This window comes from Cupressus sempervirens, chromosome 9 (genome assembly GCF_028749045.1).
Source record: "Cupressus sempervirens isolate cs-2001-9-10 chromosome 9, ASM2874904v1, whole genome shotgun sequence".
Lineage (NCBI taxonomy): Eukaryota > Viridiplantae > Streptophyta > Pinopsida > Cupressales > Cupressaceae > Cupressus > Cupressus sempervirens.
This window is the reverse complement of record NC_143126.1, coordinates 201,772,776-202,061,133: the sequence shown is the minus strand read 5'-3', so window position 1 is coordinate 202,061,133 and position 288,358 is coordinate 201,772,776. Positions and strand designations below refer to the sequence as shown.

At 35.6% G+C, this 288,358-nt stretch overlaps 1 protein-coding gene and 1 pseudogene across 4 annotated transcripts; one reads left to right on the top strand and one right to left on the bottom strand.

The window, feature by feature from the left end:
• Window positions 1-63,065: 63,065 nt before the first annotated feature.
• Window positions 63,066-65,347, top strand: LOC149538188 (fe(II)/2-oxoglutarate-dependent dioxygenase 4-like; annotated as a pseudogene).
• A 30,412-nt stretch (window positions 65,348-95,759) lies between these two features.
• On the bottom strand, window positions 95,760-286,444 carry LOC149538187 (SET domain-containing protein). Of its 4 annotated transcripts, none has more exons than XR_016356006.1 (12): window positions 286,361-286,444; window positions 254,370-254,456; window positions 207,333-207,464; window positions 206,897-207,185; window positions 167,242-167,360; window positions 155,366-155,498; window positions 155,196-155,272; window positions 154,839-155,036; window positions 154,560-154,749; window positions 96,509-96,717; window positions 96,317-96,403; window positions 95,760-96,200 (listed from the first exon to the last, which is right to left on the bottom strand). XR_016356006.1 is itself a non-coding variant. In XM_089799579.1 (12 exons), exons 1-12 carry the CDS (start codon window positions 286,388-286,390, stop codon window positions 96,083-96,085), a joined length of 1,677 nt encoding a protein of 558 aa, XP_089655705.1. In that variant the 5' UTR covers window positions 286,391-286,444; the 3' UTR covers window positions 95,760-96,082. The 4 variants fall into 4 exon arrangements, 3 of the variants coding, with proteins under 3 accessions (XP_089655705.1, XP_089655706.1, XP_089655707.1); XM_089799579.1 differs by having other exon boundaries at window positions 96,317-96,411; XM_089799580.1 differs by lacking the exon at window positions 286,361-286,444 and adding an exon at window positions 283,826-283,887 and having other exon boundaries at window positions 96,317-96,411.
• Between the last annotated feature and the right edge of the window lie 1,914 nt (window positions 286,445-288,358).

Here is a 288,358-nt window from a genome sequence, read left to right as displayed (position 1 = left end):
CATGGTATGAGGGCCAAAGATATGACAAAGGAGAGTTTTAGAGCCCTTTAGAGACAATTACAAAAATTTCAAGAGGAGCTATGTAGAGGAACAAATATCATGAAAAGATATGAAAGCAAGGAGGGATTTGAAAAAGGGCATATTGAACAAGAAGTGGCAAATGAAAATCTAAGGACAGGCTTTTGAGGGTCATTTCCAAGATTGGAAAGATACCCAAGTTTGAAGTCCTTGCATTTCTAGGTGATCTTAACCTAGAGGAACTGATCGAATGGATCAATGATTCAGAAGAATATTTTGGGTATAAGGATATCAAATATCTTTAGAGCATCAAATTTGCAAAGGCCAAACTTAAGGGTCATGCAAAAATTTGGTGGTAAGAGATTTAGTTGTAGAGAAATAGAAGAGAAAATGAGAAAATCACAAGATGAGATCAAATGGTGGAGAAATTGAAGAGACAATTAATTCCCATTGATTATGATCTTGATCCACTAAAGAAAATGTAAGGGTTGAAGAAAGTGAGAAGATCTGTTCAAAAGTATACATAAGAGCTCTATCGAGTCCTCATCAAAACAAGCTATGCAAAAGCTGACAAGGAAAAAGTTTCCCATTACCTTAATGAGTTAATATCAAGTATTCAAGAGAATTTATGTCTAGTTAGAATGTCCAATATTGAAGAGAGATACCAAATTGTCTTAAGGGTGGAAGAAAATTTGAACAAAAAAATTGAAAGCAAGCAAGGTGGAAGAGGTTGTGGTGCAAGATCCAATGGATGATCTTATGGAGGTTGAAATGATCAAAAGAAGAATGATGAGTCAAGTAGTAGTTAAAATCAAAGGGGAAATAATTTCAATTGTTCATATGATCAAATTAATAGGGATAAAAGAGGAAGATGAAGAAAGCAAGGGCCAGGAAGAATACCCGAGGATAATGCATGCATTGTGAATGCAGGTGAAGATTTCAAGTCATCACATTCTAAGGATGTTGAAAGGGGAGAAGTCTTGGTTACCAGAAGAACCTTTCTAAGTGATGAGAATTAACCTAAGCAAATGAAGAATTTGTTTTGCACCAAGTGTAAGTGTAATAGTAAGGTATTCAATTCCATCATTGATAGTGGTAGCATGGATAATCTTTTTTAAAAGGAAATAGTTGAGAAATTGAAGTTAAAAAGGAAGAAGTACCCAAATACCTATTTCTTAATTGCAAAAGGATCATAAGGCCTTGGTTAATGAACAATGTCTAGTAAAGTTCAAGATTGAGAACTATCATGACAAGGCATTGTGTGATATAGCGCCTATGATTTTTTGTTATTTATTCTTTGGGAGGCCCTTATAGTTTGATCATCATGCAGTACATGATGAGTATGCAAATACCTTTTCTTTCACAAAGGGCAAAGGTGCAACATAAGGCAGAGACATTGAAGGAAACAAGGGAGAAGGTACATAGTGGTGCTAGAATACATTTAGTTGATGTAAGGAAGTTCTTGTAAGAAATGAGATATTAATATATGTGTTTTTCTTTAATTCCAAAAGATGGTAAAGAGCAGGTAGAAGATGTTGCAACAAAAGTAGTAAATTTGTTAGAATAGTTTCAGGATAATGTGTCTGATCATGTACATGATAGATTACCACCAATAAGAAAGATAAATCACCAAATGAACTTGATTCAAGGGGTCAATTTGTTGAAATTTGGCATTAACAAGAGAAGTTTGAGTGATAAAGAGCTTAATTATGATTGGTGAGAGGTTGTCATTGATGTCAATTATCAGTGAGACAATGCATGTGATTGGTAGCACTCAGTCATGACTAATATGTTAAGACCAAGTGATCATTAATAGGAATTTATTAGTAGAAATAGTAGGAGTTTCTACGATTCCTATATAGATTAATTTTTTTATTAAAAAAGATAATGATGAGAAGTGAACATGATCTACATGTTAGAATATGATTGGGTAATATTTCCATAGGTTATATGTGATGGAAAGATGATTATATGACTGGTAATAACCAATGCAGTCAAAGAAAAAGAAGTGATGATGTGTTTTCTTGAATGGAGTAATACAAACTTGGCAGTTAGTAGATGGAAGTAAGACAAGTGAGAAGATTTGAGATGAAGCTTGTGCAAGTCAACCATATTTTGACTATTCTAGGGAATTACACAAGAAGACTCAATGATGATAAAGACATTTATAAAAAAAACATGTAAATAATATAGAGATATGTAAAGTGAACAACGTATAAGCACAAGAAGTTTATAATTTGAATGAAGGTTGAAGATTAAGCAGTAAAAGAGGGAGTACAAATTAGTTACAATTGAAAAGAAGAGGAATGAGAAAGAGAAAGAGAGAGGTTAATATAGGCTATGGATGTGATTACAATACTCGTGATCATGTGGAGAAGCAATGATCAAGGAGAGAGAAGCTACAATGTGAGAAGAACAAAAATGATATCATAGGCAATGCGATAGACATATCACTCAACTTCTTGTTATCTAATAGTTGTAGTGAGGATAGTCCCTTAATTTGGTGGAATTTAACCAAATTTTTTGCGATAAATTATTTAATAGTGTTGACTCTTAAAAGGAGTTCTAAATCCTCTAACTAAAGTAGATCCTAAAAAATCTTCTTGTACTCCCAATAATGTACAAAACAATCTTGATAGGGTGAACCCCTAGGAAGGGTATTTGTAAGCTCCTACTAGGGAAACCTTTTAAATACAATGAAAGATTTGTGGGAATCATTCCCATAATGTTTTTCACCCTCTAACAAGGGTTTCCAAAATACCAAAATTACTATGTTATATGTTGTGCTTCTTTCATTGACTAGTGAATGAAGTTTGTGTCATTTCAACGAGTATTTGATAATTGTATGAATATAAAGTTTGAGATAGTTAGATTGGTAGTTTTAATTAGTGTCTTACATGTCATATTGATTCAACAGCCCCCTACCCCCTCAACACCATTTCATACCAATAATTGGTATTGTAGTGTGCTTATGTCCTCAAGAAGTTAAGCTTAACCGTTCGAGGAAACAATTCTTGAAGATTGATAGGTATAGTTATGAGAGAAAGCTTGAGGAACAAGCCAATATGATTCATAAACTATAGGAGAAGCTAAGAGAATTTCTTGCAGTGAGAAGAGAGTTAATTGAAAGGCTAAATAAAAGTTATTAACATGTATATCAATTATTTGAAGGAGCCATGTTTGAAGAATCTAAGAAAGCCATTGAAGAACTCATGGTGAAAAACTAAAAGATGAATGAAAAAGACAAAAATCTAAAAAAAGAACTTGAATGACAAGCTATTAATGTGTCAAGATCTTGAGGAAAAAAGGGTTACATGAGATGCAAGAAAACATGTTGAGGATGCAAATAAAATGGCCAAAAATACATTGAAGGAAAATGAGGAAGAAGTCAACCAATTCAAGAAAGAATTAATGTTGGTACAAAGGAAAAATTAGGATACTACTGATGAAGAAAAAAAGTTCTAAATTAAAATAAAAAATTTAGGGAAGAGATTAACAAACTAATAAAGGAATTGAACATTGAGAGTGAAATCAATGCAAGATCAAAGATGTATAATGAAAGTTAAAGAATCTTTAAGAATAACTATAGTCAAAGGAAAGACAAGGACACAATAGGTTTAGGTTACACTCAAGGAACATTTGAAGATGGAGAATCCTTTAAGCCAAAGACGACTCAAAAATATTCAAATGTACAATTGAGCATGACTTGTAAGAAACCAAACAAACCTACTTGTTTCAATTGTGGAAATTTGGTCATACTCCTAATGTCTATAGGAGGAGATAAGTGATTACTAAGCTTCACATTTTTAATGATCATTGTTATAACTATGGAAATTTTGGCCATATGTAATATGGATGTAGATCTAGTATAAGAAGTAAATCTCATGACAGTAGAATTGATGGTCATTATTATGCATGCAACAAGTATGGTCATAAAGATGAAGATTGTAGGTCAAGAGTACATGTATCTTGGTCCCTGATTAGACCAGCTGCTACATTATTTAGAGAATGAAAAATTGATATCACTTGTTAATTAAGTGTGTGGTCATTATGGACATTAAAAAATTAATTTTTGAATGAGAAAACTAAGAGGTAATGCTAGATCTTAAAGGTCAATTGTTATGCCATGTTTTGTTTGCAAAAATATCAGACATCTAGAAGGAGACTGCAGGTTCACCAACCGATTTCCCAAGTGGTTAGAGAATAACAAAGGTTAGAGAGTTGTTGATGTGGAAATAGTAAGAGATGAAATGAACAAGAGGTGGAAAAAGAAAGAAGATAGAAAGGAAGGAGTCAAGATAGAGAATTAAGATCCATCAACCTAAGGTGTGATGGATTCTTCATCAAACTAAGTCAATACTTGGCTTATGGGGAGTATTTAAAGAAATATCATTAACTGACCCCATAGAGGTATGGAAAGTCATTCAAAATCTACATAGAAATATGCAATGTAATATAAAAATTAAACAATAATAAGATAAGTTGTAAGGTTTATAAGAAATTACAAAGTTGTAACATTGAATGTTTGACACTTTAACCGGTGGATAGAAAAGATTGTAATGGCCAATAGAAGTAACAAATGAAAAAGTATGGTTTACATTAGAAGAGGTGCAAGGACTACTTTTGAGAATAAATAAGGGAAAAATGAGTTAATTTCTCATGTTGCTATGTAAAAACACACTTGTAAAGCTATCAATTACAAACATCATGATTGTTATTGTGTGTAGTACAAATTTGAAAATTGTAAGAGGGATTCATTTGTGAAGACCACATCTCGTGAAGTTAGAAATATCTTTGTGAACATTGATAAGGTAATAAATTTTGCACTTAGAGTGAGTTAAGGAGCACAAAGTGGATAGTCAATTCCTAATTCATGTAACTGAGGAGCCCTAACTAGTTTTAAAGCTATGTCCATTGAAGATAGGTGAAATTGACATGATAGGAGCCCTATTTTTGACACCCCATTTAGTGTTATTAATTGAAGATGTTTAGTCATACATCCATTGTAAGATTGAAGAGCTACAAGTGAAATAAATAAATGAAACATTTTAAGAGTTGCAAGTGAACAATAAGTTGAAGAATGAGCACAATCATTTGGAAGCAAAATATTTCACCTACATGGTTGTAATTTCAAGGAATACCTAACAAAAATGGGTTTGATATTTACTAAGCATACTTCTTGAAGAACTAGTGGTTGAACATGACATATGTGATAACTAAAGAGATCATGCATGCAATAAATGGGCTATGCATAACCAATGAATTACCCTCTACAAGAACAAAAGATGGGAGTTTAGTCACATGAATAACCAAGGAAAAATATGACTCAACAACCATAACAATGAGTAGCATTGAAGACAAAGAGATAAGGTATAAAACAATGGTGATAGGTTATATAGTTTACCAATCAAGCATACTGAAAAATGTGCTTGGTGGAGCAATTCACACAACATTCAGAATGGTAAAAGAAGATGTTGTCTAAGTGAGATGTTAAGGAGCCAACTATTTGCAAATAGGGATAAAATTAAAAGAGACAAGAGGAAAAATAACTAAGGTTTGGAGCCAACCTAGTATGTATCTTTTTCTACTTACAAAATTTATTTCCAAAGGAAGGTATGGTTTAGTTGTCAAAGGATAAAACTATGGTAGTACAAACTAATGGGCTCATTAAGGATTTAGGAGATAATTCATATTTTTTGGGATACTTCAAATATTTTCAATCCATAATGCATAAAAGATAAATAATACTTGCTAGTGTGGTTGAAAAATACAAGGAAGACATATGTTTTCTAGTTGCCACTAATACATGCATTATACAATCAATTCAACCTAGAAAATTATGGTTGCCTTCAATTTTTTATGAAGAAAATGATAACACAATAAGAACTCATGCTAATGAAATAATATCTAGACCTACATATGTCACAACTCAAAGATTCATAACTTATGAAGAAACATTATTTAAGATCAAAATGGAGCTCAAGAAATCAGTGATTCAAAGAAAGTCTCAAAGAATGATGAGTATGTTAACACAAAGGTTTGGTAGTATAGAACTAATCACACCAACATGTACAATTGATGAGACTAAAAAAATAACTCCAATTTAGTTGACAAGTAAAGAAGGAGAACATGAAACACCAGGAAGCATAGACACATGGACCCCCAAGGAAAAGGAAAGCCAAAGAGGTGAAAGAGTAAGTAGTTGGAAAAGAGGAGAAATAAAATGCCAAACATGAAGAGACTGGTGTAAATTTTATTAAAGAAGTTGAACCAGAAAAAGCCAAGGAAGGTGGTAAGGCAACATATCCCAAAATAGATTTCACTATGAATAAGATAATGAAGAATTAAAGATCGAATGATGTAGAAGGCAATTATAAACTTTGCGATAATAAAGACAAGAGGAAGATAGAGGAAGAAGTTGTTAGGTATACTCATAAATTATATAAGATGTCAAGTGAACTTTATGGCACAATAACCAAAGGGCTTTTCATGCTAGTTGATGGGAGTAACAATAAAGCTAAATGGGGAAATCATGGAAAGAGAATCCATGGAATTAACTTAAGAATTGAGTCATGAAGAAATTGAGATAATGAATGATCTAGTAGGAATGAATTCAATATCAAAATTAGAGTTACAAGAATTATGATCAGAGATACTTAAGAGTGTACACAATGAAACTATTTAACTATGAAAGAAAATGATGGCTACACAAAACAAACTGAAAGAGAAAGAGAAGGATGCAACCAATGAAAGTAAGATGGACAAACCAACTTTAGTTCAAACTTATGTTCTATTAGAAATTATTAGACAAGTCAAAGATGTGACACCAAGGCAAGAAAGTGTCAAGCATGGAGAAGAACAAACTGATAATGACATAATCATTATAAGAGAAATATCCTAGGAAGAAATTGATCATACATCCAAAGTTCTACCTATTCAATCCATGACATAACTAAAAGAAGGTGAAACTGAGTTTCAACATACTAGTGAGAGAAAAAAGGAGCATACCTATTGAAAAGGCCATCATAGATGAAGAAGAGGAAAATGAATAAGAACTTAAGAATGTTGACATCACAAAGCTAAAACACAAGGAGTTACTTGAATACTCTAAGAAGATGGAAAGAAAGGAAACGAGTGATAGATTAAATGCCAAGAATAAGAAAGCTAGAGTAATGGGAGAAACTAGAGATATTCTTGGAGAATTAGTACTTGATGTTGAATATGATCTAGATGCAAGCCTGATTGATTAGATGGACACCCTACTGAAAGCTATTGTAGAGAAAGTTCTAGAGTTAGAGAAAACAACACTCAAGATGGTAGATGATAATTATGAGAGAAAGAAGATAAAAAAAATTAATGAGAACAATATGCAGGGACATGAAAGCTTTGTCTAAACATGTCAATAAAGAAAAGGCAATATCAAAAGAAGTTGGACAATTGATGCTCAAAGTATCAAAACTGTTAGAATTTACAAATGATTTAGAGAAGTGCAAGAGTGCATTACAAAAGGAAATAAACTCATTGATTGAACAATTTGATTCAAGTTTCAAGCTCATCATTAAAATTCAACTCAAAGGTAAAGTTGATCACTCAAAATATAAAGTTGATGCAAGCTGAAAAAAGAAATAGGATGATGAAATTAGTGGAGTGAAAATCCTATTTAGCCCCTACAATAGAGAAAATGTAGTGAAGTGTAAGGAATGCAAAATGACTACCTAGTCTACCTGACATAAGTACCTTGGACTTAATTGAAGAGCTAACATTAGATTTACAAGGAAAATTGGTTACACTGTCATACTTGAAGAATTCATTGGAGGAATTAATGAAGGTAGTCAAGAAAGATTTAAAAGAACTATTTAAAAAATTATGAATTACCTTTGTAATTGTTGACAAAAAGGGGGAGATAGTAATGTTGAAAATGATTGGAGAGGCAAAATAAAAAACAATAAGAGTACCCAAACAGGGGGAGAATAGAAAATCTTAACTGAGAAGAATTAGATTACTTATAAAGAAAGATATAAAGGGAAGGTGGGAATAATAACAAGATGACATATTCACAATCAATATATATGGTTTTTCCATCAATGCCAAATGGGCACATTGTTGGCATTTGAGATTAACAAGAGGAGATTGTCCAACTAATAGGTGTAGCTAATTATGATAAGTGAGAAGTTTTCTTTGATGACAACTATCACTAAGACAAGGCATATGAATAGTGAAACTTAGTTATGACTAATATGTTAAGGAAACCTGATAGTTAAGAGGAATCTATTGGTAACTATCATAAGAGTTTCTACATTGCCTATACAAATCAAGTATGTAATATTAATTCATAACGATGAGAGGTGAGCAATAATCAATATGTAAGAATATTATTGGGTAATATATTCATAGGTTATATGTGACAGAAGGATGATTAGGATTAGCATGATTGATGTGGTCTAAGACAAAGAAATTATGATGTATTTTCTTAAATGGAGTAATACTAACTTAGTAGTTAGTAGATGAAAGAAAGAAAAGTTAGAAGATTAAAGATGAAGCTTGTGTAGGTCAAAAATGTTTTGACCATTCTAGGAAATTGCATAGGAATACCTAATGATAATCAAGGCGATGATTGAAATTGTGTTAGGAATATAGAGATATGTGAAGTGAATAAGGTATAATCATGAGAAGTTTGTGATTTGAATGAAGGGTAAAAATTAAGAAACAAAACAATGAGTACATATTAGTTACAATTGAAAAGAAGAGGAGTAAGTACAATAAAGAGAGAGAAGTGAATACATACTATGGATATTATTACAATAAGTGTGATCATGTGGAGAAGTAGAAATTGAGGAGAGAGAAGCTATAGTGTGAGTAGAGTACGAAGAATATGACATGAAGACAATGCTGCAAACAAATCACTCAACTTGTTGTTACATAATAGGTGCAATGGGGGAATCCCCTAATTGGTTGGACCTTAATCAGTCTTTGTGTTGTAAATCCTTTAGCAAGGTGGACTCTAAGAAGGAGTTTTGAATCCTCTAACGGAGGTAGATCCTAGCAGATCTTTTACTCCTAACAATGTACTCAGAAGGAGTTATAATTTCTCTAATAGAGGTAGATGCTAACAAATCTTCTTGGACTCTAAAAGAGTTCTGAATCCTCTAACAAACATATATCCTAATAGATCTTCTTGTACTTTCAAAAAGGGTTTTTCTAAGTTCTTAATAGGGAAACCTTTTAACCACAATGAAGGGCTTGTGGGTATCATCCCCATCATGGTTTTAACCCTCTAACAAGGGTTTCCACATTACCAAAATAACTATTTTATGTGTTGTGCTTCTTTGATTGATTAGTAGATTAAGTTTGTTTAGTTTCAACAATTGTTTGATAAGTGTATCAAAGATAAAGTTTGAGATAGTCAGGCAAATAATTAGAATTAGTGGCTTACTTGTTGTACTAATTCACTCCCCATTACCATTTCATACCAACACTATTTTCCAAATAAGGAAGCTCATAGAATGACTCCAAATAAAAGTGAAGAGTTGAAGAGACACGTACAAGAGTTGTTATAGAAATGGTTGATTCAAGAGAGTTTGATTCTATGTGTTGTACCAATAGTGTTAGCACCAAAGAAAAATAGAGAATGGAAGATGTAAATAGATTCTCAATCTATCAATAAGATCACTATCAAGTACATTTTTTTCTTTCTAATGATGGATGATATATGGACTATTTGAGTGGACCGATATATTTTAGAAAGATAAATTTAAAGAGTGGATATCACTAGATTTAGATTCTAGAGGGAAAAAAATGGAAGAAAACCTTTAAGACAAAGGAAGGCTTGTATGAGTGATTATTTATGCCTTTTGGGCTAACCAATGCACCGAACACATTTATGTGGATCATGAATGGGGTATTGAAAGAGTTTCTATGTAAGTTTTTCATTGATTATTTGGATGATATTTTGATCTTTAGTAAGATGTTAGAAGAGCATATAATGAATATTCATAAGGTGGTTGAGAGGTTAAGGAAGAGGAACAATTGATTAATTTAAAGAAGTACAATTTTGTGGAGTTAGTGTATATGAGATTTATAGCTTCAGAAAAATGTCTAAAAATAGACCAAGAGGAAGTGAAATCTATCCTTGAATTACATACCTAAGGATTACTATAGAGGTAAGCTCTTTCCATAGTTTGGATAGTTTCTATAGGAAGTTAATCACAAGTTCTTATAGTGTCTGGAAAACCTTGAATGAAATAATGAGAGGGGATAGGAAACGATTTAAGTGGACTACAAGAGTAAACAAGAGTTTTGAATAATTGAAATAGAAAGTTACTAAGATTTTAATAGTTGTTTATGTAGACTATGATGCTAGTGGTAATGTCAGTGGAGCTATTTTGAGTCAAGAAGGTAGACCCATTGCTTATCCAGTGAGTAGTTAAATGATGCCAAAATAAGTATTATGTTTATGATCATAAATTGTATGTTATAGTTAAGACATTAAAGAAATGGAGATATTATCTTTTGCCTAAGGAGTTTGTTTTACTTACTAATCATCAAGCAATGTAATATTTGAATCGACAAGGAAAGTTGAATAAGAGACATTTGAAATGGGTCAAGTTTTTGTTGAGTTACACTTTTATTTTTAAACACATGAGTGGGAAGTCGAACAGGGTTACAAATTCTCTTAGTAGGAGACAAATTTTGAAAACATAGGTGCAAATTAGGGTTGGTGGGTTCAAGGAATTCAAGAATTTGTATTTAGAGGATATTGATTTTGGTAAAACTTGAAAAGATTATACAAAACTTGTTACTCTAGATAGAACTAGGTGGATAGATTTCATCATCCAAGATGGTATGTTATCTAGAGGCAGTCAGTTGTGCATTCTTAGGAGTTCTATTAGGGAGAATCTCATCAAGGATATGCATAGTGGGGGGGATGGTTGAACATTTTGGTCAAAAAAAAACCATTTCTCTAGTTAGTGAGATTAATTTTTCCCACAATAGTAGCAAGATGTTAAAAAGTTTTTATAGAGTTGCAAAATATGTTAGATAACAAAAGGTGCCAAGAAAAATTCAAGGTTATATGAGTCATTACCTATACTAGACAATCCATGGGAGGATATTAGTATGGACTTTGTTCTTGGACTATCGAGGACTCATAGAGGGCATAATTCAATTCTTGTGGTGGTAGATAATTTTTCAAAGATGTTGTATTTCATTCCTCACAAGAAGAGTAATGATGTTGCTCACAAGGTAGAATATTTTTTAGAGAAGTAGTGAGATTAAATGGTCTACCAAAGAGCATAGTTTCAAGTCGACACACCAAGTTTGTTGGATACTTTTGGAGAACATTGTGGAAGAGTGTGAGGGTGGATTTCAAGTTCATCTCAACACATCATCCACAAACTAATGGACATGTAGAAGTGGTAAATATGAGTTTGGTGAATTTTTTGTGATGCTTGGTTCAAGATAAAAAAAGGGATATGATTTGATTTTACATTGACAAAATTTTCATAGAATAATTATGTCAATATGACTACTAGTAAATCACCATTCTAGATAGTCACAACAACATTTGGGGTCAAATTGCAATGACAATTTGCAATGGAAGTGTAATTTTTTTGTGATTTTGATATTATTTTTTTGCAAGTGTCCTCGATGTTGTCTTTATACTGACATTGTTGCTGTAATTGTCATATCTATGGGATTATAAATAAAAACTAAGAAAAAATATATCATTTCATTCCCCATTTTATCAATTGTGGAGATTAGCTATGTGTGAAAGAGTTTGGAGAGCTCTGGCTGAGTGTGGAGATCAACTATGAAAGGGTTTGGAGAGCTTCAACTAAGTGTGGATCTATGTTTGATTTGTCATGTTGTGCCCTTTCTCTACATCATTTTCATGTCATGCCCCATTCCTTCTACATTGTATGATTCATGCTTTTGATTGCATCATAGATTTGTACATTCTATGTTGGCATAGCCTAATAAGCACTGGAAAGGATTCACAATGACAAATTTTATGCAATGACATAAAACAAGTCTATTTATTTTAGCAACTACTTTAACTGCTCACTCCTAAGTTATTCAAATCATCATTGCTAATTTTGATGCCTTAGGTTACATTTAAGGACATAAAAATGATTCAGAAAGAAGAGACAAACATGAAATATCCCTCTAATTTACATAGAAGTAGTAACCCTTTTCCTTCCTCTGTTGATCACCATTACATTTAGTTGATCAGTCGAACATTGGTATTGGAAGTGGAATCTTGAAAATAGAAGTGCAACTTTTGTAAATTAATGTTTTTTTACACCAAAAGAAGCTCCTTCAAAAAAGAGGGACAATATGTGCTTCTTAAGTTCATCAATATTTCATTTTTGTGGTGATTTTAGGGACACAATCCAGTGTTGGATCTCTTTGTTGAGGCATAGTTCCTCCTCTAAACAACTATAAGTCAATAATGTAAAAACTATAGGGTAATCAGACCTTCTACACCTAATTGGAAAGGATGCATCTCATTATTCTTTGACTTGAGATGTGTAAAACTGACTTATTTTTCTTGAGCAATACATTTGTTTATCAGGTAGCATCATAGCAAGCCTTATTCTCTTAGGTCTCAAAACTAGGTTGTAGGTTTCAAAACCTAAATTTGTTTTGCATATTATATTTTCCTTGAAAAATTGTGTGCTATAGTAGAAGTGTGATTTTTTTTTGTACAAAAGCTAAATGTCTACTAAAAGATTGAAAATGAAGGAAAAATACACTATAGTGATTTTGAAATGGTTAATGACAATTTTGTAACCATTATTTCAATTTGAAAAGCTCAGATCAATTTTTCTATTGAGATTGGTGATTTTGCTTGAGCTTATGAAAATGTCTAGTGATGTTCTTTTTTTCTTGGGTTCATCATTGTCTTCATTCATTTAAACTTGTAATGATTTTATAAGGCCTTGCAAATTTATATAGATTCATTGTAAGTGCAAATAAACTATCAAGTAGATTTAACCAATGGTAATGGGGACTATTATGGTGAGAATACTTGTAGTTATAATAGTTTAAGACTATAACATAAGAAAAGGTAGGGAGATTATGAATGAGTTGTAATTGGTCTTAGGGACATTAATATTGTCTTGAGAGCTCTTGTGATAACTTAAGGGTAAGAAACCAAACATGTTTCTCATTGGAATAACAAGTCATTATGCACTCACATATTTGCAATTTTTTTATTTGAGGTGGAATTTTCACAGCCATCTTAATGTCTATTCTAGTATTTCATCTCTCTTTTGCTCATTATTTATGATATTTTAACTTTCTTTAAAATTATTTCAACTATCCCTATTAGTTTACATAAATAATAATAATATTTTGTGTTTATTAAATACTTATTTTCTACTCAACCTATGTTTTTTGAATTACAAATGACATGAAACTTATTAGTTATAAATATTATGACCATTGAAAAATCCTCTTTAACCTTCAAACCTCAAAATTTCTATGGTGCATTGCTATTAAGTCCCTATAATTCCTTGCCTCAACATTAGTCAATGCTTCTGAATCATGACCATATTTAGTAGGTATTAGTTTTCCAGAGTCCATATAGTATGTGCCCAGTGTTTTTGGATCAACTATTTTATCTATAAACATTGATTTAAAAATATACATCATTTATCTCAAACTACCTGGCATGTGACCCTTTTTCTTCTTCATTGTCATTCTAAAATGGTAACAAACACTATCAAAAAGTTCTCCTATCCATGAATCTAACTATGTGAAGACCACCAATCACCACTTAACCATTTACCTTCAATCCTTGCTTACCCAAGACTCCAGTTACTAACTTCACAAAAACAAAAAAATAATAATTAAGAGCTCATTAAAAAATATAACATGTACAAATAACTGCCCACTTGTACCACCATTTTAAAAATTTGAATGATTTTTGGGAAATTTATACAAATTTTGATAATTTGTAAATAATTATTAGCACATTTGTGAATAAGTATTGACATTTTTTGAGATGGGAAATCACCACCTTTTTTTAATCCTTACACACATGACATGTTGATCTCAGATTGGTTTTGACAAGTGTGTGTCAACACACTTAAGCCATTTACTTAATTCATGCTGAGCTAGTCATATATGCCAAGCTCAACATATAAATATTAGATATGTCGAGTTGCAATGAGTGCTGAGTCACTCAAGTGCCAAGCAGATAGATCATGCCAAGTGGTTCAGGAGCCGAGTAAACAGTGGATGCTAAGTAATGCAGGTGTTGAGTCATAGAATAAAGAGTAGTGGATGCTAAGCATGAGAGACTTCAGATGTTGAATAAGAAAATTTTGACATATTTGTTTGTAATGGCACAAACAGCTATGCAAACCATTTTTGAGCTGACTTAAGATTATATTTTGATATTTTGGATATAAGGGTGAATCTCTATTTGGATTCCCTATGCAGTTACATGTATCCAATCATAAAATGGAAAGGATTAAGATGAAAAATGGATGAATCTCAACCATAGATTCATACCTAACCCTAAGCCACCTAAGTATTCTTAAGGAGGATGAAGCCCTAAACTCTTTTACAAATAGAGAGAATGTGTAAGGAATTGAAGGAGAAAACAAGATAGTATGCATGTAGAGCATTCAAGGTGACTTAGAAGTTGTGAAGAATGAGTGAATTAAATAATTAGTAAGAGAAGAATAGAGGATAGAGAAAAGGATACAACATTGAGACATCTAATTATGAAGGATCAAAATACATTGTTTAGAGGTGATCTGTTATTAGGCAAGCAAGTGCCAATCCTAGGAACTATGCTAAGACATTTTAACAGGTGATTTTAGTTAAATCTCTTAAGCAGAGTAGTCCCGACAGGCTGTATGAAATCCTTTAATAGGGTGCTTAATAAGTTGTAAGTTGAAGTCCTCTAATAAGGCACACTTCTAATAGGGTGTTTAAATCCTCTAACAAGGTTAGATCTAACAATCTTTGTAAGCCTTTGTCAAGGCAGACCTTTCATAGGGTAGATCATGTTTCATGGTCAAAATATTGTAACCTTCATTGGATACACTTTATTACTACAGTAGTGAAGATTTGTGGGTGTCATCCCCACCCCAATTTTACCTTCTCTCTTGGAGGGTTTTTGGGTAATCATATTTGGTGTCATGTGTGTGAATGCTTACATGGATATATGATTTAGATGCATATGCTTTACATGTTATTTCAACTTACTTATTAATGCATGTGATGAATGAATGGTAAAAGTTTTATGGGTCCAATTTTAAATTACTGATTCACCCCCCTCTCAGAAGTTTAACTTTCCTATTGTAATTCCAACAATTGGTATCAAAGCTTTGTTCTCTAAAAGAGAAGCTTTGCAGCTTTGAGGAAAGATCTTGAAATGAAAATCTACAAATTAGGAAAGACTATTGAGAACCAAGAGATTGAAATACATCTTACACTACATCAAGTGAATTAAGTAAGAGAGGAACTAAGGAAATCCTTAAAGAGAAGGAAACACACTATACAAAGAGATAGAGACTACTAAGCTATTTGCAAATGGAGACTCCAATGAATTTGATGTAGTAGTTGCAGATCTAATGGAAAAAAATAGAGTCCAAGCTAAGGAAATTAGAAATCTCAAGTTAGAGCAAGAATAATTTGTATGTAAGGTAACAAAACAAAAGAAGAAAGCTATGGAAGACAAAGCCATGATTGAAGAAGACAAAATAATTCTGGCCAACAGATGGGAAGAGAAGTCAACAGAGCTAACCAAGATTTCCAACATGCAATTAGATAGTCTAAGTCAAATGATGAATGCCAACTATGAATTGAATGTCAAGGACATTGAGATAACTACATTGAAGTTGTAGAATGAACAATTGTAGAGTGATCTAAAGAGAGAAAAGGAACTTGCTGAAAGTTTCAATAAGCCAAATGAAGTCATCAAATACTTTAAGTAATTATTGAGATCCTGTAGATCCAATAATGATACATCAGGACTAGGATACATGAGCACTAAAGAAGGAGAATCATCCAAAAGTGAAGAAGAAAGGAATACCAAAGGTAAGAGCTCCAAACCTACTTGTCATAATTGTGGTAAGAAAGGACATACTACTAATGTGTGTAGGAACAAGATTAAAAATTAGGATGTTAAGCCTAAAGACATGACTCATTGTCATAAGTGCAACAAGCAAGGTCATCAGGCGCATGAATGAAGAATTAGGACCATGCATAAACAAAGATTTGAAGGATATTGCTACAATTGTTAGAAGTATGGACATAGAGCTTTTGAATGCAGATCCAAATCCATATGGTCATCAAATAAGCAAATAAAGGTAAGGAATAATGAAAACACTTACAATTGAGATTATAATACAAGATATAGTTGTAATTATTGTCAAGAATATGGACATGTTCCTAAGAATTGTATTACAAAACACTTCAGTGGCAATTACAAAAGATGGTTAAGTCAAACTACATGTTTTAGCTGTTTGAAGACTGGTCACATTAGTAAATATTGTCTAACTAGGTCAAAGGCATCAAGTTGTGAATTTGATAAAGGTAAAGGCAAGGCAGATGTTGAACACATCATAGATGAGATGAACAAGACATGGAAAAAGAAAGATGTTTGCAACACATCAAATGGAGAAGGGATCACTTCACCTGATGGGTTAGGTGATCCCACCTCATCAAACTAGGCAAATAAGAGGTATGTGGGACTAATATTTAAAGGTTATATCATGCATCATTTCCAAAAGGAGATAGTACTAAAAGGAATACATTTGTATGAATAAAGATGCAAGTTGTTATTCAAAATTCAAGACAAATATTTAAGTTTTTCATGTTGCTGAGTATGAAAATTTTCCTATATGTGTTGAGTGGAATGTTAGTTGATGTCGAGCTATCAAACTAGTTAGTTGATGCTGAGCTCGTAGTAGCTTCTGAGTGGTGGAAATATCAATGGATGTCGAGTGAACCCAAAATTGTTATTTCCAAGCTTATAGTTGTGTAATCACTTAGCATTAAATGCAAGGTTTTCAAAAGGTATATGATCATTTTGAGCTCATTCTTCATCATTTCAAAATTGAGAAAAAAAGAGAAGAGTGAGAGGTGATCTAGAAATTCTTTAGAAGCAATTGCAAAAGATTTGTGCAATGATTCATCACCATTTCATCTAATCTCACAAGGCATTTATTAAGTGCCGAGCTACACAAAAAACCTCAGCTTGACAAAATGGCATCAAGTTCAAAAAATGTTGAAGGGAAGGAAGTTTTAAATGTTCAACTAGTTAGTAATAAAGTTAAGTAGCCCATATTTAAAGCCATTCCTGACATCGCTTATAAATAAGACCCTTCTTGCACATTGTCTATGATCCCACCAAATGTGATAATGATACAAGATGTGAGGAAATGTTACAATTGCAAGATAGGAAGCATTAGTGACATAGAACTAAGAGATGCATACAACAAACTTTGTGAAAATGTTGTTTTGAAAGAAGAATTCAAGATTGTTGAGAAAAAGGATTTAACACGAGCCCTAGATTTTCCAAATGTATTTAAAACGGAGTGGATATGTATTATTTTGAGCTGAATTCAAGATGGTTCCTTGTGCTTGGAAGGAGGACCAATAAAAATAACTAAGAGGATAATTTATAGGGTTATTGGCTACCCAACCCTAGATCAACCCAAGACACTTTGGAGTGATTCTAAGGAAATAATAGAGAAGAATATTGGAGTAGTCTAGAACAAAAGAGGTATTACTATAGATACAATTAGTGATCCACTGCCAGACTTTGTTGTAAGGGTAATCTCACATAAATTCTATCAATCCAATAGGTTGAATAGTGTACTCTATAGAGCTGTAAATGTTGGCTATAAAATTGTCAAGAAATATCATACATATGATCTAGCAAAACTTCAATTACAATAACTAATGGAGAACCTTGGAGCAATAAGGAAAAACAAGAGTGCACAATGCAAGTTTAGTTCAATATTGGTTTGTATATTCTTTTACGTATAGAACATATTTCCCTCATTTGGAATAGTAGGATGGAAGACTAATAAATCAATTGTAGTACAAATAGGTGAATACATTGAGTAGCTAGGAGAAAAATTTGAATCCTTAATGAGTAGTTACTTTGAAGACTTCAAGAAGTCAATGAAGCAGAGACTTAGAATACCAGTTTCCTTAGTTGAGAAACATTACAATGATGCATGTTTTCTTGTTGATGTTGATTACACATTTGTACAAGCTGCCACACCAAGGGTAAGATGGTTGAGACCCTTAGGGTATTAGATCAATGTGGATGAAGCCTCTGCAACCATAACAACCCAAACTATAGAATAAGTAGCTATGAATGCAAAAGTCTTTGGAAATTGTGAGATGGTGAAATCAAAGATTGCCATGGAATTGAAAACTGCTTCTACAATCAAGAAGAAGGACAAGCTGGTAAAGAAATTGAAAGAAAAATTTGGAGAGGGTGCCGAGGAGGAAGAAGAGGAAGAAGAAGAAGAGGATGAAGAGGAAGAACAAACACAAGCTCAAGAACCTCTAGCTTTAACACAAGGGATGGGAGAAGACAAAGAGGAGGAGGAGACTAAAGGTTCCGAGGGAGAAAAAGTCAAGAAAGTACCTACTCCCATTGAGCAAAAGAAAAGAAAGGAAAAGGTACAACCCATGGCAAGGGTAAAGAAAATTGTAAAACCAAGTCATCCAAAGCCTACTACACCTACTACAAGGGCCACCACATGTGTAACTACCCAAAAGGCCAAAGAAAAGACCAAGTAGATGGAGCAAGGAGGCTAAGAGCAGAAAAGACAGAGAAGGAAATATGTGGCTCAACCAGATTCTAATGAGGAGAAGACAAAATTAGATGATAACAACCAATTCGAGGTGATAAGTCACAATCCTCTCTCAGATCTTGAGAACTTATGTGAAAATGTCAAGAGAAATGCTAATTTATCTAGTTTTAGTCATATTGATTTTAATAAATTGGGTAAAGAAGAGAGGCATTATATGCCATGACGTCAAAGTTAAAAACCACACCACTAGAATTTGCCAACTTAGTACCTAAAAGTCTATATGACATTGTTGAGAAAAAATGGCATTATTGTCCAAATTTGGAAAGACAAATCAGGGAGACAACATTAGCCCAAGTAATACCAAAGTTGACTAAGGGATAGATTGCTAAGGTAGTAAAGAAATATGTAGTTAGGCTCACACCTAAATATAGAGCCTTTAACGTTCTCCAAAATAATATTGAAGATGTTGTAAAGAAGTCAACACAAATATGGAAACTCATTTATGGGTTGACCACTATCAAGTAAGGAGAAGCTAACCAATGACAAGGACAACATAGTTGGAGGAGAGATAGAAAAACAAAAAATGATAAGGCCACAACTGAGAAACAACAAGAAGATCAGAGTGTGTAGGACACACAAGTGTTGAGTGTTAGTCCTACCCATGACGTAACCAAGAAAACTAAAACTATCACTATCAAGTATGTTTTTGATCCATCAGCTTAGAACATCAATCTTCTTACTGCAGAAGATTTAAAGAAGATATTAGATCAATCTACATTACAAGCCAAACTATGTAGCAATCTTGTTTTGGTTAGTGTAGAAGAACTACAAAAGGCAATAACTAATGTCACAAGGGAAAAGATGAATCCACAAGAACCACCTTCTGTCATTTCTTCAATTACTCATATACAATTTTTGATCCAAATGATAGTAGATACATCTACCAAGGTTGATACTATTGAGAAGAAAGTAGAAGAGAAAGACATCACTATAGGACAACAACAAAAAAGAGGACAAATAGATTCATCTATACCTATAGCACAAGAACAAGGTGCAAGCCAAGTCATAGTGATAGACTAGGGCAAGCTTGAAGAGACATAACCAAAAGTGAAGGAAGAAGTGGCCATCTAAGCACTGATAGCTTTACTAACATCTAGCACTCCTTCCACACAAACTCTTTAGAAGCCAAGCACAGATGCCACTCCATTGTAGATATTAGTGCCAAGCCCAAGCTATTCAAAGGTAGAAAAGGTAATACATTATGGAGATATAAGCCTTGATGAAGAAATTATTATTCCAAAGTGTGATTATGATACTATGACACTAGAGAAAATAGGCATACTACAACAAGCCTTAAAAAGGAAAAATCATCAATAAATGCTTAGGAGAGAACATAGGTAGAAGCAAGCACTTCAAGATATTAAGGACATCTTTCTAGATGCATTTAATCTGCCAACTCTTGAAGAGACCAAGTTACTGATAGAACAACTAACATACATAGCAAAAAAGGTTAGCAATTAAGACCTTGATATAGATGCAAAACTTTTAGAATGGTCAGGAAAGAAGTTCCAAAATAGATTAAATGAGAAAATATCTAGTGATATAACACTTACTCAAGTTGCATTGGCAACCAAGGTTGAGGATTTGAACAAGGTAATTGAGAATATATTCTCATTGTACACAAAACTATGCAATTCCACACACTTCACCCAAGAGACCAAAAGTCACATTCTGAGTTTGGAAAGAAAAATATCTGCATGAGGTGCAAGATTACCATCAAATCTAGCTTAAAGTGAGAAGCATTTTATAACATTGCTTCCGACACATAGTCAGTTAGCTATCTTAACAACAGATGAGGCTAACATAAGAGCCAAAATAACAAGCATACAAGCTACCCACACCCACACATGGAGATATTGCATAAGGAGCTAGGCTATGTTGAAACTCTATTGCAGAAAGACCCCAATCTTTCTACTTTAGATGGTCTAGTACACCTTGCTGCCAAGCTTGCAATCCAAATAAAGTCATTGGATGTTGCATCTGATAACTGGGATGCAGCTCTAAAGATTATAATGGATGTTCATAAATCCTTTTTGGAAAAACACACCATATATGTATAACCCATTTGATATAACTATTAAAAAGGGGGAGAAATATAATATGGGGGAGTATGAACAAGGAGCTTAGCAACTAGGAGAATAAAACAAAGGAGAATAAAAAAAAAGGGGGAGATATACATTTTTGAGGGAGATAGAAGCAAAATGGGAGAGATATTAGCTAAGGGAGAGCATATCAGATAAAAGAGTATCAGTAATGCAGTGCATTGAAGTCAAAATGTATTAGATGAGACACATTTTACTTAGAGAGGAGCATAGATTTTGGATACAAAAAAACACATTAACTCAAGGGGAGTTATCAAATTTTGAGGTATCTAAATTATTGCAAAATTTTGAAATTTTGAAGTTTTGTATATAAGCCGAGTCATGGATATGTTGTTCTCAAGAGATTAAAGAATAATATTGTATATTCAAGTGTTTTTGACACTCATGTCAAAAGGGGGAGATTGTTGATCTCAAATTAGTTTTGACAAGTGAGTGTCAACACATTTATGACATTTACTTAGTTCATGCCAAGCTAGTAATACATGCCAAGCACAACATATAAATATTAGACTATGCCAAGTTGCAGTTAGTGTTGAGTCACTCATGTGCTGAGTAGATAGACCACGCCAAGTGATTTAGGAGCCAAGTAAAAAGTGGATACCGAGTAATGCAGGTGTCGAGTCATAGTATAAAGAATAGTGGATGCCAAGCATTAGAGACTTTAGATGCTGAGTAAGATAGTTTTGACATATTTATTTGTAATGGCACAAACAACTATGTAAACCATTTTTGAGCCGACTTAAGATTATATTTCAATACTTTGGAGATAAGGACAAATCTCTATTTGGATTCCCTATGCAATTACATGCAACCAATCAAAAAATGGGAAGGATTAAGTGACAAAATGGATGAATCTCAGTCGTAGATTCATACCTAACCCTAAGCCACCTATGTCTTCTTAAGGAGGATGAATCCCTAAACTCTTTTATAGATAGAGAGTGTGTGTAAGGAATTGAAGGAGCAAACAAGATAGTTTGCATGCAGAGCATTTAAGGTAACTTAGAAGTTGTGAAGAAAGAGTGAATTATAGAGTTAGTTAGAGAAGAACAGAGGATAGAGAAAATGATACAACATTGAGACATCTAATCGTAAAGGATCAAAAGACATTGGTTAGAGGTGATATGTTATCAAGCAAGCAAGTGCCAATCACATGATCTATGCTGAGACATTTTAACATGTGATTTTAGTTAAATCTCTTAAGAAGAGTAGTCCTAATAGGATGTATGAAATCCTTTAACAGGGTTCTTAATTAGTTGTAAGTTGAAGTCCTCTAACAAGGCACACTTCTAACAAGGTGTTGAAATCCTCTAATAAGGTGAGACCTAATAGTGTTTGTAAGCTTTTAACAGGGTAGACCTTTCATAGGATAGATCAAGTTTCATGGTCAAAACATTCTAACCTTCATTGGATACACTTCATTACTTCAGTAGTGAAGATTTGTGGGTGTCTTCCCCACCCCAGTTTTACCTTCTCTTTTAGAGGGTTTTTGGGTAATCATATCCGGTGTTATGTGGGTGAATGCTTACATGGATATATGATTTAGATGCATATGCTTTAAATGTTATTTCAACTTACTTATTAATGCATGTGATGAATGAATGGTGAAAGTTTTATGGGTCCAAGTTTAAACTACTGATTCACCCCCCCTTCAAAATTTTACTTTTCCTATTGTAATTCCAAAATTAACATATCTCTTTATATATGCCTTTATTATGAAGAAACTAAAATAACAACAATGAACACATAGTTGAATTATATATAGAAATAATATCAAAATCTAATGTACTATTAAAAATTATGTGTGCGTAAAACTAGCTATAAAAAAATATTGAAATGCTTCTGCTATCTTATGCCAACTTCTATGTAAAGAAGTTAGATTTTTGGTTAGTAGACAAGGAGAAAAGATATCTAAAAGTGGTCTTTTGATCAGATTTTGAATGGACAGATTGAATTGAAGAGAAAATGAAAAGAAAAGTTGGGTTTTTGGGTCAAGTCTTGAATGGAAAGATGAGAAAATGAAAACAAAGATTGGACTTTTGATCACCTTGAATGGGTGGAAAACATTGAAAATTTTAGAAATCTGCCCTAGTTTCTTAGACTTTCTAATGTTTCTACCAAGCTCATTTGATAAGAAATATCACAGCTAACTGAAACTTGTGAGTTTCACATCAAATTTTGGCATTGACCCTACTACCTTAAAGTGATTTCTATGTCAGATGCATTATATTTAAATGTAGCTTGAAATGGGTCTATGATCACTGGCATTTTGCTATGAAAACTTAATATATGTTAGTCACATAAGAAGAATTCAAGGAATTTGATCTCAAAGGCATGGCTAATACTAAAGCTACCCCCAAGAAATATGAGTCATGGGCCCTCGATATACTCAAACTCCTTGACACACTCATCTATAGTGGTGCTTTTCTTGCACATGCACACAAATAGTTTTTACTAGGAACAAAATTCATTGTTGTTTATTCATATACCTCTTGGAATTAACATAACACCCATTCACAACTCTATGCATGTGATTTTGCGAAGGAAAAATAGGTGAAGTCTTCTTATTAGCCATTATTCTTTCCAATTCTTCTTCAGACCTTATTAATTTTTGATGTTGTGAATGATCCTCAATTCCTATCATTCTAGAATTTTGGAAATCTTCAAGGGTTTCTACCAAAAACCCTTGAGTCTCACTATTGAATATTATGGTGATATCTAGAAGGAATCGTATATTGTTTATATTGCTATTTGTTTGATCTTCCTTTCTAGATCCCTTATTTTGATCACAAATTCTACCTTATTGAAATTCTAGTTTTTCATACTAGCTTTCTGCTTCTATTATAATTTTTTATTATTGAAGTAATTTTACCTTTGGATCAATTTTAATTAATATATCTACCTCTCTCAGTATGTTTTTTATATATTTGGATTTAAAATTAGAAAAAACTCTTGAGAGTTACCCATGATCTATATAGTTTCAAAGTGAAGGTATTGTGTTAGAAGCTATCCCATCTTTACCCATTTTGGGAATTTTACTAGTTCATAAATTTTTGTATTAAAATTAGGTTTCCACTCTATTCAATGGAAGCTATATTATTTTTAAATTGGTGGTTTCCCATATAAAATTGCCTTCTTGATGTTTTCATTTTTTCAGCCAATTAGCAAAAAAATGCTAGCTAGGGTTAATTTTGTTAATGTTTTGAACTAGAATGCAAGAATGTGGTAAACTAAAACTCAATAACAAATGACATAGTACAGTATCCTAGGAAAACCCTCCACCTGATGGTAAAAACTAATAGGGAGATTGGATGAACCAATCATTGACTCATGCTCCTAGTCTTCTTGAAGACTTCTAGGGTATTTTTCTCTCCTATCCTAGTACCTATAGGAATATTTGTTCACTAGGATCCCCTAATCTCCTTAAGCCAACCCACCTACCAATAAGTTTTGTATGCTCATTCCACTTCTTGTTACATTCTTACTCACTTGCCATAGCCCTTATATCATCTTCAAAGGCCTAAACCCTCCATATGCTTCAGCTAACCTTGTAGATGCATGGAGGTTTCCTAAGGGACTCCAATGCAATCAAATAAGGATATTAGATATCCCTCCTAGTCTATTTTCTTATCCGATCTCACCAAATTCCCCTATTAGGTCTCCTACTCTAAGAAAATAGGGGTTTTCTCCTATTCCTTCCAAAGGAACCCTATAATCTTTTCTAGGTTTCTTGGTTCATTAGTCATCCCCTTAAATATTTCTTGGGTCTTGAGATCATATCCTTCCACACATTGCCCTAACCCAAATTAGGTGAAAATTATGCTTTTTAGGCTTCACAGGTTGCTCAAACAATCAAGATAGTTTTAGGCTTGCTCCATGATTGGTATGATCCTCTCCACTTCATGGAATCTTGGTAAGAATTCCTTCTTCCATGTACAAAAGGAATTTAGACTCTAGCTTTTCTCATCTACATGTAATATTGATCACTTTATGGTTTTCCCTAGCCAAACTCACCACATGCTTGCCTAAGGAAAGACCTTAAAAATACTTCCTCTACATTTAAGGGCCCTTTCTTCTATATAAATTATGTAAATTGATTCTACTCACTATTCCCAAGAGTTCATATAGAATGAATGGCGGTAAAGTGAGTTAGAACTCCATCTTCAACCATTTCCTAGACAAAACTAGTGGCAGTGTAAAAGAAAAACAATTTCACAAAAGGAAAAAAAGTGATCAAAATATCTATCTACCAAAATATTGAATCAAGAAAACCTATAATCCAAAGGATACATGAGTTATAGCATGGATCTTGAACTTCTAACTACCTATTGTCATCAATGACAAAGGAATTGCTTCCAAATGATGATTGCAAAAACACTCAATCCATATAATGAGAATCCAACCTTGTTCATGGGTCTTATCATGCCTTATATAAGGTGGTTGGGTGGTTATTTTCCCCTTAGGTCTCTTTTCCATCAAATTTCAACTTTCTTGTGAATGTTGCTCAAGCAACTTTTCAAAGTTGCAAAGTTGCACAAGGCAACTTTTACATCTTTTTAGCAACTTTTCCCAACTTTAGCCAAATGACCTCCATTTCTTCCCAAACTCAACCAAGAAACTCAAATAAGGTAAAAAAAAATCCCAATCCATTCCAGACTCTACTTACCTCATGATGACATCATCATCATGCTTAGAGGGCTTTACAACTTGCTAGCCCCTAATTGCTCCTAGCCAAAAGGCTTAAGACCCTATGAACAATAGCCCACTTGTACTACTACTATGGTCAACATGAAATTATATCCAATAGATCCAAAAATTCCCTAAGGCTCACACCCACACAACAAAAACCATGAAATAGTAGATTATTTAGGCAATTCGTAGGTGCTCCTACACCAAAAATGCAACCCCCAAAAGATAGATCCTTTATTGAATTCTCAAAACAAATATAATGTTCTCTTTCTTATGATTGAAGAATTTAAACAATCAATAACTAATATTTTTGCACAACATGTTAAATGTAAAATATTCTAAGTATCATACAATGCTTCACATAATAGTTATGTCTTACAACAATCAATCAGTCATACACTAATCAAATATTCAAAAACCATGCTCCTCTAGAGAAAATATTGAACCCTTAAGAAGAATATGCTTTTGACATTTTAAATTACAAAAAGAACTTCCAACACAAAAATATATGATGATTCTATGAATGATCTAACATTGAAAATCTCCACACACTATTCATACATCAACAAAATCGAATAGGACATTCCTCAAGAATACACGAAGGAATCAAATATTTTATTTTATCAAATGATCAAATGTGTGAGGGGATATGAATGTGAGAAAGATAGTCCAAATAAGTAATTGATATCAAATAGGAATTGTGTTGATGTGGTGCATGGAGATATAAATGGAGCATATTTATAGGGGTGAGATGGGATCATTGGGTGAGAAATGTGAAGAAGAAAGAGTGATAAAATAGATAATGCTTTATGTTTAATCACACTCCATGATCAGGAAAAAAGAGCGCTTAAGAAGAAGAAAAATGAAAAATGATAGTTTTTGTAGTTATCATTTGTTTATTGTAGACAATGTAAACTAGAGTGTTTATGCAAAATATTTTTCATCTTTATATCAAGTTTGCCAACTTACTTATTGGGATTCACAAAAAACAATGTATATTTACAAAAAAAAAAGTATTCAAATGATATTGTATGGTCAAACTGTATTTATATGAAAGGTACCCTACAGCCTGTAGGCACATTTTAATGTAGCTTAGTGAAGAAATACATGGTGATTTTAATGCATTTCAATGAAGAACTACTTTGTTCAATAATTCTACCATCTTCAAAACCATATGTGCAAATATAAACATTAAGTACAACATGTCCAATATTTTTGTAGACATACACATTAATGATACCAATTTGTTTGTTTCAAAACCATATGTGCAGAATAAACAATAAGAATAACATGTCCAATTTTTTCATAGATATACACATGAAGTACAGCAAAGTTTTTCTTTCAAAACCATATGTGTAGATATAAACATTAAGAAAAAAACATCCAATTTTTTTTTCAAGGTTCTCTCTAATGTCAATGTGTATGTTGTAATGTGTATCAATGATAGATCTAGCAAGTACAACCAATTTAATAAGGGTTTAAGAATAAGTTATTCTTGTGAAGAAGGATCATGTTAGATAATACAAGGGAATTTGATCAAAATAGGGAGACAATTTCTAGATTATTGTCTAACTTTCAAAGAGAAGGTGATGAGAAATGTTATTGTACTTGCAAGAGTTGTAACAACAAAAAGACAAGAATAATCAAAATCAAAACAACTAAGAAATATTGTAGGGATATGGTCACATTGAAGGGGGATGTTATTATCATCCATTGTAAGTTGTTTGTTATATTGTTTTCTCAATTAATATACATATGAACCACAAAATAAGGGTTTGATTATCACATTAAAGGGGGGTTCAATTATCATCATTTTTATATAGGTCGATCTCCCCAAGGTAGTACATGATATGGACCACCACATCTCGAGGGAACATGGAGGTGTGAATATGGAGGAACATAGAGGTGTGATTAATGAAGGAGAAGATCATGATCCCATGGAAGATGATGATCATGCACTAGAAAACATATTTGAAGATGATAGTACAAATGCATTGATCCATGACACATTTGGTACTAGTGCTATTGCTACTGATGATGATGATATTGAGGTCATCCATGATATACCTCTACTTGAGAAGTAAAACACAACCCTTTATGAAGGACCCCAATCAAATCTTCGCTCTGTTGTATTGTTGTTGGTGAATTTGAAGGTTTGCATGGTTTATCCAACACGACAATGTCACGTATGCTAAGGTTTGTCATATATGTCATTGTAATCTATAAAAAGTGAAACATGTACCATTAATATTGTTTATACTAATGAATTATATTTTTTATTTTATATTGATAGGTGAGTTTTTATTACCACCATAAAATGTTCTCCCTCACTCATATCGAGAATTATGTGACACTATAAAACATATTGGAATGGATCAGTATCAAGCAATAGATACTTGTCTTAAAGACCATCTTATTCATCATAAAGAACACAAAAATGGAAAAAAAATTCCTTAATGCCATACAAGCATTTATCAAGATGATCAAGTGAAAAAAAGGTGTCTCACAAGGTTCTTCATTAAATCCCCATTATTCCACGTCTTAAACAATTATTTAAGTGCAATAGCTTGGCACAATTTATGGGTCACCCAATAGAAGTTGAGATGACATTATTTGAATTCCTGTGGATGGTTTAGCATTTATTGAAATAGAGGAAAAGTGGTTACACTTTAAATAACCTCAAAATCTTAGGCTTTCTTTGGCAACTAATGATGTCAATCCATTTGGAGAGATGAGATCTATTTACTCGGTGTGGCTTATTTTTGTTATCAACAATAACCTTCCTCCATGGATGTCAATAAAGAGGGAGCACATTATGCTAGCAATAATTGTTCTAGGAATTTTATTATTTTATTTTTATCTACATGTAATTATAAGTCTTGGAGTGAAATGACCACAATAATTATCTAATGTTGTTCATTCAACTAGGTAAGTACCAAGTGAAATATATGAATGTATATATTGCATCTCTTATCAATGAATTACTGGTGTTAGGGAATGGTTTCACTATGTATAATATCTCTAGACCAATTGGGAAAAACAATTTCAAATCCATCCAATACTTGTGTGAACAATTCATGATGCCCCAAGGTTGAAACATTTTTGCAGTATGTTATGCTAAAATCTAGTTGTACATGATAATACTAATTCTAAAAATTAACATATTTAATCCAATTCTATTGTTATCTTGTAGGTCTTCAAACAAAGGAAAAATTTGCATGTCAATGTGTTGTCCAAAGATGAAATCTCATTGTAATTCTTACCCCTAGTTGACTTTTTTGTTGTATTGTCAAGTTCTTTTAGGCTAGTTTTCTGATTGTGTTTTATGATTATCAGTACTTGGTTACCGGATTTGATTACATGCATTTTATACTCAGTTATTTTTATGTGATTAATTACTTTGTTATTTTAGTTTTTCATGATTATTTCGATAATGATAGATGTATGTTCATTCAGTTATTTCAGCTATCTCATGATGATTATCAGATGGATTATTTATATGCAATTCTATGGTTACTCACCCCATAGTTGCATGTTTATGGTATACATGTTTGTTTTACTTTATGTATGATGTTTCTGATGTGGTTGAGGAAGGGAGTCGTAGTCACCTGCTAGTCAGGATCTACACGATGTACCACTTCTTGCCATTTCCTTTTTAGTTTAGAATATATGAATTTGTACAACTGTGGATTTTATGCAGATTGCAAGTACCAGGTATCTACTTCCCTGAATTTCCTGCATGAGTATACCCTATGGTAGTATTTAAATGGTATAAGTGGGGAGATAAATCTTGAATCCAAATCCTAACCTAAGCCAATTGTCCTAGAAAATAGGACAAGTATCTGAGTTAGTTTCATCTTTCTGAATTCGTCAACTAACATGAATTCATGACTTACACCTTAGAGTTTAACTTTGTTCTTTGACTTTCAGTTGAGTTGTTAGTCATTAAATTTTAATTTTCTGGGTAATGAGTTTGGTTTTCATTATCAATCAGGTATATTTGGATTATTATTATTATTTAAAATTTATCAGCAATTTAATTAAATAATCATTTGTCAACTTTGGTAAGTCTAAGACTTAAAACAAAAATGAAACCTTGGTAACTATGTTATTTATAATTTAAAATAATTTATTTTATTAATATATGATTATAATCATTAATATTTTAATGATTTTTGAATTGATTTTCAATAATATTTGATTAAAGTTTTTAATTAATTTATTATTAAAATGTATGCATACAAGTTTATTGCAAATTATAAATTGGGAAAAATGGTTATCTTTAGTAAACTTGAGTTTTGCTTAGTGATACAATTTTATATGAAAATGATTTATAACTAGGGAAATTTTATGATTCGAAAACTTTAGTAGTTATCATACCTCGAAAAGATGAAAAAAGTAATGTGTAAGTTTACTGAGCTCTTATGTTTTGATAATGAATTGAAAAATGAAACAATGTTTAAACAACTTTATATGAATTGATGAGTCATATGGAATTCTAGTGAACTCGAAAACCATAGTGAATCTAGTAACTAAAGAAATGGAAATTGAAACTTTGATTGAGATAAAAATATTATTAATTGTAATACTTTGAAACAGAAAATGAAAACTAAAACCCTAGTTTTGAACATTGAATCTTTGTCTTTGAAAACAAAAAAGAGAACTTGAAAACCTATAAGTGGAAATTAAACCTTTGTATTTTCATAACCTAATGTATTGAGAAATTTGCATTATTTGTACTGTATGCGATGTGTGGTTGATTGATGTTGGTTTTCGAGGTTGTCTTAGCTTTAACCAGTCAGGATGTTTACCAGAGGCTTGGGGGTTTGTTTTGTGATGTTATGATGATGTTTGTATACAATCTTTTATACCCAACCTTGGTGATGTGTCGCATGTTTCTATGATGAGTTTGATCTAATGCTGATTATTTCTTTCTAGTGTTCTTGTGTGAAACTGAGGTGGATGATGTGTCTTTCCTGATATAACCTTTGAGTCTTTGATCAGTTATCTTTGGATTGCTTCCCAATTGCTTGTCTAGGACCAAGGTGATTATATGATTTGTTTTGGTGATGTTATGTAATGAAATGGATTTGGTTTATGTGTATTGGATTTTGGATTAGTCCTATTAGGATGATCATATTGGTGAAATCTATGATTATGATCAGTAATATCTTAGTGCTTTCCAGTTGCTTGTTTAAGAATTGATGTGTGGTTTATAGTCATTTGAGATCTTTTACTTTTGTTGAGCTTAGGGTAGGTTTTTTATATGTCATGTTGGGAAGTGGCTTGCAATAGAAGTTGAGGCCCTAAAGAGGTTGGCGGGCAACTTGTTATAGGTTATTTTAATAAGTGATAACATTTCATTAAATTGGTTTAAAATGAATTAATAATATATTGGTACCACAAAAAGTCACTAGGGAGTCCAGAGTATTAAAAGACTATCGTGGTAACCTTAGAGATGACTTGTTAGTATGCCTTGTCTGTACAAAAGGATACTGATGCCACATAAAGGCACTAGGGGGTTCAGAGTATTAAAATACTATTGTGATAACCTTAGATTTGGCTCATGCAATGACACTTGCCCACTTGCATTATAGATTTCCTACGTGTCTATGTTTTCCTCTGGGATTAGTTGATTCTTGTGTCTTGGTACCCTTTGAGATAGTTTTCTTTTAGGTGATTCCTTGAACCTAGATGTTGGTTTTGACTCTTGAGTATGTTATCTTATTTGGGACTTGAGACTATCTCCTCAATATGGTGGGAGTGGACCTTTTTGGGTTTCACAAGGTCGGGTGGTAGTGTTTTTTCTTGTACCATTGAGATCTAACAATTCAATGCCATGGCTAGAGTTTCCTATTCTGTACTCTCTTTCATTCTATTTTTTATGTACTATGATAGGGGTTGATGCACCAAGTTGTGGTGCCAAAAATATGACACATAAATCAAAATTCTAAAATTCTAAAAGTACACACGTGCTATAGCATGCACAGGCTTTTTAAAATTACAAGTTTTTATATATGGGCTGCAAACCCATGGTCCATTTCATTTCTTATTGTTGTTTCCTTCTTTCTCCTCAACAACGCACACATGATTTGTAAAACTTGAAGAATTTTCTCATTTGCCTCCTCATCACTGGAGATCAAGATTGAGATCAGGTAGTATGTTTTCTACTCTTGTTTTTGCATTGTTTTATATGTTTTTGCATTGTTTTGTAAGTTTTTACATTATTTTGTAGGTTTTTTTAGTTTTCCTTTAAATTTGTTTATTTATTTAGAATGCAATTGGTTTCTTATCAGGAAATGTGAATAATCAACCACCAGATCCCCAGCTTGATCAACAAAATCAAAATGAAATCCCTCTACAAGATCCAAATCAAAACCCTTCACAAGATGAAAATCAAAACCCTCCACAAGAAGAGTAAGAAATTCTACAACCTCCACTGATTGAAAAACCTCCTCTTGGCACCCAAGACAACATAATGAATGAAATAGAAAGGGAAAAATGAATTAGAAGTAATCATTGGTAGGTTGAAAGCTTGTGGAAAAACCAATCCTATGAGAGCACAATTGACATCCTCCCTTGAGTCCATTATGAGCCATGTAGCTTATGTTAGTGGTCAGTTGGATATTTGGCGTGTTAAGAGAGAAGAATAAAGAAGATATTATGCAAACTAATTATCCTATAATATGTAATAAAAAAGGACATAGCAAAAGGTAACATTTGTGCATTGTTTAAAAAGCCTCGAGAACAAGTCATTGTTAAACATATAACTAAATGGTTCCCCATCCATTGGTGTATACATGATGATATTAGAAATAACTTTTGGGATAGCTAGTGGATGGTCTTTGATGTATCTCCTTGCAATAATCACGAGGTTCCAATGTATTTATTAAAGAAATTTTATTGTGAATTTGTTCTTGGGAAGATCCCCAATTATTTTGATATATTATAATCTTAGGGTAGAGGTGGGGGGTCATCAGTTGAGAGGTTGGGGGCACATCGTGACCCTAAGGTAGTTACATCGCATGTTATCAAGCCATAGGGTGAGCATGTGATTATTCCTTTAGTTGTGAAGGAATATATAGAGACCAGTACTCTAGGGACTATCAATGTTTTAACATGAACCCTCATTCATTATGTTAGTCCATTAGTTAAGGAGGAGCCTTCTTTGCATCACAGTCACATGTGCACATCATATGGATCCTTATGCACATTTGGTAGCCATGTTGGAGATAGTATGGATGATGGGCTAGTCATTGATGAGTTCCTGAGTGACACATATGGCATTGAAACATAGGTAAATTAAAATTATAATAAACTAATTTGATCACATTTGGTATGTACAGTGAATGACTAATTAATTAGCATGTCTTGACATTGTTCAAAATTTAGGGTAAGAGTGTTGATGACCCTAGTATAGATTCCCCAACCCCATTTTACATTCTTTCGATGAGTTGAGAGGTATGTATCAATTTAATCATTTAAATTAATACATATATGTGTTAAGTAATCATATGAAGGATAGACAAAAAAAATTATGCATTAGTTCTCTACTAGACCATCGACATTCACAAGGGACTCTGAGCCTAGGCATGATACGAGCTTCATAGAGGTCCATTTATTTCATATTAATTTAATTCATTTGATTATATTTGTTTCATGTTTAATGTTATATGTAAATTGTATTATATGACATGTAGTTGTTGACGTCTGAGACTCCTCCTCATCTTCACCAATCCATCAATCATGGAGTTGCTATCGCGATGGCTAGTTTAGAGCCATTGACCGAGGTATGAAAGAGTTTTCTTAGTTTTAATTGTTATTTATAGTAGTTAGTATTGAAATTTCAATTGTTATTTACAAGTTATTAAATTGATTCAATTATTGTAGGGCCTTGTTACACTCAATTGTTTGTGAGCCTTTGAGGTGGATGTACAGAGTGATTATTTGATGGCAATAAGAAAATAATTAATTTTGTGTGTACATATATTTGATTTCAATTTATAATAATAATTGATTCATATCTACTTTGTTTGTATCAGCTCTAGTTAGAGAGGAGCCTAAACAAGAGGATGAGCGAGTGTGTGAGGAAAACCCTATCATCCCTATCATCTCCCTCCACACAATGATTGAAGACCTCTAAGGATTTTTTTACTTTCCCTCATGGGAAAGAGAAGATATAGGGATAGCCATACATGTATAGGCATTAGTGGACATATATCTTGGATTTTATGTTAGTGGACATATTTGACATTCATTTGATGTATATATGATATTTTATATTTGATGTATGACATATATTTGATGCCTGACATTATTAGACTTAAGACATTGTTGGTTATGATAATATATGATATGTTTGTTCATGTATGACATTATTGGTTATCATAATATATTATATTTTTGTTCATGTATGACATTATTGGTTATCATAATATATTATATGTTTGTTCATGTAATGACATTATTGGTTATCATAATATATATCTTGTTTATTTTTATTTAAATTTTAAGTACATTTCATGTTTTTGATTTTAATGTAATTTGCATCCAAAATGATGCAGAGTGCTCACATCAAAAGCTAGTGGATTTCCAAGAAGAACACTTTTAAGGCAAACTACCTATTCCAAATGTCTCTACCTAACCCTTCACAAACTCAATCAACTACCTGTCACAATACCCAACACCTCCACTACCTTACATCCGTCAGGATCTTTCACAACACCATACACCAATAATATTCCAAAAGGCTTAACACATTTCCATTTAAATGGTTTCAACATTCATAAGGTGTTATACACCTTAGTGGACTTCAAAAGATCAATTCTCACAAACAAACCTAAAGAGGCTCTTTCTTGTAGCCCTACCTTTGCGGTTTAAAGGTAGGAAATCAAAATATATCCAAAAAAATACCAAAACCAATGAGAGATTAAGATACCCAACACTAAGCTTGACTAAATTCCAAAAATATAGACTCTCAACTGTTTAATAAAGTATATAACTTGTAGGCCATAATCTAGACAAATAGGCCTAAAACATACCTTCTAACTCCCAACTCATTAAACTTTAAAATAAAATAACAAATGAACTTTTTTATAGTTTTACTTTACCAAGATCTTACAAACTTTTGACTTTTGAAGTCCTAATTGTTGAGGAGATACACAAACCTTCAAACCCTTGTTATAATGAGGGTTTCCTTGTTGAATAAGATAACTATCTTACAAAATTAAGTCTCTCATCTATTCCATCCTTCCAAGAGATTCTTCAACTATCTCACAAAGTTCTTTGTATTCACAGATTGAGCAGTAAACTACATGCTTCTTTGGGTTAAATGATCACAATACTTGCATGTTATCTTTATATAAAGTGGAGGAAGATTTAAAGGTCCCCTTCGTTGATTTAGATAATCATCTGATAAGTTGAGACCATATCTTTTTTTTCTTATTATGGATATGGCTAAGAATCAGTAAATACCTTTTGGTTGCATGAAAAATATATAGAATCAATAATTGAAAACGTGATAGTGGATTGGTTAGAGTTTGCGTATGTGTTGGAAGGCTTTGAAGACAACATTTTCAAATATTTTCCTTCTACTCAGTGACTACAAGCCCAAAAGTTAGTAGTTGGAAAGGTTTTGATAAGGTAATCGAGTATTGGAGTTTGTTTGTTTGAGATCTTTGAGATTTTTTAGAGTTTATAGTTTAGTATTGATAGGTGATTGGAAGATTTCCATATCTTGCACAATCTCTGAGATATGCCCCATCAAAGATCGCATCCCTATGACATTTAGTGACTCTTGGGGTCAATTTAGTTTGGCATGCCAAAGAATGTTTGAGCACTCAATGAGATGAGATGATCTTGGAAATAGGGTTTACCTCACCACTTGAAGCTAACAGAATAGACAATTTGATTCCACAATGAATAGTGAGAGAGATTCAACAGTTAGCAACTTTGTACTAGCCAACACTACAAGTATAAGCATCACTTGAGATAGGGCCACAAAATCAAAATAGAATCCAATCTCCAAAAATTGAGATAGGTTATTTTAGATCTTGGTAACATAGTTCTGTAGCACCTAGAATCACATCCATACCTCACATGAGCTCTGAGATATGCCCTGTCAAAGATTGCAACCCTATGACATTTAGTGAATCTTAGGGTTAATTTAGTTTGATGTACCTAAGAAAATTTAAGTGCTTAATAGGATGGGATGATCTTGGAACTAGGGTTTCCCCAGCCACCTAGAGCTAACAGAATAGGCAATTCGATCCCATGATGAATGGTGAGAGAGATTCAGCAATTGGTAACTTTGTATTGGCCAACACTACAAGTTTTAGCATCACACAAGATGGGGACACAAATTAAAATAGACTCTAATCTCCAAAGAGTGAGAAATGTTATTATAGGTCTTGGAAACATGGTCTTGTAGCATCTAGAATCACATCCATACCTTTCATGAGCTCTAAGATATGCCTCATCAAAGATCACATCCCTATGACATTTAGTGACTCTTAGGATCAATTCGGTTCAGCATTCCTAAGAATGTTTGAGCACTCAATGGATAGGATGAGCTTGGGATTAGGGTTTACCCAACCACTTAGAGCTAACAGAATCAATAGTGTGATCTTGTGATGGATGGTGAGAGAGATTCAGTAGTTGGAAACTTTGTACTAGCCAACACTACAAGTTTCAACATCACTCAAGATGGGGCCACAAAATCAAAACAAAATCTAATCTCCAAAAATAGAAAGAGAGAGGTTATTATAGATCTCAGAAACATAGTCCTATAGCACCTATAATTGCATCCATATCTCACATGATCTTTGAGATATACCCTATCAAAGATCGCATCCCTATGACATTTAGTGACCCTTAGGGTCAATTTGGTTTGACATGCCTGAGAATGTTTGAGTGCTCAATAGGATGGGATGAGCTTAGGACTATGGTTTACCTTGCCACCCAGAGCTAACAAAATAGATAGTTCAATCCCATGACAAATGGTGAGAGAGATTCGATAGTTGACAACTTTGTACTAGCCAACACTACAAGTTTTAGCATCACCCAAAATTGGGTCTCAAAATCAAAATGGAATTTGATCTCCAAAAAGAAAGAGAGATTATTGTAGGTCTTGGTAACACAGTATTGTAGCACCTAGAATCACATCCATACCTTGCACAAGCTCTAAGATATGCTCTATCAAAGATCATTTTCCTATAGCATTTAGTGACTCTTAGGATAAATTTGATTCAGTGTATCTGAGAATGTTCGAGCACTCAATGGGACTAGATGAGCTTGGGACTAGGGTTTACCTAGCCACTCGAAGCTAATGAAACAAACAATTTGATCCCACAATGAATGATGAGAGAGATTTAGTATTTGGCAACTTTGTACTAGCCAACACTACAAGTTTTAGCATCACCCAAGATGGGGCCACAAAATCAAAATGAAATCTAATCTCCAAAAAGTGAGAGAGGTTACTATAGGTCTTTGAAAAATGGTCTTGTAGTACCTAGAATCACGTCTATACCTCATACGAGCTTTGAGATATGCCCCATAAAAACTCACAGCCCTATGGCATTTAGTGACTCTTAGGGTCAATTTGGTTCAGTGTACCTGAGAACATTTGAGCACTCAACAGGATTGGATGATCTTGGGACTAGGGTTTACCTAGTAGCTACCTAGAGCTAACATAAGAGATAGTTTGATCCCGCGACGAATGGTGAGAGAGATTCAGTAGTTGGCAACTTTTTACTAACCAATACTACAACTTTCAACATCACCTAAGATGGGGCCGCAAAATCAAAACAAAATTTGATCTCCAAAAAGAGGGAGTTTGTTGTAGGTCTTAACAACATAGTCTTGTAGTACCCAACATCACATCCATACCTCACACAAGCTCTGAGATATGGGACATCAAAGATCACATCCCTATAGCATTTAGTGACTCTTGGGGTTAATTCAGTTCAACATGCCCAAGAATGTTCAAGTGCTCAACAGGATAGGACAAGCTTGAGAATAGAGTTTACTCAGCCACCTAGAGCTAACAAAATAGATAGTTCAATCCCACAATGAACGATGAGAGAGATTCAATAGTTGGCAACTTTTTACTAGCCAACACTACAAGTTTCAACATCACCAGAGATGGGGCCCCAAAATCAAAATAAATCAGATCTCCAAAAAGTGAGAGAGATTATCGTAAGTCTTGGCAATAGGGTCTTGTAGCACCTAGAATCACATCCATATCTCACACAAGCTCTGAGATATGCCCTTTCAAAGATCGCTGCCCTATGGCCTTTAGTGACTCTTAGGGTTAATTCAGTTTGATGTGCCTAAGAATGTTCGAACACTCAATGAGATAGGATGAGCTTGGGAGTAGGGTTTACCTGGCCACTTGAAGCTAACATAATAGACAATTTGATTCCACGATGAATGGTGAGAGAGATTTAGCAATTCATAACTTTGTACTGGCCAACACTACAAGTTTTAGCATCACCCGAGATGGGGCCAAAAAATCAAAATGGAATATGATCTCCAAAAAGTGAGAGAGATTGTTGTAGGTCTTAGCAACATAGTATTGTAGCACCCAGAATCGCATCCATACCTTGCATTGGCTTTGAGATATGCCACATCAAAGATCACTTCCCTATGGCATTTAGTGACTCTTAGGGTCAATTTAGTTTGACATGCCCAAGAATTTTTGAGCACTCAATGGGATGGGATGAGCTTGGGACTAGGGTTTACCTAGTTTTCCTTGTCATCCAAAGCTAATGGAATAGATAGTTTGATCCTATGACAAATAATGTGAGAGATTCAACAGTTGGCAACTTTGTACTGGTCAACAGTACAAGTTTCAGCATCACCCAAGATGGGGCTACAAAATCAAAAAAGTAATTTGATCTCCAAAAAGGGAGAGAGGTTATTGTAGGTCTCAGCAACATGGTCCTATAGCACCTATAATCACATCCATACCTTACACGAGCTCCGAGATATGCCCTATCAAAGATCACTGCCCTATGACATTTAGTGACTCTCAAGGTCAATTTGATTTGGCATGCTCGAGAATGTTTGAGTGTTAAATAGGATGGGAGGAGCTTGGGACTATGGTTTACCTAATCACCTGGAGCTAACAGAATAGATAGTTCGATCCATGGTGAACGGTGAGAAAGATATGAGCAAGATCTATATGCCTAGGCCACTTTGTGCAAGATATGAGCAAAACTTGCTAATTAGGAAAAATTGGGCCTTTTTGTGTATTTGGTCAAGATAGCCTAGGATTAGGTGTTTTTAGTTGTTTTTTAATAGTTTGGAACCTTTTCCAAGCCTTAGAAGTGAAATCTAATGAACTTTGCAAAAGTTACACTTTTTGTGCAAAATTGCAAAAGTTATAAAAGTTGCTTAAAATGCAAATCTAACTGGAAACATTCTAACCTTCCAATATATTTTTCCCATTCTCATATACTTGAGCATGGATAGTTACAACTTCCCAAACCTCCATTTGCAACTTTTTGAGAAACTTTGCAAATTTTGAGCAATTTTTGTTCTTTACATATTTAGGTGAAACGGGTCCATCTAGGACTATTCTAGGACCCTAGTTAAGATTCCTAGGACCTATTAGGTAACCAAATACCTTAGTTTTCCATGAATATTCAAAGGTGATGAATTTTTAGTAACTGTAGAATGAATGGTGAAGTGAAGTGAAAGCAAAAAATACGTGAATAAGCAACTGGTTACTAGCCACAAATATTTCAAAGACATTGAAAATAATATATTATTCTTTCAAGACAAATGAGGTACTGATTCTAAAAATAAGACTGAAATGATTCCCATCAGTGGCATGGCCAAGAACTACTTTTTCAATATAGTGACTAACTGTTGACCTCACTCCCCATGCCTTCTCATTCTTGCGAAGGAAAGCTTAATATACAGAGGAATTGCAATTACATCTATTAAATGTCAGAGGAAGATATTGAAAACCTTCTTAATAGAAAGATTAGTCTGAGAGAAAAGGACATTTTAGAAGAAAATGGTTATCTTGGTGCCATCTAGGGTATGCCAATTACTTAGGATGAAGAGACAAAAGTTACAACTATTGGGAAAGAGTGCACATGTACACAGACACAAAATTTTCAGATAAAGAAGTAACAAGTGCTATAGAATTATCCATAGAGCAATGTGAAATGAAGCCTCAAATTGGCTCATTAATAGGAAAAGAATATGGTCATGAACTTCATTCCAACACATAGATGTTTCAATTAGAAATGCCTATTCATCAATGGTCTTGCATTTACAGAACTTGGGAAGCTAGGATACTCAAGCTAGGCATGATCTCTCAAAGTTCTCATCAAAATTTATTAATGATCTTAATTGAACAACAAGAAGCTCATTGCCACCTTTGGTGAGGTAGGCTCACTCCTTTTACAATGAAGGCCAACTGTCTATAATCCAAGGTTTTAATTCAGCTAACAAATGGAGAGCTTCTCAAGGTACTGATTTCTTTCACATAGTTCCTAATAAATCTCAAGGTTCTCATTTAGGTGACCAACTGCCAGGAGGTCCACGATCAAAGAGTATCCTAATCAAAGAGAAGTGGAAATCCTAATGAATTGTCATCTATCATTTAGTTGATCAATTGATGTCTATAATTGCTTCTAGAGACTTGAGTTTAAATGGAGATTGTCAGTTCCCAAACATATCCCAGTCAAGTAGATGACGAAGATGTTGCTTGAATAAAGGGGATACTAGTTTATTAAGGTATCTTTATGATCCCACTTGCATTTAGTTACTATTTTTTGAGTGGCTGGCCAGCTACTTTGGTGTGGGATTTTTGTAATATATAATGTCCTCATACAAGTACATGTCATTATTTGTAAACATTATCTATTGTAAAGGATTAGAGAGCAATATATGTAATGTCCCTTTTGCAAATATAACTATTAAAATTGCAAAGCTTCCATGCTGTTGTAATGGAGATTATGTGCAATATCATTTTGCTAATTCTAATTTGGTCAATAATACTATATACATATGTAAGAATAATCTAGTTCTCAATTGTCTGACTATTATACATGACTTATTGCCTTTGGTTTGGAAAAATCTTTGTTGTATACAATGCTCAATATTGGTATTCCTTTATTTTTTTATTGGTTAATGTTCATATATATATATATATATATATATATATATATATATATATATATATATATATATATATATATCATTATTGGATGCACTTGCTTCAGGTTCTCAAAATGACTATTTATCACCTACTGGAGGGGTTTTGTCTCTTCGGTGTCTCATCAAGAGTAGCGTCTCTTCCATGCATCCCCCCCCCCTCTCTCTCTCCTTCCCTCCCTCCTTGTGTCCCTCTATCCCTCCCTCTCCCATCCCCTACTCTCCCTCTCTCCCTCCCTCCCTCTGTCCCTCTCTCTCTCTCTCTCTCTCTCTCTCTCTCTCTCTCTCTCTCTCTCTCTCTCTCTCTCTCTCCCTCCCTATTCAATCTAATGAACCAACTAGATATTCTCTACATTTTAATGTGTCAATTATTGCCTTGTGGTTAGACTCGTGAACCTTCCAAAGAGTCTTATTATGTGGTTTTCCATAATATTTTATCAAGTGGAAATTTGGTATGACAACAAGGTTTGAATAATAAAGAATCTTCCTCTTTGTTTGCCAATCCTCAAAAATCACAAGTTAGGGTTCTTCATAGAATATCATCTAAGCCATGTGTTAGGTACAACCACTGCACTAATATGATACTCTAAACCTTCACCATCCATAATCGAGTGATCCAAAAAAAATTTGGCCTAGACACAATGACACAAATAATAATTTGTCCCTTCTTCATTATCTTAAGGTGCAATAACATCAAAAACATGGCCTCCAGTGATAAATATACAAAATGCAATCATTAATTCAAAAATTACTTAGGTAAACATTATAAAGTTACATATTAAAATTACAAAGATGTATATATTACTAGGTTGCACTAGATTAGACAAACGGTCAAAGTTAATGGATGAATCCATCTCTACCATTTCCAATACTTGTGGGGGATGATAGGTGTCAATTGGGTCCAAAACCGGTATATCCCATTTTTCCACCCATTCAGTCAACTTACACTCATCCCAATTTTCCTTTGCACATGATGGACAATAGCCTAACATTTTTCACGTGTGGATACTCTATGAACCTGCATCAGAGCTTTTAAAAGAGTACAACTCACTTGATCTTGTTAGTGTGCAACAATCCTCATATGGTGTGCAATGTTAGTATTATCTATCAACCAAAAGAATCTACGAATCGTAGGTTCACCTTCCTTACATGGACCCATTGTAGTGTTACACCACTAGACGATGAAGTTTGCATCTGTTAATATTGCTCCATTTTTTAACTTTAATTTTTTACGAGCTCAGGCTCTTTTGATGCATGTGCCTACACCATTGTGATCTCCCTTTCCATGACCAATCTTTGTGAAATTCCACATATATTGAATTCTAGACAACCTCTGTATCCAGCTCACCTAATAGAACATTTGTGCATTCTTGAATTGAGATGCGCAATTGTCTGACCAAATAATGTGTTGATGATATGGTATGCCCCTATTAGCCAAATCTCCATAAAATAGTTGAAAACAACCATGTACAAACTCTGTAGAATGTGATCAATCATTGCTGATGTAAAAATGGTACTCCCTCAAAATCTTCCTGTCATGCTCTATATTTGTAGGTGAATGCATGAATCTTATGTGAATAGATATGGAAACCCATTGAGAAGTATAATATTTTGTTTGCACCTCATTTTTTGGCTATAGTGTGTAGTTCTCTGCAAAGTCTACAACCCAAAAAATGGTATTCAGTGCAAATGTATCCTTGCACAACATGAATTGCAAATCTAGCCATCAAGCACTATGTGTATGCCTTGCATATTCATAAATGATCTTTTCATGAAGAAAATCTTCATGAACTCATACACTGGAATATTTTTAATGAATAAATCAAATCTTTTACTTTATTTCCCATCTTTTAGAGCATATGTCACTGTCTTATATTTTTCATAATCTACTATTTTATTTCCAATTACATGTGTACTATCCATATGTTCACAAATTGATAGAAGTTGCAAAAAACCACAAAATAAGCATGTACCATCCAAGCATGATGTCTTGTAAAATTTTTGGTCATCCCTTATTTCACATAAAATGTTTGATATGAATTCCGTTGAAGATCTAGGTGGCTCATTCATGTCATAATTCTGCAAAACAAACTCAGAATGCAAAAACACACATATATGCCTAAAACCATCAAAATGGTTAGAAAATTTGATATGTATCCTACAACAAGTTGTGTGTGTGTGATTTATCTTCACATAAAAAGGTTTAACCATATCAAAAAAACTTTGACTTATTCAAATTTGAGGATACATACCAATAAATTTTGCAAAAAATTGTGTCTAAGTTGAGTCCAAAAAATGTTTCGCATGTGGGTCACAATTTTGGCTACCAATCCTCCTTACAAAATCTCTTTGATTAGGAGAAACACATGTGTTATTTGTCCAAAAATATTCAATCAATGATTTCAAAGCTTCACTAATTTCTTTATCCTTTTGCGGTAGTCTACTGCTAAATGTCCATAACTCATTTTTTGTTGGATCTTCCTATCTCTCACGTGTTAGCATGGCTCTCCTTAGAGTACCTCTACTATTTTTCAATATTTTTCTTATCTCTCTCATGATTCAAGCTTACTTCATTTGGGTACTTACTATTGTCGATGTAAGTACTCATCTTGTGATATTACTATCTTTGGTGCATGATTTAGAACCCACTTTGTCATATGCACTCATTAGATTCTTTACAATAATTTTTTTATCTGAATTGTCCATCATTCTTAGCCCAAGAATCTTCATGATAGGCCTAAATTTCAAATTCTTCATCATTTCAACAAATAATTGGCATTGACCTATAATATTTAATTCTTCAAAGAATAATCTCCACATACGATTAATTTTTCTTTGACAAGTATACTTGCTAATCTTTTTAGGCACTGATTTTAAAATGTTATTATCAATATCAATCAAATATTTTGGTCTTCTAAAATGAATTATAGAAGGTGTTATAATCTCTTCCATTCCCTCAACATTTTGAAGATCAACATAAGGTTGAGTATTTTGCATACCTTGAACCAAAGATGATGTGCCTTGGCAATAAGATACAAAAGATGGAATTTCACCTACTTGATATCTTGATTTTGTGCCTTCAACATGATATGATGGAGTGTGTATATCATCAGATGTACAAATTAGCATCTCTTCAATATGAGATGATGATATGAATCCAACATTGGAAGATGGTGTAGCTTCACAATTCAATTTTCTTCTTGAGTGTAATAGTCTCATTCATGCTTTTTGTCTTTCCAATTATTTCTCTTTGTTTCATTGTATCAGTGGTTCTTGTTCCTCTTAGAAAGGGAATTCTTCATTATTGCTTTTCAATTTTCTTTGTTCACATAGTAGTTTCATTTTATCTCTTTTAATTTCCAACTCTCTCTCCCTCTCTTCCCTTGTTTGAGTTTTTGGTCTCTTCCTTGGCATGATGATAACTTCTATATGTCAAATTATTCAAACATCTTAGTTACTTACAATTTATAAATTACAAATAATTCACATACATATACGAATTACAATTATTTAAATGAATACACAATATATTAAACAACTTGTCAAATTTCTAACCATTTCCAAATAACAGTTCATTCAAATATACAAATTTCAATGAATTCACTATATATTAAAAAACTTGTCAAATTACAATTAAATTTGTCTCTATATAGTAACAAAAAATATTTAAAATGGACTGCACTAACCTTTTCTATAGAAAGAATATTCAAAAAGCCTTCAAATAGTGTATCTAATGATTGAATTTGATGTTCTCTAACTTTAAATAGAATGAAAGAATGTTCAAAAAGCCTTCAAATAGTATATCCAATGATTGAATATGGTGTTTTCTAACTTCCAACAACATGGAACTCATATTTTCTATCAGAACAACATAACACACAACAAACAAAAAATAGAATATGGATCAGTAGGGACCCAAACTTTTGTTATAACCTTTTTGGTGTTTTTATATAGAGCATATGCACTATAATGCGCATGCCCTCTAAAGCATGTGCACAATATAGTGCGTATGCACTATGTGAAAAATATATCTCTCTCTATCCTACCCTCTCCAATCCCCTAATCTCTCACTCTCTCCCATCCCATAATCTCTCTCTCTCTCTCTCTCACACACACACACACACTCACTCACTCAGACTCTCTCTCTCATCCCCTTCTCTCTCTCTCTCTCTCTCTCTCTCTCTCTCTCTCTCTCTCCCTCCCACCCCTACTCTATCTCCCATCCCCCACTCTCTCTCTCTCTCACACACACACACACACACTCCCATCCCCCCTCTCTCTCCCCCACACCCCTAATATCTCTCTCTCTCTCTTCCATCCCCTACTCTCTCTCTTTCTCCCACCCCCTACTTTCTCTCTCTCTCACTCTCTCTCCCATCACCTACTCTCTCTCTCTCTCTCTCTCTCTCTCTCTCCCCCCTACCTCCCCCCTACTCTCTCTCTCTCACTCTCTCACACACACACTACATCCCCTTCTCTCTCTCTCTCTCTCTCTCTCTCTCTCTCTCTCTCTCTCTCTCTCTCTCTATCACACCCTCTCCCATCCAATCCCCTAATCTCCCTATCTCTCACTCTCTCCCTCTCCCATCCCCCAGTCTTCATCTCTCTAACTCTCTCCCTCTCTTGTCTCCTACTCTCTATCTCTCTCTCTCTCTCACTGTCCCTCTCTCCCTATCCCACCTTCTCTGATCCCCTACTCTCTCTATTTCTCCCTCCCTCTCTCCCTATCCCACCTCCTACTCTCTCCCCATCCTCTACTCTCTCTCATTCTCTACCCTCTCTCCCTCTCTCCTTCCCTCTCTATTGAAATTTAGGCTTTAAGAGTGAATGTGCACTAAAGTGCATACGCGATATGCAAGCCTTGTTAGGATTAAACCATGGACAAAAATAACAATTACATGTAAATATATCCAATAACAGAAAATAATAGATCACATAGAAAAGAACACAAGACACCAAGATTTAATATGGTTTGCCCAATCCCTAGGCTATGTCCACCAAACAACAAGTCTGATATTATTATGATCCAGTGATAACATGATTACAATCTTTAATCCCTTATAGCTCAATACCGCTACAAGAATCAATTTCGTATCACAACTATGAAACAATCCCTAACCCTAAGCTCTTTTATACAAGTATTTTTACCACTTTAGGTTTACAATTAATAATTACCTATTGGCCCAAAATCCTAATAAAGAATTTATAAAGTATGTACAGTACTTTCTTGATCAGTCACCACAATCCAACAATCTCCCCCTTGGGGACTGATCAGGCTCCACACTAAACAACAATCTCCCACTTTGAGACTGATCATGTAGCTATGCCGCTACTCCATGAGGCTCCCACTAGATCAAACCACCTTGGACTCTACTATTCTTTTATTCATGTGTAGTTGAGAAGACCACCGAAGCTGAAGAGGAGTTTAGCTTCTCCCTTATTACTACCTTTGTCAACATATCTGCTAGATTGTCATTTGTATGGATCTTCTCTAGCTTTAACTATCCATTCTCCAAAACTGACCAAATGAAATGGTACTACAATTGTATGTGTTTGGTCTTTGAATGTAGAGATGAATTCTTTGCAAGATGAATGACACTTTGACTATCTATAAATAAATAATTATTCTTCCAAGGGTGTCCCAATTCTTCCAAGAAGAACTAAATCCATATCATCTCCTTGGCTACCACTATAGTAGCTACATACTCTACCTCAGTAGTGGATAAAACATTAACCTTTGGTAACCTAGAAACCTAGCTCATGGCTACCCCACCAACAATAAAGACATAACCTATAGTACTCTACCTGGTATCAATATCCCCTACCAAATCTGAGTTGACACAGCCCTGTAAATCAGTAGTAGAGCCCCCAAAGTATAAACACTTATTAGATGTTCCTCTCAAATATCTAAGAATCCATTTGACGGTATTCCAATGCTCAATTCTTGGATGACTCATATACCTGCTAACAACTCCCACTACATGTGCAATATCTAGCGTAGTACATACCATAGCATACATTAAGCTTCCTACAGCTAAAGTATAGGGTACCTTGGACATCTTATCCTCCTCTTCTTGTGTCTTAGGACATGTCTTCTTAGTCAACTTCAAATGACCAGATAAAGGTGTGCTGACAACTTTAGCATTCTCCATAAAGAAATGGTTCAACACCTTCTCCACATAATCAACTTGAGATAGCGTCAATATTTTGTTCTTCCTATCTCTGCAAATCTTCATACCAAGGATTTTTTTTGCTGCTCTCAAATCCTTCATAGAAAATGCATGTGCTAATTGGCATTTCAACCCCTTAATGTGATCCATGTTAGACCGAGCTACAAGCATATCATCAATATATAAACATAAAATAATGTAGTTGACATCATCCAACCTCTTAAAGTAGACTATCCAATGATCTAAATGACACCTACTATAACCATGCTCATGCATAAAATTGTCAAATTTCAGATACCATTGATGAGGTGCTTGCTTCAAGCCATATAAACTTTTCTTCAATTTGCACACTAAGTTCTCCTTACCTTTGACCTCAAAACCCTGTAGCTAAGCCATATATATTTCTTCATCCAAATCACCATGAAGGAAGGTTGTTTTAACATCAAGTTGCTCTAAATGCAAATCTTTAGTAGCCACAAGAGTTAAAATAGTATGGATAGAAGTCATCTTAACAATAGGAGAAAATATCTCATGAAAATCAATGTCCTTTTTCTATGCAAATCCTTTTACAACTAACCTGGCTTTAAATCTTTTCTTACCTCCTTCCTTTTCTTTCAACCTATAAACCCACTTATTTTGTAGAGCTCTTTTACTTGCAAGATTTTTGCATAAATCCCAAGTCTTATTTTCTAGCAAAGAGTCCATTTTCTCTTTCATTGCAAACTCCCACTAAATCTTAGTATCCACCTGCACTGCTTCATCATAACATTTTGGGTCACCAACATCTTTTAATAAAATAGAATACAAAGAGGGAGAAAATCTTTCTAGAAGTCTAATTTTTCTTGTTGACTATCTAACATTCACTCTTGTGTGTGGTATTTTTTGTTGCGGTTGTTGCACATCATGAGGAATGGTTGGAACATCAACTTTTGGAGTATCATCCAACACTACATAATCATCTTCTTCTAATGTTGCTGTAACAGATCTTTGTACAATAATTTCTCATTGAATATGACATCCTTGCTTCTTAAAATTTTATGATTTTAAAAATTCCAAATCCTATAACCAAATTCATTAATGCCATATCCAAAAAATACACATTTTTTTGACTTAGCTTCCAGCTTGGTTCTATTTTCAGAATCTATATGAGCAAAAGCTTCACAACCGAAGGTCTTGAGAAAAGAATAACTCACCTTCTTACCAATCCATGCTTCCTCTAGAATACCACAACCCAAAGGAGTAGAGAGACCTTTATTAATAAAATATACAACAGTATTGATAGCCTCCACCGACATGTATAAGGACAACCTAGCATACAACCTCATGCTTCTTGCATGCTCCATTCTAGTCCTGTTCATGCATTCAGCCACTTCATTTTCTTGTGGAGTCCTTGGAATAGTTTTCTATTTATGAATACCATTAGTGGAGCAATAATCTTCAAATTCATGACTGCAATACTCACCACCATTATCAGATCTAAGACATTTTAAATTCTTACCAGTCTCATTTTTAACCAAGCATTTCCATTTCTTAAAAGTTTGAAATACATTAGATTTTTGTCTAAGAAAATAAATCCATACCTTTCTAGTTGCATCATCAATAAATGTAACATAATAATGAGAACCTCCAAGGGAAGATACCTGAGCCGATCCCCATACATCTATATGCACAAGCTCTAATTTCTCCTTTTTGTTTTCCTTCCCAATCTTTACAAAACTCACTCTCCTTTGTTTTCCATACACACAACTTTCATAGAAATTCATATTAACACATTTCAAACCTAGTAAAACTTCCTTTAAATGAAGTACTTTCATACCTTTCTCACTGATGTGCCCAAGTCTGTTGTGCAACAACGCTATATCAGAATTTACAATAGCTATTTGTTCTCCCTGCTCAACTGCAACAACTATTCCTGAACATTCATTTTTCTCTAAAATAATTAAAGTAGAAGGAACAATATGACCTGTACAAAGATATAAGGTGCCTACTTTCACACATTTTGCTACTACAATGAAACCTTTTGAAACCTTCAAATTTTTATCATTAAAAGTAACTACACAACCCTCATCACTGAGTTACCCTGCTGAAATTGAATTCCCACTCAACCTTGGAACATGTCTTACGTCATGTAGTACCCAATGATTCCCATTCTTCAACTTAACCTTAATTTTTCCCTTTCCAACAATCTGACAGGGTTCATTATCCCCCAAATAAACAAGCCCAAAATCCCCTTGGACATAATCAATGAAATAACCCCTATGAGGTGTAGTAAGAAATGAAGCACCAAAATCTAAAACCCATGAATCATCAACACTTTCTAAAGATAGAAGCAAAGCATCCTCTTTGGATTTGTTACTTACCATATTTACCTCCTTGTCTCCATCTGATTTATCTCCTTTATTTTTCTTTCAATTCTAGCAATCCTTCTTTTTATGCCCTGGTTTCCCATAGTACTAGTAGTCATTTGATCCTCTTGATTGAGACCTCATCCCCTTTGACTTTCCTCTTGATTTTCCACAATTTTGAGAATTACTTTCTCTCTTAGTCATTCTACCCCTGCTTTGTGCATTCAAAAAAATTTCTAATATAGATCCACTTGAGGTCTTCCTACGAGTTTCCTCACTCAAAACAACATCGATCACATCATCATATTTTAGGGTACTAGATCTAGGAACAAAATTACTCAAAACCATTACCAAGTCATTCTAGCTTTCAGGCAAAGAATACAAAATCAAGAGATCCCTAATTTCCTCCTCAAAATTGATACCCACAAAAGATAACTGACTAGTAATAGTATTAAACTCATTTAAATGATCTATAATAGATCCACGTTCTACCATTCTCATATTAAATAAAAACTTCATGAGAAATACCTTGTTTGAAGCGGAGGGCTTTTCATATAGTTTCACTAGGGTTTACATCAATTCTTCTATCATCTTTGCTTTTGTAATATTAAATGCCACTAATGGTGCCAAGCATAATCGAATGCTTCCAAGTGCCTTTATGGCTGAAAGATCCCATTCATCATTTGACATAAATCCCTGATTCTTGGCTTTGCCTTCCAACGGCTTCCATAAATCCTTTTGATAAAGATAGTCTTCCATTTGCATCTTCCATGATTGAAAGTTCTACCCATTAAACCTATCAACCCTCAACTTACCCTTGTCTGCCATCGCGCCAACTCAACCATGAGAGTCTCACTTAACCGTGAGACTTTCCTACAAAGAATAACTGAAAAAACAACTAGGCTCTGATACCACTTGTTAGGATTAAACCACAAATAGAAATAACAATTACATGTAAATATATCCAATAACAAAAAATAATAGATCACACAAACAAGATCACAAGACACCAAGATTTAATGTGGTTCACCCAATCCTTGGGCTACGTCCACCAAACAACAAGTCTGATATTATGATCCAGTGATTATAACTTTATTACAATATGTAATCACTTATAGCTCAATACCACCACAGGAACCAATTTCACATCACAACTATGAAACAATCCCTAACCCTAAGCTCTTTTATACAACTATTTTTACTACTTTAGGGTTATAATTAATAATTACATGTCAACCCAAAATCCCATTAAAATAGGACCCAAATTTTTTTTCAAAGAATTTATGAAGTATGTACTATATTTTTATGATCAGCCACCACAATCTAACAAGCCTAAATTTAAAAAATATTTTAAATAGTGCTTACGAGCTATTTAAAGCTTTGGATTCTACCAAGCCTAAGGCTTGGTTTTGCCTTGGGGATCCAACCCAAAGGTTTGGAGTCTATAAACTAGTTTGAGACATGTTTGGCTACAAACACACAAAAAATAATTAATTTTTCTTGTGTGCTCCCCTTCAAGTTTTCTCGTGGTTGAGTATCGATAAAATTAGGTTACATAACATTGTAGATCTCTTTTTTAGCTATATAACCATATAGTATATTTTTAATTTGAACTATTTCAAGCCTTTCAACTACAATTTCTTTTGAATGTATGTCCATTTTTTGTCAAAAACCAATGTGTACTAATTGGACTATAAATTTTAGCTCGTTCATTGAATTTTGCAACAACTTAGTTTTTTAGAAACTAGATTCCATTCTATACACTTTGAATAAAAAGAAATATTGATTTTAGATTAGTTTTCAATCATATCTAAGGGAAGCACACAAATATTTCATATTTTTGGGATGTGTCCAATTGAAAACTTCATAAAAAAATACACATTGTAAAATTACCTAAAAATTTTGAGATAAACTACACAGTGTTAGGTAACTTTTGACTAGAGCAATTCAATATTTTTTTTTTAAAAGTTAAAATTTTAGGGGGGGTACACTTTGCACTGTGTTATGTTTTTTCTGAAAAAATAATATCACTTTCTATGGCCCCCTTTTTTGAGGACCTAAAGCCAAACCATTTTGAAAAAAAAAATAGTAGTTTAGAAACTAGATTCAAAGGAATACTACTTTTTTCTTTTGTCATGTCTTAAAATTTTGAGCATAATTATCTTCAAATTCTTGTCGAAGTTCAGAAATTGTTGATTTTAGAAAAAATGTGGCCACTTATAACCCCCTTTTGGCACCACAACTTGGTGCACTTACCCATAGATGGTTGTACTGTATTGTATTGTATTTTATTTCATAGATCTTACGAGATGATGTAATCTATTTCATGATGTATATTTTTTTAGCCTCTTATACCCTATGATTTGTATAGTGGGTGATTGTACATTCTATTTATTGCTTAGTGGCATCCTGTAATTGTATATTGTTTAAATGGATTCATACTTGTAGTTGTTCCATGATGTGGAATTTTTATGTGTTAGATTTAATATTAATTAAATTTAAATGTGATTCAATTTCATGGGACCCTTAAGAGATGTAATTTTTTTAATGATGGTTGTTATGTAAGTGAGTTAATGTTTCTGCTACATTTTATATCTTGTCGTTATTGTTTTCATTGTATTATCTATTGTTGTTGAGTTATTATCTTTTTAAACCAAAAAAAATGTTTGACAAACTTAATGAAACTTTAAGTTAATTTCTTTTGGGTCACTTGGCGAGGTGTTGCACTCATCATTCTAAAAGTTTAAGAAATCAATTGTTTGATGAGTATAGACACTTCCTCCAGAAAAATCATAAGTATCGCAGTGCTAAAAAACATCTTTTCAATGGGAAAGAAGAGACTACATCAAAGCCAAAAAGAATGACACCTCACCTATGGTAGTTGAAATATAATAGAATTTAAGGTAGTATTGCTCCACCTATTGGTTTATGTTTGGAAATTATATATTTTGACTATATATTTTTGGCTAATAATGTGATTGATGATCGAGAAGTTCGTCAAGGCATCACTAACCACCTTCCAAAGGGACTAAAATGTTATCTCAAAGAATTTAGTAGGTTGCCCTACTATGAGCAGCTATAAATTGTGCATTTGTTTGATACTATGCATATTGGAAAGAATGTAATAGAGACACTGTGGAAAATATTGGATGGAAGGCGTGACAAAGAAAAACTTGCCAAAATTTGTAGTGACATTCATGATTTCAATCATGCAATGAAGAATATCATTGAATCAAATAGCAATGGAGACCAGATTAATGCAAGTGCCCTTCCTTGGTTATTAATGGAGCATCAAAGTAATGCCATAAAAGAAGTCATATAAAAAAAAATATTTCCGACAAGATTTGCTATGAATATTAGAAATCTCATATCAAAGAAAAGTGAATTTGGGCCAGGGCCAAAAACACATAATTGACATACCTTCATCAAGGTAAGTCATGCTCTTTTGTATTTACAATATATTTATGAAACTACATTCAATTTTCATTGTATTACATTAGAAAAGAATTAAATGATCAGTTGACAATTGTTGTAGTATGTGCTACCCCTATCACTCCCAGACAACTTTGATAATAATATCAAACAAGTGATATATGATCTTGGAAAATTGTCATGTCCACATTTTAAAATATAATTTAAATAAATGATGATAAGAAAATCATATTCACGTATAAAAATAAGAAATAAAAATTACATATATAATATATTATCAATAAAATAATATTTAGTATAATACTTAAAATAATTAAATATGAATAAATTTAATATAAAAAAATAAATTAAATAGAAAACAATATTGTAGAAAGTATGTTATCTTTGTAAATAAGATTTTATAATAAATGATAAAAAATAAAAAATAGATAAGTAAGAAATAATATAATATTAATTAACTAAATCTAATAAAAAAGTAAGAGATGTAATAAAAAAAATGTGACTCTTTAAAATTAATGTATAAAAGGAAGAAGAGAATAATAGAGGAGTTAAAGAAGGATTATTAGAAGAGGAATGATAAGAAAACAAGTTACTTTTTCAAATATTTTCAATGATGAAAGGATGTGACTCATAGAAAGGGTTGTGATTATGAATGGTTGTGACTCTTCAAAAATATTTTAACTATGAAGAGTTGTGACTTTTCAAAAGGATTTTGATTATGAAAGGTTGTGACTTTTTGTTTTTGCTGTGATTATGAAGTGTTGTGACTTTTCAAAGGATTTAGATTGTGAAGTGTTATGACTTGTCCAAAGGATTGTGATTATGAAGGGTTGTGACTTTTGAAAAGGATTGTAATTATGAAGGTTTGCAACTCTTTGAAAAGGACATGGATGATAAATAAAATATGGGAGGATTAAAAAAAATTTATACCTAAGAGAGTTGAACTACAAAACCATTAGAGCAGAGAAACTAAAGTAACTAAACTAATATAAAGTAATATAAATTCTATGAAGAATTATAAAATGAAAAACTGAAGGGAACCAAAGGTGTGTTCATTTGATATGTTTATTTCATAAATAAATACGAATCATTTGGTAAATAAAATTATCAAGATCAAGGACTAAGATGAGAAATTTATAGTTCTCATAGAGATGACGTAAGAACTTGGTAGAGGTCATTCATTAGAATGTCGAGTTTTTTTAAAGAAAAATCAAAGATTAGAGGGCATTCTTGATTAAATGTAAGGATTTTGAATTGAAACTCAGAGAGAGATTTTTAAAGAATCTCTTAGAGACAATATATTGTAGTGGTCATTTAACATATGCATATGTCAGAGATAAGATACTTGGTTAGAGGTGGGATCTCTACCAAGTAGTGTTACTAGAGATCCCAAAGAAGCCTAAGTAAGGCATTATTTATATGATAATTACCTAATCAAGATATAATTCTGACCAGAGGGTTAGGTGGTTTGAGAAGGATCTCTTTCGAAGGATTAGGAAGGGTAGTATGGGTAGTATTTATATTAATATTCACTTAATCCAATACTTTTTAATGTGTTTCACATATAATTTTTTATACTTACTAACGAGTTGTAGGTTACAACATTCAAATTTAGTCCAGAAGAGAGGATATTACAAAAATACATGAGGCAATAAGTGATATTTGTTCAATATATCAAACAATCATATCAAACAAGTAATATATTGTAAAGTCACATATTTATATAATTGTGTATCTTGAATCCCATGTAGGTGGTTGTCATCTAAAGAAATCCATAAAGAAGATATAAAATATTGGAAGAAAAGAATTCATCAACCAATGAGTGAAATGAAAGTGTTTACCTTCAACTTTTTTCAATGCATAAGAATGCTACCTCATACACCAAGTTGAGGAGATTGAATTGTGTGGACCTCTACAACCTAGGTCAATGTGGATGGTTGAGAGACACTTAATTTTTTTGAAGGGTTTGGTTTGACAAAGAGCAGGTCTTGAGGGTTCTATGGTTTAGAGATATATGGTATACCAAATGATGGTGTACGTTACTCAATATCTTCCTAATCTTGCAGCAAAGACTCATATAGATTGCATTTGGGATCTTGACTCCAAAAACAATTTCAAAGGGGAGTACTTGGTGGGGAATGATAGATTCAAGAAAGTGAAAGATAATAAATTATGAGATGGTATTGTAGTTAATTAATTCTCAATCTTTAGAATAAATCTGTTCTAAGTCATTTATTTACTTTTGTCTAGTTGCTAAAGAGTGGGATGCAATACATTTGTTTGATCTAAACAATCAAAAATTGGATGATGGTATGGATTGAACATTGTCAACATTATGGTCATAGATTAAAATGAGAATTTATGTCTTCATTGGTTATACAAGCTTATTGTAATGGAGATCCCAATGTTACACAAAAGGAAATAAATTTAGCATATGGTTGAAGAGATCTCCAGGTACTTATAAGCTTGTTAATCAACCATACATTTTTAAACTCGTGATGCAATAATTTATACATGTTTGACATTATTGTAGATGAAACATCACAAGGCTATGTTATGCATTGGTTATAAATTTTGCATCAAAAATATGGATGACACAAATAGAACTTGTGATTTTGGCATAAGTGTAGTCTTCCAGGTGACTAATATTTCATCTAGAAATGACTTACATCCTCGAGAGTCTCAAGATCGATACTATGGAATTTTGGTTGATTTACTTGACTATGACTTTAATTCCTTCAAATTAGTTCACTTTGTCATCAAATGGTACAATGTACAACTCAATCAAAATGATCTTGATAGAATTGGTATTGAGCATGAGAATGGATTTCCCATGATTAGTACAAGGTTTCTTGAGCCAGTTGGGGATGAGCCCTATGTTCTTTGAAGTCAATGTGAGTAGGTTTTTTGCTCAGAGGTTCCACATAAATTGCATTTTTTGTTGGACATGATCCAAGAGGAAGGCCGATAAAGTATAATGTGATGAAAGAAGAAGATACCGAGGAAGAGGAATAAGTTGATCATGATCAAGATTTAGTTGATCATGTTCCTCATGCAAATGATGCTACTACTAATCACGATGATGATGCTTCTACTGATCACAATGATGATGATGATGATGATGATGAGGATGATGATGATGATGATGATGATGACAGAAGAGGTGGTGATGATGTTGATGATAATGATGGTCTTGATGATGAGATGGATTAAGAATAATATCAATGACAATGGGGTTTAATTAGCTAACATTGAAGGGGAGTTTGATTATCAATGACATTAATGAAATGTATAGTTATGTGATCAATGCCTATGATATTCAATATTGAGTTCTTGATAGATCAATAATAAATTTGATTAACTTGTCATGTACCTAATTTTAATGTTTATAATTCATATATGATGCTAATATTTGATGTAATTTTGAGTATATGTATCATGATTTTCTTAGATAACATAAGATAATTGATTTACATATGCAGAAACCTAAAGCCCTTTCACGAGCATCCCACACAGTCTCATGGATCATTAGGTATAAGTCAGTACACCCCATAGAGATTAATATCTTTTACAATTTGTAAAATATCTCTCATTTCCACCTATCTCTCTTATTTCATGGAGTGCAAGTACCAGGTAATATGTATTTGTCAAATTTTTCTTCCTCGAGCAAGGAAAATGTAGGAATCGAAGAAGAAAGTGAGACATTAAGTATGTCTAAATCAAGGAGATCGAGTCGAGGTCAAAATATCATAAAGAAATTCAAGAAAATTTTCCTTGCTCAAGAGGGGTCATGTTCTTATGATGATGAGAGTAAAGATGACTTCAATGTGCCCTTTAGGTACAATTATCTACAAAAACAATAGGTCCCCAATAAAATTCCTCTAATAACCACTAATTTTTGTGTTGTAGGAAAGATATATCGCATAACACCATCCTTGTTACATGGTTTGGGCCTATTTTCCATGGATGACATAAATGTGTCTTACAACAAGGTTGTTGAATTAATGGAGTATGTCAAACCTTGCTATAATTATAGTAATTGGATGTAGATTGTTAGATTAAAAAAAAAAGTATTTGTAGCTATGCACTCGCGGAAAATTATATACAACAAAAAGTTAAAGTTGTAAAGTAAAACAATAGCTATATACATTGATGGAAGGCCAAAAGAATCAGGGAATATTGTTGATTTTATAAATAGTACATAACCTGCATCAACTAAGAAGTGACCCAATTGTATATTTGTGGCATGTGAGGAAAATCATGTATTTGAATGTGTGATAAAATCAATACATGGAGGTGAAGAGTTTCTTATTGATTAAAATTTGAATTGTGTAGATACAAACAAAGCCACTATCATGGATCAAATTTGTAAGCCTAAAATGGATGGTGGTCTTGGAATCAAGTATGTGAGAAGTATGAATAAAGCTCTTCTTGCTAAGTAGGGTTGGAGAGTTTATCAAGATGATAAGGAATGGAGTACTATCTAAAAACCTAAATACCTCTTTAATGCTCCTTATTTATCTAATTTTCTATCTTATCCTAATTTTTTATCTCCTTTTTCTATTTGGGGAGCTGTGCAGGGAGCTAAAGACATTTTAATTATGGGTTGTTCTTGGAAAGTAGGTAATGGGCAAAAGATCAAGTTCTGGGATGAAGCTTGGATTCTAGATCATCCTCTAATTAAGGATTTTGAGGATAGAACTCTTATTGACAGATGTAAACAAACATTTGGTACTCTTGTGGAAAATTAATGAGTTAATAACAAATGGGTTAACCTTGTTGAAAGTAATCAGGATTTTCATAATACTCAGTTAATCTTGAATGCATTGAGCCTTTATCCTCATATTGAAGATAAAATGATTTGGGGTGCTAATGCAAGTGGTTGTTTTAAAGTCTCCTTTATTTTCAAAACTAAGGAAAAAGGTTCTCAACCTTTGTAGAAAAAAGCTTGGATAAAATGTCTCGCTCCTAGAATTAATATTTTTTTTGGATCTTGCTTCAAAACATAATTCTTACTTTGGATAATTTGCAAAAAAGGGGTATTAATGTGGTTAATAGATGTAGCTTATGTAAAGAGGACTATGAATAAAGAAATCATCTTTTCTTAAGTTGTAGTTATAGTCAAAAATTTTAGAATTACATCCTTAACTATTAGAATTTAGATTTGGTTCATTACAATAAAATTGATCAATGCTTCTAGAGCTGGACTTGTCCATCTAAGGAGAGCAATATTGGTCTTTTGTAGAAAATTACCTTGCCCCATCTCTGGTGGGAAATCTGGAAAGAAAGAAATAATATAATTTTTAGAGACAAAGAAATGCTTGAGTGGGTTCTTGGTCATAACATAATCAGAGCTATCAAGGAAAACTTCAACTCTCACAAAAAAATTTAGTGATGAATTCCAAATAAATAATCATATGCAAACTAAAGGCTTTAAAATTAAGATTGATGATGAAAGATAGAATGTCAAATGTAAGTCCCCACCTATGGGATGGATTAAAGAAAACTTTGATGGTGCTAGTAAAGGTAATCTTGGCAAAGATGGTTGTCGAGGGGTGTTGAGGGACCATACTTGAAGAATTGTTGATGCTATTGCTATTCCTAGTGGGATCTCTACCGGCCATAAAGTTGAGGCAACAACAACACTATATACTATGAGGTTGGCTGCGGACATTGGTTATCAGAATCTTTGGATGGAAGGAGATTCACTCAACATTATTAATATGCTCAATAACAAGAACTAGGTCATGTGGTCTATTGAAGCCAGTTTAACAAAAATCAAAAACCTTATGAATAAATTTGATAATGTTATATTTTCCCATATTTTTTGAGAGGGAAATTCGGTTACTGACTGGATTGCAAACCAAGTTGTTTATCAGGAAAGCAAGTTGAGGTGGGATGCTGACCTAAGAAAGAGTGTGGAGCTAACAACAATTGTTAATAATGACAAGACACACGCAAGAGAAGGAAAGATTTCCTAAGAATGGAAAATTTATGAAGAAGAGTGGTGGGTTTATGGAGGACAGACTGAGACTCCCAAGGAAGTACCTGTGCGCTATTATGATTTGTGTTTGGCACATAAGTATATTTCTTAGCTCCTTAGTAATCTTCAATACTTTACTTCATTTTCTGGGTTGTGCTACTCTGGTTTTCTATAGTGATTTTCAAGTTTTGGAGATGGGCGGGGAACTTAGAAAGCTAGAGCTGAGCAATTGTAGGGCTTGGAAGGCTAAGGCTTCTGTATGAAAATTTTTGCAAAAAGGTAATGTGACAACCTATTTGGAGCGTCTCCATGGTTATAAACCTCACATTACAGAAGTGTTCTTCAAAAACTAGTTTGAAGATAGGGTAACTTTGCATGGGGTCATGGTGAATTTGACTAAAGATTTTATTGCTGAGGTTACAAGGCTTCCAAAAGAAGGGATTAAATTTAGTGAGGAGACTAGCATCTCCAATGCAGCCTTCAATAAATTTTCAAAAATAGAAGCCGAAGAGAAGAATCTAGAGAAAAAATGGGGATTTCTACAAATGGAAACAAATTAAAGTAATATGGAGGGATGTGTTGTCTTGTATCTATGAGTATTTTATTCTTGATGGCAGGGCTAAAAGGGTCCATAAATTTCACTTTGTTTTCCTAAATCATTTTAGGCACAAAGATAAGATTTCCTTCCTATTTTTTCTGAAATACTCTCTACTTCTTAGCCTTTATGCACATACAAAAAAAGAGTCTTGTCCTATGCTACATGAAGGTTTAATTTTAATCATTGAAAACTATTGTAAAAGTAAGGCTATAAAGCCATCTCTGGTTCATGTGAAAAGGAAAGGGTCTGGAAGTGAGACCCACCCTAAGAGAATTAAGGTTGAAGAAGGGGCAAGTGTTAACAAGAAGGTTTCAAAACAAGAAAGGACTAAGAAACATGTTGAGGAAATTATGGAGTCTGATAATTTGGACAATAATGAGAAGATGGCTACAAAAAATGATGAGAAAATAGAAATGGGGGATTTTAGCTTTAACTTGGATGGGTACTTAGGAGTAAAGGGGTGTCTACTAATAAATATAATGTAGAGGGAATTCATGATAGAAATACGAGGTCAGAAACCCATGGGGAGGAGGATGATAAACAAAGTGATCACCCCTCACATAATGCCAGTGAGGAGAAATGGAGGAGAAAATGAGAAAGGAGAATGAAGACAAGACCTTGTTGGTAAGGATAATAGCTAGAGTAAAGGTGTGAATGAGGAAAGGATGAAGAATATGGACATAAATACTGATACCTAGATCAATATTGTTACTTTATTTGAGCCTAGGAATGTGGATGGTAGGAGGGATGTCTCTCATGATGCTAAGCTCTCCTTTCTTCACATTGCAAAGCTTAAGGTGGAGACTTTTCTTCAGGGTGATTTGTGGTTGTATAATGAATTAATGGCTCTTAAAAAGAAAATGGGGATAATGCAGATAGATTTGGATGTTGCATGTGCAATATTACCCAATTGGAAGTGCATATTGGTAACATTCCTAATAAGCTTAAAGATTATGAATAAGAGCTTCTTCACTTAATAAAGGAAAGTGGTCTAAAAATAGAACAAGTAGCTTCTAGTCTATGTGTTGCAGCAGCCAGTCTGGGAAAGAAAAGTAATGAAGAGATTATGTCACTTGGTAATAATAGAGTGGGGAGTCCTGGTGGGCCTAGTAAGAGAACAAAGAAAAGCACAAGGAAAAAGGTTGTTGAGGCTCTTGGGGCTCCTGTTCCTTCACCTATTGACATCATCCAGAGTATTGTGGAAGTAGGTAAAGAGGTTGTGAACATTATCAAGGAGCTACTATAGGTGTTTGTCATGGATTGGGCATGTTGCTTTCTAGTTTGGGTGGTTTTGCTGGTTTTTCCCTTTTTCTTTCCTGTTTGTTTAAAACTCTAGGTTCCAGGTCCTTGTAAAACCTGGTCATTTTGTATGGTTTAAACTCTTGGTTTTAGGTCCCTATAAAACCTGGTTTGGATATTTTTTAAACTTTAGGTTTCAAGTCCTTGCAAAACCTGGTAGTGCTTTAAATATTTATCTTTAGTTTTTTGTAAAGGGTTTCAGGTCCCTTCAAAACTTGCTTTTACCATAATCTAAAACAAAGCCACTATCATAGGCAAGGTGGTATGTATTATGCACATTTAGAATCAACTCCAATCAATGAATCCAACACACCATTTATTTTTTAATTTATTTTGCTAACTTAGAATAATAACATGTGTTTAACATGTCTCAATTTTTTTTTCGAAATATAGGGCTATAGTATGGATCAACAACCACATGAGACTTCTTCTTCCTAATAGGTAAAGCTCATTGTTGTTGTACAAATTAGATACACGAGATATGTTAATGTATATTTTTTATTATGTTTTATTCTTCATTACTAATTTGGATTGATTTTAAATATAGAAATAATATTATTATTCTCACAAATGAGTGCTAATGAGGAAAAGGGAAAGGAACGAGTATTCCATGAGGAGCAGTAGGATGAGAAAGATCCATCGATTCATTGTTGATTTTGCATCAATCATTGATCCTGTGGCTACACTGCAAAAGGTCCTTCATGCACTATCAAGAGCATTAACTCAATTGGCATCAATACTACCTCAAACTCCTTAAATATAGATGAAAGAGGATGAGTTGATGCACCTAGTTCAAACTTATATAGTAAGTATTAATGTACTTTTTAATTATAAGAAAAGTTCAATAATGGTTTTTATAGTATACTCTTTTATTTATGTCATTAAATAAAATGCATATGTGTTATTTATACATAGGATGTTGAATAGTTTCAAGGGCCATGCCCCAAATGTAGATACTTCAAGTGGTTTAAGTACATTGCATGTTCCATCCTACACTTGTGTTTTGCTCGAACAATTTTCTTTTTATAGCTCTAACAATCTTATTTTTTAATGCTCTAACAATCTTATTTTTCAACACCTAGCATTGATCCTATGTTTAGTATGCCGCTTGCTACGAGGAATAGAACCGTAGAGGTAATGTTGATTGTAATTTCAGAAACACATAGCATGGTCACAAATACGATGGCAATGCCTATTAGTAAGTAGATTCCTCTTTTTCTCTCTCATTTTTCACGTGTTTATTTCATTTGAACTATTATTTCTTAGGGGCCATTTTGTAGTATTGGATTCATTTTATGTAGGAGGTGATGAGGACATTCTTGGATGTACCCATGTTAGATGTATGGGAACAATCGAGAATTGTGATCAATTGCTTGTGAGCAATGAAGATGGACTTCTAGGTAAAGTTGTCATTTCATAGACTAGGGAAAGTCTAACAAACAAAACCAAAACTTAAACCACAATAGGATGAGATCCCTAAACCTTTCCTTTTTAGATTATCTCTAAGACAATAAATTATTCTAATTTATGAGCCAAGAAAAATAATTTTCCTTGGGTACCCCAACTCTCTTAACATATGGAAAAGACTCCTAATTCATATTTAATTCATCTTTAAAACATTAGAATCTTCAAAGTAAGGAACATAAGTTAAAGATGAAATTCTTCTTTCTCACAATGTTATTTTGTTTTGTTGGCTTGATCACAATGCTATTTTCTTTTGTTGATGCTTACATTGGCACAAATGTTCTTCTTGCTTACAATCTTATTTTCTTCTATTAATCGTTACTTTGACCCTAAAATTGAACAATATTCATGACTAGTGTAATCTTAGAAAAAATGTAAAAGCATTTGATAAGAACCCAAAATTATGAGTTGAGCAAATATATGTTTATGATTTTTGTAGGAAATCAATGTGTTTTAGGTTGGCTATATATAATATCTCAATGTTGTTGCTTGATTCATTTTTATGAAGTGCTTCATACAATTTTTTGGTCATCCAAAGTCACTTAAAAATATGGTATATATTAGAAGATAGAGAAAAATTCCCATTTTCATAATAGTATAGCAGATAGTAAATGAAATGGTTGCTTCCAATGATTTGTAACTTACTGATTTTTGTAATCCTCATGTACTTTCTAATTGTTGAGTTTGGTTCATCCACTAAGTCAATGACATCCTTCTCTTTTCAACTAGCCAAGACAAAAATATAATGTTTACTCACAAACTAGTTTTTATTCATTTTTGGTTGGTTTATTTGAATTTTGTAGGATCTTATGATATAACTACTGGAGTTCATGTTTTTTGATGACATAGTTTGATGTGAGGTTTTTCTATTTTCTTTGCATAAATAGATTTTCCTTAAATGTGAATTAATCGCTCCTGATTCAGTAGATTACTATTTGATAATATGGCTATTTTGGTGGTTGAATCAAACATGAATCTTGTTAATGATCATGATTCCATGAAGGGTGTCAAGGATTTGTTGGACACAAGTTTTATAAATTTAATGCCTCATAAATATGTCTTTCCTCAGAGAAAGCACCCATCAACTGCTCAAGTGTTACAAGGAGAGACTATACCAATTATTGATATCTTAGGGCTTGATGGATCCCAACATGAGCGACTCCAAACCATCAAATCTTTTGCACATGCTTGCTCAAAGTGGGGAATATTTAGGGTAATTTTTTTTTCTATTTTCCTCATTTGCAATTACTAATAAAGTCTTGGCTTCATGGAATTACAAAATAAAAAATTACAAAAGGAAAAATTGTATTTTTTTTTCAATTAAGATCACATTAAATGATGAAGCCAATAGGATTGCAAGATTACCTTTGAGGAGTTTGAAATAACTGACTTCTTTCAAATTCAAAATTTCTACAAATCAATCATCATAAGGAATTTGATAACCTAATTGAGGGGTTTGAATAATACTTATAAAAAATTGAATGTCAAATTTATTCATCTCATTTTTCTTGATTGAGGGTTCCAATTTTACTTAATCATAAATTGAATGTCAAATTCCTTCATCTCATTTCTCTTAATTGAGGGTTTCAGTTTTAGTTAATCTTAGGTTTAGAATTGAGCCATTTTGAATAGGGGACAGTTAATTAATCATGGGATTGAGGAATCTTTGCTAACCAACATGTTATATGTAGCCCATAAATTCTTCTCTCTCTCTCTTCTCTGGGGAGAAGATGAAGTATGGGAAAGGGGATGTTCTTGATCTAGTTAGATATGGAACCAACTTTGATGCCCAAGTTGACCAAGTTTTCAACTGGAGATATTTTTTGAAGCATTTTTTCCATCCTATACTACATACTCCGGACAATCCCCCAAATTACAAGTATTGTTTCTCTCTTCTATAAGTTGAAATAATCTCATATTAATGAAAAGCTAAGGGCGTATTTTGATATTTTAGAAGTATCTCTAAATTACTACATCTAATAGTAAAATATTTTGGCTTTCTTCAATTTTTTCTTTTTTTAGCATTTTTTTCATTTTGATAAGGAATTATCAATTGTGATTCAAAATGTTGATGTTAAAATCCGATGTGTAAGTCAATCTAGAAACTAATATATTTTGATATTACAAATGGTAGAGATAAGTTGGCTACATTTTCCATAGTAAGTCAAATTGTGATATTTCCATCAGGATTCAACTATGTAGTTTTTGGAGTCAAACTTATTGGCCCATGTTTCACAAATAGTGGTTCACACAATGCATCTCTCGTGACAATGAATGGAACAATAAAACTTGTTGGGTCCAAGTGATGTTCACAAAAGTGAAGCACCCACTACTCATGAAATATGAATTGATGAATTTAACTCCAAAAACTACACAGTTGAATCATGATAGCAATATCACGAAATAGTAGAGATCTTTTACTATTGAATGAATTTTTCTACAACTGAAATCTAAAACTCTCAACCTGTCTTGAATGATTACAATCTTTACACTCCTATTGATTATTGAAAAGGAGCATGCACCCCTACCTAAATACAAAATGTCCCCACAGTTACAATTCAGTTTCATCAATTTGCTCCAAACCACATGATAGTAGCTCATCAAATTAAAAGATTGGCCATTTTTGTACTTCTAGTATCACAAGATCTCCTAGGTTATAGAAGCCTAAGTGATAATTTACTTAGAAATAGACTCATGTAATCTAATTTTCTTTTGGTTAAGAAATAATATATCTTTAATTCCCAATGTCCATATATTTGATTGGCTCATTTTTGTTATTTTAATGGAAGTAGAGATGTCATTGGACAATACTTCAAGGAAGCCTGTAAAATGGCTTTGAAATTGATGGTAGCAATATCTGAAAGTTTGGGGCTGGAGAATACTTACATAGAAACTATCTTCAAAGAGGGTTTTTAGGCTGGCATATTAAACTCTTATCCAGGGTGCCCACAACCAAATCTTACAATGGGCATTGCACCCCATTCTCATCATGGGGGTCTCACCATATAGTTACAAATTGAGATGGGAGGCACACAAGTGCATCATAAGGATCATTGGGTGGTAGTGGAACCTATTCCAAACACCTTTGTTGTCAATCTTGTTGATCTACTACTAGTGGACAAAAGATATATTTATTTTTTAAATAATTCAACTAGCCATCACAATTACGACGAACCCACCTCAAAAGCGACGATTAGTTCTAATGGCTATGCATCCCTTGCATAGCACAACTATCACAAAAGAATCCTAAACATGATGACATGCTTTGATGGATAATTGTTGCTTCTACAACGCAGCTATCACATATACATCACAATTGCAATGACAGAGTAAAAGTTTCAACCATCTTGATTATGAAAGTGTACTATCACAATTGTGACATCATGAACATGAACTCTTGTCCCTCCCTTCATCCAAGTTGCAATAGTATCTACCATCACAATTACGAAAGATTCCCTCACTGTCACAATTTGTGACAATAGAAGTCTGATAGAAGTTGATGAGTGAGTCTGTAGCTAGGGTGACAGTTGGACATTGTAATTGAGACAGTTTTCTATCACAGAATGACACCAAATGTTGTGGTGAGTATATGGGTGAAGTCCATAAATACTTCTAAATTGAGGAAGATGGACGAAGGGGATAATAATAGTGTTGAAGCTAAATACTTGGAAAAGCACTTGAAGGACTTACATGAACAAGTGAGAAAGAACATTACTAAGATAAATACAAAGTACAAGGCTAAAGAAGATGAGAAAAGGTGGCATGAAGACTTTTAGATTGGAGATGAAGTTATGTTTCATTTGAGAAAGGAGAGATGTCCAAAGAGAACTTATAATAAGTTGAAGATGAAGAAGTGTGGACCATGGAGGATACTAAAAAAGAATGATTCAAGAAATTTCTATGAAATAGAATTTTCCAATGACCTGAATATTTCACCAATATTTAAAAAAATAATTCTAATAGAGTATCATGATAGAGATGTTGAAGATGGGGTCACTATTATATAGTGGAATATTCAAACAACTACTTCAGCTACAAAAGTCATTGGAGACATTTTGGATAGTTATGTTGGTAGTAGCACTGGAAATAAAGCATCTGAGGAATATCTAATCAAATGAAAAGGAAGATCCACTAAAGATTCATAATGATTATCAAGAGAGGAGGTTAATTCTCTTGGTTTTTCTTTGAACACCTAAGATGTGACATGGTCACTTTTCAAATTCTTGGGTGTTTGATGTAGGAGCATCCTAGTTTTAAGGGCATTCTTGCATCACCCAATTTTTTTTATCAAGTTTTTCTTATTATAAGGGCTATATCAATACATAGTTTCTATTTCTGGAAGCTTTCTACTTTTAGTAAGTTGGTCATTAGAGCCCAAAGGACTCTAATTTCTTTCTTGGAGATTCACTTTGGATATATCAGTGTGCCAATAATTTTTCATAGCTAGATCAAGTCTATTTTTGAAGATATTGATTTTTTTTCATATTGGTAGTAGGGTACAAAAAAATTGAATTTAATTTTGAAGGCTTGAGAGACTCTGAAAAGGGGGCAAACCTCGACTACATGGAGCTTGTGCAAGTAATACATTATAGAGAATTTTGTGGCATTTCCAAAGTAGGGTCATAATAGCCAATTAAAGAAACTAGCCCAATGAGTTATGGTCTTCAGAAGTTGCACTACCTAAAGTGGATAAAAATAGAATTCCTTCAAAAAAAAATTGAGTCCCAAAGTTGTTTTGGCCTACTCTAATGTAATAAAATACAAATAATAATATTTTTAGGTTTATCAACCTCAAAATGTAGGATTAAATACTCTATAACCTTCTTGGGTAGTTAAAATATGTATATAAATAAGGCTTGTAGGTTGTCTAAGATAGTTTTGAGGAAGTATATAGTGGGTCTAACTTGTAGAATATTGTAAGGAAAATACCCATGTGGCTTTGCATGTCACATTTTTGAGTATTCAAATTCTATTTTATTGGAAATGACAAGAAGTCAATTTCTCATTCTTGTAATTTGTTGTTATTTCTCTATTTTATTGTGTGTTTGTGTTAATAACGAGAGTACCTTTCATCACTATAATTTGATACCACTTGTACCATCCATACTAGGAACCCAAATTTGAACAAATTCTATAAGTTGTAAATTCAACTTCCTATTCACATGTGGGTTTTTTTTCTAATACTTGTCAATTCACAATTGATTTTCAATAGCAACAGTAAAGATCATGCGCTCATATCAATTTCACTATGTACTTTGTTTAGGAATGGTTCAAAGTTTCAAATATTTATCTTGCTCTCTAGAGGTCTAATTATGTTGCACACAAGTAATAACTTTGGTCTAATTATAATGATGACAATCATATATTCCTTTTGATGGTTAAAAGCCACAAATGTGTGTACAAAAATTAGATATCAACTTAAATAAATTGTTGTAATTTATGATTTGGTAGGTATTTTGTTGTTAAAAGTTACAAGATAAACACTCATGTGGTATTGATATAGTATGATAAGAGATTGTATTGATGTCAAATTCAATTACATATTTAAAACTTGATGATGAAGAGAGTGGATGAGTATCACATGTCATTGCTATGTGTTATTGGTTAACTATATGTTTTATATTGATTTGAAACCAATACATAGATCTTAGATTATGGTTTGTAAGCAATCAATCTAGGTGATTATTTGTTGCTTACTTGTTTGAACATATCTTGAAATACTATTTGATTTCTTGTATGAAAAATATCTTCTAAAATAGCAATATGACTTATATCAACTTTGTATAATATCATTACATTTATACATTGTTCTTATAGACCATTTTTGCTTTAACAATCTCTTAAAATCATGCTCAATTGAGCACCAAAACTTGGTCTCCATTTTGTTTTCAAACAATATCCTCTGTGTTGAACTCATGAGGTATCGTTAAATTATGTGTTTATAGAAATACATTTGTGTGTTAGCATTATCATTTATATTATTGATTAATATTATAGTATCATTAGTCCATGCTTTATACATAAGGCAAGGAATTAATGTCCCCATTAGCCTCATCAATACCAATTCATGTAAAAATATGAATGTTATATTCCAAATTTTTTTAAGATAGATTTTTAAAATCAATTATGGTATATAAATTCCAAATTTCTAAATAGTCTATGACTAATTTCCTAGGGTCATTTTTTATTTTTGTAAGTAATAAAATGATTTAAAGTAAAAAGGTGATGCTAAGAGGGAGTTACTTAGCACTTGTACTACAATCCTTTTTCTTGAACCTTCTTGACTTATAATCAATGCAACTTTATCGTTGTTTTCTATCTTTTTTTATCAAGTTGGAAATCTTCTCTATGACATGGAAACAACATAAGGCTTTGGTATTTCATAGAACCACAAGTTTTTAGGAGTTAAATTTGTCACATTTTTAATGCTATTTAGGGCTTGAAATCAAGGGACAATGTATGGCTTATTAATGTTTGGTAGCTTTAGTTGGATAAATTATACTATATATATATATATATATATATATGAATATGAGTATTTAGAGATGGCTATCATTTGGAAAATATATACCAATAATGACAATACAACTACATTTGTAGTGATCTCTAGAAAATAACATGGTATTAGGGCCATGTTACAAATTTAATGAATTGATGAACATAATATAATTTGATATACTGTCAAAGAAAACATGAATTAATAACGAAACTTCTGTGAAGTTGTGAGGAGAATAACATCTAAAATCCAACAAGAACCTTAGTGGAGAGTAAACTCAATTTTAGCACCTTAGTAGAGGCGATTCGAAAAGAAGTTCCGCCATAATTCATACAAGTGAACAATCCTATATAAGATATGTAGAGTTACTCACCATACACACGACATAAATTACAAGTTATCTAGAGTAGATTATGATAGAAAAAAGAGAGGTATAAAAATTGTGAGGAGTATACAGAACTAGGTATGATGAAGCAAGATAATAGAAAGAGATACTAAAAATTGGATAAATTATTTGCCAATCTAGTCTTCATTTATCACATAGCAAGGGATGGCCATAATGTCAAACATGAATATAGTCAAATCAGTAGTCACACACCACATATTACACAATGTGTACAAGTAACCCCCATTGTCAAGTGTGAAAGATGTATTAGCCTTCACATCAATATCCTTTATCTATCTCATTCATTTGGCTCCAAATAGTTGATCGATAATGTATATATTTCTCAATCGATATAATCTTCAATGACATATATCTTAGAAGGTATTCATAAGGGATCAATATTTAGAACATACGACAAATGAGGATGATTAGATTGAATAAGGGGTATTCGAGGAAAACGATATAGATTTAGATTACATCTCAATGCCCTATATTATATTCAACAATTTTACTACCGTCAGTTGTCTCCTTGCAACCAACAATATTAGGGAAAACATTAAAACTTAATTCTTTTGAAAATAAAGAATTGCTTAACAGGAAGATTTGATTGTAGGCATTAGGGATAACATACCATGTGGTGTGACATATTATATTATGAATTCTTTTAGCTAGATTGTTTTTTTATGGTGAGAAGTTGCAACTACATATATACAATAAGAAAATACTTGCCGACAAATTACTATACCTAAGAAAATGATGATGAAAAGTTGTTTGATTAAACAACCAATTATTATGATCGTTTGATCTAAGGAAATAAAGGAATTTGGTCAAGTTAAAGACCATGATATATATTACATCGTGTAAGTTGAAGATTATAATAATAACTACATAGTATAGAATAAATTTATGTGAATTAAGTATAGATTCAAATTTATAATATTCTTACAATTAATAATATTATTGAGAATAATTATTAAAGGTGATTTTTATTACTAGAAAAGTTATTTGCCTTGATCTTCTCTCGAGAATGTTATTGTAGGAAAAAGGGAGATTGATTTCCAACTCAGAGGAAGATTGAGATTCAGAGGGAGCTTGACATTTCATTAGATGCAACTTTGAAAGAGAAGGAGCAGATAGAGGATATGGCTCTGTCAAACTTCAATGATCTCGTATGTATTGACAAAGGGAGTAGATCATGCTGAGAAGGATTTTCCAATGATCAATAAATTGTAAACATTAAAGAGGACTATGATTTATGAATATTGTTCATAACAATATGGGCCTATCCTTTGTGTACATCATGAGGAAGTGATGACTTCCAAATGATTATCACTTGTTTTTGTAGAAGTTATTGTAAGGTGAAAATCTTACAATAACTTTATTCAAATTTCAAATGAGTTGATATTCAAGAAACTAAAAAGTCAAATGAGTTGACATTCACTTAACTATGATGTGAAATGAGTTGACATTCTAGAAACCATTTTCTATGTTGAGGTAATATGTTATTCATATTGGGGTGATCCCACACTAGTGGGTGCCACTTTTTGACACTAAAATACATATGTTTTAAACAAACTTCACATTTGAGTGACTATATCTCTAAAACTATGAATAATTTAAAGATGACGTAAACTAGTGATTTCTAGCACTTTATTCCTACTTTGTAACTATATTTTTTAATTTAAAAATAAATTATTTTAGTCAAATTTTTCTTCTCCCCCGAAAAGTGGTACATATGAAAAATCAATATTTTTAAAGAGAGTTATTTTGACAAACATAAATTTTTTTTTAGAAATGATAATGAGGTAGTTCTTTCAATGTTGCATTTGGTTTGATTCAATTTGTTTGAATATTGTACAATTTATGAAATTTTGAAGTGACATCAATCGTAATTCAGACATACGTTCATTTTGATGAGGATAACTTGAACTCAATTTATCATAAATCAAATTTTCTTTTTTCAATAGAAAGCTATCTCAATAACCTATTTTCTAGATATTTTTCAAAAATAATTTGACCTAATTTACAATTTTTTTTGAAGTGTCCAAGTTAGTTGATGTTCAATTGTTAATCAACCTATAATGAGTTAAACTCATATTTGAAAGTCTTAATGAATATAATATGTATTAAACATATAGTCATTGTAAAGCTTTCTCTGAGCATCACAAATTGACATTTTTGATTTGCAACAGATCATTTGATCTCAATTTTTAGGGTCAAACCAACATTTCTAAATTTTTATCTAAGAAAACAATAAGGAAATTTGTAAAATCATGTGTTCACTTGAACATATTAAGTATGTTTGCATGAACATGTGTTTGTGTGAACACACGAGCCAGAATAATCTAGTGACCAGAAATTTATTTTAATATATTTTCATGAACATATAAAAAAAATTAGTTGTGAGTGAACATGCTTAAAAAACATGTGATGACATCACCTAAGCATTAAGGACAAATGTTTGAAAGTGAAGCCAAATTTTATAAACTAAATGCAAATTTTTGAAGGTAATGGGAAATTTTAAAAAAAAATTATTTTTTTGGTTTTTTTATGAGAAACAAGAAAGGAAGACAAAACAAACATGCAAAGGAAGAGATCTCATAAAGTAGAACAAAGAAATCTTCAGAAAACTTTGGCGCACGCGCGCGCGCGCGCACACACACACACACATATTCATGGTCTTGAATTTAATTATGTATCAATCTTATTTTTTAATCTAATTTGATTAATTTATAAACGTTTTGCATGCAATCAACAAGGTGAAGGTGAAGAAAATGTTGAAGGAGGCTCAAAAAAAGTAAAAGTGCATATAGGAGAAGGGTCAAGATCACTCCCTACAGAATTTCAAACAATGAATATTGATGAAGGTTCAAGATCACTCCCTACAAGAGTTCAAGTAACAGAAGTCAGAGAAGGGTCATAATATTTCCTTACAGAATCTCAAACAATGAATGTTGGAGAAGGCTCAAGATCACTCCCTATAGAAATTCAAGTAATAGAAGTTGGAGAAGGGTTAGGATTAGGTGCAGGAACTGATATGGACGAACTCATAAATATTGTTGAATCTGTAAAGAATGGAATTTCTGACAAAAATTTAGATCATTTGCTTAAAATGGATGTGGATAAATTGAGCACACTTGTACCTACTGTTCAACCCTTAAGTTTGTCTAAGAAAAGCTCAATGAATAAGATGATAAGAGAAATAATGACTAAATTTGATAACATTAAAAAACTTAAACAAGCTTAGTTGCTTTCACTTTTGCTTATGCAAAAGAAGTTGCAAGAGGCATTGAAATTGTTAGAAGTAGACATTGTCATCAAAGAAGAGAAGATTTTCTAACATGCAAACTGATGTGATTGAAAATGTTAAACAAGGTTTGAGAAACATAGGAAAGCGGTCTCGAACTAAAGATAAGTCCATGGCAAGAAAAGTGATGTTGATGTCTGTTGTAAATAAGAATATGACTCAAAATAGACAAATATTTTCAATTTCATTTGAAATGAATTTTAGTAGGAAAACAATGAGAGAATATGTTAAGAGAAGATTAATTCTGGATGACAATATCATGGAAGGCAATTGGGCAATCATGTGTAGAGCACCTCATTCTGATAGGATTGATGAGGGATTCAAAAATTTAGTCATATCATTTTGGATTGATAACACTCATCCTTCATCAAACAGTAGAGATGTTAGGCATAGGATTGCATCTAGTCAATATGAACATCATACAAAACATTGGTTGGACACAACACAACATGAGTTATGTGTCATTTTGTAGTGAACATCCTAATGTAAAAATTGGGCAAACATTGTTTGAAAGATTGAAGCCATACTTTGTGAGGTCAAACAAAGTGTTTGAAACATGTTGTCGTCATCATATTGAGTTTGATCTCCACTATTAGGTATTTTGAAAGTTTGTAGAAGACACATATGGTTTTCACGTTGCTCCTCCTAGTAGGTTAAGTGAGTTTATATGTTCCATTTTAATGAAAAAATAGATGATCCAATTGGTCAAATAAATTGCATCAAAGAAATATGTGAAGCATGTGGTGAATTGGCTCTATTTATTTTGAAAATTAAAAATATCAATGTAACAAAAAAGGTGAATTGCAAAAGTTACAAATATGTGAAGAATGAAACATAGTTGGGGAAAGAGACTAGAAGGTTGGAAAATGTTGAAGAGGAGTTACCTATTGTAACACTTATGGACAGATTTAATAATTTGATTCAACCTTATATTCGTCACACATTTTTTGCAAAGTGGCAAGCACAACAATTTCAAACTTTGAGAGATGATTTCCTACTTGGAATAATTGTATCAGTCGTTGATTTTGCAGAGAACTATTCCTTTGTTCATTAGAAAGCAATTCAATCAAATTATTTATTTTCTAAGCAGGTCACTATTATGATACATGTTTGTTATAGACATGCATAGTTAAATTAGAATTATTCTTTTGTTCATTAGAAAGTAATTCAATCAAATTATTTATTTTCTAAGTAGGTCACTATTATGATACATGTTTATTATAGACATGCATAGTTAAATTTGGATGGTGTTCAAAGTACACTTAGAAGCACGAGCCATTAAAAATGAATATCACTTTTATATAAGTGATGATAAAGGACATAACATTCACTATGTAGAACATTGCTTCAATATTTTTTTCTTATTTGAGTTAGGGTTAGATTAGGGTTTGAATTTGAGTTTGGGTTAGATTAGGGTTTGAGTTTGGCTTAGGGTTAGATTAAGGTTAGGATTAGATTAGGGTTTGGCTTAGGGTTAGAGTTAAGAATTACAATTAGAGTTCTAGGGTTAACAATAGGGGTATAGTTAAAGTTTGGGTTAGCAAATTAGGCTTATTGTTATGTAATTACAACTTTATAATTAGGGTTACATAACTACTTGGGTTATATATAGGGTGAACTAGGGTTAGGGTTAGGGTGGAATTAGAGACAAGATTACGATTAGGGTTATGATTAGAGATAGAGTTAGGACTAGGGTTGGGGTTAGGGTTGAAATTAAAGGGTTATCTAGTTAGGGTTTAAGTTAGAGTTAGAATTAGAGTCAAGGTTAGAATTATAGTTAGGGTTAGGGTTAGATTAGGGTTTGAGTTTGAGTTTGAGTTTGATTAGGGTTTGATTTTGGGTTAGGGTTTGAGTTTGAGTTTGAGTTAGTTAGAGTTAGGGTTTGGCTTAAGGTTAGGGTTAAGAATTAGAATAAGAGTTCTAGGGTTAACAATAGGGGTATAGTTAAAGTTTGGGTTAGCAAATTAGGGTTATTGTTATGTAATTACAACTTTATAATTAGGGTTATGAAACTACCTGGGTTATATATAGGGTGAACTAGGTTTAGGGTTAGGGGTGGAATTAGAGATAAGATTATGATTATGGTTATGATTAGAGATAGAGTTAAGACCAGGGTTAGGGTTAGGGTTAGAATTAAAGGGTTATCTAGTTAGGGTTTGAGTTAGAGTTAGAATTAGAGTTAGGGTTAGGATTAGAACTGGAGTTAGGGTTGGGGCTTGATTAGCGTTTGAGTTTGAGTTAGGCTTAGATTAGGGTTTGAGTTTGAGTTAGGCTTAGATTATGGTTTGAGTTAGGGTTAGGGTTAGATTAGGGTTAGGGTTGGAGTTAGATTAGGGTTAGAGTTAGGGTTTGAATTTGAGTTAGAGCTAGAGTTAGAGTTAGGGTTTTGCTTAGGGTTAGGGTTAAAGATTAGAACAAGGGTTATTTATAGGGTTAGGGTTAGGGTTAGACTTTTTAACTTATTATTTTGTGTTTTCTAATATTAAATTTTATTTTTTCAAAATTTGTTTCCTAATTTTAAATTAATAAATTTTTAATATTCTAGAATATTGTTGTTTTAATATTTTCTTATGTTTTTCTAATATTTTCTAATATTCTAGACTAATGTTTTTTTAATATTTTCTAATGTTTTTCTATTTTTTCCTAATATTTTTCTAATAACACTAATATTTTCTAAATTTGTTTCATAATGTTATACTAATATTAGTGATTAATGTTTTTTTAATTTTTTGTAATGTTTTTCTAATATTTTCTAATATTCTATAATAATGTTTTTTTTTAAAATTAATATTTTTTAATTTTCTAGACTACTGCTTTTTTAATATTTTCTAATGTTTATTCTAATATTTTTCTAATAAGACTAATATTTTTCTAAATTTGTTTCATAATGTTATACTGATATTTTTTCTAATATTCTAGATTAAATTTTTTTAATATTTTATAATGTTTTTCTAATATTCTAGACTATTGTTTTTTTAATATTTTGTAATTTTTTCTAATACTTTCTAATATTCTATAATAATTCTTTTAAAACATTTTCAAATGTTTTCTAATTTTCTAGACTAATGTTTTTTTAATATTTTCTAATATTTTGTAATTTTTTTAAAAATATTTTGTAATGTTTTTTCTAATATTTTTCTAATAAGACTAATATTTTTCTAAATTTGTTTCGTAATGTTATAGTAATATTTTTCTAATATTCTAGATTAACCTTTTTTAATACTTTCTAATTTTTTTTAATATTCTATACTATTTTTTTAAAAATATTTTGTAATATTTTTGTAATATTTTCTAATATTTATCTAATTTAACACTATTTTTTTGCTAAATTTGTTTCCTAATGTTAAATTAATATTTTTCTAATATTTTCTAATGTATTTTCTAATAACACTAATATATAATTAACAAATACAAAAAAATTAATATAATTAACTAACATTAATAAGCAATAAAAATATTAAATTAACATAAAAATATTCTTTGAGAACATAAAAAGTATTAAAAACATTCAAATGATCACATATAAACATACCCAAAATAGCGCAATGACCAAATTCTAGAGGAAAATGACACAAAATGACGCAACTCGCTCAACACTCCAATATGTTTACTCCAACGTCCAAAACAAATCTACCACGCCATAAAAATGAACAATAAAAATGGAAAATGAGGGTTCATAAAATTATGTTTGCACGAACATGTATTGTGGTTATGTTGGCGCAAACATAACCTATTTTTCACAAATATGTTCATGCGAACATATGGAAAACAAAAATTGCATTTTTTCCAATGTTTGCCAAATTTCTTTTTTGTGGCACCAACTATTGTGGGATCACCCATTGTGTACTAACCTTGTTTATCCTCCCTAGCTAAGAGAGAGTGTTAATGTTTAGTAGCTTCAGTTGGATAAACCATATACATATTAATATATTAAATATACGATATATTTATTTGTCAATATATTAATTAAATAGTAATTAATAGACATGTCTCGTCTCATGAAGGGACATGTGTATCCATACTTCATCTTATATTAGAGAGATGGTTGCCATTTGGAAAATATACTAAAAATGACAATACAACTACATTTGTAGTGATTTTTGGGAAAATAACATAGCTTACAAAATTTTGTTATTTTTTAATTTTCGTTTTTATAAGTTTTGTTTTAGGTGCAAGGAATCTTCTTGTTGAAAGATGGATTTGGAATATTAGAGCTTGTGTGTATCAGACAAAAGCCCTTACCATGTCCATCAAAGGACCCTCAACTCTCACATAAGCTACTCCCTTGCTTACAACAATCAACAACCTCTGTGCCTGTTCTAGAAACAATAATCTAGATATATTGTTCTAGAGCACAGAGCTCGTCCAAAGAAAATTTAGGTGGGCCCAAATTGCCTGAAAGAAGCAAATCTCTTCCAAAAGACTATCTGCCTCCAATTTATCATGCAACATTAAGGGAATGAGAAACCTATCCCTACTACTTCTATTTTGAAAATGATAGCTTCAATGGAGTTTCTTGCTATTATGGTAAAAACAAATACAAAAATCACGTTACTCTAGGAAGCTCCATTGGAGGAGTGGGCGACCAAGTCTTTGCACTATTTTCTGTGGCATTCCTTTCCTATTCTAAAAAGTTATATACTAATAAAGGGCATTTTTAGTTCTATTTGAAAATCTTATTGTGAATCTTTGGATGCCTTTTACTATTCTAATGTATATTCTAAGCTATGATCTCATGACTAAGTTTTTCTATATGGAGCTTTCACCACTGTAAACTTGATGTAATTTTTTCTGCCTTGAAATATATGAAAAAGAGAAAGACATAAATAACGATGTACAATCTGCAATGCAAATTGGAATGGTCAGATTTTTTAAAAGAAAAAGTACTATACAAGCTAATTATTAGAAATCATTAACATAAGTTTCAAACATGGAGAACTTGTAATGCCCTGCCAAGGGATCCAAAAGAAATAACCTAAAGTTTTACTAAGTTTGCTAACCTTTTTTTTTTTTTGAACAAGAAGAATAACATGCACATCAAACACATAGTAGTGGAAGCAATAACATACATTCAACTAAAAACATACATAACAGCTTACATTTTTTAAGAATCCCATGACATTGAATCACATTAAAATTTAATTAATACCAAGTCCATCAAATACCACATCCATATGAAAGAATAATTATAAAGTCCAACGTCCATTTAAATAATATACATTTGTTCTGAATGCCTCTTGGAAAATGAAATTCAGAATGCCCAATCATCTACTATACATGTCACAGGGTATGAAAGGCTTAAAAGAATATACATATGCATAAATAGAAATACATCATCCTCCTCGGATCCATGATACGAAGTACAATAAAAATAAATGAAACCATCCACCATACATGATATACCCATCCATCATAAAAGATATAACATCCATCATAAAATATAACCATCCATCATAATGATACATAGAAAGAATGAAAGTAAATGCAGACAAGGAAGCTCCAACCATAGTGACTACAAACAGATCTCAATGGTAAGAGTACAAAGCACTCCCACCCAACCGCATGGAACCTAAATGGCCCACTCCCAGCACGCTAAGGAGATAGTCTCAAGTCCCAAATAGGATATCAAATCACATAGCACAAGTACTCTTTAAGTCCAAAAAATTCTAAAAGAAATCTAACTCAAAGGTTCTAAGATAGATCGACACCTAATTCCCAGAGGCACACAAAGACACATAGGAAACCTACTATGTAAGTGGGCAAGTGTCATCACACGAATCACGCTAGAGTTACCCTAGGAATCTCTCAAGACCTCGACCCCCTAGTGATCCCTATGCGGCCACTAGTATCCTCTCATACTGACAAGGCATACTATGGAATACAAGGTCGCAACCAAGTGTTCTCTCTACTCCCATCCTAGTCTATACTAGCACTCGAGGCATGGGCGAGAACATACAAAGACTCTTATTAGGTTAATTTTAATCCCCATTTAGTGTAATGTTTTCACTTATTAAACAGCTTACAATGGGTTACCCTGGGAACCACTTAGGGCCCTAACCCCCATTGTAAGCCACTTCTCGACACTACATGTAGATAGCCTACCCTAGGCTCACAAAATCATAAATAAAAAAATCACAATAAAACCACCTTAGCCCTATATAAGCGACTCGAAAGCATCAAAAGATAATCATACTAACACATCAATTCTCTACGAGCAACTAGAAGGCATCCCAAAAATATTGATCGAAGATTCATAATGATTAAGTCCAACATGTCACAACATGACATCACCAAGAACAAAGCAAACAAACACCTCAATCCTATCAAAGCGACTGGAAAGCAATCCAAATACAAGTGATCGAGACTCAAAAATGGTTAAGTCAAGTATGTCATACATTTCACCTCAGTTTCACAAGAGAACACTGGAAAGCAAAAATAATCAATGCATCAAAACATCTCATAGAGCATACCAAACACATTACCATGGTTGGGTATAAAAGATCGAGAACAAATCATCATAACATCACATGCACAAAACCCCCAAGCCTCTGGTAACATCCTACGACTGGTCAAACTAGGTCAAACCCTGAAAACCCCTAAACACAAACAACACATAGAAACAGAGTGGTCTAATAGTTTAGTTGAATTTGAAAACACATAGTTGAGCTAAACAATAAGATTTAAATTTTCGTTTTGGTGTATGTTTCAAGTGAAAGAGGTTTTTTAGTTTACCCTACAAGTTAATCCATTTGTATATTCAAATAAAATATATAATTACCCCATTCGATTTTAAGTCAATTATAGAAATAATAATTTAGCGGTAATTATCTATTTAATTTATTAAATAATAATTATTGATTTTTAAATAAATTAATTCACAATTTTATTAAAATCAGTACTATTATCTATAATAATTAAATAAATTTAAGATTTCATTTAATAACTTCCATAATTGTAATTAAACTTAATTTTATTACATTATTTAATTATTATTTGAATCAACTATGTTTATTAAATTAATAAATAGTAATAAACTTAATAAATAATATTTTTAATTAAATATTATTTGAAATTTAATAATAAATTTAATTTAATACTATTATTGATTAATTAAAATAATTTTTAAATTAATATTAAAAAATAAAAAATAAAAAAGACATACTTTTAAAAAGCCCACCGACTTTATTCATAGTCGTGCGACTATAGCACTGGCTACTATCGCGTACAGCAGCAGGGTCTACGTACGGAGACAACAGTTAAGCCGCCAAGAGGTAAGTGGCGAGGGGTGGGGTAAAACTCGCCTCCTCCCAAAATATTTATTTATTTTTTAATTTTTTTTTAAAAATTATTATTTCAATAACATTTTTAATAAATTAAATTATTTTATAGGATTTTATGAATTTATAAAATTTATAAAACAATCTCTCTCTTTTAAAATATATTTTTTTAATAATTATTTTTAACATTTATCTGATAGAGGAAATTTGACCAACTAGTCAAATTTCTATTTAAATTTTCCTTTTTAGAACTCAAAACTCTTCTCGATTTACAATTTAATTTGCGAAATTATTAGACAAGGATTCTAAGATGTTTCAATCTCTACGTATTCAGAAGATTTAACATGCATAATACAAATTCACTATATTGAAACACTCGTCACAGATAATCATTTCACAGACACGAGGAACATAGAAAAAAAGAGGGCATATTAAATTGAGCAAATAATCACAAGTGTCTACCTAGAGACGCTGATGCTAATCGCTACGCCCTAGAAATTGTAGAGAAAACTCCTCTTAAAACCTTTTCATTTTCGAAAATTCCTAGTCCTTCCCAAAATTTTGGTCCCTTGAAAATGAACCGTCAATTGGTGATAAGGAGTTCTCTCCCCAAATCAGGGCACTAATTGTGCGGTCACCTGGGAGAACTCTTTGCTCACAAACTTAACTCATTATTAACTTTTCTTAATATTTTCTTTACCTTTCCCATGCAGGTTTATTAAATTATAAAAATAAATTTAAAAAAAAAAATATATATATATATATATATATATATAAGATCAGGAAGAGGCCAAAGCCAAGCTTAATTATTATTATTATAGAAAACTCCTCTTAAAACCTTCTCATTTTCAAAAATTCCTTCCTCCAAAATTCGTAGTCCTTCCCAAAACTTTGGTCCCTTGAAAATGAACCGTCAATTGGTGATAAGGAGTTCTCTCCCCAAATCAGGGCACTAATTGTGCGATCACCTGGGAGAACTCTTTGCTCACAAACTTAACTCATTAATAACTTTTCTTAATATTTTCTTTACCTTTCCCATGCAGGTTTATTAAATTATAAAAATAACTTTTAAAAATATATATATATATATATATATTACATCAGGAAGAGGCCAAAGCCAAGCTTAATTATTATTATTATTTATTAAATATTTTGATTATCAGTTAATTTTGAGTAGATTTGAACCCAAGACCTCCCAAATAAGAGGCTCATAATTTACCATTGTGTTGTAGGCTCTTGCCTAACTTTATTTAATTTTTACTTGACTTCTTTTTTATTTAATTTATTAAATTTAATCTCATGCACACACTTTATGCAATTAAAATATCTTTATTAAATTCACCTATTTTATCTTTTTAATTAATTTCTTATATTTTCATATCATGCATACATCATGCGATCCGAAAACTTTTAATAAATTAATCTCTTTTCATGTTTTAATTAATTTTTGAACGTTTAATTTGATAAACTATTTATTAACTTTAATAATATTATTATTTAGCATTTATTTAAAAATAAACTCTAAATATATTATTATTAAATTAAATAAATATTATCATGTTCTAAAATTATTTTTATAAATTTTATCTTCAAATTTAATTTTTCATTTAATTAATTTATCAATTAATTAAATATAATTAAATATTAAAATATCATAATAATTTTTCATTAAATTAAATCATTAATTTAATCTTTTAATCTAACTTAATTAATAGAAAATTTACCAAAGACTCATAAAATAAAATATGAAAACCCATCATAACAAAACACATACAAAATCAAACTAAAGGGTTATAATCACGAATTAATGTCATCCGATGCATTTAGAGGGTACACAACTCAGATACTTGTCCTAATTTTGTAAGACAAATGGCTTAAAGGTTTAGGATTTGGACTTAAGAATTTATCTCCCCTCTCTTATCATTGAGATAATGTGATAGGGTATGCTCACCCTGGCAATTCAAAAAAGTCGATACCTAGTACCTGCAACCTGCATAAAATTCACGCATGTACAAACACAATATTCTAAGCTAAACAAGCAATGACAAGAAGTGGTGCATCATGTAAATCCCAACTAGTAGGGGACTACGACTCCCTTCCATAACCACATCAGAAACATCATACATAAAGCAAACATACACGCACACCATACACATGCAGTATAGGATATGTATCTCAAAATAATGCTACTACTCATCAAGCATAAAATTGGCCTAGAAGAGTTTGACAAAAATAACAAAATGCAAACTAGGGGCAAGCACTACATCCACCGCCCCAGACTTAGGCTTACTCTTGGAAGCCTATAAGAATGGTAAAACTAAAGAGCTCACTGTGTGGGTCCCATTGGACCCTTTCCCCCTGTAGGAGGATATGACTCCACTGAGAACAATACAACAATAATATCTAAGATAACAAGGTACCATGATAATCATATAGCATACTACTTTCAGTCACTTAGAGCAATATGATTTTGGTTTAATAGTAAACCGAAAACCATGTTGATTTAACATTCATTCTTTTAACAAGTACTGAAATAGATCCCCTAAACACTCTAAATAAGGACAACATAATGCTCACAAAGACAAACAAGGGCATACTACCTTAAAGCGTATATAAAATATACATGTTTGGAAAACAAAATAAGTTTCAATTTTCAGTTTTGCCTATATTTAGGTTTACGTATAATTTCAGTTTTTGAAGTATAAGTGTTGAAGTATGAAAAATATACAACTAAAAGCTTAAGTTTTAGCTCAACTAGTTCAAGTTTCAGTTTGATATAGATATACATAACAGTTTAAAGTTTTTTTTTTTTTTTGTTCAACAAGTTAACACTAGTGGCATTCCAATATACCCAGAGCTTCCAATGTAGAAACTCGGGCTCTGATAGAACTACTCTTAGCAGATATTAATCAAGTTTTTTATTTTATTTTTGTTCTCCACATATCGTCACCCACAAACACTACATTTGTTTTTACAAAATTGTAATATTAATGATTGTTAAACTTGATGAAAGATCAACCCCACAACTTCCAAGAATCACTACATGCAAACACCCATTACAGAAAGGAGCAAAACTATGGAAGCTATAATTTAGAGATCCACAGAAGATGAGACATTCTTGCTGTACCAAAAAGAATTGCAAATTGTATTGAATGAATGAGTATTTACAAAGAGATCAATCTTATACAGGAGATCAAAACCCGAAAAGACAAAACCTAGGTTGCATGATAATAATTAATAAAAGAATTAATTATTAGATTTCTAAAGTTTATCTTAAGTAAAATAGAGTTAATTATAAAATATCTAATTACTCTAACACCCCCCTAAGATAAACTTAGGGAGTAGCTAAAAATCTAGAAACTACTAGTGAAAGTAGATTTAGATCTCGACAACAAGGCCTAATGAGGCACCAAGGCACAACCGAATCTCTATAAAGAGGAGAAATAAAGAAAACCATATGGGAAAAGCCCTACTCCAAAAATAGATGGAAAGAATATTGAAAGAACTAGTGAAGGATGGAAGAATCCTCCACACTAGGGAACGTTCCAAAAGATAGGAACAAAAGATGATCATGTAGAACACCATTGAAGCATGTAGAAGCTGCAACGATTTGTCAAAAGTAACTAGTGATCTGAAGAACCTCCACTAAAATAGAACCTAAGTAGGTAAAGAAGACTATAATCTACATGAGTGCTCTTAGAAGACACTACTCGAATCAAGAGGCACACAAAGGGCAAAAAATTGAACTCGAAGATACATATAACATGAAACACCAAAGCTAAAGAGCTGATCAATCGAACATGGAAGGCTATAACCAAAGTAGAAATGAATAGAAGAGTGTTTATATGGTAAATGATTCATCTCACTGAAATGCATAGGTACCCAGCCAGTGCATCTGCCTAATACATAGGACCAAGTACTGAATACATAGATCACTGCATCGAACCAAGGAAGCATAAGAACAAAGAGAAAACCCCCACCCCCACCCTAATACAGACAAAGGGGAGGTGGCAAGCAATTAGAAAAGTGGGTCAAAAGAATTACATGTCAAGAAACCACAATCAAGATGCACAAAAAAATACATATGTGTACTGAGGTGATCAATCTCATACACATCATGAGGCTAATGTCATGGAAGGAAAACTTACTGGATAAAAGAAGATGAAAAACAAAAGAAAAACATCAACCCCCATGATACTTTAATCAGAGCAGTGCATGTACAATAAGGCACAAGATATGGTGAATTTAAGAATACAGTAATCTGCACAAGTGTCATCGGATGAAACTGCTTGAATCAAAAGACAAAACAAGGTGAAACAATTGAAACAAAAATTAAAAATAAAATATGACATTTTATCTCAGTGTATTTGCAAGAATGCATACAAATGATGTCTAAATAGACCAGAAGAGACATAAGGCTTATATACTATATAGTACAACGCATGCTAAATCATCTGAAACAATGAAATCAATACTCTAATCTAAAACAACCAAGATATCCACTAGAATGCAAAAAAGAAAAAAAAAATGAATAAAATGTGTTTAGATTAGAATCTGAAAAAACCAACTAGCATCAATGGAAATGGCTTTGAAAGACCTTTCTAATGATGTAAGTAATTCTCAAATTAGAGATCGAAAGCTCAAGATATGTCTCCTCAAATGCAAAAATGTACCTGTCACTTTGACAACAAAACAACTATATAAAAAATGTCAAAATAAAAAACATGTACCATCATGACGAACTTCGAATTAGCTACATATTGAAGTTCATGAAAGATCAACCCCACAACTCCCAAGAATCACTACATGCAAACACATGTTACAAAAAAGAGAGGAGCAAAGCTATAAAGGCTTGAATTCATAAATCCATAGAAGATGAGACATTCTTGATGTGCAAAAAAGAATTGCAAATCATACTGAATCAATGAATAATTACGAAGAGAACAATCCTTATAAAAGAGATCAAAACCCTAAAAAATAAAACTTAGGTTGCACAATAATAATTAAGAAAAGAATTAATTATTAGATGTCTAAAGTTTAGCTTACGTAAAATAGAGTTAATTAGAAAATATCTGATTACTCTAACAACGATGATGGTAATATTCAAGCTAGATTGTGTTAAGTGGAAATGAACCATTATCAAGCATATTGCGGAAAACATTAACATTGTGAAGCTTTTAGAACTAATTGATATTTAGATAAGCAAATGTGTATTGTTTGGAAACATACAGATTTCATAAGTATATTAAAAATTTGATATTTAAAAAATAAATCTATCAACTACCAATTCATTTTTAAATTTTATCTTTATTTTTAAAGTTTGATATCTCAATGGCAATTTTACCATGGTGACTATAGTAATTGTCATCACTCTTAGTACTTTTGCACAAATTTTCTATCGAGGAAAATGATATGGGAACAAATAATTTTTCACTACCTATGCATTACTGCAACACAGGGATATCAATATTGTAATAGATGTTCCATAATTGTTGAATAGAAATTTAAAACATATTTTGTAGTACATATTGGGAATTCATTGCAAATCTTCATTTATGAAATATGAGAGGGGTTGCTCACCTCCACAGTCATAGTGCAATGTGTAGGTGTGATTTATGTAACTTTTGTAAAATTCTGATTTTTGTCATTGATTTTTTATTTTTGTGTTGAAAAATAAAATTAAAAGCTAAAAATTGTATATATTAGTTGATCTTTGTCTAACAGTTTTATTGTTTATTGATTAAATTCAACTATTTCGAAATAAATCTCGCATCTTTATGTTATATAGAAAATAATTTTTAAAAATTAGGTATTTAATAAAAAACATCAAATGTCACTTCAAAATAATAAATAATGCATTTTCAACACTATCCATAAACATAATATCATCATAGTTGTTTGATTTATTTATTTATTTATTACGAACCAAATTTTGGATTTCTGAACCATCATTTATAGGATTGATAGAGATGTAATAATAAAACTTAGGAAAAACATAAATTTTATGTAAAGTGCAACTGCAAGGCAAATTGTAGCCATGACATTTTAGCCTTCTACAATGACATATCTGATATTCATGTCTATTATTTTTTCACTCTCAAAAATCAATATCTAATTCATGTTCATTGTTTTTTCACTCTCAAAAATCAATATCTAATGAATAAGAATTTGGTCTAAATTTTTCTTTTAAAAAAGTTCAAAATCTATAGTCTACTTATTAATTGATATACTATGATCTAAAATATATATAACTAACAATGAAATCAAATATTTTTAAAAAAAAATTAACCCTAAAACTCATTTGAAAACTAACATTAAAAAATTGTTCGTTAGCTTATTTATTTTCCACTTTCTTCTTTTCTTTTAAAAATTGTAAGTAGTCCCTTCTATATTTCATGACTTTGTGTTTTTAACAGGTACTGTTAATGTTGAAATTCTTTTAATAGGATAAACAATTGTTCATTAGTTTATTTCTTTTCCATTTTCTATCTTCTTTTCTTTTAAAAATTGTACGTAGTTTGTTCTATATTTCTTGATTTTGTGTTTTTAAAAGCTACTATTAATGTTGAATTTTTTTAATAGTATAAATATAATTCTACAGAAATGATAATCTTTGAAATAGGAAGTTATAAAATATTTATCAATTTTGATGTCTATACTATTGGCACATATATATCATCTCATAGACAGGTTAGAATGGTCATGTCCTTTCATTACAAAAGGTTTGCACTTTTATTAGATCTGTTAGTTTTTACTAACTAAATGGATCCATTAAGGATGTGGTTAGTTAGTGAATACTATCTAACTAATTCTTAGCAATTTAACTTCAAACTAATTTGTATCCTAACCATTTGTAAATAAATGAATATTTGATATCTTGTTCATCTTAGATAACAAGGTGGGTTGATCTAACCACAACTACCTTATCTTCAACAACTGCTTTCAATTACTTAGCATTTTTTCATTTATTGGAGAACTTTTCATCATCACTAAGGCTCGCTAAATATCATTATATCATTAGTAATATAGATTAATATTACCAATTAATACTATAATATTAAAGATCTGGTCATCATATTTAAATTTTTTATTATTTGATATATATATATATATATATATATATATATATATATTTTTATATTTTTTTTGATATACTTTTAATTAATTACGAATTTATTATAATTATTTATTTATTAATTTATTCCTCTTATTTATTATTAAATCCTATTCTTGAAATCGGGATATCACAATAGTCTAGGAACCATAATGCTTTGGCTATCCAATAAATCACACATTTTCATGGGATGCTAGTGTGTCCTGCAATAGAATTTGCAAAAACTAAAATCAAACTTCACATTTTGAAAATTCACTAGAATACTAATGTGTTAATAGAATCAAAACATGAATAAAAGTGTTCACTAGAATATTAATGTGTTAATACAATCAAAACATCGATAAAAGTGTCTTTTCTTAAGCTTAAGGAAGGTTTTGTGTGGCGTAAAATCGTAATAATATACAATTTACAACGCCACAAGAGACGAAAGTGTGTTGATTCTTGGTCAATGTATCAAAATAATAGTTATTGAGTAGAAGGTTTGTTAAGAGAACACGAAGGTAACGTTGGGGGCAAAGAGCTCCTCCCAAAGAGAATTGATTTTAAAAGTGTTTTTTTTCCTTGTTGCTCAAGTGTCTTCCTTTAGACGTGTACTTTCTATTGCCACTACTTTTCATTTTGAAGTAGAACAAATGAATGACAAAATGAGCTTCTTACATGGAGATCTCAAGGAGAAAATTTATTGGTGACAACTAGCTGTACTTTTTATTGCCATTACTTCTCATTTTCAAGTAGAACAAACGAATGCCAAAATGGGTGTCTTACATGGAGATGTTAAGGAGAAAATGTATTGGTGACAACTAGATGGGTTTGAAAAAATACGGTTTACATGTTGAAATGGTCATCATATGGTTTACAAAAAAACCTGAAAATTGGAATAAAATTTTTGATACTTTTTTGTATATCAAACTATGGATCATTTTAAAACTGAAAAGGGCTTCTTTGTTTACATTGAATATTGATGATCAAATTTGAATCATTGTGTATTATGTTGATCACATTCTTATTGCTAAAATTTACATGATGATAACAAACCTTATTACTCATATTCCACATTATGTGTTTAGGGACAACATCTAATGTTGTAACAAAAATAAAAAGGAAACTAGTTCACACAAGTGTTTGAGTGTACTCATGTTAAGAATATTGATGATTTATTGTGCCAATAGATATACATAATTGTATACCAATAAACACCTATTTACATGTAGACCTTAAGATTTTGTTGGATATGTGTCCTTGATCACATAATGATTTTAAGGACATGTCTCATATTGATTGTGTTAGTATTGTTGATAATGTTTCTAGATATTATAGTTATTTTGAACCAAATATTGCTCACCAGTAGGACTTAGTAGGTTTATGGGAAGAAAGCACTCAACTTGCATCAAAAGGATCGTTAGATTCTATAAGAGGTTTTTTGCTATTATAGTTATTTTAAACCAAATATTGTTCAACCAATAGGACTATAGTAGGTTTATGGGAAGAAAGCATTCAACTTGCATCATAAGGATCTTTAGATTTTATAAAAAAACATTTTGCTATTTGCTTATGTTATCATGGAACTAATGATATATGCAATATGTTAAACACATAAAGCTTTGCAAACACAAATTGGAGAGATAACAAGAATGGTCAAAGGTCCACTACCAACAATGTATTTCCATTGTTTGATCATACTATTGATTGGATGAGTAAAATATAGCTCATGATTACTTTATTTAATATAAAGGAAAAGTATAATGAGGTATATATGCATATGCATATGCATGTACATATACACACATGCATATGCACAAATGTTGTATATATGTATATACACATCTACATACACGTACATACATATATATTGCATATCATTTATATCAACATGAGACCAATACAATCTCTTTATGAAAACACACTAGAAATCACCTATGGAAGACTTTGAGTCACTACTTAGACATTCACTTTATTTACAAATCACATCTACATTATAAGACAAACTATGCAAGTTCAAGAGTCATAATTCAGTCTTAGATGTCCTTATTGGGATTTGAACTTGGATCTCTATAGGTACAACCCTATATATGAGATCAATTGTTCGACATGTTGGGTTGTACCTAATATATATATATTGTAATGTTCCAAGCAATTCCAACTAATGACGGGTTCAAGAACCAGAATGACTGTACGAATGAGACCAAGAATGCACAGACAAGAGGGTCGTATAGGTTGGAATGGAGAGTAAATACAGAGGTCGTATAGTTAGTATTGTTGGCCGTACATTGGGCTCTAGATGGCTGTACGATGTGCCAAGGTGGGTGTGGAAGGTACAGCCATATGGTTGACAGGAAGGGATGTACGACGTTAGAGAGGGTGTCCCGCTGAATGGTCGTACATCAAGCAAATGAGAGTCCATACTATGAATGTGGGAGCCGTACAATAGGTGAAAGACAAACAAATCAATATGAATGAAGCCACATAGTGTGTATGGAGGCCATCGGCTAATTGGTAGGCCATACGGCTGAATTGGGAGGCTGTACAGTAGACTTGTGGGGATGTTTGATGGAGCTTGAGGCCTTTCGGAGAGTGAAGATCAACCTACACTTGATATTATGACAATACAATCAATTATGCTATAAAAATGAGAGAATAAGTGGTTTACTATAATCTCAAATATTTTGCAATATGATGGTGCTCCGATTTGCCAAATCCAAGCGAAGTATTACAGGCAATGGAATAGGGTGAGGGTTGATTCCCACCAAAATCGAGATCAACCAAATAGAGATCTTTCACTTCCAAAATGACGAACAATAGAGAATCCCAAGAGGAATTTGACGTCGGCTATCTTTGTACACCCTCGAAAAGTTTCTCGATGAGTATTTAAGCACGGCTCGTAGGTAGTCTTATGGTATGCGATTTGGATTATTTTCTCTGTACTGTGAATTCCTGTTGGGATTCTCTGTTATTCTCCATTTCAGAAGTGAAAGATCTTCCCTATTTGGCTGATCTCGGTTTCGGTGGGAATCAACCCTCACCCTATTTCGTCGCCTATAATACTTCACTCGAATCTAGCAAATCGGAGCACCATCATATTGCAAAATACCTAAGATTATAGTAAACCACTTATTATCTCATTTTTATAGCATAATTGAGTGTATTGTCATAATATGAAGTGCAGGTTGATCTTCGCTCTCCAAAAGGCCTTAAGCTCCATCAAACATCCCCACAAGTCTACTGTATGGCCTCCCAATTCAGTCGTACGGCCTCCATACACACTATGCGGCTTCATTCATATTGATTTGTCTATCTTCCACCTACCGTATGGCTCCCACATTCATAGTACGAACTCTCATCTACTTGACGTACGACCATTCAGCGGGACACCCTCTCTACTGTCGTACATCCCTTCTTGTCAACCATACGGCCATAGCTTCCACACCCCCCTTCGCACACCGTATGGCCATCTAGAGCCCACTGTACGACAAACAATACTAACCGTACGGCCTCTGTATTTACTCTCCATTCCAGCCTGTACAGCCCTCTCATTTGCGCATTTCTGGTCTCATCCATACAGTCATTCTGGTTTTGCAACTCGTCAATTGGAATTGCCTAGAACATTATAGTGGTATTAGAGCTTTTGATCTTACCTGCATGTGGAAGTGAATGCAAGTTTATACTCGGAGGAGAAAACAAAATAACCCTATTGATAGAATGGAAAATCATCAGGATCCTACAATAGAACTCATGAATCTTTTAAGAGAGCTGAATAGAAATCAAATACAAATCAACGAAACCCAAAGGCTTATGTAGGAAACTCTAAAAAAATTGGCTAAGGGAAAGACAACAGGAGAACAAAATGGGCATAGCGATGATTCTATTTTCGGAAGAACAAACTTTCAACCCTCTCGCTCTCAACCCTCGATACCCATCTTCCTTCCAAGGGCAGAAGCACCACACAAAGGAAGAGAGGTCACTTTTTGAGGAAATGCAAGAAAAACTTCGGGAAGATTGCCAGAACGCAAATATGGAAGGTGATATATCTTACAGAGACTATTTTGATCTAAGAATGAGATATTATGATAGAGGAAATCGTGGTTATTTTAATGATGATCTCAAGAGAAAGATCGGAAAGGTGAACTTATCACCATTTGATGGATCTGACGTCATTAGTGCACAGTCTTGGGTCCTAAAGGCAGATACCTATTTCCAACTCAATCCAATGCCCAAAGAGGAGGCAATCAAGTTCGCAACACTTCATCTGGAAGGAGTGGTGCATGAGTGGTGGCATCATGGACTCGTCACTCTTGGTCACGACCAAGTCACCTCTTATGTTGAGTTTACTGAGAGACTCATTGATCATTTTGATGGGAAGGATCCTGAGCTAAACTTCAAAGATCTAGCTTAGCTAAAGCAAATGGGCATGGTAGACAACTATGTCACCGAGTTCCAAAGGATGTCAGTATTAGTCACAGACATCTCTGAAAGACGTCAAATTGTGTTATTCATGGATGGGTTGAGAGAGCCTTTGAGAGGCTGGATCAAAGGGTTCAACCCAGGTACACTCCACGAAGTTATTAAGAAGGTGCGTGACATGGCCGCATCTTCCTCCAAAATTCACGCAATTACACCAATACCATCCCCACAAGAAGACAAAGACAAGGAGCCAATTCAAAAAAAACCTCAATTTGATGAAGATTCTCAGCAAGAACTCTGGAGGAAAAGGCTTTGTTTCACGTGCAAAGAACCATGGGGTCTTGGTCATCGCTGCCTCGGGAAGGGAAAGATTCACTATATTGAGGTGACTTGATGACGATGAAGAAAAAATACCTACAATGACTAACAAAGAAATTACCTAGCAGGAGAGAATAAATGCCCTGATACAAAAAGGGGGTTCCATTGCTACCCTCACTACATTGACTGGAGGTGGTATCTTTAGAGTTTGCAGCACACTTCATGGAAAAAGAGTCTCAATCATGATTGATAGTATGCGATTTAAATTATTTTCTTTGTACTGCGAATTCCTGTCGGGATTCTCTATTGTTTGTCATTTCGTAAGTGAAAGATCCTCCCTATTTGGCTGATCTTGGTTTCGATGGGAATCAACCCTCACCCTATTTCGTCCTCTATAATACTTCGCTCGAATCTAGCAAATCGGAGCACCATCATATTGCAAAATATCTGAGATTATAGCAAGCTGCTTATTCTCTCATTTTTATAGCATAATCGAGTGTATTGTCATAATATCAAGTGTAGGTTAATCTTCACTCACTGAAAGGCCTCAAGCTCCATCAAACATCCCCACAAGTCTACTGTATGGCTTCAGCCGTACGGCCTCCCAATTAGCCGTACGACCTCCATACATACTATGCGGCTTCATTCATATTGATTTGTCTGTCTTTCACCTACTGTATGGCTCCCACACTCATAGTACGGACACCCTCTCTATCGCCGTACATGCCTTCTTGTCAACCGTACAACCATACCTTCCACACCCCCTTTGGCACACCATACGGCCATCTAGAGGCTAGTGTACGGCCAACAATACTAACTGTAAAACCTTTGTATTTACTCTCCATTCTAGCCCATACGGCCCTCTCGTCTATGCGTTCCTAGTCTCATCCATATAGTCATTTTGATTCTTTAACTCGTCATCAATTGGAATTGCCTGGAACATTACAGTGGTATTAGAGTTTTTGATCTTGCCTGCCTATGGAAGTGAATGCAAGTTTATACTCAGAGAAGACGAAATAACCCTATTGATAGAATGGTAGATCATCAGGATCCTATGACAGAACTCATGAATCTTTTAAGAGAGCTAAACAGAAATCAAATGCAAATCAACGAAACCCAAAGGCTTATGCAAGAAACTCTACAAAAATTGGCCGAAGGAAAGACAACAGGAGAACAAAATGGGCATAGCGATGATTCTATTTCTGGAAGGACAAACTTTCAACCCTCTCGCTCTTGACCCTTGATACCCATCTTCCTTCCAAGGGTGGAAGCGCCACACAAAGGAAGAGAGGTCACTTTTGAGGAAATGCAAGAAAACCTTCGGGAAGATTGGCGAAACGCAAATATGGAAGGTGATATATCTTACAGAGACTATTGATCTAAGAATGAGATATTCTGGTGGAGGAAATCACGATTATTTTAATGATGATCTCAGGAGAAAGATTGGAAAGGTGAACTTATTGCCATTTGATGGATCTGGGGTCATTATCACATAGTCATGGGTCCTAAAGGCAGATACCTATTTCCAACTCAATCCAATGCCCGAAGAGGAAGCAATCAAGTTCACAGCACTTCATCTGAAAGGAGTGGCGCATGAGTGGTCGCATCATGGACTGGTCACTCTTGGTCATGCCCGAGTGACCTCTTGTGTTGAGTTTACAAAGAGACTCATTGATCATTTCGATGGGAAGGATCCTAAGCTAAACTTCAAAGATCTAACTCAGCTAAAGCAAACGGGCACGATAGACAACTGTCCCTGAGTTCCAAAGGCTGTCAATACTAGTCACAGACATCTCTGAAAGACGTTGAATTGTGTTATTCATGGATGGGTTGAGAGAGCCTTTGAGAGGTTGGATCAAAGGGTTCAACCCAGGTACACTCCATGAAGCTATTAAGAAGGTGCGTGACATGGCCGCATCTTCCTCCAAAACTCATGCAGTTACACCAACACCATCCCCACAAGAAGACAAAGACAAGGAGCCAATTCAGAAAAAACCTTAGTTTGATGAAGATTCTCGACAAGAACTCCGAAGGAAAAAGCTTTGTTTCACGTGCAAAGAACCATGGGGTCTAGTCATCGCTGCCTCGAGAAGGGAAAGATTCACTACATTGAGGTGATGCTTGATGACAATGAAGAACAAATACGTGCAGCGATTGACGAAGAAATTACCCAACAAGAGAGAATAAATGCCCTAATACAAAAAGGGGGTTCCATTGCTACCCCCACTACATTGACTGGACGTGGTATCTTCAGAGTTTGCAGTACACTTCATGGAAAACAAGTCCCAATCATGATTGATAGTGGCACCACGCTTAATTTCATCAATTCATCTTTGGTCACTAGTAAAGGCCTGTGTGCAATTGAGCATGGAAGACTTGAGGATAAGGTTGCAGGAGAAACTTTGTTACCTTGCACTCATATGATCCCACGGCTACAAATTTCCATGGGAAACTATACCCTGGTAGATGATTTCTTTGTCATAGATTTGGTTGATACTGATATCATTTTGGGCATTCAGTGGCTGGAAACTCTTGACCAATACATCCAAAGTTTCAAAAAGATGAACTTTTCATTCGAGACGGATGGCAAGAAGGTGCTACTAAGAAGAATGTTGAATAAAGGATCGAGGGAAGTCACAATCAAGAAGATGGCAGCAATTTTTTAACAGGATTTGGTCCCAGACACTGCAAATAAAGACAAGATAGTCAACACCTCACCATATTTCTTGGATAATTGGCAGGCCCATCTATTGGTCGAGTATTCCAAGAACACTCTTGCATGTGAGTTGATGGATGGTTATGTACGCGATGAAAGATACAAGGTTATTGATGACATCATTTACTTTGACGGGAAGATCTACTTAGTGCCTAACTCGGAACTAAAGGGGCTGATTACAGAAGGTTTCCTAGAACCGGGTTTGCATTTGCTTGAGGACAAGCAAATTTTGGGACAAGAGGACTGTAATGTCCCCGTCATAAAAATAAATGTATTTAATTAAACCTTGTTAATGGGTCAATTGATTTAATGTATCTCGGACCCATTTTTATTTTGTGTCCGTAGTCTGTGTTGCCGCCGACTATCTTTGTACACCCTTGGAAAGTTTCCCAACGGGTATTTAAGCATGGCTTGTAGGTAGTCTTATGGTATGCGATTTGGATTATTTTCTCTGTACTACGAATTGCTGTTGGGATTCTCTATTGTTCGCCATTTCGAAAGTGAAAGATTTTCCCTATTTGGCTAATCTCGATTTCAGTGGGAATCAACCCTCACCCTATTCCGTCACCTATAATACTTCGCTCAGATCTGGCAAATTGGAGCACCATCATATTGCAAAATATTTGAGATTATAGTAAACCACTTATTCTCTCATTTTTATAGCATAATTGAGTGTATTGTCATAATATCAAGTGCAGGTTGATCTTCACTCTTCGAAAGGCCTCAAGCTCCATCAAACATCCCCACAAGTCTACCGTACGGCCTCCCAATTCAGCCGTACGGCCTCCATACATGCCATACGGCCTCCCAATTAGCCATACAGCCTCCATACACACTATGTGGCTTCATTCATATTGATTTGTCTGTCTTTCACCTATCGTACGGCTCCCACATTCATAGTACGAACTCTCATCTCCTTGACATACAGCCATTCAGCGGGACACCCTCTCTACCGCCGTACATCCCTTCCTGTCAACCATATGGCCATACCTTCCACACCCCCCTTGGCACACCGTACGGCCATCTAGAGCCCAGTGTACGCCCAACAATACTAACCGTACGACCTATGTATTTACTCTCCATTCCAGCCCCCTCTCATCTGTGCATTCTTGGTCTCATTCGTACAGTCATTCTGGTTCTGTAACTCGTCATCAGTTGGAATTACCTGAAACATTACACACACACACATATATACAAATACATATATACGTATACATATATAAATTGGTCTATATGCATACATATATGTGCATATGTATGATAGTTCTCCTTTCTCCAAAATGTGTTCTTTTAAGTCAAGTAACATGTCATGGAGTGATGTTCATCAATGCTAGCTCCTATACCTATCTCACAAATACTTTTCAATTAATAAAACAAAAAAACCCAAATAGAATATCATTTTCTATAAAATATCTTGTAGTTGTAGATACTCTCACCAACATGTTATAATCGTGGTTCTCACATTGTAAGCCTAGGCCAATGCCTTAACCTATCTCACAATCACTGGAAACTAACAAAGACAAAAAGCAATGTTGCAAATGCATTGAATGTTTCTATAATTGCACTAGGGTTGTCTTAGGAATTCCCACTGATGCAAAGAGACAAGCCATCTCACAAGAAAGAGCATTTGAGGCACTAAATCCTTGACATTGCATGTTATTGGTCCAAAGTTTTGATAGCCAAGTTTTGTATTCTAAATAGCTGGCACATCAAGAATAAAACTCGGAGTTTGTTACTGTGAATAGGAAAGTAACAATCATTCACAAACAAAGAAAACCTCCTCTTATCACAAGCTTCAATGGCCCAATAATACTCAAATCTAGAACAATATGATAAGCTTCAAAAATGAGAAATATTTTTGTATCCAAGTCCAAGTAATTCTAAAATTTCAAACAGCTGTTAAGAATCTTACATGGACATGATAACAACAAGAATACCCATGCTTAAATTCAAGATGAATCAAGAGCTTGTAGACCACTTAAACATGACTCGCAGATAGATTCAAGAATTCTGTGTTGGTGATCTTTGAATTGCATGGCCAGGTTTACATCCCAGTTGTGATCTTCACTGTATGGAGTCCATGATTCAAAAAAAATAGAAAAAGCATTACATGCAAATGTATGATAGACAAGGAACTAGTAACAAATATGAAAGGATATGTAAATTTGGAGCACATCCCTAACCTCATCAATTCATCAGGTCGGTTGATTGATTCCAACATAGGTTGCAAAACTGATAGGATACCTTCCAGTACAGCTGCTTCATTCTCTCTGCTTATCTGCCAATCTTAAATATCTTACTTATTGGACAAAATCATTTCTAATATCTTAAATATCTTACTTATCAGAAAATAAGAAAGGCAAATGAAAACTCACAACAGCATATCTCAGATTTTGTGGCTGCAGTCTTAAATCATCCCCATCCAAGAAAGCAGTACGGAGGGCAGCTAGCAATCGGGAAGGCAAACCATACTTACTTTGTTTGCTCTTGGACAGCCATGTTCCACGAACCATGTGACAGATCTGATCACACCCATAGCCAAGTGACTGATTGTCTTGATCCAGCTGCTGGGGTAGGTCAAGGTCTGAAACTCAAGGAGCTCTTTGTCAAAAATTTGTGAAAAGTTCTCATTAAACCTTGTATCAAAAGGCTTCTAATGCAAATAGGATTAGTAGGTTGTTTCAGATAGATCTCTCCTTTCTCTGAAATTATTTTACCAGAACATAAAGAGAATCACTAAATCAGACACGGAATCAACAAGTAACTCATTTTCTATTCTTATATAGCATGCAAAAAAAATGTTAATAAAATTATAAAATAACGTTAGATTCAAGGATGGAACAAGAAAACATGTTTGCAAAACACGGAAAATATGAGTGAGAAGGAAGAGAAACAAAGTTGAACATTGGAATATGCATAGAAATGTCAGTAAATATACATGGATCAGTGATCCAGCTGCAAAAATATCTATATGCAATTGGGAAGGCATGTTGATCAAGAGGGAGAGGAGGCCTTTAGTGAACCACTACAACCACCACCCACTTCCTTGTTTGCTCTTGGACAGCCATGTTCCATGAACCATGTGACAGATTGTCTTGATCCAGCTGCTGGGGTAGGTCAAGGTCTGAAACTCAAGGAGCTCTTTGTCAAAAAATTGTGAAAAGTTCTCATTAAACCTTGTATCAAAAGGCTTCTAATGCAAATAGGATTAGTAGGTTGTTTCAGATAGATCTCTCCTTTCTCTGAAATTATTTTACCAGAACATAAAGAGAATCACCAAATCAGACACGGAATCAACAAGTAACTCATTTTCTATTCTTATATAGCATGCAAAAAAAATGTTAATAAAATTATAAAATAACATTAGATTCAAGGAAGGATGGAACAAGAGAACATGTTTGCAAAACACGGAAAATATGAGTGAGAAGGAAGAGAAACAAAGTTGAAAATTGGAATATGCATAGAAATGTCAGTAAATATACATGGATCAGTGATCCAGCTGCAAAAATATCTATATGCAATTGGGAAGGCATGTTGATCAAGAGGGAGAGGAGGCCTTTAGTGAACCACTAAAACCACCACCCACTTCCTTGTTTGCTCTTGGACAGCCATGTTCCACGAACCATGTGACAGATCTGATCACACCCATAGCCAAGTGACTGATTGTCTTGATCCAGCTGCTGGGGTAAGTCAAGGTCTGAAACTCAAGGAGCTCTTTGTCAAAAAATTGTGAAAAGTTCTCATTAAACCTTGTATCAAAAGGCTTCTAATGCAAATAGGATTAGTAGGTTGTGTCAGATAGATCTCTCCTTTCTGTGAGGGTAAGTCAAGGTCTGAAACTCAAGGAGCTCTTTGTCAAAAAATTGTGAAAAGTTATCATTAAACCTTGTATCAAAAGGCTTCTAATGCAAATAGGATTAGTAGGTTGTTTCAGATAGATCTCTCCTTTCTGTGAAATTATTTTACCAGAACATAAAGAGAATCACTAAATCAGACACGGAATCAACAAGTAACTCATTTTCTATTCTTATATAGCATGCAAAAAAAATGTTAATAAAATTATAAAATAACATTAGATTCAAGGAAGGATGGAACAAGAAAACATGTTTGCAAAACACGGAAAATATGAGTGAGAAGGAAGAGAAACAAAGTTGAACATTGGAATATGCATGGAAATGTCAGTAAATATACATGGATCAGTGATCCAGCTGCAAAAATATCTATATGCAATTGGGAAGGCATGTTGATCAAGAGGGAGAGGAGACCTTCAGTGAACCACTACAACTACCACCCACTTCCTTCACTTGCCATTGACAGACTGGCCAAACACACAAGCCCTGTAAACATCAGATGACCCTGGTCCAATCCACCTCTACTACCAATGACTGGAAAAGTTAAATGGGCAGAAAAATCATGAAGATTGGAACTCAACAGCTCTTCCTGCTAATCAACTGCCAGACTGAAGAACTTATTGATAATATAAAAACTTGATATGCGAAAGGAAAAGAATACAACCTGCTTTGGAAACAAGATTTTACCATCTAATCATTATGTCATGTATATTATTTCATATATGAACAACGTAGATGGATCAAAAAAACTATTTTCATTGAATAATGCAGCAAAGGACAATTGTAAAACTGACTGGATAATTGGAATTAAAAAAAATATTTGGAAAAAAAGATCATTAAGTTAACATCCTACCATATCAATTTTTTTGTGAGGAAGACTTGCTATCCTATTGATAGCTTGGTAATTGTCTTGGTTTGGTTCACTTTTGTAGTGTTGAGTTGAAAGGATTACTGTGAACAACTCGATGACATGTGGACATTAGACAAATTGATGTCAAAGTTTGTAATTTTGTAATATGAATAATTGGGCATGTTTGGGAATTGCCCTCATTCACAAATATGGATAGCATTACCCATTATTTGGGCAAAATTTAAGAATGAAATGATCTGAAACCTGAAGTTACCGGTTCAAGTTCAGTTCCAAGTTCAGGTATGAAGTACCGATTTGCTGGTATGGTAAATTTTTGAAAAGGGGTTTGGGTCCATTAGTATAAAGACGTGTAAAAATTATATATATATATATATATGAAGCCTAGAAGCATGAATTAGCATTAGAATGTCACATAGTATCATAAAAACATTTAAATAACAAATACGCCATAAACTTGTAATTATAGCATCATGAATTGTGATCATCTCATCATCTACTTCAGGTTCAACATCAAAGACTGAAAACATTAAAATTAAATCATGACATCAAGTTCAAGTATCATTGTTTCAAGTTCAACTAATAGATTAAAAAGTTATTAATATTCTTCTTCTTCGTCTTTATCTTCTTCTTCTCTAGCATTAGTTGACTCGGGATTAGAGCTAAGGCCACCATGATCAGGAGCAACGAAAATAGTTTTGGCATCAAAAGCTTCAAATTCACTAAGTGCAAGCCAAGAAGTGGAAGCATCCAAGTCCGCAAGCTTTGCATTAACATCCCACCTCTTTGTCTCCCCTTTTTGTATTTTTTACTCTTGTGTGAGACAAAACGCAAGTTATAATGCACAAGTACCAAGTTCTCTAATCTTTTTAATGCAGCCTACTGCACATTATTGAGTGGATGAAAGAATATGTGCTCCAATTTCTTTCTGATGTAGATGAACTAGCAAACTATGAGGACAAGAAAAGGCAAACAATTAAAATTATTAATCTTATAAAATAAAAATTACTTGCCAGTCATGAAGCTAAATTTTTTAAAATACAACTTACTTGTGATATAATTTTGATTGCAAGGGGCTGCAAATGTTTGGAATCTTTGGCAATGGAGATACCGCCAACTATGAGCATCCTTCTTAAACCAAGGACAAAGAGCATCATTACTTAGGTCTTTTGCATTCAAAAACTCTATAAGCTCATCCGTAACCAAATCTCACGTATCATCATTAAGATAGTCTTTCAAATCCTACCTTGTATTCATCAGACACTTCTAAATCTCTATAGGGTGGTGGCCTTCCTGGTAGATCAGTATATTGGGTGCTATACTATTTGGGCTTCAATGCATAGGCAAACAAATGTAAAGTGGTCATTTTGTTCCATAGTTCTACAATAATTGCTTGCAATTGTTTGAAGGTCTCATGGGATTTTGTTGTTTTTCATTTACAATTTGCTTGATATTCAAGCATTGAGTCTATGCCATCATAGATCTCTCCAAGGCAAGGCCTATCCACGTCAGTGTACCTAAGCATGCTTATAATCAGAAAGTGAACTTAATGAGATATTCCACACATTCCCACCATAAGTCATCCTATATCCTTTACTTTATTTTGGCTTCCCTCTCACTATTGGTTTGCCTCCATATAGCCCAATTGTTTTTAATTAATTGGGGTAGGGGAAGGGCCCTGAACCCAAAGAACAACAAGAGAAACACATACTAGCTCTTCCTTGGGCCATTACAACCAAGCAACAGAGAAGAACACTAACCATTATAGCCAAATGCCCTACCTTTTCAGTAACATTAATCAAAAACTACCATAGTTCCAGAGTATCATCATCATAACAACCACAACAACTATATTACTACTACTTTTAAACTTCAAAGTATATCAGCAAGAATCAATCCTAGTGCCATAGTTCAAACTTAAACTAACACAACTATTTCCCATAAAAAATAGACTAGGGAAAACAACACCAAAAATAAACCAGTAATTGACAATATTTTTTAATAGACTTAAAATCAAACATGAAAGAATAAATAATAGAGCCTAAACAACTACGCATTCTTGATATTTTCCTAGTCATTGACTAGGTTGTTTAGTTCTTTAGACTAGTCGATAGAATCCTCGGAGTCTTGTGCATCATCTGGCTTGTCCTCCTGGAACATCCTAGCTTTCTTTAACTTGCTCTTCCCAGTGATAGCGCCCAAAACCAGCCTTCTCATCATCTCTTTTTGAATTCTACAGAGAGTAAAAACCACAACGCCAAATTCACAGTTGGTTATGGATTCAACAAACTTGCAATTCAGAGCATTGATCTTGTTCTAAAGGTCACTAATCTGCCCCAAATAATTCTTCTCCATATCATCTAGCAAGCTCTGCACTTTAACATTTGGTTCCTTGAGCACCTCAATGTCCTCTTCTGCAAGCTGATTTTCTCAAGGATTTCCTCTTCTACCCCCAAATCAACCACAATTTGGGCTTCCTGCATGTCCTATACATCTTCGTCAGACTCTTCCGCTTCCTCAGCTTCATAATCTTCATCCTCTGTGGGGTAAAAGCATAGATCTATGTCACCATTTAGGATACCAAAACTTGTTTTGGTCAAATCTCATTTCTCTATTAAAACTTTAAAATAAAATAAAAAACTAAAAATACCCTTTTATAGATCTTAGATTCAATATCATTATTATATTATTTTTTTAGTGTTTTGATTAGTCATAATATGTCATAATTTCAAAATATTATAAGTCGATATTTCAACATTTCAAAAGATGCTCTCTCAAAAAATGAAAAAAATAGTGAATCATAACAAAAAAATAAAAAAATAATATTTATCTCTTGAATATGTAATTTTTTTTCGAAGATATAGATTTGATAGGGAAGTTTTGATAGGAGGAAAAAATTGTTGGATTCTGATAAGGTCGAGCTTAAGTACTTATAACAAAGAAAATATACATCAAAAATAATTATTTCTTTTTTTGTTCCCTAGCTATACATGTCATCTATAAGATATTTTCAAATCAGATCAAAAAAAGATTATTTGCATATACTTATTTGACGGGAACTATACCCTATATTTTTTACAATTATAAAAGGGACTTCAAATTAAAAGAAAATAAATATATTCTTACTCAAAAAATTTACAAAAATTATAAGCATTAAATTCATCCAATTCTACACATTTCATTACTTTACGCCATCTTCAAATTCTAAACAGAAATACCATTTTTTTGGTCATTAATGTTGAACTGTTGCATTTTGATATCCCGTTTCTTTATAAAAGGTGACACAGGTTTGTGCTTTTACCCTGTGTCCTTTTCTTCAGCTTTTCCAAGAGAATACTCATTTTCATTCTCATAAACAATTTCCTCATCCTAGGTTTCCTGAGTGTCATCCTTGCTGACATTTTTATAATTTTTTCCTTTTTAATTTTAAAATCTAGCCGACCTTTCTCTTAGGCTAGACTCATTTCTGAAGTCAATTCCATAGGGTTAGCATCACCCTCCTCAAATTACCATATTGAAAAAGTGCCTCTTTCACTTGCACAAGTTGTCTCAAGATGATTAAATTTGATGCAAAACAAGTCTCAAACAACTTGTAGCATAAATTAGAGAAAAAAAATACAACTATTAGATGCATATTTTAAAAGAGAATACACATTAAACAATCAAAAAATGAAAATAAAAAATTGTAAGATACTAATTTTTTTAAATTAAATTACTAACTTGAGTCATGTGGTGGTTTGTGATGAATATCTAGATGCCCTCAGTCTCTGCATACACCTCCTTGATCCACTCAATTTTGTTCCCAATCTTTTGTAGCATAACATTGAGTGAATAGACCACACAAGGTGTCAAAAAGATATGCTGATATTGCTCTTCAACCAACAAACCAGCAGCCATACAGTTATTTGTGTTCTCCATTATGACTTAAACAATATTTCTAGCACCCACTTGTTTAATGGAAGAGATGAGAATATTCGCAATAAATGGCCCATCTTTTACTTGCCCCTCATAATCCACCGCTTTCAAAAACATTGCCACTTTAGGGGACACCGCCAAGACACTGAACTGATGATTTCTAGCATCTTCCCACCCATCTAAAAAAATTAATACCCTGTCTTAATCCATGAATCCTTTATGGGCTTCATTGAACATCGAGCAACTAGGCCTCTTGATCCAACAAGGTGGTTTGTACTCTCAAAACCGAGGCCCTTATACCCTCTTAGAGCTTCATTAACACTTTTCAACATCTTCCTCCGATATGAAGAGCAAACAACAGTAAAATACAGTTTCGAGTGGTCCTTTTCTTTTGTGTGAAGGATGCTTCACTTTCAGATCAAGGGCAGCTAAGGTAGTATAAAAGGAGAGGTTTTCTATCACAACATATGTGGGGTGTTGCATTCCCTTTGCTTGTTTATTTACTTTTGTTGCCAGTGCCATCGGTTGTATTTTGCTACATTCTTCTCTCTTTTGCCGCCTCATGCGCTTGGATATATTTTAATATTGTTATATATGGTACATGTACTTTTTTCTCCAAGGCATTTCTTGACTCTTCTTCCAGGGTATCCACACATATGGCCTACCACACAAAAATCTGAACTATTTTGTTCTACATCACAACCCTAACATTTCCAATGGAATGCACCACCTCCTAGAAGCCATCTTACAATATCAACATACTTCCAGAAAGGAGAACCGGACTAGAGTTTTTGTAATGTTCCATAGATTCTGAGGATAGATCAGACTTCAAATGTAAAGACTAGATAGGCACAAGGATAACCTTCAACAATAACACCAATATTCAAGTTTAATATGCTGATGAAATTACTTTGGATCCTGGTACAAGTACAAACTGGAGTACTGAAAGTTGCAAATAAACTTGTGAGCCTATGCAGACTTGGAGATCAAACTGTATGTTTTCTGTGTGTCCCCATACTGTCATCACAGCCCACTAATATATCCATTTCAGAGGGTATGTCCATTAAGGGACATAACCCTCAGCATTTAACAAATAATTATTTTACCCTAAGTCGATGTCTAACAAACAGTTGTTAGTCTGATCTTAACTAAAGTTAGTTAAGGCACAAAACTAAAGACTATTATACCCAGATCGCCGGCACCCTTAGAACTAGTATAAATAATTATAAAATGTCATTTGCAATGGAATATATAGTGATGAGAGTAAGGTACAATCTGTACCCAAAGACCTATGGATTACCAGGTTAATTTCTTAACACTCCCTCTTAACCTGATAATCCTACAGAGATATATTATATCTAGCAACATCAATACAGATGTTAAGCAAGAATTAATACTCTATATCTGTCTATCTCTTCTCAATACACAGTATTATAAAACATATAATACAAAGTCATATTACTAAACTTGTGATATGACAAATCACTGCTACTAGTGATAAAATACATGTGACTCATAGAAGTTGGTACTTCTAAATCACAACTAGATCCTGAATCTAAGATCTACCAAAATACAGGATAAACCTAAAGAATTTCTAGAATTTTTTCTTTATCCAATTTGTGACCCATGAACAAATCAATGTAACAAGACGATCTAAAATTCACCTGGATCTTACAGTAAAATCTACTATTAGGACATTATCTAAGAGATCGTCACCTCTTAAATAATGATTACATATGGTGGAGCCCATAACAGTCAATAGCCTGACAAAATAAAATTTATCATTTTATTAATAATCAATTAGTACAAAAATGAATTACAAGTCAACCATACCAAGTCTCTTTCTGAAATGTTCTATCTTTACTCTAGATAGAGGTTTGGTGAGTATATCTGCTATCTGATCTGCAGTACAAATGTATTCCAATTTCACAAAATTCCTGTCGACCATATCTCTTACATAATGGTAAGGAATTTGAATATGCTTGGATCTATCATGAAAAATTGGATTCACTAAGAGCTCGATGGAACTCTAATTATCACAATGAATGATCATAAGATTCATGGCTTGCCCAAATAATCCCACAAGCAACTTCCTCAACCATACTGCTTCTTGAGAGGCCATTGCTACAGCAATGTATTCGGCTTCTGTGGAGCTCTGAGCTACTGAAGTCTACTTTCTGCATATCCATGAAATCATAGCTGATCCTAAACTGAAACAGCATCCTAAAGTACTTTTTCTATCTTTAACACTTTCACCCCAATTTGAATCAGTGAATCCATGCAAATCTAAAGCAACTTTCCCATATTTGAGTCCATAATTAAGAGTACCTTGTAGGTATCTCATAATATGTTTAACAGCAACTAGGTGAATCTCCTTAGGTTCACACATAAACTGACTTAAGGCATGGACAGCATAGCAAATATCAGGTCTTGTATTTACTAGGTACATCAGAGACCCAATTATCTGCCTGTAGAGAGTAGAATCTATTGGAGGTGATTCTGCAACTGCTTCTTTAAGTTTATGCAAATTGGTCTCCATTGGAGAAGACATGGACTTGCCGTTCCACATTCCGAATTTCTTCAAGATATTTGAAGTGTACTTCCTTTGATTCAGTATGATACTATCAACATTCTGTTGCACTTCCAATCCGAGGAAGTAATGGAGAAGACCCAAGTCATTCATCTCGAATTCTCTAATAAGATCTTTCTTGCACTAATCTATAAAATGATCATCACCTGTGATTAATAAATCATCAACATACAATATCAATATTATCATACCATCTTTATCCATTTTATAATACAAGTTTGGATCAGCTTCACTCTTAGAGAATCCTAAGCTAGTGAGATATTTATCAATCCTTTCATACCAGGCTCTGGGAGCCTGTTTAAGCCCATAAAGAGCTTTCTCGAGTCGGCAAACAAAAGCATTTGGATCATGTGTATCAAATCCTTCTGGCTGCTCTATATAGACTTCTTCAGAAATCTTCCCATTGAGAAATGTTGTCTTTGCATTCATCTGATGTACCTTCCATCCCTTAGAGGCGGCAATTGCTAAGACAACTCTAACGGTAGTATATCTGGCGACAGGAGCAAAGGTTTCTTCATAATCAATTCCTTCTTTCTGAGAAAAGCCTCTGGCTACAAATCTGGCTTTATATTTCTCAATACTTCCATCAGCGGCATGTTTTATTTTGAATAACCATTTTGAAGAAACAATGGACTTTCCTTTTGGCCTTGGAACTATTTCCCAAACATCATTTTTCATAATTAATTGATATTCTTCTATCATAGCTTCTTTCCAAGCGGGATGTTTAATAGCATCAAAAGGATTGGTTGGCTCTGTTTTGGATAAATCAATCATATTTGCTGTATAACCAAAGAATTTTTTAGGTCTTTTACTTTCTCTGACTAATCCTGAAGGTGCAGCAAAATCTTGAGCTGCTTCAACTATTTTTATGGCCCAAAGTGACCTTTTCTTTGAACTTTCTTCAAGGTTTACTTCATCTTTGACCTCTTCTAAGTTCTCCTTCTGGGATTCAGACTCACTTATGCTTTCAGAATTTCATAAAGGAGAGGGTTCATGAGAATTTATTGCCTTTTTAAATGCAAGATCTTCCTCAAAGACTACATCCCTGCTCAGTTCAATAGTTTTCTATCCAAGTATGAAGATTCAATATGCTTTAGAAGTTTCACTATACCCTACAAAGATACCCTTCCTCCCAGATGGTTCCAATTTGGTTCTCTTTTCTTTTGGCACATGAATGTATACTCCTGACATCCAAAGATTCTGAGATGACTTGTATTAGGCTTTATTTTAGTAAATACTTCTTCAGGGGTCTTATCTTTAAGAAAGGAGTGAGGGCTTCTGTTTTGGATGTATACAGCAATACAAGATGCTTCTGCCCAAAGATAGTATTCTAGATTTTGGTCAAAAATCATAGCCCTAGCTGCTTCTATAATTGTCCTGTTTTTCCTTTCAGCTACCCCATTTTGTTCAAGGTTATAAGGAACAATATACTCCCTCTTGATCCCTGATTCTTTACAAAAAAATTTAAACACATTTGAGGTATATTCTCCTCCATTATCTATTCTAAGGGTTTTAATTTTATGTCCTGAAAATTTTTCAGTTAATGCTTTTAACTCCTTAAATCTTTGTAAAATTTCTTCTAATTCTTTACATTTTAAAAAATAAATCCATGTTTTTCTAGAGAAGTCATCTATGAACAAGACAATTATACCAGAATCCTCCAAGGGAGGGAACAGACATGGGTCCACATAAATCTGAATGAATTAATTCTAGTAAATTATTTGTTTTTCTAGTACTATCATGAAAAGGTCTTCTAGTACTTTTACCTAGGGCACACCCTTTGCAAATACTAGGGTGATCTTGTTTTAATTTTGGTAATCCGGTAACCATTTTTTCCATAGTAGATAGGGTTTTAAAGTTTAGGTGCCCTAATCTTCTGTGCCATATTTCGTTTGAATCTTCTACTTTGTGAACAAAAGCTTGAATGGGTTCTATATTTAGTTCATACAAATATCCCTTTCTTTGACCAATTACTTTGGCTTTCTTGATGGAAGAATTCTTAGCCCAAGTTAGTACTTTTCCATCCATGAATGCAACATTATGTCCATCATTTTCTAACGCTGTAATTGATATTAGGTTCCTTTTTATCCCTGGTACATATAGTACATCTTTCAGAAGAAGAGTATTTCCTATTTTTAGCTTCAAAGTACAGCTACCAATCCCGTTAACTAAATGTGCTGAGTTATCACCAATAGTAACTTCACTGTTGACTTTCTCGGACAAGAAATCTAGAGTTTCTTTGTATCCCATTATATGCCTGGAGGATCCACTATCTATTACCCATGCCTTATTTGAGATTTCATTTGATAAGGAGGAATACAAAACACGATTCTCTGGATCATAAGTTTCTTCTTCTCTAACAATATTTGTGCAATTCGCTTGTTGTTTGGAGTTTTCTGGACAATTTGATCTGAAGTGTCCAAATTTTTCACATTTGAAACATTTTATTTTTGATAGGTCTTTCTTGGACTTTCCGTTCTTCTGATTTCCTTTATTTCTTGAAATGCTTTTTCTTGTCTTTATAAGAGTTGGCATTGAGAACGTGAAGTTCTTCATCTTCCATTTTAGGTTTTCCTCCTTTCTTTAGTTTTCTTGATTCTTCCTAAAGACAATCATTCTTAAGTCTGTTAAAATCTGGAAGCTGATCTCTAGCACTTATACCTTGTGCAAATGTTTCCCATGATTCTGGCAGTCCGTCTAAGGCCATGAGCGTTAATTCGGTGTCATTTATGATAGTTCCTATGCTTGCCAATTCATCTCAAATACCAGCAACTCTTATAAAATAGGAGTTTATTGATTCTCCTTTCTTTATTTGGATGTGATTTAGTTGTCTCTTTAGTGCAAGGACCCTCGTTGCATTATTTACTTCAAATGCATTTCATAATGCGTTCATCATATCGTAGGCAGTTAGGTGTTTTCTAAGCATAGGTATGATGTCATTCTTAACTCCATCCAAGATGATTTGAATGGCTTTCCTATTTCTATTGGACCATATGGATTTGTGAGGTTCAACAGGTGGCTGTTTGGATGCTCCATCAACAAACTGTCTAACATTATTCTCTTCGAGAATCATCAAGATTCTGAATTTCCATGCTTCAAAATGTTTCGTTCCATCAAATCTATCCTCAGGCCTGATTGTATATGCTATTGGAGATGAAGAATAACTACTGGATATGAACAAGTCTGATATGTGACAATCTGCAGAGCCTTAGAACTGATAATAGGGCTCTGATACCATGTAATGTTCCGCAGATTCTGAGGATAGATGAGACTTCAAATGTAAAGACTAGATAGGCACAAGGATAACCCTCAACAATAACACCAATATTCAGGTTTAACATGCTGATGAAATTACTTTGGATCTTGGTACAAGTACGAACTGGAGTACTAAAAGTTGCAAATAAACTCGTGAGCCTATGCAGACTTGGAGATCAAACTGTATGTTTTCTGTGTGTCCCCATACTGTCTTCACAGCCCACTGATATATCCATTTCAGAGGGTATGTCCATTAAGGGACATAACCCTCAGCATTTAACAAATAATTATTTTACCCTAAGTCGGCGTCTAACTAACAGTTGTTAGTTTGATCTTAACTAAAGTTAGTTAAGGCACAAAACTAAAGACTATTATACCCAGATCGCCGGCACCCTTAGAACTAGCATAAATAATTATAAAATGCCATTTGCAATGGAATATATAGTGATGAGAGTAAGGTACGATCTATACCCAAAGACCTGTGGATTACCAAGTTAATTTCTTAACAGTTTTATTCTTTGTTCAAGATTACCCACTGAGGAAGAGGTAGATGCCATTGTAGTTCCTTTCCTATGGCAAGAAATTGTATAAAAAAATTAAATATTTAAACTTGTAATTATAGTAACGATGACAATATCTATAATGACTAAGGAACAATACTGTTAGTGTAGTTTTTTTTTTTTCCTATTTTGCTAGGTTTTTCCTACACTTTTAATAATCTCACTTAGGTTAATAAAACATGTCTTATTAGGTGAATGGTTGTGAGGTGTCACTTTCCTACATGTGAGCATCCATTAGCTATCTTGGGAAGATACTTTGCTATCTTTAGTCCGATAGATGGTTGCTCCTCATTGGTTGGTGTTGCGACCTCCTCCCTCTTCCTAGCCTATATAAGCATGCTACCTGACTTGTATTTGCATCTCTTGTTTTTTGCATCCTCTTAATGCTATTTTGCTTCTAGCATTTGCATTACTCTCTTGGAGACTAACTCTGTGTTGCTATTTTGATTTTGTATCATTTGCATTCATAGTTTAGATATTTATTCTTTGCACTAGTTTTCTGGGTTATTAATCTTTTCAGATTCTAACATGGTATCAGAGCTTTTTTATGTGCAAGAGTAGATTTTAGTTTCCTTATTTGAGAGATTCGGGGGGGGGCTAATAAATTTTATTGTAGTTTTTTAAAAAACGAAGTATGCTCTTCTCTTGCATCTTTGGATGATTTTGAGAATCAGAAAAGTTTTGACAAAATTGATTTTTCTCTGGAGTTTCAATCTCAAATCTGACAACCAACTTGCATATTTGGAGTTTTTAATCAGTATTGAAGATTCTAGCATGCCATTGATGGACTTAAGAAGCTGATCCAACATTTGCATGTCATATTTTGGTTGCTGGGGTCGTTTCTTGATTTTTGGAGCTGTTTTTTATTGTTAAAGGCGTCTGATTTACACTATAGCAACATCTTTTATACATCAGCAAGAAAAACGCTTTCTGGGTTTTGTTCGCAAGCCCGAAAAACCATCTGGGTATCTTTTAGATTTTGCATACAATCTATATATTTTGCAGGATCGAGTGTGGAGAGCTACAGCCATACCCCTCTCCGTTGGCAGTCACAAATTTTAACGCAGTTTTCAAATGTCTCGTTCTTGCTCATACGGACTCTGATTTTGACGATTCTTGTTATGACCTTGGCTATTTTTTTGTGCTCTATCCACTAGTGGAGTTGTTTTTTGATTTTCATGCATAAATTTTTCAGAAATTGCAGATTCTTGGCCGTAACTGTGCACAGTTCTCGTTTTAAAAACTTCGGAGGATCATAACTTTCTCATACGACCTCGTATCGAGGCAATTCTTTTTTTGAAAGTGCATGATTTTTCGAGTAGATCACAGTGGTGCTATTTGTTTCCTTGATTATTGTGCCTAAATTTCACTTTCAACATATGCTCTTCATGAGGGTTTATAATGCATTGAAATCAAGACCACTAAGTATTTTTTTCTAGTGGTAGTTGTAAACGCACTAAAATAAAGTGCCAAATCATATTTCTTTTGGGGGGGGTTCTTTGATTCAGTAAAAAAGGGGGGCATTGTCGTGGCTAGGTTCTCTTCTTTTTAGCATTTATTCTCTACATTTCTTCATCATGGATCAAACAAATATGCCCATCCTAACTCCATACAATTACTTTGAGTGGAAATCACGCATGACAATTCACTTAAGGAAAGCGGGATTAAATAGGATAACTATGGGACTTGAAACTGAACCTGATAAAGATGAAGATAAGCCTAAGTGGTTTAACAAACGTGATGAGGCATATGGAACATTGCGTTTGTCTGTTTCTCCTAACTTGCTATTTCACATTGAGTCTTTGGATACACCAAATGAAGTATGGACAAAGCTAGAAACACTATTTGGCACACAAGATCCAATGAGGGGTCATATGTTGGAAAATGAATTAATTAGTTTAAATTCAGGCAATTTCAACACAATCCAAGATTTCTTCACCAAATTGAAATCACTAAGGCTGCAGTTAAAATAATGTGGAATTGAAAAGAATGATGAACAACTAATTCTTAGTATTCTCTCTAAGCTAAGTTCAGAATATTCTATGTTTGTCTCTACCTTCTATGCTACTAAGGGTGCACTTGGTACTCAATTCACCATGCCATCTCTAGATGATTTTGCTGTCAATCTCACTCGAGAACAGGACATGCTAATCCAGATGGACACTCTTTAAGTCCTCTAAGTCACATGCCTTCGCAACCAACCAAGGCACAAAAGAACGAAAAGGAAAAAGTAGTAACAACAATAGTAAGGATGAGAAACAAAATAATAGTGAGGAAAAGAAGGATCAGATACCAATTGCTTCAAAAGCCACTATTGATACCTCATCCTCTAAGGGCAATAAGCCTAAGAAAGAAAAGGTTAAATGTGCCTATTGTAAAAGACCCGGTCATGATGAACATAAATGTTTGAAGAAACAAATTGATCACTTGACATACATTCTTGAAAAGAATAATATTAGTGTTCCTGAGTCTATCAAACAAAGTTGTAATGAAGAGTCTAATAAGGCAAAAGAAAACAACAAGGGGAAAGGAAAGGGCAAGGCTCTTGTTGCAGTTGCTTCCTCACCATCCACTTGGGTTCTTGATTCGGGTGATGACACTCCTATTGAGGTAGGTGGGAGAGGGTATGTTGATGTGGGGGATTGCACATTCCATGATGTTCTTTGTGTACCCTCATTATCAACTAATCTCCTATCAATATACCAGATCACTCACACAGGTTTAGGCAAGCGGGTTGAGTTCACTCCTGATTCAGTGGAGATACGTGAGTTGCATAGTGATTCTGTAGTTGCAGTTGGGAGAGCAAATCATCAATCACGACTCTATCTGTTTTCTCACTTTGTTCCTGATCCTCCTTCATCTGTTTTTCTCACTCACTCTAATGATGTGAGTAAATTATGGCATGAGCGGTTTGGCCATCTTAACTTCCGCTATTTGCATCAGCTCAACCAACAAAGCATGGTCACAGGGTTGCCTTCGGTTCAATTTTTAGGAGGTGTTTGCCAAGGTTGCATTCTTGGTAAGCATCCTAAGGAAAAGTTTGACAAAAGTAAGGCATGGAGAGCTTCACAGATACTAGAGTTAGTTCACAATGATTTGGCTGGTCCATTTCAACATCCTTCTTTCAGCAGGGACCGATATGTCTTCACATTCATTGATGACCTTTCTCGATATACATGGGTGTAGTTTCTCAAATAGAAGTCACAGGTATTTGAACATTTTCAAGACTTCAAAAATTTTGTAGAAAAGTAATTTGGGAAAGCCATCAAGGTTTTACGCACAGACAATGGTGGTGAGTATGTCAACCATCGGTTTGAAAGATTTTGTACTTCAGAGGGGATTAATTTACAACATTCAGTTCCATACAATCTTCAGCAAAATGGTGTTGCGCAACGGAAGAATAGATTCTTGAAGGAAATGGCAAACTGTATGATTCACTCTAGATCTCTTGCACCACAGTATTGGGCAGAAGCCATTAACTATGCTTGTTATATCCAGAACTGTGTTCCTCACCGACCCTTGAAGGTAATTACTACTTTTGAAGCTTGGAGCGGTCAGAAACCATCAGTTAAGCACTTTCGAGTTTTTGGCTCCCCTGCATGGGCCCACATTCCTATAGAGAAATGTAAGGCCTTGGATCTGCAAAGTAGACCTTGCATATTTGTAGGTTATCCTAATGGTGTGAAGGGTTATCGGTTGCTCCACCCTACTACACATGAGTTATTCATTGAGAGGAGTGTTCAGTTTGAGGAGGGATCTTCAAGCTCACTTTCTATCACTTCTCCAACTCCTTCTACCTTGACATTAGAGTCACTTGGAATACATGACAGATCTTTTGATGAGTTAGATTCACCTGAACAGTCTTCTACCTCTACTTCTGATGCAGAAAGTGATTCAAAGAACTCACCTCCTTCCTCTCCTAGTCATCATTCAGAGGTTAATGATTCCCCTCCAGATTCTCCATCTTCCTGTCCACTTTGGGCTAGACAGACCTTGCAGTCTGCAGGTGATTGGGTTGGGGATCTATCAGACACCAGGCGAACTTGTTCACAATTCCAGGTTGCTCCACATGTCTTCATTGCTACTGCCTCAGATCCACAGTCCTTTCATGAGGCTTCTGGTATTCCTGAGTGGGATACAGCTATGTAGGAAGAGTATAGTTCCTCACTATACTTGATGAGGAACCACACTTGGGATCTTGTCCCTCTTCCTAAAGGAAGAAAACTTGTTCGATGTAAGTGCATCTATCGGACAAAATTTGCAGCAGATGGGTCAGTTGACAAACACAAGGCTCGCTTGGTCGCCAAAGTATTCTCCCAAGTTCTTAGGATTGACTACTCTGAGACTTTTGCACCAGTTGCCCGAATGAATTCCATTCGAATTGTTCTTGCCATTGCTGCAGCTAATCATTGGGAAGTACATCAGATGGATGTGAAGAGTGCTTTTCTTCATGGTGACCTTCATGAGGAGATCTACATGGAGCAGCCACACGGCTTCCTTCAAGATTCTTCACTTGTGCGCCGTCTTCGGAAGTCTCTCTATGGCCTCAAACAGGCTCCTCGGGCCCGGTATGCCAAGATGGACTCCTTCCTTCTATCAATTGGGTTCACTCGGTGCCATTCTGATCCTAATGTCTACATTTTGCAACAGGGTGATTCACTTCTATTTTTGGTTTTGTATGTTGATGACTTGTTGATCACAAGAAGTTCTTCACCCACCATTAAGGTTGTCAAAGTGGCCCTTCAGGACAGTTTTTTGATGACTGACTTGGGCTTGTTGCATTACTTTCTCGGAATTGAGATCCTTTAGTCTCCTTCTGGGATCACCATCACACAATCCAAGTATGCTCTAGATTTACTCTCGAGGTTTCATATGGCTGACTCTAAGCCTGCTCCAACTCCCTTCCTTTCTGGAGTCAAACTTGAGGCTCAATGTTCTTCTCCACTTGTTGATGGCACTTTGTACCGCCAACTTGTTGGGAGTCTCATTTATCTGACTCATACGAGACTTGACATCTCCTATGCTATAGGCATGGTCTCTCGATTCATGCAGAAGCCCCATGAGTTGCACTGGAAAGCAGCCAAGTGGATCCTTCACTACATTCAGGGTTCTCATAGTTGTGGGATTCACTACGCAGCAAGTATTGAGCTTGATTTGGTGGGCTACACAGATTCAGATTGGGCAGGTGATTCTAAGGATCGCAAGTCTACTTCAGGGTATGGCTTCTCACTTGGGTCAAGTCCTGTTTGTTGGTCGAGCAAATAGCAGTCTACTATTGCTCTATCTTCTACTGAGGCTGAGTATCGGGGGGCTGTAAATGCCGCCACTGAGGCCATTTGGCTTCAACATCTTCTCACTGAGTTTGGTATCCAGATTAGACGGCCATCAGTCATATTTTGTGACAACCAGAGTGCCATTCAGATCTCACGGAATCTGATTCATCATCAGCGGACCAAACACATAGAGGTCCACATGCACTACATCCAGGAGCTCATCCATGGTCATGTCATTGACCTTCGCTATTGTCCGACTTCCGAGCAAGTTGCTGATATCTTCACCAAACCCTTCACTGAGAGCAAGTTCCTTCATTTGCGAGCTTTGCTGGGGGTGCGAGATGCTTCATCTTTTGGGGGGGACTCTTCCTCTCACTCGGAGTCCTGACTTTTTTTTTGGGGGTCTCTTTTCTCTCTCTTTTGGGAAATCTTATGTACATGGGTACCTCATCAGGCTTGACTTGTCGGGACCCATTTCTACATCCACCTAAGCTTCGCTTATGGGGGGGTGTTAGTGTAGTTTTTTATTTTTCCTATTTTGCTAGGTTTTTCCTACACTTTTAATAATCTCGCTTAGGTTAATAAAGCATGTCTTATTAGGTGAATGGTTGTGAGGTGTCACCTTCCTACGTGTGAGCATCTATTAGCTATCTTTAGTCCGATAGATGGTTGCTCCTCATTGGTTGGTGTTGCCACCTCCTCCCTCTTCTTAGCCTATATAAGCATGCTACCTGGCTTGTATTTGCATCTCTTGTTTTTTGCATCTTCTTAATGCTATTTTGCTTCTAGCATTTGCATTACTCTCTTGGAGACTAACTCTATGTTGCTATTTTGATTTTGTATCATTTGCATTCATAGTTTAGATATTTATTCTTCGCACTAGTTTTCTGGGTTATTAATCTTTTCAGATTCTAACAAATACAACACCTTCATACAAATGAAAGGGTGGAGACAAGTGATGTCAGCAATTAATTTATAATTATCCATTGCCAAGTCATTATAGAAATGATGACTATATCCATACAAAGTAACTAAGCTAGGGGCTTAAGTCTGCTATGAGCGATTTGGTCAACTTGATCATAGATTCCATCAGTCAATATGATCAATCTTGATTTCTATGGTGAACAATACTATGGAGGCTATTGAGAATTAATAAGATGATGAGGGTGTGTAAGGTACAAAGACATAAGTATTGTAGCACCAGTACAATCAGCGGCATATGTGATGGAAGAAAAAATATCAATGGGGGAGACCGAGATTTATGTATTAATGTCAAAAGCAACAACGAAGATATCAACACCTGGTGACAACTCTATACATGTAAAGATAATATCCATCAACCAAAGAAAATTAAAAAGGAGACATCAATAGATGACAGATATGAACAAACTAGTGCAGATTTCCAGATTGGGGGAACATTCCAAAGGAATCAATATACATATTGGCGGGTGTTAGCAATGAGTCAGCCACTGTAGATGACAATATGGACATCACAGCAGAGTAACGATAAGAGTCGACAAGGAACCAATCGACCATGTTGAAATGGAGCTATAGTAATTATGGAGATTATCATGGATTTAAGAATTTGTCAGAGTCATGGATAATGTTAATGAATTGATGATCTCAAATAAACACCAGTTATGAAGAAGACCACTTGGAGTTTAAGAGAGACAACCCTTCATTGAGGAGGATATTGAGATTGATTGAAGACAATCAATAGTGGCATTGATTATTGCATTAAGAAAATTATATAAAGTATATGCCCTCGTCAATTGCTCTGCTTAGAGCATTGTATTGCCTTTGGCAATCATCAGTGCAAGTATCTATCAGCCTTATCAGAGACGGCATCATATCTGAAGCATATTTACATAAAGACATATCAAAGACGCTTCCCTTTGCTCAGAGAATATTGATATTGATACATTGGAGACAGCCTCTACAATAAACAGCGTTGTTATTGTACTAGACATCCTATATATTTGCATGTGATCTATTGTATATCAGAGACAGCATTGTTATTGAACCAGATGGCCTGCATATTCACATGTGATCCATTGTATGTCAGAGACAGCATTACCAGGTTATTGAGAAAATATTTGTTTGCAATATCAGACACGGCCACCCTATTCTGATATACTGTCAAGCAATTATCATCATTATACAGCAGCATATGCACTTGGAATTGATCTTCATACAATTATCAGTCATTATCAATTGTAAATAGCATATGTATTTAGAATTAAGCATCATATTATAGAATCTTGTTTATCAGCAACGTGCTATATATTCATGGAGATGTGAAATTACAAGTAGTATCTAAATTCTACAAAACAGGGCATTACATATAAATACTTCAGTATATGGTATACGATGTTGTAAATCCAGAGCAGCATAATGCTGAATTTACAAGATTAAGTATCCTACCCATGATAGAGATAGTGGCAAAGAGATAGTAGCAAAGGGTTATTCTTATTGTGAGAAAACCTGTAGGAGTCGGAAAGAAAATATTTATTATGGAATATGTCAGATTTTTCACATTAATAAAGTGAAGTTCATACAATTGACACATTGTACTATTTATCAAGGGACTTAATAGGTTTTTCAACTCACAAGAGTTGTCTAAGTTGCAGGCATATGTTCCACAGTTACACTCGCAGGTAGCTACTTCATCTTCTTTGCGAGAGGAAATAACCTTTCATTAGAAACAGCTACACTCATAAAGGAATCGACCACTATGAAAGATGGAAAAAAAGCCCAGCAAACATCCATCACACCCTTCCACTTTACAGGAAGATGACAGCCAATTTAAAGATCATTCTAGGTATAGGAGAGGAAAATCGAACAGATGGTCTTCTTAAGTTACATACATTTATACAAACTGAAAATGAGCCAGAGCATGTGAGCAATAAAATAATTAAGGTATCTTGATAAATGACTTAGATGATGCATTTGACAAGAACAACTAATTATGGCAAAGACTGGTTTCTATTCTTTTCCACGATTAATTTCTGAGCAGCCTTGAATTCCAAATTCTTAGCACATACCAATGAATACAAGGTAGTATAAACATATAAAATTTCAGAACATCTACATCAACATGGATTCATCTCAAATCATCAAGTGTAAGACCATTCTCTACAAAATTTGTACCTAATGTTTCCAATCATTGATACATTTTATTCATGTTTGTGTTGATGTGTGTTTTGTGACGCTCACCAACACACAACAAAATACCAAGTATTCTATCGTCTCTTAAAAAATAAAAACCTCAAATGCTAAACAATATGACAATTTGTGAACAAATAAGCCAATCCCAAGTCTACAATGTGAACTAGCAACTCTTTATTGGCTATTACTCAATGAATTGATGCAATATTGCAGGTAAGACAAAGGGATTTACGCAATTCCTATGAGCTAGGAGATTAAGAAACCCAAAAAAGTGTTACCAAGCTAACTAAGGACAACTAAGAAAAACACTAAGCTAGAAAGTCAAAAAAAGGGGAACCCCATTTGCAATGAGGTGTATGTGTTTACAACAACACTAGTACCAATTCAAAAAAATGTTCCAGAACATTTCAAAGATAAAAAACTTACACACCCAAAATCTTTGAATATTCTTTTCCAACCTATTGAGCAACTAGGAACCATACTCAAAAGGAAAGAAAAATCACAAACATGTGTAAATGTATTTATTCCATTCAAAAAAAATTGTCTCCGATTACCCAAGCATGTGTAAATGTTGTACTTCTTTCTCGGTATATGATTCTAAGTTAATCTACCAAGTTTTAATGAACTTTTTGCCAACATTTTGGCAATTTTGAGATTTTCAAATATTTTGAGCTGGCAGAGATATTGTCAAGTCCGAGTTTTTCAACTTCCGGTGAAACAACCAATTGTGCAATTCAGAAATGGCTTTATACAGAAGCCATGATTGAGCAAATTGGAGATGTAGTTGGTATTTGAATTCATAGACGTTTTAAGAATTGATAGCAGGCATTGAATACAGATCAGCAATTCTGTTTCACATGCCATTAAAGCCTGCGTATAAGACTTGCAAGGCAGCCACAGGTCACAAATAAAACATGTGAGGCAGATAGGGTTATCACAAGTGTTTGCAAGGGGCAGCGTTAAGGGAGTGTAGAGGGCCGTTTTGACCTGAAAGTGCTTCCAATTCATGCTTCATGCATTGATGTTAGGTTGCATTCGGATTTCTGAGAGCTGTGATTCATTTCTAGGCCCATTATACCTGTGATATAATTCCAGGTCCTTTAGTTTGCAATAAGACCCTTCGTCAAGGCATAGATGTTCGATGTATTTAGTCCTTTACTTGATTTCAAATTGGAAAAGATAATTGCATTTAGTCTTATTCATCAAATTGCATTTCATAATTTGTAATATTTTACATATATTGTCAAAAATCCTCAAAAAACATAAAACTTTTCAAAAACAATACATACCAATGACAGTGAATCAGAGGTTCAATCATTGGAGTTTTGACAATGACTTGGGTACTGTTGTGAGGTTTTCACACCATCACCCCATTGCAAATGGGACTCCCTACTTTGCTTCTTAGTAGAGTAGTTGACCTAGTTCACTTAGGTTTGTAGTCTAAGTTTCCAGTTTAGAGTCTAATTTGGGCAGTTTGATCTATTCGGGGAGTCAAGCCTCAAGACTGAAGAGAGCAAGAGTAATCAAGCCTTAAAGTTGAAAATGAGGATTACCATCAAAGGGGGACAAGATTGTTAAGGAACCAATGTGAGAGTGAGATTCAAGTTGGATTTGGGGTTAAAGGAAAGAACAAATGAACAAGATATGTTGAGGTTCGAAATTGTTAACAACACTTGAAAAATGAAGGGAAAAAATAAGTATAAAAAAGGAAAACGAGTTGGGAGTTCCAACACGCGAAACAAGGGTCAGAAATCTCAAGATCTTAGGATTTCCGCCCTTGCAAAATCCAAACTTTTCAAAATTTCCACACAAGATTGAAAACAACCTCGGGCAAATTTGAAATGCCAAATCGATAAAGGATGGATTTGTTGATGTAAGGATGAATTTGGTTGAAATCTCGAAGAAAAATGATGAAACTTGAGGGTGAAAGGATGAAAACAACCAAAACCTCAAAGGTAAATACTTGAAGATTAATGCGGATTGAAAATTGGAAATGGTTTTCAAGGGTTTTTCTACATAATCTTCATTCCAATTTCCATTTTACTTTATCGAAAGTCTTCAATGTTTAGAATTTGGATTAACAAATGAAATGTACAAAATTGAGGATCGAAAATCTCGAGATCTTAGGATTTCTATCATTGGAAAATCCCAAGAATCCAAAAAATTGGCCCAGCTCTAAATGGTATTTCGATGAATGCTATCAACTTTCATGTTGACTAGAATTGGGGTATGTCAAGACGACAGGACACTAGGACGAGTTTCTGAATGAGGGAAAAATGGGCCTCACTTTCAGGATTGCGGGGGGGTGGCTAGGGGACGGCAGCAAGGGGAGGATGGGGCAAGCAGGGGTATCATATATTATACATATTGAACTTGAAATGCTTGTTATAAAATGATGCTTCAGTAGAACATACCTATTAAAATACTTGAACATAGAAAAATTGCAACATGAACTAGAACCTTTCAACATTCAACATAGTAATATATTACATACCCAATAATAACATTCAAAAATCAAAATTCAAATAGAAATTCAAGTACCCATTCTAGAGTCAGCATGGTCACGGAATGGCAGAGGTGGAGGTACTTGGGTACACAAATACCCGGTGTGGGGATGCCTCAGGGACGGGTACTTCAAAGTTTGGGAGTCATAACTCCTCTAAAGAAGTAGTGAAGTGGAAAATAGAAATCTCTCACAACAACTCAAGTATGGGGTGTAAGTCCACGTGTAACACTACAAAATTGTGGCAACCCTATAAAACTTTCTTATGGATTCGTTGTTGCACCCTCTTTGTTTTAACATACTATTTAACTGTCATGAAAGCAATTACATGAATTGTGCATTATGTAACTTTATTTGTGTGTTCTTTTTCAAAGCTTCCATAAACTTAAATCCCAAATATTTGTAAAAGTTTTTCTTCTTTGACTGCAAACACTTGAATTTTGGTTACTTTTATGTCTTTTGTTTGTTCTTCTTATTGTAAATAGTTTTGAGTCATTTTTTTGCCTTTTGATAATAGCCCTTGCAATCCCACTCATTATGAGCTAACTTAGGCCTCAAACAGAGTTGTCTAGCTCAAGTTATAAAAGAAAAGATGAGGGTCATTAGAGTAGCAGCAAATCTTGATTAAAAATCCTCCAAAGGTGGACTTTTTATTGGCAACATCAAGAAATAAAATCATTTTTAATATTTAAAGTAGATTTTGACATCCACTTAAAAATTTTAGCCCATTCTGAGTTGATTTGACCATAGTTTTAATATTTAAAGAAAATTAACCTTTTTAAGTCTATTTTCATGTTACCTTATTGAAAACTATAGTTATTTATTAACTTAATTACACAAGACATTCAAAATGGCATAGAGGGGTTTTTATCATTCATAGGATATATCAACATGCAAAACACCTATTAAAAACCCATTGCCAATGAAATATAAGTCCTAAATACATATAGGTGGACATTTTATAGGCAATAACACATTTTTATATCATTTAAGTGCTTATAAATGGGGAATTTGAACCCAAAAGCACATGTTATTACACTTTAGAAGTCTATTAATGCGTTTATTGACTTGAGTAATGTTTAAAATGCATAAAGGTCAGGAGTTTGAACCGAAGAGCATATGTATATGTATTTTATATTACATGTGTTTTGCATCTCCAAAACCCATCTATACTTCTTCAATAGAGGTATTTGGACATGTTAAAGCATATGGTGGAGTTTTTTAGCATCTCAGTGGAGTTCTTTGTAATGTCCCCTCTTTAGTTCGACATGGCATTGATCATGGATTTGCCTATTCCAGACTCTCGTAGGCAAATGGTGTGGAAAGAGAGTCAATTCTGCGGATCAAATAGTCATATCTTGCTCTTGAAGAAGTGTTAAGAGGTTATATTTTATCATTATGTGATATTGGGGCCCACATGTTATAATTTTAATTTGAGTTGCACTTTTTATTTTATAAAATTACTTTATTATAAAAAGTGCATTATAATGAGAAATTATAAAGGATGTTTCTAGAAGTTCTAGCAACTTCTTAGAAAAGTGAATAAATAGAGGGCTGGGCCTCTCATTTGGATATGCTTGGATTGGAGAACTCTTCTACTTCTTCATTGTGAAGACATTTGTGGACTTTGGATCTGCAAATTATTCGATCTTTGGGAACGAATCACTCCCTTGGATTGGCAACTTTGAGGGTGTGAAATATCACCTGAATTGTTGCATAATTGGAGTTGGTATTCAGCCATCTCATTGGAGCTTATTGAGAATTCGTTGTTAGGGTTTGTTTTTGGTTGGAATAAGGATTTCAGATTTGCCCTATCATTGGAGAAGCATTTGACAAGAGTTTGAAGACAGAATAAGTGCATTTTCAGAATTGGCAAAGCAGGGTTCGGAACCACATAATTGCTCATATCTCCTCAACCCCTTGGAGTTATTTTTTATGGTTTTACAGGGTTACTACCTAACCCTAGGCGCCCATTTTCCTTGCATTTGGGGGTCCCAAAACCCTAATATTATTTTATTTCAGCAGCCGTACAGGTACGGCCTGGTACGGCCCTGCTAGTTTGGGCAGCAGCAGCAAATTAAGGACAGTTTGGGGGTGCGGTTGGAGGTCTGCATCAACGATCTGCAGCAAAACGTGGTGTTCTTCCATAGTTCTTCAAACCAGGTTCTTGAATTCTGAAATATATGTCAATTTTTGGGTAAATTTGCTGTCATACAGTCATTGTAATAATTAGTCCAGAATTGGTAATAAAATAATTCCAGAATTTATTGCATTGTAATTGAAATATAGTTCAATGGCTTTATATATATTGTAATTCTGTGATTATATTCTGAAAGTATCAAATCTGAAATTACCATATTCTGAATATTGTTAGTGTTACACGCCAAGTGTTTGACAAAATTCCTAAGTTCAGTTTGAGGGTTTCTGTGGCCTTTATAGAGAGGGTCATTTCATTCTTAGCCTTTATGTTCTCCGAAGGCTAAGTGGAGAAATAAGGAGAAATTGATTAAATTAATTTCTTATAAAGTCATTAAATAAATTTAAATTAAAGGTGACTTTATATTTTATTTATTTAATTTTCTAGAAGCACAACTAATTATTGTATTCGAAAGGGGGAAGCTTCTAGAGAGTGCACTTTCTAGAAGTACAACTAATTATTGCCTTGGAAAAGGGGAAGCTTTTAGAAAGTGCAATTAATTAATATTTTTATTTTCTTCTAGAAGGGTGAAGGAAAAGAATAAATAGGAAGGGCAGCCTCATTGTTAAGCATCGAATGTGTTGCCATCTACTATTTCGGATAGCTTGTGGAGCCAAGAGTTTCTACAGTTGTGTTATTGATTGTTGGGAACGAACACTCCCATTGATTTGCATAACTGAGGGAGTGAAATATTTTTCTAAGGGTTGCAACTGTTGGAGAAGACAAATTAGTCTTTTCATTGTGTCAAATTTGTGGCCTAGGGTCAGCTTTGTGGAGTAAGGAATAAGTTGGAATTTGCTACAAGAAAATCCATGTTTTTGGAGCAATTCTAGTCTTTTATCTACTACATTTTGCATTGTTTGAAAGTAGATATTTAGGGCATTGGTGGATTTGTGAAATCTATTGTAATCTGATATATACCAGAGCTTCTATCAGAATTTTCTGCCCTAATGTCTTATTGATGTAGATGCATATTTTCCTAATTGTAATTAGTGTTATTCAAAAACAATTGCATCTTCATTATTAGTTGTTTGGTATGTTTTTTGGAAGCATATTTATTAAAACTTGATATTTAGAAAGCAATTAGAATTTACATATGCAATATATCTCTTGCTTGCAAAGTGTTTGACAAAATGTCAAACAATTGAATTTGAGAAGGATTTGGTGTCTCACGAAGTTATAACCTGTTGAGGTTATTACATTGATATCAGAGCTAAATCCTGCCATCCTAAGGGTTTAGCAATCACATGTAGCCACATGGGGTTGACTCTCATAGATTTTCCACTCCAGGTAAGCTTTATTTGACAGGGAACAAGATTTTAACAAGCAGCCAGACACCATGGGTGACACGCAAGAGCATAGCCCACCAAGAGACAATAGGAATGAGAATCAGGAAACAAGGGAATTTTTCAGAGCAATGATTACAGGTCAAGAGCAGATGGCTTAAGCTTTGCAGGCACTCACCACCATAGTTAAGCGCATGAACCCACAAGACAGACGGAATCAAGAACAAGGGGATAACAGGAGTGCAATGGGATCACCTAGAGCTCATAGAACTCTTTCCAGAACAGCAGACAGGCCCTCACGTCCTACCTTTGTTAGAGAGGAACCAGTATAGGAGCTAGCAGAGGAAGCTGAGGATGGAAAGTTTGCAAATATCCTTATAGCTGCTAATGATGAATGGGAATTACTAACACCGCAGGTATGGGAGAGAATGACTTTTGAGAGGTTTGTGAACCAAAGAAGAGAACACTACCGTGTAGTCAGACAAAATAGGAGACCTCGTGGCGAGGATAATGAATTAGAGCAGGCTACAGGGAAGATTTCCTTGACTATATTTGATGGGAGTAGCAGAATGACAGCACAAGCTTGGATTCACAAGCGTGATACCTTCTTAGCACTGAGACCTATGACAGAAGTAGAGGCAATGAAATGTGTCGCGCTACATTTAGAGAGAGTTGCACATGATTAATGGTACCATGGGATGGTTACCCTTCAACATAACCAAGTGACTTCATATCAAGACTTATGGACAAGTTGGCAGAGAGGTTTGATAAGAAGGATCCAGAAGTCTACTTCAAGGAGTTGGCACAGTTGAGATAGACGGGCGGATTGGAATATTTCATTAGTGATTTTCAGAGGCTATCCATTATGGTGCCAGATATATCAGATAGGAGATTGGTTGTTTTGTTCATGAAGGAATTATCCAAACTACAAAAGGGTTGGGTAAAAGCCTTTGATCCAATCAATTTGCAAGAAGCGATTAAGAAGGCTAGAAGTATGGAACAAACAGCCCCAGTAAATAAATTTCAGTCAAAGAGAGCATCATCTGGCAAAGACAAACCATTCTTCAAAAAACCTGATAGGAATGAAACAAAGGCTGAAAATAAAGATAAATCATTTGCTCCTTTGGATAGGAAGACATTGAATGATTTAAGGAAGAAAAATCTTTGTTTTTATTGCAAACGACCCTATGACATGAACCATGACTGTCCCTTGAGGCCAAAGGGGAAAGTAAACAAGGTTATGTGAGCATATTATAAGGATTCTAATTCTGAAAATGAGGAATTAATTGAAGGAAAGGAAGGTACAGATAATATAGGTGATGAGAAGACTGAGGGTAGACTTAAGGAGGCTCGTCTCACTAGTGTACAACAAGAGGGATCATTTAGGATGAGAGGGGTATTGACTGGTCAGCGAGTTATTACTTTGCTTGATACAGGTGCTACTCACAATTTTATTGGTTCCAAAGTGATTGAGAGGCGTGGGATACAAACAGAGCAATTTGAGGGTCTAAGAGTGAGGGTAGCTAATGGCTACATCCTCAAATGTGATAGGAAGATTATAGGTCTGCCCCTAAAGATCAACAATTTTGATTTCAAAGCAGATTTTTATGTTGTTAACATGGGTGATACAGATTTGGTCTTGGGTATGACTTGGTTATATGACATAGGGGAGTTCACTCTCAATTTGAGAGATATGTTGATGAAGTTTCAGTTAGAGGGGAAGACCCATACACTTAAAGCTATTTGAGACAGTGGGTTTAGGATGATGTCTTGCAGACGCATGGAGAGCTTGTTGAGACATGACTAGGTTGAGTGGGCAGCTCGTTGCACTTTAATGCCATCATAGGTGCAACAAAAATCAGAATACCACCCAGACATATAGGAACTGAGAATCAAGCACTACAAGGTTGTCAGTGAAATACCACCAAGTAGACCTCTAGATAGAGGTATTGAGCATATTATTGAGTTAGAGGAGGGTGCTAAACCCATCATGATCACACCCTATAGACATCCAAGAAGATTGAAGGATGAGATCGAAAAAATCATCAAGGAACTACTTGCTATGGGGCACATTAGACCAAGTAAGTCACCTTTTGCTTCTTCTGTAGTTTTGGTGAAGGATGGAACTCTTAGGATGTGCATAGATTACAAGGTCTTGAACAAGAAGACTATCAAAAATAGGTACCTCATCCCATGGATTGATGAGTTATTAGATGAGCTACATGGAGCATGTCTTTTTTGCAAAACTGATTTGAGATCAAGCTATCATCAAATCCGAGTCAGAGAGCAAGATATAGAGAAGATGACATTTAGATGTCATTGTGGCCATTTTGAGTTTGTAGTTATGCAATTTGGGCTAACTAATGCTCTAGCTACTTTTCAGTCCACAATGAACAAGGTTTTTCAGCATTAGTTGAGAAAATTTGTGTTAGTCTTCTTTGATGACATCCTGGTGTATAGTAGGACATGGGATGAGCATGTGCCACACCTAGACACTGTGTTGAGCATTCTGAGCAAGGAGTCCTTGTATGCAAAGGAGTCTGAATGTGATTTGGGATTATCAAAGTTATTATATCAAGGTCACATTATCAGTGCTTAGGGAATATGCATAGATCTTGAAAAGATTCGTGCTATTATTGAGTGGCCTACTCCAGTGAACCTAACATAGTTGAGAGGATTTTTGGGGTTGTGTGGGTTCTACAGGAGGTTTGTTAGTGGATATTCCAAGCATGTAGCACCCTTGACAGACTTGATGAGAAAGGGGGCTTTCATATAGACTCTTGAGGCACAGGAGTGTTTTGATAAATTCAAGGAGTTGATGACTTCTTGTCCAGTACTAGCATTACAAGATTTTAGCAAACCTTTTGAATTGCACTGTGATGAATCTGGCGATGGTGTTGGAGCAGTGCTTATGCAAGACAAGCACCCAATTGCTTATGAGAGTAGGAAGCTCAGGAGGCCTAAGAGGAGCTTCAACATTTATGACAAGGAAATGTTGGCCATAATGCATGTTTTGGCCAAATTCAAATTGTATTTAGTGGGTAGAAAGTTCAGCATAAAAACCAACCACAATAGCCTGAAACATTTCCTAGGGTAGGGAGATTTTAATGGCAGGCAATAGAAATGGGTAAGTAAATTACAGGCATATGATTTTGATATTACCTAATTCAAGGGAACACAGAATGTAGTAGCAGATGCCTTGTCACGAAGACCCCACTTGAGCTTGATGATCGATATATCGGAGGATTGGAGACATTTGATCCTTATAGAGCATGCAAAGGATACATGGGCATCAGTAATCATAGATGGATCGGTCCAAAATAGTAATTTCACCCTTGTGAATGAGATCATCATTTACAATGGGTGCATTTATTTGGTGCCAAGGTCAAAGGTGAAAAGGATAGTGTTGAGAGTTTATCATGACTCACCTATGGCAAGACATCCAAGTTTTTACAGAACCTACTGGCAGATTCATGAGTGTTTTTCTTGGAAAGGGCTCAAAAATGAGGTGTTGCAATATGTTAGAGAGTGTCCTACTTGCTAGTAGAATAAATAGGAACACTCTTACCTAGCCAGCTTACTTAAGCCACTTTCGATTCTTGACAGAAAGTGGGAGTGTTTATCCATGGACTTTATCACAGGACTGCCGAGAGCCCAGGGAAGAGACTGTATATATGTTGTTGTTGATCGGCTTACAAAGTTTTCCCACTTCTTCTTAATCAACACTACATACACTACTACATAGGTGTTAGATTTATTCTTAAGAGAGGTATTTAGATTGCATGGTTTACCTTGGAGCATTGTCAGCGACAAGGATAGTAGGTTTATGAGTCACTTCTGGCAGGAGTTGTTTAGATTGTGCGGGATAGAACTCACTCCAAGTACTAGCTACCACCCCTAGAAAGATGGTTAGGTAGAGATGGTGAACAAATGGGTGGAGTACCTTAGGAATTACATAGCAGGGCAAGAGAAGGCTTGGGTTAAGTGGATATATCTATGTGAATATTGTTATAATTTCACTTATCACATGTCTATCCAGATGTCACCATTCATGGCATTATATGGATATGAGGCACCCAATTTCATGGATTTGTTGCTATCAAATAGTAGAGTGCCCAGTGTTAGAGACTTATTATAGGAGAGCCAGGACATTGTGAAGGCTCGTAACGATAATATCACCAAGGCACAGAATCAACAGAAGCAGTATGTTGATCAGAAGAGGATTGAGCGGACCTTTGAGGTAGGTGATATGGTATATTTGATTGTGCAACCTTACTACCGGTCCACTCTCAAGAAGAGTGGTGCCAAAAAACTTAAGCCACATTATTAGGGGCCTTTTAGGGTGATCAGGAGAGTTGGAGAGGTGGCTTACGAGTTGGATTTACCGGTAGAGAGTAGAGTCCATAATATTTTTCATGTGTCACGTCTCAAAAAGGCATTAGGACACCAGATTGTTCCTTCTACAAGATGAGGGGAAATTGGTTTTAGTACCAGAGGCTATCATTGAGTTCAAGGAGAGGAATTTGAGGAGATGTACTATCAGAGAGTACTTGGTGAAGTGGAAGGACCTACCAATAGAGGATGCCACTTGGGAGAATGAAGAAATTTTGCAGCATCCATAGTTGAGATTGCTTGGCGACAAGCAATTTCAAGAGGAGCGAATTGTAATGTCTCCATCTTTTTAGCATCTCAGTGGAGTTCTTAGCCTTTACATTTTCCGAAGACTAAGTGGAGAAATAAGCAGAAATTGATTAAATTAATTTCTTATAAAGTCATTAAATAAATAAAAGTTAAAAGGTTGACTTTATATTTAATTAATTTAATATTCTAGAAGCACAACTAATTATTGTATTGGAAAGAGGAAAGCTTCTAGAGTGTGCATTTTCTAGAAGTACAACTAATTATTGCCTTGGAAAGGGGGAAGCTTCTAGAAAGTGTAATTAATTAATATTTTTATTTCCTTCTAGAAGGGTGAAGGAAAAGAATAAATAGGGAGGGCAGCCTCATTGTTGAGCATCAAATGTGTTGCCATCCAATCTTTTGGATAGCTTGTGGAGCCAAGGGTTTCTGTAGTTGTTATATTGATCGTTGGGAATGAACCAGTGTAACGTGACTCGCAGCGAGTCACGTGAGTCAGGCAAGTCAGCGAGCCGCGCTGACCTCGCCGAGTCACAATGACTAGTGACTCGCGAGCGGCAGTCACGAGGAGTGACTCGCGTGACCCGGCCTTCCTTGACTCGGCCGCAACAGGCATGAAACCGGGCCTTGAAAATATAATTTTTTACATTTTTTTTTTATATTTTTTTTTTACATATCTCACTCATATAACCCTAAAAGGGCTCCCATAACAGTCTATAGTGAAAAGAAGAAAGAGAGAGAGAGGTAGAAGAGAAATAGAGGTTTCTTGTTTTGCAACCAGCTGAAAAGAGGAGGAGAAAAGCTTGCATTTGTGACATTGGAGCTTGCATTTAGATCATCAAGGAGTTTATAGGAGCTCTTCTCAACACTTCCCAAAGCATTTGAAAGAGGTAAGACTTGATTGTTTAAATTTTGATGATTTTTTTGTCTATGCTTATGGTTTTTTTGCATGAATTTTTTTTGTTTGTTTATGAGTTTTTTTTTTTACTTTAGATCTATATAAAATGCAATGCTGAAATGGTAATATTTGGTCTAAAATGTCTTATTGCAGCAACCTTTACATTGTTCCTTAATTAAGTCATAATGGCTTCTGGAGGTAAAAAACCAAAGCTCTCTAAAGGCAACAAAAAAGATGAGTGTTGGGAGTTCACCATAGAATTTCCAGGTAGAAAGAGAACTCAAACAAAATGCCTATTTTGCAAAACCATTAATAGTGGGGGGATAAATAGATTAAAATACCATATTGTTGGCTTACGTGGTCATGATATTGAGCCTTGTGGAGCTGCATCTGTTGAGGCTCAACGTTTTTGTTATGTAGCCTTGAAAAAATATGAACAAGAAAAAGAATTTAAAAAAAACAATTAGAAGAGTTAGCTTTGATTGGTTCTAATTCCCTTCCACGCTCATCTGCAAATGTTTCTGAGTCAGTAGGTTGTATTGGAGAAGGTTCTTCCCGTCCCCCCTATCGTCCTAGTGCTTCTATTGCTCGTGCTTCTTCTACATCTATTCCTTGCACTTCTAGTGATGCTACTGCTGCTGCCCCTTCTAGTAGTGCTGCTCTTCTTCGTCCTAGAGTCAGAAAATCTAGTAAGTTGGACAATTCTTTTGTATCGCGTACCACTCCTGGTGCACAACCCTCACTTGAGAGCATGGGCTGGAATAGGGAGATACATGAAGCTAGAGTAAGAGCAATTTGCAAGTTTTGGTTTTTCTGCGACATTCCATTTATAGCAGCCAGGTACTTCAAGTTTTCAACTTCATTTATATTTGATTGTTTTACGTTCTAAGTTTTAAAATTTATATTCAATTTTATACTTTTAACTTGATGTTGAAAATTTGAAATATGCTAATTAAAATATTTTTATAAATGTAATAGGACTCCTTATTGGCAAGGGATGATTGATGCAGTTTCCATCTGTGGTGCGGGGTTCAAAGCCCCCACTGAAGATGAGTTGAGTGGCCCCCTCTTGCTAGATATGGTTGAGGAGATGAAACTTGAGTTGGAGGACCACAAAAAGATTTGGAGCCAAAAGGGGTGTACCATCATGACAGATGGATGGATAGATAGGAGGTCCAGAACCCTCCTAAATTTTCTTGTTTCTAGCGGAGGTAATTCATCATGCTCTACTTCTTGAAGTCTAAAATTTAATGTATACTATTATTGAATAATGAAAAATTTTGTTTTATTGAGTATTGATTCTTGATTCTTGAATGATAATTATTTTGTTTAATTTTCACTTTCAGGATCCACCATGTTTTTGAGGTCCATAGATGCTTCCTCATGTGTGAAAAATGCAAAATTCTTATGTGAGACTATTGAGGAGGTCATAAGGAAGGTGGGGGAAGACAATGTTGTCCAAGTGGTGACAGATAATGCAGCTAATTATGTTGCTGCAGGTAAAATTTGAATTTCTAATTTTCTAAGTTCTACTTGTAAAAATTTGTTTTAGTTTTTCATTAAATTTTGAAAATTAAAAGTTTTTTAATACATCAAAAATTTTCATTGTTTACTAACTAATTTAAAATTGCTGCAAGAAAACTATTGATGGAGAGACACCCAAAAAAAATTTGGACTCCATGTGCGGTCCATTGCATCGACCTCATGTTAGAGGATATTGGCAAGCTTGTATGGGTGAAATCATGTGTTACCAAAGCCAAAAATCTTTGTAAGTTCATCTATAATCATGCCTTGGTCCTTAGCACTATGAGGAAATACACGAAGGGAAAGGAGTTGGCTCGTCCTGGTATCACAAGATTTGCCTCTAACTTTATCACACTAAAATCCTTGCTGAGTTCAAGGTTAGAGTTGAGGTGCATGTTTGTTGGTCTAGAATGGAGTTCCTCCTCCTTTGCGAGCAGCCCTGCAGGGATAGATGCAACAAAATGCATTTATGATGATGATGAATTTTGGGAGCCATGTTAGAAGATTGTGGAGGTAATTTAAAATTTAAATTTTAAATTTTAAAAGCTTAAGTCTTAAAATTTTATAAATTAATTTGTCTCATACATATTTTTGTTTTATTTTCATTGTGCAACTTTGCAAAGTTTCATCGTGCAACTTTGCAAAGTTTCATCATTCACTAAATTGTTTTTTTGTTTAATTGTTTTGTAGATCACCGAGCCCCTTGTAGCCCTCCTACGAGTTGTTGAGGCAAGAAGCCCTCTATGGGCTACATTTATGAGGGCATGGATAGGGTCAAGGAGACTATTAAGGCCAAATATGTAGGAGTTGAGGAAAACAATGGCCCTATTTGGGACATAATTGATAGGAGATGGCAAAATCAGCTTCATAAGCCCATCCACGCAGCAGCCTATTACCTCAATCCGGCGTACCGTTTCCTTGATGATTTCAAGGCAGATGAGGAGGTTCTTAGTGGCCTACACACAGTGGTATCGAAGATGTCCCCTAATCTCACAGATATATTACTTGAGATGGATGCCTATAATAATGCATCAGGGCCCATTTTTTCAAGTCAAATTTGCAAAGGTCCTACAAAATTGCAGCCAGGTAAAGATTGTAGCTTAAGCCTTATACAATCTAGTTTATAAATTTCTAGCTTTAAACTTAAAGTTCAAATTTTGAAATGAGACTAATATTTTTTTGTTTTCCTTTTTTCAAAATTCAAATAGATGGTGGCAAATGTTTGGGCCTTCAACCAAAAACTTTCAGCAAATCGCCATCCGCATTTTGAGCCAGCCAAGTAGCGCTTCTAGATGTGAGCGCAACTCGAGCATGTTCGAGCACATCCACTCGAAGAGTTGTAACAGGTTGTCTGTGCAGAAAATGAATAGTCTAGTCTTTGTGCACTACAACCTGCGCATTAAGATCAGGGAGATTTTGGATAGTGACACCTCTCCGATTACTCTAGAGGAGGTTGATCCAGAGTCTGATTGGATCACTGAGGCTACTGATCCTGTCTTTGATGATGAGGACCTACAGTGGCTTGACTAGGCAGATAGAGAGGGCCAGGCTGAGGCTGTGGCTATGGCAGCAGAGGACCAGAGAGCTCCAGTTGTTCCTAGTGGCAGCTCACAGACATTGGCAAAGCCAGAGGCAGAGAGTACAGTTGATCCTAGAGGCACCTCACGAGCTGATGCTATGGCTACTGAGACATCCAGGACCTACCTTAGACGCCTTACTAAGAGGCATTTTGTAGATTATACTGAGCCTGAGCCTGAGGTTGAGGCTGAGGTTGGGGATGAGGATGAGGATGACGATGACGATGAGGATGAGGATGATGATGAGGACTCCGACTAGGAGCCATAGCTATAGACTTATAGTCTTGTTTTAACTTTTTGTTTAACAATTTAACAGTAACTTAATATATGATCAGCATTTGGAACATTTGAATTTGATGATGACTATTGAATCTTGATGTGTTGGATTTCATAATGCATAAATGATAATACATATACATTTTGATGGTTTGCATGGATTTATCTTAGTTTGACTTTAATTACTAGTAATATAGTATTTACTTTTAGCAATTTACCTTTGTAAGTTTGTAAGTTTGTAGTTTGTAGTATTGTACATATGTAATCGATGTTTGACTTTTAAGTTTTAAGTTTTTAACTTTAAGTATGTGGCATGTGCATTATGATCAAATTATCTTCTATTTAATGATGTTATTGTGTCTTTACGCTTTATTCAATAATGGGTGCACGGAATGTTCTTTAAATCCTAAAAAATCCCAAAATTTTGAGGTTTTTTCACTTTGCCGAGTCACCGCTAAGTCACTGCCGAGCCAAGTCACGAGTCAAGTTACCCTTGCCGAGTCCGAGTCCGAGCCGAGTCCGAGTCTCGTTACACTGGAATGAACACTCCCATTGATTTGCATAACTGAGGTGGTAAATTATCTTCCTAAGGGTTGCAAATGTTGGAGAAGACAAATCAGTCTTTCCATTGTGCCAAATTTGTGGCCTAGGGCCAGCTTTGTGGAGTGAGAAATAAGTTGGAATTTGCTACAGGAAAATCATTGTTTTTGGAGCAATTCTAGGCTTTTATCTACTACATTTTGCATTGTTTGAGAGTAGATATTTAGGGCATTGGTAGGGTTTCTAAAATCTATTGTAATCTGACTTATATCAGAGTTTTTATCAGAATTTGCTGCCCTAATGTCTTATTGATGTAGCTGCATATTTTCCTATTTGTAATCAATGTCATTCAAAAGCAATTGCATCTTCATTGTTAATTGTTTGGTGTGTTTTTTGGAAGCATATTATTAAAGTTTGGCATTTAGAAAGCAATCAAAATTTACATATGCAATATATCTCTTCCTTGCAAAGTGTTTGACAAAATGTCAAACAATAGAATTTGAGAAGGATTTGGTGTCTCACAAAGTTATAACCTATTGGGGTTATTACAATAGAGGCATTTGGACATGTTAAAGCATATGGTGGAGTTTTTGATGTGAAAAAGCCCATGCTTTTCTTTTCTAAAACATGTCATTACTTTCATTAACACTAGAAACTGATAATGGTGGGGAATTTAAACGTAAAAGCACGTGCTTTTGCATTCTAAAAACACGTCTTTACTTTCATTTGCACTAAAAACTCATAAAGTGGGGACTTGGAGAGAAAAAGCACATGTTTTGCCACTAGAAAAGTGTCTTTACATATTTTTCATGAGTTTTTGATCAAACAAGCTTGAGTGGTGATTTTTGAGAGGAAAACATGTGTTTTTGACAGGTAAATACCCACTTATTTTGGGTATTTTTAGCAAAAACGGGATTTTGGAGCAAAGAATCCCAAGATTCATCACCAAAACTCAATAATTTCCACATTCAATAGGGTCGCTTTTGTATTAATCTCTTAAGGATAAATTTTGGCTCATTAAAAATGTAGATTTGAAAGGATTTGGTCACAAAACAGCCCATTTAGGGCACATTTTTGCCCAAAAAGGACCCATTTTCAGCCATCTTTCTCCATCAAATCCAAAAGTTTTTCTTCCAAGGTAAGTTCTTGGGTACTGCTTATCATTTGCAGCTTGTTTATCATTCTTTTCAATTTGAATTTGATGCCCTAGACACCATTTTTAATATGCATTACATATTGCATATTACTTGGTCAAAATGGTTTCTATTATGATGCATTTTTTATCTCCAACTTCCTACACTTGGCAAGCTATGAATTTTGACTCAACAATGCATTCGTTTTGTAAAGATTGAGTCAAGATTCAAAGTCTATTTAACTCTCATTCATGCAATTATTGTAAATCTGAAAAATCTCATTCAATCCATTTTCAGACTTTGCATAAGAGATTAAAAGACTTCTTCATTATAGGGCTTTATTGCATATATGTTCTCTTTTTTTTTTGCAAATCTCTTCATATTATTTTTAAATTTGCATTTGTTTTGTAAATAAAGTGTTCCTTATATCTTCCATCTAAATTCTCCATGTTGCATGTCTAAGTACTTCACCTTACTTGTATGTGTAGTCGAGATTAAAAACCTCATTCTTAAAAGAAACTATCATTAAAAATGAGCTCATTTATCACATGCTTTTCTTTCCAAAAACACCACTTCCATGCTTATGCGCACTCCATTCATACTTTACATACCACTATCACGTGACTTAAAAACTTGTGATAGTGGTTGCTTGCATGTGATTGCACATTCAGTGTAAGTTACCGATTCTGATTTTGATGCAGATGTGGATGAGGGAATCAGATGTACAGATGTACAAGTTTTTTTGGATTTTGGATATATATATATATGCAAAGAAATGCAAGAAATATGCAAAACTAAACCATTCCATAGCATGATACTTCCCCATTAATAGTTCAACTTCAAACTTCACAAACACAAAGACTTCACAAACACAAAGTGTCAAATATACAAATTGAAATAACTAATTAGTAAATTTAAAATTACTCAAGTTCAAGATTCCAATGCAATTTGAATTACAAAATCAAAACTTAGTTCATGATTCAATATTGATCAATCAAGAGTCAAGACTCAAGATTCACAAATCAAATTTAGTCATTTAGAATCACAAGGATTCTCAAATAAATCTACATTCTCATCATCATCAATTAAACACATGCTAAAATTGTCACTTAAGTGACTTTTGGCATCTAAAAGGAGTTTTGGTTGTGGGTGCTTTCTAGATGCCCTGGATGCTTCCCAAATACTCCCAAGAAGCGCATCCTAGGATTGTGGGTTCTTGGTGGATGCATTGTAGCATGTCCACCAAGAACCTGAAGTCCCAAGATGCGCTTCTAGAGAGAATCCATACAACATCCTAACACACCCAAGCATGCGGATGCATCACATCCAACATCCAATCATTTCAGCAGAGGATAAAAGGACTTTTGGCTGCGAGTGCTTTCTAGATGCGCCTGGATGCTTCCTGAATGCTCCGAAAAAGCACATCCTAGGACTGTGGGTTAATTGGTAGATGCGTTGTAGCACGTCCACCTAGAACCCACAGTCCCATGATGCACTTCTTGGGAGAATCCGTGCAGCATCCCAACATCCCTGAGCATACAAATGCATGAGATCCAACATCCAGTCATTTCACCAGAGAATTGGTATCTAAGCATTTACTTATAATAAAAATACAAAAGCTCATTATAAATAGATGCCTTTCCATTCATTTCCACGCATTTTTCACATATCATCATTTCTGTCCGCATATGCCTTCATACACAAAAAACCCATTTTGGGGTGCTTCACCATAAAAATGCATATTTGTTAGCTCGAACATTTGCGTCCATTCACTGTTCCAAAAGTTTCCAGCAATACTCCATGTGCAATGCTTTCAAAAAACCCCATTTTAAAAAGTTTTCCCCCGTCTAAAGAGTTGTTCATCCTTCGTTTTCTAAAAGTCCTTCAATCATGCATGCAAAGAAGAAAGAGGGACACGAGGCAAGCAAGATCACATATGGAACCTAGAAGGAGGTGAAAGAATGATTACAAGCATATAACGCTTTCAAGACAAAAATGGTTAACGAAAAAATCAAGGGTGCATATTCATATTCTAGTTCGAGATGCTTGCACAAAACTTGAGCACATCATTCATAAAGCATTCCTTTGGCAGCATGAAGACCAAAATGAATGATGTAATAGAAAGTTGTGTCTTGTCAGGCACCTTAAATATTTTCATCATGAATTTATAATTTGTAATTGACATATTACATGTGGTGGAAAACCAAGATGTGATTGCATGTGACAGTATCATGTGTGAAGTTGCTTCATGTCATCAAGTTGCAAGTGTATTACGCATGCAACTTTGAATTAGTCAAAGTTAGTTAGGAGTTTGTTAGAGAATAAGTCAAGGTGGTTGAGGGTTTCAATAAGTCAAGGTGGTTGAGGGTTTCCCCTTTCTTCTCCACCTTTCTCTCTCTTCTTTTCCTATATAAAGGAGGGAATCCATTGTAAATAATCATCTTTTGGCAAGACAAGAAATGCACTCTAAGACTTTATACTTGTATGTAAATCAAATTGCTTTCAATAAAAGAGGCAGATTGTTTAGCGACTTTGTGCCAATTAAAACTATTATGTGATGACATTTTCTTGAGTTAATTGTGAGTTTTAATGCTTTGATTCAAGAGGTGTTTAATTTCAATTGTGCACACTTTGAGTTGCTTGTTGCATTTAGAGTCAATTTGAACTTTTGAAGACTTTGTGCTGGCAGAGGAACAAATTGTGATAGATAGTAGTGGCTGCAATTACTTAGAGCTAAAGACTTTGGGCTTCAATTGTAAGTGTTTTTATTAAATTGAGAGTATCCAACAAGAGACATTGTGCCTTAATGGCTACTCTACTTGAATTTGCATGAGACAAGCACAAAAGACTTTGGGTTCCTGTTTTTGTTTCACAAAATATAAAATAGTAAATTGCTCCCCTTGGTATGTTCTTATGTTAATTCCAGAGTCACTGGTATTATTGTAGCAATAAAACACTTTTTTATTATTTGTTTTCTGGATTTGATTGTGTGAACTTTTTGAACCAAAAATGTGTGTTAAAATGTTGACACATTGCTATGACTCATCATATTCAAGATTGCTCAACAATGAGATCTCAAATGGCAATCCATAGCTCTCTATTCATAGAGTGCAAGGGTTTGTAATGGAGGCTCTTAGTTTGACCTAGTTTGTGCCCATGCAAGTACACCATAAAACGAAAGATTCAAAGATCAAAATATGCATGCAAATGAAGATGCAAGCTAATCTAAATGATAACAATGCAAGAAAGGAAATCTAATCTACAAAAGGAAAAAACAATGCAATATTAATCTATGAAGCAAATATGACTCTAAGCTAATATGAAAAATGTAAGGATGAAGCATGATGATGGAAGTCATGGATGCATACGAGAAGACAAGAAGAGAGAAGTTGTAATGAAGCTCCAATGTCCAAACCCTAATGCTCAAACTCCTCCAAAATCACTCTCCAAACCTGTAGCATAACAATAAAATCTCCCTCTATAGCAACTAACATCTATTATTCTTTATGAAATGAGATGGCACCTTATATAGTCAATTGTGGAGGTGGGAGGCTTCTCACAACCAATATGGGATAATAAGCCTTGATCTATGTGAGACAAAATTCCACCAATGAGAAAAGAGGAGTGTTTGACAAGAAAGTGAAAAGAGGAAATTAAGGAATCCCACTTAGAAATATGTGCATTTAAGTGTAGAGAAAAATGATTTTTATTTAATTTATTTTCTTTTTTTCATCGTAAGGAGAGATTTAAGTGGGGATTTTATTTATTTAATTAAAAGAGGGACAAATAATAACACTGATGGATTGTGGAAATCTGATAGCTCTAAAAAGCACTTTTTGTTAAGTTAGAAAGTAGTAGTCGGAAGCAAATCATTCCTGAAAAAAGAGGGATTGATTAAGATAACCACCCGTTTTTAAATTCAGTTAAGTTCCTGTTGAAGCCACCTACAGTAAGAAGGGAGCCTCCCTCCCCTATCGCTGAGAGGAGAGAGAAATCTCACCACATTGTTGCCTAAAGTCATAATTTTGTAAGTCGTGATTTCAATGACTTACAAAGATTTTAGCCACTGAACACTTAAGGAAAAACCAATTGGAGTTTAAGGAAATAAAAAACAAGCGAAAGTGGAATTCGATTTCATTCAAAACAATATAGGGTTGGACCAATCCAGATCAACATGGGCAACCTAGAGTCCAAATTGACATGGGAAATTTAGAACATAAATTGAATGAATTCAAATTAAATTTTGCAAATAAAAAGTCGGCCACTTGGAAGGAATTCACATTGTTTAAATAAATTATTTTTATTGATCAAAAAATGAACAAGTCAGCACAGCCAAAGGTCACAGCTCTTGACCTTGATTGCCTATGTAAAGGACTGAAAGCCAATTTGTCTTACCACAAACTCAAAAGAAGATCAACTTCCTCAATAAGCAGTGAACTACCTGTCCTAAGAAGCAGTGACCTCTCAATTACAAGCGCAATCTTGGCGAAATTCCAAGGGATAAATCTCTGATTTTGTACAATCAGAACTTCAAATTTGCAAAGAGAAAGTGATCTGGGCTTAGAATCAAGTAAAATCAGTATTATCTCTTGCCAAAGAGAAATCTGGGTTGAAACCAAAGAGAGTCAATCCCTATAAAGCTGGAATTTGAAGGAAATTCACATCAAAATTGAAGCTAGGTGCTCAGATTTCTACCTTCTAGCCGACTAGATACTCATCTCAATGAGATTTATTATTGAAACCTTTGAAGGTTTGAATAAAAGATGAAATCAATATCTTGAAAGAAATCTGAACTTAATGATAATTTCACCAAACTCCTTGTGCAAGTTTTTAAGTCTTGGTTATGAAGTTTTCTTTTCAAACCAAGATCCTGAAATTCAAAAATCTAACAGAGGATGCTGATTCCAGGTCTGAGGATATCAAGAGCTACATTTGGGAACTTGAGGAAGAATAGACAAACCCAAATGAAGAATGACACGAAGGAGATGAATCCTGCAACCAGCTTCACCTCGAGTAACAAGAAGATTAGAGATACCAACCTTGGACCAGTGAATATGTTGCAAGCTAGGGATCAAATGTTTAGGGGCAATCATTTGAAGATGGCAAGACAAATGGTGAAGAATGGAATTGTTCAAGCAGCTGCTTGTCCTCCAACAGTGCAACGCACAGAGTTGGTACTTGAATGTACCATGCACTACAATCCACAAACCAAGGGAATTCACTATGATAAAGACAAGCAAGTGATGGTGGTCCTCAGTGAGCAAGCAATCAGGGTACAGGGATACTTTCAACATAAACTGCCACAAGTTTGGTGTACACAAGATGAAGGAGCAATCTCTAAAGCACTATAATGATCAAGTTGATGTTTGAACAATCAAGATTCACGAGGAATGGTTGATTGAACAAGGAAGCTACCACCCCAACCTATTGAAGCTATCCAAGTTGACTAAATAAGATTTTAGGGACTAGGACATCCTCATCATCATGTTAAGTAGGGTCATGGGAGAGTCACAAGAAACGATTTTTGCGCTTTGGATGTTTTATTTCATAGACAAGAGATCCACTGGAGATGTTATGTTTGAATGGGCCAAGACAATAAGTGATTACCTTGATATCCATTTAAGGATGATAAGGAACACAAAGGCATTTCATATAACTTCTTATTTGGTCTATATGTTGGCTATAGTATTCAGGTATCCAAGATTGAATAGCCTAGGACAAGTTGGAACTAGAATGGGACAATTCCTTGTACATGAGTGTTATCAAAAGCTACATCTCCACAACAACACACACTTCAGAATTTTCAATGATCCTTTAGTAATTTGAATTATAAGAACACTATAAGAGGCTCCACATTAAAGGTTATCCAAACAAGCTTAAAAAAACATGGTTCATGGTACATTCAAATTCCTAAGTTTAGATACATTAAAGTCTAGGGGAGTACTGAATGTCCCCAAAAGCTTTCGAGGTGTCCTACTAATAAATTAGTGGGAAGTGGCAAGGTAATTAGTCACCTATGACAAGACTCAAATACACAAACATAAGCAAGGGGTTGGATTTCCATTCAGTATGGGAGGTGAAACATGTCCATCTCTTGTAGTAGTTGAGGTCATGGTGAACGAATTAGAATTTTATGCCTTGGGATATTATAAGGCAAGAGAGAAAATTGATCCTAAAAAGAAAACCAAGAGTGCATGTGGAAATAGGTTCCATCATATTCCACACTTAAATTATTGGCCATATCTAGCCGATGATTTGGAGATTAAGAAGAGAATGTTCTTAAGGCTAATGATGGATATGAAAATTTTAAAAAAATGGAAGCAAACTCAACTCCTTGAACAATTGGAAGAGGATAATAGAATCATTAGAGGAGATTTCAAAAAGACAAAGAAACATGAGTTCGAATCTATTGACTAGTTGGATGAAAAGGAGATCAATTTGGAAACTTTGACAATCCCAATTTCATTTTTCACCCAAGAATGACTAGATACAAAAATGGAAAGTCTAGTAAACAAAGGAATTCAACCAACATATGAGAAGATGAAAAAGGTAGAGGATGTTGAAGAGGAATCATCAAAACAACCTTAAGAGACAAGTGAAAAACAAAAGGATGAAGCCAACAAAAAGAGGAAAAACCTTGGAAAAGCTTCGCAAAGCAAAGATTCAAGGGGTAAACAAATAAGGATTAAGGAGCCACAGGTGAAGAAACAAAAATCACAAATTCCATCAAATGAGACTGCTACTTCAAAACAAGGAAAGACTATTCAAACAAAAGGCAAGGAGATGAATCAAGATGTCATTGTTGAGTTAGAGGCCAATATTTTCCAAAGTTCTTCTAGATTCTCTCCTATAAGCCCAAGAAAATTGGAAGTTAGTTCTTGTTCACAATGGATGAGTGAAGATAAAATGATCAATGTTGAGGATTCTCCTAAAGAAGGAAAAATTCCACCTCCAAATGGAAGGCCGAACAAAGATGTAGCCATAATACCAATTGAAGGGAAATACAAGCAAGAACCATATAGAATGTACAACACTACCTCATTGAGGGAGATGTTACAACAAAAGTACATTATCAATCAATAGTCAGTTGAGAAAATTGAAAACATCATAGAAAATTTGGGCAAAGAGAACGAAAATCAACCAACAATTTGTTAGGATTATTTAGATAGAAAATAACAGTTACATGCAAATATAACCAATAACACAAAGGAATAAAGCGCACACAAATAGAATAGAAGACTCAAAGATTTAACGTGGTTCACCTAATCTTGGGCTATGTCCACAAAATGAAGAGTCCAATATTATTATCCAGTAACTTCAACCTGTTACAATCTTCAATCTCCCTTACAACTCAATATCACTGCAAGAAGCTATATATTCCCTTTAGAAAATCCTAACCCTAAGCCAATATTACATTACTTATGTCAACTTAACAAGTTAACCCTAAACATACTTGATGAGTCAACCTTGGGAAATGCTTGACAATCAACTCGAAAATGCTTGATGAGCTAACCAAAAAAACAATTGAAATTCTAGAAGAAAAGAATGTGGCTCTTGCACAACCTCCTTCATCCATGCCTTCAACTCTTGAAATATGATCTTCAAATTTTTCAAATTTTCGATTGATTCTCTTTCAAGGGTGAGAGCTGGTGCAAATTTTTTATCTCTTCACTGAATAGGATTGAATACTAGCTTGAGAAACTCCCTAAATTGTTGATTTTCTTCTTGTTTCCATTGTTCACTCTTTGTTCCATAATTTGAATGGTTCTATGAACATCCTCAAATTCTTGTATCTTCATTGTAGTCCCCATATCATGCTCAATGATACCATAGTCTCAATGAAAGATGTTATCTCTTGTCTCATCTCCTCTTGAAATGGCAATTTTAACTTTGTGAGGTTCAAAATCACCCCTGATGACTTTTGCTAAACTCCTTGTAGGCATCAATCAACACAACGAGATTAACAGAGTTATCAAAGGTGATTTTGAACCTCGTAAACTTAAAAAAGATAAGATAAGATATGATAAGATAATAATACTAATATCCAACGAAAGACCACAACGGATCTATGGGACTGAGCATACAAATAAGAGAGCCAACAAAAGCAGGAGCACCAAACGGTGTCTGAGAAGAAGCAAAAAGGCAAGAACAGAAAAGCCAAGGCAAGAACTAGGGGTCCTTCCTTGGCAAAATGAAATCGATTACAAAAGGGTATAACTGTGGATGATCACGAGTCCTGGATCATCTCTGAGAACCACTGGAAGAGTGTTATTGCCTGGAAAGACTAATGCAATGTCTCACAAATCTGGAGAGAGTGATACTGGATGACCTTTTCACAAGGAGATAAGACAAGAGAACATCTTTATTCGAGACTATGATATCATTGAGCATGATATGGGGACTACAACGAAGATACAAGAATTTGAGGATGCTCATAGAGCCATTCAAAATTTGGAACAAAGAGTGAGTAATGGAAACAAGAAGAAAATCAAGAAAATTAGGGAGATCCTTGAGCTAGTATTCAATCTTATTCAATAAAGAAATCAAACATTTGCAGCACCTCTCATCCCTGGAAGAGAATCAATCAAAAATTTGAAGATGACATTTCAAGAGAAAGGTATGGATGAAGGAGGTTGTGCAAGAGGCACATGCTTTTCTTCTAGAATTTATGAGGCGCTACCATGCAATTACATCAATCAAAGCAAGACTTTAGGCCATATGTGCAATTTGCAAAGAATATCAGCCTACCAGAGAAAATACTATTCAACAATTGCAAGCAACGATAGGAATTTCTGAACAAATAAAGGCAAATGGAATGAACAATATCAACGAATGGTATTTTGCATTGGTTTTCAAGAGAGATACTCTTCAAAAGGTTAAAAGTGATTGTCAAGGCCTCAGTTCAACTACTCAAGCAATTCAAGATGAGGTTCAAAAAGTGGTGAAAATGGGCATTTTAATTCAAAAAAAGAAAAGAAGAAAATGTGAATTTGGAGATTTTAAGAGAAAGAATAAGGGCTCTCTACTTTGAAGATTGCAACACCGTCAAAAGAGAGCAATTGAGGAGAAGAGTTGCAACATTCAAAGCTTTGGCCTTTCATCGCCTGTGGGCATAACAATATGCCAGATTGGGGAAGAAATCTTGCCACAAGTATTTCTGAGTTAGTTATTGCTAATTGGAAGATACAAAGGTGCCAAGTCCTCCAATGGATGAGCTTAATGATATTTTGTCTAGGTTCATTAAATTTGCAAAAAGAGAAAAATCAAAGGAAATTATCTTCTAAAGGAAGATTTGATGTAAGTCTATGTGGAATTTAATTTTCTCATTGGTTGATAATTAGGGGCTTAGTTTCTTTTATTGGTCTACAATTGGGTGGCTTTTGATTGGTAGCTTATACCTAACCCAATTAACATTGGCTCTTTAAAAGTAGTATAATTTTTCTATTGGCCTGTGGCAGTGCTTTAATATCATTGGATGATAGTGGTGGCAAACCTAATTAGGGTTTGTAGTCGATTAATCTAGGCCATTGATTCAAATTTAATCTTGTTCATTCATTGTAATTGAGCTCCTATATAAGGTTTGTTCCCATCATTTATGAAAGAGAATTTTTGCTACATAACTGCAAAAATTTGCTCTACTATTCATTGTTGTCTTACATGGTGAATAATTATGATCTTTTTGGAAGTATTACATGGTGATCTACATTCCTCACTTGGAATAGATTTGAGTTCAAGTATCTAGCTAGAATTTTCTTTGAGTAATTTAGTTGAATAAGAGTAATTGTAAATGCATCCTTGCTTGACTTGATCATAGACCAAACCACTAGCTGCTTACTGATTGTGAGTCTTAGCTTGTGTGGTTGAATGGCATTTGAATGCACATAACTTCAACCCATACTTGATCTTTGATCTGTACTCGTAGATGGGATTTAAGAGAATGGTATTAATTTGAAAATTGTTTGAACACACCTTAGAAGCTTGCACTAGGTGAGTGGAGTTGATGACAAGACTACATCTAGTAGAGTCCAAGGATACTCACTCTTTCTTGCATCCTTAGGTAGTAATAGAAGTGTTTTAAATTCACCAGTTCAAGTTGAATTTTGTAAATTGCAAGTCAACAGTATATTTTCATGTCATAGTGTCAAGCTATATCTATCAATGTTAAGTTGATAAAATCTTGATGAACAGTACAAGTCCCCTCGGTGATATCAGCATATCACATTATTATCACAAAGTGAGTATCCATCACTTAAAAGAACATTGAAGTCACCTTATGATCTTGCATTGCAGTCTTAGCATAATAAGCATCTTTATTCAAGAGAGGATTCAATATCTAGGTGTTCTATCCTGCATATTGTAGCAGAACAAAACTCACATCAACAGGTGACCAGCAAGTCTAGTTAAACTTACTGAATTTGGAAAACTTAATTATTCCAGCTAGTCTATAGCTGAGACTTGGCCAATCAAGTGTGAATTATTTCTTAGAATGAATCAAGATATGAAGACACTCAAACCTAACAGTTTATGGCAGAAGACATAGTATTGCTTTAGTGCTTTGTCACTGCCATTGTTTGAAGGGTTTGGAGAACGTTTGAAGCTTGGTTAAAAGCAATAAATTATGGAAAACAGCATGCACCATGAAGATTAGTGCACTCCCAAAATATTTGATTTGGGCTTGGTTTGTGATTTCAAAGGCTGCCTCTGGACCTTGCAAGAAACACTACCTCTCAACTGCATTGGGGGCTGCCACACCTAAACCCTCACTCTAGGTTAAAAAAGTATTTTAAAAAAAATTCATTTTAGGCCATGCCAGATGCTAAAGCAACTTTTTTTTTACTCTTTCCTATTAAAATCCCAAGTAATTGGATTACATGTATACTTCTGATTTTCCAAGTCAATCCCTATTCTGAGTAAAGCCCATATGGCTGTAGCGGCATATACAGACTTGTCTGAGATACAAGTCCAGGATTTCGCATAGTGCTAGTGATGTTAGGTTGAATGACTAAAGATCCTCTCTACCAATATTTATGAATCTATATTATGAGTTTTGCTTATGACACCGTCGATAAAATAATTCACAAATTTTTGTACACGTACAACACTTGAGAATATTTATATATTTAAATATGATGTTTCTTTCAATTCAAATCTGCTTTTCTTAGTTCTACCCATTTGATCAATATATACTTGTTTATGTGATCAATTTCGCTTCTACTTGATAAGTTTATTATGTCACCAAACTTGAATTCTCAAAGGGTGCATGGTAAAAGCTTCAAGTTCTTAAATAGGCTCTACACTTCATGATTTTTTAATTTGCTAAAGTGTGAGCGCTGAGTTTAAGTCCAAGTTAATAACATTTTGCTGAGTCCAAGTATTGTAACTATGGTCCCAATCCTTAGGGGATCCATTTCTGAAAATCCCAAAAGATCAAGCTGTCATTGGAACTTGGACATTCTCCATAAGACTATTTCTGGAAATGCTTGTGGGGATGTAATTGTGAGCTGTAAATGTGACATCTGTTTCCAAGTCAATTTTGGGAACACCACCACTTTCCTATGATGTTTACAGTACATTTAGTGTATTCAAATAAATCAAACTCGGTAAATTAAGATAAGGTAAATTTATTAATGTTCAAGAGCAAACACTGAAAAGGATCTAAGGGATTGAAAGCGCACAATCAATGAGACTAACAACATGAACACCAAATGGTGTTTGGGAAAGAACATAACACAAGTAAACAAGAAACCAAAAGAGAAGCAAGACCAAGGCAAGGACTAGGGATCCTTCCTTGGTATAAAGAAGTCTAGCACAAAAGGGTAAGGCCCAGGGCGATAAAGAATCCTAGTGCATCTCTAAGTACTCCTAGAGGGGTGACATTGTTGAGTGATCCTGCTGCAGGATCTCATGGACTTGGAAAGACCGGTGGTAGAAGTGCTGACCAGAAGCTTCACATCTCGAGCAGGAGGCAGGGGCAAGAAGAAGGCAGTAGAAAGCTGATCTAACACCGGGCTCTAGAGAAAAAGAAGTTGCAGTGGTCATGGAGTTGCATGGTCTCCTGAAGGTAATGCACAAGACAACTCTAGTTTGTGTATCTGAAGAAGGTAGATAGGAATTGACAATATCTCAATAAGCAGTAATATCTCTCTCTAATCTTATAGTAGGTGGGGCCCTGGAAAATGAAGTAGGTCTTACTCTCAACCTCAGCTAAGGCACATAGCCAACAAATCCGGTCCTCTCTATCAACATCGTGATCGATCTGGATCCAAACCCTATAAGAACCAAGTTGGAAGGAACCCAGGGAGATACACAGGGCGTGGCTCCAACATCGTGACAAGAAACCTAGGCGCCCAATAGTCCTATCCTGGATATCCAAAATCTGATCAGTATAGAAGGCCATTTGTGGATGTAACTCCCCCAAGGGATTACTCCAGGTCATGGCAAAGTAATGTCTATAAACATCAAGTCTGACATACTCATTTAACTCATACCTCGAGAAGGAGGTGAGCAAGAGCATCCAACGAGAACTGGAAGGGGGGAATTTTGTCAATCTCAATCCCAATCGATCCCAGCAAAGTGGTGGCCTGAGTATACTAGTAATGGCCCCTAGTGGCAATGTCGGTGTCAACAATGGCTACTGAAGAGCAATAGGTCAGATAAGAGTAGTGGTGTTGATCCACTATGGAGTCCACAAAGCCATGGGGGCAATGGAGAAAACCAAATCAAATCAAAGATAGCTCCTAGTCTAAAGGGGTGGGTTCCAAACTTAGCAAGAATAATATTGTGCAGAGTGGACCGATAGCATCTAATAATGCACTAGAGAAGAAGCATCTGAACCTGCTCCATCGAGGCCCAATCCAAACCAAAGAGGGAGGGGCCCCACACCACAGAGCCATAGAGAACAGTCACTCTAACTAAGGAGTCTAGGAGGGACAGTTTAGATGTAGTGTCCTGAAAATGATATTTGAAGCACTACCTCTCCAACATGGCTAGGGAGCCCATCCCTTTGCTGACCATCAGTTGAATGGTTGGTCTCAAGCTAGAGTGAAGCCTAGAGAACTTAACCCCAAGGTAAGTACAAGAGGAAGCAATCTCGATCTCTTGACCCTGAAAGTAGAATTGTAGATGCAATGTCTTCAAGCAATTGAAGACAATAACCCAGGTCTTGTCCATATTCACAACACGCTGACATAAGTCACAAAAGGATGCTATCCCATCAAGAAGCCTTTGAAGACCCTTTGGAGAGGAAGCCATAAGAACCACATCACCAATGAAGAGAACGATGGAGATCATAACCTGATACAAGTAGCAGCCATTGCATGGGAGTGAAAAGTCCCTGAGAAAAGCCTTGAACTCATTGATATTGATGTCGAATACGGTTGCCGAGAGAGGACAATCCTCCTTCATGTCAATGGTGCTCTAAATACAATGGGAAAAACCCTCTGGAGTCTTGAATCTACCCACAATAGCCTCATAGAGCCTCATAATAGCCTCATAGAGCCTCATAATAGCCGTCAATAACATCTCAGAAATCCCAATCTCTCTAAGTCTTGGAAGAGGACCACCCAGGGGATGGAGTCAAAGGCCTCATGAAGGTCTACAAAACAACAGTAGACTTTCGTTAACGATGTCGAGCCTACTCATTAAATGCACATAAAGTTAGGGTATGGTCCATAGTTTGATAGTCAGCCAAAAACCCTGCCTCCCCCCTGGCCCAACAAAGTTTCCTGCTAAACTCTTTGATTAAGATAGTCTTCATCATTGTGGCATAGAGCTTGGCAAAGGTATGCCCAATCATGATGGTTCCGTAGTTGTCGGGGTTATAAGCCACCCCTAACTTATCTATCAGATAGATCACATGCCTCGACCAAGAATCAAGGAATCCAGTGCACACCACCCTCTTAAAGAGTGTGGGAAGGAGTGCAAGGCCAAGCAACCAAGCTTGAAGAGCATAACCTAGAAACCTTACTCATCCGCCACTCTATTGCATCTCATGGATCTAACAACCTTGTAAATGTTGGAGGGGGTGTAAAGGTGGCGTTGGGGAAGGGGAGTGAGGCGAATAGAGGGTTGGCCAGTAATATCATGAAGTGTGGAGGTATGAGAGGTGAGGGAGCAAAGGTCAAAGCTAGAAGCTTGGGGGGATGGCAGGCAAACAAGTTATGCCTGAAAAGCTTAGGGTTGTGGATAAGCGGGTCATGCAAGGATCTACACTGAGAAGAAATGAACAGGGCAATTGCAACTAGCGACGAAGGAAGCGGTGGTAAGATAGACACAAATGAGTGTAAGTGGGGGAGCTAGCAACAAAGGTCAAGCACAAAGAGCGGTGAAATGTTTTAAAGTCATCATCATACCATTGGTTCATACGGCAAGTGTTATAGCGTTTGGGGCTGAAGGAGGTGGGAGTAGTACGCTGCAAGATGGAAAGGAGAGTTGACTCCCAAATCGTTGCAGTCAATAATTCGAACATGGAAGACGCTTGACTAGAGTCCGTGAAGCGGTCAAGGGGGGAGGAGACGTCTAAGATGGAGGGTGAAGAGGTTGCGGTCACTCTCCGAGAAGAGAAAGAGGGTGCGGGGACAAGTCTCAATGGGTGAGGGGTGGGTGTTGCATCCCAATTTTTGACCTAATTTAAATATAGCCGTTGAGGTTCACATGAAGTCAGTTGGCAGTTTAATTTGTTATGATCCTGTGAAAATGGTAAGATAGTTGTTATAATTTCAAGTGAAGATAACATGTTAGTTGATCATTTATCACGAATTCATGAAATTGAGAAAATGGTTAACCATTATGATTAATTATGATTAAATAATTTATTATGATAATATAATTTAACTACAGGGAATTTCCTTGCAGGAAACATGTCGAAGCGGTGGAAGCATTGTCAAAAAAGAATTAAGTAGGAGCATCACCATCACTGGGCAAATGGGTTGTGGACCTAGTAACTCGAAAACAGGATACATCTATGGAACCCGCATGAGCTATTTAAATATATAATTTAATTAAAATAATTGAATTATAAAACGTACCTCATAAGAAGTTAAATATCATCCATGGCTTGTACTGTTGAGACAAATACTAGACCTGGTGCATGGTAAATCTATGGCAAAAAGGAATAATAATAAGAGTTTACATTATTTTGCGCTATGTATATTTGGAAGTGCGTGGAGACTATATCATTAGTAGGAGCCGGTATTTCCTTTTTCGAGTCTCTGTGTGTTTGAGAAGAGGCTAATACTTGCATTTGAGGTCAGAAATTCTCACGTTCCTCTCATTGATATATGCTTGCAAATCTGGAATAACTATTCCTAATCATGCAGTGATTTTGTGGTCAGTAACTATATGATTTTAGTGAAATTTGTTTTATATAGATGCATTGTAGATCTGAATGCAATCATCAGAACCATCTTCTTTCATGTTAAACTTGCAAGTATGAAATGTTGATCTCTGCTCCTTACCGTGTAAATAATCTGACCAAAGATTAGTGACCAGCAAGGACCAAATAGAGTTCAAGTTCTTAAGATCAATATTAAATACTTAACCGATCATGAAGTAACCTTCAAAGTTTTTAAAATGCAAATCTATAACAGTTGGCTAGGATCAGAACTTCTATATTCATGATTATTTATGACTTGATGAATGAACCTTAAAGATTTATGAAGAAGTTCTTCTTAACTTCTTTATATCCAGTTGAATAGTATCTCTTAAAAAGAGTTTCTAATTGTATTAAGAAGTTGTATGAATGTTGCCGATCTCAAGAACAGGTTTTATTTTGTCAAAATTCCTGATAAAGATAAAAAGAGTAGATTACTGATAATTTTTCATAACACCAAGGAATTCACCAGCATTATGCCATAGAATTGGTGAAGAGGTGTAAATAATAACAAGGTGATCATAATCTTTCAGACACCTAGGATTCACCTAAGCATAGAAGCCACGGAGGGGTGAAGAGGTGAAAATAAACCTGCAAGAATCAACAATGAACTCAAATTTGAATAATGAATAAATAATAGCTCATGCATAATCCTGTTATTGTAATCTCCTGTTACCAAGTTGTATGGTGTGTTAAATACCAAGATGCCTAGTGGATGGCAAGATGACCCCTATCTATTCCGGGCAGGGAGGGCCTTTCTCATTAGAGAATGTGTGGGGATAAGATTTGGTCCGAGGTTGGGTGGTTAAGCCCCTGACAATGTTTCATTTCTCCCCAAGTTGTTGGACGTACAACAAACAAAGATAAGATAATACATTCAGTTGTTGTCGGAACAGGTATCTTTACTTTTATGATGTACATGCAAGATGAAGGTAAGAATAATTGAGTTATATCATCATTATAGTTATTTTTACAATTAGTTGCGAAGGACAAATTTATCTAATAAATTGATATATCAAACTTCCATTTATATGAGCATATCTCCTAATCTTGAGTTCTTGCTACAATTAAGCAATCAAAAGGAAAGGAATGATACAGTGGTACCTGAAGCCCTAATTGATTCAGTGGTAATTGGAACCCTAAATGATACAGTGGTATCGGAAGCCCTAATTGAATCAATGGTACCAGAAGCCCTAAATTATCCAATGGTAATCAATGCCCAAATTGATACAATGGTTTGTGATGCCCTAATTTTATATAGTGATTTTTAATGGTAATCGTCATTTGACTTTGATATAGCGGTATTTGTGGACTAATCTGGGTGATCGCAGAAGCCTTCTTACAATGATTTAGCGAATCAAGTTCCCTAGTATGTGTATTTAAATTTCTATATTAAATTCCTTGATGGTGCTTTAAGTTCTAGTTAAGAAAATTTTGTCTAACTGATTTTAACGATAAATCTCTTTCACATGAAAATGACTGATACAACTACCTTCCTATGAAATTGAAGTAATAGTTGTCTTTCTTTGAGTATGTTAATTGTTAATTAAGACTCGAGAAAATGGGATGTTACAATGAGCGAGAGGAGATGGAGAGCGAAGGGGGGGAAATGAATCACGAGGTTGAGGAGGGCATGATCGGCCAACGAGAGGTAGGCGGTAGTGAAACTATGGATGGAGGGAATAAAGGAGTCTTAGGTAAGAGTGTAGTCTACCATGCTAGTATCACCATAGTGAGGGCAATAGGTAAAGAGCTCGGAACCAGGGAAGCACAAGAGATCATTCAAAATCATGAGCCCAGAAGACTCGCAAAGTGGAAGGAGGTGGCGACTATAACTGGAGAGGGGTCCACGACAATACTCAAAGGTACATTGTAGGCCCATGCTGGCAAGGTTAGTCTTCATGATACAGGTCAAGTCTGATCCATGGTCATGAAGAGTTTGAAGGTCCCTAGTACGTGAATTAAAGTCCCATAAAATAATGATATCACCCATAGCCACAAACTTGGGGATGCACTCGTGCAAGTGCATAAAGGGGTCCCCGTCCTCAATACTCTATATGGCATATGGCAAAGAGATCAATGGAAAGTAGCAGACGACTACAAAGATATCACTGTAATGGCGACTCGAACGACCACTACAGATCTACAAGAATCTAGCAGAGATGTTAGAATGAACAACTGGATAGAGTTGAAAAGACCATCTCTGACTAAGCAATGCCACCAGATCCATGAACAACCCCAAAAGCACATACCTCATCTCTACAAATAGACAACCATTGGTAACCAACATATCTAGGAAGAGGACGTGGGGGCTCTCATGAGTCTCAATAATAACCAAAATGTCCATAGACCCCACCGCATCCCCAAAAAGACTAGGTAAGGACCATAAGGAGCCATTCCCATTCCAACGGTTGACAAGAAGAAAGCCAAAGAATGGCTCAATCTTGTCCAATTGCTAGCAAGACCATCATTTGGCCTTCAAGGCCGGTCTCAATTCCCAACCATTGGGGGGAAAGTCACGCATCACTGCTTTGAGGTTCCGAATCACTGCCCATTTACCGTTGCATCTAGCTTCAGCAACAAGGCCCCTGGCTTGTTTCAACTCTGCCACCTGAGATCTCGTGAGATACTCATCAAAGAAAATCTTAGTGGGAAGAGGGAATAACATCCTCTTTGCCCAAGGAGCTTGTAGCCTGTTAGATAGAGAAACCAGAGGAAGAGAGTATTAACTGGCCCAAGACAGCATTTATCCAAAGCAATATCAGAGATGCCAAGTTGATCACATAAGGAGTAACTGGCTGAAGTGGGGTCCACAATGGAAGTGGGAAGGCCCCTGATCTGCAAATTGAGTTCATGAGCAAGCCTCACACATTCATCATTAATCTTCCCTTGAACCAACTTCTCAACACCCAAAAGAGATGCAGATGCAGTATTGTTGCATAAAACCCATGTTTAACTTTTTCCTCAGTTTCGGACAGCAGGTTGGAATGCTGAGCCACAATTTCAGTATGCTTGTCCTTCATGATGTCCAACTCTCCCAGCTACACAATGACAGAGTCTAAGTCAGACTTGATACCTTCTGTTTCAGTGGTGAATGTGGTAGAGAAGCTACTCAAAAGAGCCTGACTGTTTTGTGTCTGCTGAGGAGAAAAAATATCCTACTACACTCTGACTTAAAACAGCAAGCTCTTCCTTATAACCAAACCCTCCCCTCTCTAAAAATTAGAACAGTCACATTACAGGAACAAATAAAAAAGTACTTTTTTCTTTCAACCAATCTCATTTCTGTTGCTTTAACTACCTCAAGGCTCAGCACTACTGCTGCAACTACCTCACAAGTGCTTCCTCATTGTTCCCTCATTCAATGCAATCTTTTACTGCAACAAAGACAGATGCAGTCTGCAAATTTGAAGTTCCAAACTGACGCTTGATCATCACTCATAGGGAAGAATATAATGACTTATATGAGACTAAGTTGCTGTTTTGGGTTCAGATTCATGTTCGGTTCAAGGGTCCTGTTCACAGTTGGACAAAATATTTTTTGGGGTTTTGGCTTCAGTTGTGTGGTACAAAAACCATGAAAATTTCACACTCACACATCAATGAGTTTATAAAAGAACTTTAAAATTAATAATCAATTTGTTTTCAATATCTTCAAAAAGCCACTTAATCAACAATGTAGAGGATGTCCGCCAATAGTGGCATGTTGTGATGGTTAAGTTGTTGAGTTGTTATCCTTGCCATCAAGGTTCAAATCTAATGGGGATGAGGTCCCCCATTTGTGGCCTCACTGGTTCATAGCTCCAGGTCAAAGCGTTTACCCCTTTAAAAATTAAAAATAAAATTTAAAATTTAAAAAAAAACAATGTAGAGGATGTCACTACAATGTTTTTCTTTTATCTCCTGCCTGTCCCAATTCATACCCTTGTAATTCAAGTTTAGTATTAAAAAAGAGTTTTAAAAAATCAAGTCTCAAGTCTCTGACTGTCTAAGATCTCATTGAATATTGACTTAAAAACCGGCTCAAACCTATGTTGTTGGGAATAATTGTAACCTTCGCGAATAGTTTGTAACCTTCGGGGATATTATTAGTTAAGTGTGTAAATTGTATGGTACCGAAGGTAGTTAATTTGTGATGGTTCAGTCAGACCCCTTTGGGTACTATATGTAAACTGCCTAAGTGGCATTAGATATGAATCAGAAGTACATTATCTTACATTGTATTGTCATGAACATTAATGGAATTGGCAGTTCAGTTCTATGACACTCTGTGTTACATTCTTTTCTTTTCTATTCTGCAGTAACCCTGTTCACCCGTGACGGTAAACATTTGGTGCCATTGCTGGGGAGCAGACCTAGAGCCAGCTCGAACCTGGATTTGAGAAGCTCTTGACTATGATAGAATGGTGCATTTTGAACATATAACAAGAATTTATAAACCACTGAATGTTTTCAATTCTGATTTTTAATTGTTTTTTGTAATGATTATGAAACTTTTACTCAAAAAAACATGCATAATATGTTCACTTTTACTTATTTATATCAACAACTTTTGCATAGACATTTAAAGTTTCAACACTGTTTGTCATCAAGAATTATGAGAAAGTTCAAATTCTCTGTACTTGTAAGATTCTGCAAGCTAGTTATATCCTTTCATTTGATATTGTGGAGATAAAATTTGATGCTTAGGTCTCTACTATCTATACTAGAAATCATATTTCAGTTTGAAAGTGGATCATTAAGTTAAATAACACAAAATTCAACAGCTGCATTACTATGTTAAGTTAAACTGTGATTGTTGGATTGCTATTGTAAGATACAATCCTCGTTCCAGTTATTCAATGTAAGGATGCAAAACTACCAGGATACAAGAAGTTAAACACAATTGATGTGTAGAGATATTATTTACTTAAAGCTATATATGTTGAAGAGCATCATATGCCATGAGCAACAAACACATTACAAAAGGGGCAAATTGAACCCAAGCATAAAAGGAAGATCTACCTATAGGTATGGTGTCATAAAAGTTGTCTCCTCGTAGCAGAAAGCCATAGAAAGTGACTAGATGAGAACTAGTAAGAGATCCATAGCTCAGGAAACACTGATGCCCGTGTTTGCATGGGCGTGATACATACAACTTTAATGTATCTGATTTCGGATCTACTCTGCCATAGTGCATGACATGTGGATATAGCTGCCAGTATGATACTCTAAGGTCAGTATAACAAATAAGACATTTTCATCTGAAGCAAATTCTAAAATAGATTGCAACGAATAACTCACTGAATGATTCAGAAGACCTGCCACAGGCACCAAGCATGTTTTTAACTTGTTATCTGGAAAGAAAACCTTCATGCTATTTGAGTACCAAAGTTCACAAGCCCATAGGAAATGATCCCATGTATAAAACTCTGGAGGAAATATTTCTGGCTTTCTTGAAAATAATGTAGAACATAGGTTTTCATACTGTGCACGGAGATGCTGTAGCAGACAAAATAACTGATTTAGAATTTAAACATAGACAGGAAATCGAAATTGTGAAAGTTCAAAATGATGTGAAACCATTAGTGAGTTTCTTATTTATTCTTGAGCTGATAGTGAAAAAAGCTGCAACTTAAGAACTAGATTATTCTGGATGACCTCTTTTGCCTGAACAATTTCTTCCAACAGAAGAGTACCCTCCAAAGCAGTCAGAGCCTGAATGCCAAAACTTAATCCTATTAAACAAGAAAATGTTAAGACATATAACTAAGCTTTCCTTTGTTGCTTTAAACATACACAAATGATTCAACAAATCCTGAACACAATACCTGTATTAAATGATTTTGGGAGTGATGCAAAATATGGCCAAAATTCAGATTGTAACCTGTGGCGTTCTCTCATGCTCCACAAAAGTGTAATTGTTTCAGAAGCAAGCTTGTCGTTATTCTCCAGCACTTGTCTCTGAGACAACACATTTTGTAAGGTCACTTTTCAATCATCAAAAGAATAAAAAATAGTTTGATTTTCATATATTCCTGCGAAACTATGTTCACTGGCATGCCACTTTTCCACACAACTAAAACACCATACACATTGAACAAGAGAGAAATGCTAACAATTAAAGGGAAGGTTGGAAAACAACTTCATGCCACTATTTCAGAGAGTGCTACAAATAATTAAATAAGCGAACACTGCAGATAGGCCTTCCGACCAATAGACTCAATTTATTCTGCTAAAAAGAGAATTATACCATACAAGATGTAGAACAACATTTGTAAAATCAAAATGCTAATGCAAGGAAACAAACAATGCAAGGGCATAAGACAATGTATGTTCTTAATCAAGATTACCACCTTAGTCTGAAATGAAATCCCCATCGTGTCTGGAACCAAACCTGGTATCCTGCTTATGTCTGCAGGAAGAGCCCTAAACAATCATCCTCTTGCATGCGCATGTGGGTTCCCATAGAACCCCTAATTGCTATAGCATTGTTTGATAACTTGATGCCAGAAAAAAAAATTCAAATACAAAAGGAATAAATTTGTTATTTATCCCAAAACCGAAAAACTTGAAATGTCATTAATGGCTTGGACAGTTTATAATGCCCCGCCAAGGAACCCATAAGGATGACATCTAAACTAGGCATTATTATTTCTGAAGTACGAGTGTATTGTAAGTATATAATTATGGTTTCTCTACAACTATTGAATGCAGAATCAACATAAATGACATTTATCATTATATTACTAAGATCATTAAATAAGATTAACTTATCTCTCATCTATGTCCTCTTAGGCTCCCTAACATCGATATTTAAGCAACATATTTCCATTCCATCTAATTCACTAAAACCAAATGAATTACATTCCACTAAGCATAGATGCAATCAGTATTTCAAAGTTTCGTTTTAAGCACCAACAAATGTTCTTAATTCCTTTCCATCATAATAGCCACAACATTATACTCAAGGAATGATAACATACTTATAATGGCATTTAACTTAATCCATTTTCAACATAATCAAATCTTACATTACAATCAACAAAGCTATCTCAAATCTAATCACAACTACCTATTACAGGATTACATCATCATGTATATAATTACATCGATCCTCCTCATGGAGTATCCAAATACATAGTCAAGTACAAATTTAAATGATACAAATCAAATGGTACAAATACAGTGAAGTCCATGCTACAATAACAAAGCTGCAACAACCAAGACCCATCCAAATCACAAACAAGTCCATCAGACCTCAAAGGAAGAAGAATCAATACCACCCGACCATGTGGATCCTTGAGGCGCACCCCACCGTGCCAAGGAGATAGACCCAAAGCCCCACACATACGAACAACCCAAAACAAGGAAGAGTGTGACTTTCAAATACAAGATGCAAGACCACAAGGACTCACAAGAGCAATTTTAAGGAAATGATAACAATTACCAATTACTCAAATATCGATGACCATAGGCAACCACAATCCTATGGAGGAAACCTAAGCTACACGTAGGAAAAGTGTCATCACATAGCCTTCCCTCTTAGGTTGCCCCAAATGCTCTTTGAACCCCAGCCCCCAAGTGAGAACTCATGTGGAACCAGATAATCCTTTCGTGACAAGTAAATCTGATCATGCCAGCTCAATGGGCATCCTCTCTCTTCCTTAGCCTATACTAGCAATCAAGGCATAAGTGAGGTATCCATAATTATCTTGTTTAATGTTATCCCTAGTTTGTTTTATTAAGTTATCACTTGATCACAACTTACCAATGGGTTACTCTGGACGACCACTTTAGGGCCCTGACCTCCATGAAGAGCCACTTCCCCATAATGTACCTAGATTACCTATGCCTAATTCTCAAAAACAATAACAAAAGATCATAATCACATCATGCAAACATAAATCATATCAGTATGAATCTATAACAACATACATGATCAATGAAAGTGATTCATGAACCTTTTTACAATGCCTCTCTCAGAAGCATGTCCGAAATCCCATATCAAGAAAAAAACTTGAATGCATTTCAATATAATAGGGACATTATGCATCTGATCATATCATAATGAAACTATAACGGCAAATAAGAGTCATATGTGCAAATTTTGGATACAACACATGGTGCATAACTGAAGCAATCATCCACAACAATGATACAAAACATAAGAATCGGGAAACTCCATAAATTTAATCAAACTCAATTGACTGATAAAACAAAGCATAAGCCAATCCTAATAACATAAACCATATCAATATGCATTTATGACAACAATAAAGCCATTAGAATATGGTTTAAGATCCCTTAATAATCAGACTCTCTCCTAAGAAGTCCTAAACCATTAAAATAAGAAACATAACCGAACATCTGAATTACAGAACTGAAACATGATGCATGCAAACCATAAGCCACATAATCTGATAATGACAACCATATGAAAATAATAAAACAAAGAGCATTTAAGTCCCTATGCCTCTGGTATAACTCTATTTATTAATGAATAAAAATTCTGATAAAACAAGCAAGCTACACAATTGATATAAGTATTGAAGACAATTGTATATATTCTGCAATGCAACTAACTGGTAAAAAAATAGAGCATGCCAAATCTGGAATTGGGACTGATAATAGAGCTTCAATTCGAACCCAGAAATGAAATCACGAAAAGACCCAGTTGGAATCTAATTGATAACCTCCCAAAGACCAATTTTAATCCACCCTAGCACTCAAATAGAAATCCAATAATGAAACTACAAAAAACAGTTTATAGGAAACAAGAAGAAAGCAGATAAAAACATAAAAATTTACATCTATATTTTCAAATTCATCATTTAACATAGCCAACAGATTTAGGGCAACATTCTAACCTTATAATACTTTCAAAAACCAAACCAAAAGATTTGAGCATAAACATAACTAAATAAAAATCAAACACTACCTTGAATCGATGAAGCTCAAAAGATCAAAGAAGAACAAAAATGAAAGCAAAGTTGAATCCAAATGCACAACAAACCTCATGGAACTACCCCCAGCAAATCAAACCAAGAAAATCCAACTCTGTCCATTGTTCTTCCTCAAACGCAAATAAAGACTCTTTTGGATCCTCACAAAGTACTCTCTAGAACTCAACCACATAAAAATCACACAGCCTCTTCAAAGAAAATATTCAAAAATTTCATCCTTATGAACTCTGTAAACAAGAAATGCAAAAACTCTCTCAATCCAAAAAAAACATGAATTCATCAAATAAAACTGCCATAGCTTCTTGTCCCATCTCCAAAAATGAAAACCAAATCTCCATTAATTAATAATTTCTCAAGAAAGGTTTTCTAAAAATTCCTAAAACTTGCATGAAAACAAAACAAAGCTTCCCATATATATCAACAAAAATCTCCCAAAAAAAATTTTAAAAGCATTAAAAGAAAATTCAAATTAATTTTCTTCAAAACTAATAACTTTCCTTCATAAAAACATCAGTTTGGGAATAACCAAAAATCATAAATTAAATTCCCACAAAGATAATTATTTTCTTCACAATTAAAGACATAGATGTCCAAATAATTTAATTATCCATCAAAAAATAAATTAAATTGAATTGAAAGACGCAATTAAAAAGTGTAAAAAGGGGATTCATCCCTCCCCCAAACCTCCACACACCCGGGTCAAGGGCATCACTACGTCCGGGACTTGCTGTTCCCAAGTCCCCCCACCTCCGTTTTCACATCGCCATCTCATTGTAGGGTGTTTCTGATAGAAAGGAGGTTGATTGGCTACCATGAAGGTCACTACCACACACACACACACTACATATGCATATTTATCAATGTTTGTATACGATTTTGTACATGTTTTAATATCATGCTACTTATTGTAATCATCTTTATGATATTTTTTATATTCATGTTGCAATTTTGCTATGTTTAAATATTTGGTATTATATTAGCTCTTACACAATTATACATCATGACATAACTAGCATTTCAGGTACTATAGCATATTGTAGCAACCCCGTTGTTGTCCCACCACCATCCCCCCGCCTTCCAAAACTTGAAGCCCTTTCTCTTCCGACCCAAATGTTCTGGTGTCTCAACATCCCACAATGCCCCTATAACACTACAATTAATCATTTCCTTAATAACCCTTAAGAATCTCAAAAAATTAAAAAGACAAAACAACAATAGAAATTCTAAAACTAAATTCCCAATAATAATTACTTTTCCTTGTAACAAAATATAGATTTAGAAATAAATAAAAAATCTATAATTTTATAATCCGTCAATCAATTTAATTTAGAAAATTAATAATTTCCTGTAATAATAAAATTAAAACAAGACTTAATAAATCCCCTTAATATTATCTTAGTAATATGTATTTCAATAATTTGCTACGTAATGTTTTGGGCTTGATTATTTCTGAAGATGAATCACAAGGAGCTCTCTCGGCGGCTCTCTCATATACTATGGTAACAAGTTATGGAATTCTATTCTCGGCGTGGCATAATGGTCTCGCCTTTGGAACCAATAATGGGTTTCCTGCTATCTCTTTATCTTTGGTATCTGGTTTCATTCCAAACAATTGAGTTCCAGATAGGATTTTGATGGATGTGGTTTTGTTCTATTTTGATGAATATGGTTGGTCTCTGGTTCACTTGTTAGCCATATTTGGCTTTTGGCTCTATCTCCAATTTTGGAACCAAATTTCTAGATGGTATGTTAGTAGGAGTAAGGGCTCTTCTGATATGTATTATGGTTCTTATATAGCTGCTTTTAGATTTAGTTTTCAGTAATTCGGAGTTTTGATCCTGTAAGTTAATATGTTTTCCTTATGTCACAGGTAATGGATTAATATGGGATGTTTTTAGTATGTGATGATTGGTACATGTTGATGTTTTGTATGACCTCTTTTTTCTTTAGATGTATCAGTAAAAATGTAATTCAAGTCTCAGTTCTCAAATCTATCTTGTTTTTTAGCATGGCTAGTAGTTGCTCGATGATGAGATACAATTTTGTTTATTAGATCACCATAGCTATCCCTCTTTCAGTTGTAGGATTTTCATGTCTTGATTGATCTAGAAACTATGGCCTGTTCGATCTCTCTTTTATTCCTTCATTAGATCATCCTCAACATATTTCCTTAAGACTTTGTGGCTATTCTTAATGGTGCTTTTAATGCTCAAATAGAATAGCTGCAAGATTTGCCATTTGCTAGAATAAAGTCAAATTCGTTAGATGTAAGATTTGTTGCTAGTCTTGCAGTACCCTATCTAATTTTTGAATTATATTTTATTTTCCAATATCAGATAAGCTTTATATAGGTTTCATTCATACAAAAATATATATCATCATTGAGGCTCTAGTTAGGATATATGAATCTCAGTTCAAGACTAAATTTTTTACTGATCCAGATAATTTACGTAATTCCTGAATGACTGTACATTTCTGTATTAATGCAAATCTATACAAAAGCTACTATTGGATATCTTAAATTTCTTCTAATGTAATCTAAAGTAACAATGTTGAGCATGATATTATCATTGAGATTGGTAAGCAATCTATATTTCTTTCAAATTTGCCAATTTTGAAGAATGGATAGCCATGGATAATATCAAAGTCATTGTATTATATCTATACTGTATGATGTTCCTATCTAGCAATCATCTTTTAGAAAACCCGAATCTGGTGATCCCAGAGGCAATAACATGTCCGTGGGGGAGGAGAATGAATATCGTGCAGTTGCCGGGGAACTAGGCCATACGATAGGGTAGTATAGGCCGTATGGTGTCCGGCAACAAGCAAACAGGATGGTTGTATAGTTGCTGGAGAGAACCATACAATTGCTAGAGAGAGTTGTATGGTTGCTGTGAGACAGTCCGTACAGTGGTTAGGCAGAAGTCTGTCGTACGGTGGAGGCAAGAGGGGAGGATGGCCGTACGGGTTCCAAAGTGAGTTGTACAGTGGAAATGATGACAGTTTTGGGTGATGCTAGGAGGTACGATGTGGAAGCCCAGACGTCTATACGGTATGGAAGGTCATACAGTAGGGAAATTGTAGCTGCACAAAAAGATGGACTTCGTATTGAGTGAAGTGGATGGTGTACGGTTAGAGTGTAAATGCTCAGACATGCAATAACTCAAAGACCCAAATTCATTAGATAGAATCAAACAAAATGGAGATTACAACACAAATAACCTTCAATTAGATTTGCCAAAAGATGGTGCTCTGATTTGCCAGATCCGAGCGAAGTATTACATGCAACAGAATAGGGTGAGGATTGAATCCCACCAAAATTGGAAAAGCCAAGTAGGGAAGATCTTTCACTTCCAAAATGGCAAACAACAGAGAACCCCAACGGGAATTTGCAGTACAAAGAAATATAATCCAAATTGCATGCCTATGACTACCTACATGTCATGCTTAAATACCTATCGGGAAAACCTTCAAAGGGTGTACAAAGATAGCCAACGACTTTACTTACCTATAGAAACAATTAAATTAAAAATGGGTCCGAGATATATGAAATCAATCTGCCCATTAACAAAGTTTAATTAAATATATTTATTTTATGACGGGGACATTATAGCCCTCTCGTCCCAAAATTTGTTTGTCCTCAAACAAATGCAAATCCAGGTCTAGGAAAACTTTCATAATCAACTTCTTCAGTTCTAAGTCAAGTACTAAGTAGATCTTCCCATCGAAATAAATGATGTCATCAATAACTTTGTATCTTTCATCACGTACATAGCCATCCATCAACTCACATGTAAAAGTGTTCTTGGAGTACTTGACCAATAGATGGGCCCACCAATTATCCAAGGAATGGGGTAAGGTGTTGACTATCTTGTTTTTACTTGCAGCATCTGGGATCAAATCATGTTTAAAAATTGTCTCCATCTTCTTGATTGTAACTTCCCTCGGTCCTTTATTTGACATTCCTCTTAGCAGCACCTTCTTGCCATCCATCTCGAATGAAAAGTCCATCCTTTTGAAACTTTGGGTGTACTAGTCAAGAGTTTCCAACCATCGGATGCCCAAAATGATATCAATGTCAACCAAATCTATGCCAAAGAAATCATCTATCATGGTATAGTTTCCCATGGAAATTTTTTGCCATGGGATCACATGAGTGCAAGGTAACAAGGTTCCTCTTGCAACCTTAACCTCAAATCCTCCATGCTCAACTGTGTGCAAGCCTTTACTAGCGACCAAAGATGAATTAATGAAACTGAGTGTGGCCCCTCTATCAATCATGATTGGGACTCGTTTTTCGTGAAGTGTGCCACGAACCTTGAAGATACCACTTCCAATCATTGTAGTGAGGGTAGCAATGGAACCCCCTTTTATATCAAGGCATTTATTCTCTCCTGCTAGGTAATTTCTTCGTCAGACGCTGCAAGTATTTGTCCTTCATCGTCATCAAGCATCACCTCAATGTAACGAATCTTTCCCTTCCCAAGGCAACGATGATCAAGTCCCCATGGTTCTTTGCACATGAAGCAGAGTTTTTTCCTCAAGAGTTCTTGCCGAGAATCTTCATCAAAGTGAGGTTTTTTCTAAATTGGCTCCTTGTCTTTGTCTTCTTTTGGGGATGGTGTTGGTGTAGCTGCGTGAGTTTTGGAGGAAGATGCGGCCATGTCATGCACCTTCTTAATAGCTTCATTGAGTGCACGCAGGGTGAACCCTAACATCTCAAAGGCTCTTTCAGCCCATCCATGAATAACACGATTCAACGTCTTTTAGAGATGTTTGTGTCTAATACTGACAACCTTTGGAACTCAATGATGTAATTGTCTACCATACTAGTTTGCTTTAGCTGAGCTAGATCTTTGAAGTTTATTTCAGGATCCTTCCCAGCGAAATGGTCAATGAGTCTCTCGATGAATTCAACATAAGATGTTACTTGGTCATGACCAAGAGTAACCAATCCATGATGCCACAATTCTTGCGCCACTCCTTCCAGATGGAGTGTTGCGAACTTGATTGCTTCTACTTTGGGCATCGGGTTGAGTTGGAAATAGGTGTCTGCCTTCGAAACCCCATGCCTGTGTAGTGATGGTTCCAGATCCATCAAATGGTGATAAGTTTACCTTTCTGATCTTTCTTCTAAGATCATCATTAAAATAACCACAATTTTCTTCGCTTGAATATCTCATTCTTAGATCAACAGTCTTTGTAAGATATATCATCTTCCATATAAGATATATCATCTTCCATATACGCGTTCCTCCAATCTTCCCAAAGTTTTTCTTGCATTTCCTCAAAATTGGACTCTCTTTCTTTATGCGGTGCTTTCATCCTTGGAAGGAAGATGGGTATTGAGGATCGAGAGAGGGTTGAAAGTTTGTCCTTCTCGAAATAGAATCGTCACTATGCCCATTTTGTTCTCCTGTTGTCTTTCCCTCGGCCAATTTTTGTAGAGTTTCCTACATAAGCCTTTGGGTTTCATTGATTTGCATTTGGTTTTTGCTCAGCTCTCTTAAAAGATTCATGAGTTCCATCGTAGGATCCTGATGATCTACCATTCTACCAATAAGGTTATTTCGCCTTCTCTTTCGAGTATAAACTTGCATTCACTTCCACAAGTGGGTAGAATCAAAAGCTCTGATACCATTATGATGTTCCTATATGGCAATCACCTTTTAGAAAACCCGAATCTGGTGATCCCGGAGGCAATAACATGTCCATGGGGGAAAAGAATGAAGATCATGTGGTTGTCGGAGCACTAGGTTGTACAATAGGATAGAATAGGTCGTACGGTGTCCGACAACAAGCAAACAGGATGGTTGTATGGTTGTTGGAGAGAGTCGTATGGTTGTTGGATAGAGACATACGCTTGATGTGAGAGTCTATATAGTGGTTAGGTAGAAGTCTTCTATACGGTGGAGGCAATACGGGAGGATGATCGTACGAGTTCCAAAGTGAACTATAAGGTGGAAATGATGACAGTTTTGGGTGATGCTAGGAGGTACGGTGTGGAAGCCCAAACGTCTGTATGGTATGGAAGGTCGTACAGTAGGGAAATTGTGGCTGCACGGAAAGATGGACTTCATGTTGGGTGAAGTGGATGGTGTATGGTAAGAGAGGAAATGCTCAAACATACAATAACTCAGAGACCCAAATTCATCAGATAGAATCAAACAAAATGGAGATTACAACACAAATAACCTTCAATTAGTTTTGTCAAAAGATGGAGCTCTGATCTGCCAGATCCGAGCGAAGTATTACATGCAACAGAATAGGTTGTGGGTTGAATCCCACCAAAACCAAAAAAGCCAAGTAGGGAAGATCTTTCACTTCCGAAATGGCGAACAACAAAGAACCCCAACGAGAATTCGCAATACAAAGAAATAAAATCCAAATTGCATACCTATGACTACCTACATGCTGTGCTTAAATACCCATCGGGAAAACCTTCCAAGGGTAAACAAAGATAGCCGACGGCCATACTTACCTATGGAAACAATTAAATTAAAATGGGTCTAAGATATATTAAATCAATTGGCCCATTAACAAAGTTTAATTAAATATATTTATTTTATGATGGGGACATTACATATTGCAAGAGGGCAGCTAATATTAAACCAAGACTGTACAGGCCATCTAAGAAATAAAGGATATCTTCATCCAAACCCTTAGGCATGTTCTTTACTCCTTTTCTTTTTGACTTCCAAGTATGATATTGTCATAATTTTAATAGACTAGCTGATTTCATTTTTAATTATACTCATAAAAAGGATTATACACTCTAACATCAGATCTTAGTCAAAATGAAGCATGCAAGGGCAAAATCGCCATTTTTCAAGGAAAAGGGCAAGCAACAAAGACATAACATCAACTAAAGCAAAAAAGTGCATGAGCAAATGTAAATTTATTTACAAACCCCATTCAATGGGAAAGTGCATTAAGCAATGTAATCAAACCCCTAAGTGAGGGACAAGTGTAATCAAATATAAGTTCAATTACATGTAAGAGAAGGAATCCCTTCTCAAAGTCCCCTATATTTACAAGGGTCATCTGTATGGTTCAGTAGACAAGACGCTAGCGTCCCAGGTAAGACCGGAGGTTTTCTTTCCCTTTCTTTTTTCCCCGGTGCCTGCACTTTGAACAGGGATAAAAAAAACTATTATAGAAACATTAAAATTAATATAATAATGACATGCCTTTTATCGATCCAAAAAATCTATATATTTTAATAATATATTTTATACTCTCATAAAATATATCAATAAATAAAAAATAATACCCATTAGTATTTAATAATTAAAATATCTATAATTAATAATAACCATTAATATTTGAAGAATAAAACATCAATAAATATATTTGAAAATTATTATTCAATAAATTTTTCTTAATATTATTTTAATATTACAAACATTTATTTACATCTAAGGATATAATTATCCTCATTAATAACCTCTATGGTTTTTTTGGTTTTTGATTGGTAAGAGGCCGAAGCCAAGATTTATTATTATTGTGTTATGATTAATTATTATTATAATTTATTAAGCTCAAGTAGACTTGAACCCAAGACCTCCCAAATAAGAGGCTCACAATTTACACTTGTGTCATAGGCTCTTGCCTCATTAATAGTTCCTCTATGTTAATATTAACTATTTCATATAGATAAATATGACAATATACATTTATTACCATAATATTATTGCCACAATAAAGCTCTAATACAAATAACAGTACTTCAGTTATAATTTAATATTCATATCTAAACACATCAGTACATTCTAAGATACACACACGCGCGCACACACACATATAGGCATGCTCAAACCTGCTAAATCAAGTGAAGTCAATACTTGGTGCTTGCTATCCTAAATAATGAAGCCAAGCATGTGCATCTCTCTCTCTCTCTCTCTCTCTCTCTCTCTCTCTCTCTCTCTCTCTCATATATATATATATATAGACACACACATATAATAGGAAATGAATGGGATCGAGACATTGTGTGCACGTCACAAGTGAGTAACTACAACTTCGTCCCTCATCATATAGACATATCAAACAATAACATGAGAAAAGCTATAATCAAACTATGTGAAGATATATGGTTTAGTATATGAATAAATCATTATCAAGTAAATAACCAAGATAACATAAGTAATGAGTCTAACCATATCCATATAACCATCATAAACATGGGTCATCAATATTATACCTTTCCAAAACTAAATACATCAATATTCCTAAATCAAAACATTGTTAGTACCATGACATCTCATCAAATCCATGTCATATGAAAAATGATTCATTACTTACAATTAACTACACTAAACATTAATCCATTTAGCAATTATGTTCACATCTCAATTTCAGGAACCACAATAACAACCCAATGAGTCAAATACCTAATTCAGTTAGGAATTAGTTGTCACAACCAGAACAAGGGGAAACAATCATCTATATGAATTCAACATAATCATACCACCAATGAGAAATTCATCACAGCACTAGCCGGAACACACACAAGACAGAAAACACCATTGAGCATAAGATGAGCACTACAAATCACATATCACCATGATCAAAAGTTGGATCTCACAAGTGATACAATCCACAAACATAAAGCCAAGATCACATTAAGAAGTATGAAATGCAGAAAGCAAATGGGAGGGACAGTACACAGTTAGACTGCCTTTGAAAGAAGTAGTTCATTGAAGCCACGGGAAAACAATAATTGGATTTTATCTTACCATATCAGATCTTAAAACAGTGTCCTCACATATAATCAGCAACTTGGGAATTTCTAGTGCAATGTCCCCAACATTTAAGTCTGTTGTTGCTATTGTTCCTCGCCCATATCCTTCAAAATCTGTTTCAAAATATCTACAATAACTAAGATACTTAAAACTTAGTTCTTATACATTGAAGATTACTAGCCTGTAAACGTAGATGACAATAGACAATTACATGGTGAGCTTATTAAGACATAAAGAAAAGAAAAGGCATTAGAGGCAACAAATACATGATCTTGATACACCAGCAAGACTCATCAAACATGATACAAAATATGTTACAATTCCTAGGAGATAAAACAGCTTGTCAACTTCACATATAGGTAAGGAAAGACATCTGCAAAAAAATACTAAATCTATCTTCCAACATAGTAGCCACTATCAATGAAGAATTGAGAAATTATGACATTGAGAACTTCTCAGTAGTACCACAAATCTGATTGAGATACATGTTCAGAATGTATTATTTGCACAGCAGGGATAAAGTTCTTTTGCAATCATACCTATTCTATATACAAAATACCAGTGTTACCCAAGGATGCATCCCCAGCCTTAAAACCCCCATCCCCATATCAGAAACATTTCAGGGACTTGAGGATGGATAGGGGATGCCCCCCACCCCTGTACCCTTTTATGAAAATTCCCAAGAAACATCCCGGAAACTTGGGGACTTTGAAAAAAAAATTCGAGACTTTCATACATCCACAGGATGTCCACCTTGGAAGTCCCCGAGACAGATAGGCATCCATGATTAGATAGGCAATGTTGGCACTTCAAAAAAAAAAATCTTTTATAAAACATTTTCAATTTTAATTTTGAAGTGTCCCCTCCTTCCAAGCTCACCCTAACATGCGTTTTACTGTTTGGTAGTTAATTCCTTTTATTTGTAGTCTTTTGATTCGTATTTGACAACATCACATTAAGAATTGTAAAATTATGAATGTTGTTACAGTCATGCTACACGCTTAGAATCATACAGTAGACTGTTTGCAAGGTGTTCGGAAAGTCTGAAAAGTGCATTACAGACCTAGAACATGTGTTTTTATGTCATTTTGTGGTAATGCACCAGTGCTAGGTTGGTCTTGGGTTGATTTGGGTCCTTTGTCAAAGATGTGGTGAATATCGGAGGTTGCATCAAGGTACCATCTTACTGTAACAGACCTATATCATGGTCGAAACTATAGAGTGGAAAATTTGTATTAATATCAGTCCACTTGCAACGAGTTCGAGGTGCTGCTTGAAATGTAGTTTTAGAATTAAATAATAGTAGACGACATTAGTATTTGACAACATTGCATTAAGAATAGTGAAATTAAGAATGTTGTTACAATCATGCTACACGCTCACAATCATCTAGCAGATTGTTTGCAAGGTGTGCAAATGTCTGAAAAGTGCATTACATACCTAGAACATGCATTTTTATGTCATTTTGTGGCAATACGTCAGTGTTGGGCTAGTCTAGGGTTGATTTGGGTCCATTGTGGAAAATATGGTTGTTTTACCACTGCGGGTAAAGTTAATGAATGCATCCTACAAATAGAAGAAATGTAACAAATACACATAAGTGCAACATAATATCAGAGAATTGACACTTATTTTATTAATGCCAATCAAGTTTACATCTGATTATGATTTCCATTTACACTGCCAATGACAAGTACTGACAATGATTCATTGATGATGATCTCTTTCATCCAAGAGAGTGTACATATAAATCCCGAGGGGGTGCAAGGTGAACCGTTGCGACCATAACTACCTAACCCTTGGGTAAAGTAAAGTCCAACAACATAGTTAACACTTAATAACATAATAGACGGCAACATATCATTATTCCCAACAACAATAGTGACTATTGGAGGTTGCATCAAGGGGCGGGTTGGTTAGTTATGGAAAAATATAATTAATTCCAAACTTATAAATCTGATCTCCAACAATTAAAACAATGACACATAAGAATAAGAAACCATACACCATAACACAATGATTTGTTGACTAGAGAAACCCTTGATCAAGGGGAAAACCCCAGTCAGCATGGTACCCACAAGAAAATGTACTAATATATAAATTCCTTTTGAAAGAATGTGACAATGTTAGGAGTCAAATACAATTCATTTAGTACAACAGTTCTTGTTAGAGGACAAACCCCTGTTAGGAGACCTTGAACCCTTGTGAGAAGGTTCTAGCCCTATGAAAGGCTGAGAGGAACAAGTAGACACACTGTCCAAATGCTCCAAGAAAAAGTGAAAGACAATACTTTCAGGATAACATATCCAATAACTATGAACTCACTAATGTGCAACTTGCCAAAACAATTCCTTTGAAGTCCACTTAATCAACCATCATCACTACTCTGCTCTGATAATCTGTTATCAAGGCCCGCATCATACATCTCTCATACATTCCATTCATACCATACGTACTACCCAAACAAGGAAAACAACTTTCCTTTATACCTTTTACAAATGATTAATTAGGTCAGCCTGTTAGAGCTTCCCCAATGTTCAATTAATTACACAGGCCATGCCAAGGCATACACGCCTTCATAAGCATCGATACAACCATTACATTAAATTTCTCACACATTGAAATGTAAATAGTACAATGATAAATCATACACTTGCATAACACAGTCGATTGTTAGTAAATTATACCACACATTACACACTAGCAACCTTTCCAGAATAATATATTCAACATTAGTTAATATATGCAATATCTCCCTTTATGGCAGTATTATTAATGTTGTGCTGCTGATCGCTCAGTATGAGATAATCTACCATTTTGTATCTTGCCAGTTTTATTACTGACTGTGATTGACGGTTGCCATGTGCTGCTCGATGTAAACATGAGAGCACTTGAATACTTGTTATGTGGCTCTTAACGTGATAATAACGGCTGTGTGATATTTGTCTTTTCAATTATGATTGACACCTTTTGATTTCTCCTTGTAGTACTGCCTTTGATATCATTGAGCCAATCTTCGTAATATATGAATTGCCCTCTCCAGCACATCAATCACCACCCTGCATTTGACCCTTGTCTTTATGTCTATAATCGCTGCTTTCAATATTAATCACCATTTCTTGATGGTAATCACAAGATTGCTGTACTAGAGATTTTAGTTGCTATTTAAAATGCTGCCTTTACTGGCCTCTATCACTCCATTTATCATTTGAAAACACTGACTCTTAGTCACTGCTCATGCTTACTTTTACTATTTTGTTCACTTGTGTGAAATTGATGGGGACATCACAATATAACACATACTTATAAATGATGATGAAAATGGCAGATCTGATATAATATCAGTCTGATGTATAAAGGGGGAAGGTTTCATTAGAGAACATCCAAGGGAGATCAATTTGGGGAATAATATATTATTCTCCAAGGCAACAATGAAAAGTGGCAACTCAATTTCTATGAAAAGCGGTGACCCTTAAACCAATAAAGGAGGATTCATTCCAAGCATTAAAGGGGATACATTGTGCTGTGAACCAAGGGGATAAATAATTGGTACTCAATCAGCAACCTCTACCCATTTAAGGGCAGATCAGAGTATAAGACATGGACAGATCATCAATAATCAAACATCTTTGGCAGTCATTTACATCTGCAAACTAATCATCAAAAAGTATAAAAGTGAGTCAGCACCAGTGCCCAAAAGCAATTCATAAGATTGATCAGCACTTATATCAAGTGTTTATCCTCCAATGTGAGGAAGAGTCCACTCTTGGCGGTAGTTTTGCAGATATGAAGAGTTAACATCTTTTAAATAAATGAAATGCAATGTAATGGATTGCTGATCTAGGATAATTGTTAGTTACTGCTGGTTGGCACTCTTAACCAACCCCAAGTGCTATATATTTCTGGCTTGTACCAAGATTGGGACTCTATTGTTGTACACATTATTTGTTGATAGCAAAGTTATATCTTTCAGCCATATTGATATGTTGTTCCTGGAACACTGTATTGAATATGTTCATTGTTATATTTTTGTTTATTTTGTAAAAGAAAGCATTCCTTGTAGGGAGTAAACATTTTGGTATCATTTCCTATCACACATGGAGATCCTTCCCAATGGCACAATGCAAGATGGTGAAGTAATGAGCTAACTATTTGAACAAGTGCTAGTAATAGAAAATGACAAGGAAGAAACACTTAAGGATTGGTTGATGCAAGACTTGGTATATTTGTGGTAAGTCTATGTTGATCAGTAACTGAAAAGGAAAGCTCGGAACCAAGTGGTCCCTGAGGGCACGATAAGCGTCAAACTCATAGTGAGCCACACGGTCTTCAATCTTCTTGGGAGAATCCCAAGGTTGTTGATACAAAATCTTGTTGAATTGCAAGAACATGAGGAAAGGCACCGAGAGCAACGTCTGTAGCAGATACTACAACAATACAAAGAGAATCCATATGGAGGAACAGGAACGAGATACTTGCAAACATCATACCCTTGGTAGTTAATGCCTCTACTATCAAATAAGGATCAGCTTACCAGAAGCACTTAAGAGGAGGGAGAAGTGATAAGGTGATATCTCCATCTAAGAAAGCACAGTGAGAGGAGACAACAATAACAAGGAATTGTTAAGAGTTCACAAAGTCCAGCAAGAAGTAAGAGGCATAGCAGAAGCTGAAGCTGTAGTCGGGAGAGAGCAAGAGCATGTACATGGAGTGAGTTGAAAGAGGTTGCCAAAAAGTTACCACTCCCAGACAATAAAGTGAAGATCTCACTGACCAAACAAATAACCAAGCAGCACACTTTGATGCTAACAAAGACATTGAATTTACAGACAATACCAGTACCACAACCCTATTCGAGAGTTCAGAGAGTCCAACAAGAAGTAAGAGCCATAGCAAGAGTGGGAGACAAAGTCGTAGTCAGGAAAGGGCAAGACCATATACATGGACTGAGTTGGAAGAGATTGCCAAAAATTACTACTCCCATACAATAAAGTGAAGATCTCGCTGACCAAACAAGTAACCAAGCAGCACACTTTGCTTCTAACAAAGACTTTGAATCTATAGACAATACCAGTACCACCATCCTATCTACAAGGGGGAAGAGCGGAACCTCTAGATATTGGTTGCCAAAACATTTGAAACTAATTTATATCCCTCAAAGAAGAACCGAATATAAGGAGGCCCAAGCCTAAGACACTAAGGAGGAGAGAGTACAAAAATGAAGAAGGCGACCAAGGTGTAGAAGTCACAGATGGATGTGTAGAGGGCTAATGTGTACCCAAGAGTCCAAGTGAAGCATCAAATCACAACCAAGAGGCAGACACTCCAATCTGGCTATATACACACAATACCTATTGAGCAAGAACAATGGTGAATGCCCCAAAGAGGCAAAAAACTCCCCCAATTCATAGTGATAGATTGGAGTGTCACATACACCATTACAAAACCTATGTAGCCGTATAGAAGAGGAGTGGATAAGATGACCAGGAACTCGTTAAAGACATTTTCTGCCACAATACAATGAATTTCCATCGATTGGTATATAGACCTATTGGGCAAAAGCAAGTCGATGAGGGGCAATCTCAAAAATGCATTTTTTTAAAAATCAAAGTAATGAGACTCGAACTTAGCCTAGACTCGGCAAGGGTAACTTGACTCATGACCCGTCTCGAGCTCACCCATTACTAGGCAATGACTCGGCAAAGTGATAAAACCCTTGAAATTTACAATTTTTTAGGATTTAAAGAAATTCCATCCACCCATTATTGAATAAAGCTTAAAGACACAATAACATCATGAAATAGAAGGTAATTTGATTACATACATAACATACATCAATTACATAAATAGAAAGGTAAATTTTAGATGTTTAAAGAAATTTTTGAAAACAAAAATTAAAAATTAGATGAGTCAGATGAGTCAGCTGAGCCAGCTAGGCGAGTCAGCCGAGGCGGGAGAGTCACCCCAGTTGACCCACCGAGTCAGGGTCACGAGTCAATTTGACCTAGCCAAAGTAACACGACTCACGGCAAATCTCGTTACCATGAAAAAAATGTTTTGAGAGAAATTTACAACACAAAGTAAGGGAAGAATGAAAACATACAGGTTTACAATCATAGGCTCAAGGAATTGTTAGGCAAGTAGGAGAATCAACCAGTCAATTTGTTGAAGAAGAGGTGGTTCATTAAGGGTTTGATTACTTTATTGCACAAAATGATGAAATTGGTGCCTACGTCCTCGTATGTTGATGCATAAAATTGGATGGTCCACATCAAGGGAAAAGGTCATGGATGACAATAGTACAGATGGGAGTATTGACGAAGAATCCAAGATCGTGCATGCCCTATGGAGGTGCATGTTGTGGATGATGGAGCTAAAGTCAAAAAAGGAAGGTGCCAAGGTGAATAAAGAGTTGTGGTGCACCAACTACAAGGTAGGGGACGCAAAGGTCGTGTCCTAAAAATTCATTTTTCAACATCTATCAGGTACATGGACATTCCATCAAGAAATACTTGTACAATTTATAAGTCAAGGAGTACACAAGTGCTCTTTGCCCAAGGGGAACAGGCTACCACACCACCAAAAGTACTTGTGAATTCCAATGCCTCACCAAGGGGTAATATAACAACTAGTAAGGAAACAACCACAATAGCAAAAGCAATACACTCGGAAGCAAGATCCAATAAAACACAAAGAGTAGACCCATGATTCAGTGTTGAACATGTGAACAAGCAGGGTGACAACATGCGGGGTCACAACGTGCGAGATTGTAAGTGTGGGAAGAACAATAAAAGTTTGTTGTGCAAGTAATTTGGTTTTAAGAACCATGAAGGCACCAACTATCCATAACAAAAGGGAATGAACATGTTGGGCATAGAGGAACCAAACAAGGAAGTATGTGTGATCACCAAACTCCAAACTAAGAATGCAATATATCTTGGCCCTCGTGCAAAGAAGGAAAGACTTCACAAAGACTCACACTGAACAAGAATGACAAAAGAAGTGCCTTGAACAATGCCACGAATACCTCACCATGCTCGAGTCAAAGAGAAATATCACAAGATAGATGTTGCAAGCCAATGTACTTGGATGACTATCCAACCTTTTGCAAATCAAGCCACAACTAAAGATGGCCATTACCAGCATAGTTGGTGATGCCGCAATCAGCTAGGAGCATGATAAGCCAAATGGAGAAGTAAATAGGCAACCTGATCACTAATTTGATGTTGATGATGGTGGACAATGTAAGGAAGTTAATCCTCGTCAAGGTGTAGATACTAAGGCATAAGATGAAAATTTCCATCGTCGATAGAGGCTCTAGCATGAACACACAATCAAAGGAAACATTGAAGGGGCTTAGCAAGCCAAAACTCTAACCACCAAACTTTGATGTGGAAGGATTCGGGAAAATGCCATTATTGGCAATCAACATTTCTTTGTGGACTTTGTGGTCATCTCACTTGAAAAAGTGTACAACACACTCCTCTGAAGAGATTGGCTAATCACAATGAAGGCAAATCACAATTGGAAGACAAATACACTCCATTGAGAATGATGGGAGGAAGTATGTCATCGGCCAAGGGGGCCAGACAATGAGCCAAGGGCTAGCATCAGATTCAAAGTCCAAGAACAAAGAGTTAAAGATGAAATACAATGGAACCCAATGATGAAGGGGTGTTGGAACTTGGAAGTTGCTTGGAGGATGAGACAAGCTCTCTCAACAAGTTGTTTCATTAGTAGATAAAGGACTACAAAGTCTTCCACCCTGAGTGCAATATATTGCAGATTAGGGAGATTAAAGAAATTAATACGGAGAATGCAATCTTCCCTCTAGAATATGCAGAGTACAAGGAGGGGGTAGCAAGTGTCGACTAGCCATCAATTCAAAAGGGACAAATTGATTAAGTACAAGGAACCAAACATAATAAGAGAAAAAACCTAAAGGATGAAGGATTGAACAAGAAGAGAAAAAGCTAAGTGTTGGTAAGTAGAAATTTAGAAAATATGAAAATTTTCAAAAGAAAAAAACATTTTGGAGTAATAAGGGTGAGAAAGTAAAAAATGAAACAAATAAAACTATAAAAAGCACAGAGACATGTAATTTTATGGAAAAAAAAAGCTAGAAAACATTATAAGGGGAATAAAAGAAATGTAATTGAAGAAAAATATAAAAAAAGAAATAAAATGTGTTGGAAAGATTAAGAAGGGCAGTGATACAAAATTGATTTTCTTATAAAAGACATTTTTTATCAAAGATCTAACCATGAGACAGAAAAGAAGCACTTATAAAGTGTTGGTGAGACAATTCATTCCTTCAAAAGAATCACGAGCAAAGACAACCAAGATCAAAATCAAGAGCAAGGAAGTATTGTAAGGCCCATATACTAGTTATTTGCATGACTCATACATACACAAGGAACTAGAGTAATTGTCAAATGGTCAAGCAGGGGCGGAGCCATACAAAAGTGGAAGGAACCTTGACACATCTATACCTAACCACACAAAACCATATGGCAAGGAGAAGAGAAAGTCGTATGTGTATGGGGAAAGCCTGATTGAACCATAAGGGGCAGTTATGTATGGACAACAAAGGGTTAATTTTGAAACTATACAACATTGCAAATGATTCATACAGCATATAGGGCGATTGCTTGTATGAAAATCAAATAAGGTTGACGAACAAACTGTATGGAAAAATTGGAGTGCCATTGTACAACATAATAAGGTGAAACTACACAAGAAAGAAGGAAGCCTATATAGGCCGTATACCAGAATTGACTATCAGCGAATCATATCATATCCCTAAGAAGTACATACCATACATCATAACTTCAAAGAGTCGTATGCTGTAAAAGAGTCACACGAGAGTAAACACACAAAATACGTGCGCACAAAGTAGGCATATGGGCAAAGCATGCATGGAAGACACATACAAGTGTCCATCGCAATACAAATGCTTGGAAGGCTTGTAAAAACCACAACGTTAGGAGAAGAATTTGTATTGCATACAGAAGATAATTGCAGTACGACATCAAAGAAAATAGGACAGTAGCTTGTATGGTGAAATCAGCTTGTGCACAAACATCTTTAATAGATTGTATAGTCAAAAACAAGTTGGTCGTACCTTGTACAAAAAGTAAAGGGAAGCCCGTACAATTGGAAGTGCTAAGGGTGACATCACCAAAGTTGTAACTGGTACAATCAAAGGAGAAACAAGTATAGTCAAAGGTGAAAGTGGTGTTGCTAGAGGTAAAATTGGTATGGCTAGAGGTTGTAGCTGTGCAACCAAAGGAAGAAATCAAGCATGTAAATAGCATGAGAGTACCCTATGGAAGGAAATAGTGAAAATGAGTTTCAAGAACCCCAGTGGAGACACTTATTCGACAAAGGAAAAAACTAGAAAAGACAAAAAAAGATGTCAAATCACACAACCATGGCAACAGAAGCAATGAAAACAACAAAATAACGTAGAAGATGTAGAAGGACAAAAAGGTAACAATGGACACCCTAACATTTGAGACTCAAATATCAGATTCATCTAAAAATGCCTCAAATTTTGATTTTGGTTCCTTTCCAATCTTTTCTCTTTCCAACCCCTACTAAGACTTCCTGGAAGGAGCTCGAGCAAAATCAGAGGGAAGCCATGCGAACCCAAGGCTATGGGCACCTAGAAACTGGCACAACATTGCCATTTTTAAAAAAAACTTCTAAAACCCTAATTTCGACCATAAAGCATGCATTTGGTCATTTGATGATATTTCATGCATCTCTCAAGCATTTTTTACAATTTTTGTTTTGTTCTACATCTTTAGCATTTTTCTTCAAAGGTGAACACTACAAAGGACTAATATCCACATGGCTATAACATGGCCCTTCCCTGATTGCACCATGATGGTGAATGTAAACTCCTGGAGTAGCAACAAGTATCTGTTCACCCTCCCCTGAATGATGGGTTTGCTCACTAAGTACATCAAAGTCTAGTAATCTACGTAGAATGTAAAGGGCATTGCCAACAAATAATATCTGTACTTTTGTATAATGTACACCATTCCTAGAGCCTCTTCTCCACCCTCAACAACAATTTGCTAGCAAAATAGATCGGATGATCTAGGCCATGATCACCCGTCTATGCAAGTGTTGCACCAATTGCAAAGTTAATTGCATCCTCATGCACGTGAAACCCTTTATCCTAGTTCAGGTATGCCAGGATCGGTGCCCCTAGCAAACTCTTCTTTAATTCCTTAAAGGAGGTTTCTTGCTCAGTACCCCAAACATAGGGTTCCCCCTTTCTTGTCGGCCTATCGAGGGGGCATGAAACTTGAGCAAAGTTCTTTATGAACCTTTTGTAATATCCAATGTGTCCTTAAAAGGATTTGAATACACTGACGTCGATCGGGGCTTCCATCTCTACTGTCATGCATATCTTTTTTGGATCAGTTTTGAGTCTCGTCTTACATACAATGTGCCCCAACAGCTTACCCTAGGGTACCATGAATCCACACTTATTTGGGTTCAGTGCTAACCTGGCCTGACGACATCCTTCCATGCACTCCCTCAGTGCTACCAAATGCATATCTTGTCCACTGAAGATAGACAAATCATCCAAGAATGCGTGAAAGGTTCCCATAGACATTTTATCACAGATATGAAGAATTATTCTTTGGAAGGTTGTTGGCGGAAGGGCATCCGGTTATATGCATAGACGCCATCCTCTACCACGAAAGTGGTCTTCAACTTATCCTCAGTCGCGATTGAGATCTAGTTATAACGAAAGAACCCATCCATAAATGAGTACATTTCATGTCCAGCAACTTCTTCAAGTATTGTATCTATGAACGAAATAGGGAAGGGGTCCTTTATAGTGATAGCATTCAAGCAATAGAAATCAACACAAATCCCAATCTAGTTTTCCTCCTTTAACAATATCACAATGGGTGAGACCCATTCGCTTGTCTAAACTCTAAATATGATTCCTACCTCAAGCATGCCTTCTCTTCATCAACCTTGGTTGCATAATTCTCGTTCATCTTGTATGGTCTCTTCTGCACAGGTATGGCTCCAAGCACTAGGGGTATACAATGTACGCACAACTTTGGTGCGTACACCCTTCCGGTCCTTGTAACCCTAGGTAGACACATCTTTGTATTCTATGAAGATTTTCTATCTTGCTACCTCAACACAAGATCCCAATCATTGCCAACCAGTATGTTACACGGGTTCTCTTCATCCGTGAGTTTCGTGACCCATACGGATGACTCTTTATACTTGATTGGTTTCCCTACGTCAAAGTTGCGAGCAAGATGTTCATTCACCCAGGCTTCTCCTTCTTTGTATTCCCCGAACTCCAACAAAAACACATCCTTCTCTTCTCCATCTATTCTTCCCACTCCTAACATATTGCAACTCAAAAATAACTCATAATCTTCCATTTGCCAATGGAAGAGTCCGTTCAAGGAATCCAAGTCATCTTCTAAACATCCTACGAGTTCTAGCACGCCTTCATCATTAGGCTCCATCCAATCTCTTCCCTCGTCCATTCCACCAGACTCTCCGTCGGATTCAAATTCTAAAACCATCTCCTCACACACCATTTGTGTACAAAGTTCGATAACGAACTTCCTTCTGTCGCTTTCCAATGTAAGCATGTTTTTCTTCCAATTATGGTTTGCCCTTGCTGCTACTAGCCATCCCCTTCCGAGAATGGCATCATAACCTTTCTTTTTCAATGGACTCATGACGAAATCTAGCATAAATGGTTGGGTTCCAATGGTAACTGGTTGATCCATCAATGTTTCTAGAGGTTTAATTCCATGTTGGTGTGCACCAAGTAAGTTGAAGGTGGAAGGCCACAAGGTAGGCTTCCCAAGTTTCTTCCACGTCTCTTTCGAAAGCACATTTACCCCTCACCCACCATCAAAACCGTCCATGGAAGGGAGGAAATTGTAAGGTTGTGGAATTTGTGAAATTTGCAGCTTATAGAACAATAGAAAAAGAAAAAATAATAATATCTCTGTATGAACAGATTGGTTAATGATAAAAACTAGAATGAGAAAAAGAGAGCATCTATTGATTACAGCATATCAGTCTATAAAAATTGCTTCAGTTTTTATTAACAGGCACTACAACCTTATTGAAAAGAAATACAATATAAGAAACTTCTAAAGTTAATCGCTGGAGAAAATCTAATGTTTAATTGAAACATCAGCCAGTTAACCAGGATGGGAATGGTGTCTAGCATAACATTTGGATTTGATAGAACTGTAAGTGGCGATCTATAAGCAACAATCCAGAATTAATGCAAGAAAATCTGGCAGATGCATGAGAAAACTCTAATTTGGAATTAACCATGAACCACCCCCTTAATTCTAACCAAAGATTAGCTTGAGAAAAGAAAGAGGAAAGAAGGAAAACTCAATGGGAAGAAAACCCCCCTCAAAATAGATGCTAACAAGACAAGAAAACTACTGTGTTACAATGTCTTTCACCCCATGAAGATCTTGGAGAAAGTACAACTTTTGCTTAGTGAAGGTTTTTGTAAAAATGTCAACAATCTGATGAGACATAGGACAATACTGTAAATCAATGATGACATTGTGAATCAGCTCTCAGATGGAGTGCATATGGATCTCAATGTGCTTTGTCCGTTGTCGCTGTATCGGATCTCTACAAATCTTCAATGTACTTTGATTGTCACACCAAATGATTGTCGGTTGATGAAATGAGATACCCAACTCAGTGAGGAAATTGTGTAGCCAAATAGCATGAATGGTAGCATTGGCAACACCTTTATAGTCAGCCTCCTTGGATGACAGAGCAATAGAAGATTGATTTTTGCTTGACCAACAAATGGGACCATAACCCAAATTGAGAACATATCCTAAAGTGGACTAGCGATCAATGCTATCACTAGCCCAATCAGAATTAGTATATTCAATGAAATCAAAAGTACATCCAGTTAAATAACGAATCACATATCTAATAGTTCCTTGAACATAATGAAGGATACACTTGGCATCTTTCCAATCTTGCTCATGAGGCTCATACATGTATCTGGAAACAACACCCACTACATATGATAGATCTAGATGAGAATGAGTGAGATAAAGAAGACTTCCCACAAGCTGACGATAAAGTGTGCAATTAGCCAATGGTGTATCTTTTCCATCTTCAAGCTTGATCCTAGATAGAAAAGGTGTGGGTACTAGTTTGACATTCACTCATATGAAATCAAACCAAGAGATCTCTTGCATACTTGGATTGGGAAATTGTGACACCTAATTCATTTTGGCTGATTTCAAGACCAAGAAAGAAATTGAGAAAGCCCATGTTTGTCATAGCAAAGGTATCATGCAAAGCTGCCTTGGTTGCCACAATTGTTGAGCATGAATCACCTATGATTAGTATAGATCATCTACATAGAGTACCATGAGCAACAAAGAGTTAGATGTTCTCAACATATAAACATTTAGATCAGATTTTCATCTCATAAAAATTTGAGAAAGAAGATAAGACTCCATTTTAGCGTACCAAGCACGAGGTGCCTTCTTGAGGCCATGGAGTGATTTCTTGAGCTTGCATACTAGTGAGGAATTATGTACGTAGCCTTGTGGCCGCTCCATGTAGATCCCCTCTTCAAGATCACCATGAACAAAAGCATTCTTCACATCCATGTGATGAATCTCCCATCTTTTTGTTGCTGCAATGGCTAGAGACAATTGAATGGAATCCATTTTTGCCACAAAAGCAAAAGTCTCATCATAATCAATGCGTTGAACTTTCTGAAAACCTTTGGCTACTAACCTTGCTATGTATCTACTCACTTGACCATTTGCTGTTTTCTTTGTTTGATAGATCCACTTGCACCTAACAAGCTTGCGGTTGGATGGAAGTGGAACCAACTCCCAAGTTTGGTTTCGCAATAAGAGAATTGTACTCCTCGTCCATGGCAGCTTCTCAATCAGGATTCCCTGTAGCTTCTGCATAAGTTTGAGGATCTGACTCTTGAAGCAGATAAGCATGCATTGAAATAATGGAATTGGTAGCTGAAAATGCATGGGGAGCATCATATAGATTAGCCAAGCTACATGTTCTTTGTCTTCTCATAGGAGATGTTGAATTATCACTTGAATCCCAATTAAGATTTGGACCTGCACATGCATGTTCATGTTCATCACATTTAGATGAATCTAAAAATCAGATTTGTGCCATCTTCATCATCCTCAAGATCTGTGAGAGGATGAAGCACATAAGTGGTAGCATGTTGCACTTGAGATGCTTGGCATGGGACTTGATCAAAATATACACTCCTCTCAATGAAGAGTTGTTCTATAGAAACATCTAGTAATCTATAACCCTTCACATCATCTGCATAACGAACAAAGATACATTCTTTTCTTTGAGGCTCCAAAGCCTTACTTTTATCAGTAGGAATATGAGCCCATGCACAAGATCCAAAAACACAAAAAATGAGTGACCGTTGCTTGCATACCTCTCCATGCTTCAAAACAAATATTTTCTTTAACAAATTTGTGAAAAGATCTGTTTTGAATATATGAAGCATAGTTTATTTCTTTAGCCCACAATTTTGAGGGAAGGGACCTAGCATGCAGCATGCAAGTAGTTATCTCCTTCAAAGATCAGTTCTTACTCTCAGCTACCCCATTCTATTGTGGAGAATATAGAATTCTGTTCTGCAACTATATTCCTGCTTCATCACAAAGCTTTTGGACATCATTATTGACATACTTCTCCCCATTATTTTTGTAGAGGATCTTGACCAATTTTCTAGATTGCTTTTCTGCATGGGCTTTGAAAAGCTTGAGATTCTCAAACTCTTCAAATTTTTATTTAAGAAAGTATACCCATGTGTACCTTGAGTAATCATCAATGAATGTAAGGACATATCTAGCTTTTCTCATGGAGGGTTTGAGAAAAGGACCCATTAAATTACTATTAACAAGCTCTAGGGGAGAGGAGGCTCTCCATGAGATTACCTTGGGAAACTTTTCTTCTGTATTGTTTCCAAGAGCACAACCTTCACAAACTCCATTAGAGAATTCCATGGCAGGCAAGCCTTTCACCATCCCCTGATTACTAAGCTACTACATGTATCCAAAATTCAGATGTCCAAATCTTTCATGCCAAATTCTACTTTCATCATTTGCATGTGTTATAAGTAAACTAGAATATGATTTTATATGATTTTACAAAAAAATCAGAGTGTACAAATGAGATTGACGATTCACATTACCAACAACAATTTTAACAATTTTGGAGTTGTCTTGCATGTCATAGATGCTCATAGAATCTGGTGTGAATTCAACTCTCCTCCTAGTTCTAGTATGTGTCATTTCATATACAGAAAATAGATTTACAGAAATTTTTGGGATATGCAAGACTTTCTCAAAACTTCCAATTTCAAGTTCTACCTTCCCAATTCCACATACTTCTACAAGAGATCCATCTCCCATGAGAATAGGAGAACCAGAATATGGTTTCAAAGATGAAAGAGTATATTTTGTGGCAGCCATGTGGTGTGAAGCTCCAGAGTCTATAATCCATGCATCTGAGGAAGAATGAATAACTATCAATGCATGAGAATTGCCTTTGGTTTTTGGTGCGTTCTCTTTCTGCTTCTTGGCACTATCAAGAATAAGACCACCAAGATTATGTTGTTGAAGTGCCTCTGCCATGAGATCAATGGTCTTCTTCATGCATGATGATTCTGGATGGTACTCACGGTTGCAATATGTGCACTTTGATTTTCCCTTTGTGTAATTTTCTTTTGAGCCTGTAGACCATGTGCCATATCCATATCAACAAAGTAATTTTCTTTTGAGCTTGTAGACCATGCGCCATATCCATATCAACAAAAAATAGGGCAACCATTCACAAATACCAAAGGAAACATGCACATATAATGTGTTCTTGATCAAAAAACTGTAATGCCCAGATAACATAGCCGCATAATATCCAATCGTCGCATGTTCTTCAAAAAGCCACCATTAGCCGGCTAATATTTTTTTAAGTCACTAAGACTACAACTTCAAAATTGTAATTTAGGGTTTTAATGTTTAGCCTAGAAATAAAGATAAACAGCAAGAAACAAAGGAAGAATAAAAAAGACACAAAGACACAACAAATTATCCTAGGTCTACCACTGATCCTCCCAAAACATTTGGCGGTTGTGGCATGCTAGTACTTGGTTGTATGGTGCAGGTATTCAGTAATGTCATCTACAACTGGGGTAAGGTGCGGAGGTCTTGTATTTTAATTGGTACCTCCATTTGCAATATCCGCCCTAGTATGCTATTCACAGTGTATGTTCATCTCGAGGTACTTATAGCCACACTTGAATCCCCCTTCGCTTTCATTGCCCTCTCTATTTCCTCTTTCGCCTTTTGTACTCTCTGCTACTCTGTACGGGGATCAAGGTATACGCCTCATTTCGCCTAATTATGAGTGACTGCCAGTACTTCTTCGTCTTCAATGTTGAATAGGTTCACATGAGGTTTTGAGCAATTGGGTTCTTCATGATCTCCGGGACCACACCATCGACACAACTATTGCGATGTGTTGTTCTTCTCGTAGCCTCAGGCGAAGTGGCCCCACTGGTTGCACGCCCGACACTGAATCATTGGTCGGCCCTTCGAGTAGTATTCTATCCGGCTTCTGTTCTCATTACCTCTTCATCCTCCTCGCCGATTATTTCAAAACCTTCCAGATGATGCATTGCTTTTTTGCTGGTTGGTGGTGGCTACCCCGAAGGTAGGTGGTTGTTCTTGGATGAAAAGCACTTGTGGCCCTCTCATCTTTAGGTTATATGGGCAGTCCTTGGTGAAATGACCCATCACCTAGCAGATGTCACATAATGATTTTTTTAGACACGCTCCTTTTGTGTGCCCACTTTCTCTGCACTTCGTGCACCACAATTCTCCTTCTTCATTCCACCCTTCACCTCCTTTCATCATTTTGAAATCCCGCATCATGCATTCCATATCCTTTTATAATGCTTGCGCCTTTTTATTGGATTCATCATTGTTACTACTATCCTCCTCTGATGATTCATCATTCTCAAATGATGACTTACTTTTCTTCTTTAATGTTTTTCTTTCACTTTCCAAATTCATAGCTCTGTCATACGCATCATTGTACGACATCAACGATACTATCCTCATTTTTCTTCTCAGAGATGTGTTCAATCCGTCAATGAACAATCTCTTCTTCAATTTGTTCGCCGGTTGGGTTTCCATCTTCCTCAACAATTCCTTCAACTTTCTATTTGTAGGCTCGGACAATTTCCTCCTTCCCTTGTTTGGCACTATAGATCTCTGTGACAATCTCATTATCATCTCGAAGCAGTTTAAATTTTGCGTGGAATTCTTTTCTGAGATCGTCCCATGAACCTATTTTCGTTTTGTCCATGTCTGAATACCAATCGATGGCAACACCCCATAGGATTGTAGGAAACTATTGAACCCATTCATCTTTATTGGTAACCCAATTTGTCGTCCAGATAGTTTCACACGTATAGCAATGTCTAACAGGATCTTCCTTCTCGTCACTAGTAAACTTGAGTAGTTTTTGTTTCTACGACATGATTCATCTTGTTTGTCCTGGACCAACTTGTGTTCCCAAACTGCTAAGATTGGATCATGGAAGGTTTCCCTGACCACCGTGCAATGTCCTCCCAACACTTCTTGTTGCCTCAGTGTCTTCGGCTTCCTTCGCTTCCTCTTCCCCTTCACTTCAAGCGCTTCTGCCTCGGTTTCCCTCCACTCGACATGTGATGGATAGGTTTAAAAATTGTTCACATATCTCTCTGCTCAAATCCAATCTATGTCGTGTCTCCTCCACAAATTCTTCACTACTTCTCGCTCATTGATGTTGTGGTGAACCGAACCATTCCCCTTCAGTCACTGCACCTGGTTCCCTTCGGCGAGCTAGTTTAACCTTCATCTTCGTTTGGTTTGTTATGCAAGAATTAGGGATTGGCATTTGGCTTGTATAGTATCGATTTTTTTCCTTATATTTCTATCCTTATTTCATATATTTGGCATATATACTTCTCATTCGTGAATTTGAAACATATATAGATAGTAAACATAAATTTATATATATTCTCCGTACTTATCAGGGGTAATGAATGGGACGTCACTCACATTCCCATGGCCTAGGGCTCATGAGTTAGAGACGGTTTTCATGACGGTCCTCAGATTCCTGATGATTGCGTTCCAAGAAGTTTCAGAGGCGGTTTGTGTTGTTCCCGCTCGATTTCCTCTCGTTGCCTTGTCTACGCTAGAAACACTTGTGCAAACAATCGAGAAAACTAATGCAACAATTAGTTTGCATTGAGGCTCACGTACAGTGAGTCCCAAATAGTGTCCTCTAGATCCCCTTCACATATGGCTTCTCTCCGTACTAAGGTTTCAAAACTTGCGCGGAATAAAATATGAAATTTTGTGGTCAGTTGATGCTTGCCTTCGTATAGCTTGGTTATTTTGTTTTTGTTAGTTCTCACATTCTCCTCGAGAGTTATTCACATTTATTATGTTCTTTGTATGTCATTTTTCATGTTGCTCTCCCTAGATTTCAAATCAGCTATGGCACCAAATGCTTACCGTCACGGGTAAACAGGTTTAGTGCATAATACAAAAGTAAAGAATGTAACACTGAGTTTCATAAAACTGTACTATTGCTTCCATTAATGTTCATGTCAATACAATATAAGACAATGTAATTTTGATTGATATCTAATGCCACTCAGGTGGATGTACATATAGTAACCAAAGGGTTGCGACTCAACCGTCGAGTTCCAACTACCTTCGGTACTAGACAACTTACACACTTAACTAATAACTATTCCCAAAGGTTTACAATTATTCCCGACAACATTAGACTTCCCTAAACCCTGGCATACAATTATGTGAAAACAACATACTCTGACTAAAAGAGGGATAAAAATTTATTAAGCCAAAAAGAGATACAAAAACGAAAGCTCAACAAGAAGCTCTATCTTGATCAACAAGGTCATCAAAATCACGAGACAGGTCCAGGAGTAGTTGCCCCCTTCTACAATATTCCAATCCTGAGCATGGTCAAAAGCCCATTTGGCCAAACAATCAACAGCTTTGTTCAACTCCCAACGAATGTAAGTAAAACTAACAAACTCCAAAGATGTACAAAAGAGAAGAGTTTCATTAACAATTGAGCCCAATTGCCAACTAACATCTTCAAGTGCCTGTGAAACATGCAAGTTCACAACCACTTGAGAGTCAGACTCACAGATAATCTTGCACCATCCCCTCAAACAACATTGTTCCACAGGATATAAAATGGCCAAAGCCTCCATGAGATTGTTAGTATGACAACCCTTATGCACTGAAAAAGGAAATTAAACTTCTCCAAAGCTACAACGTGCCACACCCCCAATGCCAACAAGACCTGGATTCGTCCGAGAAGAACCATCAATGTTGACTTTAAGAATTCCAAATGGAGGATACCAATGCCCCTCATGATTCACTCAATACTTCCCTGTTTACTAGGATGTTTGGGCACACTATGATACCATTGACCCATCACCCTAGAGATCCCATCTTGATGATGAAAATTGAGGCAATTGTATATAGAAAGATCACCAAGATCCATACCCCCATCTAACTCACACTTAGCCTGAATAGTTTCCTGAAGAGAGTGGGAAATCTTCCACCAAAAATGCATGGCACCAATCCGAACATCTTGAAAGATTCGTTGATTCCTCTCCAACCGGTTATACCAAAGAATAAAAGAAGGGCTAGCAATCCACACAATCTGAAGAGGAGAAGCATTGGTGGGGGCACTCCCCAAGTGATCCCAAAACTAAGCGAGGAAGCATGCGGACAAGAGCAACCTCAAGCACTCCACCAAAGGTTCCATAACTGGGTAGAAAATAAACAATGGAAGAAAAAATGGGAGATAGACTCCTCCCCATTACCACATAACACACAAAATGAGGGGCCTTGAAATCCATGTTTACAATAAATATCCCACCTAAGACACCGGTTATGAATCACCAGGCACATGAAGAAATTACATTTGGACCAAGAAAGTTTATTCCAAACTTATTTCCACCAAGGTACTTGAGCATCTCCTAACAATTGTCAAGTAATCTCCTGGTACCCAACAAAAATAGAATATTTACCACACAGTGTACCACCCCAACCAAAACATTTGGCCCTGGTAGAGCAGGACTCCCTAGAGGCCAAAATCCTAGAAAACTCTTGGTGGTCCTCCTCTGAGCCACTTGGAGGCCAATCTGAAGAGTGTTTCCATCTATAGCCAACAACAGGGCCCAAGTGATAAAGAGTCTTATAATGAACCACTTTATCCCAGCCCATAGCAAGAAAAGAATCATATAGAGTCTAAAGATGAGGGTACATGGATAGATGGGAGGGTTGATAAGGAGTCTTATAATGAACCACTTTATCCCATCCAGTAGCAAGAAAAGAATCACAGAGTCTAAAGATGAGGGTACATGGATAGATGGGAGGGTTTCCATCCCAAGCATCAAACCAAAACAAAGCCTCAGAGCCTCTCTTACATATCCAGAAAAGGCCCCCCTTAACTAAATGAGCACCAGTCTTGAGACTATGCCACATCATAGAGCCACAACCTTCAAGAGGAACCGCAGAAATAGAACAAGGATCAGCACCTCTGAAATACTTATGAGTAATTATATAGGCCCAAAGTTGGTTTTTCCCAGAGCACCATCGCCAATAAAGCGTGGCTACTCAAGATGGCAGATTGAAGACAAAATTGCCCCCCTTCTTAGGCCTCCAAACAGTCTCCCATTTAGAGTTACGCAAATTACCACTCCAAAGGAATTGTCAAGAAAGAGCATCAAACTACTTGAGAAAGTAGCCAGGAGCAGCCTGAACCATAACCATGCTTCAATAAATAGGGAGAGCCAGAATAAAAGATTGAAGAAGGGTAACACAAGCAGCATTAGAGAGTCGTCTATGAGCGTAATCAAATTTTGCTAGAAGAGTCATGGCTGCCTAGAAACAATGATAGGGATGCTGAGATATGTCAAAGGGAGCGACCCAATTTGAAACCGTAGGATATTAGCAATCCTACGCTGAATAGGTTCAAGAGTGTTAAAGAAATATATAGAAGATTTGTGTTCATTAATTTTCTAGCTTGACGCCACCAAATAAATATACAAATTATGTCGAAAGGCTTTAGCTTCCTTGACCTGAGCAACTCCCGCAAGAGCAAAGCCATCAATAAATTGAAGCTGAGAAAGACAAGGTAATCCATTGTCCCAATGCCACCCCTAAATTGAGTCATGGGACACCTGATACTTAATGAATCTACCCAAGCCCTCAACCATAATAATGAAAAGATAGGGGAAAAGAGGATCACCCTAGCAAAGACACCTAGAAGCACCAAATAACTAGGATGGTTGGTCATTAAGATGAACAAAGAATGAGGTAGAAGTCTGTGTCACAGGATTCGCCAAATTTTCGGCTTGAGGTTTGAAATTTGGCGAACCCAAAAAAAATCATTAAATTCGAGGATGTTCAGCTAATATTCGGATAAAGCACAAAAAAAAAATTATAGCCAGCCTCCATTCCTTACGCCGTTGACTATATCAGTTGTTAGCACAACGCAAAAATTATTCAAGGCTTAGCGAAGAATTTTTGTTTTGGAACTGTGATTGTTTGTCCTGCATTTGTGAGTTGGGTCTACTGGTGAGGGAAAATTACACGACACCATCTGTGAGCAATCGCCAAATATAATATGCATTTGTGGGCAATCATTGAATACCATCTACTACAATGCTACTCAAACTCCCATGATTTTTTATTTGCTTGATTGACATTTAAAATTGAAAGTTAATGTTTAATGTTTAATTTTATAGTCTTTCATTTCGTATTATTTTGTACATTATGGTTTTTTTTTTTTGAATTTAGTAATAAGAAAGAAAGTTTATTATTATTTTAAGTATATTAAATATTAATAAAAAAATTTTGCTCGGTAAACGGCCTAAACCTTGATTGATTTTATTAATACAAAATCATTACAAAGAGTTCCCCCGTTCTGACAGGCACAGGTAGGAAAGAACGGGGAAAGAAAACCTCCTGTCTTGCCTGGGACCTTAGTCCTATATTATACATTAATAAAAGGGGCATACCCCAATGTTAATTTAAAATGAATATGCCGATCAATACATAATTCATCCAAATAATCTCCAGATTGGATGGGGAGATCATTATCTGTCTAAATTCACCAACAACAACAAAAGTTAAAGGTTAATGAGAAAATTAAAACTAACTATAATGTGCTGCCAAGGGAATTATTATCAACAGATACATTCTATGTTAAAATAGTTTATTAAGCTTAATATTTTGATTCAGTTGTTTTAATTTTTTATTATTATTCTTTAATATGTCTTAGCTTAACTATTTTGATATATACTTGAATGTATTTTACTGATGTTTAAGTTATAATGATGGGAGTGTATTTGAAAATGTGCAGCATTATTCGTTCAAAGAGTGGCTTTCTGCATATTAAAGGAATAATATTAAAAAAAATTAAAGAGCTAGAAGGATTCTAGATGAATCGCAAACCGAAAACCCATAGATATTGTCAGAGACATCATTTCGTATCTCTCATAAGGATTTCAGATATGATTATTGGGGTGAAATCCGAATTACTTCGTGCCCTGGTTAAGGGGTTATATCAATCATAAATTTCTATATAGTTGACAACTGAACAACATATTACAAACAGGAAGCAGTTTTAAAACTAAACACACTTTCCATTATATATATTAATAATATGTACAGTAAGCATCATCTTCCGTCTCATCAAAAAAGAAACTAATAAAAGGTAGTAAACAACAGATTTGCCATTTTTAGTCATATGGACAAAGCATCTACAGAGGCACTCAAGCTTAAAACAGAGTGCTACTAGTCAAAATGTGGCTCATGTTAATATGCTAGATTACCTATGTCACGATTTAGTCGGATTTTTTGAATACCATTATAATTTCCGAAGCTTCATGCATAGAACTCGCCTTTGATCCTAGGGGAAATTCATAAGAAGACCTTCCCTTGCTAGTTTTGCCATAATTTGGAAGACAGAACTCCACATTTTTCATTTCATTGAAATCCACTTCCGGCTGGATATATGCGTCATATGCCTTCAGATAATCAATTAGCCAATCCCTTCCCGGGTCTTCAATGATGCCTCTCCATCTTAGCAGAAATTTGATGCTCATCTCCATTCTCGGGCATTCCTTGTAGAACTGGATATTATCCCTAATGGTCATGTAGGGACGTTTCGCGCTCCTTGCCATTTCCTGGCTATTGACTTCGAGTTCCATGTATGCCTCTGGAAGAGGGATGCGGAGCCGAGCGTCAATGTTGGCAACAGCTAGTTCCAAACCCACCAACCAGCAAGGGTCAAAAATGTTATGGGTAATCCAGATAATGTCCCATTTCTCAATCCCCACTCTTACCAAACATCCTACCCAAAGCCCAACTATGTCACTGTTAGTTCTCCATGAGTAGTCGTAACTAAAAATTCCTTCCCCTAAAGCCCTACTGACAACTATTCGACTCATGTCATCTATGGGCTTCAGAATCCTATTCCATTGTTCTTGCATAACAGGCCCACAGAATGCCATGGTACAATTTTCATAAGCATGAAACAGACTGATGTTGGAATCCATTTTTCAGCCTATATCCCTAACAGATTTGCTGCTGAAAACGAAAACTAAATATCGAGAAAGCCCCAAACTACCTGATAAATAGGATGATTCGAAAGATCTAGATGTCTAATAATAATGAGGCATGCGCATGATTAAAAGGCTCCTTTCATCAAAGGTGATTACTAGGCAGAGTTGAGGGATTTCCTTACCATGATTGATTTGGTACGTGTGATATCCCACTATCGTATCATAGAGTTTTATAAGGGAATGATAAATCCAACTTGATTTTAGGGATCTATTAATTATTGAAAGTTAATGAACTAATACCATCGGTACCAAGATTGGCCAGTGCATCGGCCTCTTTATTTCCTTCTTTGTAAATATGAGCAAATCTAATGTCTTCGAATACTAAGAGTGAATTCATAATTACTTCTAGTTTAGAGTTTAATACCGAATTTGGAGTAGCTCCTTTCCTGAGAGCATTAATAACAATTTGTGAATCCCCTTCTATTATAATTTTTTTGATTTTTAATTTAATGCATAGATTAATACCTTCTTCTACAGCTTATAATTTTGCTATATTATTAGTGGTCATATCTAGTGATTTTGATCTTTTAGCAATCCACTTACCTTCTTCATCTTCAATGATACATCCTATTCCTGCTTTCCCAGGATTTCCTCTTGATGCCCCGTCAAAAATTAACTTCTTCCATCCAAGAGGAGGAGGCTCCCATTTACATGTTAATCTAGCTAGATCATTTTTCTTTTTATAAGTTAAGAGAGGATTAATTAATAGTGGCCAAAGTTTTTTCATTTCTGCATCCCAATCAGAGAAGGATCCTTCTTCTCTGGGTCTCTTTCTGAGGTCACTATTCATCACTTCCGAGATTGCTACTTCTATTTTGGCTAATAAGGCTTTTACTGGTAGACATTGGTCTGAGAAGATTTAGCGATTGTGTTCTTTCCAGATTTCCCACATGAATATTGCCAGTGATATATTCCAAAGTTTGCCATATACTTTCTTAGTGTTTTCTTTCGGCCATCCCATTAAGTGATCTTCCCATTGACCTGCTAAAGGGGATGCCCAGTTAAGTTTCCTTATTAGCCATCTCCAACATTCTTGAGAGAATTTACATGAGTATAATAGATGTTCTACATTTTCTTCTTCCTCTCTGCATAGGGAGCATCTAGATGGTCCTTCAAATCCCATTTTTCGGATCCTATCTTCTGTTAATATTTTCTTTTGCATAGCTGCCCAGAGAAACATTCCTGCTTTCGGAAGATTTGTTGGATCCCAACATAGATTCAGAGGAAGGGTGCTGATATCCCATTGTTGAGAATTTGTTATCATTTTATATCCTTTTCTAACTTTGTAGGTTCCATCCTTTGCTGCATCCCAGATAAGTTTATCCTCTCTTTCTTTATATGCAATAGTCCGAGATTTTAATAACAATTCAAGTTTGCTTCTTTCTTTCGTGTCAATGTTATACTCAGCGATAGATTTCCATCTCCATTCCTTTCCCTGCTCTGATTCATATTCCTCTAGATAATCTTTAACCTTGGTGCCCCATGTGGATTTTAGTAGATTTATAGTTTCAGGAGAGAAATTTGAACTTGTCAATGACGAGTTACCATTCCAGGAATCTTCCCAAAACAGTGCTTCCTCTCCATTTCCTAAGTCCCATGTTAGGTATTTAGAGATCAAATTGCGGTTTGTCAGTAGAAAGTTCCAACCAGCAGATCCTTTCGGGGGGGAAGTGATTCTAAATAGTGAGGTTTTATCTAAAGGATTTAGATATTTATTATATATGATTTTTGCCCATTTTCTGTCTCTTTCTTGATAGTCTCCAGACTTGTTTCGCTCCTACAGCTTTATTCTGCCATTCGAGGTTCTTGATGCCTAATCCTCCATAGTCTTTGGGTTTACAAATCTTATTCCAGCTAATTAATGCCGCTTTTTTCTTGTCATCCAATCCTTTCCAAAAACAATCCCTCAATTTGCTTTCCAATTTAGAGTTGATACGTTTTGGAAGATAAGAACATGACATTTGGTATGAGGGGATAGCTGCTAATACTGCTTTAATTTTAGTAGCTCTGCCTACCTTAGTTAACCATTTACCCTTCCAAGAGTCAGTGTGATTGTCAATTTTCCTGAGGATGTGCTCCCAACCCGAATTGGTTTGTTTGTTCTTATCGACATATATCCCCAAATATCTGAATGGGAATTTACCTTTATTGAATCCTAGTTTTTGACAAATTTGGCTTTCAACTTCAGTATCAATATTCAGGAAGAAAATTTCAGATTTTTCGGCATTAATCATCTGTCCAGATGCATTTGAATAAGTATTTAGCATATATTGTATATGATTTGCCTCTTCCATGGAGCTTATTCCAGCTAGAATTGTGTCATCCGCAAATTGTTGATGGGTAGTGTTTTCCTCTCCCTCAGTGACTTTAACCCCAGTGATCTTCACTTCTTGTTGCGCTGCTTTGACAGCCCTTCCAAAGGTTTCCGCCATGATAATAAATAAGAAAGGTGATAGCGGGTCTCCTTGTCTGATGCCCCTTGATATGTTAAAGAAACCTTCCGGGGTAACATTAAGAAGAATAGAAATTTTGGGGGTAGAAATGCATTGATATATAATGTTAATCCATCTTTTGGAGAAGCCAAACGCCTCTAAAGTTTTACATAGAAATCTCCAATCTACGTTGTCATATGCTTTCTAAATATCAAGTTTGAGTAGCATACAAGCTTCTTTATTTTTTACTGCTGAATGGATAGTTTCTTGAATAATAAATATCCCGTCTAAAATAGATCTGCCCAAGACAAAACTAGTTTGTTCTTCTGAGATAAGTTTTGGTAAAAAACTTTTGATACGATTAGCTAGAATTTTTGAGAATACTTTATAGATAGTGTTGCATAATGCAATAGGTCTGAAATCTCCCAGGGCTATACTTTCTTGCTTTTTAGGAATAAGGGTTAAGTAGGTGTGATTGATTTCAGTTAAGATAGATCCACCTTTACGGGTTGCTTCTAAAGCTTTCCACAAATCCTCTCCTATGATGTCCCAACATTTTTGAAAGAAGAAGGCTTGGAAGCCATCGGGTCCAGGTGATTTATCTGGATTCATACTAAAAAGTGCACTTTTCACCTCAGTTATGGAGAAAGATTCATTTAGAAAGTTGTTGTCCTCTTCTGAGATTAGCTTGGGGATATGCTTAATCATTTCCTCTTGAGCACATTTGTTAGATGAGTCAAAATTGCTAAGTGTTTTGTAGAAATGTTCGGAAAGGATTCCTGCGATTTCTATTGGGTTTTCGGTTTGCTCCCCTTCTAGGTTTCTAATTTTACCTATATTGATATAATTTCTATTATTAATCGTGATGTTGTGGAAAAATTTTGTATTACGGTCTCCTTCCAGGAGCCATTTTTCTCTGGATTTCTACCTCCAAAATATTTCCTCTTTTGCTAGAATTTCTTCATGTTTGAGGGTGTAAAGACCCCTTTTTAGCATTCATAGCATGATGTTGTCGTTAGCCTATTTCCCCATAGTCCCGTAGGCTAAACAGGACATTAAAGGGGCTTAGAGGCCATTTGGCCTAGATAGTTTCAGTTGCAGGTCTTTCTGAGGGGTTTTGAGGCAACTTTCGGCATACTTACTATTTATAGTAAGTCATCTTGGGCATGGGTGGACATCCAGTGGCAGCGGTATGTCGATGGTAATTGTTTAAAATCGGCAAGAAGACTTGTTTATCATTGATAAGATTTGTTTTGCATTGATAAAGACATTTTATAAAGTTAAATTTAAATATTTAACTTTATTAATGCATAGACTATAGTTTGTGGGAAATATTTAAATTAAAAGAGTCCCCTTTATTTTATAACACATTGAAGACATAAATTACATGAAAGGAGTTATGTTCTATCCCACATTGAGAAAACGAAGGATGGAGCTCTTGTGAGAACACTATAAAAGAAATGGAAGAGCTTCTTTTAGGCATGCTTCGAAATATCAAAGAAATTAGAAAAAATTTTGAAGATTATGTCTCAATAGTTTGGAGGACGAAATCCCTTCAAGCTGGAAATCTTGACGTCATTGAAAGATGTGGTCTTGAGATTCAACATAGTAGCAGTCCAAAAAAGCGGAACCAAAAAAAGCAGGCTGAAAAAGCGGGTACGAAAAAGCAGTCCGAAAAAAGCGAAACCGAAAAAGCAGGCTGAAAAAGTGGGTACGAAAAAACAGTCCGAAAAAGCAGAACGAAAAAAGCAAGCCGAAAAACCAGTTCGAAAAAAGCAAAGCAGAAGGGGCAGCATAGAAGGAAATTATTACAGCCATCTACAACCAGGTTCTTCTGTTAGTATTGCTTTTTAGGGTGTTATAAGCTTTCAGCTGTAAGTGTGCATTATACCAGCATTATCATTTTGTAATCCATGTAAATGCCAAAGTCTTGGCCATATTTCATGAGCATTGTATTTTTCATTGCAATTAAGAAGATAATAGTTGCTGGTGTCATTTAAGCAATTTAATATCATTATTTATCAGCTAGTTAGTTTGCATACCAACTGTTTGTAAAAATGTCAGTTGGTTGTAGGTGTTCATTTCTCATGCTTAGATTATATATATGCACTGAATATTGTCAAAATTAGTAGCACACTCATATTAGGTCATTGTGTAGTCCATTGTAGTCTTCTAGCACAAGGTTCTCATTGATGCAAATTGAAGAAAAAGTCATTTGAAGCTAATTGAAATACTATATCAGTCATACGTCCCTTGCATGTGAATTGTTTGATGAAATTCCTTGAGCTTTCATCAGCATTTTTGAGGGCAGATTTGGGGAGGGTTATTATAGTGGTATTAGAGCTTGCTTGCAAAGTGTTTGACGAAATGTCAAACAACTAAAGTATAAAGATTTTTAGTGTTTGAAGAACTTATATCCTGTTGGGGTCATTACAGTGGTATCAGAGCTATAAGTCTTGCCATCCTGTGGAGGTCTTATAGGGAATTTGGAATAGCCAGATAAAGAGAAAAATGTTTGACAAAATGAATGCCGGTCCAGATCAGGGAAAGGAAAGATTCTTACAATTATTAGACACCTTAGCACAGGGACAGCGATCAGCAGAGCAAAGAGCACAGGAACAGAGTCAGAGATTTGAGCTTATGATGCAGATGATGGCTTGTCGAATGGGGTTGAATGCTAATGTGGGTGGAGGAAATAATCAGAATGGTAATAATCAGGATGGGGTACATAATGGAGGCGAACAAGTTGGGAACAATTTCGGTCATGCACCCCAGCAAACTAGGACAGTGAGTTTGTGGCCCATGATTCCCATATTTCCTCCTAGAGCTCCAGAGCAGCCCGTACCAGAGCCCCAGATCACTGATATACAGGACCAGCTGAGGAGAGATTGGGAAGCCGGAGGTCCAAATTTTATTGCTGCAATTACCTTTAGGGAGTATATAGATGTGCGGATGAAGCATATGCCACGTGGACACAATAGGAACCAGAGCTATGAGCTACAGAAGAAAGTAGGGAAACTTCAGTTACCATATTATGATGGCTCGAGGAAGTCTACAGCAAGAGCTTGGGTTCAAAAGCTTGACACATACTTTCAAATGAACCCTATCCCTGAGAAAGAAGCTATTAAGTATACAGCAATTCGCCTAGATGGGTTAGCACACAAGTGGTGGTATCATGGTATGGTCACTATTGGTCATGCACACATTACCTCATATGTGGAGTTTTCAGAGAGACTGATTGAACGCTTTGATAGGCCTAAGGATCATACCTTCCCTATGACAGGCAGAAACTTGTATGAGGAGTTTAACAGACATGCAGATTCGATACAGGGAGACTTCAGCACATCTTCAGGTAATGGTTTATCTGCATCATCTTCACAGGCAGAAGGGGTTTCAGATGTTGTGCAGGTTGAGCCAGTTGCATCAGAAGGTGATATCATAGGCACATCGGATTGCCTGATTGACACAGATGGTGATTCCAATACAGTTGGGCTGGATGAAGTTATAGGAGTTGAGGATATTGTCATGTTTGAGGATAGTACAGTTGATCAGAAAGTGAGCATTCAGGACTTTGCAGAAAATGAGTATCAAGCACAGTTGGATGCTTCTTCACATGAGATAGAGGCTAGTAGCTCTTCACTTGGTTTGGCAAGCCAGCTGAAGACAGGGGACAAGGATATTGTCGCGGCTTTATCTCATCATGACAGGATGCATGGATTGATTGAGAATCACATTTGGATGATTCAACTGCAGGAGAGACAGAAAGGAGTCACAGCAGGTTCTTCTTGTGACGACTTACAGCAGGTTCTTCTTGTGACGACTTACAGCAGATCAAGGAAGGCATGGAGGCAATGAAGGTAAGTTACATACACTGACTTTTAGATCGCGATCATCTCCTTAATCTTGCAGGGATCTATTTAGATGCATTGAAGAAGAAGGAGGAGGTTGACCAGCTTTCTCATGAGCTAGAGGATACTCAGAATTCCTTGGTGTGTATTCAGTTGGCTCTCCAGGATTCTGAGAGACATGTGGACAAGCTTTGTCTTGAGGTGAGCTCAGTTCGGGAGTTAGCGCTTATAGCAGGGACTCAGTTTTCTTTTACAGTCAGGTCACATGTTGATGATTTCTCAAAGATGACAGAGTTTACAGGAGAGTCCCAAGATCTAATTATTACAGACGACACCCAGGGGGATGTTGTGGATAGTTTTGAGGACTTAGTTTCCTCAGCAGTTTTTTATGGTACACAGGGGTTGGACAGCGATGCTACAGTTTTTGATACTACGTATGTTGATATGAGCTTTGGAGTTGATTCGCAAGATATGGATGTTAATAGTCTAGAGACCAGTAACTTTGAGGATGCTCCTTTAGACAGTGTGTCAGAGGAGGTTTGTAGGAGACGGTCTAGCCAGTGCCATCATGTGTCTAGTTAGTTGAGAGTTAGTGAGCGAGACATTTCTATCACTTGCCAGCATTTCGACGCTGCTCGTCAATTGTTAGCAGTTTATGGATGGGGTTGTCCTACTAGTGATGAGCGGGGAGGTAGTTATCTTTCCTTGACAGAGATCCACTCTTTATGGGAGGCTATTCGGATTCTGAGACAGGATTATATGCAGTTGGTAGCCGACAGAGATTATCTTATCGAGTGGGGCAGTACAGCATACGATGCATTATTGGCCAAGGAAGATGAGGTGAGTGAGCTTACTCAGCAGCTCGAGGTGACTTCTGAGATTCTTGAGAGTACACAGTTGGCTTTCGAGGAGTCACAGTTTCATTTGGCTAAGGTGACCATGGAGTTAGAGCGACTGCAGTCTTTACCAGATTCTGTACAGTCACAAGCTGTGGTGTCTAGTGATCCGAGGATGTCCATGGTCGAGATTGTCAGAGACAGTGGAGATGGGGATGCATCCACCCTTGATACTAATATTGGCATATCGGTTTCGTTCCTACTAGAGTCAGGTTCAATTGAGTTGGGTGCTATAGCAGATTGTTGTGGTATGCCTAACATGGTGATGGCCTCTAGTGCTGATGGCACGGAGACTAGAGATGTTGTATCAAAGATCATGTGTGATGTTGGTGAGCCGGCAGTTGGCATGGTTCCTGCTAGTGATACTACTCCCTTGGCGATGTCTTCGAAGGTAGTAGTCAGTTCCTGCTTGGTTAGTGATCGATTGCAATTAGTTTCATCTGGGTTGCAGTCTAAGCCACTGACTAAGATTGGCGCATTCTATCGGCATTACACTGTGAGGTATGCTCATCAATTTACCTTTGATGACCATGTTGATGAGATGATGATATGGAGATATACTTTGATTCCTAGTGCTTGTCATCAGTTATGGGATGGTTTGACGCCACAGGATGAGAGTTGTGATGGGCATGACATGGCAATAGGTTCTGCAATTGATAGCTTGATAATACATGACTTAGAGCAGGAGTTTGGGAGTGATGCTTCAGCGGTTGTTGTTATTGATTCTACTCCTTTGGTTATGACATCTACTGACTTAGCTGGTGATCAGTCACAGCGGGTTGTATCACTTGTTCATGGTGAGCTGTTGACTGGGGTTGGTTCTTTTTATCAGCATTATACTGCAGGGTATGTACATCTGTTAGCATTTGATCCTTGTGTTGAGGAGTTGGTGGCAGGCAGATTTGGTTTGGGTTCCATTTCTTGTTGTTTATCTTGTGATGTCTTTTCACCATCAGCGGTGCATGGGAGTTATGGTTATGAGACAGTGGTCCGTAATCTACAGAGTTGTGTTAACTGCAGTAGATGTACAGTGTGTGGATTCTTTGTATTTGGTGCAATTTCATGTGGGAGTGGTCACCATTGTTGCAGAGTTGGATTGTACATTCCATATAGACCAGTGGGATGCGTTGATGGTATTTACTGTGTTGGCAGTTTGGGTTATCTACTCTACTTGGGTTCTGATATTTCGAGAGCTTGTTTCTCATGGGTTCCTGACTTTGGAGTTTGGGTGAGTTGTATTCGCCAATTTGATTATGGATTTCTCTTGGTTAATTTTCAGAGGTTGTTGCAGGAGCCTATGTTGACTAACAGCAATATAGTTCATGACTACATTTGGGACCCAGGTGGATTGATTGGGTTGTTGTTCGGCCATTGCTTGGGGACAAGCAATTTTGGGAAGGGCGGACTGTAATGTCCCCTTTTTAGCATTCATAGCATGATGTTGTCGTTAGCCTATTTCCCCACGGTCCCGTAGGCTAACCAGGACATTAAAGGGGCTTAGAGGCCATTTGGCCTAGATAGTTTCAGTTGTAGGTATTTCTGAGGGGTTTTGAGGCAACTTTCGGCATACTTACTATTTATAGTAAGTCATCTTGGGCATGGGTGGACATCCAGTGGCAGTGGTATGTCGATGTTAATTGTTTAAAATCGGCAAGAAGACTTGTTTATCATTGATAAGATTTGTTTTGCATTGATAAAGACATTTTATAAAGTTAAATTTAAATATTTAACTTTATTAATGCATAGACTATAGTTTGTGGGAAATATTTAAATTAAAAGAGTCCCCTTTATTTTATAACACATTGGAGACATAAGTTACATAAAGGGAGTTATGTTTTATCCCACATTGAGAAAACGAAGGATGGAGCTCTTGTGAGAACACTATAAAAGAAATGGAAGAGCTTCTTTTAGGCATGCTTGGAAATATCAAAGAAATTGGAAAATTTTCTGAGGATTATGTCTCAATAGTTTGGAGGACGAAATCCCTTCAAGCTGGAAATCTTGACGCCATTGAAAGATATGGTCTTGAGATTCAACATAGTAGCAATCCGAAAAAGCGGAACCAAAAAAGCAGGCTGAAAAACCGGGTACGAAAAAGCAGTCCGAAAAAAGCGGAATCGAAAAAGCAGGCTGAAAAAGCAGGTATGAAAAAGCAGTCCGAAAAAAGCGGAACCGAAAAAGCAGGCTGAAAAAGCGGGTACGAAAAAAAAGTCCGAAAAAGCAGAACGAAAAAAGCAGGCCGAAAAACCAGTTCGAAAAAAGCAAAGCAGAAGGGGCAGCATAGAAGGAAATTATTACAGCCATCTACAACCAAGTTCTTCTGTTAGTATTGCTTTTTAGGGTGTTATAAGCTTTCAGCTGTAAGTGTGCATTATACCAGCATTATCATTTTGTAATCCATGTAAATGCCAAAGTCTTGGCCATATTTCATGAGCATTGTATTTTTCATTGCAATTAAGAAGATAATAGTTGCTGGTGTCATTTAAGCAATTTAATATCATTATTTATCAACTAGTTAGTTTGCATAGCAACTGTTTGTAAAAATGTCAGTTGGCTGTAAGTGTTCATTTCTCATGCTTAGATTATATATATGCACTGAATATTGTCAAAATTAGTAGCACACTCATATTAGGTCATTGTGTAGTCCATTGTAGTCTTCTAGCACAAGGTTCTCATTGATGCAAATTGAAGAAAAAGTCATTTGAAGCTAATTGAAATACTATATCAGTCATATGTCCCTTGCATGTGAATTGTTTGATGAAATTCCTTGAGCTTTCATCAGCATTTTTGAGGGCAGATTTGGGGAGGGTTATTACAGTGGTATCAGAGCTTGCTTGCAAAGTGTTTGACGAAATGTCAAACAACTGAAGTATAAAGATTTTTGGTGTTTGAAGAAGTTATATCCTGTTGGGGTCATTACAGAGGGTGTATTCTTTTCCTAATTGATATGATTCGTTATTCATTCCTTTTGCAATAATTTCCTTATTTAAGCTACTCATTTTTTCTTCAATGTCTAATTTTTCTTGGAATATATTTTTGAAATGTAACTTGTTCCAACTTTTTATCTTTGGCTTTAAGATTTTTAGTTTGGAGACCAGGCAAAACATTCTTGATCCTTCAAACTGATCCTCCTTCCACCAATCTCTAATCAGGTCCATGAAGCTTCTGTCCATAAACCACATCTTCTCGCACTTGAAAGGATTTCTATTGGGTTTATTCTATTCTTTGATTTCCAATTTCACTGGAAAGTGGTCGGATCCTGCCATAGGTAAAATTTCTGCTATAATCAAATTGTCCATGTTTAGTTAGTTCACCTTTAAGAAGGAATCTGTCTAATCTTTCAGCAATGTAACATTCTCCTTTTCTACGATTATTCCAAGTATAAACTCCATTCATGGTTTTAATGTCCAAAAGGGAGTCCTTGTGAATCCAGTTTTTAAATCCTTCTAAGGCTTTATTGCTGTGGTTAATTCCACCCAGTTTTTCATCCAGATTTGCAACCGCATTGAAGTCTCCACCAATAATGGTTGTTTCCTGTGTTATTGATTTAAGGAAATGGCTAATCTCATTCCAAACTAACAATTTATCTTCTGTGGAAGTCGGTCCATAAACATTGATAAGTATTAATTGTAGGTTTGTTTTTGAACTAGTGGCTCTCATTCCCATCCAGTTTACTTGAAGGGTGAGTAATTCCATGTTGGTAAATCGGGGATTCCAAAGTATCCCTAATCCTCCTAAAGCTCCTTGGGACTGCTGAAAAACTGATGTCCATTTCCGCAATTTTTTATTCATTTTCAATCCTTCTTCTTTGTTAAGTTTTGTTTCTTGTAGTAATATGATATCTAAGTCAAATAGGGCGAGGTTACGCTTTAACAAGCGTTTTTTGCTAGGGGCGTTGAGACCCCTGGCATTCCAAGTTGTTATCTTCATTGCTCCTTGGGAAGGCACTTCCCCTTCCTATTGTTTAGTATATTTGCGATCTTTATCTGATCCTTCACTTGCCTAGCTGCTTCTCTAAGTTCTTTAAGTGATTTCCTTCCTCGTTTTTGCTTAGTTTTTCCACAAATTGGTGTTGTCAATCCTTCTTGGTTCATGGCAATACCTAATTTGTCTAGAGTCTGCTCATCAAGTATCTTCTCCACTATAGAAGAGACTTCCCCCTCCTGCTAATCCTCTGCAATTATTTCTGCTATTAATAATTTACTTATCTGCTGGTTTTCCTGAGTTCCTATGCATTTTTCATTTCCTTTGTTGCCTTCTGTGTTGGTGGGAGTATTCTGTTTTTCATAACCCAGCATCAAATTTATATCTTCTGAGCTTGGATCTATTTTACAAACTGATCCATTATCCTCTTTATCCGAAGCAAACATGTCTTTCCCATTGCTAGGAGTTTTCCAAAATTTGTATCTCTTTTTCTTTCCTTTATTTCTTATAGTTATATTGCTCCACTGAGTTGAGTCTGCTGGTGGAATGGCGACCTCATGTCCAATATCATTGTTTGGTTTGATCGATTCTTGTATGGTTCCTAAGATTTGTTCCTCTCTGTTTTCTGACTCCTGGTTTTTTAGATTAAGTTCAATCGATCCAATGTGAATCAATTCTTCCTCCAGATTTTTTACTTGCACCTGCTTTGCACTTGTTCCCGATTTGTCTTCTGATTCAGAAATTAGTATCTCCTTCCCTTTATGTGCCTTATGTGATTGTTCTGCTAATAGACTCTGATCTATTAGATCATTCTGAGTTAGCAAAATTTTATGTTGCAACTGATTTAATTTGATTATATTTAGTTCCATTTCTTCAATGACCTCTTTTTCTTTCTGACATTCCATGCAATTCTTGAATTTGTTCAATGAGTGCTGATAGCTAATTTGCTCTTCTATTTCTGTCTCCTTATATTTATCCCCTTTTCTTCATTTGTAATACAAAATATCCCTTCTTCATGAGATATCGGCTTGATTGCAAGATCCATTTCCTTTCTTTTTGATGTTTTGCCTGCATCTCTTTTTGTTTTAATGAGATCTTTGATGTTATTGGTAATTTGTAGTTTAATCAAATTAGCGTCTACTAATTTTTGTACTTCTCCTGTATATTCTTCAAATTTAATTTTATATACGGATCGATTCGTTATTATCTTTTTGTTAATAACTTGATTTTGTTCAGATTTAATCAAAAGCCTTATTCTACTAACTTTATCTGGGTTATCTTCAAATCCAATTACATTCCCTAATGAGTTACAAATTTTATTAAGGGTTACTTCTTCCATTAATTCGGAGGGGATTTCTTTACATTCCATCCATTTAATCGTTTCTAGATTTCCTATGAGATTTTTGTGGAAATTAGGTTGCCATTTAAAAAGTTTAATATGATGTCCTTTATAGAATAGCATATCGAACTTCATAATTTCCTCCTTGTCTTGTTTAGTTCTACATAAGATAAAACATAAATTATCTGCAAATGAGTTTAGGGTACTTACCTTGTCACCCCAAATCATGGAAATTTTGCGTACCAACCTGGATCTCTTCCTTGGCGGACCGTTCCAATACACATATATACCTTTATCCTCACATTCCTTCCATCTTCTTTCATTATAGGGATTACTTATAATTATTTCTTCTCCATATGTGTTTTGATCAGTGACATTTTGTTTATGGTCAGCTTTATTCCTTCCTCTGTTTGTATGCTGTTCCATTTTTCGATGCGGAGGTATGTATATTGATTTTCTGTTTTCATTGATGATGGGTCACTTCTTTTCCTCCGTGGGCTGCTTCATTGGAACCTTCAGATTTGTGGGGGGATTTCCCGACCCTTTTCCCAACGGGATGGCATTGATTGCTAATATCCATCGAGGTTGTTTGGGGAGCTCTATCTGGAAGGAATTCTCCTTAGGTCTAGATCTAGGGTTTGGCTCCACAATTTTAGATTGATAATTGAAAGACTGGTGCATTGAAGTTTTTCCTTTTCTTGCTTCTGATTTTTGTCGTGTGCGAGTTCGGCTTTTCCGATTCCTCACTGTTTGCCATCCATCTTTTTTGCTATGTGATTGATTTCCACAGATTTCCTTGTTTCGATTTGTGTGTAACTGTACAAATGTTTCGAAGCTATTGTTGATAGCTTTTCCATTTCCTTCTTCCTTTAATTTCGACTGCGTGAGGATTTCAAATTTGTTTCTGGTTACCAAGGGGGATTGTAGAGTAATCTTCCACTGATACGCTGCTAATTTCGAAAAGGGGCGACTGAGATTGGTGTTTGATTTCGCTTTTTTCATCATGATTTCATTAAATATTAATATTTACTATTGTTTATTTATTGTTATTTTAATTTATGTGTAATTTTAAATGCAATAAATTCAAGCATTTTTATTATTTTTATTTTATTGTGTAAAGTTAAAATAAAATATTAATACATTTTGATTTTATGTTTTAAAATGATAAAGTTAAATTAGTATATTTTGTTTTAAAATGTCATGTTATTAAAATAAAATATTAGGTTTATTTGTCTTTATTTTCAAAATGTAATATCATTTTATAAAGATTTCAAATTTATGTTGTAATGTTAAACTATTTTGATAATTTATTGGATACACTTATACTTTTTAAAATATTATAAAAAATTATATAAAGTGAAATTTAATGTCAATTTTTTTTGAGTTATTTGACCTTGTCAAACTTCATCCGAACTTCTTAGTCATCGAACTCGAATTTGAATTCAAACCTTGTGACTTAGGCAGAAGTAACATAGCTCGTAATCCAACTCACCCACTCTGGTCTAAAGCCAGAGGTAAGAAGAATATTTCTTAAGAAGCTCCATTTAACTCTATCATAGGCCTTAGCCATATCCAGCTTAATAAACATAGATCGCTCCCTTGAGCTAGCCATAGAGTAGATAGCTTCTGTAGCTATAACCACACCATCTAAAATTTGTCTTCCTACAACATAACCTCCTTGTTCTTTTGAGATAATAATGGGGAGCCACTTTTTAAGTCTCTCAGCAATCAACTTAGTAATAACTTTCTAAACCACATTACATAGAGCAATAGGTTTTAAAAAGTCCAATTGATTAGCCCCATCTTTTTTTGGAATAAGAGCCAAGAAAGTAGAATTCAATGTCCGAAGCATCTGCTTGCTAGAATATGATTCCTTAACCACCTCCAACAAATCCTGATTAATAAAAACAACATATTATACTACTCAGTATTTTGTATGTTTTTGCAAGTGTGCTTCAAAAATTTGGAAATTCAAAAATACAGCACAAGTTTGGCAAGAGTCCTATCAAAGGCAAACAATATGCAAAAAAAGAAGCACCTCAATTGTTGATTGTAAGAGATACAGTCAATTATTTCCAAATTTAAAATTCTTACATTAACCAGATAAAGTGGCTCATAGAATAGTTTGTCCAGGAAATGTCAGTCAAATCAAGTGTTTTATGTGAAGGCATCAAAAAGGATTATCCATATGCAGTGTTGGAGCCCGATTATGTGAATTTCTAATGAAAATTGAAGCAACTGCTTGCTAGGCAACAAAAATTTCATGCACCCTTTTCAGTTTGTTCCAACATTCTTTGAAGTTTCAAATTGTCCAGCCAATGCTTGGTGAATTCATTCTGATTTCGCAGGTATGCAGATTGATGCAGATTTGAAATATATTGTGGGAGAAGGGTATATTATTTTCCTCCAGTTTGAGTCAGCTCCTCAGATTGATGATTAACTACCACTGATATGCACTTCCTGCATATATTGCCACGCAGGTTTTGTTTGGATAAAGACTTGGAAGCCTTCACTGAAGTAAGCTGCAGCCCTTCTAATCTCAGTTGCAGCCTCTTTTCTTATAGCAGCAGCTCCTTGGAATTACTTCCATCACTTTGAAAATCACAGCTATAGAGATGGGGGCAATCTTAGCATCTGCATTGAGTTCTTGGGATTTAGTGTGGATCCTAGGGTTCTGGAGGAGGGTTTGAAGCATTTACTATCATATTGAAGCAAGCCTCCCAGCTACACGTCTAAAAGCATAGTTATATAGTTTATTGCTGATTGAAGGGGTATTTTTGGTGTTGCATTGAGGGGTTTCTATTGCTGTTCACATTCCCATAATCTTCGCACTTATTATGTTTCCAGTGTATTGCGTGATTAGAAATAAAAGCTCTCTTTGATCATTTAATTCTGATTTCTGATAAGCAATGCCGAAGTTCATTGTATTAGTGTACAATGTCAAGATCAAATAAAGGAGGCCAAATATTTGATATTATGTCCCTATGATATCACTGATTATTGTGATGTTTAAATGGTTAGTTTATGATTTAAATCCATAGTTGTGGCTGTTCTAATTCATTGAAAGTTGCATACAAAGAGATTGATAAAATGTCTGCAAGCTAGTTATGAGAAACATTGCAAGTTCCAGTTCAAAGTTTGTGTTAGGGACATTAAAAAAATGATACAAAAAAAAGGGATTATAGAAGATTCAAATAAATAGTTGGCTAGAAATCAAACAAACTAATTTAAAAAAATTATCTGGACAACAATTCATCAATATGAATATACACTCAACAGCTATACAGAATACAGATAGACTGTAAAAATTTGGAATTGCACAAGGAGTTTTATTATAAATAGACATAACCTCTCTATGAAAACAGAATATGCACCTACAGTAGCTTGGTTCCTTTCATTTCAGTAAAGAAGAATGCAGCGGAACTCACCAGCTATATTCAGCCTGCTTTTGACACCTTCTTTACTTGCCCATTCCAACAATTCTCTCTCTGCCTCTCCAGTAGATATAACACCTGCTATATTTTCTGCATCTACATTTGCAAAGAATTTTATCTTATTAACCGTTGCACTTAGCAATGAATGCAATATCTCTATGTTTTCACCACTACTAGCATGGAGGAGGTCATTTGTAATAGAGTAGATTAAATATAGGGCTTCCATCTCATTCCGTGGACTAAATGGACCAAAATCATCATCTTCCAAAAAGTACCACTCTGCCTGCATGAAACATCACAAACCATTACAAAATCCTAACAATTCAAACAGAATATTATATACAATGAGCATGCCTTTATACAGGCAAGCAACATCCAGCAATTTTGCTTAATACATTGCAACCTTACTCCTACATCCCATATTCCATACCTCATTCAATTGCAATATACGGGCTGCCCTAATTATTTGCTCTAAAAGTGTGTCTTCTCCTGGTTCTGAAGATGCAAGATCTTTATCATGTAGATGAAATACAAGATTAATACTCCTCTCTGAAAAAATCACCTGCTTGAGTACATTGATAATATCATCAATTGCAATATCAAATAATCACAACACAAACAGAATTGGTAGATTGCAAAAATGGGCTAGTAATAGTCATCTATAATCTACTCCCAGGTATATTTCCCAATAGAATTTAGTTTAAAGAAGTTGACTATGGAGGATGAGAAGAATTAATTCTATATGTTTATCCAAGAAGTGTTTTAATAGTTAGACTCCCGGGCAAAGGTTTTAATTAAATATCTCTCTATAAACAAGAACTAATTAGAACCAGATTCGTCAGATAATCTATATAATGGTAATAAAACTTGGCGTGTACTCGCCACACTCATAAATACAAGTTTTCAGCTGATCAGTAACTTACCCACAACATTTCAGCCAAGTCTGCTGTAAAACCTACAAGTTATGGTGAGACTCGTCTAGACATGTCAAGTTAAATAGAGGGACTATGCAGATGCAAATTCCAGAAGCAAAAAATAAGTTTAAACCATATATCTGACTTTTGCTATCATTTTTGCCTTAAAAAATTTGGATTTCAGCTGCATGAAATGATTGTTAGGCGATTAGAAGGATTTTTTTACAGTTCAAGTGCAATTTGATAGATATTGCTTGTTTATTTTTCTTCCTGTTTCCCATTTCAAAACCCTTCTGTTTAGTAATGTTTGTTTTCAATCTAAGTTGCTGATTTGGGTATGGCTGCTGCTACAGCGCATGGGTTTGGGTACGTGGGCTAAGACCCCCAACAGGTTCTAACTTCAACACTGTAATATCCCTTGCTGAAACTAACTGTATGTTGCAGAATTTAACCCCGAGGAATACTATCAAACAGTTGTCATGAAACTTTTGTGCTTGCTATTCCAGATTTCAGTCAGATTGTTCTTGCTTAAAAGATACCAAATGTGCTTTGGAATGATTACTAGAATTGTTTACTCAAAAATTGACTATGCAGATGCAACTCATTTTGGATTTCCAGTGCAAATATAAGACCACCACATGAGGAATGGATACTTACAGCTCATAGACATTAATGCAAACATTTGGCATGCAACATGGATATGAACATTTCATCAGACACTTGCCATGCCATTTATCATCGCTATTAATAACCAATTACAGTGCTAATATAAACATGGATTCCCAAACATATATGCAACTATTAACTGTGATTTCCTTATTTCCATGTAAACAATTTCACAATGAAAGCTACTGTAAATATCAACTCTGAAACTATAGAAGAACCTGGTTTATTTCAACACATCAGTTTATTTACATTAGCAATCAGCGATAACTCTCCATTTATTCCCTTGATATGACCAAACACTTGAGCTTCATGAATTTTCCCAAATGATGGATGATTTCCTCCTTTACCCTAATCACTACTTCCTTAAACCCACAAGTGAACAGCTATAACCCATGGCAGGTATATATTTAGTATGGGAGCTAGCAATGGTGAATATTACTGCCTCTTGAGCCACGCCTCCTACTATAGGCCACTTTTAAGTTTTCATCATTGTCTGCTGCTAACCCTCTCAGAATTTGAACTCACATTCAACCAAATTCTTCGAAGTAAAGCTCAGTAAGGACTCCAGGATGAAGCCATCTCTCCATTTGCACAATTCATTGGATCTCTCACCAATTCAAAGTGTTATACAGTGAAGGCTGATGAACTGAAACCGTTGTTTCAATTTCTTCTTCTCCGCACCAATAAAGCAAATACACAAGTCAAGAATGAATTTGATCTCTCCAAGGCCTTTTAATAATATTTCCACCATGGATCTTCATTAACAAGACTCTTTGAGATTTTCATATTTGCTTTTGTTAACCTTATAATATATCATCTACATTACTGGCTTCACACCCTGGACCCTCAAACTGAGTTTGGGTGCAAACTCAGGTCTGGATTTGTCGAATGCTCTGTATTGGGTCTTCACATTGTCTGCATCTGGACCTGTGGGTTCATCCGGGTGTAAACCATTGCAGACCCACAAATCCAAATGCGGACCTTGTGTGGACCCTGCACCAACCTAGGGGTACCTAGCATGGACCCAAGCAAGCCCCATGCGAACTGTTGGGGATCCATGACTATAAAGTAAAAATGTGGGCCCAAAATCAATTTAAAATGACATTTTTTTAATTTATTTTTTTCCTCCTAACCCTAAAACAGCCCTAATAGGGAGCTTACAAACACATTTCATTTCACATTTGCTCACTCATTTTCTCTATCCATCTTGCATGTTTGAAGTGAGGTTATTGTATTCGAAGGAGATTAATTGTGGAGTTGCAAATACCTTCCAAAGAGCAGATTTAAGTGTTTAAGGTATACATTCCAACCATATCCCTTAGTTATTTGATAGATTGTTTCAAGTTTTTTTTAAGGTTTTAAGATTTTTTCAAGTTTCTGTAGAAGTTTTGAAGTTTGTTTGTTTTCCCATTTTTTTTAAAGATGGCAACAATGAGTAGTCAAAGCTCAATGGGTGGGTCTCAAAAAAATTTAATTGATAAAAAGATTTGGAAATACACTAGCTCAGTGGGTGGGTCTCATTTTAAAAATACACTACAAGAATTTCTCAATGTCCTAGAGGTGGGGGGTTTGTATGGATATGTAATTTTTGCAACTTAGAATATAGAAGCACCTACTATGGAGTAGAACATCAATTTATGGGCCCTGGGAGTAAAGGGATTAATGTGTGAGGTCCAACAAGGGGAGATAAAAAGGGGCTACCACCTAGACAAATAGAAGCATAAGATGCAAATAAATTAGTTGCAAAACAAAAACAAAGTGGTTATAGTTCCAAGGGAAAAAAACCAACACCACCACCCACTCAACCAGCCTCCAGACATCCCTTCTCACCTCGAGGAGGGGGGCGAGGGGGAGGGTTAAAGATGTAGATGAGCCACAAGTCACCGCCCACAAGAGAGGCCCACTAGATCAAGCATTTCAAATTGGTTGGCTAGTGTATTTTGAAAAATTACATATCCATACAAACCCCCCACCTCTAGGACAAGAGAGGCCCACTAGATCAAGAATTTCAAAATGAGGCAAGAGAAATTGTTGATGAAAAATTTGTTGGAAATTTGTTCAACGCTCCCCTCGAGATTCTTGACAAGGGCTTAACCGCCTCCGGTGTACTATTAGTTGAGTGGTATCAGGCATTGACAAATCGGTCTTTTGGTGCAATGGCAACCGCACTCTAACAAGTGGTATCAGAGTTTGGTCAAAGGTTCGAATCCTTAGACCCTCAGGTAATGCTGAGGGGAGATTGTTGAAAATTTGTTCAACGCTCCCCTCAGGATTGTCGAGTAACATGGATTGTTTTCTGCAAATGTACTAACATTGCCAATGTGATTGATATCTTCCAAATGCAAATTTGAAGACTCATAAATATGAGAGGAGACATGTCTCTGTAGTTAATATATTAATAATATAAATAACCATATGTATAACTCATCTTTAAGCATATATGTAATATGTTATTATATTATTATATAATAATATATAATGTATAATATATAATATATATTATATTACATATATAATATATATTATATATATAAGATATTTATCTTAAAAACGATTTACCATCAACAAGGTATCTCATGATAAAATCAATTCGATAGAAGCTACAACCTTAACACTCCCTCTTAGCTAGAGAGGATTTATAGAACACATTATGCTCTCAAGAATAAGAAGAGATATCATTTCAGTATGATATTGATCAGGTTGGCAGTGAAAAAATACAAAAATAATAAAATTCTTCGGTATTTTTCTATGTCTTAGTAAACTGCATTTTTGAAGGCCTTCGGAGCATTTCTGAGACAATCTTCCTCGGGAACATCTAACCTTGGTTTGATGTCTCATTTTTGGTTCTAGAGTTTTTGACCAGCTTTCCAACGAAGTAAACGATTTACAAATCGGAGCTAGGACTAGAAAGTTATGCCTTATCCAAGTGGACCTATTTTTTTTATATAGTTTTTTGATAATCTTGGTAGTTTGAATAAGTTTATTTGTATTAAACATTCAATGACTCTTCATTTTCATTTCCGAGGGGATTCTAGTGACCCTTGAGATCCTCCATATTTGTATAAACTCATATTTCGAACAGAATGGAGTGGAAGTTTTTGGTTGGCAATCTTATTGTTCATTATTATTGTTTTTTTCAATACCGCAGGTTTCATACCAGGTATTATAATCTGAATCTTTAATTCAGATCAGATATTCAATTCACTATGAGGCTAAATTTTTCACCTTTCATAACACACAATAGAAGCAATTTCCATAACTTTAAAAACACCATCTTAAGTGTGGTCTATATGGTGTCCGGCAAGATCCAGCCCAAAGAACCATAACAAGTTGGTTATCATGGTGTCCGATAAAATCCGGCCCAAAGAACCATGATAACAGGTCTGCCATTTATAAGATCGCCACCTTACAATGGTTACCTTTTGTTTGTTCATTCTCATGATTTCCAGCACTCTGGGACAACAATTTAAAGAAGTCTGTCATGATAACATGTCTACCATTTATAAGATCATCATCTTATAATGGTTACCTTCTTTTTATATATGTCAATGAAAGATTGTCACCTTTCATTACATATCATAACAATATCAAGTAGTAACTTACATGATATCCACCATGAACCACCATGAACCACCATAGCTGCTACTAAAGTGTGGAACAAGGATTTTCACCTCAGACTTCTCTCTTATAGAGGAGAGCAAATTAGAAGGAATTTCACTTAGAACTTCTCCTCACAGAGAAGATATCATCCACAAGGGATTGCATCTCAAAATTTCTCCTTTTGAAGAATGATCCTAGAAATTCAGGTCCTATAGTTACTTTGTCAGAAACTCTCTTCACCCAAGGATGCTTATCGAACTCACTCTAAATCTTATATTAATTTTTTGATTTTCTAGTGATAAGTCAATAGTTCCTCATGATGCACTCAAGAGTAGGCCCATCAAAATCATGCAATTACACATGTATTTTTAGACTCCGTATTTTGATATTCTAAGCTCTTGCATTGCCTTTGAAGAAGTGTCATACTCTCTCTTAATGTAGAAGGATACTCATAATCTCAATCATTAAAGATATTCAGTTCAAGATCCTCACTTTATCCTGATCATCAAATGACTAATGAATTCTCGTCTACACAATATTTGATAGCATGTGTAAAATACCAACCTTATTTTCCAGCAAGAACATCCTCAGACGAGTACTTATCTGTCCATGAGGGTCATGGAAATCTCCTTACTAAATATGGTTTAAGTGGGAATGAAACATTGGTTATTATTCCCCCCACAATGTAAAATTCTCACTCTTATATCTTTCAACATTTTTGCATCACATCAAATTTGACGACTTCTTTCTAAGTTCTAACTTGCTCTTTTCATCCATTGAAGCTCCAAACATTCATTAAGCTTAATAGTAGAAGCAAAACATGTCCTTCCATTTTCTTAAACTCATCCACGATTCTTAATCTCCCTCTTTTTCCTGCAAGAATATTCTTGGAAGAAAGATAAAGGAAAAATAGCTCCAACATAATTATACATATATTCCATTGAAATAGATTATAAAAATCATCTTTTCAATAATAATATAGGAAAGAGAGACAAATATAATTCTCAAAAATAATAATTTTCATCAATCCAATATAAGATTGATGAATATCTAATTTAAATATATATTCTCCTTAAGATTATAAATTACTAATATTTATTTTTCTTTTACAAAAATCTCACACACCCACATATATATATAGTCATCATATACTACTATATACAAATGTGAAGAATAGAACTTAACATAATATATCTTATTAGTTTTACCTCAATGGAATTAGAGGGATTGGTACCTTAACCATCTTAAAACACTTATACCAATAAAATAACAATAATATATGTAAATTACTTTATAATATTTGGAATGAACCTTACCGCCCCTTACCTAGAAGGCGGGTCCCCCTTGTATTTCTTATATGTCTTCAGTCTATTTGTATTCCCACATAAGAAAGACTGCCTCACGGGTGGTAGAATTTGGATTACGTGTCTTAGTTATTTTCATGCCTTTCACCATTGGGAAAAGCCCAATGCGCCCAGAGTGAAGATAATCTTTTACGTAGTCAATTTGCACCCGTGATCACTAACTACTTATTGATGTATTTCTGTTTTACTGATTATTGTTGTCAATGATCTTTGTCTATTATGACTATTGAGCAAATTTTATTATACTCCTTATACAAACCACTGCATGTGCTATTGGTGGAATTAGACTATATACTGGTCATCACCTGGTTGATACTAAACATTGAGACGATCCTTCTCTTGGCTCATTGTCCTTCTGTTTTTGGTGTCTATATGTTATTGATGCCAGGATGATTCTCAAACTGCACTTCCACCTATCTGCATTGCTATATAATGGTTCATGTTGGTTCTATCTCTCGATATGAAACAAGGATATATTCTGATACATATCACGCTGGAATCCATGCTGAAGTTGATCGACGTCTTTCCCCATTTTCTAGTTGAGTGTATCCAATCAATAAGTGCTCGAATTTTAATGCTATCTATCTACGTCCACGATGGTTTGAATATCTACTTCGAACCAATTATGCTTTATACTCTTATCACTTAGCAGAATACATATCCTAATTTTCTGATTCCCTTAGTTTTCGAAATGCTCCTTAATTCTCCTATACTCTATTTGTCCTTAAAATCCTTCCTACCAATTGAATAATATTCGCCTACCACTTTTGATAAGCATTTTTTATATCTTTTTTTTATGTTTTTCTATCAGTAGAACCCACTCAATACTACATATCGATGGAATAATAGATGTCATTAATCTCTACAATGTTCAAATCCGATTCCCCCAGTGATGTAAGGAGATTTCCTTCGCTTTGATATCCCCCTATTTCCATTGAGTATATTGCAGACATCGATCTTTCAATATTGAATTTTCAGAGTATATATATTATATTCATTTGCAACCTAACTTGGCTATGATACCATGTTGAGTAACATGAATTGTTTTTTGCAAATGTACTAACATTCCCAATGTGATTGATATCTTCCAAATGCAGAATTGAAGACTCATAAATATGAGAGGAGACATGTCTCTATAGTTAATCATCATTAGTTAATATATTAATAATATAAATAACCATATGTCTAACTCATCTTTAAGCATATATGTAATATGTTATTATATTATTATATAATAATATATGATGTATAATATATATTATATATATTAGATTACATATATAGTATATATTATATATATAAGATATTTAACTTAAAGATGATTTAACATCAACAAAGTATCCCACGATAAAATCAATCTGACAGAAGCTACAACCTTAACAGGGATTCGTGACAAGGGCTTAACTGCCTCCTATGTACTATAAGTTGAGTGGTTGTTTCGGGCATTGACAGATCGGTCTTTTGGTGCAATGGCAACGCCACTCTAACAAAAATTGCACATGCCCTCTATGCAAATGATCTTCTATTCAACCTAGTGAGGTCATCCTGCTGGACAGAGAAAGTAATTGCAATAAATAATGCACATCTTACCCCTCTTTCGACCTTGATCAATTTGATACATTACTAATTAGGTATTTTTAATTATTTATTTGGTTAGAATTTAAGGTTAATTACTTATTTATTTATTTATCTGATTTTATTTTTAAATTAAATATTGATTATTTAATTGATTTTATTTCAATTAATTCTTTATTTATTTGTTAATTATTCACTAGTACCGATATCCCCAAATGAAAGAGTAAATCAATGTACTTAATTAATTTAGAATTAATATGACAAGTCACAAAGGGGCATAAAATTTAAAGTCTAAAATTGCTAACCTTCATAATTTATTTATCCATTTAATTAAAAACTCATGCCCCCACTTACCCACCTTACCTTAGTCTAACTAACAACCACTCCCCACAAAACTCGCTAATTACAGACATAATTGTTAATCCATATATAAATGAAAGACACTAAATATACATAACACGCGTAACTAATCTATCTTATTTATCCTCTAATCTTTTTCCTTAATCCTACTTGCTACATGCTCCCACTTTATACTAATTTTAATTACACCAAGTGCCCACCACTTTACTAACACTTGACCCAAAAGATACTAATTTCCTACCACTCTATAATATCTACTAATCCCACCTTCTCCTCATTATTAAATAAACCCCAAACAACACTCTCACATGAGGCCCCCAATACAAGAAAAAGGTACTTATTACAAAGTTTTCCTATGTTCTAACATTGTCCCTAACATAAGCTACACATGTTCCAATCCAACTTAAAACATTATTTTAAGCATTTACATCTCCCCAAATGTACTCCCCTCCTAGCCTAGGGTCACGTACCCCTTTCTTCTCTCTCAACAAAAAAAAATCTAGGCAATACTGATTTTGTCCTTCCCCCCAAAAACACTCATTAACAAAGACAAGACAAGTGACATGGTAATGTTGCCTAAAAAAATTTATTTCCTCCCCACTTTTCCAATAGCTAACTCTCCCTTTTATAGGCATGTGGTGGTGAAAGAAGTCAATTTATACTTTTTGCACAATTTCAAATGTGTTAAGTGCCTAGGGAAGCATGCTAGTCCTTGCCACATCATTGTCCCCTTTTACATGTAGCAAGGTAAGTCTCCCTTATTTAAATATGATGGACTTGCTGCAAAAGATAATGTATAGGATTTTTTTTCAATGTTTTAAATTTGGTGTATGAATATGTTTGCATTTTATATTTTATTTATTTACTTTTTCTTTAATTTGTTTGTAATTAGTATATTATTTGATGGGGACTTCTCTTTAGTACTTCCAAGTTTAATCATTAGGTGTCTAGTCTTAGCATAATTTTTAAATTGACATAATCTTAAGTTAGATATATATATATATATATTTTTGTGTTGTTTTCAAGAAGGGATGACCTAAGGGTCGCATGATTTATATAGGTCTAAGTATGTTGGTTTTAGCTTAAGTGCATTATTATTATTCCTTCTTCATTAGGGGGATTAACCTTCATGAAACTTTTTGGAAGAATCCAAGGGATATTCCCTGGATTAAAATATTAGACAGCATTAGGGAGGGGACTTATTTATCTCTCCCATACAAAATCGAGCGAGTCTTTTATGCACATACAGGCCTATTCATTTTATGAAGTCCTATACTATGGTTCTACTCCTTCCTTCTTCTAGCTAAAATGAGGTTATTTTTAGGTATTAATTTTAACATCAACCTTAACATACTAATTATCTCATCTCCTTGTGGGTTTCATTGAAGTCTCTTTACTTATTGAGTTGTATACAGTATGAGACATATTCTACAAATCTACATGCAGAAATAATTATAAAATTGGTAACACAAAATGAACTATCAACATTTGTCATTTTTCTCCATTTCATTTATTGAGTGCATAGCCTATACATTTACACCACAACCAATTATGTATTAAATTAAATCAACCATTTCCAAGAAGAATTGTAACCTCTATGAAATATCTACACTAATTGAATTGAAAGGAGAAGTATTTCATTTACATGATTTCCCATATTGCATCAATCACATAATGTAAAAACTTACAATGAATATTTCCTTACAAGAGAACTATGTACAATTTTTGAACCTTCCCTTACACAATTTCAACATTATCTAATGATGAACAATCTCTTTTACATCAAAATGCAATAACAATGAAGACTTGAAACCACAATACATTTGAAATGACATAGAACATTGGTCTCTCTTTACACATTTGATTTTCCAACTTGTCAAGGGTGAAACCTAACATCTTCAAGGAATCCATCTTCACAAGACCTGCATGCACACACAAACTAGGAACCATGGAGGCTCACCGCCCATCCTCCACCCACCTAGCAGAGGAAACAAGATCCAAACGGGTTACACACATGGATCACTTACCATTGCATGAGCACAACAAATAACACAAAAAAAATCCCTCCTATGGCTTACACATTGATTCGCCATTGGAATCATTTCACATTGGGTGAAGGTGGGCTCTTCAAAGAGGAGATGCCATAACCAAACATAAACATCATATTGCAATTGCATTTGCCCCTCAAGGCCATCATAAAAAACTCTCCTTACACACAAAACCCCATGTATCTACCAAAATAACAAAGGTATATGGCTTCAATAGAGCCCATACTCCATGAAAGAAAACAACTCCTCATTATGAGGTAAATCTTCTCAACTGCAATGTTGAGCCCAAGTAATCCCTTCACCCAAGGCTCCTCTTCCCTTCCAAGGGTGAGTGAAGCCTTCACACCCATGATCACATTCAACATTCATATCCAAACAAGAAAATCAAGAAGGAAAAAAAACCAAGAAATCTTAAAGAACACAATACACATTCACATTGCCACAACTCCAACACCAAAACCCACAATGCAAAGATTCACAATACAATGCATGCTCCATTGACAAATTCTCCCTACTTGCAGATTTATTTTGCAATACTAAAAGAAAGAAAATGAAGCATGGTTTGAACCACCAACCTTGGTCCAAGCTAAAGGCAATGATCGTTGTAGTAGAGCTCCCTTAGTCTTCCTCCAACACCTAACTCTCTCTAAACTTAGAGAGTGGATGAACAACTCACTAATTTGACCAAGACTCTCTAATAAGGCCTTCCCACTAACTATTTTAGCAAAGACACCTAGCCACTTCCTCTTACAAACTTGTCTCTGTTTACCGTGCACGTAAAGAAAATGAATGCATACAGACAATGACCATGAATAGCAGAATAATATTCGCAATAGTAAGTGAATGATGATTTACAATGATCCCAGACGGGATATAAATACTACCGCCGAACCTTTCCGAAGGAGTCCGTCAGCCGCAATTATTCTATCCGCTACAAACTATTTACCGATGACATCGGCTACAGAATACAGAAACACCGCCGGACCGTCGGCTACAGAATACCGAAACACCGCCGGACCGTCGGCTACAGAATACAAAATACCGCTGGGACCATCCACTCGGCTAACACCATCCCCCCCAAAAAAAACAGTCCTCTCCTGACGACTAACAAAATTAGGGGACAACTTACAAACCACAGAAGAAATACTAGAGAGGAGGTGTCCCAGAATGTCATGTCCCCTTTCTAATGACATAATTTTAACAAAGAATTTGCCTATCATCGACTCTCGTAGGCAAATGATTGTGGAAAGAGGGTCATTTTATTTCCAGATGATTACATTTTTGCTCTCGGAGAGTAATAATTCAGTAAGTGGGGCCTACTTAAATTAAGGTTGTACTTTAACTTTATAAAGTTATTTATTTAATTTTATAAAGTTTAATAATAAAAGTACATCATAAAGGATAATTCCGGAAAACTTCCAGTAACTTCTCAGCGAGTGAATAAATAGAGGACATAAGGCACTCATTTGGACAAGCGGTTTTATGAATTCGATTCCTATACCATTTAGAGCGATTTGTAGCCATTTGGTCTGCAAATTCTCAGACTATCTTTGGGAACGGTAACTCCCATTGATATGCAATTTTGAGGGTGTGGAATATCACCCGAATTATTGCACTTTGGAGGTAGCATTCAGCTATTTCGAGTTGGGCGAAATTTGTGGCCAAGGGCCAGCATCCATACTGCAGTACTGGAAGGATCTTTAATCATTTATCTGGATACTGTCGAGCTGAGTAAGACCATTTTAAGAATTCGCCATTAACAGGAAGTGTGTTAATTGCAGTCGAAATTCAAAGTAAAGACAGCGATTTTTTGTTTAGGGTTTTTGAGCGCTGTCAGATCAGGCGCTTCATCTGTGGGCAATTTCGAGCAGAGCCGCACATGGTCATTCCAGGCATGAGACACCACAAATCATCTCCATACCGCAAGTCCGCGGGTCAATTTGAGGGAACAATAAAAAACGGCGAAAATCGTTCCTTGCAAACGATTTAGTTAAGGTCGAGCCAGGTGGGATATATTCCCACGCGATTCAAGATTCAAGGTGATATTAAAGCGGCGACCACGACCACAGTCGGGTTTAGAACGGCAGATGATCGAGGGGTTTCCTGTGGGTCTGAACCTTATTACAGCGGGTTACACGCCAGTCGAAATTACCAGACATCGTTTGGCTTCATTCCTACCGATTCAATTGGCACTCAACACTGTCCAGGTTCCAAAAGGTTTATTACATGTTTTTTGTAACGACAGGAATATATATTGATGAATGAATAAAATGTGCAAACTGTTCATTACATCATTTGCCGTGATTATTGAATGGTCTTTCCATAGCAGAGTTAGACTTTAATAGCAATATCACCGATTTGCTTATTTAGTCACAACAAAAAAATTCCTAGTTTTAGATTTCATTCGGGTCATATCAGTGATTCAAAGCTTGTTTGCTAATTATTTGACGAAATGTCTAACCCATGATGTAGTAAGATTTTGGTATTGGGTAGGGGTTATAACTTGCAGGGATCATTTCACAGAAGTGTGCTGCTGGCGACGTAACTCGTACACCTGCTCAGTCCGGATGCGGAGATCTGTCTGAACCTGAGAATTAACTTCGACGGCCTCCTTTAAAAGAAGCACCGCATCCATGGCCTGCGTCCTAGCTGACTGTATCTCGTGCTCAGCCGCATCCTTATCTCGAACCGCTGCCTCCATACCTTGCTTAGCCGCGTCTCTCTCCTACACCGTTGCTGCCAAATCTGCCAGTAGTGCTACCTGCTCTGTGGCCCATGCTGCCTGCTGCTCGGCCAAGTCGGCGGCTAGCTTCTGTCTAGCCTCAGTCTCAGCTGCCAATGATTGCTCTGCTGCAACCCTGTTCCCCTCCGCACGCTGACGACCGTAGTAAACATCTTTGTACAGTCCCACAATCTCATGTGCCAGCTTCATCATAGGGGTGTCACTGGGTCCCAACTCCGGCTCAGTGGCCCAATCTGCCAACATCTCAGTTGTTTCCATTGCCGGCCAGCCCCTGTCTATAAAGCAAGTCTGAAATCGCCGAGGACAAATCCCACGGATATACGCTCTGATCAAGTGCCACTCCCTCGGCCGAGTTAGGGCCTGAATTGCCACATCATGGCCCTTCCTCAATGCAGACTTCATAGTCCTGAGGTAATCCCAGCACCTGTCCTCATCTGACCCATAGTCCTCCTTGGCGAAGGCCTCCAATGACCATTCTGCATCACTGTTTTCCTCCTCATCAGTGGGAGCCATGTCCACATTTGGTGTCGCCTTCTCTGCTGTTGGCGCAACCATGGCATGTGGCATTCCCTCCTCCTGAAGCTGAAGCTCTGGTACCGCTGGCCATGTTCCTGAACGCCTAGGAGATTGAATGGACGGACCCCGCTTCGCCGGAGTGAGTCAGAACTGCTGCCTCAGAAACTCACTAGCTCTACCCATCACCTCCGGTCGGTCAAATTGCGCAAGCTCCATGTTCGTCTCCGTACTGGCTGGGCTGACTCAGCCTCTGCTAAAAAGGATGATGAAATGGTGACCACTGCATCACAATCAATGACCTCCAACCGAATCTGCGGCTCAGACTGTGGCGGTGGCAACTGTGCTCTTGGTGTGACTGCGACGGTGACATCTGCTGGTACAACTGGAATAACCTCCGCTACAGTCGTCGACAATGACTCGGTGACTATCCATGGGACGGCATCCGTCACTGTCTGTGGAACCACCTCTGTCATTGTCCGTGGGACATCATCCGCCAGTGCCTGTGGAACCACCTCCGTCACTGTCCGTGGGACATCTGCCTCCGCTGGAGGAGTCATAAGAACCAGGGCGCGGCACTGACCAAATGCCGGAATGACTGCGAAAAGGTAGTCAAGTGCGCTGAAGTTGACAGCTGAGGAGGGGTAAAGAATGTGGGCCCACTACCCGCTGTCTCACCGTCAACTTCAGCCGATGTGCTCTCCTCTTCTTCCACGGACTCAGCCCCGTCACTCATCAAAGTGCCCTCCCGTCCGCTATCTGTCTCTCCGGAAGGAGCCAATTCGCGGAGTACTTTCTTGTGACCTACTGCTGATCCTCCTGTATCTAAGTGTCGCCAATAGAATATGGGAGGCTCCCCGTCTGCCAACTTACCCCTTGGAGGAGCCTCAAAGCCATCCATTGGAATCTGGCTAGCTGCAGCCTCTAGAAACAACCCGATGGCATGGTGCGGCATAAAAAATGTTCGGTGCTAAAACATCATGAATTCCTCCATCCTATCAGCAAGTACTGAGGCCCAATCATATACCACTCCCTGCATGATACCATTCATAAACACAATCTGTGACAATGCGATATCTGAGGCCCGGGTGGCACCTGTCAACCTGCTCTTGATGACGTCCATGATACAACTCCAATGACCCTCCCGAATAAAGTCTTTGCGGAGTCCTCTGCACTTTGTCCCCTGAACTGCTGTCTCCCTCTCCACAGGTGTAAGGTCCCTGCACACTAGAGCTATCCAATGCTCCTTCCATTCCCATGACAGTTTATGATTCCTGATTTCCACTTTCCTCCCATCGGGGCCAGAGATGCCGAAAACCCTAGTGAAATCCCTAGGTTTAAAAGACACTGTCATCTGATGTTGCTTGTACAGGAATGTACTTGTTCTGTTTGGAGCGCTATATGTCTTTATCATGGTGCGCAATACTGATTCAAACAACCGGATGGAAAAATGGGAAGCTGAATAGCCCAATGTACCTGTGCCTGCACAAAAATTTATTTAATTTGGTCTGCCTCAAGGGTCTCTTGCCACCACTTTCGGCATTCGCTTCCACTAAGACTCTCAAACTGGACGGTGAGATAAGTGAGTTCCTCCTTAGTCTTCTGTTTCTTGCTACTGGAACCGGAAGAGCCTGCAACTCGAATCCCCGATGCCAAAACTCTTGAATTCTTCTCCATGCTAGCTGCCAACTGACTCTTCCACGACTTCCGCTTACCTGCTGACTCCATGCAAAATGGTATCGTCTTCCCTATATAGTCCCTCCTTACTCTCCATGGCAGGCAATGGAAACGGTCGGTAAATCCGCAGAAAGAAATTGTCCGCACAATCCCCCCGTGGGAGAGAAAAATATCGGTGCAACCCGTCTAAATAGAGAGGAACAACTTAACCAAGAAACTATGTGTATCAACTGCAAAATGCGGTATTGTTGTCGCTGTGATTCATACTGCAATTACCGGCTTACACAATATCCGTGCGGCCTCACTGTATGAGAATAATAGGCAACGTCTCCCTGTTCTACAGTCTCCTTAGAATCTTGCTCTCCTCCACAGACTCTGGCCATGCGTTTTGTGTTCCCGCAGAAAACAGCTTAACGGCGGAGGTCTTTTTGTGTTGTGCCCACAGTCTTTTCCCTTGCAACGTGGAGAGTACCCGCGGAGTTCTTCTAGCGGAGGAGATTTTTTGTTTCTTAGAGCAGAACGTTGTTTAAGCCCGCGGGCTAGTTTTTGGCGAAGGAGAAACTCTGACTGGCGGAGCTGAATCTTTTAATTACACCCGCGTCCTTTCCGCGGCCTTACTTTTCTTACCCACGGCCTATCTTTCCTTACCCGTGGCCTTTCTTCTCCTCCCCGCGGCCTTTCTTCTCCTACCCGCAGCCTGGTGGAGGAAGTTTTTTTCATTGCCATCCAAGGTTGCCAGTTTGATTGCCCCAATGTCGCCAATTTCTCGGATCTGATATGGTCCAACCCATCGCACTTTGAATTGGCCCGGCTTGATTTCATTATGGCCATCATACTTCAGTGCTAACTGTCCCGGCTGGAATCTGCTACGTTTCAGATGCCTATCATGCCAGAGCTTGCGTCTGTTCTGCACCACTTCCGTCGCCCATTATGCCAAGAACCGTTTCTCCTCCAGTTTATTCAAATTATTCAATCGCTCTTGTAAGCTTCCATCATCATCTAATTTGTTTTCCAACGCTATTCGAAGACTCGGAATCATGAATTCTGCTGGGACCACTGCTTCCTGTCCAAACATTAACTGGAATGGTGTGTGTCCTGTCGTCACCTTGTACGTCGTGCGGTAAGCCCACAGGGCAGCGGGTAAGTTCTCTTCCCAATCGGCACCTTCCACCGTGTAGGATTTGTAGATGATTGATACTAGAATTTTATTGGTGGCCTCTGCCTGCCCGTTTGCTCTTGGATAGTACGAGCTCGACAGTGAATGATAAATCTTGAACTGAGTGGTGAGCAGTCGGATAACATGATTAACAAAATGACCTCCCCTATCACTTGTTAATTGTAACGGGATTCCATACCTTGTGATGATCTGTTCATAAATAAATTTCGCGGTGCTGATGGCCGAGTTATCTGGTAACGCCCGGGCCTACACCCACTTGGTCAGGTACTCCATTGCAACAATGATGTATCGGCACCGTCGAGTCTTGCTCACCCTCAGTGGTCCAATGAAATCTAGTCCCCATCTCTCAAAAAGTTCCTGCGCATGAGAAGGTTGAAGTGGCATGAAATCTCTCTTCAGCGGCTTCCCGGCCCGTTGGCAAGTGTCACATCCGACGACCCATTCCCGTGCATCATTGTACACCGTTGGCCACCAGAGTCCGGCGAGTAATATCTTCCGTGCAGTGGTGTCGGGTCCCATGTGTCCTCCCGCGGGACCCTCATGTGCTTCTTTTAACAGCTGCGGGATCTCTTCTTCCAATACACACCGCCGAAGAATATGATCCGGCCCCATTTTATAGAGCAACCCATTGATCAATTGAAACGTACGACTCCTGATTATCAACTTGCGCCTATCATTTGGTGACATCCCCGTGGCAAACTGTCCTGTTGACAAGTACTCGCCAATACTCCTGTACCATTCTGGCAATACGCCAATCTGAAACAGCTGTGCATCAGGGAAGTCATCATTCACACCCTCCGCTGGTTCCCTTATTCTGATCCGCGACAGGTGGTCGGCACTGACATGTTTCTTTCCCGGCCGGACAATGATTTTGAAAGTGAATTCTTGCAACAGTAGTAGCCATCTACTAATCCTCCCTTGGATGACGGGTTTATTAATCATGTACAACAGGGCCAGATGATCAACATAAAACACAAACGGTGTAGCAAGCATATAATGACGGAATTTTTGCACAGCATAAACCATTCCCAAGGCTTCTCTTTCAGTCGTGTTGTAGTTCTGTTCGGCCTTTGAGAGTAACTGGCTGGCAAAGTATATTGGATGATCCAGTCCGTGAATACCAGTCTGTGCCAAGGTTGCGCCGATCGCATAGTTGGAGGCATCCACATGAACATGAAATTCTTTATTCCAGTCCAGATATGCTAGGATGGGTGCCGTAGCCAGTCGTACCTTCAGCCCTTCAAATGCCTCATCCTACTCTTTCTCCCATCTAAATGATTCTTCCTTGCAGGTTAACTTATCTAACGGTTGGGACACCTTGGCAAAATTTTTAATAAATCTCCGATAATAACCTATATGCCCGAGAAAAGATTTTACCTCTGTCACATTAGTAGATGGCTGCATTTCAAGAATGACTCACCTTGTCGGGATCCATTTTTAATCTTTCCTTACAGACAATGTGTCCGAGCAATCGGCCGTGCGGAACCATGAATCTGCACTTCTTAGGATTCAATGCTAGCCGGGCCCTGCGACATCTCTCCATACACTCACCAAGTGCTTCCAGGTGTCCGTCCTCCGTGCTAAATATTGACCAATCATCCAAGAAGGCTTTGAAATTTCCCACAGACATCTTGTCGAAGATATGCAGTATAATCCGTTGGAATGTGGTCGGTGCATTACACAACCCAAAAGGCATCCGGTTATACGTGTAGACCCCATCTTCGACAACAAACGTTGTCTTCAACTTATCCTCCTCCACTATAAAAATCTGATTGTTGCTGGAGAACCCATCCATAAAAGAGTAGATTTCATGTCCTGCCACCCCCTCCAGAATGCTATCTGTGAACGGAATCGAAAAAGGATCTTTGATCGTCACTGCATTCAAGCATCTAAAATCAACGCATATCCGGATCTGAATAGTATCCTTCTTCAATGAAATAACTATCGGTGACACCCATTCGCTGGTCTGTACCTTGAAGATAATGCCAACTTCCAGCATCCGGTTGATTTCCTCCGTAACCTGTGCGGCATATTCTTATTCATCCTGTAGGGTCGCTTCCGTACAGGTATAGCTCCGTCCACCAACGGGATGCAGTGCACACACAATTCCGGCGGTACTCCTTTGAGGTCCTTGTATGTCCATGCAAACACATCCTTGTAGTCCATAAATATCTTGAATGCAGCAGCCTTGAGTACTGGATCCCAATTATCTCCGACTAGTATGTTCTTCGGCTCTACCTCGTCCCCCAAATTCATTGTTTGTAGCGAAGCTTCGTTGTACTTGATTACCTCTCCTTTACTTAATGCATGGGCAGGTGTAACATCCAACGGTGCCTCCCCCTCCTTTACTTCAGTAAACTCCTTCAAATATTCGTTCTCAATTGACAGAACATTACAACGGTGAAATAATTCATAGTCCCCCATTTGCCAGTGGTAGAGACCGTTGACAGAATCCAAGTCGTCATCCGTTGTTCCCCCATCCAATCGGAGGACGCCCTCCTGATCCGGTTCCATCCGTCGTGTACCTTCGTCCTCCTCTCCTTCAGAATTTGATGATAAGGCCTCTTCCCCTACCATTTGGGTATGCAGATCAATAACGAATCGGCGGCCTTTACTTTCTAGGGATAAAGTGGTGTTCTTCCAGTCGTGTTGAGCTCTTGCTTCGATAAGCCACCCGCGGCCCAGGATGGCGTCATAGCCTTTCCTTTTCAATGGAATCACCACGAAATCCATCAGGAATGGCCGGGTGCCAGTGGTTACCGGCTGTGCCATGAGAATGCCCAGTGGTTTAATACCATGTTGATCGGCGGTCAGTAGCTGAAACCTTGGAGGCCACAATGTTGGCTGTCCAAGTTTCCTCCAAGTTTCTTCTGGCAATACATTTACGTCGGACCCTCCGTCCACTATGGTGTCTGTGAGAACATGTCCAAGTATCCCCATCTCGACAACTGCAGGGTGCCGTCCGGATGTCAACGCCAGCAACATCTGATCTTCTCCTCCCGTAACAATTTCCTTTTCTTTTCGTCGACTTGGTTCTCCCGGTGACTTTTCCTTCTCGAGGCTTGATTCTCCTGCCATATTTGAAAGAGCAGATCGAAGTTGGGGCATGGTGAGCAGCAAATCACTTACCTTTACTTGCACCTCCATTTGCAAAATTTGTCGTACTATGTTTTGTTCTGCGGAATTCCTTGCTGAAGTGCCGGCAGTGTCCGGAGGTGTTACTGCTTGAGATACTTTTCCAACCTCCGCCCGTGCTACCGCAAATTTCTTCTTTTCTTTGGCGAGGTCCGGGTATTCTTTTGCTTGTTGCTGCGTAATCGCCAGAACTTCTTCCTCATCCACTCCAACAGTGATCAAGTTCACTCCGGATTTTGGACATTGAGTCGTCATGATCGCCGGGTCCGCACCATCGGCACAATAGCTGAGGTGTATTTGCTGTTGGAGATTCCCGCGCAAAATGCCCCCACAAGTTACATGCTCGGCACTGAATAATCAGTCGTCCGTTTGCATCATACTGAATCCGGCTTTTGCTCGTATTGGTATTGTTATTGTTGTTGTGATTTTGTCCACGTCGATTATTCCTGTATCCTCTAGATGTAGCGCTGGCGGCATTCGTGTTTCCGTTACCACCTGACGGGGAAGCCTCCTGTGTGAGAAGCACCTGCGAAGATCCTCTTGTTTTCATGTTAAAGGGGCAATCCTTTGTCGAATGTCCCATGATCTGACAGATGTCACAGAATTGGTTCTTCGGACACGATCCTTTAGTATGACCGTCAGTCTTACATTCCGTGCACCACAATTCACTACCTTTTGGCTCTTTCTGCATATTTTTTAACTCCTTCATCATTCGAACCATATTCTTCTGTAAGGCATGAACTTTTTTGCTACTTCCTTCGTCGTCGCTGCTATCATCTCCAGCAGATTCGTCGTCATCAAAGTCAAAGGAGCTAGTTTTCTTCTTTTTTGTCTTCTGTGCACTTTCAAGGTCCAGTGCTCTGTTATAAGCATCCACATATGACGACGGTGGTACAATTTTCATTTTCCTCCGCAACTATGAGCGTAGGCCGTCCACAAACCACCTTTTCTGCAATCCGTCCGCTGGCTTGCTTTCCATTTTGTTTATTAAGTCTTTTAATCTCCTGGCGTAGACACGGACAGTTTCGTGCTTCCCTTGCTTGGTATTGAAAATTTTTGCTACGATTTCATTATCATCCTGCAAGAGTTTAAATTCCGCCAAGAACTCCTTTTTAATGTTATCCCATGTATCCAGCTTTTGCGGATCCATATCCGAAAACCAATCAATCGCGACACCCCGTAGAGTTGCCGGAAATTGCCTGACCCATTCGTCGGCATTTGTGATTCCATTTACCCGCCAGATCGTCTCGCATGTCTTACAATATCGGAGGGGGTCGGCTGTACCATCGCCTTCAAATTTCGGCAGCTTTTCTTTGGGTCCCGCCATAACACTGGAGGTCTGCACTCCTACACTGGTCGGCACTCCCACACCGGCGGTCGACACTCCCACACCGGTAATCTGAACTCCCACACTAGAGGTGTCGACAGCTGTGAACCTTGGCGAAGACAAAAGATCCTCCGAAATTGTTTCCCGTGGAAGTCTATCCTGGACGAAGAGGTCACTCCATGCTCGTGCTCCGTCGGCACTGCGAGCCGTGCGAGTTGATGCTCTTCCGTCTGAATTTTCTTCCCTCGGCGAACACAAATTCAAGAACTCCTCTCATGCTTCTTCCACCAATTTCACCCACTGCCGAGTCTCCTCCAACAATTCCTCCGCACTTCAGTTTCCCTCGGCAATCTTTTGGAATCTCCGTCGGCGTTCGGCTTGCTGTGCCAGAATTAAATTCTCTTGCGCAATATGGATTCCATCTTTTCCCTTCGCCTTATTCCGATCCTTGTTAAGCTGATTTGGCATTAATCTTCATTCCTCCCACCTTCCAGATTCATAAGGCAACGGCGCCAAATGTTTACCGTACAGGTAAAGAAAATGAACGCATACAGACAATGACCATGAATAGCAGAATAATATTCGCAATAGTAAGTGAATAATGATTTACAATGATCCCAGACGGGAGATAAATACTACCGCCGAACCTTCCCGAAGGAGTCCGTCGGCCGCAATTATTTTATCCGCTACAAACTATTTACCGATGATGTCGGCTACAGAATACAGAAACACCGTAGGACCGTCGGCTACAGAATACCGACCTGGGAGACTACCAGGGTGGTATTGACCTCGAGTATAGTCGTAGGATTACCTCGGGTTGAAAACACCGCCGGACCGTCAGCTACAGAATACAAAATACCGCCGGGACCATCCAGTCGGCTAACAGTCTCCTCTAAATTTTCTATATTTGACTTAGTGGGAACATGGGAGAAAACACGTGACAGCGCCAAATTCGATTTGATGGAAGAATACATGGGTAAAGGGGCCCCCTAGGCTCTCTAGGCACTCACATGGTCAAAATTAGGTCCCTAACTTGATATACTATCATATGGGTAGTAGCTTATTTTAACATAAAAGACACCTTGGGACCACCTAATGACCCCTTAAAACCCTAGCCAAGTCCAAAATCGAATTTCTTTTGATTGTGGCCCATCCTACCCTTTGCTATGTGGGTTTACTTACTCATTAGCAGGGTAATCAGTTTTAGGGTAAATTGCCACCATGATCAAAACCCTAAAGGCCTGTTTGGCAACGGGAATACAAGTGGAATAGACATATGTATATTCTTAAAATTTTGAATTCTTTGTTGTATTCCAATTTTGGCCCAAAATGAGCATTTTCTATTCCACCTAAATAGGTGGAATTGGAATATGAATTCCTATTCCAATTTTATTTATTTTAGAAAACATAAATTTTGGAGTCTGTAAATTCTGATTGAACCAAACAAGAATAGGAATACATAAGCCCATTTTCTATTCTAGAATATGTATTCCAGAATAGGTATTCCTATTCCCATTTTTATATTCCCCCAACCAAACGGACCCTAAATGACATGTCAATTTGCACACAAAATTCACAAGTGTCAAGTGACACATAAAAACACATTCCACATCACCATGACATGTCCCTAATGCATCTTTATGATTAAACATTTCCATATTCAAGCAATCTCACTTTACGAAGAAAAATACTTTCACAACAAGGCTTTTGAATCTTCCAAAGATTTGCCTTGGTTAAACTATTTTCACAAAGGTTTGGAACCTATTTCCCCTAAGAATTTCCATGGTTCCACTTCCTGCACATTAAACTCAAGCATCAATAGTCCAACGAGGTCATATAAAATACATATAATTTCATAATTCAAATTCAATTTCCTTCCCTAGTCATTTCAAATAGTTTATTCGAAATGTTAGAATATCAAAATCTACATATCATAAGTCATCATATTCAAATTAACATTTATCTGCATATCATAATCATTCATCTGCATATCATAAATCATCATAATCAAATTAACATTTTGCATTGCATCAAAACCTAATAGTATCATGTCTTAAAACTTCATCCATATGTGTTTTATCATTTCATACACAATATCAGGCTCTTAGTGCATATCATAATGTAAAACACTACTGCAGTATCAAAATCAATAGATAAAACAATCCACTGTCTATCTAAGTCTCAAATACCTGTCAAACTATCAAAGCCTCAAATATCAAAACGTAAATAAAATATCTTTGCTATGACGGGTCAAGGTGAGGCCTCACAGAGTGGAATTGGAGTACTTACACCTTTATCCACTTAGTCAAGCGTAACTGGTTGGCAGCCAAAAACGTTGAGGACTTGATTTTTATACACACCAATTTGCATCTCATGGCAAACAACAGTCCGAAATACAAAAAAGGAGGCAAAGAAGTTGTGAAACATAGCACTCGAGTTCATTGACTTGGATATGACCATTCAGGATCTTGCTAGAGCCACTTTGGTTGATGTGGATGATGATGACATGGCACTTGGTAGATCTAGTGCTAGCAGAAATGATTTGGATGATAATGAGGATCTACTAGCAGCTGTGGAAAATGAAGATCCTATAGGCAATGATTTTTTTGATAATCCGATTGATGATTGATCAAAACTTTTGTTAATGATGAACATTAAACTTCAAATCAAGTTTCAACTTTTAAACTTCCATGCCACTATATTTTAATTCAGTAGTTCAATGCAATGATTTTTCATTGCAATGATAGGATCATGTTTATCTTTGGCATTTGGCATTGATCAACAACCATGCATCATACTATGAAATGATTTAGGTTTACACTTTTGTATGTTTCTCTTTTTTTTGTATATAGAATGCATATGTATGTATATATGTATATATACACACACACAAGAACCCCTATGAATTGGGTTCTCGTACTCGAACCAAAACAAGTAACTTAGTATATCATTAATATCATTCTTTTCAATAAGTATTAATTACTCATCACCCTTAACATGACACCCACTTTATTATCAAGTCAATTTATAACTTTATAATATAACTTAAATAGTTTATCATCCTTAAAGGCTATCAAAATATTGATATCTCATTTGATACTCATTATTTTGACAAGTTGTCTATACCAAAGATTCAACTAGTGCATCCACTACACATCCAACTGCCTTACTACAAATAGTAAGGGTCCCTCTCTAACAACTCAAGACTTACAATAAATAGTAAGTATGAAGAACAAAGCCATGAAACCCATATAAATGCCAAATTTACAACATCTCAACTCTGGAGAAGGCAAATATCTCACCTATAAACTAGGTTTCAGCAACAAATTGGAACCTTTGAACAACTCCACTAGCCTGTAACAGTCGGGAAATAGACTAATCCCTTGAACTTTGATGTTCAAAAAAGGGAACATTATAGTGGGTACAGCAAATTGTTTTGTTTGGGTATGGGTAATGATACATACGTACGTACATACATATTTCATATATAATATATATAAAAAAATATTGATAAAACTATATAACTAAGAGGAATGATACTCACAAATCCATAATTGCCAACAAATAAAAAAATTGTATGTTATGTGCAAGATATGGAAGTGTTCATATGCCAAATATGGAAGTGTTTATATGCCAGATATGGAAGTATGTACATTATCATTGTAACTATGTACTAATGTCATGCATCAAGTTTTATTACTAACAGAGGAATGGTATGAAGAACAATACCATAGCAAACACACGTCACATTCAAATGGCAAAATGTTACTTCATTAATTATACCAAAGTCTTACATTAACATCCATACCAACATTCACCACACCTTCAATTGTTCTAGACTCAATACAAATAGACTCGACATAGTTGGTTAAGTCTCCAACTGTCACCAACTAATGGCACAACTAGCACCCCTTCAGAACGATGTTTTATTACATTAACTAGCAAAAGTTATCTTTATCTATTTATGGCACAATTGTCACCTGCATTATATACCTCTTAATATCATTTTCATAATTTGAAAAAATGGTATTATTCAAGTCTCGAAATATAATTACACAATGAAAACTCAAATTACAATCCATATTTAGTATCCATATACATTTAAATATTTTTTCTCTTATTTATGGGACCCTCTTTTGATGCCCACAACATCGAAAATTCATGGGGTCACCCAAAGTTTGGCCCGAGCACCTAGGTTCTATAATATCTCCAACCAGTTATAACTTCGACAAACACCAAATTCCTTTATAATTCAATTGTTTGACATTTTGTCAAACACTTTGCAAGCAAGCTCTTATACCACTGTAATATCCTGTGCAATTTTGATTTTTATTTCATGATTGCTAACCTGAGAATTTTGTCAAACACTTCGCACACAAGGGATATGTATATTGCAGATCTAAATCCTGATTTCTTTCTAAATGCCAAACTAAAAAACATATGCTTGCAAACTCCAAATGACTAACAAATGTTTTTGTATTTTTTTTAAAACATAGAGCATTGACAATAAATGAGAAAATATGCATCTACATCAATAAGACATTAGGGCAACAGATTTTGATGTAAAACTCTGATATAAATGATGTAAAACTCTTATATAAATCAAATTAAAAATGACTTCTAAATTGTTACACATGCCCTAAAATATTCAAATCTATCCTCCATGCACTACAAATGAAATAGATAGGATTATGGAAAACTGGTTAGGGAAATTTGGATTTTTACTGTAGCAAGTTACTATAGCGACGACACTATAGCAGCGTCACTATAGCAATGTTACTGTAGCAAATCAGTACTGTAGCAAATCTGTACTATAGCAATATCTGGCTTATTTCTTCAATCTTACTCCACAAATCTGGCCCTAGGCCACAAATTTGGCACAATGAAAAGACTGATTTGTCTTCTCCAACAATCACAACCCTTCAGAAGATATTTCAACACCTCAGTTATGCAAATCAACGGGAGTGTTCGTTCCCAATGATCAATGTAGCAACTGCAGAAACCCTTGACTCCACAAGTTATCCAGTAGAGTAGATGGCAACACATTAGATGCTCAACAAAGAAGCTGCCCTCCCTATTTATTCTTTTCCTCCAGTAGATAGACCTCCTTCTAGAAGAAATAAAATTATATTTAATTCCTCCTTCTAGAAGATTCTTTTAATTGATTTATTTAACTTTAGTCACTTTTAATTAAATTAATTAAATATAAAGTCACCTTTTAATTTTAATTTATTTAATGACTTTATAAAAAATTAATTTAATCAATTTCTCCTTATTTCTCCACTTAGCCTTCGGAGAATGTAAAGGCTAAGAACTCCACTAAGATGCTAAAAAATGGAGACATTACAATCCGCCCTCCTTGAAATTGCTTGTCCTCAAGCAATGTCAACTCCAGATGCTGCAAAATTTCCTCACCTTCACTAGTAGTATCCTCAACCAGCAAGTCCTTCCATTTGATCAAGTATTCTTTGATAACTTGTCTCCACAATTGTTTCTCCCTAACATCCAATATAGCCTCAGGTACAAAAATCAACTTACCCTCATCATCTAAGGGTGGTAGAATTGTGAAAAGAACCACAAGATGTCCTAACGCCTTCTTGAGGCATGACACATTATAAACATTATGGACCTTATTATCAGTTGGTAACTTCAACTCATAAGCTACCTCACCCACACACCTAATGATTTTGAAGGGTCCATAGTATCGTGGCTCTAGCTTCCTTGCACCATTCTTCTTTAGTGTAGACTGTCTATAAGGCTGTAGCAGCAAGTACACCATGTCTCCTACCTCAAATGAAAGTTCAACTCTTTTCTAATCTGCATATTGCTTCTACTGGTTTTGTGCTCTCTGAATATTCTCCTTAAGAGCCTTCATGATATCTTGATTTTCTTGCAGCAAAGCTCCAACACTAGGCATTCTACTATCACTTGTCGACAAATCAAGAAAGTTGGGTGCTCATAACTATACATGACCATAAATGGTGTCATCTGAATAGAAAGTTGGTAGGTGGTATTATAGTAGTACTCACAAAGACATATCCACTTAACCCATCCCTTTTGCTGCCTTGCAATGTAGTTCCTAAGATATCTCTTCTTGGTTAGATCAGAAAGTGGTGTTGCATGTCATGAATATCCATTAACTAATATGCAGTAAAAATGACATGAGCCCAAAATTCCTCTTAGTCGTGTGAGACTCTCAAGTATAGGCCACTCAATTATTGTCCTGACCTTGTCTAGATCCATGTGTACTCCCTGTGTGCTAATGATGTGTCCTAAGTACAAGAGCTTTCTAGAGCCTAACTCACACTTGAATTCCTTGACATGCAAGGTCTCTTTGCCAAGAATACCCAAACTTGTTTCAAGATGTAGAATATAATCCCTCCACAATTTGTTGTACACAAAAACTAACACAAACTGCCTCAATTGTTGTATGTCGAGATGGTAAACAAGTTTTTGCTGCTCTTCATGTATTGGCATCAAAACACAATCTATGTCATGGAGCCATGTCATCCACAATACCATATCAGCATTTCCCATGTTTAAAACATAAAAATCTACATTAAACTCAAAGTTATTCAAATGCATGGGCAGATTTGGAATCTTCCTATCACACCTAAGAGTGTTGCCATTTGTAACCTTTACTCTTATACCCTCAAAGACCTGCGTCTGTATGTTGCATTTTTCAACCAACCAAGCATCAATGAAGTTATGTGTGGCTCTTGTATAAAGCAAGGTAATGATCTTCTGCCCAACTAAAACTCCACGCATCCTAAAGGATCCCTCACGCTATATGTTGGTGAGACGTGCTTCCTACAGCTGAACTGACTCTTCCCTTTCAGCCCTTTCTTCCTCATGTTCTGATCCTGCTAGCTCAAACCCTTCTTGATCAAATTTCTGATCTAAATTTTCTGATTTAGAATTCTCATTATATGCCCACATAACACAGTCAATCTTCCCCTTACACCTTAATGGACAATCATGGTATGCATCATGCGCCCCTTTGCAATAAAAACTAAACTTCTTTCTACTCAAATCATTAAGCGTTTCTCTATCTAGGGGTGTTGTTGATTCCCCCTTTGGATCTAACTTTTTATGAACTTCCCAAATATGATCCTCAATTTGTTTGTGCATCATGTCATGATGAGATAATGCTGCAATAATCTCATCCTTCTTCACCTTCAACTGAGTCTCCAAGCTATGAGCAACTTCAACCGCACATGAAGAACCCTCAAACTATTCTTGTTCCTTCATGTTTCAAATATTTACCAAATCCTTTAATTGACTAGACACGTCAACTTCATTGTTGTCATCGGATTCAGGTACATTTTTAGATTCATTCTCTGTTTGAAATAAGAGTCTTCTAATGTTATCCATCCTCTTTTTCCTTGCTATGTTGAGGAAATTGACCTTTCCTTTCACTTCTTGAAGATGTTGTCTTGCATTGGCAACCAACGATTTAGCATTTTTAGCTTTTTGCAACCATTCATCATTCATTTCTTTAAACTTCTTCACCTCTTTAATGCCAAAGTATGTTAAACTAGCTCTTTTATAATTGATATCTTTCAGTGTACCAATAGGTGTAAGGCTGCCTTCAATGAATGTTATCATAGTGTCGACGTTTTCATTATATGAAGAATGGTGGTGCAGAAAACAATTGTCCTCAAACAAATCAATAATGATATCATGCTATTGTAAAGATTTACCTTCAACATGTGTAATCAAAATACTAGAGGGTGATCCACTATGTAGAGGATCAACTTTCATATCCACTTTAAGTGGCTCAATCAAATGATGAGGTCTTTGTAACCGCCCATTCCAAAGCAAGCTCCCTGACTGAAATGAATCTAAATTAGAATCATTATGTTGTGTGCTATCGTCCATGCGCACATCAACATCCAAGGTACTGCTGCTATGTCCTTCAACAGATAATTCAACTGCATGTTCCTCTAGCTCGCAATCCTGGGGCTCCATGCCAACAACTGAATCTTCAAACTCATTTGCTAAGGTCTGATTTGAAGAATCACACTCATCGGTGCATGAATCTGCATCATACATTGTGTCATTATTTTAATACCCCTTTCTTGAGTACTAACAAGTGACATCTCAAGGATAGCATTTGGCCCTTGTGGATGCAAGGTTTCATAACTGATGTCATAAAAATCTCCATTCATGGTACCGGTATCTTGAGTGTCAACACCCACGGTCACTTCTGTAACCTCTTGTGAAACCTCTTGTAAGGATGATGTAGACAAATAATTGCCCAAGGCTGTCATACTATTTTCCTGATTCAAATTTGCATGTCTATCAAATTCATCATACAAATTTTGACATACCTTATTGGAACTAGCAGACATAAAGTCATTCTCCTTTATCATGGATCGAAAGTTCTTATGAATCCAAGACTAAGCTCTAACTTTCCCACTTCCAGCAAGCATAGGTAATGTGATACTGTTGGCTGCATGCTTCAGATCTTTGTTTTGGTCTTTTGGCCTTCGATCTTGCCTTGTCTTGTAATGCTCTCTCCTTTGACTTAGAAATCTGTCAAAGCTCAAGGGTTCCCTAACCTCTACTGTCAACAATTCTCATTCAACATTCCCTGCCATAAGATGATCTGCAAATGTTGCCTCTCCTTCAGCATTATCATCTTCGTGTTTATTTTTGAGAAAGGTAGGGCATGTAGGCCTATGAATTGTCCGAGAGGAAGCTCTTTGTACTATACTCCTATCAGCATCTAGGACTTGGTTTTGTTTGATCTGTGGATTCATCTTTTGTATTGTTATAGTAAGTTTTCATAAAGCTTCAGCTATCCGTTGCTGCTCAGCTGCCAAATTTCTAAAGAACTCTTGTGCTTCTCTTTCTTCATTGGCTCCACCATCTTTTCCTTTGTTTCTTGACATCTCTTCTCCCTTATCACCCATTTCTTCTACAGGTATATTCTCAAACTGATTTTGCTCTTGTTCTGATCTCCTGCGAGTGACAACCCTAAGGTGACCTTGCTGTTGTGGTTGCATATGAAACTTCAACCCTCCAAGATGGCAGGATCAAAGCTCTAGTACCAATGTAATAACCCCAACCGGTTATAACTTCGACAAACACCAAATTCTTTTATAATTCAGTTCTTTGATATTTTGTCACACACTTTGCAAGCAAGCTCTTATACCACTGTAATATCCTCTGCAATTCTGATTTTTATTTCGTGATTGCTAACATGGGAATTTCGTCAAACACTTTGCACACAATGGATATATATTGCAGATCTAAATTCTGATTTCTTTCCCAATGCCAAACTAAAAAAGATATGCTTGCAAACTCCAAATGACTAACAAAAAATGTTTTTGTATTTTTTTTGAAACATAGAGCATTGACCATAAATGAGAAAATATGCATCTACATCAATAAGACATTAGGGCAACAAATTCTGATCTAAAACTTTGATATAAATAAGACTACAAATGACTTCTAAATTGTTACACATGCCCTAAAATATTCAAATCTATCCTCCATGCAATACAAATGAAATAGATAGGAACTTGGAAAACTGCTTAAGGAAATCTGGATTTTTAGTTTTTACTGTAGCAAGTTACTATAGCGAAGACACTATAGCAGCGTCACTGTAGCAGTGTTACTGTAGCAAATCGGTACTATAGCAAATCGGTATTGTAGCAATATCTGGCTTATTCCTTCAATCTTACTCCACAAATTTGGCCCTAGGCCACAAATTTGGCACAATGAAAAGACTGATTTGTCTTCTCCAACAATCGCAACCCTTCAAAAGATATTTCACCACCTCAATTATGCAAATCAATGGGAGTGTTCATTCCCAACGATCAATGTAGCAACTACAAAAACCCTTGGCTCCACAAGTTATTCGGTAGAGTAGATAGCAACACATTCGATGCTCAACAATGAGGTTACCCTCCCTATTATTTTTTTCCTCCAATAGATGGACCTTCTTCTAGAAGAAATAAAATTATATTTAATTCCTCCTTCTAGAAGATTCATTTAATTTATTTATTTAACTTTAGTCACTTTTAATTAAATTAATTAAATATAAAGTCACCTTTTAATTTTAATTTATTTAATGACTTTATAAGAAATTAATTTAATCAATTTCTCCTTATTTCTCCACTTAGACTTCGGAGAATGTAAAGGCTAAGAACTCCACTAAGATGCTAAAAAGATGGGGACATTACAAGTTCAACCTCAAACCCAAGATGAACTTGAACCAATACCCAAACCCAAATTCATGAGTCCAGTAACTTCGTTTGTAATATCTACATCGTCTAAAATGTGAAAGGCATTAAGCAAGGTGCAAAGAACCCCGAATGGAAGTATTGAACACCAGGTGCAATCAAGGGTACAATGACCCACAATTATCGTGGATTTATTATGAGAAGAGGTATCAATCACCTCAAATATCAAATTTTTCAAATCATTGGTCAAGATGTCAAGTCGTGTGACCAAGTGCAGAAAGAAATGCAATCAGGAATGAATGCCCCACTTTCCAACTATGGGTAGTAGAAACAGAAAGGAAGAGGATGACCTTTACTTAAAATTACTTCTTGGAACAAAGAAAAGCACCATGAGGCCATGATAGCTGCAAAAAAACTTTTGATACCATAATAATATGACATTCAATGTGGCAAGAAGCCAATATTAGGATGCACTAACAAATGCATTGAGCATTTTGGGCATAGGGTTAGGATGCCAACTTTGATGGGCCACTATAGAGAACTGTCAAAAATACACATCTAGTAGTATAAGAGAAAATAAGAATATGCCTGTTACAACAGCATTTTATCTATAGATGGAAGAAGTATGAATGGTTAATTTTCTAGTGGACTACAAGTGTTTGTAGAATCCATTGATGTCATACACTAAATCATGAATGGAAAGACTTTGTACTGTAAAGTTTCTGCAAATTCTGAACAAACAAACTTTACAATGCCTTTAATCTACTTTCTAAAGGTGATCTTTTATATATCTGACTTGTATGAAGTTTTACCAATAGTATAATAACTATTCTAGAAATGTTCTCATCCCTGCAATAAATTGCATAAGGCAGTAATGTAGAGGAGCAGACTGGATTGTGTATTGTGTGTTCTCTAACCTCATTCTTACCTCATACTTATATTGCACCCAAGAGGCATGCCCTTTCAAAGGACACGTCTCTTTCTAGGTCAGCCCTTATGAATCAACTATTGATTATATTCCATGATCAGCATCTCCCAAAAAATATAATTAGTTAGTAAATATACTAACAACAATCATGCAAAAGAACATTATTAAATGCTCCTAAGGAGGCCACTGATAAGGTTAATTGTCTAAGGTTATTAAAGAGGAAAATCCAACTAAGGATATTCATGCATTACAGGATCTATACAATCTGTAGTTAAGATCAGTCATGATTACCAGAGTTACAGAATTAGCAGTCCCTCTTAACTTGATAATCATACTGAGAGATAACATATCTAGAATCATCAACTAAGATGAATAAGCATAGATTAATACTCTATATCCATCTGAATCTTCTAAGCATGTGGTATCATTTAACACATGATACTATGTCATATTACTATACTTGTGATATGACTCATCACTTATACTAGTGATAACAATATTGCATGGAATGCAACATATAGGATAAAATTTGGAGAATGATTAAATTCTTCCTTTATCCAACTTGTGACTCAAAAGTACTAGCAGACCTATATCACAATATGATCCTAAGTTAAGATCTACCAGTTCACAGGATAAAATCTGGAGAATGATTAAATTCTTCTTTTATCCAAGTTGTGACTCATAGCGATAGAAATGTCTATATCACAATGTGATCTTGAACTCATCCAGATCTGAGAGTAGTTCTCTATTGTCCAATACATTATCTAAGAGACTGTCATCTCTCATAATGTCTTTTATAAAAGTGTTCATTATCTCAGAGATCGTCACGTCTTAAATAATGAATACAAATGGTGGAGCCCATAAGTCAATAGCCTGACAAAAATAATTTTAACTCAAAATTATTTCATTAATAATTAAAGAATACAAATGTATTATATTTCAACCATACCAAGTCTTTTCCTACAGTGATCTATCTTCACTCGAGATAAAGGTTTGATAAAAATATCTGTTGTTTGATCTATAGTGCAAATGTATTCTAATTTTACAATATTCCTGTCTACCATATCTCTTACATAATGGTAAGGAATTTCAATATGCTTGGACCTATCATGAAAACCTAGATTCACAGAAAACTTGATGGAACTCTGATTATCACACTGAATAATAATAGGATTCATGGGTTGACCAAATAATCCCACAAGTAACTTTCTAAGCCAAAATGCATTCCGAGAGGCCATTGTTGAGGCAATGTATTCAGCTTCTGTGAAACTCTGTGCTATTGCTTGCTTTCTACAAATCCAAGATATCATCGCTGAGCCTAAACTAAAACAGCATCTTGAAGTGCTTTTCCTATCAATAACACTTCCAGCCCAATCTGAGTCTATATACCCATGTAAGTCCAAGTCAACTTTCTCATACTTGAGCCTAAGATTAAAAGTGTCTTGTAAGTATCTCATGATGTGTTTGACTGCAACTAGGTGAATCTCCTTTGGCTTACACATAAACTAACTTAAAGCAATAATAGCATAGCAAATATCAGGTCTTGTATTTACCAAGTACATAAGAGACTCAATCATTTGTCTGTAAAGAGTAAAATCTATGGAGGGTGATTCTGTTGTCGCTTCCTTAAGTTTATGTAGATTAGTCTCCATAGGATAAGACATAGGTTTGCAGTTCCACATTCCAAATCTCTTCAAGATGTCTAATGTATACTTTCCTTGATTAAGTATGATGTTGTCAGAGTTCTACCATACTTCCAGTCCTAAGAAGTAATGAAGGAGTCATAAATCTTTCATTTCAAATTCTCTAAGTAGATCTTTCTTGCATTGATCTATAAGAAAATCATCGCCTATTATTTAGTAAATCATCAACATATAGTATCAAAATTATCATATCATCTTTATCCTTTTTATAATAGAGATTTGGATTAGCTTCATTCTTGGAGAATCCTAAACTGGAGAGATACTTATCAATTCTTTCATACCATGCCCTTGGAGTCTGTTTAAGCCCATAAAGAGCTTTCTTGAGCCTGCAAACAAAGACTTTATGGTTATGAGTTTCAAATCCTTCAGGTTGTTCCATATAACCTATTATGTAATCTTTCCATTCAGAAATGTTGTTTTCACATCCATCTGATGTACTTTCCATCCCTTTGATGTTGCAATAGCTAGGACTACCCTTACAGAAGTGTATCTGGCAATTGGAGCAAAGGTTTCTTCATAATCAATTTCCTCCTTCTGAGAGAATCCCCTGGCTACAAATCTGGCTTTATATTATTCAATGCTACCATCAACTGCATGCTTGATTTTAAATATCCACTTAGAAGAAACAACAGATTTTCCTCCAGGCCTTGGAACAATTTCTCAAACATCATTCTTAATAATGGATTGGTATTCTTCCATCACAGCATCCTTCCAAGTTGTATGTTTAATAGCATCTGAAACATTGGTTGGTTCTAATTTAGATAAATCACTCATGCTTGTTGTATAACTAGAAAATCTTTTGGGTTTTTTGCTTTCTCTGAAGGTTCCAGATGGTGCAGCGAAGTCTTGTGCTTCCTCTACAGTCTTAATAGCCCAAAGTGGTCTTTTCTTAGGATTTTGAGTTTCCTCAAGATTAAGATTTTGAATTTCATCTTCAATTTCTTCAATGTTCTCCCTCTAAAACTCAGATTCATGATTTTCTTCAGAACTAGGTATATATGTAGGATCTTCAGGACTAAGGGATCTTTTGAATGCTAAATCTTCTTCAAATATTACATCCCTACTACATTCAATGTTTTTCTAACCATATATGAAAATTCTATATGTCTTAGATGTTTCACTATACTCGACAAAAATATCTTTCCTCCCAAAGGGCTCTAACTTAGTTCTCTTTTCTTTTGGAACATGTATCTATACTGGGCACCCAAATATCCTAAGATAGCTTATATTTGGTTTAACCTTAGAAAAGGCTTCTTCAGGAGTTTTATCTCTAAAGTGGGAGTGAGGACTTTTGTTTTGGATATAAAAAGCTGACAAGAGGCTTCTGCCCAAAGATAATATTCTAAATTTTAATCAAATATAATAGCTCTTGCTACTTCTATAATTGTTCTATTCTTCCTTTCCACTACCTCGTTTTGTTGTGAGTTCTAAGGAACAGTATACTCTCTCTTAATTCCTGCTTCTTTACAAAAATCTTTAAACAAATCTGAAGTATAGTCCCCTCCATTATCAATCCTAAGAGTTTTAATTTTGTGTCTTGATAAGTTTTCACTTAAGGTTTTGAATTCTTTAAATCTCTTAAAGATTTCTTCTGATTCTTTACATTTTAAGAAGTAAATTCATGTTTCCTACAGAAATCATCTATAAAAAGTATATAGTACCATAATCCTCCAAGAGAAGGAACAAACATAGGTCCGCATAAATCTGAGTGGAATAATTCCAAAACATTGTTAGTTTTTCTAGTGCTATCATAAAATGGACTTTTGGTGTTCTTACCCAGAGCGCATCCTTTGCATATGCTTGAATTATCTTTATTCAACTTAGGTAAACTAGTAACCATCTTCTCCATAGTTGATAAGGCTTTGAAGTTTAGATGTCCTAACCTTCTATCCCACATTTCATTTATATCAGCAGCTTCATGAATTAAGGCTTGAATAGGTTCTATGTTTAATTCATACAAGTATCCCTTTCTTTGACCAATCAACTTTGATTTCTTAAATGAAGAGTTCTTAGAACAGGTCATCACTTTACCATCTATGAGTGCAACATTATGTCCATCATCTTCAAGTGTTGTAACAGAGATTAGATTCCTCTTTATTCTTGGTACATAGAGTACTCTTTTGAGATGGAGAGAAATACCTAACTTCAGTTTCAACATGCAATTCCCAATTCCTTTGACTAAATGATTGGACTTATCACCTATAGTAACTTCGTCATTAACTTCCTCTAATATTGAATCTAGTACTTCTTTGTATCCCGTAATGTGTCGAGATGATCCACTATCAATTACCCATGTTATGCTTGATACTTCATTTCATAGTGCAGAATACAATACACGTTTCTCAGGATCATAGTTTTCTTCTTTCCTAGTGATGTTTGTACAGTTTACTTGCTGTTTTGAATTCCCAGGGCAATTAGATCTATACTATCCAATTTTTTCACATTTGAAGCATTTTATTTTGGATAAATATTTCTTAGGTTTGTCATTTCTTTGATTACCCTTCTTCTTGAAGTGCTTCTTCTTACCTTTATAGGAATTTGTGTTGAGAACATAAAGTTCTTCATCTTCAGTTTTCAATTTTCCTCCTTTCTTAAGTTTCCTAGATTCTTCTTGAAGGCAATCTCCTTTAAGGCTATTGAAGTCTGGAAGATTGTCTCTAGCACTTACTCCTTGTGAGAATGTTTCCCATGAATTCGGTAACCCATCTATAGCCATAAGTGTTAGCTCTTTGTCTTCAATTATGGTCCCTATACTTGCAAGTTCATCTCTTAGACTACCCACCCTTAGGAATAATGAATTCATAGATTCTCCCTTCTTTATCTGTATATGATTTAGTTGCCTTTTTAGTGCAAGGGTTCTAGTCGCATTGTTAACCTCATATGCATTTAATAATACACTCATCATATTAAATGTTGTCTGATGTTTCATTAGCATAGGTACTATTTCATTTTTAACCTCATCTAATATGATTAGCATGGCTTTCCTATTTCCTTTAATCCAGATAGTTTTATGAGGATCAGCATCAGGTCGCTTGGATTCTTTATCAACAAACTATATTACATCATTGTCTTCAAGAATCATCATAATTCTAAATTTCCAAGCAACGAAGTGTTCTTTTCCACCAAACCTATCTTTGGGTCTGATTGTGCTAGCCATTGAAGGTAGAAGGAGTTGCTAGATATTTTAAATCCGATTGTCAATTTGCAGAGCCTAGGTTTGACTACCAAAGCTCTGATATTATGTAAAGTTTCTCCAAATTCTAAACAACCAAACTTTACAATGCCTTTGATCTACTTGGTGAAGATGATCTTTTATATATCTGACTTGTATCAAGTTTTACCAATAGTATAATAACTATTCTAGAAATGTTCTTATCCCTGCAATAAATCGCATAAGGCAGTAATAATGTAGAGGAGCAAACTTGATTGTGTATTGTATGTTCTCTAACCTCATTTTTACCTCATACTTATATTGCACCCAAGAGGCATGCCCTTTCAAAGGACATGTCTCTTTCTAGGTCAGCCCTTATGAATAAACTATTGATTATATTCCATGATCGGTGTCTCCTAGAAAACATAATTAGTTAGTAAATATACTAACAACAATCATGCACAAGAACATTATTAAATGCTCCTAAGGAGGCCGCTGATAAGGTTATTAAAGAGGCAAATCCGACTAAGGATATTCATACATTATAGGATCTGTACAATCTGTAGTTCAGATCAGTCATGATTACCAAAGTTATAGAATTAACATGTACAAATTGTTGGAGATGATGGTCCAAGAGGTATAGGTGGAGAATGTTATTCAAATTGTCACCAACAATGCATGGTCACAGGAAGACTTTTTTGGGAAAGGCATCCCACCAATTTCTACAGTCCTTCTGTTGCCTGTTACCTGATTTAATGCTTGCCAATATCAGAGAGATTGGATGGATTATAACAGTGTTCAAAAATATGAGAAACATCACAAAACTTAGCTACAATCATAAATGAGTGCTTTGTCAACAAAGAAAGGAGCTTGAACAATCAAGTGCACATGGCTTGCCACAAGATTCATTACATTGCAATCCATTGTAAGAACACCACCTTCTCTCAAGAAAATGTTTTAAACCAATTTAAGGTTCATGTCTCGATATTGTAAGAGGGCAGTAGAAAAGGTCATGAGGATAGTCTTTGATAGTGTGCTGCCAAGCAAATGGAAGCACCATTCAAAGTAACCTACAAACTTATGATTTATGATACTTGTAGTTTGCTTTTCCTTTTATCCTTTATTTTGGTTTTTTTATTTTTTTATTAATTACGAAAAAATCCAAACTTTTAGGCAAAGCAAAGCCTTGGTCAAGGTAATGCATTCAGTTGGCGAGGATAAAATATTGACAAATTATGTCAATGAGGTAGTACATATAGCCAAGAAGACTAGTGCATTATTATGGTGAAATAGGAGAAAATATTGAATCATTTGGTAAATGATTGTGGATGGACTGACTAACTCCACCAGCCAATACACTCCATGTGGTACTACTTAAAGCTCAAAAATTTATTAGCCAATCTTATAAAGCAGATAAGAAGGTTATGGTAGTCATCACCGCATCCATTGAGAGGATGACACTTAAAGAAATCCTTAGATGCAGATTAAGATGAGTTAAAAGCCCAAAAGGCTAGTGGGTGTTGTTGGTAAAATCTATATTGTAGCCGACGGGTAGAATTTCATCTGAAAGGGCACATGGCGGTTGAGTCACCCCTTCGAGAAAGTATATGTACACCGTCCGGAAGAGACTTTGGATAATCATTGTAATCATCATAATCATAATTGTAAGCATTGGAGTGCAAATTGCGTATATGAATAAAGTATCTATTATGCGTTATATCTTACTGTACTACATGTGATAAGTATCCTTTTACCCTGTACGATAAACATTTGGCACCATTGCCAATCGAACCTGGAACGAAGGAAATGTTATGAAGATTAATGCTTAATTTGCTCAGTAAGGATAGGAATAGGATAAAGGATAAGGATGAAATATGCAAAACCCAGGAAGCTTTAATTTTAACACAAGAAGCAGAGCATAGACAGAAACTTTAGTAGATTACCTACGAACAGTGAGGGGGTGAAGGGGCACAAACAGAGGGAGTGCATTCACCTAGCAGACCGAGGAATGCCAAAGAATTGCTATAAGAGACTCGACAGCGATTGAATTTGGTGAAGGAGACAAGGAAGGAGTTCCTTAACTTGTATATGCCAAGGGTAGAGAATCCAAATGGAAGGGAAGCAACTCGCACGGCTCGAAGTGCCGAAGGAGCACAAGCGTGGAGTGAACTCTTCAATCTCGATACACCCGACGAACAAATACAGGTAGAGAATGGAACAACTGCGCTTGAGGAAGATCTTTTCTCACCAAGTAACACAATTGTTGGAAGTAGGGCGGTTGTCAGAAGCAATGCGGTTGTGCAGAACAATGCAAGTGCTCAAAACATTGCGGGTACACAGCAAGTACCACAAAATCAGAGGAAAGTAACAATGGCAGGACCAAAGGAGAAATTGCCAAAGTTTAATGGCAAAGGGACAATAGATCCGACCAGAGAATGCAAGACATGTGAAACAATATGGACAGCAAATGGTGTAACGGACGAGGATAATTGGGTCTGGCAGTTTCCAGCAACCCTACGGGGTGTAGCAATTGATTGGTTTGCAGATACCGATCCTCATAAATTAACTACATGGGCAAACATTAGGAAGGAGTTCCTAGCAAAGTTCCAACTGCTAAGAGACAATAATGAAATTGTAGCAAAAATATACATTACCAAGTAGGGAAAGAACAAAACGATCCGTGTCTATGCAAGAAGGCTAAAAGAGTTGTGGGGAAGATGGAGAACCCACCAGCTGACGGATTAAAGAAACAATGGTTTGTTGAAGGGTTATGACTGGCTCTGAAGAAGAAAATGAAGATTGTACCTCCAACATCGTACGCAGATACGTATAATCGAGTGACGGACCTAGAAAGTGAACAAAAAACAAGCAAGAAGCACAAATCCTCGGACTCAAACGATTCATCATCTGAAAGTAGCAGCAACGACGAAGAATCAAGCAAGAAAGTTCGAGCGTTGTAGAAAGATATGCTACAAATGATGAAACAATTTTAAAATCTAAAAAAGAATGCTGACTCAGTGAAGGGAGAATTGTGGTGTACAGACTATAAGGAGGAGGGCCACACAAAGGGCTCCTACCCGAATAAATAATTTTGTGATATCTATCAAATTGCGGGACATTCCATAAAGGAATGCCCGTTCAACATGAAGTCAAAGGGACACCAGCGAGTGTTACTGATACAGGAAGTGTCCATCGGAACAAACACGAACAATGATGCAACCTCAGAAGGATATCGCAACAATAACCGGTGCGAGAGGGGTGGTAATAATAATAACAATAGAGGCTGGAGTTGAATACAGTACGACACAAGTGGACGGCCAATGATATAGTGTCGTGCGTGCAACCTCTGGGGGCACTTCGCCAGAGATTGTACCACGAAGGAGACGCTGCAGCTATTATGCAGATGGTGTGGTCCGGAAGACCACAAAGATTCAAAATGCCAAAAGCAGAGGGTAAATTTGTTAAGCATTGAAGCATGTGATGAGAAGATACTAGCCATTACTCATGACCAAGCTAAGAAAGCGAAGTACCCTAATGCAGAGGAAGAAAAGAGGAGGTTGCAGCAAGCATGAACGGAGTTAGAAAAACAAATGAAAATGGGAAAGTTACAAGTAAAAAACACTGTTGACACCTCGAAGAGGCACCTGGCTGAACAAAACATGATAAGACAGGTAATGCAAATAGAAGTCCCTGTATAATTAAATGACCTTACAATGCCTCAGTTACGGACAATAATTCTAAATATGACATCACTTCCGAAAGCAACAGAGGAAACAAGAAAGGACGGTAGTGGAACAACTATAGCAAACCTAATGCTACTGGCACTCACGACAGGAAGACATCTGGCAGTAGTTGAGATGGGTATCCTGGGAACAGTACTTACAGACATAATTGTGGATGAAGGGTTAGGCGTAAACGTTTTATTAGAGGATATATGGAAAAAGTTGGAACAACCTACGTTGTGGCCACCTACGTTTCAATTATTGCGGATTAGCACGAAATCAAGCCGTTGGGAACCCTGATGGCGTAGCCGGTAACTATCGGAACACAACCATTTCTATTAGATTTCATGGTCATTCCGCTAAAAAGAAAAGGGTATGATGCTATCCTTAGACAGGGCTAGTTGGTGCAAGCAAAAGTGAAACATGATTGGAAACAAAATACCTTATCCATGAAACGCGAAGGCCAAAGATTCTTAATTGACTTACACACGCAAATGATAGGTGAGGAAGCAGCGTCGTTGGATTCTGGGGGCGTAGGTGAAGGGGGCGACGAAAGGAAGAAGAGAATGGAACCTGATGAGGGAGTATCGAGACTAGAAGGACAGTCAATCGATGACGACCTGGACTCAGTAAATGGCCTACTCCATTGGCAAATGGAGAACTATGAGCTCTTTCCGAGCTATAATATATTAAGAGTTGACAAAGGTAAGAAAGGAGAGGAAAATGAATGTCCGAAGGAATTCAAAGAAGCGAAAGAAGGCAAGGCAGTTATGGCTAAAGCTAAAGGAAAGAACATACCGTATGGCTAGTAAAAGAGGAAGAATATACTGTATGAACCCAAAAAAATGAAAGATTCCACTGTACGGTACATGGTGAACAGACCGCGCGGAAAGAAGAGGTTACACCACACCATGGATTTAGTAGAAAGGTGTCAGTAGCAAGGAAAACACATCGTACGGTCTGCACAGGAAACAAAGAGGAAAGGCTTAATAAAAACTTCAGCAGTACAGAGTGAAGGCTCTAAAATCAAGAATACAGTTATTGACAACAAGGAGTGGCAGTTGATGGAATTCATGGTACCAAGTTCGAGGATTGTGATCGAAAACAAGCTTGGAGATATGGAAAGTTTGAGGGAGAGATTGTATAATTTAAATAAACTTGATGAGTGACGATTGCAAGCACACTGGGCCACGAAGGTTACACAGAACAGGCATAAGGCATGGCATGACAAGCACTTGAAGTTGAACAGATTTCAATCAGGACAACTAGTGTTGAACTATAATGGGCGCAACGAGATTAGACTAGGCAAATTTAAAATAAAGTGGGTCGGGCCATATAAAATCTGCGAAGTGGATGATAACAAAGCAATAAAATTATGGACGCTCAACAGGAAGGAAGTAGTTGATGCAGTGAATGGGTTGAAGCTAAAAGTCTATCATGAAAGAAATAATGCACCTCCGTGGATGAACAATTGAGAGACAGTATCAAAATAGTAATTATTAATGTATATATGTAAATGTAAATAATAATAAAGAATGTAAAATTGTATAGAGCAGGGATAAAAGAGTAGACTGAAGACCATATAATACACCATACGGTTGAAAAGACTTGTCTACGACTTCAATAAATCACATGTATTAAGTGTGGGAGAAGAAGATCACACCGTACAGCTATGAGTTGGAAGGAATAGATCACTGTACAACCGTACAAACAGGAAATGGAGCAAACTCGTACGGCTAGAGATACGGTACTGTCGTACCACCAACTAGGAAGCATAAAACAAAAGTATATGTACCATACGGACATACGGACTTCGAGAGTCACCATACCACCGGTTTAGTAGACCGTACGGCCTTGGAAGGAACAGTTAGTAGGCTATATAAGATCTATTGTACGGCCAATTGAGGTGACCGTATGGTCTCAAGAAAGTACGGCCAATAGAGAACAAAAGATAGAGAAAAGCGTCGTACAATAAAGAGGAAGCATACAAGAGATAGAGACATCACCGTACGGCCCTTTGAGAGAGGAGGCGACAAAAAGCAAACCATATGGCAAGGGAGTCAAAGAGAGGAGACGATAGGAAGCAGACTGTACAGCCATACAACACAAGTAACACAATTACCGTATGGTAGTCTGTACGGCTCTGGAAGAGCACCGTACGGTCAGCTATAAAAGACACATTATTGTATGACCATTGTTAAATGAGGTAGAGGCGACCATATGAAATACACTATGGAGGCAATACATTGTGTAGCCATACATTGTACAATATTAACAGCAAAGAACCACTATACGGAGCAACAAAATATCTTACACCAGTTCAGATACAAAAGAAGACCACTGTACGAAAATAGAAGAAGGGTGATAAGATGTTCTAAAAAAATTAAAATAAAAAACGACAACAAATCAAAATAGTTCGTAATGAATAACATATGGTGCCGAAAGGAAAGACATAAACAAGTAGTGAAGAAAACATAAGCGGTTGGCAGAAAGAGTATGGGATCAAAAGAAAATATCAAAAATGGTGTGTTCCATGGACTTTTGTGTGGGTTTGAGGGTGCTAATTTGGTCTTGGCAACCGGGCGCTCCCTCTCAACCCCACCCTGTATCGTGACAAGGAGTGCATCTGGGGTAGAGCCCCAGGACCCCACGGGGGCACTGCCCCTCGACCACGCTGGGGGCATTGCCCCCTAGTCCCCCGGTCAGTTCAATTATCAATCGTGGGAAGTGTGACCAGTTAATGAGACATAGAGATGCTACAGGCATAGAGTGTCTGTGTGCTAGAGCTGCAGAGAGCACTGGAGCAAGCTTTTCGAGAGAGATGCTACGCTTTGAGGCACTCAGAGTAGGTGTTGGACGTGAGGCTATCTTGGTGGATGCATAGAGAGCTCAGGAGGAGTTGACCGTCCAGTTGGAGGTAGTAGAGCGACACTTAGCTCAGCATACCTAAGCATTGGAATTAGAGAAGGCAGCATAGGTAGCTATCAAGGTCAGATTGGCTAAGGAGACAGTAGTGTGTTAGCAAAGGCTACAGATGCAACGTGTTTTGGAGACCAGTTTGGTGCAGGCACAGGAGGAATGTGAAAGTGATGTGACGGAAAAAAATCTATCCTATTATAGTTAGTTACAGTTAATGTATTCCATTTTGTTAATATGTTTCGGTAATTTTGTAATTGTCGTCCAGAGATGACTTTTCTTTTTGGGGGGATGATGTTGTTGGTAAAATCTATATTGTAGCCGACGGGTAGAATTGTATCCGAAAGGGCGCGTGACGGTTGAGTCACCCCTTCGGGAAAGTATATGTAAATCGTCCGAAAGGGACTTTAGATAATCACTGTAATCATCATAATCATATTGTAAGCATTGGAGTGCATATTGCGTATAAGAATAAAGTATTTGTTCTGTGTTATATCTTACTGTACTACATGCAATAAGTATCCTTTTACCCTATATGGTAAACTGTGGGGGCTCTTGTCTTCATCTCTGTGCATTGAAAGGAGAGCAATAGATCAATTAAAAAGAGAAAAAACAAGTCCTTATCGTATGTTTATTTGATAAATGCAACTTTAGCTTTAATATTACAAATGCAAAACTTTACTTGATACATAATTGTTGAAAAAATATTTATCTTATTTGTAAATTTATGGTGGAGAGATTATGGTACTCAAAGGCCAAATATTGGAAGGCTAAAAACTACTGTTTTTTGCAATCCCAAATGCACTGTAATGTCCCCTTTTGTACTATGGTAGGAAATAAGGACAATTACCTGGACTCCCCTTTTTACAATGTGATTTGAACGCAATTTAAAGCAAGTAATACAGTGATCAATTGCTATTTCTGATATAACTAATATATGCAAATTGAAATGATAGCAAAATCTGATATACAATATATTATATGCCAGGAATATTATTTTATCACTTACAGTGCTAAAAATGTGATGCTGAATCTGAAATAGTCAATAAATTTGTGCAATCAATTATATTGCTTTCAGCAATGGCTGTGATATCTGATAGGACAGATTGAATATGCAAATTAGATATTATTGATAGAAGAGATATGTGAAATTCCGATTATCAATGAGATGCTTGCACTCAATAATGGATGCTGTGTCTGATGTATATTCCTTTGTCTCTGCAATCCTCAGGTGTCGTCTCTGATCTGCACTAGACAGCTGTGCCAAAAATGCCAATGGCAATTTGCTCTAAACAGAGCAGATCAGATATGGATAAATAAATAAAGAGAACACTATTCAATAATACTCGAATCAATCATCCTCAACCAATCTATATATCCTCCTCAACTGATGGTTGTGTCTCTTAGACTTCAAATGACATGTCTTCTTCCTTTCAAGAGATCTCACCTTCTCAATTACTCAAAATCAGTTCTTCATTATTGTGACTCTTCTGCTCTTATTGATCTATCATCAAACTTAATCACATGTCTTTAAGGCATATCCCTTAGTCATGATCAAATGTCTTCATTAGATCGATAACTATTGTATGGGAATCACAGGCATTATTATGTCCTGTTACCCAATCGCTGATAATGTTTGTGCCTCTTCGTAACCAATATTAATTAGCTTATGATCAGTAGTTTAGCATGCTTGTCTTAACCAATATTAATTAGTTTATGATCTGTAGTTTAGTGTGCTTGTCTTAACTGAAACCTTAGTTATTCATTGATCTCTTTATCGACTTATTATACATCAAGTCAATCTTCACTATTAACGTCCACCCAATATTTATCAATCAACATTTGATTATTATCCTTGATGCATATTAAAATGTTATAAATCTATATCATATACTGCCATCAATTCTGTAACTTATTAGATTATCATATGAATCACTTTACTCTTGGTATTGCCGTCCATGTTTATTATCCACATATAGAATTGTCTAGTTAATGAGCATGCTCTGCACAATCGGTACAATCCATGCTTGGGATCTTATCCTATGAAACCATGTTATTTATACGACTTCACAGCTTCCTCAACTTTTATTCTCTAAGTATACTGGCTTCTACTAATTCTACTAACTGCTACTGATAATGGGGCTCAAGGACTGTCACTCCTTGTCCATGCTTGCATTGTATTACTCTTGATGAGAAGGGTTCAAGAATGGGGATATTACATGCGATTTTCAGTGTGAGCTCAATTGGAGCATGTTTGAGCCTTTATGATAATTCACAGTCACACCAAGATAAGGAATAGATTGACCTAGACGCACCTCAATGACCTTGTCTCTGTTCAATATAACAATTTCCTCCATGCTTAAAGTGGAAGGGAAGGAGTCTCATAATGCAATTCACTTGGATGACAGTGATCCATACTTGGATTGGATTGCCAAGGTTATGGATGTCATGTTCATCAATGAATGTCTAATTGAAATGGAGAGAGGGAGCAAAAACAATGGAAGCAGAAGCATTGGGTGACAGTGTACTTGATTATTCATTTCACTCTTAACAAGGATGACTCAGATTTACCTTCTAGTTTGAAGCTGAATACTACTAGGGTGAGGAGGAAGTTGTAGTCTATATTTCTAAAATATTTAAAATTTTGTATCTTAAGTCTTTGACAGATATGATATGTAAGACTTGTGACAAACTGACAATCAAAACAGACTAACACATTCTCTAAATCTATTCATTTTGTTTCTCATATGTCACTTATTTATGTAAATTATTTTTATATTCTTTTATTTAGCAAGCTACTTTCCAAATCCAATCTGAGTCAAATTTCTGGGTGAGTTTTGAAATGTAGTCTATAAATTCCCATGAGGTAGACAAAAGAACTTATAACATATTCTCTAGATAGTAGCCTAGCCTGATAGCTAACAATTGGTATTAGTCGATAGTTCTATAGTATCTTTTCTTGGTGTGACAATTAGAGGGCATATTATTGGATCCCTAATTTTGTAGACCATCTTCACCAACCTTAAGTTATCTGTATCTAGTTTTCTTCTCATTTCATCCTCAAAAAGTCAGAGGTGAGGCCACTTTTCTAGAACACAGAAAGGGATTTTATTGTGGCAGGGAATTTCATAGGTTTCTACACGATATCCAGGTTTATGTTTGCGTTAAACTCTGACTTTTCTTGGAAATAAATTGTAAATGTTGATTCTTGAGAAAATTTCCATGTCTTCCCTTCTTGCTTGCATACAAAGAGTAGCATCATGCTCCAATCATCTTGATGCAACGTTTTTGACATACTAAAAGTATAAATTTTCATTCCAAAAAGGAAACTAATTTTCAAACACAACGAAATGATATCTAGCTATACATCATTCCAATGTTCATGAGTAGGAATGAGATTACAATCACAGCTAATCAGATACACAGGAGCTTAAAGTTTTTCTCACTCCATACAAGAAAGTAACAATTTAGAGCTATAAATGCTCAAAATGAACATAAATTTCTTCTAAGAGCATATTTCTTAACGGAATGGAAGTATAGAAGAATGCTTTGATAGATATTCATGGAAAAATGATATTTAAAAGTTTAGGAAAAAAATAGCTTGTATGTCTGAATCAAAATTTGTTTCACGTAGATTTGGAATCCAGCCTGCAAACTAAAAATTAATCTGCCTTCTCAACAACAACAAAAAAGGTGAATTCAACAAAGCAAAATGATCAAAAACGGCATGACATGTGGGCATGACTGATGTGTACCTTTTTCTTTCCAACCAATGGATCATCCTGATTGGGTTCAGGAAGCATCAATACAACTCCATTTTCTCTTTTCTCTTGTACCAATATCTGATTAACAAATAAACTTTAAAAGTTAATGCAATTAATTCTGATCCCATTGTAGGTCTCCCAGTCAGTTACAAAACATGGATATTCAACATAATGGAAATAGGCTTTATTAAAGAGACTGTATAGCTCACTTATATGAAGTCTTTCCTATTATCAATCAGGTCTTAAAGTCAAGAAGTCAATGCATCAAGTGCAAGATATCTAACAGTAATACATGAATGAAAAATTTACTGTGCATGTAATATAAGAGAGGAACAAATACTTGCAATTCTACAGTAAACATTGTAACTGTGAATCTCATCACTCACTTGGTATATATAAAATAAACGCAAGGAAGAGGCATGGTGATACCGCATACAAGCAAAGAACCCTCTTCTAGAATAAGTCAAAATAGCACTACCATTTTGGCCAAAAAGCCCTAGTTGAATTAAAGGCCCCAGAAAAGTTAATTCCCAGGTATTGAGGACTGTAATGCAGTAATGATACATGATACACATGGCAATTGTCAATGTCCAACAATGCCCCTGTCTCAGGAATCCCTGTTTAAAAAGATCCTCGTCTTATTTGAAAAAAATGCCCAGGTAATGGAGGACTCTAATGCGGTAATAATACATTATACACATAACAGTTGTCAATGTTCAACAATGCCACTGCCCAGGAATCCCTGTTTCGAAAAATTCCGGTCTTATTTTAAGAAAGATAGATCACCCTCCATATGCATGATGTCAGCCCATCCACCAATAAATATGTACACCTATTATTTGTTCTAAGAGAGGGAATGCCCAACTGAAGTAAAAAGGTTGGAAAAGAAGTTCAGGCTATGGTAGAGTGCAAAAGCCCGTTTTAGTTGTCATAGATGATAAAAGGTTGAAGGGTAAGACACCCTTCTACTCCAAGAAAGGTAAATCTCTCTTAAAATATTTGAACACTCGCAAGCAAAAAGAGGGTGCTGAAAAGGCCAATCAAGTTAGTGCAAACAGTGTACCATTCCTTCAATAAACCAAGTCAGTATCTGGAGAAGACTATCAAGAAAGTTTGGGCCTCAAGTAAATTGCACTGTAATCCAAAGTTCTAGCCTTTGTTTTCTGATAAGAGATATTGAGATCCGGTCACCAATGTTTAGGCCCTATTTTCCTCTGGGTCAGTGGATCTAAAAATTATGTTCTATGCCCTTGGACTTAAAAATAATTGACCATATGTATATATTTATAATTGATACATATAGCCATATTTGTAGAGGGATCTTGAAAATCTGTAGTATCCATATCCAATATTGTCTCGGTTTCCATGTAACTCCGGGGTTGATTGATAAGTAGTTCATATCAAAAGGGGACAACTCTTCTTATTCATTTCAGCTCTTCTCAACTTGTCTCACTTCATCATGATGTAAACATACTGATGGAGCAAGAAGCACAGAAAGCTCCAAAGAACAAGCCTATCAACATAAAGCGCAAACACATAAACACTCACATTTAGAATCTTGAGAGACCAGACATGTTTCAAAATCACTTCCTTATTGAATATAAGCTCGAAGTGCATCCTTTTGTGAGGTTGGAATTCCATTAGGAAGCTGCGAATGAACAAAAGACTTAGTTAGAATTCCAGCTAGGAGCTGAAAATGTTATTGAAGGGGGTCAGACTCTTTTTTTTGAAGCTTATCCCTTAACCAATTGCAGCTCACGGTGTATGAATTACTCTGGTTTCAAAATGACATCCAACTTTTGATATATCTCTTAAGAAACATTTCTTTGAAGTGACGTGTCTTTCTTTTTACTAAACACCACCTTTGATTTGTTTCCTTGCTGATAGAACAAATCCCACCGTGCTTCTTCCTAATCCAAATGCACCTTATTATAATGAGCCACTGTTTTAGTTTTGTTAACAGCATCATTGGATCGCACCCCCTTGAATACATGGCACTGACTTTTCTTATAAAATCATACTTTAATTTGCTGAAGTTTTCCTCACTAAGCCTCATCTTTTGGTTACTGTTCTTAATTAGTGTTATCCTTAATCCTTGGTAATCATCATCTTGCTAATATTAATTACTTCATTGATCCTTGTCATACTTTAGAAAGATCATTGCCTTTGTTGTGTATATTCTCAAAGTCTCAAACAAAATCACAGCCTTAATACCAATAACATCTTATTTATCACTGCATTGTTTTTAAATCACTGTCTGTGCAGAATGTTTTATACATTGAATTGCTGAATGCTTACTTTCATCATTGCTCCTTTAATGTACTGATTTGTATGGATTGAATGGAAATATCACACATTGTGTGGGAAGTAATACAGATTCCTCTTCAATATACATATTTGTAAGGGCTTTCATGAGATGGAGGCATTCTCCCAAGTTTCAACACATACCATTGGGATTGAGAGCATAGGCTGCCATAGGAAGTGGTGTCGTATGCATTCCACCATCACATCACAATGGACCTAAGATGCTCCAAATAAAATCCCAAAGTAGGGGTCCCTGCTATGAATTGCTTGTCTAATATGTCCAAGCATGCTATCAAAGGTCTCATAAATCTCTCCAAGGTTAGGAGAGTCAGTTTCAGCATATCTGATCACTTGCACAGTAGACTCAATGGAAGAGCATACATAGCTGGAAGTGCAAATAAGTTACAAAAATCAAAATCATCAAAAAGAGTGGATATGTTTCACAAGTTAGATGTTATGGTAAATCGATGTTGCTATAGTTGTATTAAACAAAGGAGATGAAAGCTCCTTATATAGATGTACAAAGACGATGTTTCTAAAAGAAACAATCGTGAACTAACATGCAAGTACATACTAAAAAAAGTGTTTTCCAAACCACTGACCTAGTGGATCTCTAAATATATGTTCTACACCCAGTGTATCTTAGTTAGTACATGCAAGTAAATACTCAAAAATTAGACTTTTGATGCAACCAAGAAATCGCGGGATAAAAACCCTTAACCAGGCTTCCGATTTCAAAGAAAAATCCTCGAAGACGAACCACATAAGCTTCATAAAATACCTCTAATGATTTTTATTTCTAAAAATCAAAAAGAAAATTTCAGGAAAAAAAATTCCAAATCAAAAGAGGCTCAAATTTTTCTTTAAAAATCTGTCAAATTTTATGAAATCCCATTTACCTGCTTTGATACCATGTTATGGTAAATCGATGTTGTTTTAGTTGTATTAAACAAAGCCGATGAAAGCTCTTTATATAGATTTACGAAGACAATGTTTCTAAAAGAAACGATTGTGAACTAACATGCAAGTACATACTAAAAAAAAAGAATTTTCCAGACCACTAACCCAATGGATCTTGAAATATATGTTCTACAACCAGCGGATCTATGCAACAAACATGCAAGTACATACTCAAAAATTAGACTTTTGCTCCAACCAAGAAATTGCGAGATCAAAACCCTTAACCAGGCTTGCAATTTCGAACAAAAATCCTCGAAGACGAACCACAAAAGCTTCATAAAATACCTCTAATGATTTTTATTTCTAAAAATCGAAAAGGAAATTTCAGGGAAAAAAGTTCCAAATCAAAAAAGGCTCGAATTTTTCTTAAAAAATCCACCAAATTTTACGAAATCCCATTGACCTGCTCTGATACCATGTTATGGTAAATCGATGTTGTTGTAGTTGTATTAAACAAAGGAGATGAAAGCTCTTTATATAGATTTACAAAGACGATGTTTCTGAAACAAACAATCATGAACTAAAGACAAAAATAAAAACTACCTAATAAACTAAAGACTAACTAAGATGACCATTACAGAAACCTTATAATTTCCTAATATTAGAAACGAACATTAAATTAGCATTTTGAGAATTAAATGATAAAACCAACAATGCCAATTTTCTTAACTCATTGTGGACCACCAATCATCTTCAAGAATTTTTTAATTCACACTTCTTCCCTTCGGTGTGCCTACCTCATGCCATTTAATCCACTCTACACTAACCACCATTGATTGTCTTGACCTTGTATAATAGTTTCACTACAACAAAGGGCCAAGCTCAATTGAAGATCAAGGGTCAAGATTCAACCCTACAAACCCTAACTAGGGTTGCCAAATTTACAACCAATCACATAAGGACACCACATCATGGGACAATGAGAAAACTACAATGATATTTCCAGCCAATGAGAAAATAGGACACTTGGCATGTTGTGGTTGACTATGCTTGAAATAAGAGTTTTGGGCAGTATAGCTCAATGCCACCTCACCATCTTTATCTTGAATATCTATATAGTCCTTTGATGAAGAGAAAACACCTTTTCATAGTTAACATTTCTAAATTTGATTAACTCTTCCGAAACTATCAACTTCTTGAGGATGAAGGTGGTGGCCTCTATGACTTCATCTTTCGAGTTTTCTCCATACTTTGAAATCCTCCCTCATGGTCCTACCTGAAATTAATTGTACTTGATTGCATTTTTGGAATTGATAAGATTGTCTTCATGTCCATCTCGATCTCAATCTACACTTGCATTTTAATTGTTCTTAATGTTGAACTTTCCTTCTCACTTGCAACCACGAGTCTAATCATCTCCTTGTAGTATCCACTTTAAGTTTTGATCTTGAAATTTGCTTTATTTCTCCTCTTCCAATGATCATCTTGCAAATAAGAGAGAAGACAGAGAGGAAATTGGAACTGATATTGAAATTGAATCTTCACTAAGGCATTTAATGAGACATTTCAAAAAAAAATTGGCAGGTGATCATGTGGTTAAGAAATTTCATCTTGACTCTTTGATGTTGATTAAAAATGACTTTCAGATTTCTCTTGCTTGTCAATTTTACAACTTAATTCTCACAATATATTGAATGTTTTCTAATGACAAAGATCTAAAATTAATTATTATCAAACTACATTTAATAAGATAGCTCAAAATCATGAAATTATAAGTGATTTCGCTCCATTACATATCCAAATGTGAGCTCTTACCACCTCTAGACTAATTATGAGGATGATTTTGCCCAAAATTATTGCTAGCCAAGGGATGCTGAGTTTGTCCTTAAACTCCTTATGCTAGTCTATTGCTTGCAATAATATTCAATCCCCCCCACCGAAAGTGACAATTTGTTGCCTCCTCCAAAAGGAATCTCACAGGTAATCAGGGAGAAGACCGCTGCCCTGTACAACAGAGGCTTTTTTTTTTTTAACTTGTATGAAATTAAATGGCAAGCCACCCCTATAAATGCATCTGAATGATGAAATGGCATGTCTATTTAGAAAGGCTGACTTGGCCAAATAAAATTTGTTATTTTCCATTTAATTTTCCGGCCCCAAGGGCTGCCCTTGACTGAGAGCAAAGGTTTTATTTAAAGTTTCATTATTTCTAGGTCGGAAATCTTCTAGGTGGGAGGACAAAATCCTCTAGCATGGTTAGAATTTGACCCTATCAAAGGGCGATTTTAGTTGTCCATAAAACTTGTTAAACTTGCCTTCCTCAACTTCAAATCCTTATTCGCATCAACTCTATTACGATAATAGATAGTTTTGATTATCTTTGTTTAGTATCAAATGGTTATCTATTGTAATCTTTTGTAATATTAGAATGTTTCTAATAATTAGTTTTTGGTTTCTAGAATAGAATGTTTCTATTCTTTATGATTGTTTCTTAAGGACACATCATTTAGTCTCTTGTATAAATTGATATCTTGATCACTGTTAATAACAAGCAAATATTCTCCAATTACTTTGTAATATGGTATTAGAGCCAATACTCTAATTTTTTTTTAAATAATTATAATTTCTTGGTTGAAATTATCTGCCTTTTATTTTCGAAATCATTTACATGCATATTTGCTTCCAACTCTCTCTATAATCCGACTAGGGTTTCCATTCTAAGAGATCTAAATCCGCCAATTTATGGTTCAGTTCTGCAACCCATTTCTGTCCAGATCCGTCTATTTTTTCTGCATATTTCAGCCATTTTTTGTGGTTGCATCCTTCCTCTTCTACAACATCTTTCAAAAACTAAAATTGGAAGGTTGCATCCTTCCTCTTCCCCAAACAATCTATTGCTCTAATAAAATATAAGCATGTTGAACTAGAGATAAATAAGATTGATGAGCGGTCAATGTTTAATATTGGTCCACCCATCCATGATTATGGACCATCCATTCCTTATCCATGCATGTCTCATATCTACCACCAAAACACTCACCTTGAGTACTCTATAAAAAAGGATGGTGTAAAGGTTAGTTTTTCCAAGTGGAACATATGAGGAGCTAGCAACTTAACCATCTTTGAAAATTCATTCAAAATAAGGTGAGCACGAGACACGAAATGATATGGCATGAGCATTAAAAAACTTAGCAACAGATTCAACCACATCTCATGATTGTATGCTAAACAAATCTGCAACAATATCACTTCTCTTCTTGCACTTGGTAGAAGTACAAGCCTCTTCCCCATGGGAACAAACATCCATGAATCCCTTAGGCCTTGAAAAATTAGACTGCATACTCTCCATCAAAATCCCTTTACTGATTGCCTCCTCCAAATGCAATCTAGTTGCCTCAATTTTCTCAGCTTGAGTTATTTGTTTTGCAACCTTTCACCCATTGATCACCTATCCATGAAATATGGCAATAAAATCCAATATAGAAACCCATGTATTGTTTTTGGCACAAATGGCACTCCCTCTACTAGCCCCTTTTTTTTTTTCCTTAAATTCATCAACTATTGATGCAAAATGTTATAGTAGTAAATGGGGGTTAAATATGCCTTTTGCATAGGTCTTGAGGAGTAGGGAAGGACATCCAAATGAGTTTGAGTCTGCTGGCCCTTCTACACTTCCACTCCCTAAAGACCCCAGTAGCTGCCATGTGTCTCTTTCAGATCTAGATCTACTTCTTTCTTGCATTTGAACTTCAATGTTCTCACTATCTCTACTCCCACTATTGCTCATGATTTCTTTTTCCTTGGATATTAAAAAAGAACTGCAAGTTCAAATAAAAAAGTAAACTCATAATGCCTTCCTATGTACTAGAAGTCTTGAAAAAATCTCAAAATATGCAACACTAATGGCAACGAACTAATGTAAGATGAATAAATTTTCTCCTCTTTTAATTGTTGTTCTCTTGTTGACCACTTGCTGCTCTTCTATTGCCACTCTTCTCTTTGTTTGCAAACATTAAAAAGAAAATTTTTTTCCTCTCCCTTTCTAGTCGCTTTGATGGATGCATTGGTTTGGATTAAAGAATGGGTGTACTTGTGGGCCCATTCACCTGTTTTTTCAATAAGAATTGTGTCTCTTTAAAAAGCATCCATAAATGAGTTTGGTCGGCCCATATGTCCATTGAGCCTTTTCTTGTGTTCCAAAAATGTTTGTCATTTTTAACAAATAAGGGGACAAGGACGTAACATCCCCATGTCCCAAAACATTCCTAGCATGGGTATGGAGCTACCAGGATAGGGTATACGGTCATGGAGCATAGCTTACAGCTCTAAGACTTCACTTATTTTCTATTCTTTTATACAAAAATGAGTTGGTTTCTCTATCTTACCTCAAAAAATAAGAAATTAGACCATTATGACACCAATGACACAATAGAAATGCAAAAATTTCAAAAGGGTATACACAGACACCAATTGTTACATCCCAAATTTTGTTACATTTAAAAATAATCTTCTAGCCATTGGAAAAATTCAAGTGAAGTTAGTTGTTTGGTAAATTTGTTGAAAATGATTGTTCATGTGAAATTGATCTATCGATAAAGTTGTTGAGATATTTTGATTCTTGTAAAATGGAAATTTGGTTATTAGTTTTTGCTTCATGTGACATGTTAGTTAGCCATTATGATGGGAATCGAAAAATGAATATGTTAGAAATTGAAAATGATTATGTAATATTTTATTATTATTTCAAATTGTGGAAATATATTATTACCCGGAATCATTTCCATCTTGCAAGAGCATGATGAAGGGGGGAAGTGTTGCCAAAATGGGAGTTCGGAAGGGGACACCCAAATCCACTATCAAGCCATCAGGTATGAATCTACCCACTTGGACCAAGGACGAAACAGCTAGACAAGCAAAAAAGTACAAAGATGACCATGTGCTAATCTAGTTAAATGAAAAATATTATAAAAACTTAATCAAGAAATATTACCTTCATTATATGGATGAGTCTCAGTGTACTTGTTATGAGATCACGTCTTAGTATAATAATATCGTGTCTATACTCATACTCGTGTGGGTATAAAATGTGTATGTATGCACACACACACACACACACACACACACACACACACACATATATATGTATGCAAATCTCAATATTAGGCGTATACATACATATTAAGGCTACCCAAACAAGCATGAATATAAAAAGGGGCGACATTAATATACTAAGGCATGAACAATAATGTTGTTACCACTCTTAATCTTTTATTACGATTTTTGGCTATCATTTAATTATTAATTATTTAATTGTTTGGAGCGGCCACCTTTTTCCATGACTCCTCCTTAAGCATCAAGCTATATGCAATTCCTTTTATTCAAATATGAACTGGAAGACCCATGCAGACATTTTTTTCCAACTCAATCATTCTTGCGTAACTGGGCATGCCCACGGATGTCTATTGATCATCTTGCTCACCTCTTTATGGATGTTTTTATTTATATTGCTCTCACCCCTCTTGGGCGGTCTTTGCATTCAAATTTGCTTCCATGAAATTTTCTTTCTTGTTCATGCTATATCCATCTATGTTTATATCAAGTACGGTGGTGATTATAATCGAAAACTGCCTTGATTATTGTTGGCCTGTGAGGAAATCCAGTTTATCATTCTCTGACCGAAATTGAAAGCTTTGTTAGCAAAAGCGGGTGGCATCTACCTAATGCCAATATTGTCCAAATCACGCCTGTAGAATCAAGTCATGCATTTACATTCATATGTTATTTATCATGTTACATCATGCATCCTAAACTTATCGCCTTGCCTCTTAGAGCAGGCCTTTGTTTTTGTTTTCATTAGAAACCCAGAATCGGGATGTGTAGCTTAGACCTATTCTTTTCCCGTTATATCTTGTGACAAGAAAGAAATTGTTTGATCGCCGAAAGGCTTTACATGTGATAGTACTTGAATTCAAAAGCACATATGTGTCTATCATGAGTACCCACCCATACAGAGATATTGCTAATATATCTCTGAGATGGGAAGTTGCTCTAAATATTAAAGTAATAATCAGAATAAAGGCCTAATTCACTTATGATGCCATAGGCCAGAATTGGCACGAAGATGGCAAATGTGTAAGTACTTTTTTGAACCAGAGATCATATATTGAACCTCCCTAAGGACCGACATGGTCGAGATGGAGGGAGAGAGTGGGGATAATCCTACAATGAAAGGAAATTAAAATCAGTAATAACATTTAAATTTAGTAACTAAGATAGCTCATGGTATCCTTGTATAAATTCTTGTTGTCAAGTCGAGCAATGGGTGATCGGATATCTAAGTTGCCCATCTAAAATCCTTGGCCAATGTAGTTGATGGCATGTTTGCCACTACATTCACCAAAGGTCAAAGTGCTAGCAATTGTGAGATAGGCTGATTGGAAAGTGTCCATAGCCTTGATAGCTGACTAGTCGACACTCTAACACCAGGATGCTCTGTGGATGGATAAGGGTGTCCCAAGCCGACTCCAAGGGTGGGGAAGGTATTTCTCAGCGGAGATTGTCTGGGGATACTAAGAGTCTGCGGTTAGGAAGTTAAGCCCATGGCAATGCTTCTCCTCTCTTCCAGATGCCAAGGCTTGCACAACTCAGTGTCATCTATCCTTTATTCTTTGGTAACCTTTTCATGTTTTTCGCATTTCATTTAAAAATATGTTGCTTTCATGTATTTGAATATTTCCTAAAGTCAAAGGCATAAGCCTATAACACAACGGGAAATTGTGAGCCTCTTATATGAGGGGTCTTGAGTTCAAGTCTACTCAAGATTAACTAATAATAATAATTAATCACAAAAAATAATTATAATTAGCTATGGCTTCGGCCTATTACCGATCAAAAATAAAATTCCTAAAGTCAAGAAATTAGATTAGGAAATGCAAGTAAAATGGTAGTTATTAACTAAATGTCATGTGAATCTAGTAGTTAAATGGTTCTTAGTCTCTAACAAATTGGAAATGTAAATTACAGTTATCTCATATTTCCCCCTTCATGTGAAAGAGTAGAATAACTGATTTAACTATATCTCTTTTCATTTGGTTAAGATAGTGGCCTTTTCCTTTAAGTTAATTAGTTACGTAGACTTCAGATTTTTAGCCTGTTACACCAATATAATAAAGAGGACATAGAAAATACTGGGGAAGGGGGCATGAATCAACATTTTAAACTTTTAAAAACATGAAACCACATAAAACATAGTGAGAGAAAAGTACGAAACACAAACACTGAATTTCACTTACAGAACCAGTTTAGGTAAAAAACCACAAGATACAATAACTTTCATTAAGAAAATGGGCAACAACCCAATTACACAAGTGAGCACAAACTACTAGAGACCACCAACATTCCTCAAAGTGCCAACTCCAATCAGCTGAAGCACTAACTCAATTGCTAAACTCGATAAATTTAAGAACACACAAAACAATGTGTAATGGAAGCAGCATTAATTTTATGAATACTTTTGCACCAATCTTTTAACTGCACAACTCCTTCAATCACTTAGCAATCAAAATCACACGCATAGAATAAACCTATATAACCCACTATTGCTTAGCTTATTAACATATTCTACCTTAGCATTGAACATCTTCACTCAAAACACTTTCAAATTTCATCTAAAATTCTTGGACATAAGCAACTCCATGTGCATGGTCATAGGCATCAACTCATCCCTCGGATGGCCTCTAGCAAGGTTTCCAAATACTTGTGGCTTGCTGTCTAAACCTGATGTCCAACACAAATGAGTGCAAGTTGTTCAAAGTTTTTCATAACCTCCAACTAAACCTTGTTCAAATTTGTGATATGCAGCAATAGTTCACACCAAAAAAAAAATGTCCACTCCAGTAAAAGAGACGTGTGCTAAAATGAAAGACCCATGTGTGAAGGTGAAAGTCCATTCACACAGATTATCTCCTATGTTCAACAAATCACACATAAACCACCACCAACTGTTACTATTGGCCCTTAAAAACATCACATCATGACCATGCGCCAATCAAGAAGAATATATTAAACTTCCAATCCTCATGCCCAAATATAACAATAACTTGCAAAAGGTATCTCTCGCAAGGTAAATATTCTCCTCACACCTTTTGGAGGAGCAGCACCATAGTCACCTTCAAATCATGAGTCCTCACACTCAAAATCCATGCTCAACTTTGTATCATTTTGTCTATGTATCATGTTGTTTCTTTAACATCCTCTCCTAGCCTTCACTAAATATAACACACCCTCACTCCAAGCTTCTTTGATGCCATGCAACTTTGAAAACATACACACAATGTACACTTATTTCACACCAATCCTTTTACGCTCCAATTCGTCACTCCTTCATTACCTACAGATCCAAAACCATTCCATCTAAATCTATTGACAAGTTTATTCCAGCTACACACACGTTTTCTTAGAAATTAATGTCTGATTGTGCAACTATAGCAATAATGAATATCCATTCACACACCAAAAGAATAACACTACTAATATATTTAAGGTATTGGATTACTAAGATGTGGGGTGAACTAGTAATCAACTAAATTCAAACTTTAACCAAACTTCAAAATACTTGATTAATCAATATCTAATCTAACACTTAACCATTCATTCATCCATGTTAACTTGCGAACTTATCAATGAAACATCCACAAAAGTAACACCACGATTTTTATCATGGAAACCCTTAGTCAGCGGGAAGTACCAAGGCAAGAATTAATACCTACAAGTATTTTGCACTCTTCTGAAAGGTGCCTTGTTAAAGGCTTGGCCATATTAGGAGCTTACAATAATGTTTGATTAGGAGTCACCCAATTAAGGACTTATTTCACACCGGCTAAGATCTTTACCCTATTAGGAATAACCTTGTTAAAGGAATTTTTAACTCAAATCAACGAGCCACCTGATTAAATTAACTTCAGACCTGGTTCTTGCTCACCTTGTTAAAAGTGACCTTATTAGAGGCTTTTGAAACATGAAAACGTGTTAGGATTCACCAAGAAGAGTGATCTAGACTTGGCACTATAAACTTATATTTACAACTCCTTAAAGAAACTGTCTTCCTGCCGAAGACAATTCCTTCACAGGAAACTTCATTAGTAGATAACACGTGTCACTACAATGGACGTTTTCTACATAGTTCTTCCTTATTGCTCAGCCTTCCCCACCAGGTTGCCATGTGTCCTCTCACTTCTGACTCTCGCCAAAGGAATGTGGTCTTAGCAACCCCCCTCGACACATGACCATCTCGTGGAAGGCCTAACAAGAGTAAAAGAATGGTCCCCATAGACAACAAAGACCAGTCAGCACTTGGGCCAAAGTTCATGCCTCATTTCAAATTCAAAACTTTTAAGCGACGTGTGTCTCAAAGTGACATCCATCCTCAGAGTACATCTTCACACCATGAGCATTTGTGGTGCGTCGACGACAAAAGCATGATAATCTTCAAGGAAGGATCACATTCACTATGAAGTGGTAGTCTCCAAATATGGAAATGGAATCAACTCCATAGAGCAGGATGCAAAAAGATAAATGATTCGCCTCATAGGAGCGAACTATAGAAAGTGAATTATAATGCTTGACAAGTTGGTGGCATCGTTCTCATGATTGAAGATCATTTTCAAAAAAATGTAAGGCTTTCTCCTCTCCAAGCTATATATACCCTCATTGTTTTTAAACTGAGTGAGCTCTCACATCTCAGAAAAAGAGGAGAACAAATTGGATATTCAAAAAAAGATCAAAGCTCCTTATTCTCCCTGGGATGTTCTTCTCAAAGGATAGGAGTTACTGCAATCATTCTTGCATCTATGTAATCACATTGGCTAACATTGTGCCTTGAGCTATAACTGTGTCCCAAGAATTATGAATAATATTGATTGTGCCTTTGGCCCTTTGGTTTGTTCTGTGATTCAATTCACTTTTTATAGCTTATCTGCCAGCAAAACTTTTGTTTAGCTTTTGGAATGTTTGTTTCTAAGTAGATTATGCTTGTGTTGCTTCTCCATTCATGAAATGGTCATTTTATGCTTCACATTATGTTACTATAGTAGTTGTTTCTAAGTAGATGTACGGTATGGTTGGTCTGCATGGTCCTTCAAGTCTTTACTTTGAAATCACTTGTATCTCAAAGCCTTGGAGTGTCTGTAAACTGGGTGAATCGCCTCTTGCAATTCCATCTTTTTCCAATCTTTTCTCCACCCTAGGCAGATGTCATGAGCCATGATTAATGTATTCTTTCTTTATAAAAGCATACGCTTATATTTATTTTATTGTTTGAGTAAATACCTTAAATACAGCAGTGTGATAACACTAATGTTAAATTATATCAATCAATAGCATAAAAATTATAATTAATAGTATTAATGTTAAACTAATGGTCACCGAGCAAAAGGTGTTGATCTTTCATCTCACATAATTATATTACAAATATTTTACTAATCCAAAATACACTAAATAATTGAAAGATACTCTCACTCTTATTATATTACAAATATCTTTACCATAAACTATAAATACTTTTCAAATAAATATAATATAACTTTTATAAACTATACTAAAAACAATAAATAAACATAAATCCAATTAACAACATATCATTCAATAAATAATGACTAAACATATTGGGGCACGACCTTTCACTCATATTTGCTCCAAGCGATATTTATTAGGGTTAGGGTTAATTCGAAAGGCATAATAAAAAAGTGTCGTGAGAAACATGAAACAAAGTCAAAATATCCTCCACCTGTGCATGAAGACTTGCGCCGAAGTATAGACAGCCTCTACGCCAAAGTACAGACAGCCTCTACGTTAAGGTGCAGTCAAGTACCACGTTCCCTGCGACAAAGGACTGATGTCGGGTACTATCCGCAGTACGCTAGCCAATACACTTTAGGTATGAATATATATATATATAAATTCGTTCTATTCAATATTTAAGAATATAGATATAGTTAAATGAAAGGTGATTAATGAAATTAAATTAAAAAAATGATTGATATTAGTTTCTGGCATAAAGGAATAAACATTGAATTATATTGGAAAATTCATTAAGGGTAGATACAGGATACAAGTTATTTTATATCTATATATATGTGTCTGTGTGTGTGTGTGTGTGTGCGTGTGTGTGTGTGTGTGTACATATATGTACATATATATATGTATATATACACAAGTATAGATGTGAATATATGAAATATAAATAAATATTGAATTAAGGGATACATGTATAATATATTAAGATATATTCCTAAGGAATTATGATAGCATTAGGAATGTATTTCAATTATAGTACATAGGGGTCTATTCTCGTTCACATTATGATATCTTAAGGTAGGGAGTTTGTGGAGGGAGAGGAGGAATAATTTCAGGCACATGACAGATATCCTCTAGGGAACCGCTTATAGTCTGTTTCACACGCCCTTTGGCACTGTAAGTCTTCCATCTTATGATGATCATAATAAGGAGAGAGAAAGATTCCTGTGTCCTATATGAAGAAATCTTCCAAATAATTATGTTCATTAGATTAAACACTCATCTCCTCGAACACCTTAATAATAATGATGGTCGTAGGTTGCTAAATATTGGATGATTCCCTAACTTATGCCTAAATTTTTGAATTTTAGGTCAAGGGGTTAAAAAAGGATCATCACAAGAGGTATCAAAACATGATCCTACCATCCTAAAAAAAATAGTAAATGAGAAAGGGAGCAAAAATGAGCAAACAATTATCTAATGAACTTAGGAATATTATGGAACAGACAAACCAAACTCTAGCAGAGCAAATAGAGAGATCAAAACAAGCACTTCTCCAAGCATTGCAAAACATGGGAAATTCCATAAACAATCTAAAAAACAATAATTCTGGTGGGAGAGACATAAGTTCAAGTCACTCAAAAAATAATGGAGCTTCATCATTTCGGGTGCCCAAACCCCCTTTCTTACCTAGGGAGGACTCCTCGATGGAAGGGGAAGGACAAGCAACCAATAATGCTATTGAGGACGCAAGAGCTTATGCCAGCCTTAAACCAAAAATCAGAGAGCTAGTAACATTTAGAGAATTTTGTGAAGCCAACAGACAAGAAACTCCTAGGAGGGGAAGAAGACCCCAAAATCAAGATTTTAAAAGCAAAGTAAATAAAGTAACACTTCCAAATTTTGATGCATCAAAAAAATTCACAGCACACGCTTGGCTACAAAAATTGAACACTTATTTTACCCTTAGCCCTATGACGGAAGAAGACACACTTCAATTCGCGATTCTTCACTTGGAGTGAATAGCACACGATTGGTGGCACCATGGCCTTGTTACTCAAAGACACCAAAATATCACTTCTTACGAAGAATTCTCTCAAAAACTCATTAAGAGATTTGATAGAAGGCATCCCCAGGAGAATTTTGAGAAATTGACTCAAATAAGGCAGCAAGGAACAATGGAGGATTATATTAAAGAATTCCAAAAGATTTCAGTCCAAGTCACAAGAGTAGATGACGATCGCTCCACCTACTTGTTCATAAAAGGATTAAAAGACTCATTAAAGGGTCTAGTAAGTGCCCTAAAGCCCTCATCTTTAGACGATGCTTTTGAAATAGCACTAAGACTAGAGGTCTCAACCATGAATAACAAGTCATGGAATAAGCCCAATACAAAATCTCACAAAAAAGATAAATTATACAAAAAGTTTGTGCCTACAAAAGAACAAGAGGAGTTAAAGAAAAAGAATTTATGCTTCAAATGCCAAGAACCATGGGGGTTGGGCCATAGTTACAACCAGAAGAGAAACCCTTGTCGCAATTGTAGTGAAGACTGGGTACCAGGACATAAATGTAAAAAGAGGGGCCACCTCCAAAGAATGGAAGAAGATATTGAGGAAGAAAATACCAAAAAGGCAAAATATGAAGAAAGTGATGAAATAGAAGAAGGAGAAGAATTTGGAGCGATAGCCACTATTACTCAATCTTCTAAGCATCAAGTCTTAAGAATTAGGAGCAATCTCAACGGACAAAAAGCCATTGCACTATTTGATAGTGGGGCATCTCATAACTACATTGATGAAAAACTAGTTAATAAAATGAAGTTAATAACTGAAAAGTTCAAGGGATTTACTGCTGCTCAAGCCACAGGATCATTGGTACGATGTACAAAGGTGATTCCACAACAAGAAATCACATTGGGAAGAAAGCATACCATCAGAGAGGACTTGCATGTGGTTCCACTAGATTCAGATATAATTTTGGGGGCTCCATGGTCATTTTCTTTGGGATGTTTTAAGTTTGACCTTCCAAACTTGAAGATCCATTTTGAGCACAAAGGAGAAGAAATAACATTAGAAGGAATACCTGATTGTTCTACGAAACTAGTTTCATGCAAAAGAATAGAAAGAATATTACGGCATGGTCAAGGAGAGTGGGTTGCACAATGCTTAGTACTAAACAAATGTACTCCACAAGAATCAACCATCCATATAGATATTGAACCCATTATTAAGAAACATCGAAGGGTGTTTGAAGAAATTCCACCAGGATTACCACCCAAAAGAGGATTTGAACACATTATAGAACTAGAAAAAGATGCTAAACCAGTGATTACCACCCCTTACCGACATCCTCAAAAATATAAAGATGAAATTGAAAAAGCCATTCAAGAACTCCTAGCAATGGGACATATTCAACCTAGTTCAAGTTCTTTTGCATCACCAGCGGTACTTGTGAAAAAGAAGGTTGGGACAATGAGGATGTGTATAGATTATCGAGCAGTAAATAAGAAAACTATTAAAAATCGCTATCCCATTCCTAGGTTGGATGAACTCATAGACAAACTTCATGGAGCAATGTATTTTTCTAAGATTGATTTACGATCAGGATACCACCAAATCAGAATGAGGAAGGAGGATGTTCCCAAGACGGCATTTAGATGTCATTATGGACATTTCGAGTTTCTAGTTCTACCCTTTGGCCTCACTAATGCCCTAGCCACTTTCCAATCATGCATGAATCATATCTTCCGGAAACAACTAAGGAAATTTCTACTTATTTTCTTTTACGACCTTCTTATCTATAGTAGGTCATGGTCGGAGCACCTCCAACACATTGAAGAAGTCCTAAACATATTAGAATCTGAATCCTTATTTGCAAAAGCATCAAAGTGTGAATTTGGGTTAGAAGAAATTCTCTACCTGGGTCATAAAATCAATGCCAAGGGTGTAAGCGTGGATGAAGAAAAAGTTAAAGCAATAAGGGAATGGCCAAAACCCAAGACCCTAACTCAACTTAGGGGATTTTTGGGCTTATGCAGCTACTACAGACGATTTGTGAAAAAAATTTCCAAGATAGCATCCCCTATAATAGACTTAACAAAAAAGGGGGAATTTTGGATGGAAGGGGGCAGCATAGGAAGCTTTTGAAGAGTTAAAGGAAAAAATGAGCTCTTGCCCAGTCTTAGCTATTCCAGATTTTACACTGCCTTTTGAATTACAGTGTGATGCTTCTGGTGAAGGAATTGGGGCAGTACTAATGCAAAACAAACACCCTATTGCTTTCAAGAGTCGGAAACTTTCAAAAACAGAAAGGCACTACTCAATCTATGATAAGGAAATGTTGGCTATCATGCACGCATTGGCAAAATTTAGACAATATCTAGTATGTGGAAGGTTCAATATTAAGATAGACCATAACAACTTAAGGTTCTTCATGAATCAAAAAGACCTTAATGATGGCTAGCAAAAATGGGTAAGCAAGATCCAAGCCTATAATTTTGATATTGAGTACGTCAAAGGAACCAATAATGTGGTAGCAGATGCTTTATCTCGGCAAGGCCAATTGAAGACTCTTACTAGTACACAGGCGATTGGAAAAATGATATTGTTGCAGAATATGCTAAGGACCCAAGAACTAATGAGATCATGGAAGGAAATATACCCAATGATGAATTCAAAATAGTTGAAGAACTCATTCTATACAGGGGAAGAATACTGCTTGCAACAAATTCCAAGGTTAAAGGAAAAATTATGAAGGAATACCATATCAACCCTCTATCTGGACACACAAGGTTCTACAAGACTTACAAGAAGATAAGGGAAAGGTACTCTTGGAAAGGCCAAAAGAAGGGCATTATGAAGTATGTCCAAGAATGTATCACATGCCAGAAGAATAAGTCCAAGCAGAACCACCCAGCTAGTTTATTACAACCATTACCCATTCCAAATCAAAAGTGGGAAGGCGTTTCCATGGATTTCATTACAGGGTTACCAAAAGTGCAAGAAAGAGATTCCATCTTTGTAGTGGTAGATAGGTTGACCAAATATGCACATTTCTTTCCAATATCCATACATTATAAGGCACCACAAATAGCAGAATTATTCTTCAAAGAAATTTTTAGGCTACATGGGTTACCAAAGAATATTATTAGTGACGGGGATAGCAAGTTTCTCAGCCTATTTTGGAAAGAACTTTTCTGGTTAGCAGGAACTGAGTTGACTCCCAGCACCAGTTATCACCCCCAGACGGACGGACAAACTGAAATTGTTAATAAATGGATAGAAGGATATCTCAGAAACTATGTTACAGGACAGCAAAAGGCATGGACCAAATGGTTATACTTAGGAGAATATTGCTATAATAACACCCATCACATGTCAATTGGGATGAGTCCGTTTAAAGCATTATATGGATATGAGGCCACCACATTCGGAGATCTGATTATTCAAGAAGGCAAAGTACCGGAGCCAAGGATTTCATCCAACAAAGCATTGATATTATGAAAACTCTAAGGATAATCTCCTCCATGCTCAAAACTAACAAAAGATATATGCTGATCGAAAGCGAGTGGAAAGGACGTTCAAAGTTGGAGATCTGGTATTCTTAAGACTACAGCCCTACAAGCAATCCTCACTTAAGGTGAGTGGAGCAAAGAAACTAAAGCCACATTTCTATGGACCATATTGGATCTTCAGAAGGGTAGCTAAAGTAGCCTACAAGATAAAATTACCCGAGAACAGCAGGATTCACAATATCTTTCATGTATCCAGACTAAAGAAAGTCCTTGGGAAACATATAAGCCCTTGTGTTGATTTGTTGCCACTAGATAATGAAGGAAAACTCATCTTAGAACCTGAGATTATTCTTGAAAGGCGTGACAGGAAACTAAGGAACGAGACTATTCCAGAATACTTAGTGAAATGGAAAAATCTACCCACAGAAGATGCTACATGGGTGGGAGAAGAAGTCATTTCTCACTCACATTGCTTGAGGACAAGCAAATTCAGGAAAGGTGGACTATCATGAGCCATGATTAATGTATTCTTTCTTTATAAAAGCATACACTTATATTTATTTTATTATTTGAGTAAATACTTTAAATACATCATTGTGATAACACTAATGTTAAATTATATCAATCAATAGCATAAAAATTATAATTAATAGTATTAATGTTAAACTAATGGTCACCGACCAAAAGGTGTTGATCCTTCATCTCTCATAATTATATTACAAATATTTTACTAATCCAAAATACACTAATCAATTGAAAAATACTATCACTCTTATTATATTACAAATATCTTTACCATAAACTATAAATACTTTTCAAATAAATATAATATAACTTTTATAAACTATACTAAAAACAATAAATAAACATAAATCCAATTAACAATTAACAACATAACATTCAATAAATAATGACTAAACATATTGGGGCACGACCTTTCACTCATATCTACTCCAAGCGATATTTATTAGGGTTAGGATTAATTCAAAAGGCATAATAAAAAAGTGCAATGAGAAACAGGAAACAAAGTCAAAATATCCTCCACGTGTGCGTGAAGACTTGCGCCAAAGTATAGATAGCCTCTGCATTAAGGTGCAATCAGGTACCACGTTCCTTGCGCCAAAGGACTGACGTCGGGTACTCTCTGCAGTACGCTGGCCAACACACTTTAGGTATGAATATATATTCGTTCTATTCAATATTTAAGAATATAGATATAGTTAAATGAAAGGTGATTAATAAAATTAAATTAAAAAAACGATTGATATTAGTTTCTAGCATAAAGGAATAAACATGGAATTATATTGGAAATTTTATTAAGGGTAGATACATGATACAAGTTATTTAATATGTATATATATATGTACATATATGTACATATATATATATATATATATATATATATATATATACACACAAGTATAGATGTGAATATATGAAATATAAATAAATATTGAATTAAGGGATACATGTATAATATATTAAGATATATTCCTAAGGAATTATGATAGCATTAGGAACGTATTTCAATTATAGTACATAGGGGTCTATTCTCGTTCACATTATGATATCTTAAGGTAGGGAGTTTGTGGAGGGAGAGGCGGAGTAATTTTGGGCACATGACGGATATCCTCCAAGGAACCACTTATAGTCTGTTCACACCCTTTGGCACTGTAAGTCTTCCATCTTATGATGATCATAATAAGGAGAGAGAAAGATTCCTGTGTCCTATATGAAGAAATCTTCCAAATAATTATGTTCATTAGATTAAACACTCATCTCCTCAAACACCTTAATAATAATGATGGTCGTAGGTTGCTAAATATTGGATGATTCCCTAACTTATGCCTAAATTTTTGAATTTTAGGTCAAGGGGTTAAAAAGGGATCATCACAGCAAAAAGAACTAGCTTCTAAAACCCAGAAGGTCGCACAGTGGTATGCAACCAAGTCCCCACCACCACTGTTGCTTCCCATAGATATATTATGCCCCGTCGAAGGCAACTTCGAGTCAGGACGCAATTCTGGCTGTCAAGAAGCACCTCACCATTGCTTGTACAAATCCAATTCAGCTAACCATCTGCATCTGCTTACATACATTCAGCTACCAACTTAATCGCACAACCCTTTTCAATCTCTCACTTACACACAACAAAAATAACACTTTGCTATATAAATCAACATCTCAACATTAGGTTAGCGTAGATTACCCTAAACATGTTACACCATGAAACCCATCTTAGCATGACCAAAACATAATACCAAACCCTAATTCATAATTAAGCCATTTGAATTGCACATCAATCCAACAAAGAACATCTAGCTTGTTCACTTTTTATAATAAATATACACAACTTCAAGAAGTTCAATCACAACTATCAATGTATAACCAACCCATCACAACTTATTGGCTCAATGTCATTGCCACATCAACAACCAACTTTACAACATGAAAGATCTATTGAAAACAGCCTACATGTTACTGATTCAAGATCAAACACAAACATTCAACCTTTTCTTCATTTTCCTTAATGTACTTCCTTCAATCTATCCAAAACATGCCTTCTTGTAAACCAAAACATGAGTGATTGTAACCATGATCAAACAACTAAATCAACATCAAAAAATGTGGATTTCATCTCTTGAAACGTCATAGATCTGATGGACCAAACAAGTCATTCATTGTTTGTCATATATTGTTCAACCTAGTTGTATCGTTTCACTTCAACCAATCATAACTCACTCAATACTTATGTGCAGTACATGAAATTAAATATACAACATCTAGAGACATCCCGAGTCTCTCACATTAATTGTGCATTCTAACTCAACACACAAATCAACAATACATTTGATTTGGACTCCGTACAAGCTAGAACATAACCACTTTGATAACCTATACACTAGTTGACATCAATGACAACAAAATAACTGATCAAATAATCATCAAACATATGATGCAACATCTCTTGAAGACAATCAACAATATCAACCATCTTCTAGCAACTCTTCAAGACAACTAACAATCAGATATGCCAATAATCTCCCCCTTTGGAATTGATAGCAACACCAATTAATGGCAATACCAACATCAACACCAACCATAACTGATCTGCAACACAAATCATCTCAAATCTGTTCTTAGGTCTTCTCCCCCTTGTGATCTTGTACTTTTGTCTCCTTGTTTTGTTCCCTAATGATCTTTTACTTCTCTCCCTTTGACAACAATGTCAAAGGTGCCTCATTCATTTTTTACTTCACCTTCATACTTTGAATCTCCAACAACTTTCTCAAGTCAACCAACTACACTTTTTACTGACAACCAACTACATACTCCCCTTGAGAAGTAGTCTCCATTACATCAATCAATAGAAAGATATATAATGAGTTCAATGGATTGATATAGTAACAGCATCTTAGTTCTAATCCGGTAGGGGAATGACCCCTAGCTTACCCCTAAGATACTAAAAACGTCTTTAGGTAATGGATTTGTGAATATGTTTGTAACCTGTTCCTTTGAAGATACATAATCTATCCTTACTTGTTTCTCTTTTACCTTTTCCCTTAGAAAATGGTATTTAATTGCAATATGCTTTGTCTTGGGTTGTTAGACTGGATTCTTTGATTCGTTTATGGCAATTGTGTTAGCACAATAGATAGCTACCGATCATGTAAACTTTCATTTATTCCTTCCAAATCTTGCTTAATCCTAATTGCTTATGAACAATTACTTGAAGTAACTACATATTCAACTTTAGTTGTAGACTGAGATTATGTAATTTTGTTTCTTTATTATCCATGACACAAGTCTTCCATGCACCACCATGTGTGCTCTTCATGTCATCAAGATTACCTGCTCAATCAACACCAGTAAACACTTTCAAACCAAAATCACCGTTGTGAGGATACCAAAGACCATAATCAACTATCTTTAAGATATCTGAATGTCCTCTTCACAGCTATCATATGCACTTCCTTTGGATTCGACTCAAATCTAGAAACTATCCCAACTATATGAGCTATATCAAATCTACTATGTACAATGTAATGCAACTTTCCAATCATAGATTTGTATAGTGTCTCATTAACTAAACTTGAAGTGTCATCCTTAGACAACTTGCATCATGTGACCATAGGTGTTCCTACTGGTTTTGAATCCTCCATACCAAATGTCTTCAACACTTTAACCAATCATAGACATTTCAAATTCTTTCTTCATTTCTTCAGCAAAATTCATACTCATATCATCATCTCCACCAAAGATAATATCACCCACAAAAACTTCAGCAATCAACAGTCTATCACCTTCCATTTTCAAATACACATTGCTATCTTCACTTGGTCTTTTGAAACCATTCTTTACCAAGTATGAATGTAACCTTTCATACAATGCCCTCGAAGCTTGCTTTAAACCATACAAAGCTTTCTTCAATTTAGGAATCATATCCTCATCTTCTAATAAAGCAAACTCATATGGTTGTTCAATGTAGACTTCTTCCAATACACCATTCAAAAAAGCAGATTTCACATCCATTTACAGCTTTCATGGTCTACCAGCAACCTAACGACTTTAAGTTTGGCCACCAATGCAAAAGTTTCACCATAGTCCAAACCTTCCTCTTGTGTATATTCTTTGCAAACTAATCTTGCTTTGTTCTTGACAACTGCACCATCTTCATTCAATTTATTCCTAGAGACACATTTTGTACCAATCAAATTCTTGCTCTTTGGTCTAAGAACTAAAGTCCAAGTATCATTCTTGTCAATTTGATCAAGTTCTTCTTCCATTGCCTTGACTCAATCATCACTTTTGAAAGTTGCATTCACTATTCTAGGCTCAAATTTAGAAATCAAACAAATACTTTCTCTAATCTTCCTTCTAATCTGCACTCTTGCATTCCTATCACCAATAATCTGGTTTGATGAATGATTCAATTTCACATACCTTGGTATTATCGGTTTAGGCCTTTGAGCTTCTTCATCATTTACTAATTACACCACTGCTTTTTCTTCATTGTTTTGCACACCAATCTCTTGCACTTTCAATCGAATGAATATCATGTCCTAGCCCTTATTCTGTTTCTTGCTTGTTTGAATCATTATGCACTTCAAGTATGTCTGGAAATTCATCCACCTTCACATTAGTACTTTCAATCATTTTGTTAGTGCTTTTGTTCCAACACTTGTATGCTCTGCTCTTGGTAGAATAAACTAAGACTATTCCTTCATCACTCTTAGGATCAAACTTTGTAGTGAAATCATCTCTTGATAAAACATTTTCTTCTAAAGGCTTTGAAGTAATTCACACTAGGAGTATGACTATACTATAATTCATAAGGTGTCTAACTAGTTCCTTTCTTAACTTTTACCCAGTTCAATATATAAACTGCAATACTATTTACTTCTCTCCAAAACATCTTTGCAACATCTCCTTGCAATTAAATGGTTCTCACAACATCCACAATTGCTTTTTTTTCCCCTGTTTGCCATACCATTCTACTGAGGAGTCATCGGAGCTGACATGTGTCTTTTGATTCACAAAAAAAGAGACAAGCTAGAGAAATCACATCAGACTGACTAGGAGTTTTATGTGGGCAATCTTTCATTTCATTCCATTCCTGTCACAATAGTCAACAAACTCCCAAAAAGTGTACTCACCACCTCTGTTAGATCTTAAACATTTGAGATTCTTACCAATTTCTTTCTTAATCAAAGCTTTAAAGACTTTGAACTTAAGGAAAGCTTATGAATTCTCTCTTAAGAAAGTAACCTACGTCATTCTTGAATAGTCATAAAAAAATAGCATGAAATACTTGTCACCATGATAACTTCTAGTTCTCATTAGTCTACACAAGTCAATGTGTACCAAAGCTAATATATTCAATAGGCTTGTTAAAAGTAGAACTTGTCAACTTACCCAATTGGCATTCCTTGCACATAACATTGTTTGGTTTACTAATGCGGGCAACAGTCTAATTGCATTAGTTTTTCTCATCTTTATCAAATTGTTAAAGTTCACATAGTAACACCTATTATGCCATAGCCAACTATCTTCAACCTTTGCAACCAAACTACTAATAATTGTAGTACTCAAATGGAATAAGTTAGCTTTTGTCTGTATCCCAATTGCATTCAAATCTCTTGAGCTTCCTAGAATCCCCCATACACCTCTTTTGAACTCTAGATGATATCCTTTATCATTCAATTGACCAACACTGAGCAAATTGTGCTTTAGACCTTTAACAGAATAAACATCATCAGCATTACTTTTCCCATTCAAAGAAATTGATCCTTTACCTTTCACCAAACATGGACTATTGCTGCCAAATCTAACAACACCACCATCAAACTCTTCAAGCTTGACGAACTTGCTTCTATCTTCGGTCATGTGATGTGCACAACCATTGTCAATTACCCATTCAAGATTTAATTTCATAATTGAAATAGGAGCTTTTTCACCAATAATGATTTCTTCTTTGTCTGCAACAAACACAACTTCCTCTCCATCATTGTCATCAGATTCATCATCATCGATCTCTTCCTCATCAACAACAACATAGCATTGTTTATTTTTTGCCCTTGAATCTCCTCTTCTTCTCTTTCTAGCTTGCATTAAGACATATTGCCGCAATATAACCAATCTTCTCATATGAGAAGCATACTTATGGTAATTTGCCCTATACTGACCGGTACCTCTAGGTGATCTCTATGCAAGTAGAGCTCCAAAATCATCTTGTTTCCTTTCTTCATCAAAGAATGAATCAACATCACTAAGAGTAGCAATTTTCTTACATTTATTTCCTAGATTCAATAACAAGGAGGCTCTTAAAGCAGCTTCACCCTAATTAGGAATACCATTGTCATAATTATTCATCTTAAAAGCAATAAGCTTACCAATTAGCTCATTAATGGAAACTTTCTCAAAAGCATTTAATTCATGAATTGCAGAAACTTTGATAGCATAAATAGATATTAAGGTTCTCAACATTTTACTCGCCGCAACATCATCTTCTATAGTTTCACCAGCATTTCTGATTGCAGCAACTACTTCTTTCAACCTATGACAATATTGAGCAGCATTCTCACCTTCTACCATCTTTATGTCATCATACTTTCCTTTCAAGCTTTCAACCCTAGCCTTTTGAAAATGAACATCTCCATCATAGAATAACTTGAGTTTATCCAAACATCACGTACATTATTAATCCCATTAATATTAACAAAGCCAGCATTAGATAAGGTACTTACAATTGCATTCAATGTTTAAATACTTTTTATCTCCACCTTCAATTGATCTACACTAAGAGTCCCATTAGGTCTTGTATACTCGTTGTCCACATGTGTCCATTATTGTGGCCTCGTTCCTCTAATGTAGAGTTCCATCCTATCACACCAAACAAAGTTCTTGGAAAATTTTGGACCTTCCTTATTCATCATCTTTTGATATTTCCTCAAGTTGTTAGGCTTTCTAACAAGAGGACCAAAGTTTTGATACCAATTGTTAATATGCTTAAGGTCCTCGATTACTGAGAGAGGGGGTGAATCAAATAATAAACTATATTCAAACTTTAACCAAAGTTCACAATACTTGATTAATCATTATCTGATCTGACAACCATTCATTCCATTCATTCATCCATGTCAACTTGTAAACTAATCAATGAAAAATCAAACAAAAACATTCACACAAGTAACACAATAACACCAGATTTTTATCATGGAAACCCTTGGTCAGAGGGATGTACCACGGTGGTAATCGATACCCACAAGTATTTCACACTTTTTTGAAAGGCCCCTGCTAAAAGTTTGGCACTATTAGGAGCTTACAACAATTCCTAATTAGGAGCACACCCTATTTGGAGTCACTTGGTTAAGGGATTTACCTCAGACCTATTAATATCTTTACCCTGTTAGGAGTAACCTTGTTAAAGGATTTCCTAACTCAAATTAATGAGCGACCTAGCTTTAGGAATTGACTTTGGACATGTTAAGAACCGGCTCACCTAGTTTAAAAGTGACCTTGTTAGAGGCTTTTGAAATTTGAGAACCTATTAGGATTCACCAAGAAGAGTAATCTGAAATTAGCACTTCACCATTGCTTGTACAGATCCAATTTAGTTCACCGTCTGTGTCTGCTTACAGACATTTAGCTACCAACTCGATTACACAACACTTTTCAATCTCACTCTCACTTACACACATAACAAGAATAACATTTTGTCATATAAATAGACATCTCAACATTGGGGTTAGGGTAGATTACCCTAAAGGTATTACACTATGAAACCTATCCTATCTTAACCAAAACATAGTAGCAAACCCTAATTTATTGTGAGCTGGTACCACACAATCATCCATTTGAATCGCACATCGATCCAATAATGAACATCCAACTTGTTCACTTTTTCCAATGAATATACACAACTTAAGAAGTTCAATCACAACTACCAATGTATAACCAATCTGTCACAGCGTATTGGTTCCACATCATCAACCCACTTTACAACATATGAAAGATCTACCAGAAACAGCCTACATATTACCAGTTCAAGATCAAACACAAACATTCAACCTATTCTTCATTTTTCTTCTTCTACTTCCTTCAATTTATCCAAAATATGCCTTCTATAAACCAAAACATGAGTGACCATAACCACCATCAAGCAAGTCGGCATCATAAATCTTCGATTTTATCTCCTAAAACATCATAGATTTCATAGACCAATCAAATCATTCATAGCTAACTCAATACTTATGTGCAGTACATGAAATTACACAACCAACATCTAGAGACATCCCTAAGTCTCCCATATCAATCATGCATTCTAACTCAACACACAAATCAACTGTGTGCTTGATTTGTACTCTGTACAGCTAAAACATAACCACTCTGATAACCAGTACACTAGTTAACATCAATGACATCACAATAACTGATCAAACAATCATCAAACATATGTTGTAACAACTCTTGAAGAGAATCAACAATACCAACAATCTCCTAACAACTCTTCAAGACAATCAACAATCAATTATGCCAAAAAACACGTCTTCAAAAACATATTGCCCTGTCATTCCCAACGATGTAGAAAGTAACCCAAGGCTGAAGAATCAATTGTATACTTCAGAAACAGCTCATAAATGCATAAGGAAAGGCATATCTTGAAGCTTCCCTTTGCTAGACTATCAAAGCTCATAAATAATTAAATTGTCCCTCATTTTATAATTGATTCATAACTGCTTAAACCAATAACACCATTTCAATTAAAAACATAGATTCTCTCATTTAAATACAATTCACCAAAATGCCCATAATAAAATCATAAGTGGTCTGTGTAAATCAAATATACATCATGCCACTTTAGAACAGGGCTTTAACGCATAGATAACTCCACATTTTTAATATCAAGGTTGCAATTGACATAGACAAGCAACCAGCACAAACAAAAACCGTGCAGCACAAGCACACAACAAGTAGCTCAAGAAAAAAACACCAAGTAACTCAAGTCTCAACCAGACATCCAAGAAGCTCAAGCACACAACCAAGTAGCTCAAGCAAGTAACTAACCAGCTCAAACAGACAACCAAGCAGATGATGAAGATATGATGAATAATCAGCAGCTTGATAAGCATTTCATTAATTTGAGTAATCGTCCAAAATTCATACAACCTTGATCATCAACTTTTGACATCAATGACAAAATATTCAACATATAATTCACAAGGAAATAAGAATCATAATCTTCTACTTCACTCTATGTCCAAAATCAAACTAAATGTAAATATTGTCAATGAGTTTGACTCAAAAATTACACAGTTAAATCCTGATAGCAATATCATAACTTGACTTGCTGTGAAAAATATCTCCTACTTATGATATGATGAGCTTAAGTGGCTTTCTAATGAATGGTACATAAGGCACAACACTTGGTGAAGGTTTTGCAAATAGGGTTGCAAGCCGAGCAGGTTTAACCATAGAGGAAACTCTGTATTTAAGCGCGCTAAAGCTGGATTAGTATTCAGATGGGTGACCTCCCAAGAAGCCTTAGTACTTCACCTCCATGACCATCAACTAGATCCAATGAGTGCTAAGTGTTTGATTTATTCTCATGAGAGATGGATCCATGCGAATCACTACTCATGAAACATGAGTCAATGAGTTTGACTAAAAACCTAGAGAGTTAAATCCTGATAGCAATATCAAAATTTGACTTGCTTTGGAAAATATCTCCTACTTATCAATTTTAAATAGGCATTTACAAGTTTACTTGATTTACAAGAAATATGGTATTCTAAGAACAAAATTGCTTTAGATATGTGTGTTAAATAACAAAGTATTATATTAAATTCTAGTTAATAGTTATGTCCCATGAAGGGACATGTCTATCCATATTTCATCTAATATAAAAGATGGCTGCCTTTTGGAAAGTACATACCGAAAAGGCAATGCTTGGTACATTTGCAACGATCCTCAGAAAAACATGATGTTATCAGAGCCATGCTGCAAATAAGAAAAGAAGGAACGTGAGAAAATACAATATAAACTATCTTGGCATCCTTCTCAACTTACATTGCTTAGGAGGCAGGAGAATCAAAGTACAGACCTCGGCAAAGGAAAACCACCGATCAGTCTGTGTTCAGTCTATTCAATCTGCGTGAGTGCAAGCGAAGAAACAAACAACTAAGATCACGTGGTAGAGATTTATTAAGGAGGGCGAAAATTCTCATAAAGTGTCTGTAGGAGTAAAGGATATCACGGGCTCCAAAGGACAAGCCACGAAGGACAAAGACTACAGTGACACATGCTAAAGGGATAAGGATTTCAAAGTAAGTTTAGAGGGTTCACAAGGTCTGCAGCAAAGTACAATATCAACTAGAAGATATGGTCAAAGCAATCAAAGGTTAAGGATTAAAAATATCGAGTAGAATGAACAATTGAAGTGTAGTTGAAAAGAATGTCAAAAGAACACCAAACTAAAAAATTGCATAGACTGACCCATTATTGTCTATTACTAAATTTATGGGTCAAATGTTATAAAAGAGTGACAGGATTCTATGTTACCAAAGGTGGCAACTAGGACCAAGTGCAAGAGTAAAGATGTGCATACGTCAACACTAATCGACACATTCAATAAGTTAGGGAATGAAATTGGCAAGTGTAAAAGAGGGAATGGCACCTCCTATTATCACCAAAGCCACCGTGGAAGATATGAGGAGGTGAGTATTATAAAAGAATCTTAAGAATTATCCTTCAATATTATGTTAGTCTCTCTCTCTTATTCTTTTATATGTACCATAAGAGCTATATGCCTTGATCTTTTCCTCCGAGAATATTACTGCAGGAAAAGGGAGATTGATTTCGGACTTGGAGGGAGTTTGACACCTCTTCAAAGGTAACATTGGATGAGCAGTTATGGAGATTGATATTCAGAGTGTCTGAAAGTCCATGTGTGTGACTGCATGGTTTTAATGGGCCTGCCCCCTGTGTACATCATGAGGAAGTGACGATCTCCAAATGATTATCATTTCTATTTGCGGAAGTTATTGAAAAATGACAATCTTACAAAAACTTAATTTTTTATTGTGATGGATATCTTATGATGTCTATGTAGATCATGATAGATTATATTTTGCATGGTGAATGTTCATATGGTAAGCATTATGAGAAAGCATGTGCGCATACCTTATGAACATTTTGGGTACATGGTGAATGTTATGCAAATTGATGTTCAAGAGACCATTAAACAAAGTACTTGGTGAATATTATATGAGATGACATTCAAGAGGTCATTACTCATAGTACTTAGTGAATACCTTGCAACTCGACATTCAGGAGGCCATTGCTCAAAGATTACATGGTGAATATCATATGGGATGACATTCAGAAGGCCATTACTCCCAATATCATTACTCAGAGTATTTGGTGAATATCATTTGTTGATATTCTGGAGACCAATACTCATGATATCAAAATGTTGAATATTTTCTAATCAAAGATATTACAACAAGGTAGTATATGGTCATGTGTTTATCCTCCCCAACTACGAGGGAGTGTTAATGTTAGTGTAGTTTTAGTCTAATAAAACTCACTAAAAATATGTATGTGTGTATGATATATGTGTGTGCGTGTGTGTGTAATTACAAACTATTATATTAAATACTAATGAATAGACATGTCTCGTGAAGGGACATGTCTACCCATATTTCATCTAATATAAGAGAGATGGTTGTCATTTGTAAAGTACATACCGAAAGGGTAGTGCTTAGTACATTTGCAACAATCTTTAGAAAAAACAACAGAAAGAAAGACATTATATCAATGCCCACAAATAACCAAAATAGGGAACGGGACTTAAAGCCTTCATATATTTGCAATACGAAAGAACAAGGGTAAGAAGACACTAAATTATGAAGGGTTATTAAACACTAAGAACTAAAGAAGAGAAAACTGCACGAGAGAAAGTGCACGCAAAGCATCTAAATCCAAAATAATGACAACTAAGTGCAAAAATAAACTGTGAGAGTAGGAAACCATTATGAAGCATAAGATGCAACGACAGGAGACCAATGCTACTGCATGCTTTTACTAAGCCCCTGACCAAAGCAACCAATGGCATCATCTGCAAGTAAATAATATCAGGGAAATGTAGTATGCGTTAATGCAGCAATGGGTTTTGGTGCAGAAAAACTTAAGTAGTTTGATTCTGTTGTAGTGCTCAGTTATGATATTAGTTCGAATTTCCCATTAAAACTTTGGAGAGAAAATTGCAGTAGCCGCCTACAATGACTTAATATAAAAATTAATTTTTTTCAAAGAAAGGGAAAAGGTAAAAATGAGTGAGAAATACAGGTGCAAATAATCAGGGACGTATTAGAAAACCAACAAAACCTTGTGAACTACATTTAACTCCCTACTCATTCAAGCATCGATAAAATATTTTTCCAAGTTGAGAAACTGAGAAGAATTTTACCGCACAAGAAATGGGATTCGAGACTTCCATGGCTATTTCTGTTAAACCCTTCGTTCCTCCGTGCTCTTATTAGGACTTCTTATATTATTTATTTATTTATATGTATATGTCTTAGTTCTTATATTTTAAAATTGTAAATTTTATTTTACATTATGTTTTTAATTTAAAAATTGGGAAGAAAAATATTTAAGCCGATAAGCTTATATGTGCTCCCAGTTTTTACAATTTCTTGTCGGAAAATTGTCAGCCTCACTGGAAAATTGGATGAAATATGTAAAAGTTTGAATAAAAACTATTAAGCCGATAAGCTTATATGTTGGACCTTTGCTCCCGATTTTTACAATTTCTTGCCAGAAAATTGTCAGCCTCACCGGAAAATTGGTTGAAATATGTAAAAGTTTGAATAAAAATTAAATAGAAATATTTTTGTACATTTCAAAAAAAAATAGAAAGATTTTATGTCTACATTTTTTTTAGAAAGATTCTCCATAGTTTTAGATTTTAGTTTTAGATTTATATACTAATTGAAAAGAAAAAGAAAAAGCAATGTACTTCAATTTTGAAAGCTGAATTTATTTACATGCAAAAAGGAAAATAGAATAAAATGATTACTTATATATGTAAATTAATTTCTATTTAAAATTTCACAACTTAAAAAATATTGTATCTATTTAAAGTCACTAAAATTCTACCATTGTATAGTATAAGTTTCATCATAAATGTATTAGTATAAATAAATATAATAAAAAATACTAAATCACTATTTGATATTTTTTATTTTTTAATAGTATTTATCTAATATTTTACTATCAAATATAATAGATATTAAAAATTTACATTTGAATAACCTTGACTAAATGAATTACAAGAAAAAATACATATAGTGAATTTACCTTACAATTTGAAATAAAATAGTGTTATATATAAATTGGACAATTTATGAACTAAATTTATCGAACTTAAATATGGTTATGGCGTCAATTTGGGTCATGGGTTCAGAAAGAGGATTATGGATAGGGTCAAGGTTTATAGTTATGGTTATGATTAGAGTTAGGGTTTACATCATGCTTAGATTTAGTATTAGGTTTATGGTTAAGGTCAAGCTAGAGTTATGCTTAGCATCAAGGGTTAAGATTATGATTAGCATTTACATCATGCTTAGGACTAAAACTAGGGTCAATGTTAACATTAGGTTTATTGTTACTCTTAGGATTAGGAGTATCTTTATGTTTATTTTTAGGTAAAGCTTAGGATAAGGGTTAATATTATAGTTAGAAATAATATTAGAGGGATACAATAAAAATTAGCATATTTTTTCTCTCAAGATAGTAGTTAGATTTTTTATGTTAGAATGATAATTACACTTAAGTTATGAGATTCACCCTATGCTTTGGATTATGATTAGCAAATTTGCATCATGCTTACCACTAGAGATAGGGTCAAGGTTAACCTTAGGCTTATTGTTGCTCTTAGGATTAGGACTAGATTTTTAGTTATACATGTGGATATCTTTATGTTTATTATTAGGCAAAGCTTAGGATAAGGGTTAATATTATAGTTAGAAATAATAATAGAGGGATAAATTAAAAATAATCATATGTTTTTTCTCAAGATTGTAGTTATGTTTTTTTAGTGTTGAATGATAATTGGAGTTAAGTTATGAGTTCGATTAGACTAATAGTTATGGTAAATGTTATGGTTAGAGGTTGAGATAGGAATAATCTTATGGTAAGCTCTTTATCAATATGCTATCAACTTATTAAATCTTTGGAAAGTCATTTAATTGTGTTCTAATTATTATTTGTGATCAATTTTTCTCATTCAATTCAACAAAATAAATCACTCCTATCAGTTCATCATTGGATGTACAAAAACGTGCAACTGCTAGTTAAATGTGTTTTTATATTAATAGTTGCTAGGGATTAATGTTTTCAATTCACCTGATTCAATTACTTAGACCTTCTCAAAGTGTCAAAAATATATTCTAATGGTTTGTTG

Coding starts and splice junctions, on each gene's coding strand:
- LOC149538187 (XM_089799579.1), bottom strand. CDS start 286,390: ATGGAAGTCTCGAATCCCATTTCTTGTGCG. Junction 154,750..154,838: donor CAGGTCTTCTGAATCATTCA/GTGAGTTATTCG, acceptor TCATACTGGCAG/CTATATCCACATGTCATGCA. Junction 96,718..154,559: donor TTATGACACCATACCTATAG/GTAGATCTTCCT, acceptor CTTGAGTTTCAG/ACCTTGACCTACCCCAGCAG.